This window comes from Rhodamnia argentea, chromosome 3 (genome assembly GCF_020921035.1).
Source record: "Rhodamnia argentea isolate NSW1041297 chromosome 3, ASM2092103v1, whole genome shotgun sequence".
NCBI classification, from domain to species: domain Eukaryota; kingdom Viridiplantae; phylum Streptophyta; class Magnoliopsida; order Myrtales; family Myrtaceae; genus Rhodamnia; species Rhodamnia argentea.
In genome coordinates, this window is record NC_063152.1 from 31,398,786 (window position 1) to 31,676,979 (window position 278,194).

The 278,194-nt window shown below is 40.7% G+C and overlaps 29 protein-coding genes and 4 long non-coding RNA genes across 60 annotated transcripts; 15 read left to right on the top strand and 18 right to left on the bottom strand.

Annotated features, from left to right (window-relative positions):
* Nucleotides 1-663: 663 nt before the first annotated feature.
* LOC115746509 (copper chaperone for superoxide dismutase, chloroplastic/cytosolic) lies at nt 664-20,855 on the bottom strand. Of its 3 annotated transcripts, none has more exons than XR_007197810.1 (7): nt 20,432-20,855; nt 20,309-20,335; nt 19,910-19,982; nt 19,641-19,775; nt 18,003-18,226; nt 16,900-17,222; nt 664-674 (listed from the first exon to the last, which is right to left on the bottom strand). XR_007197810.1 is itself a non-coding variant. In XM_030682303.2 (7 exons), exons 1-7 carry the CDS (start codon nt 20,738-20,740, stop codon nt 16,959-16,961), a joined length of 993 nt encoding a protein of 330 aa, XP_030538163.1. In that variant the 5' UTR covers nt 20,741-20,851; the 3' UTR covers nt 16,724-16,958. The 3 variants fall into 3 exon arrangements, 2 of the variants coding, with proteins under 2 accessions (XP_030538163.1, XP_030538162.1); XM_030682303.2 differs by lacking the exon at nt 664-674 and having other exon boundaries at nt 16,724-17,222; nt 20,432-20,610; nt 20,650-20,851; XM_030682302.2 differs by lacking the exon at nt 664-674 and having other exon boundaries at nt 16,724-17,222.
* LOC115731914 (nudix hydrolase 14, chloroplastic) lies at nt 13,232-16,699 on the top strand (the record flags this gene model as incomplete). The annotated part of the gene is made up of 7 exons (XM_048275667.1): nt 13,232-13,497; nt 13,602-13,707; nt 14,893-14,970; nt 15,146-15,238; nt 15,404-15,496; nt 15,607-15,705; nt 16,269-16,699. Coding segments are annotated over 7 exons (993 nt in total), but the record flags the coding sequence as incomplete, so codon positions are not given.
* Nucleotides 20,856-23,407: 2,552 nt separating the features above from the next.
* On the top strand, nt 23,408-25,713 carry LOC115746445 (subtilisin-like protease 1). Its single transcript, XM_030682206.2, has one exon. The coding sequence runs from the start codon at nt 23,408-23,410 to the stop codon at nt 25,628-25,630; it is 2,223 nt and encodes a 740-aa protein (XP_030538066.2). The 3' UTR covers nt 25,631-25,713.
* A 1,927-nt stretch (nt 25,714-27,640) lies between these two features.
* Nucleotides 27,641-34,885, top strand: LOC115746447 (subtilisin-like protease 1). The gene is made up of 2 exons (XM_048275669.1): nt 27,641-27,691; nt 32,570-34,885. The coding sequence occupies exons 1-2, from the start codon at nt 27,641-27,643 to the stop codon at nt 34,883-34,885; spliced, it is 2,367 nt and encodes a 788-aa protein (XP_048131626.1).
* Nucleotides 34,886-39,161: 4,276 nt separating this feature from the next.
* LOC115746448 (transcription factor bHLH36-like) lies at nt 39,162-40,704 on the top strand. The gene is made up of 3 exons (XM_030682208.2): nt 39,162-39,650; nt 39,967-40,332; nt 40,517-40,704. The coding sequence occupies exons 1-3, from the start codon at nt 39,246-39,248 to the stop codon at nt 40,580-40,582; spliced, it is 837 nt and encodes a 278-aa protein (XP_030538068.2). The 5' UTR covers nt 39,162-39,245; the 3' UTR covers nt 40,583-40,704.
* Nucleotides 39,995-40,595, bottom strand: LOC125314465. Its single transcript, XR_007197948.1, has 2 exons — nt 40,287-40,595; nt 39,995-40,172 (listed from the first exon to the last, which is right to left on the bottom strand). It is a non-coding gene; the product is annotated as an uncharacterized LOC125314465 (long non-coding RNA).
* Nucleotides 40,705-45,053: 4,349 nt separating the features above from the next.
* On the top strand, nt 45,054-46,545 carry LOC115746438 (transcription factor bHLH36-like). 2 transcript variants are annotated; one of them, XM_030682197.2, is made up of 4 exons: nt 45,054-45,482; nt 45,640-45,764; nt 45,801-46,011; nt 46,189-46,545. In XM_030682197.2, exons 1-4 carry the CDS (start codon nt 45,075-45,077, stop codon nt 46,291-46,293), a joined length of 849 nt encoding a protein of 282 aa, XP_030538057.1. In that variant the 5' UTR covers nt 45,054-45,074; the 3' UTR covers nt 46,294-46,545. The 2 variants fall into 2 exon arrangements, with proteins under 2 accessions (XP_030538057.1, XP_048132763.1); XM_048276806.1 differs by having other exon boundaries at nt 45,640-46,011.
* A 1,391-nt stretch (nt 46,546-47,936) lies between these two features.
* LOC115733691 (expansin-A7) lies at nt 47,937-50,512 on the top strand. Its single transcript, XM_048275670.1, has 5 exons — nt 47,937-47,984; nt 48,383-48,438; nt 48,701-48,933; nt 49,435-49,750; nt 50,094-50,512. Exons 1-5 carry the CDS (start codon nt 47,937-47,939, stop codon nt 50,404-50,406), a joined length of 966 nt encoding a protein of 321 aa, XP_048131627.1. The 3' UTR covers nt 50,407-50,512.
* A 1,313-nt stretch (nt 50,513-51,825) lies between these two features.
* On the bottom strand, nt 51,826-53,830 carry LOC115746439 (protein STAY-GREEN homolog, chloroplastic-like). The gene is made up of 4 exons (XM_030682198.2): nt 53,323-53,830; nt 53,045-53,218; nt 52,510-52,677; nt 51,826-52,327 (listed from the first exon to the last, which is right to left on the bottom strand). The coding sequence occupies exons 1-4, from the start codon at nt 53,449-53,451 to the stop codon at nt 51,980-51,982; spliced, it is 819 nt and encodes a 272-aa protein (XP_030538058.1). The 5' UTR covers nt 53,452-53,830; the 3' UTR covers nt 51,826-51,979.
* Nucleotides 53,831-59,080: 5,250 nt separating this feature from the next.
* Nucleotides 59,081-65,791, bottom strand: LOC115746440 (MADS-box protein SOC1-like). Of its 4 annotated transcripts, none has more exons than XM_048275715.1 (7): nt 65,272-65,791; nt 60,797-60,878; nt 60,078-60,142; nt 59,875-59,974; nt 59,700-59,750; nt 59,534-59,575; nt 59,081-59,441 (listed from the first exon to the last, which is right to left on the bottom strand). In XM_048275715.1, the coding sequence occupies exons 1-7, from the start codon at nt 65,451-65,453 to the stop codon at nt 59,289-59,291; spliced, it is 675 nt and encodes a 224-aa protein (XP_048131672.1). In that variant the 5' UTR covers nt 65,454-65,791; the 3' UTR covers nt 59,081-59,288. The 4 variants fall into 4 exon arrangements, with proteins under 4 accessions (XP_048131672.1, XP_030538059.1, XP_048131671.1 ...); XM_030682199.2 differs by having other exon boundaries at nt 59,081-59,447; XM_048275714.1 differs by having other exon boundaries at nt 59,700-59,741; nt 60,078-60,148.
* Nucleotides 59,344-60,256, top strand: LOC125314192. Its single transcript, XR_007197748.1, has 2 exons — nt 59,344-59,462; nt 59,796-60,256. It is a non-coding gene; the product is annotated as an uncharacterized LOC125314192 (long non-coding RNA).
* Nucleotides 65,792-71,321: 5,530 nt separating the features above from the next.
* LOC115746436 lies at nt 71,322-85,023 on the bottom strand. 9 transcript variants are annotated; one of them, XM_048275705.1, is made up of 8 exons: nt 85,012-85,023; nt 74,475-76,225; nt 74,215-74,347; nt 73,990-74,137; nt 73,655-73,900; nt 72,420-73,385; nt 72,206-72,283; nt 71,322-71,797 (listed from the first exon to the last, which is right to left on the bottom strand). In XM_048275705.1, the coding sequence occupies exons 2-6, from the start codon at nt 76,150-76,152 to the stop codon at nt 73,128-73,130; spliced, it is 2,463 nt and encodes an 820-aa protein (XP_048131662.1). In that variant the 5' UTR covers nt 76,153-76,225; nt 85,012-85,023; the 3' UTR covers nt 71,322-71,797; nt 72,206-72,283; nt 72,420-73,127. The 9 variants fall into 9 exon arrangements, with proteins under 9 accessions (XP_048131662.1, XP_048131667.1, XP_048131665.1 ...); XM_048275710.1 differs by lacking the exon at nt 85,012-85,023 and having other exon boundaries at nt 72,420-72,473; nt 73,119-73,385; nt 74,475-76,302; XM_048275708.1 differs by lacking the exon at nt 85,012-85,023 and having other exon boundaries at nt 72,420-72,536; nt 73,119-73,385; nt 74,475-76,302.
* On the top strand, nt 81,278-83,266 carry LOC115746449 (L-type lectin-domain containing receptor kinase VIII.2-like). Its single transcript, XM_030682209.1, has one exon. It carries the CDS (start codon nt 81,278-81,280, stop codon nt 83,264-83,266), a length of 1,989 nt encoding a protein of 662 aa, XP_030538069.1.
* On the bottom strand, nt 84,093-88,969 carry LOC115746568 (hydroxymethylglutaryl-CoA synthase-like). Its single transcript, XM_030682382.2, has 12 exons — nt 88,649-88,969; nt 88,065-88,171; nt 87,777-87,909; nt 87,452-87,595; nt 86,945-87,103; nt 85,852-85,925; nt 85,681-85,756; nt 85,534-85,589; nt 85,354-85,441; nt 85,133-85,273; nt 84,896-85,045; nt 84,093-84,548 (listed from the first exon to the last, which is right to left on the bottom strand). The coding sequence occupies exons 1-12, from the start codon at nt 88,709-88,711 to the stop codon at nt 84,351-84,353; spliced, it is 1,389 nt and encodes a 462-aa protein (XP_030538242.2). The 5' UTR covers nt 88,712-88,969; the 3' UTR covers nt 84,093-84,350.
* Nucleotides 88,970-100,397: 11,428 nt separating this feature from the next.
* LOC115746537 (molybdenum cofactor sulfurase-like) lies at nt 100,398-103,403 on the bottom strand. Of its 3 annotated transcripts, XM_048276744.1 has the most exons (3): nt 101,834-103,403; nt 100,904-101,692; nt 100,398-100,521 (listed from the first exon to the last, which is right to left on the bottom strand). In XM_048276744.1, the coding sequence occupies exons 1-3, from the start codon at nt 102,827-102,829 to the stop codon at nt 100,471-100,473; spliced, it is 1,836 nt and encodes a 611-aa protein (XP_048132701.1). In that variant the 5' UTR covers nt 102,830-103,403; the 3' UTR covers nt 100,398-100,470. The 3 variants fall into 3 exon arrangements, with proteins under 3 accessions (XP_048132701.1, XP_048132700.1, XP_030538199.1); XM_048276743.1 differs by having other exon boundaries at nt 100,904-103,400; XM_030682339.2 differs by lacking the exon at nt 100,398-100,521 and having other exon boundaries at nt 100,794-103,392.
* Nucleotides 103,404-111,333: 7,930 nt separating this feature from the next.
* LOC115746557 (protein HOTHEAD-like) lies at nt 111,334-115,858 on the bottom strand. The gene is made up of 6 exons (XM_030682368.2): nt 115,499-115,858; nt 113,839-114,187; nt 113,351-113,652; nt 112,784-113,172; nt 111,899-112,464; nt 111,334-111,658 (listed from the first exon to the last, which is right to left on the bottom strand). The coding sequence occupies exons 1-6, from the start codon at nt 115,578-115,580 to the stop codon at nt 111,607-111,609; spliced, it is 1,740 nt and encodes a 579-aa protein (XP_030538228.1). The 5' UTR covers nt 115,581-115,858; the 3' UTR covers nt 111,334-111,606.
* A 3,048-nt stretch (nt 115,859-118,906) lies between these two features.
* Nucleotides 118,907-126,576, bottom strand: LOC115746511 (SPX domain-containing membrane protein At4g22990). Of its 2 annotated transcripts, XM_030682305.2 has the most exons (11): nt 126,307-126,576; nt 124,861-124,917; nt 124,215-124,335; nt 123,341-123,652; nt 123,090-123,194; nt 122,529-122,983; nt 121,449-121,750; nt 120,801-120,985; nt 120,186-120,376; nt 119,960-120,093; nt 118,907-119,372 (listed from the first exon to the last, which is right to left on the bottom strand). In XM_030682305.2, exons 2-11 carry the CDS (start codon nt 124,911-124,913, stop codon nt 119,134-119,136), a joined length of 2,097 nt encoding a protein of 698 aa, XP_030538165.1. In that variant the 5' UTR covers nt 124,914-124,917; nt 126,307-126,576; the 3' UTR covers nt 118,907-119,133. The 2 variants fall into 2 exon arrangements, with proteins under 2 accessions (XP_030538165.1, XP_030538164.1); XM_030682304.2 differs by lacking the exon at nt 126,307-126,576 and having other exon boundaries at nt 124,861-124,936.
* Nucleotides 126,577-145,988: 19,412 nt separating this feature from the next.
* LOC115746498 lies at nt 145,989-150,060 on the bottom strand. Its single transcript, XM_030682284.2, has 3 exons — nt 148,632-150,060; nt 146,823-146,940; nt 145,989-146,623 (listed from the first exon to the last, which is right to left on the bottom strand). Exons 1-3 carry the CDS (start codon nt 149,406-149,408, stop codon nt 146,058-146,060), a joined length of 1,461 nt encoding a protein of 486 aa, XP_030538144.1. The 5' UTR covers nt 149,409-150,060; the 3' UTR covers nt 145,989-146,057.
* Nucleotides 150,061-153,063: 3,003 nt separating this feature from the next.
* On the bottom strand, nt 153,064-153,964 carry LOC115746495 (dehydration-responsive element-binding protein 1E-like). Its single transcript, XM_030682280.2, has one exon. It carries the CDS (start codon nt 153,934-153,936, stop codon nt 153,181-153,183), a length of 756 nt encoding a protein of 251 aa, XP_030538140.1. The 5' UTR covers nt 153,937-153,964; the 3' UTR covers nt 153,064-153,180.
* Nucleotides 153,965-159,964: 6,000 nt separating this feature from the next.
* On the top strand, nt 159,965-162,457 carry LOC115746450 (sugar carrier protein C-like). Its single transcript, XM_030682212.2, has 4 exons — nt 159,965-160,265; nt 160,569-160,894; nt 161,014-161,643; nt 161,757-162,457. The coding sequence occupies exons 1-4, from the start codon at nt 160,136-160,138 to the stop codon at nt 162,237-162,239; spliced, it is 1,569 nt and encodes a 522-aa protein (XP_030538072.1). The 5' UTR covers nt 159,965-160,135; the 3' UTR covers nt 162,240-162,457.
* Nucleotides 162,458-163,724: 1,267 nt separating this feature from the next.
* Nucleotides 163,725-168,464, bottom strand: LOC115746494 (lysophospholipid acyltransferase 1-like). Its single transcript, XM_030682279.2, has 8 exons — nt 168,036-168,464; nt 166,663-166,718; nt 166,071-166,291; nt 165,576-165,984; nt 164,954-165,039; nt 164,472-164,535; nt 164,270-164,388; nt 163,725-164,029 (listed from the first exon to the last, which is right to left on the bottom strand). The coding sequence occupies exons 1-8, from the start codon at nt 168,335-168,337 to the stop codon at nt 163,889-163,891; spliced, it is 1,398 nt and encodes a 465-aa protein (XP_030538139.2). The 5' UTR covers nt 168,338-168,464; the 3' UTR covers nt 163,725-163,888.
* A 1,519-nt stretch (nt 168,465-169,983) lies between these two features.
* LOC115746442 (F-box protein PP2-A12-like) lies at nt 169,984-173,697 on the bottom strand. The gene is made up of 3 exons (XM_030682204.2): nt 173,014-173,697; nt 172,271-172,389; nt 169,984-170,597 (listed from the first exon to the last, which is right to left on the bottom strand). The coding sequence occupies exons 1-3, from the start codon at nt 173,335-173,337 to the stop codon at nt 170,177-170,179; spliced, it is 864 nt and encodes a 287-aa protein (XP_030538064.1). The 5' UTR covers nt 173,338-173,697; the 3' UTR covers nt 169,984-170,176.
* A 4,869-nt stretch (nt 173,698-178,566) lies between these two features.
* On the bottom strand, nt 178,567-184,263 carry LOC115746441 (plant UBX domain-containing protein 8-like). The gene is made up of 12 exons (XM_048276271.1): nt 184,070-184,263; nt 182,571-182,632; nt 181,868-182,435; nt 181,673-181,756; nt 181,453-181,568; nt 181,177-181,369; nt 180,869-181,069; nt 180,627-180,791; nt 179,410-179,553; nt 179,228-179,284; nt 178,840-179,039; nt 178,567-178,786 (listed from the first exon to the last, which is right to left on the bottom strand). The coding sequence occupies exons 1-11, from the start codon at nt 184,151-184,153 to the stop codon at nt 178,932-178,934; spliced, it is 1,782 nt and encodes a 593-aa protein (XP_048132228.1). The 5' UTR covers nt 184,154-184,263; the 3' UTR covers nt 178,567-178,786; nt 178,840-178,931.
* A 4,063-nt stretch (nt 184,264-188,326) lies between these two features.
* LOC115746550 (phosphatidylinositol glycan anchor biosynthesis class U protein-like) lies at nt 188,327-194,703 on the top strand. 2 transcript variants are annotated; one of them, XM_030682359.2, is made up of 14 exons: nt 188,327-188,654; nt 188,764-188,811; nt 188,922-188,982; nt 189,208-189,240; nt 189,749-189,873; nt 190,396-190,530; nt 191,136-191,212; nt 191,316-191,581; nt 192,247-192,303; nt 192,406-192,574; nt 193,392-193,449; nt 193,531-193,616; nt 193,703-193,759; nt 194,122-194,703. In XM_030682359.2, exons 1-14 carry the CDS (start codon nt 188,471-188,473, stop codon nt 194,215-194,217), a joined length of 1,452 nt encoding a protein of 483 aa, XP_030538219.1. In that variant the 5' UTR covers nt 188,327-188,470; the 3' UTR covers nt 194,218-194,703. The 2 variants fall into 2 exon arrangements, with proteins under 2 accessions (XP_030538219.1, XP_030538221.1); XM_030682361.2 differs by having other exon boundaries at nt 188,562-188,654; nt 189,192-189,240.
* A 1,562-nt stretch (nt 194,704-196,265) lies between these two features.
* LOC125314311 lies at nt 196,266-221,252 on the bottom strand. The gene is made up of 3 exons (XR_007197836.1): nt 220,536-221,252; nt 203,298-203,303; nt 196,266-196,294 (listed from the first exon to the last, which is right to left on the bottom strand). It is a non-coding gene; the product is annotated as an uncharacterized LOC125314311 (long non-coding RNA).
* On the top strand, nt 199,261-202,531 carry LOC115746549 (cytochrome P450 87A3-like). 3 transcript variants are annotated; one of them, XM_048276273.1, is made up of 9 exons: nt 199,261-199,889; nt 199,968-200,289; nt 200,381-200,530; nt 200,693-200,944; nt 201,041-201,130; nt 201,207-201,285; nt 201,379-201,485; nt 201,609-201,736; nt 201,853-202,531. In XM_048276273.1, exons 1-9 carry the CDS (start codon nt 199,696-199,698, stop codon nt 201,962-201,964), a joined length of 1,434 nt encoding a protein of 477 aa, XP_048132230.1. In that variant the 5' UTR covers nt 199,261-199,695; the 3' UTR covers nt 201,965-202,531. The 3 variants fall into 3 exon arrangements, with proteins under 3 accessions (XP_048132230.1, XP_048132229.1, XP_030538218.1); XM_048276272.1 differs by having other exon boundaries at nt 200,693-201,130; XM_030682358.2 differs by having other exon boundaries at nt 200,693-201,130; nt 201,207-201,485.
* Nucleotides 204,123-211,219, top strand: LOC115746548 (serine/threonine-protein kinase STY8). Of its 5 annotated transcripts, XM_030682356.2 has the most exons (15): nt 204,123-204,508; nt 206,266-206,680; nt 206,816-206,929; nt 208,071-208,323; nt 208,408-208,650; nt 208,951-208,991; nt 209,076-209,144; nt 209,227-209,327; nt 209,490-209,568; nt 209,727-209,825; nt 209,955-210,023; nt 210,176-210,225; nt 210,474-210,558; nt 210,658-210,755; nt 210,858-211,219. In XM_030682356.2, the coding sequence occupies exons 1-15, from the start codon at nt 204,198-204,200 to the stop codon at nt 210,958-210,960; spliced, it is 2,130 nt and encodes a 709-aa protein (XP_030538216.1). In that variant the 5' UTR covers nt 204,123-204,197; the 3' UTR covers nt 210,961-211,219. The 5 variants fall into 5 exon arrangements, 4 of the variants coding, with proteins under 4 accessions (XP_030538216.1, XP_030538213.1, XP_030538214.1 ...); XM_030682353.2 differs by having other exon boundaries at nt 208,071-208,650; XM_030682354.2 differs by having other exon boundaries at nt 208,071-208,650; nt 210,474-210,555; nt 210,661-210,755.
* LOC115746451 (protein IQ-DOMAIN 22) lies at nt 217,848-223,005 on the top strand. The gene is made up of 4 exons (XM_030682213.2): nt 217,848-218,445; nt 221,263-221,463; nt 221,661-221,738; nt 221,932-223,005. Exons 1-4 carry the CDS (start codon nt 218,008-218,010, stop codon nt 222,685-222,687), a joined length of 1,473 nt encoding a protein of 490 aa, XP_030538073.2. The 5' UTR covers nt 217,848-218,007; the 3' UTR covers nt 222,688-223,005.
* On the top strand, nt 219,478-220,008 carry LOC115746553. Its single transcript, XR_004016046.2, has 2 exons — nt 219,478-219,892; nt 219,929-220,008. It is a non-coding gene; the product is annotated as an uncharacterized LOC115746553 (long non-coding RNA).
* Nucleotides 223,006-223,099: 94 nt separating the features above from the next.
* On the bottom strand, nt 223,100-226,898 carry LOC115746552 (RHOMBOID-like protein 2). The gene is made up of 5 exons (XM_030682362.2): nt 226,322-226,898; nt 224,715-224,878; nt 224,398-224,564; nt 223,728-223,978; nt 223,100-223,438 (listed from the first exon to the last, which is right to left on the bottom strand). The coding sequence occupies exons 1-5, from the start codon at nt 226,624-226,626 to the stop codon at nt 223,327-223,329; spliced, it is 999 nt and encodes a 332-aa protein (XP_030538222.1). The 5' UTR covers nt 226,627-226,898; the 3' UTR covers nt 223,100-223,326.
* A 5,717-nt stretch (nt 226,899-232,615) lies between these two features.
* LOC125314173 (NAC domain-containing protein 41-like) lies at nt 232,616-234,053 on the bottom strand. The gene is made up of 3 exons (XM_048275671.1): nt 233,679-234,053; nt 233,068-233,173; nt 232,616-232,971 (listed from the first exon to the last, which is right to left on the bottom strand). The coding sequence occupies exons 1-3, from the start codon at nt 234,051-234,053 to the stop codon at nt 232,616-232,618; spliced, it is 837 nt and encodes a 278-aa protein (XP_048131628.1).
* A 1,444-nt stretch (nt 234,054-235,497) lies between these two features.
* Nucleotides 235,498-237,062, bottom strand: LOC125314174 (NAC domain-containing protein 2-like). Its single transcript, XM_048275672.1, has 2 exons — nt 236,655-237,062; nt 235,498-236,136 (listed from the first exon to the last, which is right to left on the bottom strand). The coding sequence occupies exons 1-2, from the start codon at nt 237,060-237,062 to the stop codon at nt 235,498-235,500; spliced, it is 1,047 nt and encodes a 348-aa protein (XP_048131629.1).
* Nucleotides 237,063-243,636: 6,574 nt separating this feature from the next.
* On the top strand, nt 243,637-259,801 carry LOC115746492 (protein unc-13 homolog). 4 transcript variants are annotated; one of them, XM_030682276.2, is made up of 27 exons: nt 243,637-243,892; nt 244,166-244,230; nt 244,876-245,131; nt 245,334-245,400; nt 245,590-245,740; nt 246,230-246,397; nt 247,369-247,467; nt 247,590-247,799; nt 247,891-247,992; nt 249,424-249,654; nt 249,889-249,969; nt 250,762-250,848; nt 250,928-251,113; nt 251,218-251,376; nt 252,263-252,355; nt 253,090-253,161; nt 253,565-253,682; nt 253,973-254,145; nt 254,436-254,520; nt 255,045-255,182; nt 255,964-256,070; nt 256,207-256,284; nt 256,370-256,465; nt 258,017-258,112; nt 258,195-258,375; nt 258,981-259,191; nt 259,502-259,801. In XM_030682276.2, the coding sequence occupies exons 1-26, from the start codon at nt 243,670-243,672 to the stop codon at nt 259,148-259,150; spliced, it is 3,492 nt and encodes a 1,163-aa protein (XP_030538136.2). In that variant the 5' UTR covers nt 243,637-243,669; the 3' UTR covers nt 259,151-259,191; nt 259,502-259,801. The 4 variants fall into 4 exon arrangements, with proteins under 4 accessions (XP_030538136.2, XP_048131968.1, XP_048131969.1 ...); XM_048276011.1 differs by having other exon boundaries at nt 258,981-259,801; XM_048276012.1 differs by having other exon boundaries at nt 255,048-255,182; nt 258,981-259,801.
* The last annotated feature ends 18,393 nt before the right edge of the window (nt 259,802-278,194 follow it).

Here is a 278,194-nt window from a genome sequence, read left to right on the forward strand (position 1 = left end):
TTTAAAACCCCGTTAGCAGGTCAAGTATCCCCCCTAAGCTCTTGTATGGTACGAGTTAAATTACCACACGAGTTTCAACTTGAGTCGGCCTCCGCCGACGGCGGTGACAAGGAAACGACGCAAGAAAAGGAAGGGGCTCGGTTTTGCTTCAGCGATGAAGAAACCATGGAATTCAAGAAACCCATGGAAGATCTTTCAAATCATTTGAGGTCGCTCGATATAAATGCCAAGATCAACGGGCGGCCAGCAATGAAAGTACTTGTGGATGGGGGTTCAACGCTAAATCTCATTCCATACCGCTTCTTCAAGAAAATAGGAAGGAATGATGACGAAATAATCCCATCAAATATACGGTTGTCCGATTTCACCGACGGGATTACCGAAGTAAAGGGAGTATATGTCGCCGATCCGGCCGTCGGATCTAAAACATCGAGGACGTCCTTCTGCGTCGTCGACGCCGACGGATCTTATAACTTACTGTTGGGGCGGGATTGGATACATGGAAATCATTGTGTCCCATCAACACTTCACCAGATTCTGGCATTCTGGAATGGAGACAAAGTAGAATATGTAAAAGCAAATCCCCGGACTTGTGTTACCTGGACCCGTATTCCCGCAGGGGACAAAGTGATGCCGGATGATTGCCTTCGCATATCTAAGCCGTCCGAAGTGGACTCAAGAGATATTGCATTCTGCCGTTTCGACAAAGGGAGCATCGAATGGATCTCAAGAAAGGAACCGGTGGAACCTATCGACCCGTTTTTCAATGGAAAGTCGGCCATTTGCGCAAAACTTCGCTAAGAGGTATGCGGCCTACGGGGCCGAGCAAAGTGATCGAGCTAAACAGCTTGCAGACGGCATTTTAGATTGTGAAGAATCCCCAATTAAGGAGGACGACAAGGTAATTCAAGCTCAAGATCCATTAGAAGAAGTCAATCTCGGAGACAAAGTTTCCCCTCAACCTACTTATGTGAGCCAACTACTCGATCGGCGATACAAGGATCAAATGGTAAACTTATTGAGAAAATATAAGGATTGTTTTGCCTGGAATTACCATGAGATGCCCGGCCTTTCGAGGAGCATAGTTGAGCATCGATTGCCAATTAAGAGGGGATTTTGACCACACCAACAAGTTGCCAGAAGGTTCGCTCCCGAAGTAATCCTTAAAATTAAGGAGGAAATTGAGCGTATCCTTTCGGCCGGATTCATAAGAACAGCAAGATATGTCGAATGGTTGTCGAATATTGTACCTGTCAATAAGAAGAATGGCAAACTCCGAGTATGTGTCGATTTCCGTGACCTTAATGAGGCCACCCCGAAAGACGAGTACCAGATGCCCATGGCCGATATGTTGATCGATTCGGCATCCAATAACGAAATGATGTCCATCATGGACGGACATTCCGGGTATAACCAGATATTTATAGCAGTGGAGGATGTTCATAAGACAACGTTCGGATGTCCCGGGGCCATTGGTACGTTCGAATGGGTCGTCATGCCTTTCGGATTGAAGAATGCCGGTGCTACGTACCAAAGGGCAATGAATTACATTTTCCACGATATGATTGGGGAATTCATGGAGGTCTATATCGACGACGTCATCGTCAAGACAGACCGGGTAAGTCATCTGGACCACCTAGAGCAAGCTTTTGAGAGAATGCGCAAATTTAAGTTAAAGATGAATCCTTTGAAATGTGCTTTCGGGATAAAAGCCGGCAATTTCCTTAGTTTTTTGGTTCACCAAAGAGGTATAGAAGTAGATATGAATAAAGCCAGGGCTATTTTGGAATTGCCATCTCCCGATAATAAAAAACAGCTGCAAATGTTAATCGGGAAATTAAATTTCTTGCGGCGTTTTATAGCTAACTTGTCGGGAAAAATTGAAGTTTTCTCCCCGTTGCTCAAATTGAAGAATGAGCGAGAGTTTGTGTGGGAAGAGAAGCACCAAGTGGCTTTCGACGGGTTAAAAGAGTATCTCATCAAGCCACCAGTGTTGATGCCACCAAAGGCGGGGCGGCCATTGAAGTTGTACTTATCGGCCGCCGATACAACGATCGGGAGTATGCTGGCTCAAGAAAACGACGAAGGGAAAGAGCAGGCCGTGTACTACCTAAGTAGGATGCTCAAAGATGCCGAGACAAGATACACGTCCATCGAAAAATTATGTTTATCATTGTACTACGCTCGTACAAAATTACGACATTATATGTTGCCGACTACGGTACATGTAATTTGTAAAACAGACGTGATTAAGTACATGTTGTCCAGGCCAATCATTAGGGGCCGGATTGCAAAATGGGCGTTCACTCTAATAGAAATCGATCTGGTTTATGTGCCGCTCGGAGCAATAAAAGGGCAGGCAATATCCGATTTCATTACCGAATACCCGTTGGGTTTAAAAATCGAGGATGATGAAAATTATCTTGGTATTGCATCTTGGATATTATATTTCGATGGGTCGGTGGCGTCCGGTTCAAGCGGGCGCGAGAATCATGGTTATATCACCTTTTCGACGGAAAACAAAACTCATATTCGGGCTTGACTTTGAATGTTCAAATAACCAAGCCGAATATGAAGCCCCGATCGTGTGATCGAATGTTTTAATTAACATGGGGATCGGGTCAATTAAAGTGAAGGGCGATTCTCATTTGGTAATCAAACAGTTAAGCGGTGAGTATCAATGTTTGAATGAAAACATTATTAGACATCATCACTTGGCGAAAGAACTGTTGTCGAAATTCGTCGAATACGAGCTAATCCATGTCAAGAGGAGTAAAAATTTAGAAGCTAACGAATTGGCTCAAATGGCATCGGGATATCGTATATCGAAGGAACTAGCAGACCACATCATTACTCGGGTAAGGACCTTACCATCGATAGATGCTCGGGTAATGATGATTGAGCAATCTGAAAATTCGGGAGAAACCAGCGGCCAACAAGATTGGAGGACCCCTTTGGTAAACTACTTGAAAAACCCGGGTTACGCAAGTAGGGACTTCAAAAGAAAAGCCCTAAAATATCTGTTGATCGACAAAGAGTTGTATCGAAAAACAATCGACGGATCGCTTCTCAAGTGCTTGGGGCGGGAGAAAGCAATGCTAGTCATGACGGAAGTCCATGAAGGGATTCGTGGTGCGCATCGAGCTGGATTGAAAACAAAGTAGTTGTTAAGGCAACATGGATATTTTTGGCCAACAATCACCCAACATTACATCGATTACGCGAAAGGGTGTCAATCATGCCAAAGGCATGGACCAATCCAGCAAGTACCTGCCAGACCGATGAACCCAATTATCAAGCCGTGACCTTTTCGGGGTTGGGCAATGGACATAATAGGGAAGATTTTTCCTCCCTCGTCGAAGAAGCACGGTTTCATTTTAGTGGCCACGGATTACTTCACAAAATATGTCGAGGCGACGTCGTACAAAAGCGTGACACAAAAAACAGTTAGGGAGTTCATCGAAGAGCGAATTATTCATCGATTTGGGATTCCAGAGACCATCACTACTGACCAAGGGACAGTCTTCACAGGCCAAGAAATACTGGATTTTACTAAGTCGAGGGGTATCAAGATGATTCATTCAACGCCCTACTACGCTCAAGCTAATGGCCAAGCAGAAGCTTCCAATAAAATAATCATCGGATTGATTAAAAAGCATTTGGAGGACAACCCAAGGGAATGTGACTCATTGTTGTCGACGGTGTTATGGACTTATCGAACTTCCAAAAGATCAAGCACTTGAGTCACTCCTTACATGCTAACATACGGGCAAGAGGCCGTGTTACCCCCGGAGATTACGGTGCAATCATTAAGAGTAAAGCTCCAAGATGGTATGGCTAAAGAGCAAGACGATGAAATGATGTACGCCAACATTGATGAATTGGGAGAGAACCGAGCCGCAATCTTGGAAAAATTAATGGCTCAGAAGCGAAGGGTTGCCAAGGCTTACAACAAGCACGTGAAAGCTAAGCGTTTCGACGTGGGAGATTTGGTGTGGAAGACTATTTTGCCTATGAACCTCGATAGCGAGAAGTTTGGTAAGTGGTCGTCAAAATGGGAAGGACCTTACTTGATAATAGACGCCCTCCCGGGGAATGCATATCGAGTAATGAAAATCGATGGAAGAGAACTACAACGCTCGATCAACGGGAAGTATTTGAAAAAATTCTATCCATCGATGTGGGAAATGCAAGGAGAATCGGAAAGTGAAGAGTAAGAAAGATCAATTCCATTCATTCAATAAAACCTTTTTACATTCTTCCTCCCTTTGTCTCTCTTTCTCTCTTTCTCTTTCGTTCTCTTTCCTTCTTTCTCTTTCCCTCTCTCTTCCTCTTGCTCGTTCGCCCCAGCAGGCCCTTACCGGAAGTGCTCCCTGAAACGAACCACGAAGCCTCGCAGCCGATACTCTAACTTGGCGTTCTCTTCCCTCGCGCGGTGATGAGCTTCAGCCAACTCTTCCAGTGCCGCCTCCAACTTGTCCTTCTCGCTCTCCAGCCGCTGAAGGTGCTCTTTCGACCCCTGCAGAAGACCATTAGTAGAGTCCAACATGGCCTTCGGACCCTCCAAAGGGGCCCCAATGGAAGCCAAGGAACGGGTCTCACAGGCTTCAACCAGTTCATGTTCCCGCTGCTCGGATTCCTTCAGAGGTCTTCGCAGGTGTCGCTGGCTGGCGGTCGGGCGGTCGGAAATAATATTCCGAAGTTGGAGGACGCTAGCGTGAGAGGTATGGAGGGTTTTACGGACGTTACAGAGTTCCTTGTGCACCACTTCTCTGTTCTCAATCTCTTCGATCTTACACCAAACTCCGTGTTCGGTGAGATCGTGCTGAGACATGGTCGCCGTATTCCGGCGAAACTTCTCCAGCCCATAGTCGAAGAGTGTGACAAACTCTTCGTAGTCCGAATGGAACGGGTGGTCGGAGGGAAGATTTTGGGGCGCAGAGCGGTTGAGCGGGGTGTGTAGCTTATCAAGGGCCCGTGGCTTCACCACCATCATGGTATAGGTGTAACTCGGAAGGGAGATAATCTCCATCCGGATAGCCGAGAACTCACGGCTGAAGTATGTAGGGGGAGATGAAGCCGTAGAAGAAGACGCACGCTCCATTAAGGCTTTGAGAAGTTTTCTCTAAGATTGAAAGGCGGAGGGGTTTGGATGAAGACGCACTCTAGGCAAGTGATCCTATTTATAGATAAAGGCCAAGGAATGGTTCGTCCTACGATGTTGAGTATCCGCCCTCGACCTTCCGACGATCGAGGCAGTAAAAGTTAGTGGACGGTTATCGAGGCGAGAAGGTATATCGCGATTGGTGAAACACATAAGTAACCATAATGACGCGAGTGGCGGGTTTCCCGCCGGCTATTAAACACGTCGAACCGTCATGACGATTTGAATTCGGAAGGAGAATCGGAAACGACGTCTTTCATTAAATGCCACATGGAAAAAGGATAATCTTGAGAAGATCATGTCATGATGAACTTTGGAGAATTGACACTAAGACCGGCAGTTCATTGATAGAATAAGACGATAAGGACATGTGGCATTAATGTGGGACTAGCAACAGCGGACTACAATACGTGCTGTTGAAGACTCAAGACGAAACTATGAAGTTGCATTTCACTGTTACAATTGGCGTCAACAATTGCCTCCTTTCGATGACCGGCTTGCATCATATCAAGGAGCAGTGATTCGCAAATTGCCTCTTGCTGTTTGATTGCCTTCAATTGTGCCGATAGTATTTGCGGGGTGGTACAACCGTCACTTTCCAAGGTATCAAGAACATTACGTTGATAAGCCGGCTCATTGTCAGCAAGAAGGGAATCTCTTTCCAACTTGTCGATAATCGCTAGTTCACGCCGCCTTGTTCTGAAGGACCTTAAAGTCAAGCCAAATGTGAGGAAGAGTTCATTAATGGCAAATCCAAGGGCACGACATTGGATCGGATAGGGCAAATGGGCCAGAAAAGCAATGAGAGCTTTGATCTCATCCTCAACAAACGCTTTATTACATATGTAGGCATATCCTCCTCCTAGTAAGTCATGCAAGCGTAACCACTTGCCACGGAGATATGAATAGTCGCAGCGAAGAGTATTCGATGGGCCAGCCGAGGCACTCGCCATGTTCATATGAACAACCCACGATTTGTTGGGTAAGTCATTTGTGCGGGTATCAGAAGCCGGTGAATCATCCGGAAAGGAAGTCAGATCAATACTTACATCAAGCGAGAATACAGAGAAGTACCTATTTTCATTATCAGATTGTTTATATCAACAGAGGGTTTATCTTCATCGATCGGCTGCTCAAGTATAATGCTCGGTATAAGGAAAGAAGCGGGTCTTCTTAGAGGATGCAGCAAGCCCAATGAGTTTCGACGGACTTTCGGAAGAACGTCCATTGCACTAGTTGAGAACAAAGAGGAGCGATAGGAGAGCCACCACTTGTCGAAAAATGAGGTGCTACAAGGATGGTTAGAGAAGGCGACAAATACAAAGCGCCCGAGAACAGCATGTACAACTTCGATATGGCCCATCATGTCGGTTACCTCTTCCTTGCAACCAGAAAAGGAGAAATTCATGGAATACACCACCGGCATTGGAATCCCATGAGTAAGCCCAAATTGGCGAGCACAATAATGAGGGTTATAAATCTCGAATCCCGATGAGAATTTGCCGCCGCGTGACAAATTCATGGCTAAGTCAGCTGGGACTAACACGCTCATCCAGAAAAGACGAGAATCGGGATCTGCACTGGAGGAGCTATAGATATCATTATCGACGGGCAGCCTGGAAAAATCAAAACTGGTGAGAGACAATTGTTCAATAAGGAAGTCGTCGAAAGCGGTAAGGTTGTCAAGGGCGCAGCGAAGTGTTTGATTGAACGCCATGGGTACATCATTCCTTTTAATTTTCGATGATTCGGTTGTCGAAGTGAGCGCTTGATCAAAAAACATATGAGGAAAGTACACTCGGAGCCAATAGTGCAGAATCCATAAAGGACCCGAAAAGGGGGCGGGATGATTGTCCATCGGCGAAGATTGAGCATCCGACAATCCCCGATATAATGCAGCCAGGAAACATCCGGCCTAGGCCAATATCAACACCACATGCCAGTTCATAGGCCATATCAAGAAATTCTGAGGAAATTCGACATGTGGGGAGACAAAAGACATATTTGCAAAGCCAACATAAAAGGAAGGCTGTATGTTCCCCGAGAAGAATGGATCCCGAAGATTTAGCATGACGATCCATGAATTCGCCATATGGCAAATCAAGGCAGCAGGACATATCAAGAAAAAAATTGGTCGTTCGGAGGTCGAGAGTCACCATCGATAAATGGAGAAAGACCAATCAGAAACCAAATATCAAGAAGGGTAGGGGTCACTGGACCAATAGGCAAAAAGAAACAGTTCGATGATGGTGACCAAAAGCAACACAAACTACCGACGAGGCCATACTCCGATGGATCAATAGATGTACCGCAAAAGGACAACAGGACATCGATCCCGGCTTGTGCCCGGATGGTAGCCACTTCTCCTTCCAGTCGTTTGTACCGGTTGTAAAACCGATGGTCGAAGGTTGGATATGAAGAAAATCTATAGTTACTCGACAACCAAGCGGAGGTACAAATGATAGATCGCTCAAAGGGTAAGACTTCTTCAGAGCAGATGGGAAAACAATTAGTCAAGAAAGAAGGAGGTGGCAGACTTGTGAGATGCGGACCCAAAATTATGTGACCATTGCTGGGTTGGTGATCCATGAAGGATAAGGAAAGTTCCCTTTTGGCCTCATTGTGAGAGAAAGCGTCGAAGCGCGACAAGCAAGGAGCTGCGCGAGTACTCATGTGAACTCTATAACAAAGTTCGTATGGATTGGCATTTGGAGGCAATCATTATTTATAAGGGATTCTAAAGTAACCGACTCGGGATTGTGATGGCGATTACTCGGACGTGGGCAACTACATGGATCGTGGCAGAATGCAATATGGAAAAGCGGAATGCAATACGAAAAATAAGGAGGAAAAAAGGGGAGATTTCATTAACCAATATCGGGATACAAAGCCGTCTTGATCCCCTTAAGCAACTCACAGAGTAAACGTTCAAACTTCTTATTTTTATCTATATACACATTCCTAGTATGACGTTGGTCTATTTTCGCTCGCACAACCCGAGCGCAATCGGCTCGTTTCTTCTCTTCTAAGGAAGCTGCGAACGTTTTCGGTTGATCTTCTATGGAGGATCGACGGGAAAATCTTGTCGATCGCCGACTTCGAGTCTCCTCTAGTTCTCTCTATCGCTAGCCTCTGTTGCTCCGGGGTAGCCTCCTTCTTATCCAAAGCAGCGAGTTCGTCGACAGCAGATTGAAGGGACTGTTCTCCTTGAGTTACAAATTGCCTCGCTTCTTGGGTCTCGGAGCTAGGAGAAAAGAGCTAATCGGGAAAATTCGATAGAGCAAGCACCTTATCCCGACACCGTCGAAAATGCATAAAGGGAGTAGGAAAGTGCTCCAAGAATGTTTTCAGCCGGCGGATTAGGCCTTAGGAAGCTTCACGCCGACTTCCTCTTTGACCGACCACTCCATCACGGATTAGATGTTTCGAATATTCGATGGGTTGTCGACAAAGGAGGCTACCCCCGAATGAACAAGGTCCAGGGAGCAAGATAGCATGATTCCCAATTTGCTAAAAATCTCTGAGTCAGGCGAGCCGCTTGATTCGAGCATACTCGGGTGATCTGAAGAGCGAGAAGATCCAGCAAGATGAGCTTGAACGTCTTCGATGGGTGACAGAAGAAGAGAAGCAGGGGGAAGATCCCAGATAACATCCGGAGATGAAGGGTCTTCAAGAGTTGTGGGACCTTCAGCTATTAAAGGAACTTCGACCATCAGGGGCGGGACGATGGCAAGGGTCGGCGAAGAAAGTTCCCCTTGAGGCTCTGTAAGCGAAGGAGCCGCAAGTTCGGACGAACCGCCAGCAATGGTAATTTTGCTGGACCCCCCAACAGTTGGATCAAGATCCACCAAAGGATCTTCAAGACGAGCGGTTGGAGACGCTTCGACGTGCTGAGGGACTATTGGAGATTTCGCCGGAGAGTTGCTCTTCTTCGCTACCATCTTTCGCCGTTTAAGAGAAGTGAGCGTCTCCTCATCGGCTCCGTCGTCAGAATCGTCACCTAACAGCGAAAGTAAAACAAAAATCACTCCGGGCCCGCAATACCGAGAAAATCAAGAAGAAAGAGGCTCACCAGAAACGGTCGTCGGACGTTTGCGACCACCAATCGAGAGAGCTTTGGTTGCACCCTTTTTCCCAATTTTCTTCGGGGCAAGACCAAAGGGTCGTATTCGGCTACTTTGAAGGATGGATGAGATGGCATCTTCGAAAGGGCTTTCGAAGGCGAAGGACGTCCACCAGGTCGTAAACTCAGAAGTCACGCCAGGACTAGAACGAAGTGCTGATGGGATGTCCCCCGAAAACCGCCGATACATCATGGTGGTAATTTTGGCATAGCAGGTGAACGGTCCATCGAGCTTGATGTTACAGATCTTCTTGTCCATCGATGGGAAATCCATGAGATAAGGGATGGGCATAGGCACCGCTTGTCAAAGGCCGAACCGCTCGACGCAATATTGAGAAGAATATGGTTCAAAGCCAGGATAGAACCTTCTCTTAAGACATAGCCGGATTGGAAGGTCTCGAGGGAATAGGACAAAGGTCCAAAAGTCGCGATGGTTGAACCGTTTTAAGGTTCGAGAGTTGAAACAAGAGTTGAATTCGCTTGAGCGGTAAGGAAATAAATCTATTCGATCAGCCTCATGAGACAGAAGTTGTCGAAGAAAGAACCGAAAAGGTTGAATATCACCAGGGACCTTCGAGGGGACAGCTTGGAGCGATCGTATGCCAAGCTTCAAAGGAACCATGTTAGGGTTGAAGGAAGGGACGTTCTCAAACATGAAAGGGAAGTAGAATGCGACCCAGGCTTGGAGAATCCAGAGCGGACCTAACAGTACACCATCCTCTTCGGAATTCGACATTAGTCGAGCAGCGTAAGAAATACTCCTGTACAGAGACGCCAGAGCAAGAGGGCCAAGGGCAACAAGATTCCTTTTTGCTAGAAGTAAGGCAAGGTCGTAATAGTCCTTGGACACTTTGAGTGTTGGGCTAAAGAATAGATATTTCGACAGCCAAAAAAGAAGGAAAGCTGTTCGTTCTTCGAAGGAAACATCCCCGGACGTTTTACTATAGGCATCGATGAACTTTCCATAAGCAAGAGAATCGTCAGAAATGGGGCGATCCTTAGTTTTTCCCAGATTCTTGACCGAGGCCCCATAGGGGGAGAGACCAGCTATGGCGAAGGTATCTAGAAGGGTTACAGACATGAGACCCCACGGGAAGAAAAAGCAATTGATAGAGGAGGACCGTAAGCTCGTAACGGACCCCAGTAGACCTTTATTCAGATCGTGGGACAACATGCCGACCTCAATTGCTGTCCCGATTTGCGCCGTTTCCCGCAGACCGACTGTTGGAATATCCTCTTAAAGCCTTTGGAACCAGGTATAAGCCCTGTCATCAAATGACGGAAAACTCCTAAATCGCTGAGCCGGCATGGACCAAATGTCCTTTAGTAAAGAGGCTTGAATGGGAAGCTGCTCATCGGCCCGCATTGGGAAGCAGGATCGAAGAGATGATGGAATGTGGTGGTGATCATGGAGACCGGGCCCAAGAATGAGACCGGCGTGCTCTCGATGAGTGTTCAACAACTTGAGGAAGCAGTGATCAGCATCGTCACTATTGATGATTCCATCGAAGCGGGCGATGAAATGGTGAGGAAGGAACTCGGGGGTTTCGGTTGCCATGAAAGCTTGGAATGTTCGGAAAAATGGGTTTAGGGTTTAAGGAAAACCGCCGATGAAGAAAGACGACAATTGGGAGCTTTTTCAAGACCCTTAAAAGCGAGATGAAGAAAAAGCTAGTGCACGGTACGAAGTCGAAAAGGTTGCGTTTTGGGAAAAGAGATCAAGAGGAAAGCGCAATCATCATTTGTACAGCTGGAGATCACCGAACCAGAGGAAGATATTTTAAAAGAGGTAAATCTTCGATTCACATCTTTTAAAGGAGGCATATGTTGACACTTAAAATAATCCAAGAAAGACTCGTGACGAGCACGTGAGGAGGCGATAATCAGCTACGGGAAGAAACACCGAAACAAGGTACGTACCAATCAGAAAGGTGCCACGTGTCGGGGTAAACTGCGGCGCCACTTCCTTCTAGAGCAAGAAAAAGCGCGCGGAGGGAGGCCACGATCGAGGTGGTTGGCGGTAATTCCAACGAGGTGAAAAGAAAAGACGCGAAGATTGGGAAACCGTCATCCACGTGGCTTATGGAAAAGAGCAAAGCGTGGGGTCAAAGGAAGAAACCGCTCGCCGGTTACCAAAGAGCTTGCCTATAAATACATCGCAATAGCAAGATACACACACACAACAAATCCAAAACACTTGCATTTTCAAACTAGCTCTTAGTCTTTAGCCTTTAGCCTAGCCTAGCTATAATTTTTAGATCCCCGTCGTCGATTCAATTCCGGCGAGCATCATATCCAGAGTTAGGTGTCGTCGATTAGATTCCGGCGTCTACTCATTAGGTTCAGTGCCGTTGATTAAATTCCGGTGTTGCACCCTTCACCCATCTTGTCCAGATCCGTCGATTCAATTCCGGTATTGTGTCCTACAATCCCCTGTCGAAGGCTGTTGATTAAATTCCAGCATTGTGTCCTATATCATCTCCCGATCCCGTCGATTCAATTCCGGGGTCGCGTCGAAGTTTGTCACATACTGTTACTATTGCATATTGGGCCGTCGAAGTTGTCGAAAGCCCGTTTGTAACGCGCCCTTTTGTGTAAATTTACTGCATTTGACACTCTCTGTCCAAAATCGACCCGAACTCCTTTTCGGAAAACGAACGGATTAAGTTCGATAAAAGATTCTCGCGTAAGTAACCCTCTTTGGGCCATAGTCAATTTGGGCCTAGAACCCATAACAAGCAAAGCCCCGTCGAAGGATTTCAACGCGCAACAGTAGGGCGTTTTTCTAATCACGGAGGGGCGGATATGGCTCCCTTTCGAAGAACTCTATTTGTCATGATTTGGTGCTCTTGTATTTGCATCAACGTGATGGGGATCTCGACACGACGATCGTAAACGAAATATGTAACGGGAAGATCGGATTGGGAGGCACCAACCCCGACCAAGTAAATGTCGTCCTTCGAGATTTGGTGTATGATAAGGCAGATAGTGGTTTTGATTTATTACGGGCAATCGATGATCTCGGATCTAGGTTGGTACGACCACGCGGCTAGCAATGGAGCTCTTTCGCACCATGATCGCCTTCTATGCTTACTATTGGCCAAGCATGAAATAAGAGAAGGTTGTCCTGAAACCTCCGGTGCCCAAGTGCAGCTTAAGGATTGTAGGATTAGGTACGAAAGCTATTATTTCATAGAATGAACGAGGATTAATTGCAGCATTAAGAGTGTCGTCTATTTGGATTAAGAATCCCTTGTCCGTTGACTATTATTGAGTGCTAGGGAGAATACAAAACACAACGTCTTGAGTGGCTCTATATCTCCCGGCAATATGTAGGGAAAGTAGGCAATGTAAGAGAAGTTGCATGATTTTTTTATGTTAGCTTTATCGAGTAACAATGTGGAAATGCCACGTAGAATTAATTAACGGTAATTATGAACGGAAGGCTAACGGCGGTAGAATTTGGATAAAAGTAAAAGTTGATTTTTTTTTATGAGAAAAAAAGAAGTTAACTTTTTTTATGAGAAAAAAGAAAGTTTTGGATATAATTGAGACAAATGTTAAAATTATGAATTTTTTTGGGTATTAGGCCAACAAAACTGGGACAATAGCTAAAATTGGAGGTTCTTTTGTGTATTAGGCCAAGAAAATTGGGACAAAATAGAAATAAAAGTTTGGAGGTTTTTTTGAGATAAAAAAGTTTTGGATATAATTGGGACGAAAAGAAGTTAACTTTTTTTATGAGAAAAAAGAAAGTTTTGGATATAATTGAGACAAATGTTAAAATTATGAATTTTTTTGGGTATTAGGCCAACAGAACTGGGACAATAGCTAAAATTGGAGGTTCTTTTGTGTATTAGGCCAGGAAAATTGGGACAAAATAGAAATAAAAGTTTGGAGGTTTTTTTGAGATAAAAAAGTTTTGGATATAATTGGGACGAAACCGTGTTGACTGCATTGACAACCATTGCAGCGTAGAGTTCGGGGAAATTGCTCATCTTCATCTGCGTCAACCTTCTAGCGCTCTGATCTCCTTCGCCACAAAGATCACTTCCCCATCGTCGCCCCACTGGAGAAAACCTCTGCGTTGCAGAATGTCAAGCGACTCAAACCCATCGTCGTCACTCTCCCACACCCTCACTCTGCCTGTTCAGCCCAGCGAACCCGTCCACATCGTCGCCGCCCCTGGAGTCTCTGATTCCCAGTTCAGGTCAGAAACCTTCCCTTCTGGTCTTTCCTCCTCCAGTCTTGTGTCGAATCCCGTGTTGGGTTTTCAGCCGGTTTGTCTCATCGTGCCTTGGTGGGTTTCCGCAGAAGTGCTATTGATTCGTCTCTGTTCAAGCAATGGCTCAAGAACTTGCAAAGCGAAACCGGGATTCTGGCTAGTGGTGCTGCGACGCTGAAGCGAGTTCTTATCCAGGTGTGTTTTATCTAATTCTTGTTCCTTTCTTTGCTTCGCACTGCAGACGGAGAGCTTTGCCCTGTTTTATCGTCAACTGTAGTGAGTCAACGGCTAGAGCTGTTTGGTGTTATCCGGGAAAATATTAGGTACCGTCGGGGAACCATACCAGCAAATACCCACTCCATCCATCATACGACACGTGTCGTACGGGGCCCACTTTTCAGAAAAAGAAACTCTCCTCTCTCTTCCCCGTCTCTCCTCCGCGGACCTCTCCGACCTCCTACCCCCTCTCTCTTCGGCCTGATCCCTTTTCCCTTCTCCGACCTCGAGCCCGAGCCATCGCCATTACCGGCTGCGGCGGAAAGCATGATTCGGAGTCTCCGGCAACGGGGTCGCCGCCGATTGATCCCTATCCCTTCGCGCGCCTCACGAAGATGGCCGAAGCCGAGCTCGAGCGGCCATGGCTGCGATGGCCGCGAGTCGAGCTCGAGCAGCCATGGCCGAGACAGCTTTCCGGTGGCCGGCGAACCAAAAGCTAAAGCTCGAGCGCGAGAGGCCATGGCACCTGCAAACTTGAGAGCCCGCGTCCCTCCCCTTGTCGTCGCCCTCAACTTCATCAAGGACTCGAGCAGTCCTCCCTCGCCGGCATCGCTAACCGAACCGATCCGATCTACCCGAACGACGCCGACAACGGTGATGGATGAGCCTTCAGCCGCTCATCCCGAGCAGTGTGCCAGTCGTCGGGGTCAGGCGGAGGAGGGCTGGGGTAAGACAGAAAGAGAAAAAAGAGGGAGAGAAATTTTTCTTTTTGATATTGATGGGCCCGTGTGACACGTGTCGCACGGTGAGTGGAGATGAGGACCACGTCAGCGTTACCCCCTTGGGTACGCAATATTTTCTCACTTTGAAGAGTTTTGCGAAAAATGGAGATTTTCTATGGGCGGGAAGAAAGAACAATTTGGAATTCATGCTTGGACGTGCAACTTTTTCTTGCTAGGCTGTGCCTTTCATTGTGAAGAATTCCTTTGGCAACGATCTTGGATGTTTTGTGGTGTGTTTTACAATTACTGAAACATCAATCCATACAGATGATAATGATATGATGAAAGGCCATAGAACTCTTAGGGAAGTGCGCTTTCTATTTTGTGTTATCGTATATCCGCTGTTTTCTCCGGACTCGGGGAAGTAATGATCTTATAACAGGGCGTGGATATGTTTGGAAGGCGCATTGGCTTTCTCAAATTCAAGGCAGATATTTTTGACAAGGAAACTGGGAAAGAGGTATGTTAATCAGTCCTAAGAACCCATATCATTCTCGTGGAATCTCTCCCTTCTTTGTAATTAAACGTGTGGCCCGTGGAGGAGGTGATCCAAGGAAGTACTTTTGCATCGCATTGTGCTCGTGCTTTAAAACACTTGAATTTTCTTTGTAGTCGTGGAAATAAAGTATTATTAGATGCCAGGAATAGTGTTCGCTCAGGGACCAGCTGTGGCCGTGCTAATACTGTTGGATTCGGGTGGGTTAACTTTTGCTGTTCTTACTGAGCAGGTATACATTCTGCATTGGCCCCTTGATTTTTGTCCTTTCGGCATCTTATTTAGACGCTAATAAATAAATCTTAAGCTGAAAAATTCAAATGATAAGGAGTGGAATTGAATCCAAAAATGAACTTATAACAGTTTCTCTTCAAGCTGAATATTGTGCACCTCGCAGGCTAGAGTTCCTCTGGGGAGGTTTGTTTTGGAATTGCCTGCTGGAATGTTGCGTGATGACAAAGGCGATTTTCTTGGCACAGCAGTTCGTGAGGTGTTGATCCCCCTCATTTCTTTTTCCTTGAATTTTAACTTATTTATCTTTTGGTACGCTCTAGTTTTGTTTATTGGCGCTTTAGTGATCACAGTGACTCGTTAACGTAGGTTGAAGAGGAGACAGGCATACAGCTGAATCTGGAAGACATGGTTGACCTGACAGCTTTTCTCGATCCATCCACTGGTTGCAGGGTGATTCTTTCTCCGGTATGGTGACCTTTCAACATTTGAAATTTTTCTGATTGAACATTCATTTGGAATGTGAATAAGATGTAGAAGTTGTTCTAGTAAAGAAAAAGAGGAAGAAAGATAAGTGTCCCTGAGAAACGGACTGCATTAGCTTGATGTTCAGGAGAAAATTTTCTTTTGTGCCCTAGGACTTGCTTAAAATCTGCCTTTGACGTCTTAGACCTGTGCTTCTCATTTTCTTCGAGGAGCTTTCGCAAACCATGGTCCTGTTAAGTGTTAACAGCTTGTGATTTCATCAGGTAAGGCAAGGGAGAGTAGCGGGTTCGGCTAATAGAGCTGTACAAGCATAACAATTTTGTCATTGCTGGGTTGACTTCTTTCATATGCTAAAAGAGCACCTCATGTCTTTTGTACCTGGGGACATTTTAGTGGTCATGTTGAGTGGAGAAATAAGAACATCTTAGATATGATGAAGCCTTGCCCATCGTGGAACTAAGTCGATTTACATGTGAAGCATATCTTTAGTTATCTTGATATTTTATAGGCATGAAGTTCATTCTTGGGTGCTAACCTATGCGTAGGGAAGTTGCGATGAGGAAATAAGCATCTTCCTATACAGAGGGAATGTGGACCCAGAGATCATCAAGCAGCTGCAAGGCAAGGAAACTGGTCTTCGAGAGCAGGGCGAGTTCATTAAGGTTCGTGCCGTACCTTACGAGAGCCTGTGGTGCGCAACCGGTGATGCGAAGGTTCTAATGGCGATCGGGCTTTATGAAATGGCCAAGCGAGAAGGTCTCCTCCCTGTGAAAAGTGAACCTGCTTCTTTGGCAAGAGGGTGAGGCTCTCTCTTATTCCATGAAAGACCTTTTGAGCTGTATTGACTCCCGCCTTGCCAGTCCGAGAGTGGTACAAAGTTCTTTGTCAATACTCTGTCCCGCCCAACTATTTTTCCAGTGATCCTGATGTGTTCAAACAGTCATGATTCAAATCTTCACTGTTTTTTGCACCAAAAGGGGAAACGGAAGAGATCTTCATGTACCGTCACAAAATTGATGACGAGTGAATTTACTCATGTTTGTCCGTGCCACCACAACAAAGTAAGTTTCTACCGCATTTAGCAACCACTCAAATCTCTAAACTACTCTTATCGGCACATACAAATGGCAAAGTAATTTAGTCTATTCGTTTCGTATTGATACTAACAAATCAAACCCCCGTGTCGATACATGCCATTCTAAGAATATATTATGACTGCGAGATCTCATATGAATTTAGACTTTGCTGGTGACGAAATCATTGTTACTTGACTCCCATATGGTCGTCCCGTCGCACGTACAGAGCTTCTTGTAGTTCTCCCCCACACCGGCGCTCCTCGCAATTACAGCAGCTGCGATACCTGCGTCCGATTTATCCTCTCTTTCATAGAGTGCTACAGAGCGTCCGATGAGATCGGCAACTCGTAGCTTCTCTTTGACGCCTGAGAAGAAAGCCTCACCCTTCTCACCGGCAGCTAGTGTTCCCAGGTCACCGAGGGGCTGGAACACAAGAAATGGAACAGCAGCTCAATGCAAATAACATTAAAGAAATGGAACAGCAGCTCAATCCGAATCACATTAAAGAATCAGCAAGACAGACCGAAGGTGATATCACTAGAAAAACACCTCGACATACTCACAGTAGGACACCCAAAAACACAAGAAGGTTTCATGTGATATTTACTTATGCCGGTATAAAAATGCCTAAACTACTAATGCAATCCAGGATGCACAGAGCACACCAAGACAAAGTTCAAGTTTAAAACACCACAACTCTAGTAGGACAAACGTGTAACATGTTAATTCAAAATTACTTACAAAGAAATGAAACGTCAAGAAAATCACAGCTAATTTTCAGACCCGCTCTCTTGCCGAAGCCTCATAGCATTCATATTCCAATCACTAAGTGTTATTTGCCGGTTCAGATGCATCAATTCATGATGCAACAGAAAATACAACATTTTTGTTGCTCGACCATCTGTTAGGAGAAGCAAATACAACGGGTATACAGATAGGGCTCAATAAAACTATTTATGTAATGGCATAAGAATGCATTGCATGCAAGTCATACACTGCGCACTTACTTCACCACTTGTTCTTTATTTCAGAAATCTTATTTATGCTATACGTAGGCTTATTGACAGAAATTAGGAAGCGGAAGCAGAAACAAAAATAAAGGACAATAAAGGCTGTCATCATCACCCCCCATATAATAATGCTCATAGCAAGAAAATTGGCTATTGTAACGAGCAAACTTGGAGGAAGTATGGGCGAGCAAACCTGATCCGCAGTTGCTTCAGCAGTCGGATTGAAAATCTTCCCAGTGCTTGCTGCCCCTCTGGTCAAATCACCATATTCGTTGATAGACCAACCATGTTTCCCAGGAGACAACCCACTAAAATTGGCTTCAATCCTAGCCAATTCCATGCTCACTTGAGCAAAGCGAACTACTCCAAAAACATCCGGACCTTTGAATTCCACTACAGCGGCAGATATTAGAAAATCTGCACAAAGAGCAACAACAAATTACCACCACATGTAGGCTGAAAAAAGCGTGCATTGGTTCCTTACGCGTATGTTGTCACATTGTCGAACAATCAACCATCTTTCAAATGGATATGTGCAATGCAGAAACTCTTTACCAAAACATTGGAATAATGAGCTTGAACAGATCAGACACATCTTATCAAAAAACGATTCAACCTTTTTCTATGCATGACCATCATCAATGCAAATAAATCTTTGATTTGCAAGAGGAGGATATTCAAAATTATGCGCATCCATTTGTAAAAGCATGACAAATTCTATATGTCAACCGGCTATGAGCAAGAGAGAACAATATTTCAGCAAAAGAAGCTCTGTTAGTGATGGTATTGACAATCTAATTATCCATTCAACAGTCAGAGGCGACTTTACTCCTAAATTGTTTTCCAGACAATTAGGTTTGGCAATGTTGGAATATATAAATATTAAACCACGCCTTCTTCTCAAGGCGTGGTTTAATATTTATTTATTCCAACACTTCTCCTCACGCTTAGTCCGGTCTTTTGCCTAGTACTAAACGTCGATATATTCGTTGGGGAGGCAAATAGGGCTTGGAAAGGTTTGAATTCAAGACCTCCTGTTCTGATATCATGAAAGATTATATGGGACCACAACCAACTGTTCTAAAAGAAACTAAGCGTGAGGGAGAGTGTTGGAATATATAAATATTAAATCACACATTCTTATATCAACTTAAGTTTTTAGAATAGTTGATTGTGGTCCCATATAATCTTTTACGTAAGAAGATGAATGAGGAGAGGGAACCATACAAAAAATGGACTTGCCGTGGATGTAGACAATAATCACCTAACCAGCCACAGGGGTCTTAGTGACAGGATAGAGTATGCGGAAGAGGAGCGATGGCTTTCTATTTCACCAAACCAGCCACAGTGGTTTTACAGACAGGATAAGGTGTGCAGAAGAGGAGTGATGGCTTTGTATATCAATAGCCGAATCAATAGCTAGCCTGCACACTTAGTGCTATGGCAGGCCGGCCAAAAGCAATTAGAACAGAGCACTTGCCAATGGCACTTTTGGTTCTGTGAATTCGCGGAAATGAAAACCACCCTACCTTGTTAATTTACTCATCTACCTCAAATTTTCAGATGGCAATGCATTTCATGGATGGTTCTTACTTATGCATCAGTCCTCACATTTGAAGTTCAATCTACTTGCAGGCAGATCCTATAAATCATCACTTGCAATTGAGATCTACAATGGACTCAAAACCAATAATAAACAAATATAACCTGTCAGATCTCCTAATTAGTCTGTCATAAGGTACAGCAACATACTTTGCAGATGCTGCTAAAGTATCCAAAACAAGAACTGCACAATGGAACTGCATCAAACATAGAAGAATAGTCGACCCACCTTCTGGCAAACCTTGGCCTATCAAACGGGCTTTACGGCCAGTCTGCTCCAACGCTTCCGTCAAAGTCTTGACAGGTGAATTACCCAAAATCCGAACCACTTGATTGCTCAAGTCCACCTCAATGTTCTTCACCCCTAGATGAATTTCCATAAGAAGAACAGCGCAACAATTCAGTAAAAATAAAGAAAATTAAGAAATTAGAGAAGGCCAGATGATGAAGATAATGAACTGCCCGGAAAGAAACAATTAATGGGCTATGAGCACTTGCCCTCGACAGTCTGCAACTTGTTCTTCACAGCATTAACACAACCCTCACACTTCATATCAACCATAAACTCCGTCTGCAGGGGAAAAAATTAACAAGATGTAAGCTTCAAAATTAAATCAGATGAAACTATTAAATCCTAGCAACACTCAAACAAAAAAAGTAGTAAACTTCATATCAATCTCCATTTCCAGCAACAGAAAAGCTCTTATTTCACAAATCATTGGCAATGTGAACTTCTCTGATTACATAGACCAAGAGCTAAACCATCATACAGATGCCAATGATTAAAAAAAAGCGATCAATTCCATCCCAGATTCCCAGCTACGCCAACCAAAACCAAATATCTATACTTGACACAAAGAAAAAGAAATCAATGAGGAGGAGGATTGAAGGGCTCACAAGTAGCTCCGGCAAGACAGCACCATTCTGCAATATCGAAAACCACCGGAAAACCAAGAATCATTCAGAAATCGTATAAAAAGAGAAACAACTTCCAGAAAACAGACGATCGAGATCAAGAACCTGCGAGGTGGGTTTGAAATCAGAGGCAGGCGCGTCCATGTGAAGAGCCGGGGGAGCGTGATCGAGGTCTCTTGCAGTCGCAGAAGAGCCCAAGTTGCTCGAAGAAAGAGAGAGAGACACGAAGGTCGGGTTCTGAAACTTGGGGAAGCGGACAGAGCAAGAACAGGCGGTGGAAGTGGAAGAAGAAGAAGAAGATGATGATGATGAGGGGGAACAGCGACGATGGGACGAGAAGGCCAGAGCCGCGGGGATAGCAGAAGCTGCGACGGCTGTTTTGATGGTGGCCGCTGACCTTAGCAAGAACCCCATTTTCCCTCTTCCTCCTCTTCTAATTATTTTCCCTTTTTTTTCCGCTTTTCTTGTTCGTTTTTGACTGCGGATGAATGCAAAAGTCTTAATTACAGCTTCTCAAAATCGGGTGGCGGTTCGTACTTTCGTTCTTCGATCCGTGACAATGGACCGACCAGCCGCTCGCGGTCAAGCAATTTATCACGGTGGGCGGAGATTCGCGTCTGGTTCTCATTGGGTGACGAATTTGCCGTTTATCATCATCATCATCTTAATATTGATTCTTGGAGCGAGCAGAAGCTAAATGCCAAAAGTGATATACGGAAAGTTTCTGGAGCATCGCGCAGCTTCTCTCGTTCTTTGCGACCGCGGAGAGAAATCTAGGACAAAGTCAAAGTCGTGCTAAGCACTAGTTTTAGAGTTTTGTGCTCGATAAGGATACGGGTCGTGTCTTAAAGGTTAGAAAGCAAAAAGCCCAAATCTGATTGCCCGTAAGCCAAATCCGGCATCCGCGGCCCTCCGGCAAGGTTCTAGGTTTTGCAACCTCGGGGTGGCTTTGGGGAGGTCACATGACCTCGAGCAGCCTCTCATCTAATCTGGTTCATGATGGGCTGAACGGGTTGAATTGTAGAATCTAGAAGGCAACACCCTTTAATTTTTTTTTTTAAATTTTGGGATGATATTGATAGGTGGTTTCACTAAATTTTCTAGATAATTGCCCAAACAATCCTAAAGTCATTGTACGGCAGCTAATTTGGTCATGCTTTTTAGTTGTCTTAATTTAATCATAAAATTTTTGACAATCGCTAATTTAATTATAAAACTTTTAATTATGGTAACTTAATTCTAAATCTTTTGAAGATTTGTGAATTTAATCATTGGTCGGAAGGATTACATTGACAAATCGCCAAAATTTTTAGATCTAAATTGGCAAATCATCAAAACTTGTAGGGTTGAATTGACAAATTGTTAAAGAAATTTAGGATTAAATTGTCACGTTTGAATTAGGACCGAGTTGAAATTTTTTCCCTCTTTTCCCTCTCTACCCAACATTCTCTCTCTATTTTCCCTCAAGGTTCCAGCACCGCCAGAGCAATTCTTGAGGGCCTCCCCCTCTCCCTCTCACCTTCCTTTTCCATCCCTTTATCTCTCGGTCTCCCCATCTTCAAGTTTTTGCGTTTTCGGTTTTCTCTCCCACTCTATTTTCGGAGCTTTTATATGTGAATAAATATCTACAGCTGATCTTGGGTGGACGTGAAGACCAATTTAGCCATTCGTCCAATCGACAACTATCGAGGAAGATATTTGTGACATTACTTCACAATCCCTTCGAGATTAGGTTGCTCTCCCATCTCGATTTAGATTTAGCTCTAGAAGTGGATGTTGCACACTGCAAACAGTTGCAAATGTCGTGAGGGTTCTCGGCGTGTGCTCATCACTAGATCCGATGATCGGCCGCCAAATGTTTATGGTGACAGATCTGTTCTTAAAGGACGAGAGTGTGTTTTTGGCTACAGAGTGTGTTTTGTTATATGTTGTCTGGTATTTGCTCAGTACTACAGTTATTTGAGATTTGTTAGACTTAAAATCCTTCAATGTACCGCTCGAGTATTATCATTTTATGATCGGTGGATTTTTAGACTTTTTGTGGAGTGGTTTTCCACACGGGTCGTTTTAATCTTCAAGGTGTTAAAGATTCAAGTCAGTTCATGCACAAGTATATTAAGGTTCAGCACAAAGACATAAATTCAACTAAACAAGGTGGAAAAAGCTTAGGGTTAATATCACCAAGAGCTTTAAAAATTCGTACATCCGTAATAAATTTACTCCAAAATAATTTTTTGACTACTAAAATTTCAAAACTTGTACACCTGTGACAAATTTACTTCCAAACTGATTTTTTGACTAAAAAAAACTCCAAATTAGTACACGTGTAACAAATTTGCCATCCGTTTGTGTCCGTTAAATTGAATCAATACTAGGAAAATCTCCAAACTAGTACGCACGGGACAAACAGATGGTAAAAACCCAAAATCGGTACACCCGTTAGCTGCGGCATATCATCCATTTTTTTATCGTATGCCACAAGTATGCAAAAAATGATCATGCGAGTCCACAATCAATATGAAACAGATCGAGTTGCCGACACTATAGAGACGAGCATTAATGAAGTGAAAAAGGAATGGTTATCATTTCATCGTCGTTGTTTTAATCTTCAAGTTATTAACATTTTTCAAGTCAGTTCATGCACAAGTATATGAGAGCTTCGGCTCAAAGACATTAATTCACCTAAATAAGTTGGGAAAAGCTTAGCTGAGTGCACCGTAACGGTGCAGTTTTGACCCGACATTTTTCCAGGAAAAAGCTTAGCTGACTGCACCGTTACATTCTGACTGCAAGGTTTCGAATCCGTTTAAGATTTCCAAAAGACGGTCATCCGTTCTGACTTTGCATGGATTGCTTTAATTAAGGAAATCAGATTTTTCTGCTTCATGTCAGGAAATCAGATGGTGCTGTAATGGTTTAATTAATGAAATCTGATTGTTCTTCGTTTTGCTTGCTTCTCCTGTATATACATGCGCTGCGAGTTCAACTGTCAACACAGAACTCAGAGGCACTAACCATTTCTCTAGTTTCTTCTGGAATTTAGAGATGGAACACCAGAAATGCAGATCGTCTCCGACCCCCATGGCATTTTTTATTCTCGGTCTCGCTTGCCTTCTAAGCATTTCGCCTGCTGATGCTGCCATTGTCGGAGCCAACACAAGTAGCCCATTGTCGACTTATATTGTCCAGGTACGAAGGCCGAACGACAAATACTTCGCTACTCCGGAGGATGCCGGTGTTTTCTTTCGGTCATTTTTATCAACCACAGCAAACAAAGAGCGTCGAATGGTTTACTCGTACCGAAATGTGCTATCCGGGTTCGCGGCCAGATTGACCGCTGAGGAAGCTAAAGCGATTCGAGAGAAGGACGGTGTTTTGTACGTGCGTCTGGAGAAGGCGCTCTCTCTGCACACGACTCACACCCCCGACTTCTTGGGATTGCACCATGGAGATGGGATCTGGAAGGAGTCAAACTTTGGTAAGGGCGTGATCATCGGAGTATTGGACACGGGGATTTTCCCCGACCACCCTTCCTTCGGCGACAAGGGGATGCCACCGCCACCCGCCAGATGGAAGGGCAGGTGTGACTTCAATGGCAGGTCCTGCAACAACAAGCTCATCAGTGAGAGGTCGTTCGGTGGTGGTCCGCCGGAAGATGAAGTGGGCCACGGCACGCACACATCAAGCACGGCTGCCGGTGCTTTTGTGAGTAGTGCCAACGCTCTCGGTAATGCTAACGGCACGGCGGTAGGCATGGCACCTCTTGCGCATTTGGCAATGTACAAAGTTTGCCGGGTTTTAGGGTGCCTTGAGAGCGATGTATTAGCGGGGCTCGATGCAGCTATCGAGGACCGCGTCGACGTGCTTTCCCTCTCTATGGGAGGAGAATCCCTACCGTTCTATGACGATGTGATTGCAAAGGGTGCATTTGCCGCAACCCAAAAGGGCATCTTTGTCAGTTGCTCCGCCGGTAACAGCGGGCCGGACAAGGGCACGTTGGCAAACGAGGCACCGTGGATTCTCACCGTGGGAGCGAGCAGCATTGACCGCAACATAACGGCCACGGTGCAGCTCGGGAACGGGAAAAAGTTCGATGGGGAGACCCTCTACCAACCCCACGACTTCACTCCCAAGCTACTTCCCCTTGTTTATGCGGGGAAGAAAGGAGATCCATCCACGGCTCTCTGCCTTCCCGGATCACTACAACGCCGCTCAGACCTCAAAGGAAAAGTGGTTGTGTGCGAGATCGGCAACGGATACCGAGTTGAGAAAGGTCAAGAGGTCAAGGATGCGGGCGGCGCGGCAATGATCCTCGTGAATAGTCCCATCGAAGGATACACCACATTGGTCGATGCGCATGTCCTACCCGCAGTTCACGTGAGCTGTGCCGCGGGGATGGCAATCAAGAGCTACCTAAGCACAGCGCCGGCGCCGACGGCCACCATCTTATTCAGAGGCACCCATGTCGGGAGATCGGCCGCCCCGGCTGTATCATACTTCTCTTCCCGCGGCCCAAACACCCAAAGCCCTGGCATCCTAAAACCAGACATCATTGGCCCAGGCGTGAACATCCTTGCCGGTTGGCCATTTCCTTTAAAGAAATCCGCAAGCAGGAAGCCCTCATTCAACGTGATCTCCGGGACCTCTATGTCCTGCCCCCACCTCAGCGGTGTGGCCGCTCTGCTCAAGAGTGCGCACCCTGACTGGTCACCAGCCGCCATCAAGTCTGCCATTGTGACCACCGCCACCACCTCCAACGTGGAACACCGGCCCATCGTCGACCAAACGCTCCATCCGGCGGACATTTTTGCCACTGGAGCTGGACACGTTAACCCATCAAAAGCCGTCAACCCGGGTCTCATTTACGACATTGGACCGCAAGATTACGTGGCTTATCTTTGCGGCCTCGGCTACAGCGACTCAGAAATGGAGATGATAGTTCAAAAGAAAGTCACATGCTCGAGTATAACAAGCATACCCGATTACCAGCTCAACTATCCGTCGATCACCGTAATGTTCAATGGTTCGGCGAAGAAGGTGAGTGTGACAAGGACGGTGAGGAACGTCGGACCCGCGAATTCCCGTTACCGGTCAGTCATCGACCCGATCCAGGGTCTGGACTCAATTGGTGTGTACCCGCGTGACCTGGTGTTCACGAAGGCGAAGCAGACAGCGAGTTACGGGGTTGACTTCACGAGGAGAGTTCACTGGAAAGCAGCCAAGATGACTTCGTTCGCTCAGGGGGCGATCACGTGGGTCTCTGCCGGGCATTCGGTTCGAACCCCAGTCGTTGTTGTGTTTTAATTGATGTTTGTGTCCTGAATAATCTGTAGCTTGGTTAATCTTATGAACAAAGAGGAAAATAAATATTCATTATAGAGCTTACAATGCCGCGTTCTAAGTAGCACCGATACCGATACCGACACCGACACAAACACGCGACACGACACGACACGCCGATACGTTATTTCTCAAAAATAGAAAAATCTGACACGTCGGGGACACGTTATATTAAATATTTTTTTAAATATAAAAAAATAAATAAAGCCGAAATAGGTATTATATGCACTAATTCGAATCATAGATGGCGAGCTTTCACTTACGTCAACAATTCGACAAACTCAAGAATTGTAAAAAATAGAAAGATATCATATTCTGGAAAACTTAAAAGCATGGCACCATAAAAGGATACCAAACGAGATTAGAAGGTTTATCTTTCATAAAAGATTTGAAAGTTAGCATTGCCGAGTAGTTAAGGCTAAATTTTTAGAAGATGGGTCGGTCCCACAACTCGGAGAGAAGGAAAGGGAAACGCGACGACGGGGGTCGCAGTTCTACAATATCTAGGGTTCCAAAGTCCAAACTGTCGTTATTAAGTTTTTTCTCTTTTTAAATGAACTTCACATGTCCGACACGTCGGACTCGGGTGTCGGCAGAGTGTCGGCCCCATTGACCAAGTGTCGAAATGCCGATACGCGGTCAACGCGACCGACACGGGTGTCGGGAGGTGTCGGACGGGTGTCGGTGTCGGACACGACACTCTCACTTAGGAGGAGTGTCGGTGCTACATAGGCTGCGTTACCTTAAAACCATGCCTAAATTCGATTCATGATGGACTAAACTGGTTAAATCATGGAATATGATTAAGTTTAGAGCCAATTTGATATAATTATGGTTAAAATTTAGTTGTGCTTTGCTATGATTCCATTGTGAAGAGATTCAACGCTCCAACTTGCTGGTGATGTTGGGGAAAAGTGTCAAAAAAGCCATAAATCTATTGTATTGATACCAATTCAGTTATAAATCTTTTTTTTTTGTGCCAATTTAGTCATTAACCTTTTCTATTTGTGCCAATTGAATCATAAACCTTTTATTGGTGTTAATTGAGTCCTAAACCTTTTGGATTGTTGCCAATTCAGTTCTAAAACTTTTTGCATTTATACAAATTGAATCAATTCAATCAATTTTGATCGAAAATCGTTGACGTGGACATCGTTTGTCCTACGTGGAACAACCTTCTGAGGGTGGATATTTTTTAATATTATTTTAATATTTTATATAATTTTTTAAAAAATATTAAAAATTAGTAAAAATTATTTAAAATAATTTAAAAAATATTTAAAAAAATGTCCATACCAGCTCCGGCCATGCCATGTAGGACAATTGATGTCCACGTTAGCGATTTCGTATCAAAATTGACATGATTGACTCAATTGGTACAAATGCAAAAAGTTTTAGGAATGAATTGACAACAATCTAAAAGGTTTAGGACTCAATTGGCACTAATAAAAGGTTTAGGACTAAAATGGCACAAATGCAATAGGTTTATGACTTTTTAGACACTTTTCCCGATGATGCTACACCTCTTCACATTTAAAGTTGCTACAAAAATGTTGTATCATACAATCTCTTAGATCGACTAGCTTCTATGCATGTACGAAATGACATTTTGTATCTTTACCTATCTAAGTTGCAAACAAAAGTGTGTTCACATTTGCATATTTAGGCAAATTTATGTGGAAAATCGTCTAAAAAGTTCTAAACCTATTATACAACGGATAATATAATTTTGCGCCTTTTAATTGTATTAATTTAGTCATAAACCTTTTAATGATTTGTTAATATAGCTCTTCCAATCAATTTTGATAAGAAATTATTGACGTGACGTAGCTGATACTAATGTGGACAATTTTGCATATTTTTTAAGAACTTATGAATTTATCTTTTTTTCCATTTCTTCCTTTCTTTTTTCTTTCTTTTTCAATTTCCCTCCACTGATTGCGGTGAGGGCCACGGTACTCTCGCTAGGCACAAATGAAGGTCTTGCCAGAGGCAGCGAGGGCAGCCCTCGCTAGATCCAACAAGGTTGAGTGTCCCCAAATTGAATGATGGCGACACTTGCCTTTGTTCGGTCGATAGCTATTGCTAAGTATTGGCCATAGAACATGGAAAAGAAAAATGTAAAAAGAAAAGAAACCAAATAAGAATAATTCGAAAAAAAATTTAACAAATGTGAAAAAATGCGCTATGTCAGTATCAATCATGCCACATAGACGAACAAAAAAGGACTAAATTGGTAAATTATAAAAAAAAATTTGATCAATTTTCATCTGAAATTGCTCATGCGATAGTACAATCATTGCAAGCCATCCTACGATACACTGACACGTCGGTTTTGAGTAATTTTCTGTATTTTCTCTTTTTTCCTCTTTAGTTTCATTTTTTTTACTACTGTTCGTCATTTTCTTGCTCTTGAAAACCGACGAGTCCACCATCGCTGCTTGACAATGAAGATGACCATCGTGACTCGGCAAGCTCAATGGCCAGGGGTGAGCCTCCAAACTTCGGTGAGCTCGGCCACTGCTCCTCCATGGCCGTCAAGATCTCGGCAAACTCATTGGCCATCATGGGCCGAGCCTCTATATGTGGAGGCTCAGTAGGCTAGCCGTCAAGGCTAGATAAGGATGGCTGCAAGCCGTCTTGCCCAGATCCGACTCGTTTGGCATCGAGGCCGGCGGAGGTGATTTTTGTGGCGGCGATTTCAAGTTTCGCCGGTTTTCCAGGGGGAGAGAGAAGAAGACGAAGATGAAGATGAAAATCGTTGCTCCGGTTACAAAAAGCATAACATCCACCTTACCAAAAAAAAAAGCATAACATCCAACAGGCAAGCAGCACGGACAAGGACAACGAGATTCCTTGAAGTAAGAGTTAAGAGATCAAAATTAGGAATTGAATGCTACTTCCATTTTATTGACACCTGTTCATAATGAAAGGCTGCCTGGCAAAATAGGTAAGAGACCATTTTTTTTATAAGTCAATTATAATGAATTTAAACATAAATTGAGTATCAAGTGGGTCATGAATGGATGTATAACTTACTCAGACTCAAACAAACTCTCTTTCTCTCTTGTCCTAGCTCGATCCCGCGCTCACTCTCTCCGTATTCTCATCTCAGTTTGGTATAATTTTTTTTAGATTATGTTAAATAATATGGGTCGGGTCAAGTACGGGTCACTAGATTTATATTGCATAAAAATGGGTTTACTTGGACCGGACCATTTTCGATACGGCCCACTGTTTAACGAACTAGTGTAGACTAATTTCGTAGAATACTAGATGAGGGTATTTTAACTTTTCCAATTTAATTCTGTTCCATAAGAGTTATTCCGAGCACCTTATAGGCATACATTATATTCTGGGCATGCATAACTGGGGAATGTTTATGAAAATCGCATGCCTGATTGATTAGGTATTATCTAGAAAAGTTACATATTTTCGTATTTAAGCGTGTTCTCATTGGCATATTTCGGCATATATAAGAGTTGGCGCATTTTTACAGATTGAAATAGGGTGTCGTAAAACATAATCTCTTCCACATTAATTGTTTTAAATTGCATGTCCATAGAAAATCGCATAGAAATAACTTGAAGATAACATTTGCATTTAAGGTAAAATTGCGTAATTACATCCTTTAGGGGATAATTATCCAAGAAGTCCCAAACCTATTTTACAGCAGTATATTTAGTTCTTAACTCTACAATTTGGCCAATTTAGTCATATAGCTTTTGATGATTTGCCAATGTTAATCTGGTCAATTATGGTCGGAAATCACTAACGAGAAGTATGTTGTCTTACGGTAGCATGACCGGCGTTGACGTGGATGATTTTTGCATTTTTTAGAAATTATCTAAAATTTTGTTGTCTTTTTCTTTTTCCTTTTCTTTCCTTTCTCTTTTTCCCTATCTCCCTCAAGTGACCGTTGAGAAAAAATAAAATAGAAAAAGGAAAGGAAAGAAAGGAATAAATTCAAAAAAATCAAGGAAATTCAAAATTTGCAAAAATGGTCCACATCAGCATCAACCGTACCATGTAGGACAGCTAGTGTTGACCAAGTCACCACGTTAGTGATTTCCAATAAGAATTAGCTAGAAGGACTATATTTGGTAAATTGTTCATAGGTTTAGCATTAAATTGTCAAATTGAAAAGTTTAAGAATGAATTGGCAGCACTAAATAAGTTTATGATGTTTTCGACAATTTTGCCCATCATCCGAGTAGAATAAATTCCCTCTTTTTAAATAAATTGAGAGTCATAAAATTCCTAAATTACAATTTTTACATAGCAGACTTAAGATCCCATGTAGGAGACTACTTGAATTTTGTTTTCATGTTCAAAAGCTTATTTTAGAAAAGTATTTTTTTTTTGGAAAAGTAATTTATTTGGGCTGTGTTTTTATAAAGCATGTCATATCAACACTTACGCGCGAGCGCATATATATATATTGGCTTTATATTTCAAAATATGTGCGTTTACTTTCTACTTACCTTATAACAAGGGATTGTTTAATTGTTGCCCGAGACAGCTCGAGTTATTATTTTCTCCCATGTTACTATTTAGCATGTTACTATTTAACTATTTACTGCCTAACATACATTTTAGGAAATGGGAAAAAGCCACAAAAACTCCAACTTTATCCACTGTGATACATTTATCTTGAACTTTTTTTTAATATAAAAAATTTCAAACTATGTCATCTGTAACACATTTATAATAAACTTTGTCTTGTAACATAAAAAACCTAAAACTTGTACCTACGTGACAACATATGATATTTTAGACAAAATAACGTTGTCTTTATTTCACTTGAGCCACGTGGGCGCTATGTTAACATTGTTTATTTTCCGACGTCCATGTAGGCAAATTTTTTACAATTCTCATTGACGGAACTTTCATGAAGGAAAGATATGTCACATAGGTAAAAGTTCAAAAATTTTGTTGTCACGTAGTTTAGAATAAATGTGTCGCAGTAGGCATAAGGTTTTTTTGTGACTTTTGCCCTTTATGAATTTGGTAACGTTTTCAGTGTTTGATGTATGACCATAACTGCGTGAACATGTAGATGCATGTTTAGTAAATAAAAATCACTGAAGATTACATGAAAAATTTTCCTTATAAGTGAAAAAAGTACAGATCTATGATTTAATATTTGCATTGCGTGTTTATTACCTTCCACAAAAGTAATTCATAGCATGTTGAAGCATTAATTATATTCTAGACATGCTTAGTTGGGGCATTTTTGTAACATCACATGTTTACATTATCTAGAAAAGTTCACATTAGTGAATTTAAGTGTGTTCTCATTTGAATATTTAGGCATATCTAAAAAGTTGCATAATTTTTTGCAAATTAGAAAGGGTGTCATATAGTATTCGCATAAAAAAATGTGGCATAATACCCTAAAAGACCTCCAATTTAACTTTTATCCTAATTTTATCTCTTGCATCATAAAAAACCTCCAATTTTAGGTTCAGTCTCAATTATATCATCAACTTTATTTATCTCATAAATAACCCTTAATTTTAGGTAGGTTCCCAATTCTATCCTAAAGTTTTATTTGTCTTATAAAAAAAATCTCAACTTTAGGTATTGTTCCAGTTTTACCGTTCATTCTCAATTTTACCCTAAAAATTTTTACAGTCACATAAACAGCTACAAGCTTTAACTTGAGTCATAAATCTGCCCCTTGTAATCAATCGTCCAAAACTCGGAAGCACGAGCTCTTCGAGCGCAAGTTCTCCAATTGCAAGAGGTGGAACATTCCCAATCATGAGAGATCGAAAATGAGCTCAAAATCACTAAGGGGAATTTTGATAGAGGGTTAATGGAGACAGATTTAGCATTCAAGTAAAAGTTGGTGATCTTTTATAATGAAAAAAAAAATTAGAGTAAAATTGAAATTGGAGCTAAAGTTCGAATTTTTTTTATGAGACAAAATAAAGTTTAGGGTAGAATTTGCATTGGATCTAAAGTTAAAGATTTTTCACAAGACCAAAAAAAAAAAGTTTAGGATAGAATTGGGACTAAACCTAAAGTTTGGGACTTTTTATGGGACAAACAAAAGTTTAAGGGAGAATTGGGACTGCGCCTAATGTTTGAAATTTTTTATGAGACAAAAGTTAAAATTGTGATAAAAGTTAAAGTTGAAGAATTTTTTGGATATTAAGCCTAAAAAAAGTCATGTCACAAAAAGTAGAAATTTCATGAATTAATATTTTAGTGTTACATGTAGATCGTTTAGATTGTATTTTGGTTTGCAGGCCTCATTTCCATGTCGTGAAAATAGAAAAATATAATCTCTTCCACATTAGTAGATTTAAATTGCGTCTTCATAGGAAACCACATAAAAATAACTCTAAGATTGGGTTTGCATTAAAGGCAAACTCTTTCCCGAGTACTAATAGCATCTAAATGGACACATTTGTAAGTAAATTAAGCGATTTGTAAGCTCCCAAAACCAAAAGGCCAAGCATTCGGTCCAAAAGGAACCAAATTTTCTTGCATTAGAATGAACTCATGTCCTCACCTTGCGTTCTAATCTTTTCGAGTGCTAATAGAATCTAAATGGACACAATTATAAGTACGTTAGATGATTTGGAACCTCCCAATACCACAATATCAAGCATTTGATTCAAAAGGAGCCAAACGTCTATGTATAGCATATCAAATCTGTATATTAAAACTTCCGTTGATACATTAGTCTATTTTAGTAAAAATTTGCATGGATGGAAATATATATGCATGTTAGGAAATGAAAATCAGTGTGGATAAGTTTCTTCAAAAGAGACAAAGTACCAATATAAAATCTCTACAACTTCACCTATCAAAACAAGAACTCAGAAGCATTTCTTCATTTCGCTTCTCCTAATATCTGCGCTACAACTTCAACTATCGACAAGAACTCAGGAGCAAAAACGATTTCTCGGATTCTTCTGCGAATCGGAGATGGAATTGTCACCGACCCCCTTGACGATTTTCATTCTTGGCCTCATCAGCATTCTAGGCATTTCCCCAGCTAACACTGCTCTTGCTGTAACTGATGCAAGTAGCCCGTTGTCCACTTATATAGTCCAGGTACGAAAGCGGACCGACAAGCATTCTTTTGCTTCAGAGGACCTCGACACTTTGTATCGGTCGTTTTTACCTACCACAGCAGCTAGCTCTAACCAAGAGCAAAGAATGGTACACTCATACCGACACGTGCTATCCGGGTTCGCGGCCAAATTGACCGCTGAGGAAGCTAAAGCCGTTCGGGATAAGGACGGTGTTTTGAACGTGCGTCCGGAGAAGACGCTCTCTCTGCGCACAACTCACACCCCCGACTTCTTGGGATTGCACCAAGGAGTCGGGCTCTGGAAGGAGTCGAACTTTGGTAAGGGTGTGATCATCGGAGTATTGGACTCGGGGATTTTCCCCAACCACCCTTCCTTCAGCGACAAGGGGGTGCCTCCGCCCCCGGCCAAATGGAAGGGCAGGTGCGACTTCAACGGCACGTCCTGCAACAACAAGGTCATCGGTGCGAGGTCATTCATCGGCTCGGTCTCCGTCATGCAGGCCAATCCGCCGTATGATGGTGTGGGCCATGGCACACACACATCCAGCACAGCTGCCGGTGCTCCTGTGAGGGATGCCAGCGACCTCGGTAATGCCAAAGGCACGGCCATAGGCATGGCGCCTCTTGCACATTTGGCAATGTACCAGGTTTGCGACGTTTACGGGTGCCGTGACGGCGACATATTGGCTGGGATCGATGCGGCCATCGAGGACGGTGTCGACGTGCTTTCCATCTCTATAGGAGGAAACTCCAAGCCGTTCTTCGACGACCTGATTGCCATGGGCACATTCGCCGCCACCCAAAAAGGCATCTTCGTCAGCTGCTCCGCAGGGAATTCGGGGCCAGCCTACAGCACAATGGAAAACGAGGCACCGTGGATTCTCACTGTTGGAGCAAGCAGCATTGACCGCAGCATAAAGGCCACGGCGCGGCTCGAGAACGGGCAAGAGTTCGATGGGGAGACCTTGTACCAACCGCACGCCTTCCGTCCGGCTCTACTTCCCCTTGTTTATCCGGGAGTAAGCGGAGATCAAACCATTGCCCAATGCCTTCCTGGATCACTAAAAAGCCGCTCGGACCTCCAAAGGAAAGTGGTTGTGTGCGACTTGGGCGACGGAAGTGACCCAGTCGCGAAAGGTCGAGAGGTCAAAGATGCAGGTGGTATTGCCATGATCCTCGTGAACGGCCGCACCGAGGGATACACCACATTGGCTGATGCGCATGTCCTACCCGCCGTCCTCCTACCATTTGTCGCCGGGAGAGAGATCAAGAACTACCTAAGCACGGCGTCAGCACCGACGGCCACGATCTTATTCAGAGGCACTCAGATCGGGCGATCGGTAGCCCCGGCTGTGTCATTCTTCTCTTCCCGCGGCCCCAGCATCCAAAGCCCAGGCATCCTCAAACCAGACATAATCGGCCCGGGCGTGAACATTCTCGCCGGTTGGCCATTTCGTTTACGCAACTCCACGGACAAGAAGCGCGCATTCAACATAATCTCCGGGACCTCCATGTCCTGCCCCCACCTCAGTGGTGTGGCGGCGCTGCTCAAGAGCACGCACCCGGATTGGTCTCCAGCGGCCATCAAGTCTGCCATCATGACCACTGCAGCCACCTCCGACATGGAGGGCCGACCCATAGTGGACCAGACACTTCATCCGGCGGACATTTTCGCCACCGGTGCAGGACACATCAACCCATCGAAGGCGGTCGACCCGGGTCTCATTTACGACATAGAACCACGAGATTACGTTCCTTACCTTTGTGGGCTCAACTATACCGACTCTGAAATCGAGCGCATAGCGCAAAAAAAGGTCACATGCTCGAGCATAACCAGCACACCCGATTACCAACTCAACTATCCATCGATTAGCATGAGGTTCGAGGGTTCGGTAACGAAGGTGAGTGTGACGAGAACGGTGAGGAACGTCGGACCCGCGAAGTCGCGTTACAAGTCGGTCATCGACCCAATCAAGGGCCTGGACTCAATCGGCGTGTACCCGAGTTTCCTGGAGTTCACAAAGGCGAACCAGACAGCGAGTTTCAGGATTGACTTCACAAGGAGAGTTGACTGGGACGCCACCGCGACGCCGTTTGCCCAAGGGGCGATCACGTGGGTGTCTGCTCAGCATTCGGTTCGAACCCCTGTCGCTGTTGTGTTTAAGTGATCGCAAGGAGTGTCTGTGATTTCTATGGTTCAAGAAATGAAGTCTACAAAGCGGGCCCTTTGAGGAGTGACGTGGCGTGCAATTATTTTGGCTTTTAAAAAAGGAATATAAATATATTCATAACGGATGATCTGGCCTAATCATTGAATTTCGAGGGCAATGACAAATTTTCACACTTGAATTTGCTTTGAGAACATTGTCGTTTTTCCTTCGTATTTATTGGCCAACGTAGTTTTAAATCTTTTAATTGTACCAATTTGATTCTAAACATTTTAAAAATTGTTCTATTTAATCTTTCTAGCCAATTATAATTGGAACTCACTAACATAGCGGTCTAGTCAGCACCGGCTATCTCACGTGTCACGTCCAACACTAACGTGGGCAAGTGTGACATTTTTTTCTTTCCCTTTTTCCCTCTATCGAACTCAGGCAAGAGTCGCCCTTGCCGGCCTTGGGCAAGGGGGTTCTCACTTGTCGCACTCCCTCGATTGGACAAGGGTTGTCTTCACACGAGGTCGCCCCTTGACTGATGCTGGTGACCACCGCTAGCCATCAATGAGACTTAGCGATGGCCGGGGAGGGAAAAAGGGAAAGCAAAAAAGGAAAATTTCAAAAAAATTATAAAACTTGTTCATGTTAGCATCAGCCATGACTCGTAGGAAAGCGACGCTAACTAGTCCACGACATCGGTGATTTCTGGTCAAAAATTGGTTGGAATGACTAAATTGACACGCCGAGACATATTTAAGTAAACATGGTGATGTCAACACAATTTGATGAGATTAATGCTGATTTGATGCTACTACAATGTAGTTAATGCCGTATCTCTTGTCTTGTAACTGCATTAAGAACAAATGTAATTATTTCGACATTCCTCAAACATCCACGGTAGCAAATAACATAGAGCTTGGCTCCAACTGCATTCTCTGCTCATCGATGAGTTGTCTTGAGATGTCGACATCTCTACCTTGCTCTTGTTCTGCCACTAATCGAGCAGCTGATGACATAGATCATCATGTTCTGCCGTTACTAGGTTGTTCTGATGAGTTGTTATAGCCAGCAATGTCTTGATCTAGTTGATTCCTTGTTCTCACCATCGTATTTCCTCAAATCAGCTACAATGGTCACACGAGTTGTGCAAAATATATATATATATATATATATATATATATATATATATATATTTCGTCGAAATTTCTTCTGCAATGAAGTACCTTTCATCGAAAGTCGTTTTTCGATTTTTAATTAAAGGAGGCGGGTTCTGCGGTAACTCCGGATAGAAAATATCACAGGTAATATGGAAATCAACAACTTCACTTCAAACAATAGTATACAAGCACAAATTGTGCTAGAATTTAATCGACATCTCTACCTTGCTCTTGTTACGCCACTAATCGAGCAGCTGATGACATAGATCATCATGTTTTGCCGTTACTAGGTTGCTCTGATGAGTTGTTATAGCCAGCAATGCCTTGATCTAGTTGATTCCTTGTTCTCACCATCGTATTTCCTCAAATCAGCTACACCGGTCACACCAGTTGTGCAATATATATATATATATATATATATATATATATATATATATATATTTCGTCGGAATTTCTTCTGCAATGAAGTACCTTTCATCGAAAGTCGTTTTTCGATTTTTAATTAAAGGAGGCGGGTTCTGCGGTAACTCCAGATAGAAAATATCACGGGTAATATGGAAATCAACGACTTCACTTCAAACAATAGTATACAAGCACAAATTGTGCTAGAATTTAATCGACGATAGCGCTTGAAATGTATGGCTACTTCAACGGAACTGAACGTAAACAAACCGGGCCAAAATTCAATTGACGACAAAATTTAAGAACATAAAGATGCTATGCTGAAACTTAGTAGATGATGCAGCACCCATAATAGAGATACACGTAAGAATTTAATAGACAATGTGAGTCTAAAATCTATAGCTAAAAAAAAAAGCATGAATTCAATTGAAGATGCGAATATGATAATTGAAAGATAGTAAATTTATCAATTTACACGTTGGGCCACCGAAAAGTGTGATGTGGCTATTTAAAGCCTATGATCGATAGTTATCAACAGAGGTTACAAAAGAAGGTTACAAACAGGGGTTACAAATGATTACTGAAAAAGAAATAACTTGCAAGTGGTTACGAGAAGTTATAGCAATTCTAAAATAGCAGCAAAGTAACCAATTAGCAATTATCCTCTTGCGGATTGCCTCACTGTGGATACCGATGACTTCGTCGATTAACTTCAAGGTTCTCGTCAATAACTTCATGTCGTGTGTTGTCAATGATTGCACTAGCGAGCTATCGATTCTCTTGAAGTTACTAATAATTATATTCATAAATGACCAAACTCTGTTCTCATTGGCTAAGTCTATTGTATATCAATAACAACCTAGAAATTGATCATTTTTCTTGTGCAAACATTAATCATCGCCATTGGCTCAAGAGAGGGTTTTATGTCCAAAGTCATGGATAAAACACAAAACAAGTGTTTGACACCTCGACTTCATCTCTCCAAAATTGGTTTACCTTCTTTTGTATGTCTTGCTTCAACCATTCTTTAACAATCCTCATCCTACTAGCTTTCACGTGAAGGGACCGTCGAACATAATCAACGACTTTTTAAACTACAGATCTCTATGCATTTTTTTTTTTTCCAAATTCAATATTACTTTTCCAAAATTTAGTTTTCACTTTTTCTTTCAAATTTTCTTTGGAAATAAAAACAAAATAATGAGGAAGTAATCTTTTAAAAACCCAAACAAGCCGTCAAAAACAAATTTACATGTCGTTCCACAAATGAAATAAACATATTCTCTATCCAAAACATACAAAACCTAAGGCTTCTTTCATGAAATCCAAGTTACATATCGCTCAATTTGTACACACCAATGCGAGTCGTCAGTAGTGCTAGTTATCGTATTTAGACTTGTCCAATGAGGTAGCGCACATCTAGAAAGAAGCTACAAAACTCCACCTATAAGCTAAACTAGGATAGGCAACGACCCTCGTTTAACCTATGTTAAAAAAATTTGCAGCCCCCACAAACCCTAGTTTTCTGTTTCCGCCAAAACCCTAATTGACGAAAGGAGGTGCAAAGATAAATTTATAACATGAGCCGTGGAAAATGAGGAGAAATTATAATAATGATCTAAAGCGATGTGGGCTTTTCTTTCGGGCTTGGGGTCTCCAAGACGAAGATTGTCCTTAGTATTTGTCATATCATACCATGGACCACTTCCGCACCATCATAAGAAATTCGTAATGACGTTAAGATTGTTGAGAATCTCAAGCAACCCTAAATAAATACTTCCTTTCTTATGTATCATATTATTCATGTGAAAATTAAATTACTAAGTAACATGCATAAAAAAATCCTGCAAATGGGAAGTGGTCCAATTAATCGAATATGCTCAAAATAATTCGTGGAACCTATGTTATAAGTAGATCGTTAGGTCTTGTCCTCTTGGGAAGAACAAAGATGGCTGGGCCAAAATATAAATCTCTTCTCGCTGCTATAATCGAATCTCAAGAAAGTGCTTTTTTGAACTTCTGTCATTATTCAGAATGAGTTAAATCTGATGACACAAAAAAATTTTATAGGGTTCTTATTTATATACAAGCCGTAGAAAATGTAGAGTACATAACATTGAGATTGACCATGTCTAATTTTCTTTTACTTGACACTTTGCATTCTCTAATTATTTTTGAACGATCCCATTGCATTTTTTGCTGTTGCAAAACTAAAATTCCAACCAAATTTACAATTCGGAGTCTGAAAACGCAAATCTCCACATTTTGTGGTAAGATTCAGCAATTATGAAAAGACTCTGTATAATTTCTTGTATCCAAGGTTAAATACTTCAAAAATATTTTGCGTGTTATTCGTTAAATAGATGTCATAACAAGAGAACCGTAAGTTATAAAGTGAAAAATAACAACCTGAAATATGCACGCGAATAAAATGCTAATATGCCTTTCTTCAAGTATATAGTATGTTTGACACAAAAATCTTGAGATCAATCCAACGCTCTGTTTGTTTCGCAAAAAAGAGTAATGTGAAAAATATTTTTCTAAAAATAATCGTATGTATCACTTGAAATAATTAGTCAATAAAAATTATTTGCATTAATTTCCATAATTCGTGTCTAAACATTTGCCTAAACGATGGATAAAAAATATTTTTTTAATCATTTTTTTTATTTGCGAAAGAAACGGAGCCGTCAATTCATCGAGCAAAGAATCTCCTGAGATCTCATCAATTTCATTGTCTACAAAACACATCTGAGAGAGAGAGAGAGAGAGAGAGAGAGAGAGAGAGAGAGAGAGAGAGAGAGAAACATATGGATCCTACTTCATCCACTATCCAATCTGATGAGATTGAATATCAAGTGTTGCAATCTTCTTCTTCGATGCCCTCACATGTAGATGATAAGCTCTTGGTGATATCATCACAACATATGGACCATACTTCATCCGCAGCCCCATCCGATGAAACTGAAGATCAGGTGTTGCAATCTGCTTCTCCACTCTCGATGATCTCATCTAGTCAATACGGCCTGGACCTCGCCGACCGACCGGATTATAGGCGATGGCATAAATCTGGCTTGTCCAGGTGTGACATTGAAAAGACTAGTCCGAAAGGCGAAATCAGCATTAGGCACAGAGAAACCGAAAGACAAAGAAGGCAAGGGATGGCTACGCATTTTCGGTCTTTGAGATCGCTACTCCCGCTCGAATATCTCAAGGTTTACATGTAAATCTTTATCCGAAAGACTTTTCATTAAGTTCCTTGTTGGGAAAAAAGAAAAAGAGTCAGTTTCGACTACTTGTAAGGGAAATTCTATGCATGAAATGCTGGATTTTCTAGGTTTCTTGTGCACACAGGTCAGGTTAATTAGTTCCATCTCATCTAAATTTAACCACGAATCTGAACAGAAAAAATATCAGCACAAATGCATAATTAGTTCCGCCTCATTTTAAGCTTTTTTCCATGGAGTTAATCGACGGTCGCAGTATTTATCTTATGGGGAAGAACGAATCTGTGGTGTGATGATATCGCAGGGGAAGAGATCAATGGCTGATCATGTTTATGAAACAATGAAGTATATAAAGGATATGCAAAGCAAGATCCAGGAACTGAGTGACAAGAGAGATGTACTCAACGAATTGAAGTCACCCAACTCACGTGGTACCGACACAAATGATTGGCCGACATGCCCTCCTTCTTCTTGGTCATCCCGTCCCAAGAACATTGTGATCGTCGAATCCTGCAAGAGAGGAGTGGAAGTAGCAATTAGTACAGAGCCAGAACAGGGGATGCCTTTAAGGAGAGTTCTTGAAGTTCTGATTGGTGATGAAGGGTTGGACGTGATTAACTGCACCTCCACTAAAGTAAACGGGAGGCGAATTCATCGCATTGAATCCGAGGTAACTCCGAGGACTTCCTGATTCATCTCGCGCAGATCAGCTGCTCCCGAATTATCAGCTGAAATATAATTGTCTTCTCCCTCTGGAAGTTCTCTTTCTTCAACTATTTGTGATGAACAAATGATTTATGTTGAAGCTCTCCATCTTGATCTTGAAAAATCAGCTCGCCTTGTTCCTTGTGCAGATTGTTGGCGGGCAAAGCGTCGGTCTGTCCGAGCTGCAACAGAAGTTAACGAACCTAGAGGCTTAGGGTAGAGGCCTCGATGTGGATTAAGTATTGCTTTATGAGATGTTAGCATTCCTTTTCTCTGTTAGCTAGTCATAACAAATGGGACTTAAGTTGTGCTCAAGATGTTAAAACTTGGGATAATTCTTATAGCTTGTGCTTTGTGTGTGTATATGTATATGTATATGTATATGTATATGTATATGTATATACACACATATGTATATGTATTGTTTCCTAATAGATAATACAATCCATCATTTTCTGCATTCAAAGTTTCGGGTCCATATGATTTTAACGGTCTATTCTACAAATGTGCTTGGCCCATCATAGGGCGGGACATTGAAGAAACTGTCATGGACTTCTTCTCGTCAAAAAGAATGTTGAAGTACATAAATTCCACATTGATTTTCCTTGTGACAAAGGTCCAAAGTCCATCCTACCTCAAGGAGTTCAGACTCATTTCTTGTTGTAATGCCCTATACAATATCACATCTAAGCTTCTTGCAGAGCGAATAAGTTGTGTGCTTCTGTCAATGGTCGATCTCAACCAAACTGCTTTAATCATTGAGTGATGGATATCGGAGAATACTTGACTATGCCAAGACCCATTATACAACTATCATAAGGGAGACAAAGGTAAACGTGTGGCAATAAAGATTGATCTCATGAAAGCTTATGACTTGGTAAAATGAGATGCGGTTCTTGGGGATCTCAAAGCTACAAATACACATCAGTACTTGGTTGATATGATATCAGAAGGCATCACTACACCAAGGTTTTCAATGAATTTCAATGGTGTAGAAGTCGGCTATTTAAATTGTACCAATGGACTACGACGAGGTCATCATCTTTCTCCATACCTCTTTGTCCTGGTTATGGAACTTCTTAGTAGAATTGTCAATGTGCAAGTTGCTCCTTCTACTTTCAAGCATCACTCGTTGCAAGAGGCGAACGGATTACTCACTTATGCTTTGCAAACGATTTGTCCTTATTTGTTCATGGAGATGTAGATTCCATCCTTTGCCTTGTAGATGCCCTTGATGAATTTGCAATTCGCTGTTCAACCGTGAGAAATGCCAAATCTTTTTCTCTGGGTTAAATGAGGATGAGTAACTCCTTACACTAGATCATATGCCTTTTTCCACAATTACCCTCCATAGCAGATACTTGAGTATTCCCCTTGTTATTAGAAAGTGTTATTGACAAGATCTTTAACAAAATTGAAAGTTGTGGCATGAAGCATATGAGTTGTACAAGGTGTCTGTAGTTAACCAAATCAGTCCTCATCTCCATCTGCACCTATTGGATGCAAATGTTATTACTTCCAAAGCAAACCATAGACAAGGTTGAGAAGAGGACCATCAATTTCTAGTGGGCACGTAATATAGTAAATTATGGATCGTATAAGGTGGCATGGCAAGTAGTTTGCTCACCTAAAAGGGAATGAGGATTAGGATTGCTCAATTTGAACTTATGAAACAAACTATTACTAGGTCTCATGCTATGGAACCTCATCAATCGCCCATCCTCTTCCCTTTGGAGTATGTGGGTTTGCAACACCAAATGCAGAGGCACTCCACCTTAGCAGTAGTATGGCTTGAAGTTAGCGATGTCTCCTTAAATTGTCACTTGTTTAACCTCAGTTATCCATAACTCGAGGTACTAGGTCTTATGCTATGGAACCTCATCAATCGCCCATCCTCTTCCCTTTGGAGTATGTGGGTTTGCAACACCAAATGCAGAGGCACTCCAACTATGCATATCAACATTGGGGGTGGTATGGCTTGGAGTTAGCAATATCTCCTTAAATTGTCACTTGTTTAACCTCGGTTATCCATAGCTTAGAGTACCGTTCCTAAGAAATTTATGATAAAATCAAATATGCGGGACCCATTGTGGAGTAGTATAACCTAATTTGGACCAGCGACATTAACAAACACAAACTCGTTGGTTGGATCGTTTTACCGTAATAGATTATTAACAAGAGAAATCTTTGGCCAATGGATGACTTGAGTTAATATCCAATGTAACTTTTGCAAGGCCGATATACAAGACAAAACACATTTAGGGCGAGCATGATAACACCTCAAAAGTAGAATTTCTATTTCAAATGTATTTTTGGGGCAGAAATCCGTTTGATTACGCAATTTCATTTTTTTTTTTTTTACTACTGGAGCAATTTTTCTGCTATAGAAGTAGTTTTCGAGCCAATTGAAAAAGTAAAAAAAAAATTACTTCTCTCCGGAAATATAAAAAAATCAACTTTTGCTCGGAAGTAAAATGAGAAAAATCAACTTCTAATCGGGAGTTAATTTTTAGAGCAGAAATGTTGCCATGCGCGCCCTTATTCTTCTAGTGTGAGTGGACGGGTAGCATACGACGTAATATGCTTGCACAACATGGGATTAAGTGTTCTTTAGGATGATAAAAGGAGGAATTTCAATGGATGATTAGGGTAATAAAGGGCAAAGACTTGGCTGGCAAGACTCCTTAAAGTATCCTTTCTTGCAAACATATATGGCATTTGGATAAAGCACAACCATAGGCAGTTTCAAAATAAGTCAACCGACATTCATATTATTTTGACTGACATGCGTAAAAAAGCAAGAGGTGAAGCTTCACTCTACTAAAATAATAGTCCTTCTCAGACAAATGTTATTTTGCTACTATGTGGAGACTTCCACCTTTATTTGTTCGAATTATTAGCTCTATTTACAATGTTAGGACACCCTTAAATTGATGTACTTTATCTACTTTATAATACTTATATTTTATACGCACACAAAAAATATGTTTGCAAAGTATCTCTCTTAAGACATAGCAGGTCATGATTTTCCAAATTTTATCACTTTTACTTTCGGATTTTTTTTTTGTTGGTGGAAATAGACAAAACAATTAAGAAGTAAACCTCCAAAACCCCAAACAAGCCGTCATAAAAACTTTCTACACGGCATTCCAAAAATGGCATAATACTGTACTCCATGCTTTATACTTATACCCAACTTATCTGAAAGTTGGCGCCACCAAATTCGAAGTACGTGGGATTATTGGGAATGTGTGCCTATTGTAATAGTCACAAAATATGCACAAAAAAAATCCAAAACCTAAGTCTTCTTTCCATAAAATCCAAGTTACATATCGTTCAATTTGTACACACCAATGCGGGTAGTCAGTGGTGTTAGATTTCGTAGTTAAACTGGTCCAATCACGTTGCGCACATCTAGAAAAATGCTATAGTACTCTAGACATATAAGCTATGACTAGGATAGGCAACAACCCTCCATTAGCCTTTTTTTTTTTTTAAATTTGCAGCCCCACAAACCTAGTTTTCTGTTTCGGCCAAAACCCTATTTGACGAAAGGAGGTGGACAACGAGGAATAATAATAACAATCTGTAGCGACGTGGTTTTTTCTTTTGGACTTGGTGTTAGGAAGGTAAGATTTCTGTCCTTAGTTTGTCATATCCTATCGGGGACCACCTCCTCAGCGTCAATAAAGAACTTGGCAATGACTTTAATGCACAGGTAGTCGAGAATCTCAAGCAAACCCCAAATAAATACTGCCTTTCTTGCATATTCACGTGAACTCAATTTCGAAGCAACACGCATAAACAATCCTGCAAATGGGAAGTGGTCCAATTGATCGAATACGCAGGTCTCGTCCTCTTGAGAAGGACAACGATGGCTGGGTCCAAAACATGATCTCTTTCTTGCTGCTATGATCGAGTCCCAAGAAAGTACTCTTTTGAACTTCTGTCATCATTCAGAATGAGTTTAAAATGATGACAAAAATTAAAAAAAAAAAAAAGTTATGGTACTGTTTGATATACAGACCGCAGAAAAAGTAGAGAACATAACATTGAGATTGACCATGTCTTAACTTTCTTTTACTCGACACTTTGCGTTCTTTAGTTATTCTTGAAATAGTCTCATTCCCGATTTCAAAACTAAAATTCCAACAAATTTTACAATTCCGAGTCTGAAAATGTAAAAGTCCACATTTTATGGTAAGTTTAAGCAATTATGAAAAGGCTATGTATCATTTGGCATATCAAAGGTTAAATACCTCAAAAGGTTGGAAGTATTAAGGTTAATACCACGAAAAATCTTAAATCAGTATACACGTGACAAGTTTATCCCAAATTAATTTTTTGACAACAAAAAATTCTAAACTGATGCACCTGTGATAAATTTATCCATCATAAGTCTCAAACTATTACACGTGTAACAAATTTACCCTCCGTTAGTTTCCGTTAAGTTTTACCCTCAAATTGATGAGCTAATATAAATTTGTCACATTTGTACTAATTTAAAAAATTTTGCGGAAAAAAATAATTTTGGGTAAATTTATAATATGTGTATTAGTTTAGAATTTCTCGTGATATTAACCCTAATTTTTGTTCCTCAAATAAGTAGAAAATAAAGACCTGAAGTTTGCACGCGAACATAATGCTAATATGCATTTCTACTAATGAGCACAACTGACTGAGAGAGAGAGAGAGAGAGAGAAGCATATGGATCCTACTTCATCCCCAATCCCATCTGCTCAGACTGAAGATCAAGTGTTGCAACCTGCTTCTTCGATGCCCTCGCATGAAGATGATAAGCTCTTGGTGATATCAGCACGAGATATGGATCATTCTTCATCCACAGTCCCATCCGATGAACCTCAAGATCAGGTGTTGCAATCTCCTTCTCCACTCTCGATGATCTCATCCAGTCAATACAGCCGCCCGGATCTCACCAACCGGCTGGATTACAGGCGACGGCGTAAATCCGGCTTGTCCAGGTGTGTCATTGAAAAGACTAGTCCAAAAGGCGAAAAGAAGATTAGGCACAGAGAAATTGAAAGACAAAGAAGGCAAGAAATGGCTGCTCATTTTCGGTCTTTGAGATCTCTACTCCCGCTCGAACATCTCAAGGTTCACATCCAAATCTTTCTCCGAAAGACGCTTTGTCAGCGAATCTGAACAGAAAAATACCGACACTCATCTTAAGTTTTTTTCCGTCAAATTAATCAGCGGTTGCAGTAATTTATCTCATGGGGAAGAATGAATCTGTGGTGTGATGATATTGCAGGGGAAGAGATCAGTGGCTGATCATGTTTATGAAGCGGTGAAGTACATAAAGGATATGCAAAGCAAGATCCAGGAACTAAGTGACAAGAGAGATGGACTCAAGAAACTGGAGCCACCCAACTCACGCCGTACCGACACAAATGATTGGCCGACATGTCCTCCTCCTCCTCCTCCTTGTTCTTCTTGTCCCAAGAACGTTGTGGTGGTCGAATCCTGCAAGAGAGGAGTGGAAGTGGCAATTAGTACAGAATCAGTACAAGGGATGCCTTTGAGGAGAGTACTTGAAGTTCTGATTGGAGATGAAGGGTTGAACGTGATTAACTGCACCTCCACCACAGTAAACGGGAGGCTAATTCATCGCATTGAATCCGAGGTAACTCCCAGGAACTTCCTGATTCATCTCACGCGTATCAGTTGTTCTCAAAGCATCAGCTGAAATATAATTTGTCTCTTCCCTCTGAAAATTTTCTTTGTCCAACTATTTGGGATGAGCAAACGACTTATGTGGAAGCTTATCTTGAAAAATCAGCTCGCCTTGCTCCTTGTGCAGCTTATTGGCGGGCAAAGCGTCGATCTGTCCGAGCTGCAACAGAAGTTAACGGGCTTAGGGCTCGACGGTAGAGCCTTCGATTTGGATTTAAGCACTGTTTTATGAGATGTCAGCATTCCTTTTCTCTTTAGCTAGTCGTGATTAATGGGATTTAAGTTGTGTTCAAGATGTTAAAACTTGGGATAATTATTGTAGCTTGTGATTTGTGTATATATGTATAGTTACCTAGATCATTTTCTGCATCCAAGAAGAGCTTGTTGTTTCAGGAATTGATTGCGTACATGTCTCCTTAATGTCGTGGGCACTTCCTCGTGTCCATCATCATGAAGATTATAAGCTTAGTGAGCTTTGTATTGAGACATGATTTCTTGTGGTATGAAGCACTCTCCTGTTTCACTAGTCTTGCAATTGAGCAAATTTCCTATCATAATACTTGCCGTTGCGTAGTTCATACTCAGCACAACATGAAGGCACGGGGGTTTTGGAAGGCAATGCCCTTGAAAAGCCAGAAGGCATTTACAGTTTGAATCCATATTTTATTGGTAGTTTGACCTTGAGTTCATGAATAGAAAATATTGTACATACAATCTATTTTTCTTGTAATTGAGAGTTGTAAGAAAGTGGTGAGAAGTGCTAATTATAGTGGAATCATCTCCTGAATGTAGTTCTCGTTTATGGGTGAAACGGGGTAAATCTTGTGTTTCGATTTTTCTTTGTCGCATTTACTCTCTATTTCGTCGTGTTTATGCGTAATCCTAACAAACACTCTCCCAATAATGGCTCTCCCTCATGCGAAAGCCCCAATTATCTCGAGAGTTAAGTCTACGGTGGTCTCCTCTGTACATGTAGAACCTATAGTAAGAACAACGTGATATTTCAATACCCCTTCTCACGGGAAAATCAAAAATGCATGGTGAATCGGAAGAATAAGATGATGAAGATTCTCACATAAGTAAAAGAACCATATTAAATTTTGCTGTCTGGAAAACCGCGAAAGTAAGAGTGGTGAACCAAGTGTAGGTTCTATAAATAGTCAGCTGTGCCAATGTGGACTTTCCACTTTCCAGGTATAGATTTGATGAACAATGGGGAGTTCTTTAATTGAAGACCCCGCTAAGGCAATTAACTATGATATTTTGATATTATTCTGCCAACAATCATGGACAAATTCGCAGTGAAATTGATGAAATGGCTTGGTCAAAACTCGTCATTAATCGAAACTTTGATTTTATTTTTATTTTTTAAAAGGAAGGTTTGTGTGAGCTAAGGGACGGGACTTTAAAGTCACAAAGCTCATTTGCAATGTTGAACCAAAAAGGGGCCTAATATATCCATCCAAAAATTTACAGGCAAACATGTACTACCTTTAAAATTTGGAGGAGCATTGAGTAACATCCCCAAAAAGCTATTACTTCGATAGCACAATTTTTAATGACGTACGAGAGACGAGGGCAAATGAGCATTATTCACATGTCTAAGCGAAAATTATTCAAAAAGTCATAAATATATTGTAATTGTGCCAAATCGGCCCTAATTTTTTTTTTTATCAATTGAGTCCTAAACCTTTTACATTTGTGTCAATTCAATCCTTCTGGCCAATTTGGACTGGAAAATGATGACATTGACGTCGATCGTCCATCTGCTGTCCTACGTGGCACTACCAGCCCTAACATGGGATTCTTTTTAATTTTATAACTTTTTATATTTTCTGTCTTTCTTTTTCCTTTTCTATTTTTTTTTTTTGGTCAATGGTAAGCAGGAGGCTACCGGCGACCTTTGTCGACCATTGGGCGAAGGTATGGACAACTGGGGCGAGGGTTACGGCCCTCAATCACAGCTGGGTCCCTTGCCCAATGGCCAGCAAACTCCTGCTAGTCATTAACAAGAAAAAAAATTAAAAAGAGAAAAAAAAAAAGGATAGAAAAATTAAAAATTAATTAAAAAATTTCACACCAGCGATGGAAGTGCCATGTGAGATGGCCGGTAGACGATCAACGTCATCAATTTCTGGCCAATTTTGTGGAATGATTGAATTTGCACAAGTACAATAAAATACATGACTTTTTTTGGTAACTCTTCCTTATAGGCCTCTCTCTTCAAGAGCTTTAAAAGTAATTCATTATAGGCTTAGACCTTAATATTTCTGTCCCAAGTCTCTATAGAATGATAGACTCTAATAATAAGCTCATCGCAGATAGAACCTGCCCGCACGTCCACAGGGACATTACACAAAACTACGTTCAAAAGGAGGTAACCACGTTGCTTCGTATCTACCTACTTAATAATTCCACAGTCATCCTAAACCATCCGTACAGCTGCTTGGCCACATATGATGAATTTGGACCGTCCAAAATTAATTCCAATGTTAAATTATCATCATTTGACTTCCAAGCGACATTGAAATCGCTTCCCAATCTTCGTGATAGTCACGAAGGGCACCATACACGATGAATGTACATATATATAGAAGTGGAAATGTTTCGTATGTGAGGCGTGAGGTTACGAATTGAAGCTGGAAAGAAGCAAAGGCCCTTAATTTGAGCATTTTAACGGCGGTGGCGGTGGCAATGGCTTCTGATTTGCTTTGTTCGTGGAGGTTCGGCCTCCTCTGCCTGCTGGCGGTCATCGGGAGATTAGCTGCTACAACGGGATCTTATGGCAGCTCGCCGGCAAGGTTTAAGCCGAGCGCTTGGTCCCTTGCCCATGCCACCTTTTATGGGGATGAGACCGCCTCCGAGACAATGGGTATACACCTTTAGTGTTTGTTCTATCTTTATCGTTTAAAGAATGATTGTTTTTTCACTTTAAATGGATAATGAGACAAATATTGTCTGAATTTTGATTCAATGTGCAATGTGGTCCTTGAACTTTAATTTGTTTAATGTAGTCCTTGAAACTTTTGGTTTCTATTCAATTTAGTCCCCAAATTAGATGAAAATGTTAAATGTTGTTCTTTCATCAATTCAAGTTCAGAAAAACATTCAACATTTTCATACAGTCAACAATGGACTAAAAATTGAATATGTATCAAAAAGTTAAGGAATCACATTGAACAAAATAAAAGTTCGGGGACAACATTGCAAATTGGGCTAAAGTTCATGGACTATAATGAAAAATTTAAAGTTCATGAACCACATTACGCATTGGACTAAAGTTCAAGGATCATTTATGTCATTTACCCTCCTTTGTATTTACATCCACGCTTGACTAAGCTCTTCAATTTTGGATTCGGGTGGTCATATGTAGGGGGAGCTTGTGGATACGGAAACCTCTTTCAAACTGGCTATGGCACGGACACGGCCGCTTTGAGCTCAACACTGTTTAACGATGGCCATGCATGTGGACAATGTTATCGGATCAAGTGCGTCCAGTCGCCATGGTGCTTCAAGGGAGTTTCATTCACGACGGTGACGGCAACCAACCTTTGCCCGCCGAACTGGTCCGAGGACTCCAACGCCGGCGGGTGGTGCAACCCCCCTCAAGCCCACTTCGACATGGCCAAGCCCGCCTTCATGAAGATTGCTCGGTGGAAAGCGGGCATCGTCCCGGTCATGCATAGGAGGTATGCACCTTTTGCGTACCTTGTTAACGGTATACACATCGATTTTTATAGTAAGCTCGATTTCTACTAGCGATGAAAATTGATTATCCAAAGATCAGTTCCCCTGATTTCGACTTTTGATCATGCTCGAACTATTTAAATACATATTCCGTCAAATCGAAGTCAAGCTCGAGGTCTTCAATACTCTACTTTATATAGATTTGTGAGTTTAATTCAATCTCTATTGTTTTGTTAAACCTATATAATAGTTATTAACTAACTTTAGAAAATCTGTTCCTATACATGAACTCCCAAACTCATCCGCTTCTCTAAAATCATACCGTGCTTTGATCAAATCAAACAGAGTCCCGTGCGAGAGGGCCGGCGGGATCCGGTTCCAGTTCCAAGGCAACGGGTACTGGCTCCTGGTGTACGTGATGAACGTGGGAGGAGGCGGCGACGTCGCCAGCATGTGGGTCAAGGGGAGCCGGACCGGGTGGATGAGCATGAGCCACAACTGGGGCGCCTCGTACCAGGCCTTCGCCACGCTCGGCGGCCAATCTCTCTCTTTCAAGCTCACCTCCTACACCACCAAGGAGACCATCGTCGCCTACAACGTCGCCCCTCCGAACTGGAGCGTCGGCATGACTTACAAGGCCAACGTTAACTTCCATTAATGCCTGCGCAATGGCTTTACATGTGCTTTCGCTTTCCTTTGAACGCTCACGGGTTCCCGCCCTCCTTTTTTTTGTCTCCTCACTTTTTACGTAATGAGAATTTATCCTTTTTATTTGAAAAGAAAAAAGTACCATTAAGATTAAGGATCAATATCACGACAAGCCCCAAGCTAGTACGTATGTGATAAATTTATCACAAATTAATTTTTGTTATTATAAAAAATCTCAATTAGTATACATATAACAAATTTAGGCTCCGTTAGTTTTCAATAAGTTTTACTGTGAAATTGCTAAAGTGGATGAGATGTAACATTTAACGGGGTATACTAGTTTAAGATTTTAACCCTTCGTTTGTCACACGTGTACCAATTTGGAGTTTTTCGTGGTAATAACCCAATTTAATGAAATTAACGGACAATAAAGTTGTCACATGTGTATCAATTTGGAATTTTTGGTTATCAACAAATTAGTTTGGGATAAATTTGTCACATGTGTACCAGTTTGGGATTTTTCGTAGTCTAAAACTTAGTTGGGATAAATTTATCAATTTGAAATTTTTCGTAATATGAACCAATGATTAATGACCCGGACTAAGACTACAAGCATAAAGAAGCTTGAGATGACTGAAATTGAAAGGAAAAATCTACACAACCTCACATTAAGAAAGGACAATATTTCTAAGCTTTAAGGAAAATTCCAAATAAGAGCTTGAAATGTCCTTATTTTTCTCAAATAAGGGCATGACATACCTTCATCTTTTCAAAGAAAGACATGGCTAAATGACATTTTCATCATTTACTTTTTTTAATTTTTGAATTTTTTTTCCTTTCCTTTTTTTTTTTTTTTTTTCTTTTCTGTCCCCCCCCCCGGCCATCGCCGGCCTCGGGCAAGGGATAGCCCTCACCTGACTCCAGCGAGGGTCACTCGGCCTCACCCGGACTGGACGGCATGGGTGGCCCTCGCCTGAGTCCGGCGACCTCCGCCGGTGGCTCGAGGAGGGAAGAGGGGAAAAATGAAAAAGAAAAAAAATTTAAAAAAAGTAAATGACTAGTATTCCCTTAGTCATACTTTTCTTTGAAATAATGAGGATACTTCGGAGTCTTATTTATAATAAAATTCATTTCAGACCTTTACTTAAGAAAATAAAGTCCTTCTAGATTCTTAATTGAAAATTTTCCTAAGCTTGACTCCAGGGGAACTACTTTCTGCTGATGAGGATGGTTTCATCTCATTTCAATGCCCTATCAGGACAACCTAGAAAGCTCCAAATTCACGTGGCCCAATTCCAAACCAAGAGTCCAACCAGATCAAGCAAGCAAAAGAAAGCACAAAGTCCAAATCTATCTTTTCAAACCCCACACCCAAAATTTCCCAATCCCTCTCTATAGTTGGTCGCTTCACGTCACACCGGAATGGCACTGGACAGTGACCCAAGCCTTGGTTGGGAGAAATTCATTCAATAAATTCGGCTTTATATATACACAATTTCCATGCAATTCATTTACATCACACGCCATCGAACAAGTGAAAACTATAGCGACCAATAGGCAGATACAATGTTGTCGCTTTGGGCCTAACTTTGCTGGCCCACGCCCTCCTGGGCCCCACACCCGCCCCCGCTCCGCCGGGGAAGCTCCTCCGACCACTGGATCGAGCTCATCGGAGGGAAGCAACACTCGCACTCCATGCGGCACGCCTCCGGCAGCTCCCACTCGGTCGACTGCGTCTCCATCTCCTCCTCCTCCTCCCCCTTGCGAGACCCGGCGGAGGAAGGGGCGGCAGCGTCCCTGAGCGGGCCCCAGCACTCCACCTTGTTGAACTCGGGAAGGTTGGAGTGGAAATACACCCAAACCAGAGCCTCCTGCAGCTCTGGGTGCTGGCTCAGAAGGCTCCCATCCCCATGCACGAATGCCCCCAGCACCTGCGTTTTCGTTTAAAATATAGTCTATTCCTTCAATTCAATTGTTTTCAAAAGAAGATTAGATCAGATTAATCAAACCAAAACTAATTCTCTTGATCTTTAATATGCAAGAAATGGTCGATTCTGAACACGGTGTGTAGAGATCAAGTTGATTAATTAGTGGATGATTAGTTAGGAGTTACCACAGGGAGCTCTTTGCAGAAGATGAAGTATCTGAGCTTCGCAAACAGGTCCAGGAGGAAGTGGCCTCCACTGATGTGGCAGTGGACATGCAGAGACATCTTCCCCTTCACTTTCTTCCACTCTGCCACAACTTCATCTCTCTGTAATCTGTTGTACCATCCTTGCAGCTACAAAAACCGAAACCAGTTCGCGAGATCCTCAGTTAACACATGAAATGGAAATAAATTTAGAATTAGCAATTTGCGATATATAAATATAATCCCGTTCTTTCTTGTTTATGGAGAAAAAAAAAAACGTAATCCGGCTCCTTTTGCCGACAAGTACGTGATGCTTCCGTGCTCTGTTTCCCCTGTTTTGCTTTCATTAGATTCTCCCAGCTTCTCACACAGCTATGCTATTCAGTTCACGACCCAAGAATAAAAAGCATGACGAAACTCTTATGACGAAGAACGAACATAGTTTTAAGTTTTAACAGAATCTCATGCCGCATCAGATTCCGGATGAATCAAGATTCGGGGGGGGTTGGCTGGTTACCTGAGAGTTGTCGATGGTCTGGGATATAGCCAGAGTGAGCTTCGAAGTGACATCACTGTGAGTGAGCGTGTAAGTCCTCGGAAGCTTCCCCGGATGCTTCTTTTCATCCACGCCCAAGAAGAGAACCTTCAATTTGGACGCTTCGAAAATCGCCGGCCCAAACAACCTCGCAACCTGATCCAGTCCCAATTCAGATTAGTAAATATACACTCCCCAGAACAGGGCGTATAGAGTGTAGAACTCAGAAGCATAAGATGAATAAAGAAAGGACAACTCACGGGGACAATGGAGAGATTCCTCTTCTTGGTACATCGCCTGTGTGAGTGAAACAGAGACCTCTGTCTCTGATAAAGAGAAGAAGATTCCAACTTCGAAGGGACGAGAGGAGCAGCAGTCAGAGAACCCATCTCTCTCTCTCTCTCTCTCTCTCTCTCTCTCCCCCTGCAAAAGGCAAGAGACGGGCTTCAGCTTCCAACCCCAACCCCACCACTGATCCTCAGCCAAAAAAGAAAAGACCCAGACACGCTATTATATTCTAGAAAAGAACAGAGAAGACTACTACTGGAAGCAAAGCAAAAGAACTGAATATTTTCTCGGGCTCTCTCTTTTTCCTCTTTCGTTTTCTCTTTTGCTTTTCACATGAGGGGACGCAACGCTTTTGCTTGTGGACTTCAACGTTCGAAAGAGAGAATCGAAGCAACGCCCCGTTTGGCTTGGAGAGGAAGCGTAAGATGCGTGATGGGAATGGAAGTGGTGGGGCTGTCTGTACTCGAACCTCTGTTTCGGCGTTGATGAGGGAGGGGGATTGGTTGCTTCCAGGGTTAGGCTACTGCTTATGGAAAACGATTGCGCGCTAACCACGTGGGTGCCGACGAATACAGAATGCTTTCTTCTTTTGGGCCAACAGCAAAGCCGCGTCGGCTACCAAATCCTGCGAGCTTTGCATCTTACTTTGTGCAAATGGGCATTGCCGAGCTTTAGGTGAATGTGTTTCGGCCGTAGGTTCGCCGACCATCCCATCTTAGCCGTTCATTCTGTACCCTTTCACCCACCCAGAAGAGGCCCACGTGGGACCCATTTCATCCTACAGCTGAGATCTATTGAGTAGAGGTTTGAGCATGATTATGTAATATGCATGACAGGTTTTAAGTTTTAAATATTGAAAAATTGGTGCCGAGACAAGTAGGTTCTAGGCGGAATTTGAAACCTGAAACCAAGAAAAGTATTTGTTTTCTTATTCTATTTTTGCAAGATTTCATGATGTTTGATTATGAGTTTGTAATCTAAAATCAATAGTCCGAACTTCCATTTTCGACGATATCTATGATAGAGACTTTTACTTTGTTAATATTTCATATTATGTATATATATATATGAATATGAGATGTGATCAGCAGATTGTAAGAACAAATGATGAACATTAGATGTGATAATTCATTGCAATCGTTCTATTAAAAATACTAGTAGAACATAGGTAGACACTAGAATCTGTAACGAGGTAGATTTTAGGATCTAGGATATGCAAGATAGGTTCCAAGTGAAACATGGACCGACCTTGAAATCGCTCACTCCTAATATTGAGTTCATGTGCTTTAGGACCACGAATAAACATTGCTCAACATTGACAGTGTCTTGTGTTGAGCAACTGAGCAAAATAAGGGGAAAATAAAAGTTAAGGTCCATGCTAGGACAGCTTGAAAGATCCGAACATGGAATTGAGCTAAATATGAAGGAATTTACACTTCAACTTGAAGTAATTGGAAAGAATTAACATTCGATGATGATAGAAGCGAACATACGTGTTTGTGCATGACACACGCGGATCGTGTTCCTCAAGTGCTAAATTATCAGCAAAAAGATCGGGTCCAATTAATTTCCGGTTGACATGAGAGAAGATACAATTATGGAAATCAATCGAGATTCAAAAGCAAGGTGTGTCGTGGATCTATCAATAATTAAGCAAGATTATCACAAATTACGATGTACAATCTTACTCCTAACTATAACGAAAGCCCTAACACGAATTTAAGAGATTTTTTTTTTCCCAAAGGAAGCATGCTTTTCCAATCTTCTCTAATCTGCCTGGATATGTACTGTTTCAATCAATAATCTGTACCAAATATTGATGCCTGTGTCACCCTAGGAGCCACAGTCATGTGACATTTATGTGCAATCTGTTTGTCAACCAATTCCAAACACGTCAGCCAGTAACCCAAATATATACATGTGTGTGTGTGTGTTTTGCACTAATTATTCAAATGTAATCTTAATTAAACTTGCGTAATAACTCTTTGTGGGCTACCTTAGCGACTCTTGATGGTCCAAAACAATAGGTACACCTAACTTGATCAATGAGTCACTTACGAATTCGGGCCCCTTTTCCAACTTTGGCCATATTTTTCCATATGTTCTCTCATGTACTTCCAAATAAATAGCGGAAAATTTGGCCTTCGGTTGGTGGTAGAACGTGGACTTTATTTATTTTTATTTTTTCGGCCCCATAGGTTGATGACATCGTCCGGAATAAAATGACTGAATTATTTTCTTTGTTGGACTCCACGCTGGAGATGAATGTTGAAGATTCACGAACGTCTCTTACTCCAAGCCGCCAGGAGATGCCGGTTCAAGTCACCATCAATAGCTTCGCTTAAAAAAGTTTATTCACACCCCATTTTCTTCTCTTTCCTGACGATGTTGCCAATTCCCAGAATATCTACGAAGTAACAATGTAGGAAAGTCTAACGATACTTATGTCACACAAATTTCAAGAGATGGCGTGAATTGAAGTGTTGAATCCCGGCATAAATTGAGTACGACGGGGATGAAAACGAGCCTAATGCAATGCAACTTGACGGTATTGACTAGAATTCTCGATTTCCGTGTAATAGCCATCGTGCGGAGCTCTGTCATACAGAACGAACGTTGGGAGAATCCGGCGACTATTTAAAACACTTCAGGGTACAAAGTATGATCATCGTGCAGTTTGAGAGAATAAGATATCCGAGCATATCAAAAGCGCAAAGCCGAACCCTAGTTTAAGTGCCAACAGAAGGTTACCATCAATATGAACGAGAGCATGCATGAATCTTGGAAGAATCCTCAGGGCACACAAAGTAAGCCAAGAATCTCATTTTTCCAGCTTTTTCTGGCGCTGTTTCTGAGAAAAAGTCTGGCGGAGGCTGGTGGGTCTGGACACGGCACTGCGTTTGTGGTTAAGCACACGATTAGAAGAAAGTGACAGCATTAAGTCCCGAGTACAGTCCCAAGTTTTTTTGCCTGAATCTCTTGGGTTGAACAGCTTCTTAGCAGGGAAAGTGTCAAAAAAATCTTAAACTTATTGCATTAGTACCAATTTAATCATAAATTTATTTTTTGTGTCAATTCAGTCCTAAACCTTTTGCAATGGTGCCAATTCAGTCCTAAAACTTTCATTAATGTCAATTCAGTTTTAAACCTTTTGCATTTGTGTCAATTCAATCATAAATCTTTTGTATTTATACCAATTTAGTTAATTAGGCTAATTTTGGTCGAAAATTACTAACGTGGACGTTGATTGTCCTATGTGGCACAGTTAGCATTGACTTGGACATTTTTAAATATTATTTTAATATTTTAAATAATTTTTAAAGCATTTTTTGGTTTTTTTTAATATTCTTAAAAATTATTTAAAATATTTAAAAATCTATTAAAAAATGTCCACGTTAGCGTTGGCTATACCACGTAGGACAATTGACGTCCACTTTTAGTGATTTCATATCAAAATTGGCCGAATTGACTCAATTGGCATATATAAAAAAAATTTAAGACTAAATTGGCACTAATGCAAAAGATTTAGGACTAAATTGGCATCAATGCAAAAGGTTTAGGATTGAATTGATATCAAAAATAAATTTAGGATTAAATTGACACTAATGTAATAGGTTTATGATTTTTTTTTGCATTTTTCCCCTTTTTTTGCCTTTCCTGATTTGACCCTTTGCGAGAGCTTGGGAAGACGAACAAAGCATAGGACAGATAGTTACTACAGGGACTCCGAGTTGAGCTTTCTTGGCAGGACAATTCCAGGAAAGAGGAACTTCGATTTATCACCCACTGGTCTTCCAATCTTTCCTTCTTTTCCTAGTCTTTGCTGATCAAAAATACCTCGCAGATGTACATTGGTCATATCGATCGGACCGTATTTCTATCCTTTTCATGCAGATAATTTTCGAATAATAAAAGGCAACACAATCAAATCTTTGAAAAGGTACAGGTCGGGAAAAATTATTAAAGAAGTCTTAACGTATTGCACTTATATCAATTCAGTTTTTGACTTTTTTTTTTTTGCAACTAAGTCCTAAGCCTTTTGCATATGGCCAATTGAATCTTAAACATTTTAAATTTGTGTCAATTCAGTCCATCTTGCTAACTTTGACTAGCCAACTATGCCGTGGACGTCGATCGACTCTAACGTAGCAATTTTTAAGAAGATTTTCTGATTTTTTTAAATTTTCTCTTTTCTATTTTCGTTCTCGTCCTTTCTTTGGCCGGTCGCTAATCTAGGGACTAGCCAAAGGCCAAGGGAAGCGAGCCTCGCCCTCGCTGTTGTTGGCCAAGCTAGACATTGCTCACCCCTCAATCAGAGGAAAAAGAAGAAAATAATTCAAAAAAATATTAAAATATTATTAAAAATTATTCACGTGAGCGTCAACCAATCAAAATTGGACTGATGGACTGAATTAGCACAAGTACAAAAGGTTTGAGACTCAATTGGCCTAACAAAAAAGGTTTATGAATAAAAAATATTTTTAAAAAAATTAAAAATATAAATATGAGAAAAATTTTACTAGATTTTTATTTCATAAAAGTATTTTAGTAATATCATTTTTCATTTTATTTGCAAATTTTTTTATTGTTTAAAATAATCATTTGCTTTTGTTAATTTGATGTGAAGTTTTTATATATGTAACATATACATGCTTAATTGTATAGATTTTCCTAGAACATTAGTATGTTTTGGTAATATGGATCAAAACGGATCGGATATGGATCAATTGCAAGTCAAGTTGGATAAGGGTCATTAAATATTGAGACCCTTAATGACCCATTTAATCTGACCCTATCCACCCATTTGATACCTCTAAGTACAAGACATAGACAGTTTGAGTGTGATCCCCCAAGTCATCGTACAATATAAGAAAGCCTTTACAACACATCTATAATTTGTTGAAGTTTGTTTGGAAAACAAAAAGAATAAAAAGTTGCCTTTCTAATCCCATATAGGATAGAAAGAAGAGTGCAAGTTTCTTTATTAGTTAGAAGGCTATTATGATCTTTCAAAATAAAGAAATGGGCAAGTGGGTTAGACCCCACTATAACCGCATGCGGGTGCACGTGTGATTGTGCGATTTTGATAATTAACCGTTGAACTCTATCGAAACAGTGCGACTGTTCACATAGGAGTTAAAGTTAATTTTTCTTTTATTATTATAATTTAATTTCCAATTTTATACAACGAAGAGTTACAATTTTTCAGACGCGACAATTTTTGAACAATGAAAAGTTGTGTCCGTCCGAATTAGCAATTTTGAACACGAATAGGTGTCTCTGAATTGTGATTTTTCAAACATGAACAATTGTGTCCGAATGGCAATTTTCACACACAAACAACCATGTCCAAATTGCAACTTTTTGGACATGAATACAAGCGTTCGCATGGGAAGTTCAGACACTAAGAGATGTGTTGTGTTAGTATCATATAATGGATAATTTTGTTCATTTTCAAAAAGTTACTTTCATTTTTTTCGTTTTTCTTTAAAAAAGAAACAATCATCTTTCATTGTTTCGCAAAGAGTTTTAGGAAATTTACTAAAATTGCTATCCAATATTCTCACCGTGACTTTATTGTATCCTGAAAAAAATTTACCAAAAACCTATAGTAACTTCGTGAGGTAAATTAATCCTAAAAGAAAGTGATTACACGCCTCAAAGTTCGACTACATTGTTGCTCCATTTTTCTCATATTTTCCAACATAATCCTCATATGAATACATACACGCGCAAACACTAGGTACGTTCTTTATTTTTTAGTAGCAAATACATGCTCCAAAGTACAAGGAGGCGAAGGATTAAAGCCTCCATCTTCTAACATTTGGGTAACAAAACCCCTTCAGACAGATGTCATGAACTCAATCACGAAAAAATTAGAGAGAGAGAGAGAGAATTGCAAGTAATGGGAGCTTCTTAACAAAACCACTTCAGACAGCTAGTGTATGCTCAAACAATCTTCATGTGGATCGATGTATAATCGTTGTCTTCGAGGGCATCCTATGGATAATTCGGTTTCCACGTCCAGTCCCCGTCCTCGAGGAACTTCTTGAGGCTCGGTCACAGATTTCAGCGGCTCTAGCTCATCGTTCTGAAACTTAAAACGTCCATGGTAAGATCATAGTTCATAACTTGAAAGTTTCAGGCAGTATCCGCTGGCTAGAAGAGATTGAGGGATATCACCTTAGCCCGTAACTTTCTGTTCTCGTCCAACAACTTTTTCTCCTGCAATGGATCGCAGAAAGATTTATCACATATGTACTAGAAATCAAAAGTCGATGAATCTAGTGAAACCAGCAGAAGCACATGCGATCACAAATGCATGCACATGGATTCACAGTTTAATTACCTTGTGCTTCAGCTGCTCAGTTTGCCCCTTCAAGATTTGATTCTGCATGAGCTTGCGATGGACGAGTGATTAGTAGAACATCATGTTAATTTGTAGATACTCCATTATCTTTTTTGGGGGGAAATTGTAGAATCAATACATGAGCGACACAACTAGAGGTGCACCTTGCATGTACCTTTCTTGCCCTAATTCTGCTTAAGCTTCTCTCTAACTGATTCTGCGTTGATTGTAGCTCCTCGATGGAACACGTATCTAAGACTTCTCCTAAGAGCCGTCTACACAACCATTCGTGCATAATGAAATCAACACGATATCAGACTGACTAATAAAAGATTTAACGATTTGCCAAAAACATTACGAAGGAGATCAGTCTTGGACCTTTTCGAAATGTCAAGAAGTTCAATCTTCTTTACCATCATGTCTAGAGAGTTTCCCTTCAGATTCTGCATCCAAAAAACAGACACACTTAGCTCCGTTCAACTTGAATGATGTCTCGAGTTTGTTCTCTCTTTGTTGTTCACATCCTTGAGTGAGAGAAATGAATGCTGTGACGGTCATTGATTGCCAGACAACTATACAAAAACATCATAAGCAAATAGCACAATTACTATTGCATCCTCTCATAACAGTGAACAGATTATGCCTCATATCTATTGATATTTTTAGAATTGTTTTTCAACAAGCTAGAGCCAGATATTTGTTATCTAGAAATTTCTCATCCAAAATTAATTGCAAGTTTAAGAAGAGAAGTCTGCATTGGGATATGACATGTGTAATCCACTTCATTGACGCAAATGACTAGTCGAACTTGTGAGAGTGGACACAATGTTTTTGCCTGTCTTAAGCAATCTTCCTTTTCGCTGCTAAAACTTCCATGCAAAGTAGGGACCTCGACATTCTGAGAAAAATAGGTAATCGTCGTAGTCAGGGCAATAATCAATTAGAATATAATTAATCCCGACAAGGGTACTGGTTTAGTTCCCCTAGCTAGCTGTGAACTCTTTTATGAAACTTCAAGACATGATGATCAAAGATGGTTAATATTGATGATGACGAGGGATTGATGCTAAGAACATGATCAGTATCAAAAGGCAAACCTGTAAATCATTTTCGGTAGTTTCTGCACTGGATCCCGGATCCTTTGCTTTCCTCTGATACCGTTCTATTATGTTGCTCATGCTGAAAATCACCATTGCCATATCAGCATTTATATGACTTGCGTGTCCTAGAGGAAATGACCAGAGCTATAGCAGCCAAATGCTTACTGAAACATATCGAGACAACGATTAACGATACACACGAATACTCTGGTAAACATTTACCCTTTGACCTGCTATCAAAGTTCCAAGAAGAAAAGGAAACTTGAAACCGAAAAAAGCATTTGTGCATGGACGTGTTGCTTCATACATCTTGCTTTGATACTCAGAAGAAGTTCTTCGATCCAACAAGCTCAGTGGCGAGTCGACTAGAGAGAAATGATTGATGATCTAATCAAACACAACTGAAGGACCAACTTTTGCACGTTGGCGATTCATAAATTTTAGCACAACCTAACCAAGGAAAGAAGGGGAACTCAATAACTACAGCAAAAAATTAGTCTGATGAAACGGAACTGACTTCTTACTCTACCGTCATGCTAAAAGTAAAGTGCGCAATTGTTTACTTTAAAAGTTTTAAGTGATTAGAAAGCGGCAATTTATAGTTTAGATATAACTCGAGAACACCTTTTTCTACCAATTCAGCCATCCTTATTATCGGCACAGGCAGGTTGACTGGAGAACTGGGATTTCTCTTCTCTATGCCTTCATTCCTACCTAATCACTCAGTAGTAATTTGACTTTTGAATAAAGGGTGCAAGTTGTGACTAGTACATAAAGACAAATTCTATGTAATCTCGGCTCCTGTTAAAATGATGGAAACCATCTTTTACAATGATGAGGCCACAAAGATCCATTTCTTTCGGCTCATATGGTAATTGATGCATTGGCATGAAGATGGAAACATAGGAGGGTTTTGTAATAGAAGAATTCAAATCTGAGGAACTTTTTTCTTATCCATTCTTAAATGAATGTCTTCAGCTAGTTTGGTCACCCAAGACACGAGCCTCTAGAACATCATATTCAGCTTTTGATCAATAGATAGGATTCCTAACTTCTTTAAAGAAACATATATAGGTAACTAAATATTCCAAAACTTGGGAGTTCTAAAATATTTGGCGACATGTAATAGCAATGATGTGTCACAAGGCTTAGCAAGAACTTGGCCAAATGACTAGTGATTTTCATTGTCAATCTTACTATATAGAGCATGTTAAGGTATCCCACACTTTCGACCACAAAAAAAGGCATCCCACAGCGATTGTATAGGACTTTAATGGACCATATATTCATGCTCGCTTATTAACTTAAGTTTTTCTGTTGAACTTACTAATATAGTATTAGAGTCAAGTTCCGCCCAAGATTTTATTCCCCATGAGAGGCTCCCTATTTCTCATTGCTTGTTTATGAGGTTTCAATGGGCTTTATATTAATTCGGCATCTTTTCATCTATCGGTTTAAGCTTTTGGATTGGACATTATGACACGACATAAATAATGCAATAATAGAAATAATTTAAGTAATCTTTAATAGAGTGCCAAGGTACAAGATATAGGATTGTTAGATTACCAAACATATGATCTCTTTCCAATTGGTTATTAATTCAACACTGAAGCACATTGCACTCTTATTGTTAGAAACAAGCACTTCTTTCTTTTCAATAACTTAAACTGACAGGTAAAAATAAATTTCTTATCGCGGGTAAATCAATCTTTGGTCATGAAACACAGTGTGGATATAACTGCACCAAATCTACAACCACCGCAAGCTAGGAAAATAGGCACAAAAATCATGAATAACAGATACGATAAAGCTGAGATGAAATGTCAGGATTCAATCCAATACCGCCAACAAGCTCCAATGAAGTGACGTAAAACAAATGTCTACACTATTTCTTAATCGGGTCATCAAATTACACATGATAATATATCATGACAAATCTCAAATTAATACACATGTGACAAATTTACTCTAAACTAATTTTTTTACCACAAAAAAATCCAAACTAATACATTTGTGACAAATTTCCCCAAACTAATTTTATAACCACCAAAAATCCGAAACCGGTACATTGATGACAATTTGCCCCGATTAGATTATGTTAAATTGGGTTAATATCACGAAAAACCCAAACTAGTATACATATAATAAACGAAGGGTAAAAACCCCAGATTAGAACATCCGTCAAATGTCATGTGTCATCCAACTCAATAATTTGATGGTAAAATTTAACAGAAGTTAACAGATGATAAATTTATCACATGTGCACCAATTTGGGTTGTGGTCAAAAAATTAATTTAAGATTTTTCACGATATTAACCCTATTATATATTCCATTGTGGTAAGTGCATAAATGTGAAACAAAGAGGAGAACAAGTGTCTTTGCTTTTCTCGAGAGAATAATAAAATTTTTACTAGGACTGATTGTACAGTATAGATTTTGTGTATTAAGTACTAGAACTGGGAAATCCTAACTCTTGCTCTTAGTAGCAGATTAGTTTTCCATTAACATTGAGTGCTAGATCGGCATCCTATCCATGCATACGTTGTCCCGATCTCCGTCACTTAACTTCTAAGAAAATACACAAACTATCAATATGGATTACAAATATTAAGTCCAATGAACCACAAAGATCATACAAACAGTAGCCAAAAAAGGGAAAATTGTCCAAAAAACCTTAAATCTATTGCATTTCGTCAATTTAGCCATATATCTTTAAATGCTGCAAATTAAATATTCAACTTTTCCACGTTTTGCTAATTAAATTGACCGAAAATTACTGACATAGACACCGACCATCCTATGAGGCCCGGCCGGCTCTAACAAAGGAAAAGAAAAAAAAGTAAAGAAGAGAAATAGAGAAAAAAGGAAAAATAGAAGTTCAAAAAAATTATCAAAATATTATTAAAAATTAATCACGTCAGCATTGGCCGTGCCACGTAAGATAGCCAATGTCCACGTCAACAGTTTCCTATCAAAATTGGCTAGATGGACTCAATTGGCAAAACGCGAAAAAGTTTGACTGAATTAGCAAAAGTGCAACAGGTTTAAAACTTTTTGAACAGTTTTCCCAACTAAAAAATAATACACTTAGTGACCATAAATCCAATCTTTCAGAATATATAGCTCTCTTACAAATCAAGAACTAAGGGAGGCAGATTTGAGGTGATAAAACTCCTCTCACGGTGCACACAATATTGAGAAAGAGATTTACCATCTTCCTCTACCATAGATGAGAGAATTCTCGGCAAGACCAAGTTTATCTTTGTCAGCAAGTCTTTCCAAGACAAACATTAGACGGAGATAAAAAAAATGTTGGCTTACATGATTGTCAGTGTAACCAAAATGTATTCGTTGGTAATCATTAGACGGACAAAAATTAAAAATGATGTCATCCAAGCCATGCCCGCCATATTGTGAGTGGATTCACACATGTGGATGGGGCGATTTGCGTGCATCCGTACGCATAAGTCTAGTCATAAGTTATGCAAATAGCCATTTTATGCAAAATAAAATAAAATAACTTAGTTCACGGTTGATTAACCAGAATAGAAGCAATTACATTTCAACGCCTGCAGTAGAAAGTTTTTATTTCATGTCAGCTCCTAGTGCAACTCTAAAATGGGTGATGACCATGTGTATATAAAGATCTTATTTCCAAGTTGACAATGAAGAAGTGATCCTTTTGCTACAGAAGTTCATACTTTTGAGACAACCGAAACGTCCGGCGAGTTAAATTGTGTTCAAATAGATCAAAGTTATGTCAACACAGTGCGGTTTAGAACATATTTTGCAAAACATGATCAACTTGTTCATACAAATACCGACTTACCCACCATCAAGAAATCAAAATATTCGCCCTTCATATTGGTATATATTTAGTTACAAGATGAAAATTTACACAGGCCACTATGGTGTTGACTGTAAATACTAAATACCATTTGCAAATATAATTTTTTTCTTCCATATGCGAAATAAAAATCTATTTCTATCATTTCGTACTCCAAGCAGCACTGCAGAGATTATGCAGATCTCAATGTGGGAGCATTTCGACCCCAAAAAAAAATTCTGGGAGCACGGACCAGAAAAAACGGAAAGAAAATTTTACTATATTATACACTAATTGCGGTGCAAGACTGTAGCAACAGAAGATAAAGATCTGACTGCAGGGAAGAAAACTAAGAGATAAGATGATAATTACTTGCCTGTTTGGTTAAAGTCGTAGGCATCTTAGAAACATCACTTAATGACAGTGTCATCCGTACTAAAATCATAACGAACAGAAAGGCACTAATTCCGACCAGAAAACTTAACAAGAATTACTGGGTTTTCGTTCATTTCATTGCTTTTTTTTACAGCCATTTCATTGCTTTTTTTTACAGCCAGTCCAGTCATGACTGAAGACAGCACAATCAAGAAACAGCGGATAATCACAGCAAGCGAAAGTAGCAACTGGTTCCATCAACTGAAGTACCTTGAGCTAGAGAACTCGTAAAGCTTTCCCGAAGGAGAGAAGACGACGGCGGCAACTTCGGCGTCGCAGAGAACCGAGAGCTCGAAGGCCTTCTTGAGCAGCCCGTTCCGGCGCTTCGAGAAGGTCACCTGCCTGCTCGCGTTGCTCTCTATCCTCTTCATCTGAGTCTTCCCTCTCACCATATTTCGCTTGTCTCCTCGCGCCGGAGAAACGAGACCGAAAGAAGCAGCCGAAGAGCTCCAAGAAACGATCTGCACGATGCCAAAGGAAACGGGGAACCGAGCGAAGGAGGAGGCAGACCGGATCTGCAAGACCCGGATTAGGGTTTCCAGAAATGGAAAAGGACAGACGAGAATCTGAACCGGAAACAAGATAAAAGGGCTTGCCGGGTGAAGGGGAGAAGGATCTGATAACCTGTTCTCTACATCATTTACCTCGAAGGAGATGAAAAATTTCAGAGACCCAAGGAAGATTAGATCCGAGAAACCCTAAGGGAACATTCTCCTAAATGATTATGAACAAGTGGGTGGATCAAATAAAGAAGGGCAGAGCTAGGAAATATCTTTCTCCTTTTGGTAAGATCCTGGACTGGAGAAGACAAAAGTAAAAATGGGGGGAGAGAATAAGTCCAAACGGGTGGATGGGCCCATCGGAATCCGATACCACCTCGTGGTGAGACGACACGTGGCGCTAGGGAGGAGTGGGCCCCGTCTAGCTTTTAAACTCAATATCATGTCGACCTTGAACATCACGCGTGCGACGCAAGATTGTATAGGACGATTTAGTTCTCCTTTTGAATTAAAAGAGAAAAAAACAAAACGAAACGAAACGAAATTGTCAATCGTGGTACGACATGACCCATTGATCCATTTTACGTCATATAAAATAATTGAATTGCCCGAACCCCCCAATATTTAACTGTCCATTTATTCAAAAGAAAACTACTTTTCACAATTGCTTTTCGACTTTTTGATATTTAAACAACAAAAAACTAATTGATGTACAGACCATGCTCTCATAGACTGAAAACAACAAACTTAGAGCGTGTTCGATAACAATTCTATGTTCAGGAATAATTTTTAAGTATAAATATTTTTTTTCTACTCCGTTCCCGAGAGCAGATAAGTAGGTTTTTTTTCTTCTTCTTATTTCTATTCCAAATTTGTTTTCAGCCACTAATATGTTTTCGGAAACAGAAAAATGAGCTAATGTTACCAAACAGAAAAATTATAACCTCACGCGTGCGATGCAAGATTGTACGACGATTTAGTTTCCTTTCGAATTTTAAAAACAAATTGTCCGTCATGGTTCGACATGACCCATAGTTCCAATTTTTTTTTTTAGGTCGAAACCCATAGTTCTATTTACGTCGCCTAAAATAATTGACTTGCCCGATCCTCAATGTTATGAAATAATATTTAGGTTGCGTTTGGAAGATCGGATATAACTCTGAATATGATAACTTATATCCTATCCAGTATTTGGTGGAACACGAAATCCAGATTTGTCCGGATATAACCTGGATAAAAAAATCTTACGTAGGAGATGGGACCCTAGACGTGGGATCGCCCGAGGCTGGGCCTCATCCTCGGCGGTGACCGTGAGCTCGGGTTCCCTTGCATCGATCGATGGCCTTATTGGTAACCGCTTTGGCTTCTTCAATTAGACCAAATAGATACAATGCAAAGTCAAGGTCTCATTGTATATCTGTAATGAATTTACCTAAAACTATTTTTTTATCGCAGAAAATCCCAAACCGATACACCTGTGACGAATTTACCTAAACCGATTACTTTGACCACCAAAAACCTCAAACCGATACACATGTGATAAATTTACCCTGTGTTAATTTTCGTTAAATTGAATTAATATCACGAAAAACTCTAAATTGATATATCTGTGATAAATATAGGGTAAAAATCCTAAACGTGTACATCCAACAATTGTTACTTGTCATCCAAATCAGTACTTTGATGATAAAATTTAACGAAAACTAACGGACGGTAAATTTATCACAGGTGCATCAATTTGGGGCAAATTTATCAAAGGTGTACCAGCTTAGGATTTTTGGTGGTTAAAAAAATTGTTTGGGGTAAATTTCTCACGGACATACCAATTTAGATTTTTTTATGGAATTAACTCTAATATTTAACGGTCTATTTGTTTGAAAGAGAACTGTTTTTCACAATTGCTTTTCGACTTTTTGATATTTATACGATGAAATTTTTTTTCATAGACTAAAAACAACAAACTCGATGCATGTTCGATAACAATTATGTTTCCAAGAACAATTCCGAGCAGAAATGATTGTTTTCTTTTATGTTTCTAGGAACAAAGAAGTAAAGTAAATTTTTTTTCTTCCTGTTTTTGTTCCAAATCTCTTACTAACCATTGATATGTTCCCTAAAATGAAAAAATTAATTGATGTTAGCAAACAAATTTCCATTCTTTTTCTATTTTCAAAGACAAAATAACAGGAATCGGAGAAATATAAGCGTTACCAAGCATACTCTTAAATTAAGGAAAAACAATTTTCCTTCTAATAAGAAAAAAAAAAACTTTTCTTAAACCACCAAATACACGAAAAATAACTATTTTTCTTGAAAATGATTCTCATACAAAATACGTTCTTTTTTTATGAAATTTTCAGTAAAATAAATGCACCCTAAGCCTAACTAATACAGGCTTAGCCTAGTAGTCAAAGTGCTTAACATTGGAAACCAAGTTCGATCCCCAATGACCCATTTCAATGTAGGCCGCCATAAATTAGTGACCCATTTCAATAGTTTAATGTGGTCCTTACCATAGAGAATGGGCTTGTCTTATTGTTTTATCACCGTAGATTAAGTTGGTAACAGCGAACATGATCTCGTTGCCTTGTACTTCAATTTTGCAACGAAAGTTTTTTTTTTTTTTTTCATAGAGAAAAAACTATAGAAAACCCCAAATTATTTTTGTTACACCATAAATCCCAAATTTGTATATGCATGACATTTATCCCAAACTTTTTCTACGTGACAACAAAAATCTCAACTTATACTTACGTGACATATTTACTTTTCGTCAAAATTTCGTTAACAGTGCCGCTTAAAATCTTGTGGCTGCTAAAAAATTATGTCGACATGCCGCTCACATGTCAAAAATATGTCAATTCATTGTACGTTTTTCTTTTCTCATTTTCTTTTTCCTTTCTTTTGAGCTACCTCCTTGTTCTGGGGACACTAAGGACACTGGCGATGGTGACGGTACGGATGGCGGCCATGGCAAGGGCGTGAAGTCTTAAGGAGGAAGGAAAATAATCTTAATAGAGGATAAATATGTGGCGTAGGTAGAGGGGGCCGGTTCAACGGAACCGCCGGTTCCGGTTCGAGAACCGGCGGTTCCGGTTCCAAAAAAAGGTGGAACCGGAACCGGCCCTTGAAGAGCCGGTTCCGGTTCCGGGTTTGGAACCGCCGGTTCGGGCCGGTTCGGTTCCGGTTCTGAACCGCCGGTTCCAAAGCCCAATTACTCTTTTTATCAAACCTACTCCCTCTTTTTTTTTTTTTTTTTTTTAAACCGGGTTGGAACCGGCCCGGAACCGGCGGTTCCGGGCCGGTTCTCAATTCTGATTTAACGGAACCGGCCCTTGAGGGCCGGTTCCGGTTCCGGGTTGGAACCGTGGGCCCGGTCAACGGGCCGGTTCCGGGCCGGTCAACGGGCCGGTTCCGGGCCGGTCAACGGGCCGGTTCCGGGCCGGTTCCGGGCCCACGGGTCCATTTGGCACCCCCTAGGCGTAGGTCTAAGTTTGAGTATTCTCATATCATAAAATATAAAATTTGGATAAATATCTCACATACATACAAGTTTAAGGATTTTTGTGTCACATAATTTTTTTAAGTAAATATATCATCCAAGTATAAGTTTTTGGTGATATGTCATACATAAACGAATTTGAGGTTTTTGTTGTCACAAAAAGAAATTATAGTTAAATATGTCACAGTGAGCAAAGCTTCGGATTTTTTGTATCTTTTACCCTAATTTTTCCCTCTAGTGCTAAGTTGGATAAAAACCAGTGACGAGCTACCACATTATTGAATATAGATCACGACCAGTGAGAATGTACCATGTGGCTCAACCATGCTTCGGTGAATTGGTATTGGATGGGTGGGCTACTCCAAACCGTCCCTCGACTTGCTCCGCGCCATGACTGTGGAGTCCGTCTACAGCATCCGATGCTTTGCGCATGATTAAGTTATTAGTATTGAACTCCGATCAACTATAGTTCAGCGTGGAATTCAAATTTGATTTCAGAAGTAGTCAAACTCGAGATTCACTCTATTAAGGTTTTGATGAGCTCAAACTTGGCCTACTCAACTCGATTATTACAGTCCTTTTGATTTGGTCTTGAAGTGAAACTCGTACAAGAGTATGTAACTGAAGTTATGGAAATTTGCCCATTTGATTAGGCTGACGAGTTAGTCAAGTCAAAGATCTCAAAAGGTTTTGCCTCATGATTAGCAGGTGCTATGAGTTTCAGAGATTGCACTTTCTATTACCTGTTACTTTTAATAATCCGGAGGCATGACCATAGTTAACCGGCTATCTCGAGAGGAACTAGGATGGCAACTCATGACCACGCTCCCAACTTAAAATGTAAAAGCACAAAGTAATTTCGACTACCTTGTTTACAACACCGGTTAAGCTGCAATTGCAATTCACTTCATTTATATTTTCATTTCACTGCTTTTTTTTATCAACAGAAGAGAGTTTCTTTGCACGTTACTTTATCATTTCAATTCGACAAAAAGATGGCAAAAATTATCAAAAAAGTCATAAACCTATTGCAATTGTGTCAATTCAAACCTAGACATTTTTTTTACTGATTTAGTCCTAAACTTTTTACAATTGTGTCAATTTAATCCATCCGCCTAATTTTAAGCGGCCGGTGTTGACACGGACAGCATAATATTTTCTTTTTTCTTTTCTTTTCTTTTTTTCCTTCTTCTTTTTTTTTCCATCTCCTTTCTCTAGCCGACTAGCGAGGTCGGCCTCGCTAGGGTCCGGTAAAGGCCGACCCGGCCTAGCGAAGGAGAGGCTAAGCCTTGTCGTCATTGGGCAAGGCTCGCCTCGCCAACCCGGATCCGGCAAGGTCCGGCTTCGCCCAACACCTTGCCGGATCTAGGCTAGAGGAGGTCACCCTCATGGCTCCTAGCAAGGCCAACCTGGCCAGCCGATCGTCGCCTGCGGTCGATCACCGGACCAGCCGGAGGAAGAAGATTGAAGAAAAGAAAAAGACAAGAAAAAATTAAAAAAATTAAAAAATAATATATCACCGAACGGCCGGCGCCGGCTAGAATAATTGATGTAATTGCAATGGATTTAAAACTTTCTAGTAATTCTTCCCAAAAAAGAAGGGGCAACAAAAATCTCTCCACGGTAATAGTTAAACCAAAAGAGTGTCTTTGCCGCACCCGTTAACAGAAGTCTGATCCTAATTTTAGTTTAAATCACAATGCATTATTTTAGTTTAAACAACAATGCATTTTGTCCAGCAAATGAAGCATTAACATACATAACATGCATAAGAAGAGCAAAAGATCGCATGCACATGCAAAAATTAAGACAGAAACAAGGCAAACGTTAGGAGTCAAAAAGACAAAATAATTGCTCCCCTGCGCAAAGGATGTTCCAAGGATCACACATGAAACACGGTGTCAGTAATATTAAGCATCTCCTTGTCTTTCTGGAAGTATAGCACAAATGGCTCATGAACTTTCGTCCAATGCGCCATGTCCCCATGTCGTCATTGATTTATTCAATATGATCCTCAAATTTTAATATAATGTTCAATACAATTTCTGAACTTCTAAACATTTTCATATAATTCATAAATTACATTGAACATTTACTAATAGTTTAGAAACCGCGTAGGACAAATTGAAACTTCAGCAACAATATTAAACACTGGGCCAAAATTCAGGAATCACATTGCACAAATTGAAAATTCAAGAACGACACTACACACTAGGCCAAAGTTTAAGACCATCTGTGCTATTATCTCTTTCTTTTTCGGCTAAGCAATTCAGTGGGACTTCTTGTTAAAAGGAGGGCCAGTGTGGTGTAAGGGGACCATCAACAACTTGGAATAACTAGTCAAAAAGATAGAACAAGAAGAAAAGGAACTTTGGGAAACCAGAAAGTGCCCAACAAAGGCATTGAAATTTAGCTAATACAACGTACTGCCCCTAAGCACCTGTCTTTAACTGCGATCCCTTGCATAATTTTTTTGGTAAACCTCTTCTCCAATCCCACAATATTTCTTACTGGTGCGATGCAGTAGCTAGTCAGCATCACCACAGATTATTTGTGGATATTGTCGGAACATGCTCAATCCTTTACGCACGTAGGTTGAACTGTCGACTCCGCTCATGTTGTGGCGTCGGCAATATGTGAGAATAGAGAGTATCCTCTTTGAGTTCATACAACTAGCAGATAGCAATTGAATATCGAACATTCCAATGTGTGGGTGAAAAGGAGGATTTGGAACCTGTGTTAGGTAAACATAAGCAAGGAATTAAGCCAATTCAGAGTCTCTGACAGCTGCAGCAGACCTACATTTACATGGTGATTATTGTAGTGAAGGTAAGATCTCTCTACAGCTAAACTGCAATGTAGTAATTTACGCAGGCTCTTTAACCAATCAAAATAAGTGATCCAAGCAAAGAAAAGGTGAGCATCCCAGATTTTCGAATTCATCTGATCTTTGTCAGCATATCTCAGACAAGCAGAAGAAGATCAAATACTTTGCCTTCTGCTGAAACTAGGGCTGTAAGGGCAGGCATAGGAGCCTAAGGTGACAAACTATAATGAGTGTCAAGAGTGGTATCTAACTCTTCTCTGGACATATATCCAATTCAGATTTCTTCAAGGCAAAAGGAAATTTGATTTTCATTACCAGGATTGTGTTTGGCAGAAAATACGACCAACTCGGAGTAATCTAATAGCTTTGCAGCTGGAAACTTCAATCTCCACCCTGCAAAGAAGCGCACATGCCTCCCATCAATCAACAAGGACAAAACTGAGTGACCCAATACATAACACCATTGAATTGCTCGTTATACGAAAAGAAGATTGCATGACAGACAAAATAGTACCATAGAAAAGCTAACCCGGTCAGGAGCGAGGTTAAGGCATGGAGCTCCATTTGGTCTGCCAGCTCTTGTCTGTTGAAAAATTTATGTGGAAATTTCAAGCATGGGTCATCTTACCAGGTTCGAGATTCAGCTCTATAAGACAGATTGACCAAGTTAGCAATGTGCGAAAATGCAACCACTGAGGTATTCATTTGTTGATTTTCGGATATGCAGCATGACCGAAGTTGTTGGGGACAAGGGCGCACTCCTGATGTTACCAGCTACATCTAGGTGATTAGGTATAGAAATATAAACGACTCTCTTGTAAATTATTTCGTAATTGTTCTCTTGTTGACGTATCAATATGTTAATTGAATCTCAGATTAAAGAACCTCTAACTAGTGGCATCTATGCAATGGAAAGTGAAGCAAAATTAACTCAACAGGGTAAAAGAGAAGGGACTATACCGATTGATCTTAAACTTAGATAAACAACCTATGCTAAACAAGAATATTTTAACTGAGCGCACAACCAGTTATCTGATGCCATGTAGAAATGGTGAGATTGTTGCCAACTTATCCAAAATCTTGAAAAATCTTTTTACGGGAGGTCTTTCTGTTTTTCATAACTAATAGTAGTACTGAATGGAAAGCAGATTTTACCATCTATCAAGTTACTGACAGAAACAAGTGTGCACAAGAAGATTACATCGAGTCGGAAGAGTCAAGACTGCACCTCAACATTTTAGAGTCGTGCTGCTTTAGCACTCAAACTTGGTGATTCTTTCTTCGATGAAGAAATCTTGGAGATATCACTCCCACTTGACTTAGCTTGAGTACATAGGTAAGACAATGACTGCAGCCACGAAACTAAGGTGGGTTTGCGGGTAAGATCATCAGACTCCGCAACCTGTGCGTACAAGTCATTGAGCACCATGTTCTGGCCATCTTTTGGTAACTGGACAATCAGCGCTGCCAACAACTTCATCAAGTCTGGCAATACCTGAATCATCATATCACGAGTTTAACCCATCAAAGAAGATATACTATCTCAACCGCAGAAGTCATTTCTTTAAGCTCTGCACTGGCGTGCTAAGTTACTTTGCCCCAACGTGAAACTCTTGTCCCTCAGTTACCTATCGGATGATAAATCTAAAGATAAATGGGGTTCAAAAGTGGTACGTGCACCCATGCAATAATCACTGAATATATAGTTTGGCTACGAATTATCTTACTGCATGGCATAACAAACAAGCGAGTAAGAGAACTAACTTGAATATCGACGAGCGACAAAAGGCGCAGGAGCAACTCCAGCAGATCTTTGCAAGGTTCTGACTCTCCTTGCCATTTCAAAGAAATATGACCATCCTGAACGAACTCTACACTGCATACCTTATTTGCTTTTTCAGCAATACTGTGGATGCAGTAGAAAATAGCAGGACTACCAGCAGGAAGATGTCTAACAATGGCTGCCACTCCAGATGCCAAACCTTCGAAAGGAGTGATGGCAGGAAATAACTGCAACAGAGTAATTACAACATTGGGAGCTAACTTTTGATGAAGAAAATGAAGATTGATTTTTCATGCATAGCCATATCACTAGATACCTCTAAAGATCTCTGCATGTAGTAGAACACAAGTTGCTCCTTTAGTGACGCCCTTTGATCCTCAAAAGAATCTTTACCCGAAGATACAAATGCAGCAAACAAAGCGTGTGCAGCTAGAGCTACTTTTACATTTGGGTGTCCCATATATCTAATTGAAGTTTCATTAAGGATGTTAAGACACAAAACTCAGACATCATAAGGAATTTTTCCTTTGGTTGAGGATACAGGAACATAGTTGGAGCCACAAATTTCCTAAGCACTGGGCTCAATAACCGTTCGATGCAGGTTGGAATAACCCGCAGGCAAAACAATATGCGAGCAGTTTGCACGTCATCTGTGGACCAACAGTACTCTGATCCTGACGAAGGAATAAGTACAGAACAAATCCGGAAACTTATCAAATACAATAATCTATATATAACTTTCAGAAGTACTGTTGCAAGGCGCTTAGCGCATTCATAAGTAGAACAGAAGATAATTCTTACCTTGCCCAACTGTCAGATCAGTATAAGAAGGAATTGACTCTACAAAAGATACACATGCAGACTCATTTTCCTGAACACTAGGAAGGACCGCCCTGACGGTATCCAGATACTCGGCCAACCTCATATGCCGAAAATACTCTAAACAAGAAAATGCAATTAATATCTGCACCGATACCTCCATCTGAGTTTCCTTGCTGTGTTTGGGTGTTAACTTTTGCTTTGTTACTGCCAATGCATACACAACAACCATTAGAAAAGCAGATTCGGCAATTTTTTCCAAGTCGCCAAGTAAATTATTGTCTCTGCCCTGAAGCACTAGAACGACTTGTCGATGACCCAAATACAAATGACGACAGTAACGCCAGAAGAGATTCTCCACAAGATCTTTGTTTTGTTCATCTGCAGAAGCATAAAGATTGCAGAAAATGCCAGTTACGGCTCCTCCTTCCTTAAATAGAACACTTTCCACATGTTCTCTAACCTCATTGTGCCTTATTCTAGTTGAATTGCTAAGAGAACTATCAAGTATCTTAGCATATAAACGCCTTAAGGGAAAAATTTCATTCATCAATGCAGAAGCAAGGCATATAAGAAAGGGGGCTCTTGAAGATAACGAGCCACTTCGAGCGAATGATAAGGCTGAACACTGTAAAAGGAGCCTATCCATGGGATAGTCAAGAAAATCCCCAGGATCTCCCATTCTGGAAATCAATCCACTAGCAAGATATTCCATCTTGTCTTCAGCACTACTTCTCAATCGAAGAATCTCCAACCCTGCACCACGAGATGCAACTCTATTGGAAGCTCTTAATACTCCACCAGCAGCCATTGAAAGAGCATAAGGAACATACTTCTCCTCTGACTTTTCCAGAGCAATCTGCGAAAACAATCTAATCTTTTCGAATGACCGAGAGTTGATATATCCCGAGATCACCCATTCCATCAAATGCAGAATCATAAGTCCATTTGGAATACTACTCTCAGGCCCATCTTCACTCCCCCAAACGCCCAACAAAAAGCTCACAAATTTATCATAATGAACATTGACAGGACAAGATAGAGCATATCCAATTCCTGCAAGGACATTCGCTACGACTCCTTCAGACAACCTCATCAAGGCACCACCTTGTTCCAACAGCCTGCAAATGGTCTCCAAGCATAGAACTTTCGAGGCATCAGATGCAGCAGGCACAACAGAGAATGCACCCAGAACAAGTACACCCTCAGAGAACACCAAACGACCCCAGTCGGAATCAAGCCTAGCCGAAACAACAATTCCACACACAACCCCCACAGCAGAATCAACAAGCACAGGATTGGGCCTGAAGGACTTCCTTACCCAGACATAGAGGAGCCTGAGGAACATGGGACGTGATTCCGGAGGAAGAGAGAAGTTCGCAGAAGAGAGGATCGAGATCAAAAGCTTGGCTTGAGGGTCTGCGACATGGAGGGAGGCTTGAGAGTTGAGGAGAGTCTTCAGCGATTGGAGGTGGTGGGGTTGAAAAGATTGGTGCTGAAGACAATCTCTGAGCTCGGCCCATGCTTGGATTATTGCTCGAGCAGAAGATGAAGAGGAAGCGTTTCTGGTGTTGTTGACACCGCCACTGCTGCTGCTGCTGCTGCCACTGTTGCTTCTCAACCAGTCTTCAAGAAAGAGGGTATTTGCTTGTTTCGCCATAGCTACTGGTATGAACTAGCTCCGAAATTCTTCTACTTTGAGCCGATTTGTTGAATCAAACACGTACAGAGAGCTCGAACTTTCCACTGGAAGCATTCCCACTCGAAAAGTCCTAAAATTTTAGGTTTTCTTCACCAAGACAGGCCGAGAGAGAGAGAGAGAGAGAGAGAGTAAAAAGGGTTTAAAATGAATTAGAAAAACCCGTTTTTGAAGAGGATTATTCCACCAAGTGCCATGAGAAGAAGTTATCAGAAATTGATTTCTTACACTGTAATTGCAAATATAACTAGGGGTGAGCGGTTCCAGATTTCTTACGGGTTCCCACTGGAACCCGGAACCTACCCGTCGAAACAGGTTCCTCATTTTTTGGAACCCGGAATCTACCCGTCATACCTTGGAACCTGGAACCTATCCTATCACAGGTTCTAGGGTCGGTTCCAGGGTATCCGAAAACCTATCAATTTCTGTTATTTTCTTTTATTTTTTCTTTTTTAGTTAAGCAAAATGACAGTGAAAGCTACAACATCTAAGAGAAAGTAGAGGTGAGTGATTTTAGACTCTGTACTGATTACATTTAGAACCCGAAACCAATCCATTGGAACACATTTATCATTTTTTGGAACTCGAAACCTAAAAATTTGTTTGGCTCCAAATTATACACTCATCATCGGATGCCATAAAATATTATATAATCGTGCAAAAACATATACCAAGAAAAATATAAAAATTTATTTCGGAATCTAGGGTTCGGGTTCCGGGTTCCGGGTTCTAGATAGTGGAACCTGGAACCTATCCGTTGGAACAGGTTCCTCAATTTTTGGAACTTGGAACCTACCCTGCATACCTTGGAACCTGGAACCAAATCGGATCCTACAAGTTCCGGTTCCAGGTTCTCCGTTCTACCCTGGAACCATGCTCACCCCTAAATATAACTCCCGATTTAATAATTCGGATTAAATGTTACTTTCTCTCTCAAGATTAAGTCGCTCCGGCACCAAGTATGGCACGCATGACAACAGTTTTATTTCTTATTTCTCTCTTAAGAAACAAATTTGGAATGGAAATTAGAAGTTTAATTTAAATAAGAATTTTTCTTATTGTTGACTCCCTCTCTCTCCCGCAATCTCTCTCACGTCCTTGCCATCGGTCGCCATTCAGTAGTTGCTGTTCGCCGTCGGTTACCTATCTCGCGTCCTTGCTGTTGTTTGCCCATCCGCTAGCCGCCCGTCTCTGTTCACCATTGCCAACCATCGGTCTCCTATCCTCGACTATCATTTGCCCTTCGCTAGTCTCCATCCACTCATCGCCATCCGCCAGTCGTCGGCAGCCTGTCTTCAATTCGCTGGTCGGCCGCCGCCGTTTGCCGGTCGCTGTCCGTCGCCAGTAGCATCTCTACTGTCCCTATCACTGATAGCCGTTCACAGTACGCTAGCCGCCGGTCTCCGACCCACTACTCTCATTCACCGTTCGCTATTCGTTGGCCGTCGATCTCCACTCACCTGTTGCCATCCGCCAAATCTCCGGTCCGACCAAAACCCAACGGCGGACAACCGTAGACATCTTATGTTGTTGCTCTGACCACAAATAGAGTCCGAAAAGCGAAAAGTTATCATTCCCACCGCAAAACAGTGCCAAATGAAAAGGGGATGACAAAAATAAGAAGGCTCATTCGCTCTTGCAGTTGCTGGCACATGAGCTCTCTATGAGTCCGGGGCTTGTGGGAGATCAACAACATTGCTACTTCTTACCGAATTTCACCGAGGTTGGAATCGATGGAAACGGCGATTATGCTGGAAGCCAGACGGATGCTCATGCAGAGACGGGATCGGATTCTGCAAATCTGAATTTATTTTTTTTGGTCGAGAACAAATCTGAAGTTGAAATTAGCTCACAAGACAGCTCTTTTTTTACTGAAATCTTGCGGTACCATGTTGAATGACTGGAATTCAACTATAGGGCCATTCTCCATCCGTGTTCCCAAATGAATGAAGCAGTACATAAACTAGTGGCAGATTTTTGCAGTGAAAAGGATAGGCCTTTACCATTTGTTGTTAGCACAAAAAAAAAAAATTGTTCTTTTAGCCGTTGCTGTCTTTCTTATGCTTTCCTGCTGCATCAGGACTTTGCTCCCGCTCTTCTCCTTACAATTGTTCATCCAATTTGCGCACTTAAAGAGCACCCAGATCTGGGTGAATGTATATCGAATCGACGAATGTATATGACGCCAAAAGTTATCATGCTCTGTCTGTCACTTCTTCGCGAATTTTGCCACATTAGAGGATGAAGAGACTTCACCTATTTTGATGATCTTAGGCCTGTGCTGCGTCATTGAGGCTTTGAGCAGATCTGACCTGTGCTTCTTGGGGGTTCTTCAGAACTTGGGTGCTCAGCATGTCTCATTCTGCTAAATGATCGATGAAGTTCGCACCATCATAGTTTGTGGAATCGAAGACTTTTCTTGTGCTTTTCATACCTTTTTTGTAGGAAACGAAAAACATTTCATTACCCAAAATTCCGGCTGCTATTCATTGCAATCCAAAGACCATCTTTGAAACATCACCCTCAGGTTAATATGTCTTTTTTTTCCTTCTTGGCCAAAACGCTTAATGTGTCATCTAGAGGATTAGATCTGCTCTGCATATTTCCTAGTTTTTGATGCAACTTGTCCAGCTCAAAGGGAAGAAAGCCCCATTGCAACCGCCACTAGTGACTAGACTCCGGTCAAAATGAAGTTTTTAACGAGGACCCCTCTCGCCATATATGAATACTTGTGTTACAGCAAAATTTCCTACTTCCCTCGTAGGAGAACAGAAGGATAAAGGCGGTATACTTAAGCTGCATGCTGATCCCGAAGTCCCTGTATATTCTTGTGTGTTCTCTCTGGGTTGCGGTTAGATAGCCTTGTCGGGTCATACCAATCGCTACTACATAAACAGAGTATGTTTGTCTCCCAAAGTTAGTGGAAGATTGTCGATCAGAGAAAAGCAAGAAACCGGAGGCAGGCGAATTGGAAGGCACTATTCATTTAGGGAACAATGAATCCTGTGCACGTTTTAGACTTCCATTCTTTTCCGTGCTAGGAACGAACTTGCTGCGGGCTCCTGCGGTCGTATCTCGCATCTCCAAGTTCCTTCTTGCTCAATCAGCTTCTAAAACCAGGAAAGGTTTTCATCCATCGCTGCGTTATGACTTGTTTCTCTCAGGACGTAAAGCATGCACTGTGCACAGCTGATGCAAGGCCGAGCACTCTGCCTGATCAGTTGTTACGCGGATGAACTTTCTCCTATCATCTAAGCAGTTCTAAGATTACCCAGTTACTCTTTGTTCTGGTTAATCAGTACCTATAATCCATTTTCCGCTCTATGTTTTTAAGTAATCTTCATAGCAACCTCATAATGATAGTACCCTCCTGTTTCTTCTAGCTTTGCTAGTTCTAACAGTGCCCATCAAACCTCTCTCAGTATCCTCAAATAGGAAAAATCAGATGAACAAGTAGTTCTTCGGCACCTCCAAAGTTGAAGTATTGTGAAGATGAGGTGTGGAGCACAATATGGGGGATAATTTATTGTATGAAACAGAAGCGACGGAGACTCGAGAGAAACATGCGAGCGAAATTGTTAATTCCTGTTGCTGTCCATCATTTTCTGGTCCCTTCCAACACCCTTAAACACAAATTTCAGTGCGCCATTTTGCCATCTTCGTGCATGATAACACGCTTTTCAAAAGTTGATGCTCCATCATTCTATAGTATAAAATGGGAAACCCTTGGAGATTGGAGAAAGGAAGATCAACTAGATTCATCTACAGAAAGTAAACTGCACTAAGAGTGCCAAAAGAGAGTTACCCAAGGATTGGAAGCATGTACCAGCCAAGAAACCAATCTTTTCCACAAGGCATGCCATAGAAAATGCAAACTAAGAACGAAAGCAGCTAATTAGAGTTTAACATCGTGCAAAAAGTAAAACCCGGCTTCGTTAATGCTTCATTAGGCAACTTGCTGTCCACTGAGAATGATCTCTTGGAGCTGATATCACTGATATGCAATAAGTCGGCAGACTACTCGACCTCCACATTATAACAAATGATAAGGCTTTCTTGCAAATTAAAAGACATCCTTGACAGTGAAGCATTCCATTTTAGAAATCTACTCAAATGATGCAAGTAACTGCTCTTATTAGTAGTTCTCCGGCTTTTCGGATTTGCTTTACACTGATCACAGAGAAGCTATTACGGGGCTACATCCAATAGACTCGATCACTTTCGGACTGAGAAAGCATGTTGAACCTGCATTGGGAAGCCATATGAACCGAACCATGGAACCCAAGTTCTCTGAATTTTGTAATTGGGTATACATCAACATGGAATTGCATCCTCAACGCAGCTTTCGTTGTGCCATTATGCAAGGGTCGATGAAAAACTACAGTCCCTTACCAGTTCTCCGTGATTAATTCTTCGCATAAAAGAATGAGGAGCTTAAATTGTTCAGTTTTAGTCACAGCACAGCATACAATGAAACAAGGAAAGTTACTTGCTTGAAGGTCTCAAAACGCATGTTTAACTGAAATAATCGCGCTTCTTAGGGAATTAGGTCAGCCACCAGAGCCATTTTGGCTCTCCTGGACCTGTGTTGCTTTAAAAACTACAACTTGGGAGTCTCAGCCAACTCTTAACATAATCAGTGAGGCTCTTGCCACTAAGATTGCCAACATTCCTCTTCTGTGGCAATAACTTTGCATGATCCTTACTATTATCCTTCTAGTTTTCTCTGGCTCGACCAATCAACGAGCGAAATGTACATGGGGAAGACAATCTTTGTAGGGACCCTTTTAAGGCATTTAATAAAGAATTGAAACTTGAGATTGCCAACATTTTATATATGATAGTACTGAGTGGTTCATACAATAATGGATGTATAAGAAGCTCAGCACTTTAAGCACTGTTTTGAGTTTTGACAGCATGGTATCTACTTTTAGTTGCTAATGGTTGCATGGGCCAAGTGATAGATGTCCAAGATAAAGTTTTCTTATATAATTACTGTTCTTGATCAATTGGTCTTTTTCTAATAGCAAGCAAAATGCAGTACCATATAAACAATCACCTACCCCTTAACCAGTAACCTCACAAGATGGATTCGCGATCATTTCCTGTGTCTTCTGCGATCTTCGCAACCTTGTATTTCCTTCTCTCGAGGAACACCCAACTTGCAGCACACAAAATCCACCGCGAACACCACCATTTTGTAACATCAGTAACTGTAAGGAAGGACCTCTCCTTCTCTAGCTTCCATCCCAGACTAAACCCAACTAGTACGCACGACATTAAGCTCCTGGGGAGTGCAACAATATCCGATGACAACGGTATTATCCAAATTCCCGACCCATCATGGGCCGCTAATCGTAGTTGTCAAGCAGGTAGAGCCGTTTATAACTGTCCTATTCGCATGTTTGAACCTGTAACCAAGTCCCTAGCTTCCTTCAGAACCACTTTCTCCTTTCAGTTCACAGCCACCATGTCCACATCCAATGCTACTGATGACTCATCCTCGAGCCGTGATCGAGGCGGGAGCGGCTTGGCATTTGTCCTGGTTCCTGATGAGTTCACTGTAGGGAGAGCTGGACCATGGCTTGGCTTGCTTAATGACGCATGCGGCCAGTACAAGATCTTCGCAGTCGAGTTCGATAACAGCCACGACACGGAGTTTGGCGATCCTAACGATGATCACGTCGGAATCAACCTTGGAACCATTGTCTCCATGAAAACGGCCGATCTATCAGGAACCACGGTTTCCCTCCATAATGATTCTGTTCAACGAGCATGGATCAATTACGACGGTCATCGGAAATGGATCGATGTATATCTCGGAGCCGACAATGATCACCTGCCGAACCAAACCGTATTATCATCCCCTCTGGATCTCTCGGGTTATATCAACGAATTTATGTTTGTTGGGTTCTCGGCCTCCACTGCCAAATCGACACAAATCCACAGTGTTCTATCATGGAACTTCTCTTCCACGATCGAAGCCTTTCTTCAAGTTCCTAGCGAACGAACTTGCAAAAGAAACCTCATCCACCAAGTTTCCAAGTACTCTAAAGTCCGTTACTCAAGGGCACCAAGCGGCTTTCTGGTTTTTGTCGCTGTGGTTGCGCTATGCACACTAGCTCTTGTAGTCCTCTATTCCAATAGCAACCCCCAAAAGAGATCACCTTCTTACAGTTTTCCCGATATCAGGCGGAGGCCGACACCACCTAGCAAGCCTCGCTCCTTCACTATCCATGAAATTTACAGAGCTACACTAAAATTCAGCAAATCAGAAATGCTAAGTAGCGACCCGAAAGGCGTCCTATATAGAGGAACTCTTCCCAATGGCCGTCATATTGCAGTTAAGCGGTTCTCGCAGCACTTGGAGAGTCAGACCATTGCACCGAGCATTCAAGCCCGTATAATGAAAAGAATCCATGGTTTGAACCAATTTTGCCATCCTAATCTGGCTCCTATCAAAGGGTGGTGTTACAAAAGTAAGGAGATTATCGTGGTCTATGATTATTTCCAGAATGGGAGCCTTGACAAATGGCTTTTCGGACTCGGCGTCCTTCCCTGGACTCGCAGGTTCAATCTCATCAAAGATATAGCTAAAGCATTAAGTTTTCTCCATTCTAAGGACACCATCCATGGAAATTTGAGGACGAGCAGCGTGTTTCTCGACATTAGCTACAGAGCCGTTCTGGCAGATTATGCATTAGTCACGGCCATAGCCAACTCAAACAGAGGCGAGAATGTGTTGATTGGCAAGAGAAAGGACGTGTTTGGATTCGGGAAGATGGTATTAGAGATCGTCGCGGGGAAGAGAAGTGGAGACATGGGCGAGAAAGAGGCTACGGGAATTCTAGGATTTGCATGGAACATGCACGAGAGAGGAGAGAAGAACAAGGTCGTGGATGAGCGGATGGGGTTGGGCGGAGCCATGGAACAAGCTCTCCGCGCCTTGGACGTTGGTCTGGTCTGCACTTTGAACGAAGAGAATTGCAGGGTTTCCATGGAAGACGTGGTGCAACTTCTGAAGACGAAAGCAATTCCCAAGTTGCCCCAGAAGAAACCAGCCCAACTGTCGTGATCTCTCTCTGTGTCTAATATAATGTGACTTGGAAGTATGCATGTACAGTGTAGGCATACAGAGGTATGTTAGTGTTTGAGGAACTCTATGGGAAAATAGAAGCATATGATTGACAGTTTGTTGTGATCAATGTCACCGAGTCTCAAACCTAAATCCCAGTCCTAGAATGATGTCCGAGGAGATGTTTCGGATTGGTGTGGTAAGATTCCCTCGTTCACTGCGAATATCTGTGACTCTTGTTAATACAAAGAGATGGTCATGAGTGGTCTATCTGAGCAACACAAGATAAACCAATTAGAAGGGCGTTAAAATGAGCTAATGCCGCATGCATTACCGCGAGTGATAACCATATCCCTCAACCGAGCACACCCAAATTCTTCATCCGATAAGCATGTCTATGACGCTTGGCCACTAAGGTCATTCAGAAGATTGGAATATGCAACGCCTCCACAAAAGATAATTTCCTTGATGGAAACCATCTTTGGCGATCACTTTTGTTCTTCAAAGTGCTCCCCGGGCAAATTTGGCATGCCCTGATGATGCATGCCACAACCAGGGTACTAATGATGGGGTGGTACAGACGCGCAAGTTCTGTAGGACTTTTTCTTGAGTGAATTAGAGAGAGAGAGAGAGAGAGAGAGAGAGAGAGAGAGAGAGATTTCTTTCCTCAGGGACTGAGCAGATAAGAGCATGGAAGTTAAGAGCAATTAGACAGCAATATGGAAAGTTAGACAGTAATATGGAAAGAATTTAGTGCATTTTAACCAGTAGTAGTTCACACAAACCAGATCTTCCCAGTTTCAATCCCCAAAGGAAATGGCTCCAATTATACAATCAAACTCTCTTCGAGTAAGCGAATAAAAGATTCTACATCGGAAACGAGTAAAAACGTACTCATTAGAATAACTCCAGCAATAGCTATTAAATTTAAACATAGAAAAACATCTGGACATACTACTGTGCAGATTGTGAGCTGGCTAACGGTGTTACAGAAGCAGGAAAGGTAATTATGCTTCCCGAAACTGCCAACCTCGAATAAAGGAAAATCCAAATTTGTGGTTTTACAGGAATTGTCTTATTCATTTCAGTGACCAGCCAAACTTTTGTCACAACTACTGTCCTTGGTTTTCTTGGCGTAGAATCTCCTGTACATGGAGTCAACTTCAGTGAGATAGTATGTACCGGGAGATAGGAGACTACAGTCCTTGCTTGTCACGAAGTCCTTAGCCCCATATCTATGCTCCATAAGCTTCATGGTCTCGACAAATTTTTCAGGAGGGAACTGTAAGAAAGCACGTTATATCATTAGTCTATCGTCCACCTAATCTGTGGTAAGGTGACAGTTCACTCTAGTCTTCCTCATCGCAATTTTCATGATAAGATTTTCTTGTCCTGGGACTTTAGTAAATCGAATACTAATACCACTGGACACTCGGCAGTTGACACAAGCAATACAGTCGAGCAAGCTGAAATTCACTAAAGCCCTAGGTGATCAGAGGCGGACATTTACAGAGATGTCTTAACTGCTGCTGTGTGTATATGCTTCCAAATACTGGGCTTAAGCACATTGAAGTAGCATGAGATTTCTCCCTTTAAAAATTATACGTATTAGGGGAGTATGAGAAGTACCTCATGCCTTGACTTCAACTTCTTCTCGACATCCATAACAGCTGCCATGTTAGAGAGGCTGAAGGGATTTTGGCCATCACGAAATCGCAGTGAGAACATTGTAGCAGCTAAACCACTTCCATATGAGAACAATATGACGCGTTTGCCTCCCTACATATATTGAATAACATAAACTTGAGATGCAAGATCCAGATGTTAGGTGCAAGAACCAATCAGTAAAATATGTCCAACTTTTACCAGTGTAGTATGCTTGTTGTGAATAAGAGAAGCGCATGCGGCATAGAGAGATGCAGTGTACATGTTGCCAACTTGTTTTGGTATCAAAGTGGTTGGTTGCACTTTTTCATCATATAAGGGCTTTGCAACTTGTTGGGATACCTAAAATGAGGGGGGAACACAACACCATGAGCCACAAGTTTCATCCCTTTATTGTATTTAGATGTAGGCTTCAGAATAACCTTCTCGAGATCACGGCTTGAATAGCTTTCATCACCAGATAAGCTTGAAAAAGGTGCCAGCTTTTCTTTGGAAAGTTCATCTACAGAGCTGCCCATCAAATGGAAGTAAAATCAATCATCGAGTCAAAGTATATATGTTACCAAAGTTTTTAAAGCTGTAAAGTAGGAAGAACATAAAACCTGGCATTCCTCAAGTAGTCATTGAATACTAAACGAGCAAAGCTTTTCTGTACAAGCTGCAATGAGTAGTATGTACTAGATTTAGTGAAGTCGAAGTATACTGAAATAAGTAGTTGCTTGAGAGTTGAGATGAGCCAAAAATGGCACCTTGTTATAAGGAGAGTGGAAAACGAAGTAGGCAGCATCAGATATTGAGAATTGTTTTGCTTCTAACTTCTCGAATCTATGGAAAGCCAAAGCGCAAGAATGTAGAAAGCATGTAAGATTCTTAAGCATGATAGGAAGGAAAAGGCATCTAGCATATCGGTAGCAACTTACTTGTGACAAAAATGTTTATAGCAGGAGTCAAGAGCCATCAAATAGCATGTTTGTGATAGCTTCCCATCGACAACCTATGATACATTAAAGAAACAGGGTAAGCAGACATATATCGCAGAGTACTCAGGATTAATCGGAGCGCAATACTGTCGGAAGGATCCATCTAGTCTATACCACATATTACGTAGTGAAAAAAGCCAGTGCATTTATTTTTGTTGTCAGCAACCAAATAGATATCAGGTTTACATCAAGAGAGCTGCATTCAACTTCATCAAACTAGGTCCACCATGACTTTGAGGTACTTGGTTTGACTTAAACATACTTGCTTAATGCAACCAATTCTGTTCCAGAAGGTTTCTGATAACACGAGGTACGACATCTTGCTCTGCTGAATTAAACATCATAAAGGCTTCATTGCTCAAAAACCACTAGCATCACAAGCATTATCTTAACTATTTTTGGTCTTGGAGAAAAAGAATACTTCAAATTATTTCGCAATTGCAACAAGGGACTCAAATGTATCTGTTGATACCTGAACTAAAGAGAAAAGAAAAACATAAATAGTCATCTTTCGCTTCCTCAACCCAAAATCTTCCTGACAGATTTATTGTTACCACTGATCCCTTTGAATAACAAACACTCTTCCTCCTCATCCTACAAAATGGTTATTATTCAACCATTTTTGCTAAAGAACATTACTGATACCCAAATTGAATTCCATAAGAAGCTAAAGTCAAAATAAATTAAAGATGAGAGATCGAGAAGACTTCTCTTCAAATATTCTCTGAACTTTATAACTGTTCAAATTCTTTATTCAGAAAACTTTCAAGGTGCATTTTACCATCTTCAAAAGTTCGAATTTATCAAGCTGAATATGGCAGAAATAGCACCAAAAGAAAATCCCGCCATTCAATTTGTTGCAATACTCTTGGTGACTTCTATCGACTATCCATTCAACAATTATCTGCAATACTTGCTGTAAAGACCTTATTTACAGCCGCACATTTAGATGCAGAAAGGCATTTAAGACAAGTATTGAATCCAGGGAAACATTATTTGACCAATCAAGAATGTAATGTACAAGAACAGTTACCGGATATTCACTCGCAAGATTGGGCTTGTAAAAGTCATAGGCATGAGACATGTGACTCCCCCTAAATTTGCTTTCAAAAACAACTGGTGCATCAGGACCTATGAGCATTGCAATGGCAGCTGCTCCTCCTGTAGGACGAGCCGGTCCTTCAGCATATACCTGATAAAGGAAATCTCCCGCAATAAATCAACACAATGGCTACTCCAGCAATAAACTATACATGATACGATCTAAGACACTATTAAAGACCATCTCAGTTGCAGCCGAAAAGGTAATTTCAAACTGATATTCCTCACCTTTGTCGACCACAAAAAACAAAGGGAAAAAAGCAAATTGACAAATTATATGGGGAATGGATTTACAAAGATATCCATTCAGCATAAGAAGCTATGAAGATAGACAGATATACATACAGATGTAGGCTCGCACAAACATATATGTATGCGCTTAGGCAAGGAAGTAGAGATAACTAGAGGTAACAGTGAAATACTAATTTAGAATCCATACCGCACTATCAGTGCATACAACTAGCCCATTGCGTCCATCCCATGAACTACTCTCCACCCAGTTGACACAGTTGAACAAAGCTGCAGTTCCCCCATAGCATGCATTAGTTGAATCAACACCTTCGATATCAGTATTTCCACTTGCCTGTTCGTTTTAAAAACAAAAATTAATCAAAGCAATCATTTCTATAGAGGCAATTCTGTAGAATAGCCACACACACAAAAAAAAAAAAATCCCCTACAAATATGCATCAGTTTCTTGGCAACAACACTAATGCACCACTTGCCACAAGAATTACTAGACTCCAAGATACGTGGAAGTATACCTCAAAGATTGGCATGAGGAAGGTTTTGATGGACTTGCTCTTATCAATGACAGTCTCACTGCCTACCTCCAGACGACCGATTTGTTTTGGATCAATTCCATATTTCTCCAAAAGGGTAGTCACAGCTGTCAAACTGAAAATTCAAGACTTAAAGTCAGGACAGAACTCCCTTTGCTGAAGTATATTGTCATGTCCGCATAGGCAAATCAGTTTCAAACTTAACATGTCATACGAGAGGCAAAAGGTGGTGATGATTTCACAGATAGCCCGAGATCATGAGATCCAAACCTCATTGAGACGACGTCTTCGACCTCTGTACAAAAGGCCAGGCAGCCCTGTCCTAGCCCAATAGTGTATTTCCCTTTACTCACGCCATCGTGAGCCTCCAGGGCTTCCTGTCCATGCAGAAATGAGAAACTGAGTTACTACAGATGGAAATGGCAGATGTTATGGAATGATACCCGTGTAAATTCACATTCACAACCACAGAACAATATCCAAGCACGACATCTCCACAGTGTGGAGAATCTACCAGCCGTCTGTCTCGAATTAAATTCAAAAGGGGAAACTCGGAACGGTGTAGATATCATCGAGCTCCATCAGTGAATGGGATCAATGCTCGTCAAAACCAGCCACTTAGATCCTCATGTACTACAGACATTTCCCATTGCATAACGAACTCTGCGCGACCAAACACAAACACCCAAAAAAAAAAAAAAGAAAAAAAGGCGAACAGGAAACTGGCCGAGTAAACAATCCAGCTCGTCGCAGCTCTGAAAGATTTTCCCTTCGTTTTCTCGTGCATTGACGATGATACCGCCACAATCGACTCGCGATGAAAATCCGAGGAAGAGAGAGCGGGAGAAACGCACCTGCTGCACGCAAGTAGGAGGGAAGTAAATCTCCATGGCCAGAATCCCCACATCCTTCGCCATTTCCGTGCTCAAAACGCGAAGAAGCTCGAGCGCAAACGATGAGCGACGGGAACAGACGATAATGAACCTCGCTCTTTCTCCTCCAACCTCGAACGTAACTCCTGAACAGGGGAGGAGAGAGAAGCCAGGGAAGTGGCACGGAGAGAGAGAGAGAGAGAGATCGAGCAAGTGACTGGCGAGGCTCAAATATAGGCGCTTGGCTTATTTATACACATCGACCCGCCATTGCAGAGAGAGAGAGAGAGAGAGAATCGACTGGTGAACTTGCCATATGTGATGTGAGGAGGAAGAGGCAGGGGGTCCGGCGTATATTGACCTCCGCATTGGGCTTATTTACGCTGGATGCCATCGCTCGATGGTGAGCAGAAGGGATCGATTTAATTAAGAACAAATGCCATCGCCTGTGTTTTTTTCATATTTTTATTTCCCTTTCCTCAGGCAAAGAAATGGCACGTGTGTTCATAGAGATCGTTGTTTCCTTCCTCCCTCTTCCGAATCCCACACGTGCAAAAAGTGAAGTGCCAAAAGACAACACTCGGAACCAGACCATGACAATACACCCGATCCATAATGTCCAAACATGGAATGTCCGACAAGCTCATCGATCATGTAAGTACTAAGTCGAGCTGTAACGTGCCCATCGATGATGAATTTTCAGGAGGTAAATTTCCCGTGAAGCACGTGACACGTGGCGGCGATCAATTAACTCGAAGCTTGCACCGAAATTAAAGACCATGCCACCGTCGCTAAGAAATCGGCATTGGTTTCACTTCGTTACCTAAAGCAGCGGGCAAGTCGAAAACAGTCAGAGATAAAAGATCAAAATGCATAGCGGGACGATCCATTTAATATCGCTAGAAGAATCGATGACAAACACGAACAACAAGCCAAATCATCTCTCTGTCTCTCGGCAATTGTATGCAGCGGCGTCAAATTGAACAATTTAATTGCCCAAGATCATTCGATCGGACTTTACTTATTAATCAATGCGCCTACAAGCCTAAGACATTTGATCTATAGAGCCGTATGCCTATTCACAATCCGTATATCATTAGGGTCGTATGCCTATTCACAATCCAACATTTTAAAAAGATTGGCGATGGCATGAGTTTAGTCAATAAAAGGCACCCGGAACATTACGCAGGCTAAACTAGACTACGTTCTTCACAAGAAATAATAAATCAATAAATATCGCATATATGTATATATTATCTAAGGAATATACATAAGCACAATGCTTTTGACTTTCCTCCGCTGACATTTCATGTATCTTAACCTAATAAGTTTATAAATACATAATTACCTCCAAAGAGACGCTACAACTGTGGCGTTAAGATATGTGTTTAACCAACCGTGATTAAGCAATTACGATTTTGAAGATGATCACGCATGGACCGTCACCTAACACACCCATCACAGTTGAGATTAAACATCCACGTAAGTGAGATTCGTGGATTCGTGGTCCCTTGATCAAGACAAGTAATTCAAACACACGATTGGTCCCACTTGCAAGTTGGTAGAGAAAAAGCACTAAAAAATTCTTAACCAGATGTATTGATACCAATTCAGTCATAGACATTTTAATTTGACCAATTTAACTCTCACTAGCTGTTGTCGAGGGTCGTGGCTCTCACCCAGGCCGTCATCGTCCTTGGGACGACGAGGGCCTTCACAGCCCCATCGGCTGCGGGCGAGGCGGCCCTCTCTGGCCAAAACGAATTGAAAGGGGAAAAATAAAGGAAAATATAATAAAAAATTCAAACTTCTTAAAAATTGTAAAATATACATAAATACATGTTAGCGTCGACTATGCCACATAGGATGACCAGCATCTACATTAGCGATTTCCGACTAAAATTTATCGGATTGACTGAATTTGCATAAATGCAAAAAGTTTATCACTAAATTAGTTTAAATTGAAAGGTTTGGAACCGAATTGGTACTAATGCAATAAGTCTATGACTTTTTTTTTTATACTTTATCCCAAATTGGTAAGATGGCTAGGCTCTTAATCTTTCTTAAAGCCTAATTCACGAAAAAACGATTCGTTGCGTATCATTCAACCCCACATGGTTGTCTATTGATTAATAACCGAACAACAAAGATTTGAATTCCTCTTTATTTAGTAGATAACATGGAGATATTTGCTAAAGTACGATATTCGGCAAATCTCTATCAATATGCTAAAGCACGATGTTCTTTTTTAGTGTTCATAAGTAAGAAGGATGTTTTTTGGGTCACTTTTGACTTTTCGGTTTTGCGTGAATTGATTGCTTTAAGAATTAGACATCCAACCTTGTAAGTTTCCATTGACCCTCCTCTACAAGCAATGTACGATGATGCCCAAATTCGAAGATATGATAAATTGCAAGCCCGCCACATATCGTGACCACAACTAGACCTTCGCTTTTGTCACACAGCAGAAAAAATTGAGACAAGTACAAAAAAAAGTCCTTATATTTTTGCACTTTTATCAATTCAATCTTAAGTCTTAAGTTTTGTAAGTTTACCAATTCAATCATAAACATTTTCACCTTTTACCAATTTCATACTATTGACCGGAAACCGCTGACGTGGACACTAGCCATCCTACGTGATATCGCCGACGCCGATATGGATATTTTTTTAAAATAAATTTTAAATATTTTTTCATATATATTTTTTTTTCCTTTTTTCTGTTTCTCTTTTCCTTTTTTTTTCCCTTCTCCGTCCCCCGGCCTCAACCTCCGCTAGCCTCGGGCGAGGGCCGAGGCCTCGTTGCCTAGGTGAGGGCGACCCATGCTCGGGGAGGGCCCTCGCCCGAGGCCGGTGGAGGTTGAGGCCAAGGGACGGAGTAGGAAAAAAAAAGAAAAAAGGAAAAGGAAAAGAGAAAAAATAAACAAAAAATAAGTAAAAATATTCGAAAATATTGAAATATTTATTTTAAAAATATCCACGTCGGCACGAGTGATACCACGTAAGATGACCAACGTTCACGTCGGCGATTTTCTGCTAATAAGACTGAATTGGCAAAAGATGAAAATGTTTATGACTGAATCAGCAACTTAAAAAATTTATGACTAAATTGACAAAAGTATAAAAATTTTGCGACTTTTTTTGACAATTTTCCCACAAAAAAATTGACCTAGTGTTCCAAAATTATCAAATCACATGGTATTCTAACAATATTACAAGTATAGCAAATAAAGGATTTCAAGTATAGCCTATTTTATTACATACTAAATCTCACTTAAGCAAAAATTCATTTAGTATAAAAATACTTATGTATTTTTTTTAGCATATGTGTCGTAAAAAAAGTTGAAACATGCTAATAAGCTATACTTTAAATATACACGTTATTTGCAAATATGTTATGGCCGATGAAAGCATAACTCATTGTATTCGAGTAGTTTCATTCATTTTATTTAGAGTAATTTCATTCATTAACTAACATAACACAATTTATTAAAGTTGTTTCTTTTAACTATGAGGGAAAAAAAAACAACACGAGTTATTTTAATAACACAAAAATTAGCATTTTATCTAAAAGCTAAAGTATAATATTTAAACTAAAAACAAGATTAAATTAAGACTTATTAAAAACATAGAGCATTTTTATTTTACTCAGTTTTATTTTCTACTTTATGAATACACTAATTTCAAATATAGCTTCCATCATTATAGGTTTAAAATCACTTCTTCTTTTTTCCCATTCCTCTTCTGTGTCCCGTAAAAACACGACATTAAACATGCTTGCGCAAAGCGATGGCTAAGCAGCAATTTTAGAGAACCTCGAATTTGAGACCACAACCGCTAGCTTTTATGTCAACGAACGTTATGCATACGGGACCGAATTATTCATACATACCTCGAGAGATTGATTAAACCAAGATTGGCCCCGCCAACTATTCTAAAAGTTTGGTTTACTATTTAATTATCCTATTATCACGGCCCAAGAGTTTGTTCAACCGAAGTGGGCCGTGACATGATGCGCGAGTTAGTCCACGAGCTGAACAGAATGATGTTGGGCGGCCCGGGCCGACCCAACGGCCCAAATCGACTTAACCCGCTCGAGCATGGCCCAAGCGAGCCGGGTAGGCGAACGGACGCGACTCTTGAGCTGGGGCGTCCAGATTCATTCGCGAGCCGGGCGTGCACGAGTCGCGAGTCATACAATCATGAGGCGGGCATCGTGCGGAGCGAGTCAGACACGAGCGCTCATGATGCACGCATCGAGCAGAGTGAGTCGGACTCGAGCGGACAAGTAGAACAAGACAAACTTGGGTAGACCATGAGTCACCCGCGAGCCGTGCCTTTGTATGTATAAATAGGGGCTCGCCCCTCACTTGTAAATCACCCGAGAATCAATACAACTCAGTATTCCCCCCACTCTCTCTCGGTTGTGTGATCCTTGTGCGAGTGTATTCAAATTGTGTTCGGTTCGGTTCGGATTACCCGACCCTCGAGCGAGTGTGAGTGTGTGTGTTGGCCGACTTGGGATCTATTCCTAAGGCCGCACGGATCGTGGGAACGCTAGATAAATTCTCGGTCCGTGACAAGTGGTATCGGAGCGGAGTTCGATCCCTGTTCGGTTCGTTCTCAAGTGGAAGTTCGTCCCTCGGAAGCAATGGCGAAAGGTGGCGACAAGGTGGTTGATGCGGTGACCGACTGTGATGTCCGGACCGACGATGAGCGTGCTGGACGGTTCGCCGATCAGCCCCATGAACAGCAAATGGTTACCGGGTCCAAGAAGGATCGTGGGAGTTCACGGGATCCGTTGCGCGATGTGGAAATCCGAGTGGGCAAGGTGGAGTTGTTTGCTGCGGAGTCGCAAGACTCGGTCGTGGAGCCGACCAATGACCTGAAGGAGCTCGTGGCTGGGAAGGAAGAGCTGCTCGCCTTGGTGCGGGAGCTTCGGGCCAGCACGGGCGCTCTCCGGGGGCAAGTCGGGGGTGCTCTCAACGACTCGGAGGATCTCTTGAAGAAGAACGAGTCCTTGGAGGCCGTGGTGGCGGCTGTTCGTGCGGAGCTTACGAAGCTGCAAGCCGAGTCGACCGAGCTACGTGCTGAGTCGACCGAGCTTAAAGCCAAGGTGGCTGCTCTCGAAGGCGGGCGTGTGGACGGGATTGCTCCCACACCGCCAAGGGTGGACGTCCCTCAACCCAAAGAGTTCAAGGGATCAAGGACGGCTAAAGATGTGGATAACTTCCTTTGGTACTTGAATCAATATTTCGAGGCCAATGGGATTCGCGACGAAGGTGTGCAAGTGAACACCGCTGCGATGTACACGGGCGAAAATGCGCTGCTATGGTGGCGTACCGGGATCAACGATAGGGCTGCTGGACCTGTCCATACATGGGATGCCTTCACCGGGGAGTTTCGGAAACAGTTCTTCCCCGCCTATGCGGAGGAAGAGGCCCGAGGCGAGCTGCGACGCCCGGAGCAAAGGGGAACGGTTCGAGAATACGTGAGGAAGTTTTCAGAGCTGAAGCTTCAAATCCCCTCGATGAACGACACGGAGGCCTACTACCGGTTCACCGGTGGCCTTAAACCGTGGGCAAAGAATGAGCTGAAACGGCGTAACGCGAAGGATCTAGCTTCGGCGTTGGCGGTGGCCGAGTCACTCGAAGAGTTCAAAGCCTCGAAAAAGAAGGACGTTTGACCCGGTGGCGGCAAAGGAACTAGTGGGGGAGATCGCAACAAGCATCCCCGCCACACCGGTGGGAAACACCCGACGACTCACCCTCGGAATGATGCGGGACCAAGCTATGGCGGACAAAAGGTAGGGGCGCCTATATCTTACAAGTGCTATTTTTGCCGGGGTCCCCACAAAGTTCGAGACTATCCCAAGGCTCAAAAGATCTCGGCTGCCATAAAGGCCGATGAAGAGGAAAAGGAAACCGCGAAGGTGGGAGCGTTGAGGATCATCAACGCCATCCAGTCAAAAAAGGCGAACAAGTCCAAGGGGATGATGTTCACGGACGTGACGATTGCGGGTACCACGATGAGCGCCCTTGTCGACACCGGTGCCTCCGATCTCTTCATATCGGAGGAGGCCGCGAAGAAACTCGGGTTGCAAGTCGAGAAACGAAACGGGTGGGTGAAGACGGTCAACTCGGAGAGAGTCCCTACTCTCGGCTCGGTTCGAGATGTGGAGATTGCTGTGGGACAGTGGAAGGGCAAAGAAACCATCGATGTAGTTCCTCTTGATGACTACGACTTCATCATCGGGCTAGGATTCATAGATCGGGTGAACGGCTTGGTCATCCCCTCCATGAGCTGCCTATGCATCCCGGATCCCGGAGCTCGGTGCGTGGTTCCGTTGGATCGTGAGCCGGGACGGAATCGGAAGATAATCTAGGCCATGCAACTCTCCCGAGGAACTCGGAAAGGGAAAGAGATATATGTGGCCGTCTTGAAGGTCGATGACCCAGGGATTGTTGGGGTTGAGACCCCAACGGAGGTAGTGCTAGTCCTTGAGGCGTTCAAAGACGTGATGCCTCCCGAGTTGCCCCGGAAGCTGCCGCCAAAGAGAGAGGTGGACCATCGGATTGAGTTGGTCCCGGATGCTCGACCACCGGCCATGGCGCCATATCGCATGGCACCCCCGGAGCTGGAAGAGATGAGGAAGCAGCTCAAGGATCTCCTTGAGGCTGGATACATACGGCCCTCGAAGGCCCCGTATGGTGCCCCGGTTTTATTCCGGAAGAAACATGACGGCTCCTTGCGGATGTGCATTGATTACCGAGCTCCGAACAAGCTCACGATCAAAAACAAGTACCCAATACCGCTCATTGCGGATCCGTTCGACCAGCTCGGGAGCGCGCGGTGGTTCACGAAGCTAGATCTGCGATCGGGGTATTACCAAGTTCGGATTGCCGAAGGTGACGAGCAAAAGACGGCCTGCGTGACTCGGTACGGCTCTTATGAGTTTACGGTGATGCCTTTCGGACTAACCAACGCTCCAGCGACGTTACGCACCTTAATGAACAAGGTACTACAACCATTCCTTGATCGGTTTGTTGTTGTATATTTAGATGATATTGTTGTGTATAGTCGTATGCTAGAGGAACATGTTGAGCATCTAGAACAGGTGTTCCGAGTCCTGCGGGACAACGAGCTATATGTAAAGAAGGAAAAGTGTGCGTTTGCAAAGCCGGAGGTGCCATTCCTCGGCCATATTGTCGAAGGTGGTCGAGTACGTATGGACCCGACAAAGATTCGAGCTATCACGGAGTGGGAACCGCCGACAAAACCGACGGAACCGAGGTCGTTTCTCGGACTGGCGAACTATTACCGACGGTTTGTTCGGGATTACTCGGAGATTACGGCCCCTCTCACGGATATGCTCAAAAAGGGTAGAACTTGGAAGTGGTCGGGGCAAAGCCAAGAGGCCTTCGATCGCTTGAAGAGACTCGTGACAGAGGAGCCGGTCTTAGTGTTGCCCGATTTTGACAAACCCTATGAGGTGGAGTCTGATGCCTCGGACTTTGCCATAGGGGGCGTCTTGATGCGGAATGGACATCCAGTGGCCTTTGAGTCACGGAAATTGAATGAGACGGAGCGGCGGTACACCGTTCAAGAGAAAGAAATGACCGCCGTAGTCCATTGTCTTCGTACGTGGAGACACTATCTTACGGGATCCTGGTTTGTCGTGCGGACAGACAACATTGCCACGAGCTATTTCCGGACCCGGAAAAAGCTCGGCCCGAAGCAAGCTAGGTGGCGGGATTTCTTGGCGGAGTTCGACTTCGTGCTGGAGTACAAGCCTGGGAAGACCAACTCGATTGCGGATGCCTTGAGCCGAAAAGGCGAGCTGGCCATGATGAGTCGGCACGAGTGCCCATTGGTCGAAAGGATCAAAGAGGGGTTGCAGCACGACCCATCGACGAAAATGCTCCTCGACTATGTTCGGGAGGGCAAAACTCGGACGTTCTGGAGTGAGGACGGCCTCCTCTACACAAAGGGGAGGAGACTCTATGTGCCATCCTTCGGGAGGCTGCGAAGGGAAATCTTGCGAGAGTGCCACGATTCGAAGTGGGCGGGCCATCCCGGTATCCACCGCACCATGGCGCTTGTTGAAGATCAATATTTCCGGCCCCATTTGCGTGACGATGTGGAAGCATATGTCAAGACTTGCCTCGTATGTCGGCAAGACAAGCTTGAGCAGAAGTCTCCCGCAGGGCTCCTTGAGCCGCTGCAAATCCCGGAGAGGCCATGGGAAAGTGTTTCGATGGACTTCATCGTCGGACTACCCAAGTCCGAAGGGTGTCGAACCTTGATGGTCGTTGTGGATCGGTTTTCCAAGTATGCAACGTTCGTACCGGCCACGGACGATTGCCCAGCTGAGGAGGCAACCAAGCTATTCTTGAAGCATATTGTCAAACACTGGGGTGTGCCACGGTCGATCATAAGCGATCGGGACCCTCGGTTCACGGGACGTTTTTGGACGGAGCTCTTCAAGCTGCTTGGTTCCGAGCTGAATTTCTCTACCGATCTTCACCCGCAGACCGACGGCCAAACCGAACGGGTGAATGCGCTCCTCGAAGTCTACTTGCGGCATTATGTGAGCGCGACTCAACGAGATTGGGCCAAGTTCATCGATGTTGCTCGGTTCTCGCACAACTTGCAACGAAGCGAGTCAACGGGGAGGAGTCCCTTCGAGATCGTGACGGGGCAACAGCCGCTTACTCCAAATGCGGTTGCGACGGGCTATCGGGGGAGTAGTCCGGCGGCACTTCGATGCGCGGTGGAATGGCAAGAAGAGGCCGACCTAGCTCGGACATGCCTTCACAAGGCGTCCAAGCGAATGAAGAAATGGGCCGACAAGAAGCGTCGGCATGTGGAGTTCCAGATTGGGGACCAAGTCCTTTGCAAGCTACCCGTTCGATACAAGGGGGTGCATAAGGCGCTGCTGCGTCGATACGAAGGGCCGTTTCGGGTGGTGCGGCGGATTGGAAGAGCAGCGTACAAGCTGGAACTTCTCGCCAAACCGAAAATCCATCCGGTATTCCATGTGAGTATGCTCAAGCCCTTTCACGTGGACGAAGAAGAGCCGGAACGGGGGGAATCAAAACGGGCGCCCTTGGGAGCGAAGACGGCTTACGATCAAGACGTCGAATGCATTTTAGCGGATCGAGTCATTAGGAAACGCTATCGGGCACCCAAGCGGGAATATTTGATTCGGTGGCGAGGTCTACGAGAGAGCGAGAATAGCTGGGAACCGGAGGAGGCCTTGTGGCGATTCAGGAGACACATTGAGACCTTCCAAGCGGAGAAAGGTGACAAGGACGTCGCCCATTTAAGTGGGGGAGAATATCACGGCCCAAGAGTTTGTTCAACCGAGTTGGGCCGTGACATGATGCGCGAGTTAGTCCACGAGCTGAACGGAATGATGTTGGGTGGCCCGGGCCGACCCAACGGCCCAAATCGACTTAACCCGCTCGAGCATGGCCCAAGCGAGCTGGGTAGGCGAACAGACGCGACTCTTGAGCTGGGGCGTCCGGATTCATTCGCGAGCCGGGCGTGCACGAGTCGCGAGTCATACAATCATGAGGCGGGCATCGTGCGCAGCGAGTCGGATTCGAGCGCTCATGATGCACGCATCGAGCAGAGTGAGTCGGACTCGAGCGGACAAGTAGAACAAGACAAACTTGGGTAGACCATGAGTCACCCGCGAGCTGTGCCTTTGTATGTATAAATAGGGGCTCGCCCCTCACTTGTAAATCACCCGAGAATCAATAAAACTCAGTATTCCCTCCACTCTCTCTCGGTTGTGTGATCCTTGTGCGAGTGTATTCAAATTGTGTTCGGTTCGGTTCGGATTACCCGACCCTCGAGCGAGTGTGAGTGTGTGTGTTGGCCGACTTGGGATCTATTCCTAAGGCCGCACGGATCGTGGGAACGCTAGATAAATTCTCGGTCCGTGACACTATCATCTCCCTCATCTTAGTTTGGTCTATTCACTTAGTACTCGGCATAGAAATATTTAATATGAGAGACAAATGCAGCCATGTAAGATTTCAATTTGGATCCCTTACTACGATACCATGTGAGTTTTTGTGGGACCACTATTTAACTATTCTAAAAAGGAAAAATTATCAAAAAAGTCCTAAATTTATTTCAATGGTGCCAAATCAGTCATAAACCATTTTTTGTGCCAATTCGGTCTTAAACCTATACATTTATGCCAATTCGGTTCAATTTTTTGGCCAACGCTGAAGTGGCATTCTTGACGTTGACGTGACAAAGTTTTGATAATATTTTTTTTTTATTTTTTTTTATTTTTTTATTTCTGTGAATTTCTTTTCTTTCTCATTTTTCTCATCCCCCCGGGATGGCTGGAGCTTGCCATCCATTGCGCGAGGGCCACAAAGCCCTTGCCGGCGGCTAACTAGGGCTTGGTTGCCCTCATCTGCTGCAGGTGAGGATATGCCCGCCTTCATCACGGCCCTAGCGAGGCCGGGCTTGCCTACGGCCATCGCTTGCAAGACAATCAAAAGTGTGAAAAGAATAGATCTAACCATTGGGAGTGCGATGGTCTCACGAACTACGACCGTGGGCGAGCCTAGCTTCGCCAAGGCCACGGCGAAGGCTGGCATGGCCTCGCCTCTTGCGGGGAAGTCATCTTCGCTAAGACCGGCGATGCCCTAGCGAGGCTAGCCTCACCCGGCCTAGGCGAAGGCCACCAAGTCCTAACCAGTAGCCAATGAGGGCTTCGTGGGCCTCGCCCGGTGGCCGGCGATCTCCAACGACAACTCGCTGTCCACGGGGGAGGAAAAGGAAAAAATGAGAAAGAAAAGAAAAAAATGAATAAACAATATTATTAAAATTTTACCACGTTAACGCTAGCTTGCCAAATGGACTAAAATGGCATAAATGCAAAAGGTTTAGGAATGAATTGGCACAAAAAAAAATTTAGGACCAAATTGGCACAATTACAATATATTTAGGACTTTTTTGATAATTTTCCATTCTAAAAGTTTAAGTTGTTAGATGAATGTGTGGTTTACTATTTAATTATTCTATCGTTTCGAACATTTCATATTTTCTTGAGAGAAATGAATTCCTTGTTTGGTTGCTTCTCGCTTCCTCCTCACACACTAGATTGTATCTACTATCTAGGGCCAGTGGAAAATAATTGAAATTTCGCGTCTTGATTCTTCGTCACTCAAATTTGGAATAATGGCACGTTCTTTTTGGTTTTTTTTTGTTTCTTTTGGCAAATAAGGTAACCTCCGATGGACCCGAACTTGTATGGGCTTGGACGCCCTTTAAATTTGACGATCAGCCCACCACCACAAAAAAAAAAAAAAATTAAGGCTCAAAGTGCTAAGCTTCATCTGGAACTGTAAATGAGACTCTCAGCTCATTGCAATCTGCCATAAGAATTTGAATCGATTGTGTGTCGCGCGATTCCTTTCAATCAATGTGTGAAAACAACCCAAAGCGGTGTAATCCGAACACCCCTTCCCACGGCATCGTAGGGATTATTAAAGTAGTCACGGAGATTCGAAATTCCGAGCGGGCAAAAATGCCAGTAAAATTGACTAAATTTTTCAGACGATCTGTCGATGCTCGTTTCGTTGGGGGCCTTGCATAGCATGTTAGTTCACCAGCAAAATTAAAATGACCATGTTAACTGATGCGGAAGGTTATGACGAAAAGGGAAAGGATAACTCTTCAATCCGCCGCTAGCGTAGCAAAATTTTCACGCTCAGAATTAGATGATCGACAATGTGCGACTGGAGATGATAATACAACCATGTCCATTTTACATGTCAAGCATCCAATGGTGAATTCGTTGGTCGGTTCTTACATTGCCAGTGGACCTAATAGATTGAATAATAAAATAACAGAAGTAATGCAGCATGTTGGTGGATTGAGTTGAGACATGGCTGCCCACAAAACATATGCTGGGGAGTGTGCAAAAGCCCGATACCTTTTGCCTGGGGAGATCATCGAGAGGGAGTCCAAGTTCGAGCCTGTCAATATATTCAGTTGGACTCGCCTTCATTCAAAAGCTTAAGCCAATGAATTATGGATCGACCAGGATGTATTAACTGCTTTACACCACACCAATTCTCTGATGTGCGATTTCTGTAAAACAACTCATATGTACAGGAGGAAGGATGAATCAAAGAATGGAAGAATGAAGAACAAAAAATGTTTCCAAGATTTGGGGAACATCCGAACGGAACTCTGATTTCATACTTCGACCGTCTCTTGGTTCAGGGCCGTGTATCTCCACCTCTCTTTCTCGACAAAATCCGCGTCCAGGAACCTCGAAATGAATGCCCACAGCCTATACACATCCTCGAAATTGGTCAAGAAACCAAGTGAAACCGTGACAACCGATAGACCGCGGCGGTCGTCCCTCTTCCTTCTCGATTCCGTCCCTTTCGCCACACTTGTTCTGGTCTCCAACGTCCTCTCCCACTCTTTATACTTGTCCGAGAACCATATGTGTTGCAGAAATCCACAGGTGAGGGAAATATTGTTTCTATCGGCAAGTTTTTGCACGAGCACGGGATCGATCTTCTCCCCTTTCCAGTCGAACACATTGAACGCAACCGTTGGTCCTCTTTCGAATTTGACCTTTGGCCCGTAGATCATGACCAGGGGAAGTAGTACAGTGGCTGAATCCGGATGTTTCAGGCTCAGCAACGCATTCACAAGCCAGTTGATCAGGCACCTTGCTCTGCAATTTATACTTACTATGCCCAATCTATCTGCATGATCAAGGCCTCGAAACTCAATCTCCAAGCTCCCATCAAAGCTGGTCTCAGTAATTCTCGATCTGGCAGAATTAAAGGGTGTCTCTACTTCTTCAATCTCAGAAGATGACACTGCCTCTGGTGTTACATTGTCCACCACAGATGAATGCAACTCAGGCGATCCGTAATACATTTCTTTAGGCGCCATTCCGGATATAATGTCATTTTTTTGCAACTGAAATAATCCCGAACTTGATCTCTGACTGATGCCTTCTTGGGCAGATTCCTGAAAATGACAAAAAGATGTCGTGGCAGGGGTTAGACTCACAATCCCTATACTTCTAGTTGCATCTGAATCCTGTAGGATTGAAGCACTCGATTTCTTGACAAACAAACAAGCGAAACCAGACGGATTGTCCCCGAAAACCTTGTAGAACGAGCAAATGAGGAAGTCGGGCTTGAAGAGAGAGAGACCTAAAGTGTCCATGTCCTTAGGTCTCAATGCAGATGCATCGAGCAGAACACGCCAACCTTCTTCCTGTGCCATTCTCATCCATGAGTATGAATATGGAGCCCCAGTGATCCTTGATTGAAGCGGGAAAACGAACAGCCCTCTTCTTCTCCGGTTCCTCTTACTACCAATTATCATCTTCCTTAATTTTTCTGACCGGATTCTCATTCTCGGATACAAGAATTCGGCCGATCTGGTGTGTGCCCCCCTCTTCCTCGCACTCTCTAGCATCAATTCTACTGCCTCATTTTCATGGTCATACACTGTCAGGAGATCGGCATTAGAATGGAAGGAATATGACTCTGCAAGAAGCTTAAAAGCAGATGACTGGTTAGCGGTGAAAAACATGGCATAATCAGTTTCTGAAACGTTCATGAAGGCCATGATTCTTTCCCTGATTCTGGATTCGATTTCAGACTCTTGGACGCCATGAAGTATCTGTGAGCCCAAGTTCACTGACTTGTACGAAATCTCGAGGAAGGGCGATTCCAGCGAGGATGAATGCGATGGCGGAGGATGAGAGGATGAAGAGGCTATTGAAGTCGCAGGAAGATGGTCGATCTTCTGCAAATACGAGAAGAGGCCATGACCTGTGTAGTCGAGGCAAACATGGTTAGCCGCAGAGAGATGATGATATTCATTGGCTCGGAACTCATCCGCCTTTTCCGTCTGCTCGTATTGGGGAAATGCATTTGTGAACAAGGAAAACGATTCGTGCAATGAAGGGAGGGACTCGTGGTTAGTGAATTGCGAGTTTGGGTGGAGAGAGGAGGAGGTGGCAATAAGGAAGTCGTGCCGGAATGCGGCGGCTCCAGTCACGGATTTCTCGGCCGGTGCTCCTGGAAGGCCGGCAAAGGGAGAGCAACCATGAAAGCAGGCTTCTGAGGCCTCCCTGATGCAAGGTGAGCTCATATTGCTCTGTGCTGTTCCTTCCACATTAATTAATCAACTTTGGATTCTTCTCATTCCCCCTTCTCGTTCTATCTTATCTGCTTGCTGTGATCAATTCAATTTGTCCTCAAATGTCAAGTTCAAGGGCCACTCCCTTATTGGACAGGCTGTCCTTAGCGTGTTATCTAATGAACGAGTCAAGGTCAACATGCCCATAAGGCAAAACTTCAACGCAGTAGCCTTTCAAGGTGCTTCTAGTTCTCGTCCCACTTGGCAATCTTTCTGCCCCATGCTCTGCAAATTTTTATGGTGCACCCATGGCCGATTACCTCGGCCCTTGATTCAACTGGGTTCACATGGGACTTGCACTATCCGGAGCTTGTGGTGCACAGATAGCTCCGGCACCCGGGCGCACCCAATACTTGCTCGCTCTACTTCCCCCAAGTTCCTGATGGCTGATCTTGAGTTTTCTGCCGATTTTGAGTCGAATTAGTTGACTTTCTAATGTGGGCATCTTTTAAACACCCCAACAAGATGAGCGCTTTGGATGCTATGCATCTAACATCGGTGGGGGACTAGATGGTCAATCACAATCACTCAGCCTCATATAATTTAATGTCGTGAATGGACCACGCAATAATTGCAACCTAAGTGAAACGACGAACGCATACCTCAACGTCCAATGCACTGTCAAGCAGCCTCCTTTTTCGCCTCGTTGCCGGAGACGTTGTCCTGTATTTCCAACATGACAGCCAAAGCGCCCCAGGCCCGCCAGACCGAGAAATGAGGCGGCCGGGCCTGGTGGAATTTCGTCGAAGAGTTGGTGGACGGAACAGAACAAAATGAAAAAAGACGAGAGTACTTTTGAGTTGAAAATGATAACTCAATCATGGTGGAGGGACCGAGCTACGGTTCCTTAGGTCTGTCCTAACTAAAGTATTGATGAGCAAAAGGGACCTGACTGACCCGGACCGGGCAAATTGGTCTGGTTCTTGAGAGGGCAGTTCGGTCCCCGGTTCCAATAAATAGGACCAATGACCGTGCAATCCGATCCTTGGTTCCAGGTAGATGGGACCGGTCCGGACCGCCCGGACCGGACTACCCATAATATATAATTAATTATATATAGATATATACAATTAAAAAAATGAAGCTTTCATATATTTTCAATGTTTATTTCTCGAGTCACTTTCCATTGTTAGATTGCACATTCTTGACAAGGTAACTCCAAAACGTTCAACATATATGGCATGTCCTTTGCCTCTCAACAATAATAGGAATTGTGAAAAAATTGAGTGGCAGTTCAGTTGGAACCATGAAAGCATGTCCAAGTTGGATGCTAGTGAAACCACTTTACAAAAATGGTTTAATTTCTCTTTGAAACTCGAATAGCCCCTCAATGTTATGAATATAGTCTATCCTATTTATTATGGTCTTTTCCAGTGCATTGTATAGTGAGTGTACAATGGCGTGTTCTTTCCAAAAAGAAATGATTCAATCGGTTCATTTAATATAATAGTAGCAATTTCTTACTGTTCATGCGTTTCGATTAGTCCCGTATTTTGTTTCTGTACCTTGCTTGAATGTGGAATGCGTTTAGTGAACAACATCACTATACAAGGGTTTTTCGATTATGTCCTTTATATATCTCTATTGTATTAGCGATTAGGCCAATGCCATTGTTAAGCCTATCATTACGTGAAGACACGACTTCATTAAGAAAGCGAGCAAACTAGATCGGCATGGTTTTTTTATTCAACCGGATTATAGATTATAAATTAACATGCAATCGAAGCATATTGTATTTCAAGAGTTAAATTTCTATAAGCAGGTGGTTTTAGTGTCCCCATTAGGCCGGGACCAGGACTTGACCGGATCGCCGGTCCCAATCCTATCCTTGGTCCCAAAAATTTGGGGACTGGGACTACCGGCCCTGTTCCTGGTTCCATACCGAGACGGAACGGCCCCGGACCATGCACATCCCTAAGTATTTGTGTAGCACTATGCTTTATATAGAAAAAATAAACTTAGATTACGATGTTTCTGCAGAGAATCTGTCCCTCGGAAATGTTCATAAAGGATTTAGGAAACATGTTAAGTCCCACGCTTAAGTTTTATCTTAAATAATCATTGGCGAGCGTGTAAGAATATGATAAATTTTGTTCTTTCAAGGAATAGCCTAATACCCCGAAAAAAAACATTTCGATTTTAGCTCTTATATTAATTCTACCATTTGTCTCATAAGAAACTTTCAAGTTTAGATCTAGTCTCAATTCTATCCTAAACTTTTTTATGTCTTATGAAAAACTCACAACTTTAATTATTATCTCAATTTTACCCTTAAATTTTACAGTCTCATAAAAAAAACTACAAATTTTTACTTGAGTCACATATCGGCCTCCATTAATCATCCGTTCAAAATTTCTCATTAACAACCGAGAAATGGAAAACTCCAAAGCACAAACTATTCGAGCGCTCTAGCGCGAGCTCTCCAACCGTGAGAGATGGAACATTTCCAAGCACGAGATATTAAATATCGAGAACAAAATCACTAAGGGCAATTTTGTGAGAAGGTTAATGGAGGCAGTTTAGGATTAAAGTAAAAGTTGATAATTTTTTATGAAATAAAATAATTAGAGTAAAATTTAAATTGCACTTAAAGCTAGGATTTTTTATGACATGAAAAAAAGTTTAGTGTATAATTAGTAATGGACCTAAAGTTGAGGATTTTTTATGAGATAAAAATAGTTTACTGTAAAATTGGGATTGAACCTAAAGTTTGATATTTTTTTATAGGACAAAAGAAAGTTTGGGGAAGCATTGAGACTGAACCTAAAATTGAAGATTTTTTCTTAGACAAAAGTAGAAATGGAACAAGAGTTAAAGTTAGAGGTTTTTTAGAGTACTAGGCGTTTGAAGAATGGGTGAAAATGAAATATAGAATTTCTATATGGAATCTCCTCCATTATAGCATGTTTTGAACTACAGTGATCTCACAATCAATACCTCTGTCCCTCTCGCTCTCCCTCTCTCTCAATTTATAAAAATCCTGATATTTATTCTCTAGAATGTTTCATAGACAATAAGTGCTACTCTATGAACTCTATGCTACTATGTAAAAAGTAAACATAATTTTCTACTTTTAAGTTCCATTTGTTTTGCAAGAAATAAATTATGTGGAAAATAATTTTAAAAAAATGACACTTCTATCGCTTATAATAATTAGCTAATGAAAATAGTTTCATTATTGATAACAATTTATATCTAAACATTTTCATGAACGATAAATATATTTTTCGTTCATTCATTCTTATAATCGATAGAAGCCGTCATTTCTTAGAAAATGATTTTCAAATAATCAATTTTTCGCAAAATAAACAGAACTTTAAACAAGAGAATGTTTTCATTATCTAATGAAAGTTAGCAAATGGAAATGTTATTATTGTTGAATGTTTAAACAATTTCACAGACGGTGAATATACATTATTCATTCATTTATTATTGTAAATGATAGAAACGATCATTTTCAGGATAATATTTTCTAAATCATCAATTTTTCGCGAAATAAATAGAATTTTAAAGGAGAGAGAACTCCTCCAAATAAAATTGCTGCTCTAGCCTCTGGTTATCCTACTTGCACAAATTGTCAAATCAAACTAATGCGAGCTTTGCACGACTCTGGAATGTGATATTGACAATATTTTTCGAGATCAAAAGTTAAGTCCATGTTGAAAATTATTAATGGAAGAAGATAATTTTGTTTTCTTGTACAATTTTCTAAGGTAGAGTCCATGTCAACAAAACGTGGCCTTGTCACCCTCGAGCATTGTCAACGGCCACGTTAACTGGATTTTGGCCGGATATAGCACCAAAAGGGCTTTGATTTAGCCATTTCCGTGAGTAGAACGGCTTAATTATAAAAAATAAAAAAAAAGTCAAAGGATATGATTTTTGAAAAGCTCGAAAGCACGAAAGCGAAACGCAGAACTTTTCCTATACCAGAAGGCAAACCCTACTAGAGGTTTCTACTCAAATTTGGACGGAGATTCACGGTGATGGCACATGCTTGCCATCCATGTTATTACTTTCTCGTTATCCGTTTTTGTAATCTTTGCCAATACACAAAATTGTGATATTATGAACTAGAGATGAGTATGACCGGGTGGGTACGTTCCGGACTTAGACCCTGAAATTGTCTCTGTTATAATCGGTTCCAAATTTTTGGAACCTAAAAACTATGATGTTTGTCATGAAACTTGTTTTAAAACCTATCCTCTTTTTTAGTCCGATTTAAAAGTCTATTCGAGAACTTGTTTTTTTAGTTTATTTTTTGATTTAATTTTTTCAGCAAAATAATATGAATATCAATGAAATGATTCAAAGTAAAAGATGAATAGTAAAACTCACAATCCGCCAAAAGCAATAACCCCTAATATAATTAATAGAAATTGCAATTCACAAAAACTAGAGGAGGTGAGCGAGCCGGACTAGTTTTTCTTTTAAAAGTAGTTAAAAATCAATTCCAATATCAGTCCGGTCCCTAGGTTCTTAGAATCGAAAACCAACCCAGTTCCAACCGGTTCCCAAAATTCAAAACCTGTTCCCAAACCGATTTGAACGGAACCGGTTCCCGAACCTATTTTTCGGGTGGTTTGATCCGAGCTCCAAGAAAACCTAGTCCAGTTGCACACCCTTATATATGAACGAACATAAGCTTCGTGTTAGTGATAAGTGTCCTTTTGAGCAATCGTTAATCATAATTCACAAAATAGGGAAAATTATCTAGACAATTCTAGGCTACCGATTCAGTTATAAACTTTCTAATTTGACCATTATTTTTGCCACTTAATTTTATCAATTTAGTTCTAAACATTTTAATGATTCTCAGTACAACCGTCTGGACCAATTTTGGCCACGAAATACTTACGTGGATACCCAATCAGCGTCAGCCATCTTACATGTGGCCATTAGTAGCCAGTGTCGATGATTTTTGCAATTTTTAAAAATTTTCCGAATGTTCTTTTTCTTTTTCCTTTGCTTTGCTTTTTTTTTTTTCTTTTCTTTTGAGCAATGGCTATCGCAATTCGCAAAACCCATATTCTACATTCTACAGCATATATCAAGTTGGTGTATGGTCCCCTTTGCACGTAAATATGGAAAATTCATCTAGACATTTACGTTATTCTTCCCTATTTATGACCAGGTCAATATCATTGACTACCTTTGCATTGCCCCCATCCAAAAGTCACATTAATTGGGTACCTACTCTCTAGTCTCTAGTCTTCAAGTCTTCACGAGCATTAAATCACATTACCAAACAACATTGCACGGTTTCTTTCCTCAATCTTTATCCATGCGAAAAAAGGGCAATACATCGATCCATGCCCAAATCAAAACGATGATTATGATCAAAAACATTTCGTACCAATAGTCGGTTCAGTGGTTAAACGCTCACTTCGAATGCGGAAATCTCTTATGTTGAATCACAATGTTTCTTGTTCGGAGTAATCATTAGGGCTCATGCCTACTCGAGCGAAAATTCGAAACCCCGTGTTATTCGAAAAGGAACAAGAGAAAATATTGCATTGCTCGTGTTTGATTGATCGTCTCAAAGGGAAGGGCCATGTGAAAATAAGTTTCAACTTTGCAGTCTTTGCTTCTATACAAGATGCGGTTAAAGATAAGTAATTAGCTCATGGCATTACATGATTTTGATATAGGAAGATACTAACTTAGTTCATTAAGTTACGCAATAAACTCTGGTTGGACTCTTTAAGTACCACCCTTTTATCTAGAGATTGGTTAGTTCCATCGAAAAATAAATTATTTGAAAAATATTTTATTCATAATGATTATTCGTATTGCTTATAAAAATGAATAAAAGTGACTACTATATAGCGAAAAATTAGAAGTGGCATTGGATTCATTTCATAGTTGTAGAGTCCTTTCTCTAGGAGGTCAACATCAAAACAGCTAACTTTTTTTTTTTCCAACGCCGTGACTTATAGTTGCCAACTGAAAAAAATACAAAAAAAAAAAAAGCTCCAAATCTATTGCACTGTATCAATTCAGTCATAAAATTTTCAATTATATTAATTGAGTCCTAAACCTTTTGACAATTTGTCAATGTAGTCCATCCGACTAGTTCTGGCCGGAAATCGGCGACATGGATGTCGACCGTTTGCGTGCACGACCAGCACCAATGCAAATAAAATTTACAATTTGTTATTTTTTCTAAATTTTTAAATAGAATATTTTTTTTTTTGTTTTTTTTTCTCTCCGAGCTGGCAAGAAAAGAGAAAAAAAAGTAATAGAAATTTTAAAAAAATTCAAATATTTATCCACGTTAGCGTCGCCATATCACGTAGGACGGTCATCGTCCATGTCAATGATTTCCGGTCAAAATTGGCCGGATAGACTACATTCGTAAATTGGCAAAAGATTGATGACTCAATTGGTACAATCGAAAAGTTTAAGACTGAATTAACATAAATGTAAAAAGTTTAGAATTTTTCTTTTTTTGGGTACTTCCTCCTTTGCCAAACTTGCATCAATTATTTATCTGGGGAAACGCTTCCGTTGGTGCAGTCTGCACAGTCCAATTCTCTGAATTAGTAGACCAGACCCAAAAAAAAAAAAAAGGACTAGATTATTTTTTTTACCACAAATTAAGCCCCCATTAAGTCGCACATCTCAGAAAGATTCAACATCCACGAGCCAAATCCACGGAACTTCCCGACTAATCTTCTTTATATGTCGAGTCAAAAATGTCCATTGCTAAGTTGGCGACAATGCAGGCACCATACATCGATGTCATTCCACAAAGCTAGAGGAACTAGTCCTTAAGCTGCTTCGTCCGAGACCTTGTCCGGACCTCGTGATCCTTCAGACGTAAAATATTTAGAAAGTATTTCCCATCATCAGAGAAGAAAAATATATGATGGTAACTAGGGAGGGTGATGGTGGAGAAGATAGACCCCCATGTCATTTTTGGATATAATAGAGTCATGCTCCTGAGGTGCATATTTAGATCTTTGGCTCCTACGTGATTGACCTATACTTCACATAGTATCTTTCAACCGACTTGTCGACCACGTACCCTTGGTTGAAAAACACTTTTAAATGAAAATGATAAAATTTTAGAGAAAAAAAAAACAAGAAACCTAGCGTGCTAACGTGTATGGTCACTAATGCATCGAGGATGAAAAGGTGTGGCTGAATGGACGATGTCCCGTCAGTATTTCACGCATTATTAGTTTATTTATGCCATAATGACGGATAAATTAATAAAGAATTGTTTGTTTATGCCAGGCAGAGACATAAACTACGACATATATGCACATGTTATACCCCCAATTCAGAAACTCACCATATACAAAAAACGAAAATCTTGAAGACCCTTCAAAGTTCAAATCGTATTAAGCAGAAGCAGTCATAGGACAACTCTCCTTTGGCAAGTCGTCGAGATGATTGGGAAGGCCTTCACTTCTCCATCATCATCGTCATCATCGATGCATGTTGCCACCGAAGAGCTGCCCTAAAACTGATTTGCTTAGTGGGTATTTACCTTCATTCGAAAGCTTCGACTTTGACTTCTTCTTCTGCTTCTTCTCCTCTTTAGCCCTTCTCTTGGTTTGTAATGAAAGGACATTTGAAGATGTATTTATAGGGGTCTCTTTTGTCTGGAGGTTTGATTGAGAGGGTTTGAGTTCAGATGGCATATGCCATGGATATCCAAATAGCCGAGTGCCTGCTTTCTACGCATTCCCATGCAGGCCGGCTTTCTTTCTTTTTGTCTGAAAATGCTTCTCATTGGAAAGATATTCTACGTGCCATGATCTAGACCTCTCTCTTCCCTTCACTCCACGTGAGAAAAGTAAAGAGACTATGCCGAAACAAATTGGCGAAATCTTACTCAAAGTTGAATTCGATCCTTAAACTTTAGTTCAGATCAAAATTCGAACCTCGTACTCTTTGATTTGGACCAATCTTGTGTTTTTAGCTTATGTAGCAATCCAACTCGCTCTAGGGAACTCACGCCGGCTGACGTGGAAGTACCAATTTGATCGAAATTACAGTTCAAGAACCAAACTGAAAATAGGCTACGAATTACAAGATCAATCTTAACTTTACCCCAAAATTTTTTAAAAAAAATCGAAGAAATAACTACAATGTAGTCGAATCTTACCCATAATTACATATTTCAGTTTAGTGTTACCAAATAGCACACATTGTCCACACAATTCCCTTGATATAGAAAACGTGCATTCTATGGTAGAAAGGTTTCTCTCTCTCTCTCTCTCTCTCTCTCTCTCTCTCTCTCTCCCAATAAGAATTATAAACCATGCATGATGGTGGTTAATTTGTGTGTGTCTACGCAGCAATCCAAAATCCGACCACGTTATTCGTTAATGTGGCGCCCACCGACCTTGTATTATCATGTCGTTATATCGGTTGATGCTATGCCGCGTCGCAACCCCTCGAATATTCCCCTCGTTCGCGCGACATTTCAAAGACAATGAAAGGGAGAAAGGGCAAAAAAAAAAAAAAAAAACAAAGCTAGGGCAAGATAATGGCACCATTTTTTTTGCATGTGGAATTTCGGCAGCGACATCCGGGACATGGAAGCATATCCAACATCATATTCTCTCCAAAAGGGTACGGACAAGAATAAGAATTTGGTAAACAGTATACGAAAAAAAAAATATTCTGCCCACCAGTTTGAAAGCTGGTGCCTAGTGCGGCTTCATGCTTCTTTTATAATCAGAACGCTTCGATTATGATTTGGTAATGATTTGCTAAGACTCTTCACTTGTGAGCCTCTCGCTCAATATCTTGACCCCCATGTACCTGCACCAAACCATGAAAAATTAACTCCTTTGGAAAACCGAATTTTTTAACCTAGATTTCGAGAATTTCTCCATCCTCATACGTGGCAAAAATGGTTATTTTCACGACCAGGACTTATCGAACGGACACGCGGGGGCTTGTCCTAATGCCGTCCGTCCATGCGCGCGCCGTCTCGACTCGTCGTCGCTCGTGAAAGTTACGTTGTAAATCGAAATGCTTGACGGATGATTAAGTTATTACCTTCCGAGCATCATGACCGTGGCTTGAGGATTGGTGCCGGGAGAGTGATTGAAGGTGGAGCCGTCGATGACCCTAAGCGCGTCCACGCCCAGGACTCTGTACTCGCTGTCGACGACCATCCCGACTTGGCACCCTCCGTGATAGTGCCAAATGGTCATGACCGAGTCCCTGCAAAACTGCTCCACCGACGTCGTCGTGTTCCGGTGCCTCGGCAGTAGGTTCACCGGCGAGCTCACCGTCAGGTTCAGCAGCGACTCGAACGACATGGCGTCGTACTTGAAGTTGGCGAAGGCCTTGGAGTCGACGACCCTCTCGATGGTCGAGATCCCCTCGACGCATCTCCGCAGGTCCTCGGGCTCCTGGAAGTAGTTGAAAGTGACGGAGGGGTTGTCGTTCGGGTCGCGACTCCGGAGCTCCAAGTGGCCCGTGGACACGGGCCCCATTATTTTCTCGAGGATGAATCCGCCTTGGAATGCCGCCTTGTCGAGGCCATTCATGTCCTCTATGGCTTTCGCTAGGGCTTCTGGAGTTCTCTGTTTTGGCGGCACCGTCGCGAGCTGGCCAATCTACGATAATATACCACAGCAATGTCCTTCGATTGTCAAATAACTCCACGTTATAGAAATTATCTTGTGAGTTTAGAGTAATTAGACTAGGAAAATGCATGAGATTCACGTTAAAGAAAATGATTGATCTTTAATTGATTATGTACATCATTTATAACTTATGCAAGTGTCCACGAAACATCGTTCGCAATCCTAGACCGCATTGCCCTATCTAAATGAACCCGGTCCAACCTAGGTGCCATCAAGAGCGGCCCAACGCCCTAGCCTATCAAAACAATACAAGCGATCAAGTACGTATATGCATATATGAAATCTTTACCTTGGGAGAGAACATGCCATAGTCCTTGGTTGGGGAACCACCGCCGAAGTTCTCACCGCTGGCGGCCTCGATGAAGCTCCCGAAGTGGGTGATCCCGACTACCTGGATCAGTGACACCTCCACCGGGATTGGAGAGGGGACGAAGACCGCGTTCATCGGGTTGTCGGACATGCCTTGCCCGACCATGGGCTGGTCCACGACCAACGAGATGTTGTGGGCCTGGAGGTGGGCTTTCGGGCCCAGCCCGCTCAGCATCAGGAGCTGCGGACTTCCGAGTGCTCCGGCCGAGACGATGATCTCGTTCTTGGGCCCTTGGCTGAGGTAGGCCCTGTGCTTGGCCCCTGTCGAGTCCCTGAAGACCACTCCATGGGCCACGGGCCTCGGCGTTCCTGTTTAGTGAGCAGTTCGAGGAAATAGGTTGTGCCCCTTTTGTAAGAACTAGCAATTATTGTGGCCCATAAATGAAAAATGGTGATTCCAATCACCTTTAAACAGCTTCAACATCTCTAATCTCAATCATAAAATTCCTCCTTCACTAATGTTTTTCCAGTGACAAAGAACACGTACCTTTCCTCTTGAAAAGGATCTTATGCACGGAAGCGTAGAGGAGGACGGTGACGCCTTTAGGATTGGCGTACTCCAGCAAGTCGGCGGCGGTGTGCCGACGGCCTAATTGGTCGAATATGGTGCCACCCACCTTAGTCCCGGAAATGTGGTCATAGGTAAAGCCATTGTTGGGAACCACGCCGATTTCTAGCAGCCCGTCCCTCACCGCCGACTGCCATTGCTGTATCTTGGGCTCGAAAGCCACCAGCCTCTCCACCCATGCGTACGACTCATTCACCAGTTTCCTATTCCACCCGACATCCCTATCGCCGACGAAAATGTCAATGATAATTTCTCAATGCACCGGCTATTCTCGTGATCTATCTAATAAATAATTTGAAAACCGAATATTTTTTTTTTATTAAACATGTTTTACAAGCGGGGCACTAGACCCTAAAAACAAAAATAAGTGAAAGGCAAATGCATAAGAGTTACACTTCACCACCTACCTCACATATTCAGGAGCGGCGCGTGAGTAGAACCCGGCGTTCAGGCAACTTGCACCACCCAGCACTCGTGCACGTGCGTTGATGACACCGTCCTCGGAGATGAAACGCTGCGATGGAGAGGACAGGGAGAGGTCCGAGAGCGGCGCTCCGAAGGCTTCCAAGTCGGTGATGTTCGGGTTCCCGTAGGGCGAGCCGCCTCTCTCCAGGAGCAACACGGAGGCGTTTTGAGAAAGGGTCGCCGCTAACGGGCAGCCGGCGGTGCCGCCGCCGATGACGATGTAGTCATAGTACGAGACTAGCGGCGCCAATGTGGCGTTGCGCATGAAGCTATAGGTCCGAGTCGGGATGGCTGGAGAGAGAGACAGAGAGAAAAAAAAATTTGGTGTGGAAATTATGAAGTAAAATCCACATTTTTTTTTACCAATGAAAGCATGCATGGTCGTCATATATATATATATATATATATATATATATATGTGTGTGTGTGTGTGTGTGTGTGTGTGTGTGTGTGTGTGTGTTTGTTTTGAGGTAGAACACGAAGAGATGAGAAATCGTTGGCGCATCTATCATTGCAATCCACATCAAGTCCATGACAACCACAGCTTTGCTTTTGGCCCGGTCAACAACCGTGTCAAGAAATTTCTCAGGCAAAAACTGATGATGAGGGCCGAGGATGATTAATGCAAGACAATGAAAAAACGAACGGAAAGGAAAGTTGCATGTGCCTTCTTTAAGGGAAGAACATTACACGTCCACCTTCAGCTAAACCCTCTCATAATTACAATTAACTCCATCCTCTAACCTAACATGTTATACCTTAAAATGAGAGGAAATCACTCATTTTTTTTCTGACCCAACTGCTATGTAGGTCTCCCTCATATCGTAATCGGGTTGCTAATCTTTCCTCCTCCCTAATAATCATGCACATGGCCCGCGCATAAACTCGTGGTTTTTCGATATTATTCGCGCCGAAAGGGAGTAACTTTCGTTTTCACTTTGTAAATTTGGAGACAGCATAGAGACGGTATTAGCAGAAGGAAACAAAATGGGGAAATTCTCAAAAAAAAAAAAGTCATAAGCCTTCTGCATTTTTGCCAATTCAATTCTAAAGATTTTAAATTTGTCGAGTCGGTCCTAAATATTTTTCAACTTTTCTCAATTCAGTCATGTTGGTGCCAAGAGTAATTACGAGTCAGTTCTGCAGTGCATTGGAGAAATGAAGCAGAAAAGAAAGAGGAGAATGTGATAAACTATTGCAACCACTGCTTCCCTTAAATGACTCCATCTGAGCTGCAACAAGTAGGTAGAACCACTCCCAACTTTAACTTCGTCTGCTTGCTACTCTACAATGCCAGAGATCGTATTTCTTCGAGCCTGTTTATACGGTATCCATATTCGATATCGAGGCTGAATTTAACCTATCCATCCATCCGCTTCACGCGAGTATTATAGACGTGCTTTCTTTTCCCGGTATCTAAGTTACCTCTACTAGCTGCAAACCTAGGATTGCACGATGACATTGTGTACGTATTTATACGCTCGAACATGGTCTAGGATTGTCCCAGGAAATTAGTATTATGGTCTTAACCGAACACTGACTGAGTCGCTTGTGAGGTGAAGCAAGAACAAGAGCGAAAACAGGTGTAAAACAGAGGCGTACCTTCATCCGAAGAACAAGATCCGTGAAGGAGGAGAGTTGCTGCAAATGCAGCTCCAAGGAACCTCCAGAACCCAAGAACCATGATCGATTTCCCGACGAATTTCCCCAACACAGCCTTGTGGTGTTTTTTTTCCCCAGAAAACAAGATGGATGACAGACGTCTTTTAAAGGGTGTTGCCGCCGGCCTTCTCTCTCTGGAGAACCTCTCGAGCCAAACAAGCTTGTGGTGATTCCGGCGAAGAAGGGAAGCCAACCGACCTCGAAGGCGACGAGGGAGCCTGGGATCGAGAGAGGAAATGCAGAAGACGTGATGGGAGGAAGAAGGAGCAAGGTCGCAAGATGATAAAGTGAACTACTTCTCAAGTGCACTCATATAAATGAAGCTAAAGTTAGATAGGAGATGAATATTCGGGGTGGGGTCTCCATTAAAATTCATTTTGCTGACTTGGATAGGACACTGCATGGTACTCTAGCATGTGCATTCAAATTGCGGTTGAAAGAGAAAGAAAATGAAATTGGTAAAAAATGAATAAGAGGTAAAAAACAAGCAGTTAATATCCATAGAACCTGCAGTTGATGAAATCCCCCCCTTTTTTTTTACTAGATTTTGTGTAAACGTTGGTTGTTCATTAATGAAAGAAAAGGAAAAATACCAAAAAAGTCATAAACATATTATGTTGGTATCAATTCAGTCTTCAACATTTCAAGTGGATCAATTCAATCCGGAATATTTTTCACATAGTACCAATTAAGTTCCTTCGACTAATTTATGTTAAAAATTATTGTGGTAGACGCCAACCATCTTACGTGATATGAGTGGTGCCAACGTGAATAATTTTTTTTCTCTCCTTTTCTTCCATGGTATGTGCCAAGCATGTTGAGCGTTGACCTTTCTTGAGAGAGGATTGCCCTCAGGCGAGGGTCGGCCTCGTCAGCACTAGCCCTCACCCGGGCAATGCCCAACGAGCCCAACCCTCACTCAATGAGGCCAGCCCTTGCCTACCATGGCCTGTGCTGGTGCCGGCACAAACCAATGAAAGAAAAGAAAGAAAAGCAAAGAATTTTTAAAAAAAATGTCCATGGTAACGCCAGTCGTGCTAGGTTAGACAAAGGCTTCCACGTCGGCAATTTTCAGTATAAATTGGCCGGATGGACTCAATTGGTACTAATATAAAAAAAAAAAAGGTTAGGAACTAAATTGGTCAAATCAAAAGGTTTAAAACGGCATTGGTACCGATGCACAAAGTGATGACCATACTTTGCACAACCTATGCATGGAAACACCAAGCTTCGATCGTTTTTTCCAATGTGGTATTGGTTTCGCATGTTCTTTCGATCTCGACACAGTTGGATCGCTTTTGTGATTATCTATCTCTCTATCATGTGGCATAGTCAGATAAAAACTAGTAATGGCGTCTAGTTTTTTCGTTAAGTGGCCCGAGTTAAAAAGCTGCCCCAGATACAGCGACAAAGACAACGTGTTTCGTCTACTTAAGTCTTACATCTCTAAAGACGAAGCATGAGCTTGATCTGAAATCGTGATTATTAACGAGTGCTTATCTCAGCATTCCACGTGTAATCTGAATAATCTCATTTTTGTTTTCTGTTTGTCGGAACATTTCAATTTGACAAATTGATTGAGTGACTAATTGAGAAATCATCACGACTTTCAGCGGACTGACTTCTCTGATGAAGTCTCCAATCGACGTCTTGAAAATCGACACTGTCCTTACAGGAAACGGTGACGGTGTCGGGGACTCGGAAAGAGTTTTAAGGATCGGCAAGACTGGGAGAGACCTCCTCCGATGCAGCTAAACGTTTTTTTCGTTCCATAAATTTTTCGATCTATTCCCAAACATCAAATCGAAATTCGAATGCTCGAGGAAGAGCCATGTGAAACGATTGAATTTGTGGGAATTTGGTGTCGGTTTCGATAGGTTGGGAGGGTTCGCGAGGAGGTGTGAAATTTAATGAGAGCCCAACCACTTAACGCGAGGTTGTTCGGCTTCACTAAATACGACCCCGATGTGGAGAGAGAGCTCACGAATTCTATTGGCTTTTTTCTGATCGATGGGAATCAATACGGGCCACGATTATGTCTGAGGATATAAAATAGAGATGACACGAAGTTATGGGGCAGCTGTTTTTGTTTTTGTTTTTGAAAAATTATCGAAAGAAAGAGTCTTGAATCTATTGTAATTGTGATAATTCGGTCATGAACATTTCATTGATTTGGCAATATAGTCTATCTACCTATAGGACGCCGGAAAGAAGACCGTATCGATGCCCACATGGCTTAAGTAAAATAAAAACGACGTTATTTTGACTGAAAAATCATCGGATGGAACCTTAGCAGAAGATAAATATGTCATATAAGTACAAGTTTAGGAATACCGCAAGTATATCACAATGGGCATAGTTTGGGATTTTTAATGTAAAAAAAATATATTTAAGCATAGTTTGGAGTTTTTTTGGTAGTTTTTCCCCTAATAGATACGCCGATTCTATTTAGTTATCCAATAAGTGTCTTCAAACACGCGTCGAATAAGCATCTGTTGTTCGGTCCGTCTGTTTCACGAAAGTCTGCCCGATTTGAAAAGAATTCTTCTTTAAAATGACTGTCTGCAATCATGAAAACGCATCGATGAAGATACCTCCATTTTCAACACCAACGTTTTCGACAACCGGGACTAGTTTTCCGTGATAGTAGCTCCTTTTCCGTCAACTGATTATCGAATTCCCATCCGACGAACGCATCATTATTTCGCAAAGAGGACATGAGACCCCGAGGGAGTGATGGTTGAAAGGTGTGTCGTAGGTGGGGGGAGTGGGAGAAGAGGTGGTGGTCTGATGTTATGGCCTCTTGCTCCTAATCAAAACCTCCGGTGTTGTTATTAGGTGGAGGCATTTAATTTTTGACCGCCCCCCTCCTTCGCTTCCTTATCGGGATAATGCACGGACAGATCGGTGGGCCTAGTGAATACTTCGAACTTTTGGATCTGTCCAGTTCATTCGTCCATTGCGTACTTTGGTATCACTTCCCTCGCGAAGAGCAAAACCAGTTAATGCGGCACCAAGGCTCCTCCATGTCCTCTCTCTGTCATGGAGAAATCCACCACAATGCCATCCAAAATCCTCTTGAGTTCATCAATTCCACAGTCATTAATAGCCTGAGATTGTAGTTTCGCCATTATTGATCCAACTTCACGACGTCGGGATGCAGAACTTGACCGTGCCGTGCATCAATAAGATCCCGTGACGCCGTTTCGTTATTTTTTTTCCTGGCTATTTAATCAATCCAGTACATCTTGCCTCCGTCACGGATGCAAACGGCATTAAAACCCACAGAAAGAGTGCGATCTCGCCACTGCCATCGACCTACTTCGGTGATCAAAGCTTGAAAATGGATTGAGAGAGCAAATAAGTGAGATTATCGGGGGCCCTCTCTACTAAGGGAATGAGCCCGACCGAAAACTTATAAGAATCCCACTCGAGAAAAAGTCGGATCAACCTCATCACTTACAGTTTAGAGGACCTATACAGACATTATTGGAGAAGAAAATTGAATAAGAAAGGAAAAAGAGAATAATCATAAGATGGCTTTAGAAGGGAGAATGGCTACGAGAAGCATGAACTTAGTAGAGGGAGTTGTAGGTGCAAATGGTGGCGATGATGGATGATATGCAAATCACTAGTGAAGGAATGAGTGTGATGTTCAAGAGCCTACTCTCCCCCAAGTAACCGGCTAACGTTATTGTGCCATCGGCGATCACTCGGGCGATAGTTCCCGCTTCTGTCGAAAGCAAGCCACCATTGTAGGTTCCCCGCGAAAGCCGGGACGACATGACACGCGAGAGAAGCGACAGGTTGACACCTGGAAAATGTCCAAGAACACAGGAAAAAAGAGAGTCAACAAGGAAGAATCAATGCAAAAACTCCTGCCTCACACTCTCCCACTCTCCATAAATTGCACGATACTTTTCAGCTGTCATTCTCTCATAAATTGCACAATGATTTCATAGAGCATGCATTTGAACCTGTCCACTGCATTGTGTAACCCAGAGAACTGTCTCTGATGATCCACATGTTTTAGCAGTTTTTCAATATGTTCAATGACATCACACACATTTTTGCAGATGTATTTAAGGCTAGAAGAAAATTACTACTTACCCATAAGTTATCAATAAGATTGCAGGAGTTGCCTTAATAGATGAAGATAAAATTGGTTATGGCAGTCTATTGGAAATCTTAGTTTTTCCCATGGATGAACATCTGGTTCTAGACCTTTCCTTACCAAAAAAAAAACATCTGGTTCTAGACCTTATCCAAAAAAAAAAAATTCTGGTTCTAGATTCACTCGCTATTTGCCTTTCTATATTCCCTGAGAGGCCATTTCTCTATGCTTATTCACATACGAAATTGACCTTTTCCTAGAGAGGGTAAACTAAACAAATACAGTACCTTCAAGAACTTCGGCGGAAACAAACATGATGAGCCCCGAAGAGACGTATTGCGCAACAGAATAGGGTATTATCAGGTGGAAACTTAGTACTATGCCTATTAAAACCATGACTTCAGATGCCAGCAAAATTTGCCTGCAATCATATCAATGAGAACAGTTAATAACTATTTCCATGATGAGGAAGTACCAAATAAGCCAAATAACTTCTCAAACATTTGGGATTACCTGTCTTCAAACATGTTGCTAATGTAGCTTCCAACAATAATATTCACTGGAAGAACCGTCAAGCCAAGAGATGCAAGGAAAATCGCCACTTTGGTTGTTGACCATCCAAAGTAGTACGTGGTGATGACACTAGATTCTGAGAGTAAAATCTCCATTGCATACTTGAGCATGAAATAAATCAGCAATTGAACCTAGAAACACAGTTATAGTTAGAATACATTTGAAGTATGAACCATTCCAATCCAAATTTAAAAAGAAGAATCCAAGAAGACTCTTGACTAGAAAGAATGAGCATATGAAAGATAAATTCAACTTTCAATTCAAGCATGTACTGTGGCTTTGACGACAGAGAGCCAATAGAAAGACCAAGTAATCATTAAGGATTTACATAAAAAAAGTTGCTGGTCACGTTAAATTCATGAACTCAGAATTCTTATATGAATGTCTCAGGGCTAAAAGAATCCATTCTGGAAACACATGCTGTAAATTACAAGCTAATCCATAGAACACAGTGCATGCAAGTCTATTGCAGATGGGATCACTGTGGGCCAATTTAATTTGCATGAAGCTGCATCGCGTGTTTTAAAAAAGAAGTCTAGGGAATCATTCCAAGACCTTTACAGAGGGCGTTAGTAGCCTATACGCTGATGCAATTGAAGTGGCTGGTTGGCGAGATTCCTCAGAAGCTTCTTCACTTCCATCAAATTCTTGATCACCATTTTCTTCTTCATTTTTTTCCTCCAAACTTATGAGCAATGGTTGCTTGAGACCATTCTCAAGAGCATCGGTTTGTAATGATTCTGTTGAGCAAATGTTCAATATAACAACAAAAACAGATGAAATATGAACTAGCCGTTGGAAATGCAATGATTCTCTGAACAAGAGGACAATTAACTCCATAAGATGCGGGCAAAAGTATAAGCCAACTAGATATTAGATTTCTTAATTGACAATGAGTCATGAAAGATATCAATAACCAGTCGTCAAGATTACAGTGGATGCTAAATCCCAGTGACGGTTTACATCTGGATATCAAGATTAACGTTTCCACATTTTATAAAAAGTTGGATAATGATGAAACAAGTAGTCTTCCATGGTTCAATTTAATGATAAGATGCCCTTACCAAAAAACGAAATGATGAGAGGCAGCTCATAATCAATCCCAAAGATAGCTTCTCAGCTACCAGAAAAGGTGGAGGCTTTGTTGGACCCGCCGCAATGACATGACCATAGAGAAATTGATGGCAGGTGAAAATAACTTACCTTCATTAGACTCTTTTGGCATGTGGCTTGCTTCCTTCTCATGGGAGGGTTCTCTAAATGAAATCCACAACCATATTAAGTACAAGAACCATCCCACAGCCATTGCCCATCCAGGCAGAGTCTCCTGATTGAATGTTATGTTGAAAACTTTGAAATGACACTGAAATAAACCGGCAAGAGCAGGACCGCAGGCCATGCCAAGAGCACTAGCACTCACAAAACCTGCAGATGCCTGCATTCTGATCCTCATAGGGACACAGTCACTTATATAGCGTCGATTAACAGCTCGAGCAGAGCCGAATCTGCAATTATGCAGGGAACTTGTTACAATCTGATGACGATTTAGGAGTTACAGTAGCTGCGGGGTCGAAGATGTGTTAATATTAACAGCAGGCAACATACTTGAGAATCTGATAGGATTAACACCGAAAATTCAAATTCGAGAACGTAGCCTGTCCACCGGTAATCTAGAGGACAGACTTCAGAAAGTTTCAAGTGTTTCCAGTGATTAGGCTACACAAATCTTGCCCTGTCTAGGACATGCATAGTTAAAGACTTCTTTATCACCCTACTCTCCAAGATTCCAAAGACACAGATCAATCTCAATATGAGCATCAATCTTCTACTTTTATTAGCGATTAATAACCGAGCAAATCTTCTGATAGATAATTGAACAAGACTAAGTACCATTGGTTAGAAGGGGCTGTCGACATTATGTGTGTGTTGATAGATTTCCTTTGTATTCAGACGACACCTGTTTAGGAATAAGATTAATATTTGATGAAAAACATGTTGGTACAACATCCGGATTATTCGGCCAGTTATTATTTCCTTCTCCTTTAAGAAAACGACATACAAGGTCAAAGTGATTGTGTCCCGGCATGCAAGGTCTAAGTTGTGTCCAGACACACAAGGTCCAAGTGATTGTGTCCTTTATTTCAAATAAAAGAAGTTCACATTACCTATGACCAATCAGAAAACAAAGCCAATCCGCCCGGGCAGATTGGATGACAGAGAGTGCTAAAATATTGCAAAATTGATTGTTTGAAAAAGAAAAATACAAGGAGTTAGGCTTCTTACCCACATAAAAGACGACCAATTAGAAGAATAGCGATTGAATTCATATCATAGGCCATCGCGTACATGGTATTGCCCAGGAAGAGGACAATACTGCTGAAGACAAGAGGTCTGAAGTATGATTTATTTGACCACGCACTGAAATATACTGAAGAGAACACCTGTGCAACAGCCATTGCACCAATCACAACTCCACAAACTGTGGCAGCAGCACCAAGACTCATGGCATAATCATCTGCTGTGGGTACAATTATGTATGTGTTGACCATATATAGAAAAGTATTTGCCAGGTTCAACAGTAAAGATATAAAATGGTATCTTCCATCATCGACCTCTTCCTCAACTGGAGTTGGTAGTTCCTCTTGCAAAATGAATGCATGCTGTGCCAGAAAGTGTAGGAAGTTTGTTGAGTGGGACAACCTGTCTACTGCTGCTTTTATTGACTCGATTGTGGGATCCTGCAGAAGAACCCTGGTAAATATCATAGTGGAACATTATTCTGAAGAAGGAACAAACCACAAAATACAAATTACAGTGCATGAAGAATAACTGGTGGAGATAAACCTGTAAAGGAAGAGCAGGCTGGTCATAGATTGATAAGTAGCTTCCTTGGCGATCCTCCAACTCTGCAAGGTTGCGGGAAATTGCTCCGACAACAGCCCCTATCCCCTGGAATTTTGACACGTGGCCAGCTTGTTATAATGTGCCCATGCAATTAATCCACAATCGATGGAGAAGTTCCAGTTTTATAACAGGTACTAACAAAAAGGAGCATGAATAACCTAAGTAAAAAAGATGCTGGACTAGGCTTATACCACATGCTTGAACACTTGCTGAAGCTGAGAGTACGGATGATTAGCACGAGTTTTGACATAGTAGTCTGTAAATCTATATCCAAAACGTTTGTCAAACTTCTTCAGGATCTTTCGCAGACCAACTGCATTCAACTCAACAAAATATAGGAGCTTCAAAAGATCTTGTCCCACTTCTCTATAAGCTTCTCTTAATTCAGATAACTTTGATATATCTTGCTGCTGCTGAAGAGCTTCTTGCTGCTCTCCTAGCTTGGCAATCCTGCTGGCTAGGCGACCTTGTTGCTCCAAGAGGAAAAGGACAATCTTCTCAATCTGATATTATCAAGTGACTTATTAAACATATTTGAAATGAACTTCCATAAGAAAAGAGTTTATTATTAATTCCTTCGCAGGATTACACCATACAGTGTTCTTTTATCAATCATCCCATGAGAATAAAGATAACAAAGAACATGACACCAGAAAAGGTAAATATCAAGACCACTACATATGTACTGAATTTATCATAATGCTTGTCCTCATTCTCATGAGTATGGATGCAATAAAACAACTCCTTTTCCCTTAAATCTCAATGTCACTGCACGAAAGGAATTCTCCTAAATATGAGTTGATATCAGTTGGTTAACTGGCCTTTTAAGTACGATAAACGAATTTCCTCACTTGTTCATCGCCAAATCAACCTCAAAGAAGGGCACTACAACTAGTCCCACTTTGTGGAGTTGAATTTGTGAGTCCTTTTGCACCACTGCTTCCAGTTATCCAAATGCATTCTAAGTAATGTAGGAGTATCCACAATTGAAGTATTTTTCTGAAAACAAAAGAAAACTTCCCGCCTGCAAATGCTTGTAAGACACAGAGTTACAGTTCCATATACCTGGTGGTCCAACATTCTAGAGAAATCCTTGAGGACATTTCGGCGATCTTGAGTTCCAACTTGAATTTGTTGAGCATATTGTCTTACTTTCTTCTTCATCAGCTTGTAGTTGATGTAATAACTGGAGAATTTGATTAAAGAGGGACAAATTAAGGACCTATCAATTTAATATCAGGAAAAAGGTAAAGCAGCAATAGTTGCTTCAATAACTTCATACGATGCAATTGCATGGGCATGCATAAAACCTAAAGGCAGCACTATTAATATATTAGGACATCATTTGGGCATAGGAAAGAACTCAAAGCACCAAAAGACATTTCCTGGAACAAAATGAACACCGGCAAGCATACATGGAGTCTCACAGAATCAGAATCTCATGACAAGTTGTCAAGTTCACTCTATTGTTTGAAAAGATAGCTACCTTGACTTAGAAATAATAGTAAGTGTCACATAAAAGAATACAGGGCACATGAAATAACACATTCCATATAGAATGGCAGAAAACTCCATGTAAGACAGATTGTGTGACACTCAGTGTGGCTTTTCCAACCACTGGTTATAAGATATACACACGTAACACTTTCCTGGACCTGGAGTTCAAACTAGCGATGTGACAATATGACGTGTATATTGCAGCTGATCATACCCCTGCCATTCTTGAATTTGCCTTTCCTTCAGCTTTTTCCCAAAGGCGACCATTGCTCTGCAATACATCACAAAAGTTCATTCGGGAGGGGGCAAAGTTTGAGAAAAGATGTCCTTCAGAAATAAAGCATAGGACTTTCACATCAGAAGGAGATTCTTTTTTGTATTTAGTCGAAAGGAAAACATAAATCCGACATCTCCCATGTAAAAGAAAACAACAAAATTCAAATTCCAGGAAAAATACTAGCATGGACCGGGAGAAATCACAACTGTTGAATGTCTTAGGTCGGGACCACACGATCAACAGCTGAGATTCACCCAGTCCACCTTGGATTGCGTCCAAGAAAGAATTTGCCAGACAGAGCTACAGATTGGAACATTCTCAAGCCAGATATACAAGATATCTTCCCCATGACTCACAGGCCTCTGAAAACAGTATATTATGTCATCCACGGAATACAGAGAAGCAGACTATAAGGACAAGCATATATCAATTGCACACTAGAAATGCTTAGATGTGAGTTGTAAAATCCCAAAGTGCCAGCAGCATTACACGAGTCATACAGCGCAGAAAGTGCATTCGGCAGAAAGCAGAGGGCACACCAGAATGACAGTAACTAGAAAATTTTCTACCAAATGCTTTTGGCTAGATAGATTCATCTATATTCTCAAAACACATAAGACAAAACAGGAAAACTGAGAGAATTCCCCTCTCTCAATCCTAAAAATGTGCATAATTCTCATTCGTTTAGTTTCAACATGCATGGTGTTGCATCTGTCATGTTATGCTTTCATTAAGCATCCTGATCTTTAGCAGGATTAAGCAACCTGTTGGTTTCGAGTCTTTGCTAACTTAAGGAAGAATTCACACACTCAAGTTCAAAAACCACACAAAAATGTCCAAGCAAATAAACCGATTCCTCAACTGCAAGCCAATGCATCAATAAAGTCCAACCTTAGCAAACTTACACATGTGAGGATCTTGAAAGTAAACCAAAGACAATAAAAATAAAAATAAAAATGAAGTAAAAAAAGACAGCTTTCGAGTCAGTAATTGATATAATGCAAAACGAATTATCAGATTGACCAGTATCAATAAGTTGGCGTTCTCATACACAAATCTTTCAATCCAACAAGCGACCGCCTCAAAACGCGAAAACTCTAAGCTCGAGTCTCCTAACAGAGCTCTCTGTTTTATCCCCGAGAAAGCTCGGAAGACTTTTTCACTCAGCTCTACAGCTTCCAGACAGCGTCGACGACATTGAGAAGACACACAAAAGACGCCAACGCCAGGAGTGGGCTAGGGTTTCGCATCCTCACTCCTTCACTCTCCCTCTCCCTCACTTCCAGCTCCTTCCGCAGCACAGCCCGACGGAAGCAGCCCGCACATAACCCGAAAACGCGACGCGAACGACTCTTTCCCAACACCAGGACGAACAGAATTTACCAGAGCGGATTCAGCGAGGCTCCTGCGATCCGGAATTCTCTTCCAGGCTCGGTTGACGACGGGCCGAGCGAGCGCGCGCGCGAATGGCGACAGAATCGAGCGCTGAGAATTGGCGGCGGCGGCGCGTGTGGCACCTTCCAGGAAGCGATAAGGTCGAACCGAAAGAGCGAAGCAATGGAGGTTTCCTGAGCTTGCGAACCGACGAGGAGAGTGAGCGAACGAAGGGCAGAGATAGAAAGACAGAGAGAGAGAGAGAGAGGGAGGAGCTGGTATTCTATGGGGAAGCAGAGAAAAGCGGATCTTTTCCATATGGAGTGCTCGCAATGTAACGTTCCCCACGCCCAGGGGACTTAAAGGGTAACTTCGTAATTTCAAAATTGGCTACTTTGGAAGGTAAGGGAAGGGGCAAATATTAACTATTGATATTATCGCAGATTACTGTTTTTTTTTTAAATCATACATAAGATTAAGTAGCAATTTTGTAATTTATGATATTGAACCGAGTTAAACTTAGCCAAAATCACGAGAGGAAAAAAAAAGGAAGACCCTTAATTGATTTGATCGGTCTTGCCCAATATTCAAGATAGTGATTGTGATATTCCCGTGTTAGGACATTAATCCTAAACATTTTTGTAAAGAAAATTATCATTAAGAGGATTTTTGTGATATACATAGACTTGTGATATTGCTTATGTTGCCGTCAAGCGAGACCTTCGGTAATTTTTGCACGAAAATGAATCGAGATGAGTCAGAATATTTGAGATTTTCACAAAGCTGATCAATTTTCCAAAAGGAGAAGTAATGGATTTGTAAATGCTACACTATCCATACAAATATATTTTTCAATATAAAAGATGTAATTTCCGATTTTCCAAAATTTCGCTATCTTAAATTATGTTGTAATTATAACGGTCCCATGTACTTATCATATTATAGTATCTCATTAGTAGGGGTGAGCAAAAAAATCGGGATCCCCTCGAACCGGACTGTACCCAACCGGTTGGTTTTGGGTGGTTCCTACATGATACCGATCCGGTTCTCGATTTTAATTTGTCAGAACAAGCGGGTGTTGGTCCAACCGGATCGAACCTATATATATATATACACACACGTAATTTTTTTTGTAATTCTAGCTATTTCTCTCAACTAGATGACCCAACCGTGTATTTAAAGGGTGAAGGATTTGAGTGCGATGTTTCTAAACTTAGTTTGATGATGTTAAGTCGTTAACCGAGTCACTGGCCACACCAAGCTCTAGTTTCGACTTATAGTGCTAAATATTACAAGCTTCAGTTCATTATCATTTTGGGCAGACTATGTTGTAATGGTCCAAAGATGAACGTTCATGCCGTCTTTTAGTCCCTATGGGAACGGCTTCATTGGTTTACTCACATATGGCCTTTTTAAATTGATATTGGTGCTCGATACTCGGCAAGACCTATTTCATGGAACCATATGGGAGCCGGACCGGACCGGTGGTTCAATTCTCGGGTGATTCACTGTTTCAATTTTGTAGAACCGGTCCCTAACAGGCCGTTTTCAGTTCTAGAACGAGAACCACTTACACTGGAATCGATCACCTTGCTCATCAGTACATAGAGGAACATAGATGCGCATTTAATTTACTGGTCCTACCCACATATTATGCACCAAGTTAACTTAATCGTGCACAGCATATCGCAGATACCGATTTTCACCTATGGGTCTTATTTTCAGAAAATAAGGAAATTGAAGGCTTTTTTTTTTTAGGGGCTGGGCTGAAATTAAATACAATAATGGCTGGCCAAAACAGAATTCCATAACTAAATTCAAAAAAAAAATTGACAGCTTGTGATCGGAAAATCACATGATACGGCGCCTTAGGAAGGGAATGAAGTGATGCGCAATAAATACAAACGAACGAATATTCCGTTATACCTTTTAGATCAATAAATCCCCCCCGCGAAAGCTTCGCCGTCCACATGCCCCACAATTCTGGCCGCTATTATATAACATGGGCAATTGTTTGTCCCAAAACTATCCCCCCCAAAAATAAATAAAAACAATAAATAAAAAACAAAAGAGCTTATCCAATTCACTAAAAAGCCACATCAAGGCAACCACAAAAAAATGTGGAATATTATCTCGATCCGTCTCAAATCTATTGTACGGCTGTCGATTCAGTCATAAAATTTTTCAATTTTTCACAACGTAGCCGCACGAAATTCCAATATGGTCCTTCCGGTCGGTTGCGGTCGGGAATCGATGACATGACGTCTGCTCATGAGCGGCAGTCCTACGTCGCCACGTCATCTATTTTCAACGGGCAATTGGCCGAAAAGGTTATATTAAAATTTCGATCGAGAATTTTCAAGACGTCTGCATTGTCAAGTTTTGATTATATTAGGTTTGAATTGGCATCCGTATAATATATTTATGATAGAATCAATAGTTTTTTCTTGCTGGATGCAACCCAATTAATGGGTCGCACATGGGAATGTTCCTAAAATCTCGTCACATTGAACAAACGATGGTGAATCTCTGGGTCCAATCTTGTTACTAAAAAACGAAATGTCAACATCTTGGGAGGTACAATTGTCTCTCGTACAGTCAATTCAGTTCAAATTTTTTTAATTTTTCACAACGTAGCTGCACGAAATTCCAATATGATCCATCCAGTCAGTTGCAGCCGGGAATCACCGACGTGACGTCCACTCATGAGCGGCAGTCCTACGTCGCCAGGTCATCGATTTTCAACAGGCAATTGGCCGAAAAGGTTATATTAAAATTTCGCTCGAATTTTCAAGACATCTGCATTGTCAAGTTTTGATTATATTAGGCTTGAATTGACATCCGTACAATATATTTAGAATTAAATCAGTAGTTTTTTCCCGCTGGATGCAACCCGATTAATGGGTCGCCCATGAGGCGCTAACCTGGCACGTGCCGAAATTTCGTGTTGTTTATACGGGGCAAGGCAATCGAGCCGGGAAAATGAGGACATTCTGATCCTAAAATCTCGTCACATTGGACGAACAATGGCGAATCTTTGGGTCCAATCTTGTTGCTAAAAAACGAAATGTCAACATCTTGGGAGGTACAATTGTCTCTCGTACAGTCAATTATGAGGAAGAGGATTTTTTTTTTTATCATAGGAAGAGGATTGGAAAAGGACCGACAGTGACACCAATAACCGCGACCCTCTTTTATAACTAGGTTAATATTATTAAAAATTTTAAATTAATATATTTATGATAAATTTATTTTGAATTAATTGTTTTATCATTTAAGATTTTAAATTATTACACATGTGATAAATTTATTCTCTATTAATTTCTGTCAACATTTTACGGTCAAATTGCTAAATTTGATAACACGTGATAGTTAACGGGTGTACTAGTTTGTGGGTTCTACCCTTCGTTTTTCATAAATGTATCAGTTTGATGTTTATCTTGGTATTAGCCTAATTTAAAAACTAACTAATGATAAATTTATCATAAGTATATCAGTTTGACGGTTTTTGGTGATCAAAAAATTATTTTTTGATAAATTTGTCACAAATGTACTAGTTTAAGTTTTTCTATGGTCAAAAAATTATTTTTTGGTAAATTTATCATGGGTATACTGGTTTAGAATTTTTACTTTCAATTTGTCGGATGTGTACCAATTTGGCATTTTTCGTGGTATTAACCTAATTAAAAACTAATTAAGGGTAAATTTATTATAGATACATCGGCTTGGGGGTTTTGTATGGTCAAAAAATTAATTTTTGATAAAGTTGTCACAAGTGTATCGGTTTAAGATTTTTTATGATAAAAAATTTATTTTTTAGTAAATTTGTTACCGATGTACCAACTTGAGGTGTTTTGTGGTATTAACCTTTTATAATAATCCGTTGCTAATGACATGACTTGTTGTCCACATCGTTGAATGATCAAGAACATAAGAAAAATACTACGTTTGGCTCCGTTTTTTCCTCGAAAAAATGAACCATTTGGAAAACATCTTCATAAAACAATCGCTTGTATCTCGAGAAAATGTGTGAAATTGGCTATTCGATGCCCGAATTTGGTTTTAAAAAAGGGGCTAAGCATACATTATTGGCTAATCTCCAAGCACGTCGTATTTATGGGTTAATAATCTAAATTAGAATACATGGGACATTCAGGGTAATAAATGTGATGGTTCTTTGGTATATTGAAATTACTGGTTGGACTCCTGTTTAGTAATATGTGGTTATAATTGGCATACAAGCAGGGGCTTTTGTGGAATTTTAGGCGAAATTTTGAGGTTGAAAATCCTTTCCACATATTCGCGGTACACGGAGATAAGGGTTTCTAATTTAACCAGTGGTTTGGAATCAAATGATTTTTCAAAAAATTAACTCATAAGCTACGTTTAGTAGTTGAGATATCTTGTATTTGGTTCCTATCCAAGACAAATTTAAATAAAGTAGAACAATTCAGATTTTTAATGAACAAATACAAATTGAAAAAATATATTTTTTTTATTCTCGAAAGTGAGGGCTCAAAGATTTCTTGAAAAACCCTATCCTAACCTATCCATCTCCTTCTACTATATACCTATGGTTCACATTGAAGTTTCACAACTCCTCCATATTCCTTTTGTTTATACGTGTGAAACGAGTAAGTCCAGTCATGTTTGGGTCGAATTAAACATGATTTGACCCATATTAACCCATTGAATCCGTTTTGACCTATTTTCATGCAATATAAATCTAACATTCAAACACAACCTAACCCATAGCCGATCCGACCCATGCTAACCCAACTCATACCCAATCCATATTACTTAAATACTTATATATGTAACCAAATCACAAAATATTTGTTTCTTATAATTTGTTAAGAAAAATGATATTATTATAACACTTTCATACAATACAAATCTAGTAAAAAATTTTAAAATTTTTAAATCCGGCTACCCGAGGCGACAGTGGGAGGCAAAAGGTTGAAGGGCGGCGGCGGGTGGCAAATGGCAGCAAACACGACATTCTACTTCTTTGAACGATTTATATATTTTTTAATTTTTTTTTCTTTCTTTTACTTATAAAAAATAAAAACAAAAATCGAAAAAATATAAACTAATAAATTTTACTAGCTAAGTGAATTGTAAATTGGTTGGGTTTGTCTAGCTAAATGGGTTGTAAATGGGTTCAAAGACAAACTCATTTACAATCCACATATAATTAGACTTAAAACTTATACCCATTAGCAATCCATTTATTAGAACTTGACTAACCCATATTTGACCTGTTTTATTGAATATGGATTTTCAGGCCATATTGACACCTTTACTTCTGTTCACGTGAAATTCAACGAAAATGGCGAGAGAGTCAAAACTCCTTCTCCTCCGTAACTCTTGGGTTCACGTTGAAAGTTCACGAAAACAGTAAGAGTCTCGAAGCTCCTTGTCCTCTATAACTCTCTAGTGCATATCGAAACTTCATGAAAGCAGCAAGAGATTCAAAGCACCATACTTTTTGAAATCGTGAAGGTGAATTATTATACTTTCTCTCTTACTAGATTTGACATTCGTTGGCCGATCTATATCATCAATGTTATTGTAACACATTTACATTCTTGTCATAGTTGAATTTGTGATTCTGAAATGTTGCAATAAGCTCCTTTTTTTATTTCATATTTAGACCATACAATAACCATGGGTTGATTGCTAGGGCTTGTTTCCATTTGTGTAACGGTGTTTTTTTTTTTTTTTCAGTGAATCGTGAGAAACTATTACTACCATTGTTTATGCATTTTGGAGATCAATTGCACTGATATACAATTCTCACCAAACAATACACATGATAACGTATGAAATATCCGGTTTTATTACTATTCATCAATCAATGAATAGAATATAGTAAAATCCATGAACTTCATATTATGTCATATTCAATTTTATCCCGCCTAGAATTAACAAAACATAGCCAAGGTTGGAAATGATGTTAAGGGGGAAAAAAATCGAGTGAAAATAGAATGAAATCGCCAAAAATGGTTTCACAGTTTGAACAGATTAGTTTGGCCTTCTATGACTTTATAATTAATAAAGACATTGTGTTAAAGAGCATCATGAGGGACTTATCAATTATATTTTACTGGAAAAAAAAAGTTATCTTTAAAAAGCTGGCTATAAACTTCTACAGAAAGAAAGCCTTCTAGATTTCGGTTCTCAAAAGAAAGCCTTCATGTGACGCTGCGACACGACAACGACCACTGACATCCGTCCTTTTTTGCAATGATAAGAAAATGATAAAAGGTTGCCGCAACATTTTGTAATCGGAGAACGAATTTTTTTATTCGGGAAGGATTAAAGTATTACCCAAAATTGGGAATGTTTATGGTTGCGGTCTCTGACGTAGGAAGGATTCAGCATTGTCTGATTTAGCCAAACCAAAACTAATTAAGCTGGGCATAGATCGACCCGCCCATCTCTTCTGCATACACCTACGCAGATCAAATGCCAGTTATGATATATCATTTGGGTTTTGACATTTTGTGGTTTGTGCATTTCCTAGGCATCGTATCGAATTCCGCGATGGCAATGTATCGATGGAGGGAATTTTCGTTTGGAATCGGCGATTCTCGATATGACCCGTTTGCATGATACGACCGCATTTGAACGGCTTTGGATTTGGCATAAATGAGTTCGTGTCATGAAGGACGGATGACGAAAATCGCATCTGACATGAATTGACCCGTTCGACTCGTTAAGATATGATTTGATACATTTGAGTTAACATGTCATTTGATTCCATTGCGCTGATATTTAAAGCCTTTTCCATCATTAAAAGGTTAAAAAATAACACCTGCATCAAAAAGAATAAATCGTAGAACAAGAACCATATTTAGGAATATAAAAGTCATTAAACATAAAGAAAAACTAACTCAACAATACACTTTAGTTACACACGAGTTATCATGTATACACATGGTTTCATGGTTAACGTGTGTATATACAAGCTAATGTACCATGCCGTGTCGACACCCGACATGGCGACACATTCGACAACCTTGTCGTAGACTCGCTTTATTAGGCATTATGCGGTCCTATCGAGTCGGTTAATATGTTTCATAAAAGTGTGATGTTCAAATATAGAGGTATGCATCAACCTCGGTCCAACCATAGATTTGGACCGGTCCGGCTCCATATTCCTTATGTGGAATCGGATTGACCAAATCGCCTAGGCAGAATCGACAAATTGGCTGAGATTTTTTAATTTTTTTTATTTCGAAGCTAACTCGAATGAGCAAATTATATTTTTTTTCTTTTAATGTTGGGAAACTCCCACCTATAGGAAATAGAAGACATAAAATACAAAAGAAATGAATCACCACTTCCGAGACCTTTGGTCCAATTCCATGATTGGGTGGGTTGGTTCTCGGTTTCACAAATTGAGAACCGACCCTGTCCTATACAGTTTTAGGGTGAGAGCCAACCCACCTTAAAACCGATCATCCGTAGTGTTATATCCCTATTTCTACAAGGCATAGATCGCTAGCCTCGAATGTCATACATTGCATTCTATAACTCTAAAACTAACCGGAAGTTTCAGCCTCCAAGCTAGGCGTACATTCTTATGGCCGTAACGTGATGCCAATTCCGATCGTCGCCAAACCCACCATGACGAAAGAGATGGGAGATATGTCTCAACATATCGCATGTTTAAAGAATTTTAGCATTGAAAAGTTCGCGGTTTTAACTGGGAAAGGCTTTGACAATGGCATGTGGACCTGTTGGAAAAATGATTGAAGGGTGGGGCCGGAGAGTTTCGGATCGAGGGTTTGATTGCCGTGAGTATCGCGCGCGCGCATATATATATATAAGAGATGATGAGATTAAAAAAAATAAAGATAAATTAAAAAAAAAAACTGGGGAGGCTTTTGGGATTTATGGGAACTGGGTGGGCCCGCTCATTGTTTCGTACTTGCGTTTCGGTTCCCACGTACAACGTCGGATGATGTGGGTGAGACTGAGAATCTTAGGGCCACCGAACGGAAGAAGACGAGGTAGCGAAAATATAAAACAGAAGAAGACGAGGGGCTCAGCAGACAAACCTCACGTGGCCGACATGGTTACACGTGGCGCTGCCCCACCGTGGCCAAAGCCTGTTCGCCTTATCCCCGTCGCATCTGGGAACAGTGGCGTTTACCTGCACCGTTGGTTCATGCGACAGTCATCCAACGGCGTCCCGTGTTGGGGTTCAGGTGAGATTTGCCACGTCCCGACAAAATGGACGGTCGAGATTGTCCTCGAACCGGCAATAAACTGTGCTAAACACATGTTGCAAAAAAAAAACATAGAAATGATTACGTGGTTATTCATAATCTCTACGATGAGATTAATCGTTCATTTCGAGCCATAAAAAAATTGAAAAATATTATAAAACTCATTCTTTCAAAAATTTATGACTCACAATATTACATTACTCTCATAGTCACGATCACTCAAAAACTATTATGCTAATAAAATCCATTAAAAAAAATGAAGTATATTGTTTGTAACCCGAAAACACATAGTGTCTAAACAAATTTCGGCGTGTAGTCAGCTTCATTCGGTAACTAGAGATGCTTCAAAAATCAACAAATGTAATGTCTTTTTTTTTTTTTTTTTTTTTTGCTATTAAACTAGTTTGAGATACATGTGCTTTCAAGTGATTTTTGACCTAGCTCGGCGTCAACCGGACTCGATAGCTGGCTAGTGATTAATCTATTTGACCAAGTCGATAGTGTGGCTGTCCGAAACGTTGTTATCTTAATTGTCTTGTCACTATTTCTCTCCCCCAACTTAGAAGATTAATTCACATGCCAAATATACATGGGACCATTCTTGGGTGGAGTCACAACTACAAGACTTGATTTCCTCCGGGACATAATTGCACTAAAGAAATGAAGAAATGTCTTGTGACAATGGTTGACAACGTGCCTATTTGGAATAGACAAAAAAACATCATGATGCACTCGTTGAAAAATGTAATTACGGGATCCCGAGGGCATAATCAATCTAAAGAAATGGCTCGTGAAGATCGTTGATGGCCGTGAGATATCGTTTAAGATGTTAGATGAAAGCTTAGACTAACATTGAAGTATTTTATCACTCTCTTTCATGTTTAGTTTGGCTTTTTTCACCTAGTATAGTTGAAAAGGCAAATAGAAGCCTAAAAATATTTAAACTCAAGACCTTCTACTCTGATTCTATGTGACATTTTGTGAGACCTTAAAAAAAAAAAAACTTAAGCTAGTATATTAAAGCTTTGTCGAATAGTTAAACATATTATACTTTTGCAAATTCATTCTTCAACCTTTTAATGACGCTCAACCTTTTCACATTTTGTCAATTGAGCTCATATAGTCAATTTTAGTCGAAAATGACTCTTGACATGAGAAGCTTCCATTTTTTTTTTTTTGAAAATTTTCTTTATTTAATTTCTTTCTTCTATTCTTTGTTTTGCTTAGTGTGGCCGGCCAAAAAGAAAAGAAAAGAAGGAATGAAAAATAAAAGAATAAATAAATAAATTGAAAAAATAAAAAAAACATATATAAAAATTGTCAACGTCAGCACCGATCGTGCCACGCAAGGCGGTTGGCATGCCTGTTGGCGATTGGCGATGGTAGGCGACGGCGGAGTTGACAAAAAATGAAAAGATTAAGATGTAATTGGTAAAATTGAAAGGTTCGTGACTAATTTAACAAAAGTGTAATAAATTTATAACTCTTTGGACAAATTTTCCCTAATTCTCCATCTTGTGCGCTCATTCACTTATGAATTACAACCTGTGCTTGCTTTAGATCCTTTCATAATGTCCCTACGACCTCAAACTCCATGCAATCACGTGGTATTGTCATTCGATAAATATCATTCCGTAACCGGATCGGACAATTTCCGATTTGGAATCAGGTGGTCTGGTGGGGTGCACGGACGTTGCGACAAGGCACCGCCATCCCCACGCTAAGGTTATAAGAAATAAAGCATCAAAGCGTGATTCAAGAGGTCGTGTCAATTTCTCGACAGCAACACGAGCCAACCCAGCATGAACCTTCAATTCACAATTGCAATTATTGTCTCCATCGCTAGCCCCACTCAATTGGATTGGCATTTTGCCGTGAGATGTCTTCATCTAATCAATTGGAAAAAACAAAAAAAACTCTACTAAGGTATACTAGTAACATTGCTTTTTCCATAGAAAAATAAGAAAAAAATCCCACACGGGTCCCATCAAATCTTGTCAAAAAAGATTGTGCCTCCCGATTCCGTGCAACCCACTAGATGAACTTCTAGGTTTATCATGGAAGTCTCCATTCCCCACTTTTATCTCGTTTAGTGATTCGTTCCATCTTTTTGTTGTTCGGCTCATCATCGCCACTTCGCGCCTGCTTTAGAGCGCCTTATGTAAAGTTTTATGAGACCATCCTCGACTGATTTTTAAAAATTTAAGCTAATAAATGGATGCGTAGTTTCATAATTAGATACTTTAACGATCCCTCTCACGTGTAGATCTGATTTTGCCCTAAGATTAAAGTTGCGAAAAAATATGATAAGGGAGACAAAGAAATGATCTGGGAAGAGTTGAATCGGACCTCTTGTTCCGGTACCATGCGAAATGATCTGGGAAGAGTTCAAAAAACTTAAAACGATAGGGAAAAAAACACCAAAAATCTAAAATTACGTCCATTGTGACATATTTACTCTTAACTTTTCTTTGTGATATAAAAAATCTCAAACTTGTACCTATTTGACACATTTACCATTTGCCAAAATTTCGTCAATGGACACCATTAACTATTTCCCTACACAAATGACAGAAAGCAAACGGTATTGACATGACATTTATGTGACCTAATAAAAAAAAAATAACGTTGCTTTGGTTGAAAAATCTTTTGATAGAACCTTATCTAAGGATCAATCTGTAACACGGGTACAACTTTAGGTTTTTTAATGTCGTAAGAAAAAGTTTAGGGCAAGCGTGTCACAGCGGGCATAATTTTGGATTTTTTATGTCTCTAAAAATAGCTCGAGGTATATATATCACAATGGACATAGCTTAAGATTTTTAGTGGTTTTTTTTTCCATATCAACGTATGGAGGGGTGATTCAATATTCAAATATTTTAACAATATATGGGTATAGATATTTTCTTATCTCTGCTATCTGTAGACCAACATATGTCATCATGTGGGATGTGGAAGGCAGTTCATTTTGTTTTAGGGTAGGTTTAATTTTTTCTGCTGGATTTTTTTTAATTTTTTGAAGGTTAGATCGTGTTTTTCCTAGATAAAAAAAACAAAAGGTCGTGCTTCTCCAGGAATAGAGACAAAAGTAGGTCGCCTTCACCGTTGAAGTGTTTTTTTTTTTTTTGTCGAAGTTAAAATGGTTCATGAGTACCAAGATAGTACTTTGTGATGGTGAAGAAATGATGCATGAGTGAAAAAAGGGGGTAAAAAGAACATCTCTAATTTACCTAAGTATATATGTTAGCATGTTCACTCCTAAATTGAAAATATTTTTAGTACCCCTGTCTTATTTTTTGCCTAATTCAATTAAAAACCCTCAGCCATAGGTCCAATCTTAATTTTACTCTAAACTTCTTTTATTTAAAAAAAAAAAAAACACACTCTAACTTTATGTTCCATCCCAATTATGCCATGAACTTTTTTTGTCTAAAAAAATCTTGACTTTATGTTTAGTCCCAAATCTATCCCATATTTTTTTTTTGTTTAAAAATAGTTATCAATTTTAACTCTAGTCCCAAATCTGCCATAGGATTTTATTTATCTAGAAAATGTATCAATTTTAAATATAGTCTCAAATCTTCCCTCCTTAACCCTTCATCTAAAATTATCATTACTTGTTTGACATAGCATTTCCACGTCGGTGATAAATCCATATCAGTAAGGTGACATTGAAAATTATCTCCAAAATGAAACTATTTTTTATATGGGAATTATATTAATTAAGGAAAGTCTTTTTTATCTAAAAAAAATACCAACTTTTAATATAGTTTTTTAATATGTCTCTATTAACTCTCCGTCTAAAATTTTTCGTTAGCCATTTTGTGTGGCATTTTTATGTCGGTAACAAATTCACAATAGTAAGGTGACGTTGAAAATTGTCTCTAAAATGAAACTACTCTTTGATATAAAATTTAAGGAAAATTATAAACAACTAAGGACGATTTTTGGATGGAACGCTAATGAGGGCAAATTTGGGATTAGACTTAAAGTCAATTTTTTTTAGCCAAAAAAATGTTTTGAGGCAGATAGGGACTAGATCGAAAGTTTGGGATTTTTCTTATGCAAAAAGAGTTCGGGCAGAATTGGCATCCCACCTAATGTTGGTTTTTGTTCTGTCAAAAAGAGAAGTTTGGGATAGAATTGTGATTGAGCTTAAAGTTGAAAGTTTTTTAGGTAAATAGGCATCCGCTCTCTCACACTTGTGGAGGATCATGCATGTCAAGATTTCATGGATCTGATCTAACAAGTAATACTAATAAATTTGCAATATTGTGCGATCTACCGGATAAAGTTATTAGTTGGAAAAAAAAAAAGCGTGTAATTGGACCGGTGGATTCTTCACTTTATTAGACCCGTAGACTGCGTTTGGTGGTTCGGGATGTTTAGGTTTAATACAAATAAGAAACAAATTATGCTCAACAGTTTTATGAGGCACTTAGTAATTATATTTTGCAGAAAAACAATTTCATCAAAGCTGACTATAAACTTTTAATAGAAACTAATCCATTACGAATTTATGGTATTTACTTCTTGATTTTGTTGACAAGTAATTACCAACTAAATCAGTAACAACTCTTTTAGTGGATAAAACCGAATTTTTTTTTCCTGCTTAATAGTTGCTGTCTCCAACGTAGGAAGGATTTGAGCATTGCCCATCCAGCAAAGTAAATTTAATCAAGCTGGGCCCAGGTCGATCGGCTTATCTAGGCGGATCAAGAGTCAATTGTTTCAAGTATTATGTATAGCCTACTATGTATAATTGTATCTGTGATCCGGTCATAATTTAAGTCGCCGCTGCTTGAATTTATCGGTATCACTACGACTTTCAAATACTTATATCTTGTATAGATTTTTGTACGAAAAACATACTTAAAATACATATTCGAGAATGGTTTAATTTTTGTCTACCTAAAGCAGCACAATCGCAATATGTTCAAGGAAAAATTCTAAATAAGAGCATGAAGTATCCTTATTTTCTCAAATAAGGACCTGAAGTGCCATAATTGCTTCAAAGAATGGCTTGATCAAGAGCATTTTCATCATTTTTCTTATTTTATTTTATTTTTCTTCCTTTTTGCCGGTGGCCGGCTAAATTGTTCACCAGCAAGGGCTAGGCAAGTTGCCCTCGCCCGCCCCAAGCGAGGACTAACCTTGCCGGAACTAGGCAAGTCGAGGCCGGCCCTTCCCGGATCTGGGTGAGGTTCGCCTCACCTAGTGGCCAGCGAGGGTCACCGGGTCGTGGCCAGCCACAACAAAGAAAAAAAAAGATAAAAAGGAAAAAAAAATTAAAAAGATAAATGATGAGAATGTCCTTGATTAGGCTATTATTTGAAATAATGAGGGCACATTCGGCCCTTATTTGAAATAAGGTCTATTTTATGTCTTGATTTGAGAAAATAAAGGCACTTTGATCTCTCATTTGAAATTTTCAGTGTGTTCAGCTTTGTCGCTTCCCTGAAACAGCATGAATTACCTCACCATTATTATGCTACTTCAACAATGGCATGATGGTGATTTCGACCTTCTCAAGGGGATAAGACTAGACTGTTCATGACAACATCTTAAAACATTTTTATGAATATAACCCGAATTCGCGTAGACCAAAAAAAATTGCCAGCTTCATAATTTCATGACGACCTCGCATTCGATGCAATCACGCGACACTGTTTTTTTTAATTAACATCATCTTACAATCAAATCGGACAATTTTGATTTGGAAGTTAGTGGTCCAGTGGGGTGCACAGGTGTTCCGAGAAAATAACACGATCCCAACCTCGTTATAAAAAAAAGAATAAAGCATGATTCAAGAATTGTGTCGTTTTACCGGATATTTAAGCGACAATAAATTAACAAATCGAGGGAAAGTTCGATCGCGATGCGAGCCAACCGAGGGTGACTTGTCAATTCGAGACAAAGATCAAATCTCCGACAAAATTTGTGTAAATACGAAAGATGAGGAGGCCAATGCCCACCACTCTCCAAATTCACGATTGCAATTATTGTCGCCGTCACTAACCACACTTCAGATCGAAAAATCTAGTGCTTTTGCACTGTCTGGACGTTCGTCTTAATGCCCCTTGAATTTAATGACTCTGCAATTGAGCATCATTCTCATTATTGGAGAACAATCACTGCCAAATTAGACTAACCCCACTTGGGTTCGTGCATTTAATGCGTGAAAAGATCACGCCTATCGATTCTTTTCAACACGTGCTGGAATGTTCAATCATTACATCAGTAGAATTTTACATAATATCGAACTAGCAGATGTCGGGTTTAAATCTTTTTAGACCCTTTGTTCCGTGCCGTGCACAGTGGTCTCCACAAGAATTTTACAACACCATGGAATGGATGGATGGATGGACATATGGGCTTATCGTGGAAGTTCCATTCACCACTTTCATCATGATTGGTGATTTATTGCATGCTTTTCTTGCCTGCTCATCATGCCCACTTTACGATTACTTTTGAGGGATTTGGCTCTGGTGATTTTGATCCCCACTTAATGTCTGTTAAGATCATGATGTCGATTTGGAAAGTGAAAGGCATTTCAGTTTCTTTTAAGGTAGCTGTAACTTTTCGTGCTGGACTTTTTTTGTTGAGGTAGATCTAAGAATTCAGGCTTTCCCTCGAGGATTGAGACAAAAGTAGGTCGAGTTTCCAGTTAAAGTGGTTCTTGAGTGCCAAGATAGGGTACTAGGATTGTCCTGTGTAATGATGAGAAAATGATATGCATATGTTGTTCTAAGTTAGGCATTATCTATTAGCATGTTCACTCCTAGAGTGAAAAAATAAAATAAAATGTCTTTACCACTCCTGTCCTCTCACAGTTGCAAAGGATCATGCATGAGCAGATTTCATGCATCTGATCTAACAAGTAATTCGAAATTATGTAATGTGATAGATGAATTCATTATTCGAAAGACAGGAAAAAAAAAAAAAAAGGAATGTTTGTTGGACTAGAGATGAAGTTAAAGTCACTATGGGCGAGGTAAATGAAACTAAAACTATGAAGTGAGACCCGGTTGAGCCGAGTCGGCGTAACCCATTTTGTATGATTTAACTTGGTTGGTGAAATTTTCGAAACTCGACCTCGACCCAGTGCAAAATAATCTGCATCCTCGAACACGGGATCAAGAACAACCTGATTAAGTCATGGAATAGAAGCCAAGCATAAGTATTTTTATACAAGTCTCCCATACTTATAAGAATCTTTGCACGTTACAGACAACATGCGACAATTGTATACTCTTTAAATGAAGAATATCTTGTGCTCTTCGCGATAAAGAGTATACTTGTTTCAAATTTCTAATCACTCTAAGGTACCGTTCGTTTCGCGAAAAAAGAGACATTTTCAAAAAATATTTCTCAGAAAGTCATTTTCCTTGAACATAATAATATTTTTTTGGTGTTTGGGTAAAACCTAAAAATAAATAAAAGGAAAAAATTCCGTCGTTTGGTATGGAAATCTGACCGGAGAAAATTACCAAAAAATTTGAATTTTGAATTATCTTTTTCTCTTTGTTCTATCTCTGCCAGTTGCAAACCATAGCAATGGCTAGGGAGCTCGTCCCTCGCCTGTAGCCGAGGAAGAAGAAAATATAATAATTAAAAAGAAAAAGAAGGTGAATGAGTCTAAGGTGGAAAGACGAGGGAAAATGATTTCATCTTTTCAAAGGGAGGAAATCATTTTCTCCATTTTTGAATGTGTTTTTTGTCCATTGACCGAAAATGCTTTCCTTGACTAGTTTATTTTCTGTAAACTAAATGCCAAAAAATTCGAAATTCTTGGAATCCATATTTTGTGAAACAAACGATGTCTAAGTGAAGTATGTTATTGAGCTCGAGCTCGACCGCGACACGAATTGCCTAGCTACTTGTGTTTGTTCATAGCTCCTTTAGAAACACTTGGGTTTTTCTCAGATTCTTCCTCTGGCCAATTTGTTCTTCCTCCTCCATCTTTTTGGGGGCATACATGCTTGCGGGGTGTCATGCGGCGTTTGAAGAATTTGCGAGTGGGACTAATCAAGTGGCTAAGGTCTAGCGGGTCGGATCATGAACATTGACATTGGGCTTTTCACAACATTTACCTATGGGCCAGTGTTCTGTGGAGCCTCATCTTTATAGCAGCAAGAAAGGAGAATATGTCCAGCCCATTTTAGCTATTGTTTTTTCAGGAGAATGCATCTTCTATCTTGGGGATGCGGATCCCCTGCCATAGAGGGTTAATGGCCAGGGGTGACATAGAATGAAATCTGACCGTCCCTTCGCATTCCACGCCCCATATTATGCCACGTCATCCGGGTGAGGGCAGCTCAAATTTTGGGCGTGAAACCAACGTTTCCTAAATAAAAAATAAAAAAAATATATTTTTCTCTCTCCTCAAATCTTACAGATCGACCATCTCCCTCCTTCGTCCGCTTTTACCTCTTTTTCTCAAATTTCCTCAATCCTCCTCCTCCTTTCGCTCCGGTGACGCTCCTCTTCGACGCTAACATCCGCGGAACCGCTATTGACCTTCCCGACACCAAATCCGGAGGCGCGTCGGTGGCTTCGAACCCGAGCACATATTCATCTCTCTCTCTCTCCGCCGATTACGACTCCGTGTGGATCTCCTTGATTACAGGTTGGTGCTCGATCAATCTTCGCTTCCCTTCTTCGGATTTGGTTTCTATGATTCAGCATTCTTGAGAAGTTTTTAGGATTTTTCCTAAAAACTTTGGGCGTGAAATTTTGGGCGTGAAACCAACGTTTCCTAAATAAAAAATAAAAAATATATATTTTTCTCTCTCCTCAAATCTTACAGATCGACCATCTCCCTCCTTCGTCCGCTTTTACCTCTTTTTCTTAAATTTCCTCAATCCTCCTCCTCCTTTCGCTCCGGTGACGCTCCTCTTCGACGCTAACATCCGCGGAACCGCTATTGACCTTCCCGACACCAAATCCAGAGGCGCGTCGGTGGCTTCGAACCCGAGCACATATTCATCTCTCTCTCTCTCCGCCGATTACGACTCCGTGTGGATCTCCTTGATTACAGGTTGGTGCTCGATCAATCTTCGCTTCCCTTCTTCGGATTTGGTTTCTATGATTCAGCATTCTTGAGAAGTTTTTAGGATTTTTCCGTTTAACTCATGTTGGTGAGGTTGGGACTTTGCTTTGCATCTAAATGTACTAATTGGCTTGCCCTGAGCCGCTCTTAAGTAGACTAATACTGTGTTAAGAATGCTCAAAGACTTGAGTCGACTGTAAGAAAACATTTGGTATGTGTTATTGTAGTTCGTGGGAGTTAGTTTTACGTGAGTTGGGTGCTTAAGAATAGAACCTTCCTTTTCAATTTGCCTCTTCAGCTTGTTTGCCATTGAAGAAGTTTATTTTGACAGCCCATAAAGGACAGTAAAAATTGCTGTGCATATGATTGTTTCCTAACAACCAATCAATTTAAGAGCGTTTCCTCGATCGAGGTTTTTGCGAAAAAGTGAAGTAATATTGTCACAAATGAAATGGAAGATTGCATTTGCCACATCCACATTCCGTATTCATTATCCGTGTTGTGTCCATATTGAAATCATCAAGATTAGCAATGCCTATGAATTGCCGAGTACCTTTTGTTTTCGTCTCTCAAGCTTCTCGGATGTTAAAGCATGCCGTCCAAAATTGGTCCGGAGCGACGCCTCCCTCCAATTTCTAGTTTTTTTTATAGGCTCTTTCCTTTTCTATTTCAAGGACATGGAAGCTTGTCTTAGATGAGGAAATTTTGCTATAAAAGGAATTTGGGAACGTCAAATGAATTGTTTGGACTAAAATTGGTCGAAAGAAAGCAGCTGCTGGTCTTGGCCAGGGCTTTCATACTCTATATCTAGTCACTAGAACAACTTTGAGACTTCAAGGCCCTGCAAGGACACATGAATAAATTTCTTCAATGGCAAACAAGCTGAAAAGGCAAATTGAAAAGGAAGGTTCTATTCTTAAGCACCCAACTCACGTAAAACTAACTCCCACGAACTACGCTAACACATACCAAATGTTTTCTTACAATCGACTCAAGTCTTTGAGCATTCTTAACACAGTATTGGTCTACTTAAGAGTGGCTCAAGGCAAGCCAATCAAGTACATTTAGATGCGAGCAAAGTCCTAGACTCACCAACATAAGTTAAACAGAAAAATCCTAAAAACTTCTCAAGAATGCTGAATCATAGAAACCAAATCCGAAGAAGAGAAGCAGAGATTGATCGAGCACCAACCTATAATCGAGGAGATCCACACTGAGTCATAATCGGCGGAGAGAGAGATGGATATGTGCTTGGGTTTGAAGCCATCGACGCGCCTCTGGATTTGGTGTCGGGAAGGTCAATGGCGGTTCCGCGGATGTTGGCATCGAAGAGGAGCGTCACCGGAGCGAAAGGAGGGGGAGGATGGATGAAATTTGAGAGAAAGAGGTAAAAGCGGACGGAGGAGGGAGAGGGTCGATCTGTAAGATTTGAGGAGAGAGAAAAATATATTTTTTATTTTTTATTTAGGAAACGCCGGTTTTGCGCCCAAAATTTGAGCTGCCCTCACCCGAATGACGTGGCATAATATGGGGCGTCAAATGCGAAGGGACGGTCAGATTTCATTCTATGTCACCCCTGCCATTAACCCTATATGGCAGGGGATCTGTATCCCTTTCTTGGCTAGGACAATTAATGTCCAAAGAAGGAAAAAAAAAAAAAACGATTTCCACTCCTATTCTCATTATTTAAAAAACACGAAATTGGAACTTCAAATTTCACATCCATCATGCTCATGTACACTCGAGTGCTTGGGAGCACTCGAATCACAGACTACCTTACACGAGTCTCACCTAACCCAACGTGCTTGTTGCGTACATAACATATTCATTGGTACATTACATTACAACTTTGTTTTAATTAGTCAAACCAGCTTAGCCTTACACTTTGCACCGTGCATGTTTTCACCAAAAACTTTGGGAGGAAAAAAACGATGGGCCTCAATAGATAATTTTTCGATTTTTTTTCACCAAAAATAGTTTTGAAGAACATTTTCATACAAACATCGTGACGAGCTTGGTGCTTTCTAAATGTGATCGCTTTGCATGCACGATGCATGAACGAAGAATCAAAGATGTGCTTCATCAAGAACATGCACGGATTCTTGTTGCAAATTTCCCCAGCTTTGAAATTTGATTATGTTCCATATCCTACTACTCTTATCCACTAGGTTAGCCAATGTATGTGTGTGCATTTTGCCCCCCATCTTGGACCCTTTTGCCAACATTTGCAATCAATGTCGCTCCCTCAAGTTATGGTCCCTCCATGATGGAGTGAATTATTTTATGGGCAACAATACCATTCAAAAATTGATTCATACCCGTCAAAAGGACAGAGAAGAGACAGCTCTCAGCTCCTTTTTCAATCAACACTTCAAAATTGAACTAGCGAATGCTCTCATCCAAGAAGAACAAAAAAAAAGGAGGGGGGAAATCAACCTAATTTATTCCTCTCTAATTTCCACATTTTTTCAGCTAAAGATAATATCAAGCAAGACTTCATCCATCACATAACTCCAAACCTCAACCTCCAAGTCCAAAGCAACTCCCATCTTTTCTTCACCCACATCTCTCCATCTCTCTCTCCTCTCCATGTCCTTAATGTAAGCATCCCTCCCATCTTCAACCTCCCATCCTAGAAACACTTCCTGGGGTTGTCCCTTGATCCAACCATCAGCTACCTTCAGCAGTTCGGTCTCTAGTTCATCCGATGATCCTCCGATCGCGATCTTGTTCGTGCCCTCCTCCTCCTCCAGCCTCTCTCGAAAGAAGTCCAACAGGAGAATGTCCACCTTCGAGACGAAAGACGGGTTAACTCCCATGGTGGCATCAAGCAATTCTCGAATCTTTTCTTCGATTTCGGTTTCGCCGTCTTGATCCTCGGTAAGAACGCTCGGGCTAGGGGTCAAGCTCGAGTGCTGCACCAGAGATTCGCCTTCAAGCTCCGATAAGGCGATCCTCTTCTCCAGCTGTACCGGCTTCAGTCGAGAAAGCCTCTCGCACCGGCGCGCCTTGTGCTTGGGCCTCTGCTTAGCACCTGTTCATCACAAACATCGTACCTCCAGTTATGTAATGCACACAAGAACTTTGACTCTCATTCGAAGTTAACCACAATAACTTTTTTTGGACCAACTAGTTCAGGAAAATAGTGAGTGAACAGTTTTAGGTTATCGTCCAACAATGTAGGGTTTAGCACCATTGCAGAGAGAGAGAGAGAGAGAGAGAGAGAGACCGACCTCCAATGCGCGAGGGGCTCCAACCAAAGGGTGAAGCAATGTCTTCATCATCCTTGAATGGACAGTCCAACACAGACACTGGACTGAACTGCTCCTTCTCCTCATTAGGCCATTCTTGCTGCGTAAAATGAACAGGCATTAGCTAAAACTTACAGGCACAAATTGCAAGGGAAGAGAGGGAATATAGTTCAGATTTGCCCTGCAATTATGTGTCCATTCTCCATATATTAGATGCCCAAGTGCACATATGACCTTCAAATTTCATGCAAAACAATCTCAGAGGTCCTCAACACTTTGTCTTTTTTTCCTCAGTCAGGTTCTGTCAGTTTAATTTCCATCATCGAGGATACGAAAGCTAGATGGTCTACCGCACGACCCGGTCGGTTCAAGTCACGAACCAATTTACTTCGACAAAATAAAGGAAAATGACGGCGGCGGCGGTGACAACAATGATGTTAGAAGGCAATTCAAAAGGTACTTGGTCTCTAACGCTGCCCATTTGGTGCTGAACATGCTGAAGCATGTTCCATGTCCCCAAAAATGAAATATTTGATGAATGTCCTTGACTTTAAAGGAGCCCAACTCTATTTTAATGGGATGACATCCTTCTTGAAGAAGTTATTTAGCGTTAATCCGATGCAATTATTGCTTGACTTTTACCTAAACAAAGAGAAGTCAAAAAGGAAAAGGATCCAATCACCCTAATAATGACATCCTTCTTACCCAAAAAAAATAATAATAACAACAACAGCATCCTAATTATTTTTTTCACTCAATCACATCGAGTTTTACGTGACTAACGGTTTGAAGCGAAAATAAAAGTAAGCTCATACAAATAATAAAATGAAAAATTCGAATCCAATGGCAGCAACACACTAGCCAACAAGAATCGACATCTATCCACTTGACTTATCTACATTTCATCCTAGTCGGTCCAATTAATTTATGTCTATTTTTGGCTTTATTAAATTGCCCTTCCTACTTACTATACACAGGAGACCAGCACCTAACTATGGCACATAAAATAAATGAAACTTATCTATTATGAATTTAAATTGAAACTCCATTTCTGGACGGGCAAAAAAATTTCCACAACCACCTAACACAAAATCGAGTGCTGCACTTTATTGACCAAAAAAAAAAAAAGTGCTGCACTTTAAAAAAAAAATTATTCCGCAGCGAAGGTCGCAGATCAACGCACACGTGGCGAGCCGAGGGAACCTTATTCGGCGGAGGGGGGATCTAGTATTCCGCGCAGTATGGATATTAATGGTCTTGCACTATTCGACGCCGTTGATTCCGCGTAGACAGGTCTACACGTAGCGGGATCTAGGGCCTTGAAAAGCTCGATGGGATTCCATTGCACCGTCCCGAGAAATACCATATTATTTCCCGAGACATGTAGAACCAACCACACGTGGAAGCTATGCAACCGGCAGCTCCAGCTGTCTTTGTCGTGTAATTTCCACATAGGTCCCTCGGTTTTTTTTTTCCTTTATTATTAGCCTATTTACCCAAATTCTTCAAAATAATCAAAGACAAATTAACATTAATTTGCATGAATTACACCAATGCTCTAATACCATTTTCTTCTGTCCATAATTAGATAATTCACGTTGATATAGAAATCGCCAGATTCATGAAAAGAAAAAATTGATAATAGACATTTATGAAGAAGTGTCAATGAAAAATTACTCTCGCGAGTATACCGTACTTGTTAGTAACTTCTTGGATGTCGTTTTAATCACGTTGCTTGCTCACTTATAATAGACATAGGCAAAATTTTAATTGAACTCTGTTGGTGTTTACCTTAGAGCAGGTGGGGGTTGCTGTGATGGAATCCTGGCCGTGTGTTGCGCCTACTTTATCGCTGACCTTCTCATCGTGTGGTCCCCTCCGCTCTAAGCCCTTATCCTCCAATACGACCTCGTTTCGGCGTGCGGAGATTTCCGAGTCGCCGCTCGGACAGCGGACCAACTCGGCCGTGAACTCGCTGCTGTCCCAGCTGCTACTGTGCTGGCGGTTGTTACTACTGCTGGAGCTTGTGGATAACCTGTGAGGTGCGATTGCCGAGTTGGCATTCCGATCGGAGGACGGCGGCGGCCGCTTCTCGATGGACCTCCGCCGTCCAATCTCCTCGCCGCCCCCCTCTCGTCTCGGCGTTTTCTTCCAGAAGCTCCACTTCCACAGCTTCCGCGAGAGGCTCCGTGGCAAGAGCCCCTTGCGGCTGCGAACTTTGCTCTTCTTCGCCACGTTGCCCGACGGAGACTTGGTGGAATGAAACTGGAGGAGTTTCACGGCGTTGAGGACCTTGACGGAGGCTCCCTGCAGAACAGAGGCCGTCGCCGGAGAGCGCGAACTGCTTCTCCGCGGACGTCGTTTCGAGGGGGTCGAGGGTGGTGCCGCTTTGAGGTCGATCTCGAGGAGGAATCGGACGGTGGTGCAGCACTGTCGGCGGGGGAAGGATTTGAATCCGTTGGATGAGCAGGAGCTCATGTCATCCCGCAAGTAGTCCTTGAGCATCAGAGGGCGCGGGTCGATCTTGAAGGACTTCCGGTGGTGGAAATTAACGGTGGTTATTTCCATGGCGGGATTGGGAGCTTCTTTAGCAGAAAGTTCAAAGCTTTTTCAAGAAACTTTTTCAAGTGGGGGGAGAGAGAGAGAGAAGATATGGGACTTTCTTAAAGAGAAGTAACTATGTTCTTTCGTATGACTTCGAGTGGAGTTTATGAGAAAAGGCAGGAATTGCTGGAGAGACAGAGATTGAGCGCTCTTTCTGAAAGGTTCTTGTCAAACAGAAGAAGCATTTATGGCAAAATGCTGAATGCTCGTGGAAAAGGAAATTACAGAGGAAAATTTTCCCATAAATTCACCATCTGAACTGCTTTAACACTGCATTGTCAGACGTACATGAACAGAGAGGGAGACAGAGACCAATGAGAAATGAAGCTGAAGCTAAAGCTGAGAAAAATGGTGGCGAGAGGGAGTGAGGGGAGAGAGAAGAATTTATAGTAGCCAAAGTGAAGGGGGGAGAGAGAGACATAGAGGTAAGTTCCTAGCTATAGCTCAGTGAAGATCTCAAGGTGAAGGGGGGAGAAATATTAACTGACAGGCCCGCATTATTTTGTTGCAGAATTTGACAGAGGAAGCAGAAGGAGAAGTGGAGAGAAGAACAGGAGAAGAAGCTTCATCCGAGCTTCTTCTCCTGAGGCGATGGGGGGTTTTTTGAATCGCAAGTTTGGTTATCTTATTGTCATGGATTTGAAAGTTTTGACAGAGATCTCCAAAGAAACATATAAAAATTGGGCCTTTTGAATTGAATTGAATTGAATTGAATGGGGTTGGCTTTGGACGGGAGTGAGACCGGAAGTTGACTTGCAGAATCAGATGGGCATTCGCCATTCGCCATCTCCCATGCTCGCTGACCACACTTCCCGCACTTGAGCACGTGTGCAAGTCATTTTTCGTTTGGCTTCGACAATTACATAAGAAGAAGAAGAAGAAGAAGAGCGCAGCAGAAAATGAAAAACACCTGCCACTTTTGATTGTGCACGTTGGTACTGCAGATCCGAGCCGATTCGGCGCTGCCATGGGCCTTCCCTCAGTCGTACACTGTACGAGAGAGAGAGAGAGAGAGAGAGAGAGAGAGAAAGAGAGAGAGAGAGAGAGAGATTTGTTTGTTCACTCTGCTTTTCTCTGTTTTTTTAATGAAGTGAAGACTGACTCCCGCAAAAATCATGTAGAGCTATAAAGTTTGTGAAGGGGAGATTCAAGATGGCTGTTCCTCTATACTCTCTGATTAGATCTCCTTTCGGTTAAACAAGTCAAGCATTTTCCTCGGAAAAAATTAGAGATGGTGAAGCAGTCGTTGCTTCACCGTTTTAGGTTAATATTTTCCTTTTTCCTTTATGAGTTGTCTCGGTCCGACTCCATGTATTAGAACATTTAACTCCCGGGTCAGAGATTGGACCTTTTAAACTCCACTTCTTTTATCGAGCTCTCTTTGAAAAGCATGTTTGGATATACTGACGTGCTACCACTTCCCGTTCAGTAGCAGCTGAAAGACAGAGATTTTATAGGTGTTCTACCTGAACCAATTTTGATGAGAGTTTAATCAATGTTCCACCCTCTGAATGTGATGGTGAGGATTTGCTAATCTGGGCCAGCAACAGCAATGGTTCTTTCACATTTAAAGAAGCGCAGGAACTAATGGCGCCAACACAAGAAATGATGACTAATCGACTCTAGAGTTTAGTGTGGAAATGGGATGGGCCGCAAAGAATCAAAAGCTTCTTGTGGTTGATCTCTCACTAGTGTATGCTCACTCATAGCAGATTCTTGTTGTGCAGTATGACCATACTCTCCGGAGACAATTATGCATGTACTTAGAGACAGTAAGTATGCAAAGGCAATTTGGCAAAAGTTTTTACCTACAAGTTTTCGGAGCAATTTCTTTACTCAAGACTTACCTATCTAGTTCTTCAACTAGCATCCAAGAGGACTGGTCACTTATTTTTGCAGTAACTTGTTGGCACTTCTGAAACTAAAGGAATAAACGATTATTTGAGAAAGATTTTTGTCTCATCGGAGAACCCTTGTACCTGATTCTAATTCATGTTAAGGGCATTTTATTGGTTCGAGTGGCAAAACATAGATTATCTCCTCAAATAGAGAAAAGAGATAAGTTTGTGGGTTGGAGTGCTCCTCCAACTGGTTGGTCAAGCTCAATTCTGATGGGGCCTCTAAAGGCAACTCGGGCCTACTTTTTGTTTTTAGTCAAACAGGCCTTGCTTCAGTAGGTGGATTTCTGCATAATGACTAGGGCAACCGGCTCGCTGGATTTGCTAAGATTGTTGGAGTTTGCTCTACGCTCAAAGCAGAACTATGGGGTATCCTCTTGGGTCTTAAAATGACCATTTCTTTGAGCATCCCTAAACTTATTATGGAAGTAGACTCGCAAGCTACTATTTCACTGCTCCGGAAATTATCCCTCTCTGAACTTTGGTGATATGCTCATTTCTTAGATTCAGAAACTTTTATTGTATTTTCAGCATGTCAAATTTTTGCATAATTTGTAAGGAAGGAAACTCATGTGCTGATTGGTTAGCAAATTGAGTTATTCACTCATGTTATGTAAATGATACTTTAGTTTTAAATAGGCCATCGAGACGTTTGATTTCTTTATTGTTAGGAGATCATGATCAAGTTTTGTTAGGCGAGTTTTTCGTTCGGCGAGTTTGGTATGACATTTGGGCTTCGTCCCTTTCATTATCAACAAATAAAATAAAATAAAATAAAATGATAATAGCAGTTTGTTTCATAGGCTTTATCATATTTAGGCGGAAAAGTCTAGTAAGACGTTCAAAATGACTCTCGACGGGAGGATCCAGACTATTCAAGAAGAAGCGCATCATCCTAATCAAATTCACTTAAATTGTTTAGCAACTGTTGAAGGGATTCAAAAGGCAACATTATGGTTCCCACTTTTGGCTATCCAACCTTCCGAATGATGTCGCGTTAGAAAGCTTGTTCCAAGCCTCACAAGACCTCACCTCAGTAGCACAAACGGTGATTACTAGTTCCGACAACGAAATCCTTCAGTCTCCGCCTCTTTCAAAGCACAAAACGAGAGATTCTATCAGCTATTCATAGTCAATTTTGGCCACACCAAATTCTTGAATGTATCGCCGACACTCACAAAAAAAAAATAATAATAAAGGAAGAAGAAATCTTGAATGTTTCTCTATGGTATGGAGAGATCCGATGGAGCAAAAACGTTGTGGGCCGAAAGCAAAGGCAAAGGCAAGGACATTTAGGCCTAGGCCCAGTCAATATCATGGACTGTCCGATCTTTGTCCGACAATTCAACGTTCTTACCTGATCTGGAAGGCCAATTGCATCCTGATGTACTAGGTTAGGTACGCTCTCTCTGTCTCTCTGTCTCTCTCTCTCCCCGTCCGTGTTCGCTGCGCGTGCGTGCACGGAATTCATTCCCCGTTCTCCGGTCCGCTGCTCGCTAGTCCAGGTACAGGTACATCGCTTTCATTGATAACGTGGGTCCCATGTTTTGGTAGGTTTTCTCAAAAATATTTTCTAAAATGAAGCATATTCCGGGAAACAAAATGAAGCTTAAAAGTGTCCATTCTTTCTCTCCTTAATAAGTAAGCCAAACTATATAGCCCGCATTGCCATGCAATACTCTTTCCAAACCCCAGAGGCAGGTATAGACAGAATTATCACTCTGACCAGACAACAAAAGTCAACGAACGAGACAATGATTCCACCAGAAGAAAAAAAAAAAAAACCAGGTGCCTCGCCTGTCCCAAACAACTAAGCTGCGTAATTTACATCGTCGTCGTCACAAGGAGTAGCTCCACAGGGAAATATCTGCATGATCGCTGTCCTCATCGGAGTTCCAGCTGAAATGAACGCTGGCATCGTGTGGCGTCGGAGATAGAAGAGGACCCTCGAGCCACTTCTTCATGTCGAACCACGTCGTCTCTTCAATCTCCATGGAGTCGCACTCTCTCTCTTGCTTGACCATTTTATGATGATGATGATCATCATCATCATCTGGAGCACCCACACTTGCCTCTCGGCCGGTGCATATGCTCCCTCCGCTGGCTTCGCCCCCCGAAGAGACCGCCTCCTCGGCATTGGCAGGCCGGAACGCCTCGGCCGCAGCCGCCGCGGCCCTCCGTATCTCGGCCGCGTCGTGGGACGCCGGGGCGGGAAGGCGCCAGGCGGAGTCGGCGAAGTTGAGGCACGCGCCGCCCTGCCTCCCACGGAGGGCCAGCGCGGCCACGTCGTGGGCTCGCGCGGCCATCTCCGCTGTCGGGTACGTCCCGAGCCATATCCGGGTCTTCTTGTTGGGCTCCCGGAGCTCGCACACCCACTTGCCCCTGTTCCGCCGCCGGACCCCCCGGTACACCGGATGCCTCGTCTCCTTGAAGACCCTCCGCCCAGCTGGCTTCTTCGGCCTGCTCGACGCCAGCACCACGACCCCAACCTCGTCAGAGCACGCGGGGTGGCTAGGGGAGGATTCCGATGGCGGCGACGACGACGACTGCTCCGGCACCAGCACGTCCGACTGTAGTTGCATGGAAGTGTTCATGAAGAATATGGCTACGCTTGAAGATTTTGACTTCGTGAGTGATGGTTGAGAGACATGGACATATATACAGTAGATGGACTGAATGGGTCCCACCCCGCTTTGGTGCGGTTTGGACACGGGACAAGGTGTGAAAGAGGACGCTAAGTGGACCCCGCAGTGGCAGTTTTTTTTTTCGTACTTATGGATTTGACCAGACAAACTATTACTATTGGACAAAAACGCGGACATTTTCAACGTGCCAGAAATAGGGGGTCCTTTTGCGGCTGAAAAGAAACGACGCGTGGTTTTCACTTTTCATAGTCACCATTAAAAGAAAAAAAAAAGTTCGCAACTAACATATTTGGGGACGTGTCATACTCGTGTTCATAATTTAGGGCAGCATGAAACATCATTAATTCTGATTTCGCGTGTTAGATAATTGGATTACGGATTGCCTAGCGTCATGTGCGTGACGTGCAAATGGACAGGGCTTGATATTTGCTATCATGACGTCCCAACAAGCCGGTCATATACATCGATCTGAATTTTACTTAATACTAGTATAGAATATTCGTGTTAAAAAGTGCGTGTCCGCTATCGAGTGAGGGTGGGATACGTGTTCTTCAGAAATTCGATAGGTAAAGAGGATGGTGGTTAATTGGCACAAACAATGTCCCCATTGAGCATCGTCGCCATAACTATTGGCGGTCCGAACCGTCGACGTCAAAAGCTAGGGAATTTCTTCACTCGAGGTAATTAAGACACAAACCGATCAGAGATTCGCTCACGTGGTGATCCGAACTCGCGACCCGTCGTCGTACTTAGGGAAGAAGCAACTATGCCCAAAAAGAAAAAAGAAATCGGTGGACGTAGACAGCCTTATCTTTTGGTCAACTGGTGCTTTCTTATGTTGGACCTTTTGTCGGACTTAGTCTTCATCCCCTTGGTCAGCTAAGTTCAGAGTTCTCCCCGCAGAAGAAATGAGCGTAGACGATTCACGGGAGATGTGCAGCACGTGGCAAGTTGGATGGTTCTTGCGACGTATCATGTTGCGTGTGCGTTCCGCTGTTGATCGATTCGGAATCACGGACGGTCGTCTCGGTCCACTCTATGGATAACCCACACCCCCCCCGGCCCCCCTCCCTTTCCCTTTCCCACGTGTTCTTCACAAATATGTTACTCAATTTGGCTCCGACACCATATGTTCTTTAATCCTCGTTGCTACGATGATATTGATTATCCGTGATCATCAATCACCTTGTGAACTAGATCGAAGTAAGCTGTCCGCTTTGGCCTCAGGAAGATTATGTTGTCGCAACGATTAAAAATAGGTCGTGATTAGAGGTGTCGGCCTCTTCCCGGTAATCCAAAAACTTATGCAAGTTAAAACATTGATCGCAGAAACATTGGAACTTTGACGACGGATTGTACCTAATCGATCTTGAATCGAGAATGATACCGTTAACCATCCGCTGCCTCCGATCGCCGGACCACCATCTATCTTCTTCCATTAACAACTCATTTAATAAAATTTGACTAACCCATATTGACACCTCTAGTCGAGACATGGGGCCATAGCACGATGAGGTTGTAGGTAGTGATAGTAAAATGGGTCTAGACATATGTGGCTTGGCAAGGGCCACGCCGGCGACCGGCCCAACCCTCACCCACAGCTGGCAAGGGTCGACCCTCGCCCGATTTCGTAAGACGAAAAAATAAAAATAAATCAAAATTCATTTGTTAAGATTATTCACAATGTTTTTAGTAATATCATGTTTTTCAAAAATTTACAAGAGATATGTTTTCGTAGATTAGTAAATGTGGAAGTGTTTTAGCGGCACGTGTCGGGTCAGGTGTGGGTTGAGAATTTCGTATTACAATAAATGGGTTATACGGGTTGTATCTATCGTTTTTGTGAAATATATGTTAACATTAGGCGAATTCATTAACTCGATGAAATTTTGATCACATTATGCTTCAATCTCCAATGATGTCTGTTTAAAATCTTAATTGTCTACGAGATGTATTTTTCATTTTATTTACATTAAAATTCGCTCGAGCTACAGTGGCTGCGAAGAGCATCGAGGAAACGGAGGATGAAGTCACCACCGGGTACGTCAGCGCTGAGGTAAGAGACTCGGAGAGGACTGCGACGGAGACGCGACGGAGACAGTTGCAAGCCAACGCGAGGAGACACCGTGACGCGACGGCGGACCCGGTTTCGCCACGACAGAGCAGAGCAACAGGTGGGATAATTAGCCCGACCCGACCACTGAAACTGCGTCACCTCTGTCGTCACCTTCTCGGACTTTACATCTGTCCTGGTGGACACGGACACACCCTCCCACAAGAGCGACCGGACATCTTTTACCCAAGTTCGTCGCACCCACTTGAACATTGAAACGCTGTGAGATCAATTTTCTTTTTTCAATCAACAACAAAATTTAAATTATGCCCAAGTGACCTCATTATCCCGCCTTTTTTTTTTTTGTCGTATTGGTACGAATTTGGAATTTTGGTGACATGAAAAAAAAAATTGGGTTTGCGGTAGCCAAAATTTCTAGTGATTTCACGCGGTTTCGTAAGTGTTTTACCAAGAGAAGATTATAAAAAAAAATCCACAATTTATTGTATTTTTACCAATTTAGTCATAAACATTTTAGTTTTGACAATTCAATCCTAAACATTTTGTATTTGTGTCAATTTAGTCCTAATTTTTTTTTAACTAATTCAGTCCTAAACCTTATGTATTCATGCTAATTCAGTCTATCTAGTCAATTTGGCCGGTCGGTGCGGACGTGAACCCGACCGGGGCTAATTGGGCAAATTTCTAATAGTATTTTAATATATATTTATATTTTTCTTTTCTTTCTTTTTTTTTTTTTTTTTTTGTTCATCTTCTTCGACCTTGTAGGCCATTGGCGTTGCTGTCGCTGGGTGCTCGACGGCGGCAATGCCGGTGACCGATCGTCGGATCGAAGAGAGGAAGAACATGAACAAAAAAAAAGGAAAAAAATAAAGAATTTGAAAAAATATTCGAATACTACTAGAAATTTTCCTGTCAATGTTGGCCATTCAAAGTTGAATTGGAGAAAAATGAAAAAAGTCTAGGATTGAATTAATACAAAAAAAAAAAAAAAGTTCAATACTGAATTGACGAAAGTGCAATTTTTTTATATAATTTTCCCTTTACCAAAAGATCGTCGGGTCATAGCCTGATAGCGTAATGACACTGAGGGGCGTTTTTCCGTGATCAGGCTGATATCCAAATGTGGAAAAAGTTTGTAGAAGATAATAGGAAAGCGGTTATATTGATATTTTGCAAACTTAAAAATCTTTGATTAAAAAAAGAAAACCCTTAAAAATCTGGAGGAAGCTGACATGGACTTGGCCGGCACTAATTGCGAAAATTTCTAATAGTATTTTATTAATTTTTAAAATTCTTCATTCTTTTTTTTTTTTTTTTTGGTTCATCTTCTTTTCCTAGTCAATGAGGTCGAGCTTCGCAGGCCAATGGCGCTGCCTGCCACTAGGCCGATCTCTCCTAGCGGCGGAGGTACTAGTGGCCAACGCTCCAGTGGGTCGCTCGATCGGAGAGAGGAAGAAGATGAAAATAAAAAGAAAAAAAAGAAACGAAAAAAAAAATAAAGAATTTGAAAAAATATTAAAATATTATTAAAAATTGTCTTGTCGGCGTCGACCGGTCAAAGTTTACCAGATGGAATGAATTGACAAGAAATGATTGGCAAAAAAAAAAAAAAAAGGCTAAGGACTAAATTAGCACAAATACAAAATGTTTATGACTAAATTGACACAAATCCAAAAAATTTAAGACTAAATTGACAAAAGTGCAATAAATTTAAAACCTTTTTTTCACAATTTTCCCTTTAACAAGAGATGGTCGGATCAAAACCTGATAGCGTGATGACACTAAGGGGCATTTTACAGTAATCCGGCTAATATCCCAATTTGAAAATGTTTGTACAAGATAGTAGGAAATCGGTTATATTAAGATTTTGACAAACTTAAAATTCTCGAGGAAGAGATATAAGCCAAGATTTGCAGATTAGGTAAAGACTAGAGAGTTCGTTTGAATAATTTTTTTGAAATCCAAGATTAGTAGGGCGACGCTTTATGCTATCAAATATCGAAAATGCCCTCCTCTTTAAGAACCCATTATTAGCATCAAGCTTTCGGGGTGGCTCGTTCAAGACTTACTCGAACAATTATTCAATAGAAAATAAGATCTTTGATTTTGTCTCATCGAGATAGAGATAGGAAAAAGAGAGATTTTTGTCATTTGTGGATCACTCGGAAAAATGCAGTAATTCGACAGAATAGAGTATCCTATAGTTACAATATATTATTACACAATCTGTACAAAAGACAGTTGCTTCTTAATCGTAAAATACTTAGTGACTTCTTTCTCCATTTGCTTGATTTCTTCTGCTTAAAAACTACGCCGATTGATGGCTATGCGCAAAAGATCCGAGCGGATTCTCCTCTCACAGCTGAAACCCCTGCTCTAAAGTAGGGGCTGCAAAATCTGCTCCAACTGAAGAAATCCTCTAATCGATGGAAGTCAAAGGCTTCAAGGTCAAGTACGATGCATGTGGGATCTCTAGATCTTCAGTGGGATATCTTCGGTGATAACCTTTCTCTTGTGGAACTTCCGATCGATCTAACCCATCGGGCCCCTGGCCCATGGCCCATCGCGAATATACTCACTGACTGTAGAGAAATGTTGGACCAAGCGAACGGGGTCCGTATTAAGTTCTCTCCCCGTGAAGCGAACTCTTGTGCGGACTGGTTAGCCAAAGCTCATAGACTAGGTTTTCTTTGTTCTAATTGGCTGTCTATGCGCCCCTCCATCCTTCGGGATCTGTTGTGTTTTGAAATTAATTATGGTTGTTTTTCGGACTCTGTTTAGTGAATGAAAGTCCTCGTCTTTGCACCCAAAAAAAAAAAAACTCCAAGTACACGCCATGGATGTATAAACCATCATACCTGCCGAGCCATACTTAAAATAATCAAGCGAATTCATATAAAAAAAAGTGGTAAGCCAGCTCTTCCCAAATAATCGGAAAAAAAAAAATCAAAGCCGAATATCTCTGGGCCTAAGAGCAAAGAAAAAGCCCATTTCGCGGTTGTGTTCTAAATAGCATTATTATGTAGGGGTGAGCATGGTCCGGTTCCCTCAGGAATCAACACTGGACCGGTGGTCCCGATTACCAATTTCCAGAACCGGGGACCAGCCAGTCCAATGGAATTGATAAAATTAAAATAAAAGAGAAATGTATTTAAAAAAGAAGGGATATGTTCGATATTCACATGTCTACGTACAATATTCTCGTGATTCGCATATGGATGTCCAAGTCATAGTGAATATCGAATAAAATGTTTGATACTGTACATGGTTATGTGAATCTCATTTCTACGTGCAATATTGCATTTAACGAGAAGACATTCAACTACAAATTTTCCCCCACAGGCAAGTCCCTTTCGTTGCCTAAACTCTCATTCTTACCCATACCAGCTGTACTTAAAAAAATAAAAAATTTGTAGGTTCGGGTGGGCAATTCATCGTTCGGTTCTCTCTAGAATCGGGAACCGGACTGGTCAAGCATTGATTCCACCATGAGAAACCAGTGACCTCCAGAATCGAACTAAATCCGTCGGTCTGGTTCGGGTGATTTCCGATCAAATCGGCCCATTTTGATCATCCCTGTTATTATGTGAAGGCGCTAAGCGACTGTCCTAGCAAAACAAAGACTGGTTGGGGATAGTTTCGATTAAGGTCTCATAATCGTAAAATTTTACGAGCTAAGCCGCCTGCCGAAGCTGCTGGGATTGCAAACAAAGTAGATGTTTTCTAATGCATGCGATCTTATCTCCTTAAAAGCAACAAAAAAAAAACTGTTTAGTTTGTTTGTTGAGATATTTTTTCTCTCGGTGTCTTTATCCACAAACAGAAACTTTGGAGTTGGTTATAAACCCTAAAGATCCCCTAAAATCTAGAGAGAGAGAGAGAGAGAGAGATATCCACATCCAAACTGCAGATTGGATAAAGTAGAGAGATCAAGTATAAGTAGGGAGATGAATGCCTGCTTCTCTACAAAGACCCAACAAAGGACTTCTTCTTCTTCTTTCCACTCTTTAGGTTTCCCTCTGTATTTACATGTTTGATGAACGTTAGATACAGACTGCATAGCTAAGCAATATGGCAGGTGGTGGTCTCGTCACCGGTCCCGGAAAGAACTATCCGGGCAATCTCACGTGCAGGGTTTTCATGACCTGCATCGTCGCGGCGACCGGAGGTTTGATCTTCGGCTATGATCTCGGCATATCAGGTCTCTCTCTCTCTGACTCCTGATGAAGCGTAAGGATTTTTGCGTATCAGATTATCTTGCACAATGAAGTTTGTAGCGTCGATGGGGAACGAACGTAGCTCCAATCTCTGTGCCAAAGATTATCATGGGCTAGATTGGTAAACAGCGAACGATTTGATCATTATCTATCGACCTAAGTTGAAAGATCCGAAGTCTATCTTTGTTCAGATTATTACAACAACAATGACGACAACATAAGTGTGTTTAAGCAAATGTTCTGATGTATGTTCAGTGCTTCTGGTTTTTGATAACGACGCGTTGCAGGTGGAGTTACGTCGATGGACTCCTTCTTGAAGGAGTTCTTTCCCTCGGTCTACCAGAAGGAGTCGTCGGTGACGCCATCCGACGATCAGTACTGCAAGTTCAACAGCCAGATCCTGACCCTGTTCACCTCGTCGCTCTACTTGGCGGCGCTCGTGTCGTCGATGGCAGCGTCCTCCGTAACCCGGGCCTTTGGGAGGCGGTTTACGATGCTCTCGGGTGGCCTCCTCTTCTGTGCTGGCGCGATCATCAACGGCTTTGCCAAGTACGTCTGGATGCTCATTGTCGGCCGCATCTTACTAGGGTTTGGCATTGGATGTGCTAATCAGGTATTGCTTTGATTTTGATTATCAAAGGGGACTATCTTATGTGCTAATTACTATGTTGTTTTGATTTCGATACGTGACTAAATTCTCATTATGGTATTTTTTTGGCCTCCGATTTGTAGTCTGTACCGATCTATGTATCCGAAACGGCTCCCTACAAGTACCGCGGCGCGCTGAATATGATGTTCCAATTAGCAATCACGATCGGGATCCTTATAGCCAACCTCCTCAACTACATGTTCGCCAAGATAGAGGGCGGCTGGGGGTGGCGTCTCAGCCTAGGCGGCGCAGTCGTCCCCGCCCTAATCATAATCCTCGGGTCGTTCAGCCTCCCAGAGACGCCTAATTCGCTGATCGAGCGCGGGAAGTTCGACGAAGCCCGAGCTCAGCTGGTACGCATCCGGGGGATCAAGAACGTGGACGAGGAGTTCGAGGACCTGGTGGCGGCCAGCGAGCGGTCCAAGCAAATGAAGCATCCGTGGGCGAACTTGTTGAAGAGGAAGTATCGGCCGCAGCTGACCATGGCGATATGCATCCCTTTCTTCCAGCAACTGACCGGGATGAACGTCTTCATGTTCTACGCGCCAGTCCTGTTCAAGACGATCGGGTTCGGGAGCACCGCCTCTCTCATGTCAGCCGTGATCACGGGCGGGGTGAATGCACTTGCGACGTTCGTCTCGATCTTCGCCGTGGACAAATTCGGGAGGAGGTTTTTCTTCTTCGAGGGTGGACTCCAAATGCTCATTTGCCAGGTATGATTCTCTTATACATTAACGTTTCGAATATGTATATCAAATCTGATGACCATGATGAACTCTATAATTAAGTTAGTTTCATTCAAATCCCATTGCAACCTTAACCGCAGGTGGTGATCACCGTGGCCATCGCACTCAAGTTCGGGACTACCGGCAACCCCGGCACGCTGTCCCACTCGTACGCCCTGACCGTGGTGGTGGCGATCTGCACGTACGTGGCGGGCTACGCGTGGTCGTGGGGCCCGCTGGGCTGGCTGATCCCTAGCGAGATATTCCCCCTGGAGATCCGGTCAGCCGCGCAGAGCATCAACGTGTCGGTGAACATGATCTTCACCTTCTTCATCGCGCAGATCTTCACCCTCATGCTGTGCCGGCTCAAGTTCGGGCTCTTCATCTTCTTCGCTTGCTGGGTCGTGATCATGACCATCTTCATCTACAAGTTCCTGCCGGAGACCAAGGGCATCCCCATCGAAGAAATGCACCGCGTGTGGGAGAAGCATCCTTACTGGAGCAAGTTCGTTAAGGAGGGCGGTGACGGCGGCAACGGGAAAAGTGGCGGCGGTGATGATGATAAGCCGGTGTCTCTGGAGTAGTGGTGCTCGAGATGAAGGAAATTCACTGTAAGGCAAGTGTCTTTGTCAATTTCTACCTCAAGATAGTAGTAGAACAACTTGAGAATGTCTCTGTTGGGGAACAATATGTCTTATGTTTATTGGCGCTTTGAATAACCCTTTTTCTAGTTTTTAATTTTCTTCTCTGGGCTTATGTTGAAACATTATGGTTCTGCTTGGAAAAAAGATAAAAATCTTGACGTGTCGATGCACCATAACATGGGGCAAGTTGGAAAAAATTCCGACAGGATTAAGAGCAAGACAACTTAGTCCTGGTAAAGCTGACCTATACAGTGTTCAGACTTTCAGAACAGTCCGAACTATAGTGTCCAGGGGACTGAAGGCGGGTTGGTCGCAATTCATGACTAACTTAACTTGAAACTGTGCATTCGATAACATTAAACTTAAAAGCTATGTGCCTATGGTCCGCTATCACTGCCAAGTTCTCTAGGTTACAGTTCGACTCTCTTCATGTCCGTTTCTGGCCTTCGAAGGCATTATCGGCCAAATCCTAAGGCTATATTTGATGATTTCTAATCCGGATATATAATTGGACAGGATTTATAAAAAAAAAATCGGAGATTTTTGCCATATACTCTTTACTGTTTGACGAATCCCAATAATAATGCCGAATATGTTCATATACTATTATCATGTATTTGGTATTTATGACATATCAATGTAAGAACTTGAAAATGCACAAATGGAGATTACAAAAACCTTCATAATTCGTTCTCAAATCTAATAAGAGAGAAAAAAATGTGATCATTACCCCTTCCGACCATGCAAAGTTTTGCTCTCTTGCTACTTTCATTAAATTTCAATGCTACGAAGGAGAATGAATTTCAACTTTCTTTTCGTTGCTACAAAAGGGCAGAAATTTCGACTTCCTCGCCATTTTTCTGGAGTTTTAACTTTAAACTTAAAAAGCTAAAAAGAGCCATTAAACTCCAACCTGAACCGAATATAAGAGAAGACAGAGATGCTTTCTGTTTTTTTCCAACAATTTCACTGCTCATTTTTAAAAAATTAAAAGGATCATTTTCGAGTTCGAATGTGTACAGTTAAAATTTAGGTTCTTCTACTTCATTTTTATTTTTAAATCTCTTTCTTATAATTATTTGTATTCCCTACCATCATTTCTTGATAAAATTTTTATTAAATTATATGATGCTTGAGACCATGTATAGATACAAAGTGTCCAGAGCGGGAACCAAACAGTAGAAATAGAATGCGAAGTGTCTATATATAGATACAAAGCACGTTATAGATACAATGTGTATACATACAGATATATAGTTTGGGCGGGAACCAAACTATGTATATGTAAACAAACTATGCAAAGTGTGTGTGCGCGCGCGCGCGCACAAAGTGTCCTGGGCGGGTACCAAACAGGGGATTTTATGTTATCCTCTACCAAACATAGCTAAGGAGTAAAAGAAAGCCAAACCTTGAGATTTCTTCCTGTTGGAGAAAAGCTCAGTCATTTCATTACATCAGAAGAGTGCCATTGTTCACAGAAAACATAAAGCAGCAGCAGAGTAACCACTTGAACGAACCGACATGTCAAAACGAACCCCGTTACATAAAGCCTAGTAAGTCTCAGACGGACTGGACTGCCTTCCTGATTCTCACTGTTCCTTGCGACCTTTAGATCTGGCTGGTTTCCCCGGTTTGATTACATACCCAAGGAGGATCAAAGCTATGGGAAGAATGGTTCCAATGTAATGTACACTTCCGTACGAGGCAATTGTCTCGCGTAAACTCAACACCTGCATGCCTCAAAAAGAGAAACTTAGAAACAACAGAATGTCGATTCCAACTCCATATCAACCTAATTCGTACATACAAAAAGATAAGCTTCGAAACAACAGAATGTTGATTCCAACTCCAAAAGAATTTAATTCCTCTACATACAAAGGTATCTGTCTTTATCTTCATTTTATTAAATTTACTCAACATGCACAAGTGCACATGGAGAGACAGAGAGACAGAGAGAGAGGGGGGCTCACCATGAAACCAACACACGAATAATTCAGAACCAATAAGGTGTAGGCGAAATTCAGAAACACTAATATATTCTTCATCAAAGCCATCTTTGGAGGAATAGCCTGTTGCCATCTGTATATCACTGCTTGCAATGCAACAAACGATAGTCAATCAAAGAAAGCATCAATTATCAGTGCAAAGCAGAACGCACAGATCCATGGTTACCTCTAGATCCAGCTATCATGAGGGCTGACTGTACAAAGAAAATGATATATCCAGGATATAATCCCTACAGAGAGATGACAAGATAGTAGGAGCAGTTAAGATGATTGTAAAGTACCTAAATCACGACATGAAAAAGAAAAAAAAAATTGACTTGACATTAAGAGAAAAGGAACCAAATCCCAAGATATGGATATAGCTACTTCAGGAGGCAGTGATAGGGGAAGGAGTGACATGAATTGGCTTGTATTCAAAAAAAAGCACCCCTTTTGGGCTGGAAGGTTCTCTCAATGTGCTATAATTCTTCCGAGCACACAGAGTTATTCAAGTTGCCTTCTCACACAAAGGAAACATACTAATGCCAACTGACTTTCAGAACCTCCACGACCCACACTCCCAGAGGGCATGAAAAATGAAACAAAGACTAATGAGAGCCTTTCTTTTGTTTTCTTTCGTTTTAGTGGCAGAAAGCAACATGTACTCACGTGCCAAACTGCGCTGACTGTCTGAGTTGCTAGCAACTGGAAGAAGCCCGGTTTTTTCCCCTTCTGAACAAGCCTATCATAAACATCTGCAGCAAGAGAATTTTAAATAGTTTTACATATAAAGAATAGAATTTTTCAAGTAATTTTACACTTGAAAGAGAATCTCTCTATCAGTTGCAGTTCCTAATCTATTTAAAGGTCACAAATGCTTAAGCCTATTAAAGCAGAGAGTAACCATAGCTTTAGCATGCATAAAAGTATCATAAGATACGAAAAACATCCAACATAACTCCAATCCATATGCTTTAAGACATTTACTAGAGGTGGAATGATATATATACCCGGAAAATCTCCTCATTGTACTCACATATTGCAACAAAGCAGTAATTACTCTTCGGACCCAGAAGTATAAACAGACAAAAGAATTAACAAATGAATCAAGTCCATTACATTTGTCGTACATGATAGAACCTTGTTAGCCATACCCGTTTCAGTTAAATTGACACCCTGTGCATATACGAACTTATCAGTCAAATTCTTTGCATGCTACTCGAAAAGTTCACCTTCTCCTAGCACTCAGCATTCGAAAAAGTTTGAGAATCTTTTCAGCATAGATACTCACAATGACGGAGCCAAGTGCTGACTTGGATATTCCATACAAGTGGCAACTCAACTGCACTCTTCGCAAACTCAACTCCTAGGATGTCAACATTCTTTGCCCTGTCCCACCGTGGCTTTGGTGGAGAAGTATCTGTCCAGCCACTGAACCCAAGGCCAGATATAATTAGAGAGGCCTCAGAAATTGACCAGATGAAATAATATTTCCAACGTGCCGTGAATCCAGCCATATATTGATAACTCAACCGCTTCCAAAATCCCCATTCGTGGTATACTGGATCCGTAAACTGAGACAAAGGATACTGGGGCACCAGGTACAGGTACAAAGCCATGCAAACGGCTGCTTGGAGAATGGCTCGTAGGGTTGCGCCAAAAGTTGATGGTTTAGGTCCTTTATCTGAGTGGCCCCAAATCTACAAAAATTTTGTCAAAGGCCAAGGGATCAGTTTCCATTAGAAAGTGGAAGGTAAAAGCACGGATAAACTTGCATGAATCCTACCCCCTTCCCTTCAGTCCATTCCAGATAATCCTTCATCTCATAAACAGGACCAGCAAAGTGACTGCCACAGCAGAGGCAGTAGCCAAAGTACTCTATCAACGAGGGCAACTTAATTAAACGATTCTTCTTCTGAGACTCGCGAAGATCCTCCTCCTTCAGCAACCCATCATCATAGTTGATTGCACATGAGATGACTTTCAATGTCAACACCATTAAAGCTCCTGCATACAACGTAACAAGCAGTTGATCATCAGACAGATGGTGTACTCAATCTTACTAAAAGAAACACTTTCACCCTTAGACACGATCTACTCATCCAAACTCTACATTCAACATTCAACTAAAATGAATAGCCTTAGCTAAGGTAAAGAATATAAAAAGGTGTTTCCCACTGGCTGGGGGAAAAGTTAATTCCTTAAAGCCCAGAGCCACCACTGCAAAGGACATGCTGGCAACTCAACATCGTATCAAAGATCTTGAACTTGCAGAGCAACTCAAATCATCCAACTCCAGAAGAAAAAAGAGTTGGAAAGTTCTAAATTAGGAACACCAGAATATAGAAGGCATGTAAAAACTGAAAATTTTCTCTTACCAGTCGCATCAATGCCGCCTTCTTTCCATGCATCCCCACTCATGTAGTAGACATGGCTACAAAGTCATACACAGTCAAGACTTTTAAAGCATATCACCAAAAGCAAAATGACAAAAATCAGAACACAAATTCTTCTTGACAAGTTTTGAAATACTCAGCTCATTTTTTGTTTGTTTAGAAATGTTGAAGATCCTGAAATTCATCAGAAAAAGCGGAGCACATCGTGGTATGTATACTTGGTGAATGAGCACAGCATATGCAACATATAAAGTAAGAGAAAACTGAAAATAGACAGCAAAACAGAATAGATGGCCTTTAAGCATACTTTATGCATGATATTATCATAAAGGACTCTTGAAAGCCCAAGCAGATTCCTTGTTAGTGCTGACAAGTGGGATCTATACCTAATTAAAGAAAGTTAAAAAGTTACAGCAGTCATTTTAAAGTAAATAAATCCTGGAACGCCACCGTAAAGGAAGAAAGGGCCATTGGTTATATCATAAATGCATTGCTTGTCTCATTGTAGGGCAACACTTATAGATCAAAGAGATGGCTTTGTCTTTCGATGTAAAGGTTGGAAAGCGCTCAAATGAAATGAGAGGAATACAAAAAGCCTAGCTCTTACATCTAGGTTAACAATTGCATTGATGATTATGCATGTCAAAGGTTAAGTCTTCTACTGATAAACTCAAGCACCCATACTTTTAGCAACAGTAGACAATTTTCACATTTCTCCCAGTCAATTTGATTCCAAGGAGACAAAAAGATCAGAGCCTCCAGTGCCTACTATGTTATCTATAGTTGAAGTACGACATAGGAAATTAAACTTCGAGGCCATTTACATTCTTCTAACATCACTAGCTAGATGCACAAGCAAATCAGCTTCCTGGCCAACTCAAAGAGTCAAATAAATCCGCAGAACCAAGCCAAAAAGAGACTCGACGTCTGTAACAGCCAACTGCAACAAACGCACAAGACTTAACAATCAAACGAACATGCGACACCAAGAGAAGCAAACTCCTTCACAGCATGCACCATTGAAAAAATATGACAAAACATGATTGTTTCATCACACCCATAAGCACCAAATTGGAGGAAACAGAACTATGAGCTATCTATTCACTTTCTTTAACAGCAACAGCCACACACGTGAGCCAATCAGCTTCAAATTAACACAAGCAGGTGAACAAATCCCGACCCGAAAAAACATACTGAATCAAATGACAATCGAACGCAATGCAACAAACGCACGGCAAACAACTTTCAATAATCAAACCATGCATGCAACATCCGAACAAGCAGTGAACCATAATAGCCCAATTACAGCCCACGAAAATTAGACTCGAATAATTTCGTGCGAGAGCAAATTATACCAGCCAATTAGGTAGCCGAATCCGAGGAAGAAAGTGATGATCCCGCACTTTGACCGATAAGCCGCCATCGACAAGTAACCCAGCAGCATTGGCACCAGGAAGTGGAGGTTCGAAGAGAAGCCGAACGAGAGGTACGAGAGGAGAGCGCCCGAGCAGGCGGAGTAGGCGTGCTTCGCGAGCCGGCCGGGGACGAACCGCCAGAGGAAGGAGACGGGGATGGTGGCGAGGAAGCAGAGGAGGAAGCGGAACACGGGGACGGAGACGCCGATGGCGGAGGCCATGGATTCCATGTCGACCTCCATGGTGGAGGTGCGCGTCGGCGCGACTGTTGAGCTCGGCTCGACCCGCACGGGTTCGGTTGGGGTTCTTATTTTCCGAGTGGTTGGGCGCTGGTTCGGGGAAGAAGACGTCGGGGGAGACTGGATTTATGAGCTTGGGAAGGGGGGAGGACGAAATTACCAGAGTGCCCTTATGACCTCGTCGGCAAGGTGAAGCCTCGGTTGTATCGTCGTGCGGGGAATCGCTTAGACCCATCGTCTTTGTCGCGTTAGGGACAATTTACAACGTTGACAATCGAATTTGATAAAATATCGTTAACAAGTATTTTGAAATACTCCTTAACACGATTTTCATTAAAATAAGAGAATTGAGGTCGACGCTTTCATTTGACATTTTGACAGAAGTGCCGATACTATGCCTTTGCTGGCTCAACTAATTAATTACGTACAAAAAGCAACGCATGAGAGGAGAAAGCAGGTGGCGACAGCAATATCGCAATGCAATTCAGCCATCGGCGCTGGCCAGGAAAGGCCGGTCGAGGCTAGCTTTAAATCAAGACGAGGGGTCGAGAGCGTGCCGGAGAGATCATCGAAATGCTTCCGACGAGACACACGTGATCATGCCCCGCTTAAACTGTTACACAATCGGCTGAAGTCGGCCTTGGGATGGGAGGATCGGGAGGAGGGAGGGCGGGGCGCATCATTCGATCGTGCTCCTTCGCCATGTCCAAAAGAGACATTTCCTCAGGGATGGCGGTCGCATTCGCGTTTTGCCTTGGAGTTATCGAAGACGGATACGACGACGCCGTCTCGGTTTGGTGACCTACCTTCCAACCATTAAACCAAGTTCCATATTTCTTGGCCCTACTCTTCAATTCTTCATAGAACGTAGGGACATTGATTAAGCTGGCCTTCGTTTCGATGTACGGATCACATGATCGTCGGATAAGGTACGGACTAACGAAGATCTGAGACGGGTCAGCTGTCCCCGGACACCGGATCTAATCTCAAACTTCCAGAAAGGATTGCTTTTTAGTTTCCAAGATCTCATACAACTCGATTGGCATGTCGTGCTCGTTTCTTCATACTCGTTAGATTTCTCAGTAGATAGAAACTCGATTTCGACGAGCATAATAGAGACGCACTTCCGGTCGCTACATGGTTCGTGGGATTTCGATCGGAATTCTCAAGAATTAGCGCAGACCGGACTACCAAGTTATAAGTTAATAACCTCATCAGCTATGGAGTTGCTGCATCAGAGTCATGTCCGGCAGTACGTAAAACTTACAAGGGGCATTGACACTGCTGGAAGAAACCATGGATGAGCTACTTCTCGCCGGTTTTTTAACAGACTTCAGGTGGCAAAGTTCATCACTGTATCACAGTTACAGCAAAGCAAAATAACGTATGCAAACTCTCGAGATCCGAAGCAGATCAGATCCAGAAAGGATAGCCAAACTGACACTCAAAGAATTTGTGCGCAAACTCGATTATCATTCACTTGGAATCCATGTCGCACAATCCGAATAAACATTCTTATCCTTTGTCCGAAAGGGTTTCAACTGATAGGTTTGGTGGGCTACTTGCAGAATTAAAACCACATGCAAGTACTCTCTTCAGACTACCACAAACCAACCATGTTCACAAGTTAAACATCAACAATCTTCATGTAAAGAAATCATAGGGCTCAGATGTTATTTAAATGTTTCCGGCGATATGTCTACTCGAGAAGGATGCTAAGACTATACACAGTTTCCTCGCTTTCTTAGGCACAAACGCTCATACTCCTAAAAATAGCCAAACTGGTACATAAAGACTAACTTTGTTACACTTTTCTACCTAAGAAGGCTAGATAGATGCACCTCAAAACCGCATCAACCTCTCCTTGGACTCACTAGGGTGTATAATTACAGAGTCCAGACACAGACCTCCCTTAGTGTGTGTACAATCGATTTGCGTCATGGAGAACTTCACCTTGGTGAACGCCTGCTGGCTGCGGACGGCAAAGTCCCCGACATGGTAGTTCACCCATTTCCCAGGCTCGCCAAGGAAACACTGGGATGAAGCAGACTGGCCGTCCGAAGTCCACAGCTGGAACCGCACGGGCTTTTTGTCCCAACCGTGTACATGCTCCGAGTTGCAAATCCTGCGACCGAACCTCTTCTGGGCCCGGCCCAACTGGATTCTGAAGAAGATGCTGTAGGACCCCGCGGGGAACGGGAATTCCATCTCTCCCTCGACTTGGAACCACCATGTTTGCTGGAGATACGCAACAGTTCCAAACCTGCATTTGGGTGGGATTTTCAATTAGCTCCAAAGCTCAATCCCGAGGCATATAGAAAGATATGGAAACGCCAAATGAATCAACAGAAACAAATTGAAAAAGAAATTGCAAACGATGAAGTTTGTACATGGTTAAGCTTTTTTTAAAATCCTACATGAATTGAACAAAAAGGAAAAAATCCCAAATAGAGCAAATTTCGTTCTTTTTTCTAACTGAAGTATTGGAGCCTCTTAAAGCACTCTACTAATCTGTCGAGGAAGTCTCCCATTGCATTGCAACTAAGTAGTTACCAAGGCAGGGGAAACCTGGCAGTGGCCCAAAGGAAACTTTTTTCAATAGGACTAACCCATGACTCCACCTCCTTAGGTGTTGTTTGGTGTTGATTTTTAGCCAAAACCGAAAGTGCTCTCTCAAAAACAGCCATCTAGTTGGACACTTTATTTAACTGTGATAATTCATGCGGATAACATTATTCACCAACAATGCTGCTATAAGATTTTCAATTGGCACACCCAATTCCCAGAACAAACCTCGGCAATGATAAGTCAACAAGGCTAAAGAAACAAAAAAGGCCAAGACCGTACAAAGAAGCACTCATGTTTTTTGGAAGACAAAAACCCAAAGAAACTTTATATCCCTCCAACCATACTTGGCCATTTCCCATAAATTGCTAAATAGCATAATAGATGTCAAGCACCAACCGCACATGTAGATGACAGGACTTAGGCTATCGTGCTCTAAGAAAAAGAGTAGCATTTCAGATTTGGTAACAAATAACATATAGTGCAACCCACATGACTACACTCTATACAAGTTCCGATGCCTTTTTCTATTTTCTTTCCAACAACGAGAGAAAATAAGGATGGCGAAATTTACAAGGTGATAAAGTTTTCGAGACAGTTGCCCTGACTTCTTGATGGACGCCATGTCAACTGTCAATAACAGCAGGAAAGTTCAGCTGTTGAGGCTACAAAGCATGTCATGGTCCAAAAGTTTAATATTCCAAAGAAAGTTGGAACCATCTAATTGCATCAAATTCTGATTGCTGCATCACGCCTAAATTGAGTTTGATATTTGAAAAGAATAGATAAACCTCTAACCAGTTAGTCCTTTCATTTTCTGATATTGCCTGCATAAATAACCCAAGAGATATAACAACTAGATGTAGGAATGAAAGCTCAGTACTGAGTCTGTTCTTAAAGCATCATGGTTATAACTTCTTGAAGACAACTGCTAATACACAATATAGAAGAATCAGAAAGATAGTCCACCAACTAAACTAAACCAAACTGATAGGTCCTTCATCATCAGGTTAAGAACAGTAAGCACCGGTTCTTAAGGTCATCTAGCAAGAGCATCCAAAAAGATAGCATGATTATATCCAAAAAAGAAAACGGCACTTCCATGATGAGAAGCTTTGCACAAATAATGCTAAAAATCCCGTGCAGAAACTAATAGGCAAACAGGCCAAACATCAAGATGTAAAATCCATGGAATTTGCAAACAGAAATACTAAGATAATTAAGGGGCCTCTTTAGGATGATTAAAATGAGGAATCCCCAATCCCAAACACTTTTGGGGCCCTGTCGAGAAATTTACCAAAACAATAAGTTCCAAAAGACACATATAATTTCGTCAAAGAATCTTTGACAAGGAATTAACATGAGACTCACCTAGATTCCTCCGTTGGGATGTGACTCCAATATCTCCTATCATCAATCCCAGTAATAGCTAAGCCTTTTGAAGCAATAGATATACAAACACGGCTGGTAAATTTATCCAGCCAAACTTTCTGGCAAGACAGACAGACAACAATACCGCATCAGCTATGCTGTGTAAAGCTTGCTTAACTGAAAACTTGGGCAATCGAATCGTAAATCGAACTCGACTAACTCGTATAGACCGGCAAATTAAACCCTATGCTGATATAATTTGGCGCGGGGGCTTTACACGCAGTACATACATCAAAGAGACGAACCCAGTTCACAAAACAAGTAAAAGATATCCAAAAAATTGAGGTATGTTTTAGCTGAAGTAAACCACCAGGAGAAAATAACAGTTACTAATAATGCCGGTACTCTCACCACAAAAGCTCCACACATATCTAGCAGATTTTAATAAAATTAATAAGAAGAAAAGCTCAATTTCAACTACCGTTGACATATTCCTATTTCTCAGATCCCCATCAACAAATTTTTCATCAATTGAAAATAAAAACCCAGCTTTTCTCCGCATCTTTATCAGCTACGAGCCAAAAGAAGAGATCAACAATCCTTACAAGTGAAAACCTCATGATCATCCAAATAGAAGACAAACCCAAAAACAGATCATTTCCTCGCTGAACGATCATCAGAAATTCATTTCTCTACTGAAAATTCGTCGACTTCTAACGATAATTCCGCTAAGAAACCTTTACCTTTGTGCCTCCATCGAAAACGTTAGCTCGACAAAGCCTCGTGTACATCTCTCTCTTGCTCAAGCCATTTCCAACGACACAGTCCCCACCTAGCACCTTCTCGACGAGAACGCGGTAGTTCTCGGGCAACTTCGATTCCCAGACGAAATCGGCCCACGACGCCCCTCGAAACGCCCGATTCAGCCTCCCCAGCCGGCAAATATCCGTCGGCTCCAAGTAGGCCAAGACCGACGCCGCGCAGCTCTCCGGCAAGTCCCCCAGGCTCGTCGCCGCCGGCGGGGAAGGCGCGCAACCCAGGGATTCCCTCGAGAAGATCAAACCCATTTCCGGACGACGTCCCGATACCCGATGAACGAGACCCGAAAAAGATCAGAACTTTCTTGGAGAACCCCAGGAGTCGCGGTCGAATGTGGAGGCGAGAGGAAATGGGGAGGTGGGTTTTGTAAACAGACGCGTAGACATATCGGATTGGCTTCGATTTCCTTATCCAGATGTAAATTAATCTCTGGGTTGTCTTGTCTGTTCGGCTCTGTTGTGCTTTGTTTGTTTGTTGGCTCTAGAGAGATAAAGCGGAGGACAGGGGAGGATGGAGAGGACGTTGATGGCGATGAACACGAATCGTTAATATTCGTCCGATAAAACACCGATCTTTTATATGGGGAAATTGGGAAATTGATTCAGCGGTTCGCTGTCGATATCAAGCAGAGTCGCGCGAAATTTGCTGGGGGCGGTGACGATGGTTTGAGACTTCAACTCTATTTGTTCTCTCTGGGAGTCAAATTGGATGACTGGTAGTTTGCGTGGTCACCATTGGTTTTTGAAAGATCATTCCAACGGTGAGCTGTTCAAGAACCAAGAACAACAATTTTCGATCGAGACAAAACCGCTTTCTCATCTTCTCCTGGCACGAAAGAAATCACTTTGTTAAATCAATAGATAAATGAAAACAAACTATTTTGTCTCAAAACGATTTCCACAAAAAGTACTTTATTTAATCGTGAAGTTTTCGGTAATTATTTAGACAGCATTTTTCTAGAGATGATCGCTCGAATCGCCTGCAGAAAATAAATGAAACGACCGACTCGAATTCCGCACATTTCTATTCATTTCTAATCGAAGTAAATCTAATAATCCTGTCGAAACTTTGGTAACGACGCACGATGAGATACACGTATGCTAGCTCGACTCGATAATTGTTAACTTTAAATCTGGGGACGCGTATGACAACACTTACGGATTAGAATTTCTGTTCCGGAAGTGCTTCTAAAGCAAAAATCCGTTCGATAATACAATTTCTGCAGCAGAAATCCGTTTCATTATGCAACTTCACTTTTCTACTTCTTGAGCATTTTGTTGATCTAAAAGAAATTTTGGAACCATTTGAAGAAGTAAAAAAAAAAAATTTACTTCTCTCCTGAAATTAATTTTTAGGATAGAATTGCTGCCATGCGCACCTGGGGCCACCATAAATTAATTGACTACTGCTTGTTCCCTCAACCAATTTAGGGGGAAAAAAAATCTATGTCCATTTATATCTATATTTATCTACGTCAACCTTGAATGGCTTATGACACCCTTGGATGGTAGGGACATGTTTTCTGCGCCACCAAATTCGAATTGAAATTTCCAGTGTTGGCAGATCCTCCCAATGTCGGTCAGATCCAATTCTCATGTAGCATTAACACGATCCTCACCTTAAATAATAGGACCAACCCAGACCAAAAGTGGTATTATTGCATTGTACTATATTAAAATTCATGACCCACATCGTTGTTAACATTGACATTGAAATCAACGGCGCCGATGATTCCATGAAAAAGGAAAAAATAAATAAAACGAGCCGAAATCATTTAAGTTGAACTGTTATCTACACATGTAATCAAGAAAGGAACAAGCGCTCGATATGTCATATCGACCTCATGGATCGATTGCAGATAAGGAAGAAAAAAAAAAGAGCTGCGTCCGATGCACGTAAGACCAACTCGCATGCACCGTCGGACCGAGTGGGTCCGGCAAGGAGCTACGTTTCTCCCTTCTTTCGTTTTCAAATCTCTCCTCTAATAAAAGAATAAATACGTATCATACACGCATTAGTCTTTTACTCTATAATGAGAATAGACCCCCCCAAAAGGGTGATTTTCAATGTCATGTACGTCGTTGATTCTTCATAGGAGTTTGAGGTTTCAACGATGTATATGTTTTTAGACACGGGAATGTTGGATTAAGCCGCAACTTATGTAGCTCGTAGAAAAGATTTTTAATCCTAAATTTATTGTACGGGTGTCAATTTAATCATAAACTTTTCGATTTTATCAATTTAATCTTAAAATTTTGTGCGAAATTTCAATATATTTCCAGCAAAAATTGATCGGAATGACTTCGGTGGAATACCGCACAAAGGTTTAGGACCAAGTTCAAAAAATTATAAACTTTAAAACTGAAGACATTCGTACAATAATTTTAGGGTTGATCGGGTGCTTTTTCCTTTATTCATGCCTTTACGTGTGAATTATTATCTTTTCTGACGTAAAAAATTCATGGGACGTGTGAACTTATCATCAACACATGGTTTTATTTTTTATTTTTGGAACAAATAGACGGCTATGTAGCAAGATCTAATCAATGCCAAGGCCAGGTATAACCACGACAACAGGTGAGGAAACTTCTTTCCCCTAGTTATCGTAACTTGATTTGTTTGAAAAGTTATAAATTCCATAACAAAGTAATGAGATAAGTATACTATAAGCCATAAAACTTATCACAAAAAATATAATTAAGTCTCAAAACTTTTAAAAAGTACAATTAAGACATAAAACTTATTGCGAATATACAATTGAGTCCTAAAATTTTTAAAAGATGCAATCAAATCCTAAAGTTTGTCAAGTGTATGCAATCAAATCCTTCTATTTACTCTATCCAATTCGACAAGCAAAAAATGCTAACAGGTCTTAAAACTTAATTGCACCAACTCGACAAGTTTTAGGACTTCATTACGCTTTTTGAAAAATTTAGGACTTAAATTACAATCTCGCGATAAGTTTTCGGATTTAATTATACTTTTTGAAAATTTTAAGAGTCGATTGCACTCTCGTAAAAAGGAATAAAATTTCTAATGCACTTATCTTTAAAATAATCAATTACCAAACTCGCATTAAAGGATGGGCGAACCAAATTCGAGATATTATCGCTATTTTTTCGATATACGAGGGGCCGACGGAGCTCGACGGGTTGGTCTCTCTCGATCGAGAGATCGAGAGAGAGAGAGAGAGAGAGAATTTGACAAGTGACCGGCACCTGCCTCCTCAAATGGTCTTCCTCTCCACAGCTCTGCGACTGCGATGATCCAAATAGCGAGCGAGAGAGAGAGAGGGAGAGAGAGGGGTCGTTTTCGAGATTTAGCAAAAGCCAGCATGCGATGCTGACTTTTGGGAGAACCGGACTCAGTGACTCCGATGGACTTTTGAGAGAACATCTGAAGAAATATCTGGACTCAATCGAAAGGTTACAAAAATTCAGAAACGTATTAGCTTCCCGCTTTAACAAAAGAAGAAGAAGAAGGAATTATCAAGAAAAAGTCATCAATCGGTTACAATTATGTTAATTCATTTCTAAACTCTTATTTTTTTTTTTACCAATTGAGTCTATTTGTGCCCGATCAATTTTGGCAAGAAATCGCTTACACAAACAATTTTTTTTATAATTTTTTAATATTTTTTAAGATTATTTATTTTCCTTTTCTTCTTCCTCCGGACGGTCACTTAGGATCGTCGACAGGCCCGAGGCGAGGGCTAGCGAGGTCAACTTCATCGGCAACGAGGGCGCTCTCCCACGGCGATTATTAAAAATCGTTCGTGTTAATACCGATCGCGCCACGTCATCGATTTCTGGTTAAAATTAGATGGATGGATCGAACCGACACAAATACGAAAAGTTTAAGATTCAATTCGCAAAAAAAAAAAAAGATTTATGAGTAAATTAGCACAATTACAATTTGTTTATGACTTTTTTTTTGGTAATTTTCTACAAAAAAAAAAAAGTGAAAAATCATCTGCACATGTCAAAAGTTTTGAAAATAACTTGTTTTACGAGCCTCACATGATGTCCGATGGGTTTTAGATAATCAGGATTTTATAGTTGTTAAAAAGCCGAATTCATAAATTTAAATCGATAGACAAAGAAAGATTATATGAATATTAAACATATTTAGATATTATAATCGACCGATTTGAAATAATATTTTCACGATATCCGTGTTCTTGAATCACTTACACGGAAAAAGGACAAATACGTCGACGTCGACGGGACAAACCAAAAACGAGAATGGAAGAAGAGGGAAAACATGTTGGAAATGACAAGATGAGCAATCGAATTTGAGAAAGGACATCCCCGGCATATCATATGCGGCTTGCTGCAACTTGCAAGTCCGAGCATTCCAGCTGGGAAAATCACTTCCGGCCGTTCGTTTTACCTGTAAATATTTTGCGACAGGAACAGTCCTTGTCATTCGTCACTTCCAAAATGCTCAGATAATCTTCTTACTTGGCGTCATTGATTGCCACTCGGACGTTAAAGTTGTTCACTGACCGATGATCGTTGTCCCTCAGCCTTTCGTGTCAAGGGGCACACAAAAGTAAAAAAAAAAAAAAAACCTAAATTCTTTTGGTTTTGTCAAAGAGTGGAATTTAAAATTGATTGGGTAATTTTCCATCTTTTCTTCTATTTTGGCGTTATGGTGTTAGGAAGGGTCAAGGGCAGCGTGTTAGGGATGATGCGTTCTGGTAGTCAGGGAGAAATCGCTAGGGGGCTCCGTGCGCACGGATATCATTCCATATGGTCGCTTTCTATAGGTTGTCAAGTGGAATTTTGAGAAAACACCTCGATTTTGTCTTTCTTCCGACTGAAATTTCAGTTGATTCGATTTCCGGTGCAGGAAATTAGCGCCTTTTCATTTACATTATGCTGGAGTGATTAGCTCTTTATTCCCCTACTTAGCATTTCCTTCCTCATCATCTTCCTTTGTGTCTATAACCGGCCGTTACGACCGGATAAAGATCCCCTTACATCGCACGGTATTTCCGTTATCGTCTCAAAACTCAACCACTTGTTAACTTTTTGATGCATAGAAATGATATAAGCACCAACAGGTGAAATATAATGATCCATCCTCGAGACAATCATCCGGACTAATCCGGTGTCCATATGCTGATCCACTTTAAGGAGATTAAAGCAGTTGTTAGACGCTAATGCTAACGTCGCCTCATTCATTGAATCCTCGTGCCCCAGTCTAATGTCCGGGCGGTGCAGGTTGTGGGGTTGATATGGGTGAAACCTCCACTTGATCAGAGAAACAAATGCCCCCAAGTGACAATTTGACGAGAACAGGGGCAAATGGACGGCTGAATACTTGGCTGAATCCGCACATGGACCGAATAATTGATCGTGGCCGTGGCTGTGGATCATACGGTCCCGTGAGCCCCAATGGCCGTGACTTCACTTGGTCCATCCGATTCCTAGACCTAACACGTACTCACGGTACTCACGGTACTCACGGCATCATAAAACAAATTTCACATTCAGAGAGAGAGAGAGAGAGAGAGTTTTACAAGCTTCGGTTTCTAATTGGCTTAAGCATGCGGTCAATAACAGCACACCCAAAATCAAGCACGAACCCTCCCAGAGTACAAGAGGGAACTGTGCTCGACAATGAAATGCCATAAGTACATTAACAAATTTTGTAACCATCAGTGTTTCGTTCAACAAATATTCTTGCCACTTCTAAGTTACTTTTGATCGATCCAACAGCACAACCCAGATAAAAGCCAGCGACTTCTAAGTTCCTTTTGATCGATCAAACAGCACAACCCAGATAAAAGCCAGCGTTTCGTAATTCATGAAACTACAGTATCATGGATGTCACGCTAAATTACCTCAAGAAACAGCGCTTCTTGTTTGCTTGTAAGCCCAAGCTCTTTTAGAGTCAACATGCTCTCACCGTCAGTAAAAGCACGCCGCGGGTAAGGCCTCACCTGTTCAAAAACCACATAAGCACTTGCACGTAAAACCAGAGGTATCTTCCCAGGTGTCATATCACATCTTTTCTTTTCATATATATTCACGATTCATGCCTTTTGAAGTTGAACAATAAACCAACACTCTCTCAAGTGAAGTGTTTCGTAGTAAAGAGCAAAAATCCAGCAAGGATCTGAAGTATTACCAGCCTATATGTACCAGGCTTGACTACCCTACCGATGTCTATGAAGTCAAAAAGACACTGTAGAGAAAAACAAAAACCAGAATAAGCGGGGATAAGGTAAGTACAATGAGCAAATTCTTTGAAATCAATAATATAAATAAATAAATAAAGAAAGAAAAGAACTCCTATTCAACTTGATTCACCTGCAACTTATCAGATTTGAGGAACCGTCGGCCTCGCCGGCTGCCATCCGGCATTCTCACTAGGAGGGTTATCGCATTTTCATCATCTGGCATGGGTTCCTGAGGAAGAGAAGCCTCCTTTGCGGCTAGTTGTCTCTCAAATTCCTGTCATAGAAACCATAAATGCTAAAGATGCAACTATAAAGCTAAAGTAATGGTCAAAAAGCAATACACTGCCTCTTCGGTGAAACCTTACACAAGAGAGAGATAAAAGCACCGCATAGGTACCACCCACCCGGGTGGCGCCGCTGGTTCGCGCACTTTTCCTCTCGCAAAAGGTCGAGTGTTCGAATCCCAAGGGCGTCGCGGGGTGACTTACCCGGTGGCACGTGTGTGGTGGCTAGCACGTGTTGCCCCCAAGGTTTACCCCCCGGCTGCCGGCCGTGGGGGGTTCCTTGGGTCATAAAAAAAAAAAAAAAAAAGCACCGCACGAGTAATACCGTAAGATGATCGGTGCTATGTCATGTACCGTGAGCAGAACTAAGTTAACATCAAATTAGTGATCCAAAAAAACTAACTGAGAAATGGAGTAGAATAGACACTTTGATTTCTATACCTGATGGTCCCACAAATTAATAAACAAATAATCCTCTCTAATTTATTTAATTAGACAACTCTAAAGTTTGCGCTACATTTGAAGTAAGACCAATGCTAGCAAGACTGCAAATGGATCACAAAATTGAATTACTGAGTGATGTGAAAACTACAACTGCATATTTGAAAAAGTGAATCACATTCAAAATCCATTAGGACTTCCCCGCAGCATTTTGTAAACCAATCTTATTATTGGGGACTGTTCTTACTATTAATAGAAGACTGAATGAAATTTCCATTTCATGGCTCCAGAGGAACGACAATGCTCTTGGTTGGCAGACTGCTCATTCCAATAAAGCAGGCATTAGCCCTTGTTTGACAAATTATTTTGTAGATTCACTCTGCTAAAGAGGGCATTCTAGCTTGCAAGTTCCCCAATAAACAAGGGGAAAGGATATTGGAAGCAGAATGGCAATCCATTCCTGCCATGCACCTCCAACCAAACATGACCTAAGATGCCTAGACCATGCATCATGTATCATAGAGGACTTTACAATTGTCCATTCAAGGCTATTGTCAATTATGATCAGCTGTCAGTTACTTCAAAGCACAACAGGACAGAAAGAGAAATCTGACGAGTCTACCTGCTCCTCCTCCAATTTCCTGCGCGATTCTTCCTCTTTTTGTCTTTCTTCTTCAAGAGCAGCTTCTCTGGCTGCTTCCTCTTCCAAACGACGAGCTTCAGCATCTGCCTTGGCCCTCATTTCCTTCTCTTGGTCAGCTTGCAGTGACGCAAGATACTCATCATCCTGCGTGCATAATATTTGTAAAACGGACAGTGGACCTGCTAAAGAGAATAATCTACACTAGAAGCCCAAAATAAAACCTGTTGTTCCCTTATTAAGCGCTGGGCTTCAAGAGAGGGTGATGGAGGTCGAGGTGGTCGCCGGGGATAAAGACTATCACCTCGCATGAATTGATGAGGTCCATATGCGTAACTATATCCAGTCCCTTCAGGAATCCCACCGAACATTGCAGCTTCAAGCATAACTGCTTCATCATGCTCCTCGGAGGAGATACCACCCCACTTAAATATGACAAACAGGGGAGAAAAGGGGAAAAAAAAAAACACATGAGCTGGAAAAGAGAAGGTAATTGCAATAAAGAAAGAACCAAAGGGCAACATTATGGCACCACATCAGAAGGGAACGCGCTTCCATCATGCTGATGTTGACTATGAATATTCTGTTCGGAAGGTGGTGGATCATCGTCAATTTCTTGGACAGCTGCAACAGCACGGGCAGAGCTACGCCTGGGCCTTTGCCTAATGAGAGGTTGCTCCACTTCTTCAACTTCATCTTGGTTTGATGGTCCTCCTGTGTCAAGCCTATAGGGACAATTCAAAGAAGCAGCATATAACGATTATATATGACAAATGTCGAAATTTTGATGCTGCTCGACATCACTTACCTCCCATTTGATGAAGCCAATTTGCTCAGTTCTACCTCTGAACTATTGTGATCCACTGCTTTCGAGTCACCAAGGTCATCAATTTGCTCATCCAATGCTTTTTCTTGCTCGGTGGTCTGTTTACAATTTTCTCTTCATGTGAGACTGGAACACTGACATAACATTTCTGCTGTAGCGGAAATTACTAGATCCCCAATACAGGGGGAAAAAAAAAAATTACCTTCAAGGACAATGAAACAGCATGGGCAAGTTCAGGATCCTCCAACTGAGATTGCCTTTGTGGAGGACCAGGTTCACTCGATTCCTAAATCAATAATGAAAAACACAGATGGTTCACGAAGGCATTCATAATAGAATATCATTGATATACACATACTACAATATGACAAAGGTTGGAATAGTTAGGACAACATACATTTTGGAGAAGGTCGCTCCTCTCAATATCCTGTTTCGATGCCTCAATGGCAGCTTGAATCATTTCTTCTTCTATCTCGTCATTGGAATCTGGCAAGGTGTGAAACCCAGTTGGACTTGGCCCCACATTTCTGTTCCGGGAACTGACACCTGTAGAATCCTCGGTGTCTTCGTTTTCTCGTGTTGCACGTGCAGTTGATTCAGCTGGAACATCATCGACTTCAATTATAGCATTTCCGCGAACTTCTGGGCCATGATCACGTTCAGTACCAGTTACATCCTCAATGGTGGGACCTCTGCCAGAATGAGCAGATGACCCATTTCCATCCTTAACCTCTATGGGGATTTCCCTGATATTCCTCGGATGTGTGACAAATGGTGTGTGTAGCCCCAAATCAGAACCGGCGTCAAACAATCTCCTCGTGAGACTTTCATTGGGAAGAGAGTAAGGATTGAATCTGCCTCTACCAGCAGAAAGGAGTGGGAAGGGTGGCTCTGGACGTTCAACTTGAATAGGCTCATCAATATCCATGACATCATCTTGAGGTGCAAGAGATGTTGCGTTCACGCTGGTTAAGAGAAAACCCAACAAAACAGGAGTGAGAAAGAAACAAGACAAAACAGAATATGAAAACACTGTGAGACAGAAAATTCTCCATGCACGTATATCGGTACTATATGAAAATCTATGACAATTCACTGACGTGTTTCTATCTCCTTCACTGAAGTGTGCATTGACAGCTTCATTGAGGTTGCCACCATGTTCCTGGTTAAAGTAAATAAAAAAGAACTAATTAAAAGCATCAACTGAACACTTCCACTAACAATGCATGAGCCTGTAAATAGAAAATAAAATTCCACAGTCAAAAAGAATACTGTAAATAAGTTCAACAGACAAAAGAGGGTTTTTTTTTTTTTTTGGGGGGGAGGGGTGGGGCGGGTGTTTGACTATTAAGGTGCAAATAAATCATTGAAAGAAACACCACTATGTCTGATCTGCCTGTGATGCAAATACAAACATGCTAAGCTTTCTTCACTCGGGAGTAGTGACAAGCCTATCCCAAACATTGTAAACATGCTAATGCTGAATTCCCCTGTGAATTACAAAGTTTCACGCTTTAATTAACTCATAGGCACCCATCTTCAAACTTTTAAAGTCTCCAACTTTTAACACCCTAATATCTATTTCCAGGTTCTGCCAGTTTGGGTGAGTTCTACTTTTAACTTTTAACGCTCTTTTTTTTTTTTTTAATCGTGTGGCACTCACATTTTGACCTTTATATAGAAGAAAACACTTGAAATCAAAACTTTTAAATATTGACAGGTAAAATCATGTGTAGTTTTTTCCATAGTTTCAGAACTTAAATAATATTTGTATTTTCACATATTGAAGGGAAAGTTGTAAGTTAAAGTACGAAGTAGCTGAAAATTTGCCCCAAACAAGAATAAGACGCCGCAAGAAGCCCAAGCTCTCACTTGACAGTGACATTAAACAGAAAACCCCAATCACACTGCATTGTCCCATGATTTCTGTTGCCTATGCTAAGCATGAGCATTATAGCCTTCTCTTATATTCAGAAGACCAGAATTCTTGCTTAAAGGGGGTCTCACATTTCACGAGGACTACGTTGTTTACCAATTTGAAGTAACCTCATTTTGGTATTATTCAACAGTGAGCTTACAGCATATGCACCTCGCAGTTTTACACCAACAAGCAAGTTCTAATTTGCCCTATGCATCACAAAGTCCCCCACCTTGTTTATCTCGTGTAAGCATGTTCCAACTTTCAAACTCATATTTCCAATGTCTCTAACTTTGATTAAGCATGAAATTTACCGAAAAAAGATCCCCTAAACAACCTCTAGCTCGAACATGACTCGCATTAAGAAGAAAACTCAATCAGCAAGCATTGACCCAACAGGCTAAAACCTAGAAGCACTCACAATCAATGAGCCAGAGGAAAAAAAAAATCAGCTAAATTAAAATATTGCACGAGCGCCACCTAACTACAAGCAACTGCACCCAATTCAGCAATCCACACCGATCGCGCGACTTAAGCGACAAGAAGCCCTATTTTTTTTCCATGAACACATCCGCGACTAGTCGATTCCCAATAATTTTCCTTACCATAACCACGCATCAAGAAATCAAAATACGGAATTCCTGCGAGAAGACTCGATCGGGAGTTTTCAGAAAGTTTCACCTCGAGTTTTTGGATGGCGACGGCTTCCGGCACGCCGGTTATGCTCGCGAAGGTCTCGATTGCTTCTTGATCAAGTCTTGCCATGGGAGGAATCGGAGTTTGGCGACAGATTGCGGAGCTCTTGAACTGGTGCGTGCGTCCTCTTTTCTTTTCGCTGAAGGCAGAGATATATGGTGGAAAACTTAAGAAGAAGAAGAAGTGTGTGTGTGTGTGTATATATATGAGCGGTCGAGGACAGGAAGATGGAATTGGGACTTTCTCGGGGTCAATTTGGTAAAACCGCACGTAGCTTCGCAAGTCTTCCCAGCTTCTTCTTCTCTTCGTCTCTCTCTCTCTCTCTCTAAATAATTAGTGAGAGATCGATAGCTGCGAATATATAAATTTTTGGCGTAATTCTCTGAAAAACTTAGGTCCAATCTCAATTTTACATCGAACTATTCTTTTATCTGAATAAAAGTGACCTAACTTTTATTTTAATCCCAATTTCACAATTATCAACACCAGGAGTTCGTTATTGTTCCCGTACGAAAGTAAGGTTGTTGTCGAAGACTCGAAGGCACAAGTTAACGGTCTTGATGTTGATAATTTTGATACAATTGGTGGCGATTTTGTCTAAAAAAGATTAATGGAGGCAAATTTTGGACTATAATAAAAGTTAGTGATTTTTTGTAATAAAAAAAAAGTGTGACACGGATTTGGAATTCAACCTAAAGTTAAGGTTTTTCGAAGAGTTATGCCTAATTTTTTGAAAATTTACGTTTATCACTGCTTCTCTGGTCTTCTTCGTTTAATTTTTCTGGATGGATACCGCACTTTTAGAATGGCAGCAGTAAATTTTTTTTTTTGGTCAAATAAATGACAGCAGTATTATTTTTTTTTTTACAGCAGTAATTTAATCATGACATTATAGAAGACATGTCACTTGAAAATAATCTATATCGAATATTATGGGTTCATTTGCGCTATACATAAACTCACTCTACACATACCAAACACCTCCCGCATCATATTTTTTTTCTGCAAAGTATGAGCTTATAAAAACTATTTTTATTTAATTTGACTAGATCGTCTTGTCATTTCGATTTATTTCCTCTAAGTAATGTTAACTCCGATATTGTATTTTACCGCACGTTGTATCAAATGAAACCAAAGCAATGCGAATTATATTAGAGAGTCAAATTTCCTCTCCATATCATCATTGATATATAGATGACTAGATTTTTCTGGTAGATATATTAGATTTGTATAGCATGCATGTTAGGATAAAACGTGAAATTATAAATATAATTACTTTCTTATTCTTGTAGAATCGATTCTATCGCTTTTTACTTTAGATGTTACTCGATGAGTTTTGATATTTATAACTTGAGAAGCACCGACACTCTCCGGAGACTTACATGTCGTGTCGGACACTCCGACACTCTTTGACATTGTTCAACTCTAGACATGCCGATGACACGCGAATCCATCATCCCGACAAGCACGTGATCAATATTAAACATTTTTAATATATTATGGGTCAAAATGTAAATCTATCAAAAATATATATATTCAAGTCATATACTTAGTCACCCCAAAATTGATATATCCAGTCAGAAAAAAAAAATCTAATCTTGAATCCCCAACATAAGAAGAAGAAGAAACTCACCATTGATATTTTTATTTATACACGATAATTTATCATGTGTATATATATATACACGCATTTAATATGCAACTTGTCCCGATTTGTAGAAATTCTCCATTTTTTTAGAAATGACTTGTCGACATGTCATATCTTGTCGTATCGTGTCGTGTCGTGTCGATGTTACTTAATTTATAACTACAAAATTAAAAATACTCCCTTTGTTCAAGTTCAATGCGTTCTACGTGCAAACACCACTTTTAGTATAAGTATCTTCTGTAAGATTGGAATATTCAATTTAAGTCACTTTAAGTCATATTAAATATTCATTTTAAGTCGTTTTATCGTAGTAAAGCGGGGCCGTCAATGGCCGGTGCAAGTGGAATCAAATGCCTGCAAACAGATCGTGAATAGAAGGAACCGTGTGATTTTGGCACTAATAAAATGGAACATAAAAAAAAAATTGTGAAAAAACCCATCAATATCATTTTTGTGGTTAAATGCAATGATCTCCTAAAATTTTCAACTTATGCAACCAAGTCGTTAAAATTGTCTTATTCGTAGAATCTGTTGCCTCTGTTAGGTTTGTTTAATTTAGGTGATGAAAACTATAAGGTTAATACCACAAAAACCACAAATTAGCACGCCTGTAATAAATTTACCAAAAACTAATTTTTTTACCATAAAAAATCTTAAACTAGTACTACTGCGATAAATTTACTCAAAATCAAATTTTTTTACCACCAAAATTCAAAAACTAGTATACATGTGACAAATTTACCTTCCGTTAGTTCATTAGTTTCGGTTAAATTAAGCTAAGACCATGAAAAACTCCAAATTAGTATACCTATGCACTGCCACAGGTCATCCAACTCAACAATTCGACGGTAAAATTTAACGGAAACTTAGAAAGGGTAAAATTGTCAGAGGTGCACCGGTTTTGAGATTTTGGTGGTCCAAAAAAATTAATTTGGGTTAAATTTATCATATGTATACCGATTTGGATTTTTTGTGATATTAATCCAAAATATAAATGTCATTTTTGTAAAATAATTTCGAGGCCATGAGGTTTCTAATTTGGCGCAAAAAGCATGCCACTTCAGAAAAAAATCACAACTGAAAAAATATCCAACAAATAAAAGACAATAGACATGGGGGAGAAATCGATCACCGGGACTATAGGGTTATAGCAAGGGGTGTTCCTCAAATAGATTGGCGGCACCGGCGATGGTCGCCGTCCGTAGGCGAAGGGCTACGGGGCCCTCACGCGGCGGCGCAGGCGAAGGTAGGTTGGCAGCGCTGTCTTATTCAAGTAATAACAAGACAACATTTGATTCTCATTCTTCTACTTTTTCTTTTGCTTTTTGTTGGATTTTTGTGGTGCCGGGCTTTAGCACAAATCAGCGCCACGTGACCTCTGAAACGCATTTAAAAAATGGGTCCGTCATTGAAAATTACCTATGAGCTACCCTCCGTTAGCAGTGTTAAGGTCAGACTTGGAGTGTAATCAGTTTAAGATTTTTCGTAAAACGAAGATTAATTCGAGGTAAATGTGTAACGAGAGAATCGGTTTAAATTTTGTGTAAGATATTTGGGGTAAATATATCGTGAATATATCAGTTTGAGATTTTTAATGATATTACTCTAAAAAAAAACAATAATCGTGATAACATTTTTCCTCACTCAAATTGGACGAATCTCAATAAAGTATTCCATTGCACAAAATAAAAGTTTCGGGACTTGATTGCGTTTCAACAGTAAGTTTTACGGCTTTGACCCGAACTCATCCCTAAACACTTATAGGCACGTGCTTTTACAGCATACAAAATCACTAATCACAATAAAAACCTTAGCATTGCACTTCATTGCGAAAGTGACTAAACCAGGCACAAAGTTCACTAATTTCAGATGGAAAGGAAGTTATTTTTCCTAGTGCAGATTTACCAATTCGTTAATTAATACACCAAACATTTAGTTTTTCTCGCATATGAAAAGCTAACATCAATATCAACATCAACATCACCGTAATTCCAAACTAATTGGGGTCGGCAATCGATGAATCCAAAAATAAATAAAATAAAAGCAAGACCGATCAAGGGAAAAGAAATAATTATATAAAAATAAAAATATATAAATAAGCCCTCGTCAAATTAGCCAGCCAAATGCTTACACGTGCAAAGATAGCACTTGCCTTTGGATCATATTTGAAATGTTTTTGGAGAAATATTATGAACGATAGTATATATAAATAAGCCCTTGTCATATTGAACACTTGATTAGGGATTACATCGAACAAGATAAAAGTTATGAACGACAGTATAGTTTGTACTCAAATTTAGGAACTTTATTTGAATTAAAGTTCAGAGATTATTTGAAGCAATGTTCATGGAGAAAAATAATACATTGGGAGCTCATTTATTTCGTAAAAAATGAATGACATGATCGCTCACATAGCTTGGAATAATCATCAAATGAAAAATGTTTTCATTATCAATATAAATATTTTCGTAAATGATAAAAATATTGTTTGTTGGTTTTTTTTTTTTATCGCTATTATCGCCCGAAAAGAAAAGGAAAAAATAGTGATTTTAATTAATCGCTTCGCTCAAGGCTCGTTTTTTTTTTTTCAACACACCACTCACGACGTCGTTCCGCTGTTCTTCTGCAACCCGAGGCAAGCATCGAAGCCCGAAGGTCTGAGAAGATCGTCGATTCGTCGGAGCCTCTGACGAGCAGAGCTTCATCTGCCAGCATCCATTCTAAGCACGACGGCGAAAATGGAAGAGAGAGAAACGATGAGCTCGACGACGACGAAGACGAAGCCCAAGCGTTCGAACTCGGAGTTTTGGATATGGTTCGCGGCGTCGGTCGCGTTCAGGCTCGTCCTCATTCACCTCCCCAAGAACCTCCACCTGTCCTCTCGCCCCGAGGTCGCCACTCCTCTCACCAGCATTCGCCGCCGTAAGGCCCTTCCTTCGCTCCGTCGACCGAGTCGATTCACGATTCCCTCACTTCAAATTTAGCTGTTCATCTTTGATTTGGTTTTGGTTATTTGTTTGGTCACCTGCAGTTGCTGAAGGCTACTGGTTGAAGCAGTCGTCGATGTCCCCTTACGCAGGTTCGGCTCTGTTCGATCTTTAGGAAGGAAGCTACTTGTTGCTACTGGTGTTGCTGTTCGATGCTTGACGATCTGGTTTCGGTGTTGAGAGTGTTTGTTCCCTACAACAGGTTCCATGTATCATGGTTCTCCTTTGCTATTGCTGGTTCTCGGACCTCTTACTGTCAAAAGGTGCGTATCGGAGTAATACTGCTGGTACATTTCTAAGGCTAGGTTGATTGCGAGCTTTGCTGGTTTTCTGCTAGAACTGATCTAGATTTATTTGATGTTATCGAAATGGAGGCTGTGGTTTATGCAATACCCTTTTTTTGGCGGAAAAATCAACTATTTTACAGGAGTTTTAATTTCTCATACATTGCGAAGTTAATTATGTTCTGCAGCTTTCTTGGCATGCAGAATTGAAGGGCAACCGGAGCATCTTCTATGCAGGTATCAAATTCTCTTATGTTTTACTGTGAAGGTTATCCTTGTTTTACTGTTTTTATGCAGTGTGATATATGGTTCTTCTTTATTATAGCGGTCTCTTGTAAGAAGCACGAGTGATTCCGTGTGTCATCATGTGATAGACTGACATTCATCCATCGGAAATTCTGGGAAGCATCATAACTTAAGTACATATTACAATGCTTCTGGTCCTGGCTTTGATTCTCCGAGTTGAAACATGACTGAAGAAAATGTCTGAACTTGGATTTCTGCCATTATTTCACGGTTTTGCTTTCGGTTGATTCTTGTGAGCATTTTCTATGATTCTCACAATGGCACAAATTTTTAGACACGTCTGTCGTATCCTATCTTGTGGATTTCGTCTTTCATAAGTCAGTACAATCTGTCAGATCTTCTCCAGAGCAATCTACAGTTACCCACTGCATTCTTCATGTAATAAACTTCTATGGCGTATAAGTTGCTCAGCCTATGAGAACAGCTCTTTTGGTTGTAGTCTACTACTTGTGATTGCAGATATTGTCAGTGCATTGCTTATTCGCTCAACTGGTCAGAGTCTGCACAAGTCATATGTCCAACATCTGGAAGCTCTGGATCTTTTCAAGTTTTCAGAAGAATCAGGTAATCCCGTTTTTGAAGAAACTAACCACTAGTGCTATATCCTTCTGTTTCTCTTCCTTTTCTAAGACTATAGTAGTAATGCATCAAGGCACATTGTCACACAAGCGAATATTTCCCAGGCTGAGAACTATGGTGAGCTGGATGCATTGGTCCAAAATTGGTCTGAATTGAGTATCTCATGCATATTTTGTCTCACTGAAGAGTATTTTACAGTTTATTATCCTAAACAAGACATTCTGGCTTGGCAAGGTCTATTTTAGTGAGATAACGGATTCTGAAAATATATGTAGTCTAACCTCTTGACATATTAAAGACCAAACTGGTATGGAAATACATACAATCTGTTCTTGGAGGCTTCTTTTTCAATTTGGAAACCTTTTCTTTTGGCCATTTCTTTCTGGGAAATTCTTATTTTTCTAATTTCTATTGTATGAAACTATGTACACGATACGCTACTTTGAGAAAAGAGCTAGTAAAGCTACAACACGATGCTGCTTAAGTTTAGATCTTATTTTGTTTCAGGGATGTTACCATCAGGAGACATTGCAGCCCTGGTATATCTGTGGAACCCTTTCACAATAGTTGCATGTGTGGGTCTATCGACATCCCCTATTGAAAATTTAGCAATCCTATTAGCCCTTTATGGTGCTTGTAAAGGTATATTTCTTCCTTCACTGAGATATGGGGACTTGGGGACTGCGTTGAATATGTATTTACTGAATTTATTACTCCAATATCTTGCTTAATCAAATACTTGCAATTCCTGTTAATGGTGGAATTAAAGCATATTTTGGTTAACGACTCCAGGCTGATGCTCATGGTGTGAGAGAATCAGCCATGGGCATCAAATTTGAATTTTAAATAGTTCTTTAGTTATTCTTACGGCACAGACAGATTCCTCTTAATTTATATTGTGTTCACCATAGGCCAAGTTAGATGAGTTGATACTTATTGAGCATAATTTATCCGTCGTCATGGTTTGGATTATTCGATGTCTGTTGACCGGATGCATAATAAACACATTGCAAAGAGGGGTATTTGGCTAAAATCTATTAGTCAGGAACAAATTTTTCTTGGAAATTGTGCATTTAGACTTACATTATAAGATTGTCTCAAATTGAGTGGAACTGAGAGTAAACAGAGGATTTGAAATGTGATTGCAGAATGCCTATTAGGTCCTAAGCTGGTCTTGTGTTTCTGTTTGATGTTCTGGGACTGTACTTATTAATCCAAAACGTTATTATGTTGGAATTGAACTGCAGGACTGGTTCCCTTGGCAGCTTTTGGATGGGTCTTGGCTACCCACATGTCTCTTTATCCCGCAATACTTATAATTCCAGTATGCGTTTCTATTGTTTTTCCAGTATTGTTTGACTCCTCAAGTTTATTTATTTGTCTGTGTGACAATGTCAATCAATATTTACCCTTACTTTTAATTTCAGATTATTCTCTTCTTGGGGTACGGTCCAGATGCTCCTCCTAGGAAATTGTTCCTGCAAAGGAGTTACAGGAAATGTGGAACTAGTTCTTCCAGTGATCAGTATCGTAAAACAGAGGATGTGACAGACCCATTGGAACTCCGAATTAACTTCTCATGGAGACGAGTCATGCAATTCCTACTCTGGACTTTTATCTGGGGAATCTATTTTTTGCTTCTTTGTGATATTTCTGTCAAGCAGTATGGTGGTCTTTCAGAGATGTTTAAAAGGTGACAACTGCATGCTATGTGATCCTAGCTTCTCATCACATCATGACTTTGTGAGACTACCGGGGCAACCATTATATTCGTTGCCTGATCTGTTTCATTATCCCTCACCGTTTTCACTATTATATGAGTGGATTAGTTTCTGATACTTCTAACCAACAGGAAAGGATGATAATCGCGACAAGACCCTAAGAATTTTTGTTGATTTTCTGATAGTGTACTCACTCATTATTGAAGGCGAAAATTGAAAGATCTGAAAGATTTGTTTTACTTGCTGTGTGATATGAATTGTCAAATTAAGTTTTTATGTGCTTTGGATCTGCACGAGACAGAAGCATTTGCATTAGAATGGTATGTTAAGGGACTTCGGTGTCATTTTGTCTCTAATGCTGGTGGTGGTTGCTGAATCTTACATGGTGAACATTAGTTGAATTACCATCTTTTTTGCTTTCCCTCTGGATTGAGGGAGTCGAAATACTCACATTTTCTTATTTTTTGCCAGTTATACTGTGGTTGAGTAGTCCTCGGTTGCCTTCAGTGATTTGTGATGATGAATTGTTTTTACTTTGATGAAAATCAATGATCTTCTTCAATAGTTGCTGCTGTAAATGTTTGGCTTCTAAATCTTTTTTGCTGAGATTCTCTGATATTTTTGCTGGTATCTGCAGAACTTACGGTTTCATTCTCACCGTGAAGGACTTGTCTCCAAATATAGGTGTCTTATGGTGCGTATGACTGACAACTATAATAGGCATTCTTAAAACGGAGCAAGTTAAGTTAATGGCAGGTTCTTATTTTTGACACAATTTGTTGTTTGATGTACGCAGGTACTTCTTTGCTGAAGTCTTTAACTTCTTCAGAGATTTTTTTCTTATAGTTTTCCATGTGAATATCTTGTTTATGATACTACCACTTGCCATACGGCTGAAACACCGACCTGGCTTTCTGGCTTTCGTGTATCTTGCAATCTCTTCAATGTTCAAATCCTATCCTTCAGTAAGTACTTGCATAGTGAAATCTTATATCTGCACTAATCATTCACCATTGCTTCTCCTTATAAAGTTTCATACTCAAGTAAAAGTAGGCATTTGATGACTCTAATCCTATCAGTGAGGACTTTATATGTTGAGAGTTATATTCCACATGCTGAAGTTTGAGGCGTCCCGCCATTTCGAGAAGTTTGAGGTCAACAACTGTTGCCTAGAGTATAATATTGGGAGATAATTTTTATTTTTTTGGGTGCTGGAGCTGATCTATCATTTCCTACATTGTAATAGCTCCCGTTAGGAAGTTTTATCCAAAGTTTAAATTGATAGGTGAACGAAAATTGTATGGATATAAGGTCCATTGGAAGTGATCTGAGATATTTTAACACTCCCTCTCACGTGCAAATTAGACAGAGAGCAACATATGAAATTGACTATAGGGAGCCTCAAACGCAAAATGATTTTGGGACGAATGGGGCTACTGTATTAGGACGTCCAACGTAAAAGCTTAAGCTAATAGAGGAGGAAGACTACATGAATGTAAAGCCATTGAAACCCCATAGATAAGAGATGCAAGATACCTTAGTGGTAAAAATATGTTTCATCACCACGCACCACCACTAACAGTTATATACCTCATGTACTGGAGCGGAGAAAATCGATTTAATCATGTGTAATTAACTCACTGATACCTGTTTGGTGCCTCCCACCAATATTGCATTTTTCACCTACCTGGCGTGGGATTTAGGTATATGATCTCTGGTTTTTGCATTCTCTTGTGTTCCATTTTCTCAGTCCATCACATTCTTTTGCTTAACTTTGGTTAGATTGGAGATTCGGCTCTTTACTTGGGTGTAGTGGCTTTGTTCGTGAATGAATTGGCAGGCAAGCGAAGAAAAACCTTTGTTCTGATTGTGTTTCATATCTTTACAGACTTGAGACCTTTTTGATAATCATGTTTTGCAGACATGAACTTCTCTTTCTTCCTCTTCTGTGGATATGTTGGAGTGTCTCTCCTTAGCCCTGTCATGCACAACTTATGGATTTGGAGGGTATAGTACTCTTGGAAGTTTATTAGATGTCGGCTTGAGCTTTCTTGTTTTTCTTCAGGTCATAATTTCTGTGGGATATTTTGTAGGGCACTGGCAATGCAAACTTCTATTTTGCCACTGCTATGGCGTATGCTTGCTTGCAGGTATGATTTAAATTTGTAGCCCACTTTCAGCAAGCATGACAATGAGCAGTAGATAGCTGAAATGAAACATCATCTACAGACAAACATTGTTTCTTTATGCGCATTAGTCAGTAACATGATAGTTCTAGAGGAATATGTGTTGAATATTTAGTCACTACCTGTAGTTGTTGCTACCATTGTTCAGCCAGTCCATTATCCATTCCTTCAATTTTTAAGTTTTAGACTTTCGCATGTATAGAACATCCATCTCATTGACCCTTTTTCTCTTATAATTGATAGAAAAGGGAACAAAAAAAGAAAGTATCGGTAACCAACTGATGTCTCTGCATTCTGTTTGTCACTTTACATGGCCGATTTTGCAGATTGTTTTGGTGGTGGAGAGTGTCAGTGCAATGCTCAACCATGACAGAAAGTTAAGAAAAATAACTACAGCGCAGCTAGCTGATGGCAAATCTTAGGCCCTTGTTGCGACCAGTGGTAGTTGTTTATCCACCTTAAACATCTGTCAACTTAAAAATTCTCAGGAGCACAAAAGTTGCAAAGGTTTCTGCACAGATCGATCCTAGATGTTCACGCACCTTCTCTCTCTCTCTCTCTCTTTCTGGCTAGATGTTTGGGGCTTTTAGTCTTGGTCTTCTTCCAAAAATTATAGCTCATTCTATGATAACGAGTGTCGCATGGATTTTAACGGGAAATTCAACAGGCTGTTGAGTGAATTATGACATTGTGCCGATTTTATGTCATCTTCTTATGTCTATCTCTGGTAAATCATCATCTATAGCAGACACGGTCTGCTTGTCAAGTGGAAAACGACGAGTTTGTCCGGAAGAAAAGATGTCAAAGCTCTTCATTTCGGCAGAGGATATGAAGTGATGAAACTGAGGGCTTACATACCCCTCGTTCTCCAGCTTTTCTTTTTCTCTTGATCATGCTCAGTCACCATGGGTGTTCTGGTCGTCACTGCTGACGCTAGTTCTTGCAATACTCAGTTAACAACGGGATCCGTGCGGTTGACCACATGAAGAAGATTATACAATCTCGATTTTAAAATATGGTGTTCTGTCGATGTGATATCTGTAACCCACCGCTAAAATATTCTCGTTCATTGTTCAATGAACCCGAGGTGATTAGTAAATACCACGGTGAACAAATGAGGAGTCCAATTTGGTAAGCCGAAACCGTTCCTTAGGCTCTATTTATTTCATCGAAAATAAGTGATTTGAAAAATATTATTTTAAAAATGATTGAATTATCGTTTGAAATAATTAGTTAAATGAAAAATATTGTTATTACCAATAATAATTTATATTTACATATTTGCGTAGGTGATGAAAATATTTCCCGTTTATTTGCAAGCGATATGAACGATCATATTTTGAAAAATAATTTTCAGATCACTCAATATTCGAGAAACAAATGGAGCCCTTGCATTTCTTCTTGGACCATTGATCAAGCTACAAACGTACGCTGTCCTAATTAAGAAGCATTTGCCAATTTGCAACGGCCAATTCCTGGAATTGGCCGCACGGCGTACGACTGGGAATCCTTAGCCTTGGGCGACACTCTCGATCCTCGACAAACGCAGGGTCGAGATGCGATGCGTATTGGAGCCTCTCTAGCTTTGTTCCTCAAGAACGTGCTTCTGTTTCAATGTTACGTCTTTTCCCTCTTTCAGTTCAGGACAAGTGTGTTCGAATTAATAACCTTTGGGACGATGACGATCCGAGGATACGCAGCATTGTCATGTGCCCCGAAGCTTCAGCCCAACTTCATTGCCAAAATTGAACTCATGCAACGATTCTGAGGTTCTCGTCCTTCCTTCAAATCTTTTCTCATACGAAGCAACGCCACCTAGAGATTTCGCTTCTCCCGAGGTCCATCGACTGCCACCTCCTTTACCCCATGTTTACTTACGCAACACATATTATTCAAATCGAGCGCTGATGTGTATTTTTAAGTTGTGGAGATCTTATTCCATCCCTAAGGTAAGGCAGAGACAATTCATTTGATCATCTGACATTTTTGCACATTATTTATCTGGGTCGACGGTGATGTGTCGCGAGAAAATTGAGCAATTCCGTCGTAAACCTATTATACGTATATCGATTTAATTATAAACTTTTCAATCTTGTCAACGTAATTCTAAACTTTTGCGCGGCCTTTTTTGGTCAATTGCCGCCGGAAGTCGCTAGCGTGAATATTCAAGAATTATCCACATCAGCATGCCACGTAGGACGGCCAACGATGACTAGACGTCACGTTAGCAAGTTTCAATAGCAATTAGGGGGAATGGGTACATTAAAATTCTACGCACAGCTTTAGAACTAAATTGGTAAAAATAAAATTTTTAAGACTGAAATAACATTCGTACAATATATTTAGAATTTCTTGAGTAATCATCACCTCATTTGGTTATAATGTTTTCTTTTTCTTCGGGTTCATTTTGATCAATCACCAAATCTTTTAGTCCAAATTTAGGGAAAAGTACCCAAAAAAATTCCAAATCTATTTTATTGGTACCAAATCAGTTTTAAACTTTTCAATCGGACCAATTCGATTCTAAACTTTTTTGTATTGATATCAATTCAGGTCATCCGACCATATCGGGCTAAAAACCATTGCTATGGAGGTCGGCTGTCCTACATGGTACCAACGGTACTGATGTGGAAATTTCTAAAATACTTTTTAATGATTTTTTTTAAAGTTTTTTCCTTGCCTTTTTCTTTTTTGCCGGTGGCTAGCCACAAGCAAGAGCAAGCGCCAATGAGGCCCCCTTCGTTAGATGTGGCAAGGCCGACCCTCACCCACCTTGCTGAGACTTGACTCGCTTGGGCAAGGCCCGGCTTGGGCGAGGGTCAACCTAGCTAGATCTAGTGAAGGGGCCTCACTAGCACTTGCCCTCGCCCTCGCCCAGCTACGACTTGGCGAGGCCGACTCCCATTGTTGGCAGCCACTAGCAAAAAGAAAAGGAAAAAAAAGAAGAAGAAAAAGTTCAAAAAAATTATAAAGAAATAGCCACATTAGTACTGGCGTGCCACGTAGAATGACTAATGTCCACGCCAATAAAAAGATTGTGACCAAATAGGTTCAATCGTAAACCTATCATACGAATGTCGATTCAATCATAAACTTTTCAATTTAGTCCAAAATCTTTTTTTGTAATTTTCCCTATTAGCCTCCAACACCCCAAGATTTACTAAGCTAAATATAGTGTCAAACGCTAAAAATTCGTGTCACAGATTAATCAAATATCATTAATATGGTCAAATGAGGTTTTGCTTTCCTAGATGTCTAGTCTTTCCGTGCTCCGGTCAAATGGGAGTTAAAACACAAATGGCAGCACTTGCTTGACCATTACATGATTACGTTTTACATTCCGAAGCAATGCGGTTTACTGGTTAACTACTCCTTCCTGTTCTCTGATCACACCATCCGAAAAGCATCTTCGCTTTCAATCATGTAAGCTGTCCAACATAAATATGCAATTGGAGACCACTATTGATGGATGAGCGACGGACGATGAAAAGCAACTTGAGCTACAGATAGCCTGACTAGGTTTTAATCAGAACATTTTTGTGCTTTACCCCATTAGAAGAATGGTCGCTAAAAGAAAGAAATTACCTTCAATGGAAGGCTTTAGTCACGAAACCGCAGAAAAATCCATCAGGAGGAACTCCTCTCCGCAGGCTATATTGACAATTTCATCCTCATGCGAAACATTCTCATAGCAATCAGATCAAGTGCAATTTCCGTAATCCTGAGTCCTGACACAACGAACAGAAATGCCAAGTCATTGAAGATTTAAATTCGGTATATCGGACTACTTCGACGGATATTACTAGCGCAGGGTTTAGCCAAGTTTTATATGGGGCGCCCACATGAAATCGCAATCAAATCAACAAGAAAGATGCTCTTGCAACTTGAGTATATAACTATGAGAACGAAGTTACATGAAATACACAGAAGATGCAATTCCTTAAGGAGCTTATGGGAAGTAAGAAATGAGCAAGCGGGCCATGAACCATTTCATGTTTTTCGATTAAACTAAACATCAGGGAGGTCTTATTTAAGAGGATCCACTGCGGGTGGGTTGCCACTAAATAGATTGTGTGTGATGGACAAATCGGGCATGCGGGTCCTCATGACTCTACTTCAAATGAAGCTTTCATACATTATACCACAAACATTGGAGCTTGGAGGATACCCTTCTACAATTTGAGGGGAAAAGAAGGATTTAATTCTTTTCTGGCCCAAAAAAGAAAAGAGCTTACTCAAGCTGTCATGGTTGTGAACCCACTATCTTTTCCCGAGGCAGTTCAGCTATCTTCGTCATCTGACTCTGTCACGGGAATATACCATTTCTTAACTCCTTCATATATTAAGAAACAAGACAAGAAAATCACTTTTATGTGATATAAATGTGTGGGTGTGACTTACATATAAAGTGTTCTCAAAACATGACATAAGAAACAAAGACAGTCTGTGGTTTGCATATCCAAAGGTCGCCATCAGTTAGTTGCCTAAAGTTGTTGACAGCAAATCGCAAAGATGTACATAAAATTCGTTAGGCGACATGAATCCTATAAAAAGTGCACAAACAAGCTTAGGAATGCAAAGGGTTTTGCCAAATTGATAGGAATACTATAAAGACAATTCAATCCACGATAGGTCGCGAAAGCCTTTTGACACAAACTGTCGACCGCATGGTACATTTAAACAGTTTATTCTACAATCACGCAATGTCCACGCAGAAAAACTTTTCTTCAGTCAATCAGAGATAAACCCATAAACAAGTATAAGAAAACTCAAAAATACAAATAACCGAGGGTCACAAAAATAGTGACCTACCTGTCTAGTGGAGCAGCTAGAGCTCACTGCAAGAGGTAGAGTCCGTGGCTCAATGGAACGGAGGGGCACGGCTCTATGCTTCGAAATGAGTATGACCTCGTTCATTAGCCTAAGTAGCTAAGCCACAGACTCTTCACAAACATTGGTCAAAGAATAAAGCGATAACTCTCCCCCCCCTCCTTTTCATTATTTCTTCCGTATCCATTTTGCAATCTCTGATGACGCAGATGCAGATTATCTAGAGCAATAGATACGAATATAAGAACAAGATTCCAGCTAGAGAATATCTAGTAACATTTCTGTAAGTTAGACAATAAACAAAATGTTTAAGGAGGAAAAACGAAGGCAATCGAGAAGAGCATATGATGAGGCATCAGCGTCACTTAGATTCTGTTGTATACAGTACAGTTGCTTTTAAGATCTCAATGAGTTGGCGAGGCCTTATTCTATTCATCTGTTCTGTTAAATGATGCACTGAAGATTGGCATTGCTTTCTGATACATGTTTTCCATCAGACAAATCTTTCGGACCTCATATTTCTTTTCCAAATTTAGTGACCATCTAATCTAGACAACTGCCCATACATACATACACACACACACACACACACATATATATATATATATTTATAGAGAGAGAGAGAGAGAGAGAGAGAGAGAGAGAGAGAGAGAGCATCAGTTTCTTTATCCTGTAATGCAAGTCTGTTGCCCAATTTCACTCACAAAGGCCGTTGACGGAGAATAATTACTGGTCTATCGGGCAGAATAATTCTTGATTATTTTATTTTATCTCCAACTACTTGTATAAATTTCTTTTTGAAGCAAGCAACTCCCCTAAGACAAATGGCGCCAAGTCAATAGTCATTTCCCAGCTTGATGTAAATGACTATAACCCTATATAAGATTCCTCTAATGGGTTCCCGAGATAGGCCAGAACTATACCCTTATCTCATCCCTTCCTTCCCAAACTTTCTCATCCTGTGCTCTGACATTTTCTTAAACCAGAAAGCTGCCTACATATGATTTTCACTGAAGGTAGAATCTGTTAATAGAGAACTTCTCACATTGAAGATATCAGCAGAACTGAGAATGTGGGCGTTGAGCATTGGAGCTTTGATCATTATAAGCATCACACACTGGGTCTACAGATGGAGATATCCCAGATGTGATGGAAACCTTCCGCCAGGTTCAATGGGGTGGCCACTTCTAGGCGAGACCCTTCAGTTCTTCACTCCAAACACAACTCATGACATTGCTCCATTCATCAAAGAGAGAATGGAGAGGTGACTAAAATATAAAGTCAGGACGCTGCTGCTAATGCCTCTTCGAATACAATGCTAATGTTCCAGAAATTTTTTCAGGTATGGGGCAATATTTCGTACCAGTTTGGTTGGTCGTCCAGTTGTAGTATCGACCGACCCGGATTTCAATTACTTCATCTTTCTAAAAGAAGGGCATTTGTTCGAGAGCTGGTATCCAGACACCTTCACGGAGATCTTTGGGCGACAGAATGTCGGTTCTTTGCATGGTTTTATGTACAGGTACCTCAAGAACATGGTGCTCTATCTCTTTGGCCCAGAAAGCCTCAAGAAGATGCTCCCTGAAGTTGAGGAAGTTGCAATTCGAAGGTTAGAGCAGTGGTCAAATCAGGGCAAAGTCGAAGTAAAAGATGCAACTGCAAGTGTAATGCATCCTAAACTCTGCTCTCTGACTCAGATATTCCTCCAACAGGGATCCTAATTCGAGCATATGCATGAATTTATGGTCTCTGCAGATGATATTTCATTTGACAACAAAGAAGCTGATAAGTCATGACTCGGAGAGCTCGTCAGAGAATCTGAGAGCGAATTTTGATGCCTTTATAAAGGGATTGATTTCCTTTCCACTAAATATGCCTGGAACAGCCTATCACAAATGTCTACAGGTAAACTGAGTTAAGTCGAGAACATTAAATAATGTGATTTTCCTACTCTTTGGTTCCACTTTCCCAAAAAAGGGGAAAAAAGAGATGGGAATGACTGAATTCTTGACAGGCTGAAGAACCATTTTATGGTATCAACCTAGTCCCTTTGTGATCTTGAATCAGGGCAGGAAAAACGCAATGAGAATGCTGCAGAACCTAATGCAAGAAAGACAAGCAATGCCCAGAAAGCAGCCAAGTGACTTTTTTGATTATGTCCTGGAAGAACTTCAGAAAGAGGGAACAATACTCACGGAGGGAATCGCTCTGGATTTAATGTTTGTGCTACTTTTTGCCAGCTTTGAAACCACATCATTGGCTCTTACACTAGCCATGAAGTTTCTTTCAGATCATCCCAGGGTGCTGAAGCAACTCACGGTCTGTAAAATTCTACCTTTTTGGCTCTACTGTATAAGTGAACCAATAGCTCTTAAGTGCTGGCGAACTTTCCCTAAATCCTTATGCTTATGGCAGGAAGAGCATGAGACCATTCTTAGGAAAAGGGATGACGCTAGTTCCGGACTTTCATGGAAGGAGTACAAATCAATGACATATACATTTCAGGTGTGTTATAACCGTTCAAATATCAAGTAGAGATTATACGTGCATCTGTATTGCTCTAATAAATTTCAACTTTCAGTTCATAAATGAGACAGTAAGACTAGCAAATATAGTTCCAGGAATCTTCCGAAGAGCACTAAGAGACATCCAGTTCAAAGGTATGTACAACAGTATCGCTAGGCCTTCTAATATAACTAGGCTAATAAATTCATGCACAACTGGACGAAGCATAAAGCTCAATGTTAATGCAGGATACACCATACCAGCAGGATGGGCAGTTGTGGCATGTCCACCAGCTGTACACTTAAACCCCATGAAATATGAAGATCCTCTTTCATTCAATCCAGAAAGATGGGAGGTGGGTCCTGCATTTGTGGATTTCCACTTTTGGTGCACCAGCCAGCAATTTGGTGTGAAAGAACTTGTATGAATAACTTACTGAGCACTTAATGTGCTGATAAAAATTGGTGGTCAAATACAGGGAATTGAAGTGAATGGTGCATCTAAACATTTCATGGCTTTTGGTGGTGGTATGAGATATTGTGTTGGAACAGACTTCACTAAAATCCAGATGGCCGTCTTTCTTCATTGCTTGGTTACTAAGTACAGGTAGACAGATTATGAAAGTTTATTGTGAATAACCTTTCCTGAATATGCACGGCGAGCAAGTTTTCAGGCACACACCAGGGAGAGAGAGAGAGCTGACCTTTTCTTCAAACTTTCAGGTGGCAAATAATCAAGGGAGGCAACATTGTTCGAACCCCTGGTCTACAATTTCCAGATGGCTTTCACATTCAGCTCAGGAAGAAAGATGCATTGAATCTGGAAGATGCATAAAGCTCCAGAATAGCAAAATTAACACTTCAAGCACATGTCATTGTTATGTGCGAGCATTAAGCGGGTGCAAACTGAGGGAATATGCTCCAATCAGATTGCTTGAAGAGCCGACGAATAGGAAAGTGTAGCAAGAAGATTGCAAAATACACGGAAGCAAGAATCTATCAGTCTTTTCGACAAAGATCAATCGATGATTCAGACATTGTCTTTTTTTTTTTTTTTTTTTTAACTTTCATCTTGTTCAAGAGAAATAAAGAAAAAGTAGGAGGAACATGTGACTTCAATCACTTAGCAAACTTGTTCATTGAAAATTTTTCTTGCAAAACACATTACCTCTGTCAATCTTTTTGGCCGAGACAACATATCTCCATCTCCAAATAGAGAGTTTGCAGCTCGTCATCCTTTCTCCCACGTTCTCGCCCTGCCTGAAAGAAGAGTTAGACAAAAGAAATGACGACATGGACATCTAGTCACTTCACCTATAAACTTGAACAAGAGATAAGAAGATAGTTATTCTCGTAATACATGTACTCCCTCGCTAATGCGATGCGGATCCCGCCCATGTAAGCAGCTAAGCATTTTCGATTTCACCAACAATTTTCTCATCATCTTTATGATTCAACTTTGAATATTATTTCAGGAAAGAAGAGGTCAGGGGAATCATGTTTCGGTGCAAAAGCCATTGGAAACACCGAGACTGCCACTCTGGTAATCCTTTTGCTGCTTATGAAGAAATACCTAACTTCTACTGGCGTGACGGATCAAATCTAAAATTGCTTAAAAATCAAATGTCATATCAGGCACATATATATATCCTTCGTGCTGGGGACTTCCAAGCAAGACACACCGGATCGCCATGAATCGCAATCAATTCAAGAAGGTATTGTTTCGATGTTAGAACATAAGATATTATCGGCATCCCGAAAATACTGTCGACCAGTCAATTGCTACTCCAGGCCGTCCGCGATCATCATTTGATGAACACGCTTCAGTTACACTACCACCCCGGCTCGCTTCTGTCCAAACTAGCACCCGCTGCTGCTTCTACATCGGATGGGCGACACGACAGCGAGTACGGTACTCAGAAAGCAAAAAACATTCTTACAGAACCGGGTGAAAACTGTCCTTTCCGCGAGTCGATTTGCTCCGAGCCGGAGAGCATTTGAACTCCAAGGAGGGAGAAAAAGCTCGACGCCGCACAAAAGCGGAGGTGAGCGGCGGAATCGCGCGCGATCAGGGGAAGCGATTCGGGCTCCGTTTCTACCAGGATTGAGAGATTCGAAGGTCGGCGCCTTGCGGTTTCTCTGGTTTCGCGGCGATTTTGACTTTTGACTTTTGACTTTCGACCGCCAACGCCTCGAACGGTTATTGTGCTATCGGTCCAAAAGCGCGCCATAATTCAATTCCGCTCGATTTTTGTCCGCTCAGAATTTCTCTTTTGCCCCCGGAATATTTTATGATAGTCTTCAAAAGAACATTAAATATTGAAGTTTAAGGGTCAACTGGTTTATTATTTTGCAGGTAAAAGATAAATTAAAATATATCAATTGGGTTTTCGTGCATTCGATACGAACTTGTTTTCTTTAGACAAAATTAAGGCTCTATTTATTTAGCAAAAAATAAATTATTTTGATTATATTTTTTGAAATATGATTATTCGTATCATTTATAATAGTTAATTAGTAATAAATATTTTTTATTATTAGTAATAATTTATGTCTAAATAATTTAGTTGACAATGGAAATATTTCTTATCATTCATTTTTTTTTCATGTAATACAAATAATTTTTTATCATAAAATATTGAGATCGTAAAAGTTAGATAAAAAAAAATTCGGAGTACAGATTTTCTTTACCACCCGCTTTCTCTTCCTCGAACAAATGGCGGTAAGGGCATGGCGTAAATAACCCCAAAAGGCCGGGGCAGTCAGAATCCCGCGTGGCCGTTCCTTCTAACCAATAGCGAACTCCCACGCTGCTGACATGGGACGGGCCCCCACCACGACGAAAGTCTCTCTTCCCCAATTGGCCCCTTTGGTCTGCAACCGGTACTCCTGTCGACACTTGATTGCTCCCGCCGGAGGCTAATCACACGTGGCGCACCTCCCATCAGCCACTAATAAACCAAAATATAATTCGCCAGTCTGTACTAGTGGTGGCTTCTTGGTGACCACCTTTGTAATGCTAAAAAACTAAGCGGTGCATTGCTTGCTCCCTCTGATCTGACCCATCCATGCGCAGAGAAATGGCCGGAGAAGCCGAGTCGGAGCCCGAGCCCCGGGCGGGCCGGTACCGAGTCGTGGCCGACCGATGCCTGAGGCTTGAGGCGAGCCAAGCCGAGCTCACGGAGCAACTCACCGAGCTCGCCGACTCCGGAGAGAGTTCCAAGCCCGACGTGGCGTCGCCGCCGTCGGACTCGGAGTCCGATCCCTTCGGACGATTTCCAGGAGCTTTCCGCGGAGGAAGTCCGTATCGGAGGATCCTGGAGTCGATTGGACATGCCGTTCACGTGTGCGGAGCTTCTTCGCGAAAGATCGTCTACTGGTGCGTTTTGTTTTTATTTAGATTTCTGTGAAATCTCCGCGCACGATCGTTCGTGTGGTTGATTTTGTCTGTGTTGCGAAGTGGCTGATTGGCTCTTAATGTCTCGTATTAGAAGTTGAAGATTGTTTTGGTGTTGAAGTAGGAAGTGTGTAGAGTAGAGCAGCTAGAGCTTCTTTAGAAGAGATCATCTAATATACTACGCGCTTGTTTTTGCGAAGTCATTGGAAGTTTAGCTTGCGATTGTTCGTGTGCTTGTTTTGTGTGTGTAAATGTCTATGCGCAGGGTAGAACAATGGATGTTCAGTTACTTGGGCGCGAATTTTGATTCTGATTGCCTATTAACTCTTCGAGCTTGTATTGGAAGTTGAAGAGCGTTTATGATTTTTAAACCTGTTTGAAAGTGCAAAGGAACTTCTTAAATTGTTGTTGAGATAGAAATATTACTCCAGAAATCAGAATAACACGAGAAACTAAAATCATGCTGCACTTGTGCGCAGAGTTTGTTGAAGTATCACCGATAATTTGAAAGAATTAGTGGCTGTAAAATCTCAAAACTCATACTAGTTCATAGCGATAGAGATGTTCAACCTTTTGTGGTGCAATGCTGAAGTGCTAAGCTAAGGTGCTGTTTACTTCCCGTAAAAAGTTTTGACACTTGTTTCTTAATCGACCCTAAAAAAATTCTCCCTTTATTGTGTTAATCACAGCCGATGGAAGATTATGTTGGATGTTTGACCACGCTACAGTTGAATTCTATGTTTAAACTGTCAAATTAATTTTAGGAATATTCTTGATGGGCCGTTCACCTATTTTATGTTTTCAAGATGGTGTTCCTATTCATGATGCATGATGATAGGAGCTAAGATAGTGAAGGTGTTTGACAAAAGTTCACATTGAACTTCTAGCCTTATAAACAAAAAGCACAGTTATATTTTTTTATTTGTCTTGGTGTTGGAAGGCCAGATAATGGTAGAGCCTTATTTTATTGCTGAAGGGCTGAACATACTCTAAGTGAAGTTTTAATTTTTCGTATTTATTCACAAATTCCCAGAAGCATAGCACTAACATAACGACGAATTTAGAGGTTTGAAATTCGTCTGATTAAAGACTAGAAATATCCGGAAGAACGTGAACCATTTTAACATTATCCAAGAAAAATCTCTTATCTCAATGAACATGGATGCCAGATCCATAAACAGAAGCTCAGATTATTATGCATTTACCAATGTCCATTGAAATAAAAACTAAAAGGTTCCTTGCCCTTTCAAGTCACTATTGTCACTTATAGCGTCTGAATCTTGTAACCAAAAGGTCAAGCAAATAATGCCAGATGCCAGTATTTGCATCAAATATCTTTCAAATAGGTTCCAAAATCTATTTAAAGGTAAACCTTTTATTAAATGATATGCCGAGCTATGTTTAGAATTTGAACTTTTAAGCTCTCATGAATATGCCGAAGGAATAGAAACTGTAAGAAAAATCTTTAAGGCTTTGAGCAATTCTCAAATTTTCAAACACGTTCTAAAAGATGCTAATCACATTAGTATATACTGATGTAGATATTTTTAGAAAGTATTCAGTCCTTTTCTACAAGAAAGTGTAGCTTTGATCCTTCCGCCACATTTTACCCTTAGCTTTGCACTTCTTAAAGCAGGGAAATCTTCCATTAGAGGCTGATATAGAGAAATTTCATTTTTGCAATATCTCAATGAAGCCACATCTGTATCTGAAGTCTATTTGTGCTTTTCGATTTCCAGGAACCACTCTGCTGAGAATCTTTATGGATGGAAAGACCATGAAGTCATTGGCCGAAGAGTTGATGAAATTCTAGTTGCTGAAGAACATTGTCCTTCTCTGCAGAATATCATGGAAAAGCTGAGGTTTGGTCAGTCATGGTCAGGTCAGTTTCCTCTTAAGAAAAGGTCTGGTGATATATTTATGGCTACAGTGACGAAAAGTCCATTATACGAGGGTGGAGAGCTTGCTGGTGTTATCACTGTTTCAAGTGATGCGGCCCTTTTTAATGGTATAAGCCTGGACAAATCAAGAGCAAATGAGGAGCATGCTAATGGCTTGCCTAAATCACTGGGTTTGAACTTGAAAAAGATTCAGTTGCAGTCACGGCCACAGATTGCACCTATACCACAAATTGCTTCCTCTGTTTCAAACCTGGTGCTTACACATTCCATGTCGTATTTTCTCACTTTCTTCCAGTTTCCCCCTATTATCATCTGCCACTCTATTTCTATTTTTTGAAATTCCTGAAGTTGGAGATAGTTGACAGAGACTACATTCTTTTGTTCGCAGGCGTCCAAAGTTCTACCACGCAGATGTGGAGACAATACACAGAATCTATTTGTTGGTGGACAGCACAATGCAATAGAAACTGATGATGCTATATTAGAGAAACCTGGTAAATTAGTAAGTCTCCGTCCTCTGATTCTATATATAGCGGCAAGATGAATTTTTCATGGGTGATTGAATTGTTGTCTTGTATTCCCAGTTATTAACATTGGGAAAATAGGGTTGATCAAAGAGATTCCTCGAAAGGTGAATTGGCATGCTTACTTGCCCACGAAAGTCTATCAGTTAGGCTCTATTGTTGGGGTCAACCCTATCCCAATAGTGGGAAGTTCGAACTCTTCCCAGGATTAATGTCTTTCCAAGAGTTTATTATACCTAATTGTAATTGTGACATTGTCAAGTTTTTAGATGAGCAATGCGTGTTTGACTTTTTTTTAGTTTCTGTAATCTGATGTCAATATTGGGATGATATTTGCATGGGCACTCTATCTTGAGATGCATGGCTGAGGTGTGAATAGGAAGTCCCGCAGTGGATAATTGAAGGTAAAGAAACGTTAAGTGACTTAGTTTGGCTAAATTGATCAGCTTAATTGAAATGCTGTCCAGTTAAGTCTGCCAATAGCTATAACTTTGGGCTTTCTTGTAATTTCACATTACAAGATTTTAAACTTTAAAGCCAATGGTTTATCTGCATGAGTTTCCAGAGGAAGATTCTTGTGAATGGTTGGTTGTTGGTTATGTGTGCCGTCACAGGTTGGTCTGGTGGAGGAGATCAGAGTTGACTTAGATCTGAAGGCTATCGAGATTTGTTGGTGTATGAAAAAAATCCAACGTTAGATCCAGTTGAGGCTTGCTAGATGGCAGGTTCACACGTTAGGGGGAGGTTTCTACGGTGCGCACTTCTGTTGCAGGGGGAAGTCCAACATTCAATAAGTTCTACAGAGGAGTTAATATGCTTATTTAATCTTTAGTGTATTGACTTCAACTTTCCGGGCAGTGAAATATGGGTTAGCAAGATGAGTTGGTAGACTGAGATTTTTGGATTCCTCTTTGGCATTTTCTTCAGTCCTAAGCACTCTGCCATTTTGAATGTAAGAACATGAGCTACAGGACTATCCACAACTGTGCAAATACAGAACATTATCATTTATTAAATGGACCCCATTGCGTGATAATGCTGCCATTCTATCGAAAATTTTCTTTTATTCTACTATTGTGTCTTGTGTTGGTAATTATTTCATGATTGAACTGACTCCAGGCAGCAAAACTGTTGGAGAAACTACATATTAAAAGTAATCGGAACCCGGTAAATGAAGGTGAAAGTTACCAACAGATCAAAAACGCAGGTAATGTTCCAGTGAGAAATCCGGTGACGGGTGAGCCTAATGTCGCAACAGATTTGAAGGCATCAAGTACCTGTGAGGGAACTCTTCATCCCAATACAATGGGGAAAAGTCCTGGCAGGAAAACTCCTGTTTTAGCTGAAAGAGAATTCATTGAATTGCAAAGAGGTGCACATTCTCCCACATTCGGCGAGACTTCTGAGTTAGCATCCTCGAGGGAATGCAATGAGTGCTTTCATTTGCGTAGACCAGGAAATTTGTCACTGAAAGTGTGCAAAAAAGCCAGCGAGGAAACTGCTGAGCCAAGAGACTTGCAGGCCTTCCTGGTAAAGGATGAAGTACAAAAACCGCCTGATGGCAAACAGCTCCACAGTTCTGGAAAAAGCATTGGCAGCCACGACACATCATCATGCAAAAGTGATAGTGAGTTGAGTTATATGGTTGATTGTGAGATTTGTTGGCAAGATCTACAGCTGGGTGAAGAGATTGGGCAAGGTACGGTTTGGTCTCTCTTTATTATTTTGACTGATACAGGACTTCATACATCTAGATTTATGAGTTATATGTTTCAATTTAAAATAGAAAAGTTTCAGCTGAAGGACGATTGGCTTAATCATGCTTTCTAATGAAAGTGGATGTTTTTAAGCTTGTCTTAGTGCGCATACTTATTGTACCCTACAGTATCAGTAAGATAGTCAAGGAGAAATGGATATTGGGAAGCAACAAGTTATGAATGTAAAATCTAACACAGATTACCACAAATTGCAAGCTAATCCTACTTGACCTATGCTGCAGGTTCATATGCAGTAGTTTATCGCGGCATGTGGAAGGGATCGGTAGTTACCTTTATTGATGCTTCTATGTCATAACAAGAATGATGAACAATATGTTGATTTTGACAAATTGATTTTGTCCATCAGGATGTTGCTATTAAGGTCTATGTTGGGAACGAATATAGTGAAGATACTTTACAGGACTACAAGAAAGAGGTAGACTTGAACTTGTTACTTCAACTACATTCAGAAAATGATTGTCGGTGATCACTTTTGGTTCTCCTTTGCTGCGATTCAGATTGAAATAATGAAGAGACTGAGACATCCGAATGTTCTTCTGTTCATGGGAGCAGTCTACTCTAAGGAACGACCAGCCATTGTAACGGAATTCATGCCAAGGTAAGGATTTTATGGCAGTTTCTGATGCCTGGTCTAGCAATGATGCCAGAAGTAATACTTGCTGTTTGTTAGTATAACAGTGCATGTGTGTTGGGGTAGTACCTTTTTCCATTCCTTGTTATTTCTGAGATTTATTAATTTCCTGCGGACTTGGTTGATCAGGGGCAGTCTCTTCAAAACACTACACAAAAACAATCAAGTCTTAGACACAAGGCACCGTTTGAGAATGGCCCTTGATGTTGTGAGTCTCTCTCTCTCTCTCTCTCTCTCTCTTGAGTGCACACACGCGCAGCAGACACAATTCGCACACTTACAAGCATGTAAGCATGGACATCATAATGACATTGTATACGCTCTTCATTAGCGGATAAGTTAACTTGAATTAATTCCTTATTCCAGGCCAGAGGAATGAATTATTTGCATCACAGGAATCCACCAATAGTGCATCGAGACCTCAAATCTTCTAACCTGCTCGTTGATAAAAATTGGACTGTCAAGGTAATGTATGCTCAATATAGTGCCATGAGGACCTCTATTCTTTTTCCTTTTATTCCCTTTAAGCTTACAGCATGCAATTCTATCGAGCCGAGCATTTACCAACGATTTTATCTGAACAACTCTTGTCAGGTTGGGGACTTTGGTCTGTCAAGGTTGAAGAATGCCACGCTGTTAACAGCCAAATCTGGAAGAGGAACTGTAATGATATTCTCTTGTTGAGCCATTTGTTTCATGTGGCAATTCTTAGCATGAACAGAGGGATTCACTGCTTGATTACTTCTCTCTCTGTCTCTCATTTTGTTTGCAAGCTACTGTCAGCTGGTCTGTTAACTTCAATGTTTCTGATGCAGCCTCAGTGGATGGCTCCTGAAGTCCTTCGTAATGAGCCATCAAATGAAAAGTAATTTCTGGAGTCACCTCATATAATTCCTTACTGATTGTTTCATTTTCTCCCCACATGGGATAATGAGAATGCGAGTTTCAAAAAAGTTAGTATGCAAAAAGTTCTTGTTAAAAGTATTGTCAACATGCTCTAATTAACGAAATTAGCAGCCACATCGTGCATGCTGTCTACTATCCACTTGACATGTAGCCATATTTTCTGATTTAAGAGAACTCATGCGTGGATATATTATCTATGTCCCGTAGGTCTGATGTGTTCAGTTTCGGCGTAATCCTATGGGAATTGATGACAGAATCTATTCCATGGAACAACTTAAATTCCGTTCAGGTTTTGCCCCTCCTTCCTCTCTCTCTCTCTCTCTCTCTCTCTCTCTCTCTCTCTCTCAGAGTTCGCCTACTAGTTTGTGCTTATGTTGCTCTCCTTAAACTGAAGGTTGTTGGAGTGGTTGGCTTCATGGATAGAAGATTGGACGTGCCAGAAGGGATTGATCCTGGGATCGCATCCTTAATTCACGACTGTTGGCAGAGGTAACAAACATCCTTTAGCTTCCTTGTCGTCGTATCTGTTATTATCTCTATTGCGCTCGATTAAACTCGTTGTGACTTCAGCATTACATAAATTATGAGCAGTGACCCGGATAAGCGGCCTTCATTCGAAGTGATCCTCCAGAGAATGAGAAGCCTAGTCCGCAGTGGCGCAGCTGCCTCTGTCCGAAAGAACCCAGGTAGCTAAGGTTGTAATCCGAGTCGCAACCAAAGTTTTGTTTGTGCATATAGCCATCCAAACTGTAGATCAATAGCTCCGGTCAATCACGTGGTCTTAGTCTACTTTCTTCCCAAAAACTATGCCAAGATCCATGTGCATAAGATCCGAGAGGTGAACTCTCATCGAAAACTATGCCAAGATGAGACGAGGCGTTCCCCTTGTTTTGATAATCGAGAACTGCACTCGATTGATGAATGCCATAGAAATCACAAGGTATTTGTTTTTTTCTTTTTCTTTCTTTTCTTTCTTCCTTTGGCTTTGGCTTGGCGATTCAAGGAGATCAATCAAACCGAAATATCCGAACATATGCAGCATGATAAAAAGGATAGATCTAACCCATTTTCGCCTGTGGTTCGATAACTCATTCAAACAATGAGTAAAACTGAGTGAATTGGTTAAATCATTATCAAGTCGGGCGAGCCATGCAGTCCATAGTCTTTGCCTGAGCTTAGCTGACGTTGGAGAGTGAAAGTGAACTGAGTGGTTGAATTTGACGGATCTCGCGGCGGGAAGTCGCCCGCTGGACCGTTTGAAGGACCGACGAATTTTGCATGTGAATCCGCCAAGTACGAGCCGAAGTACGGGGAGAAATGCAAAATGGGCATGGGCATGGGTATGGGCATGGATCCATGGGGATGGGGAATTAGATTTCAATTGTCGACGGACAAGAGAACAGGGGAGAGGCCAGAGCGAGCATTGACTGCCCCTCTCGCCGTATTGATCGCGGCAGAACGTCGCTTCGGTTCAGAGGTTCACACCAGCAGAGATCCGTCCTTTCAATAATGGTGGGGCCTGAATCGCGCGGCCAGAGTTCGCGGTGACTTTGCATCTGTTTCTTTGACCAGGGGCGTGGGGCCCCTCGGGTCAAAACTCCACCTAATCCCGTCTGTTCATTTCACTCGGTGTCGCCCAGGCCGAGATTTTTTTTTTTTATTTGGTTATATCCCATCTTATTCTATTATACAAATCGTACGGCATGCGTCTTACGTTATATACAGGTCAAGACTTGACGATCGGGTTTAATGACTATTTAATAGCTACTGGAAATAACTAAGACTAATCCGTAGGATTACGTGTGGGAGATTAGGGTATTATTCACAAAGTGGTGGGCCATAACTGAGGCGTGAATGATAATCATTTCATTCTTGACAATAATTTATAGATAGAGTTTTTATTTATACTCCTGAATGAATTTTTTAGCGGAGAAATCCGTTTAATAACGACACAAAATAACAAAAATTCGTTTAATAACAGTATAAAAATTCTACGGTGATCGGTGTTTGGCAAACAAGGGCCAGCGGTGGCGATCGGCAAGCGGCAACGGATGGGCGACCGACGATCGGCAGCAGGCGGCCGGGGATCGGATGAGGAAAGTCTTTATTTCTGTTTCTATTCCAAACTTATTTCTAGACTAAAAGTATATTTAAAAAAAAATTGAAATTACATCATTAAACGAATTATTGTTCCAAACCATAAACAAGTCTAGAAAAAAAACGAAGAAACATAATGATTATCATATGTGCCTTAACTATATGTTCTACCGCATCGTCATTTCTCAATTTAAACTTGGTATTAATTAGCTAAAAAGTTTATACTTTCCGTAACGACATTAAAGTGTGCCCCAGCAGTTGTCGATTTTGAGCCTAATGTTGCATGGCATCCCTAATTACGCGTGCGGACCGTACGAGTGTTACCGTGCCGTACCGCTATTTATTAATTTTGGCAAAACTCCATAGATAATCACCGCTGGGGATACTATGGTAAAATAGTAAATACGAGCCCCGTTGGCAACCAACGCGCAATTACATCACGTGTCGGCAAGAGGACTGAGGAGGTGATGGCAACGATATCTTCGCAAGATATTCTCGTTCCAGTCCAAATATTTTCATTTCCAAAGATATCGCTGTAGATTCTACTTCGTTCCGGTACGTGGAAAGCGACGATGGGGACGTCCTGTCGTTTGGCGGCCGTCCGATCAAGACGTGCGTCAGCCCGCTTTCTCTTTCGACCGTGTGATTCCCACTGGCCCCCCATCACATGGCTCGCCTTGTGACTGGGGAGAGCCCTACGGCGCGGCGCGGGTGCAGCGGCATAGGGTGTGGAAGCGTAACAGTATCCATCCGATCCTCCGTTTTCTCTCTCTCTCCAGTCGTGGCCTGACAATCCGACGGTCCCTATCCATTTTCCCGGATTGGAACACCTACCCTAAGCGTCCCTCTAGAGTATAGCCTGATCGGGAACTGGGAGGCTCCTTTCTATTTCTACCCATAGGGTAAAAGGGGTAAAAGGACCTTCGCCTCTTTCACCCTCTTTTTATTTTTAAATTTAAAACTCCGTTTTTTTTTTTTTTGGGTCAAATTTTTTTGCAAAAAAAAAAAATCTGATTGACATGATTAGTCAATCAAAAGTAACATTGAGAGGATGGAAATACTTTTTATCGATTTATTTTTATATGATATATAAGTAATGGTTTTCAAAAAATATTTTTTTTATTGAATTAGAAAAACATTTTCCAAACCATTTATTTTCTTTGAAATAAACGAAATCTTAATTTGAGATCACGGACACACAAACTCGACTATTTGGAGATGCACATGAAGAAATTGGTTTTTGACGGATCTAAAAGAGCGACTAGCGATACAATTTATCCCTCGATTCGTGCGTTCGATCCTAAAAGCATTCGATTAAAAATTCTGATTAAGGCATTTATTAGATGCATTGATAATAGAAACGGCTTGTATCGACACGCTTTTTGAAAATTGTGCAATAACACGTTATGATAGAACCGTATATAATGAATAAAAACTTTTTGCATTTCCTAAATACTACTAATTAGAATTAACAAACACCTTGAGAGCCCTCTTTTCATATTTTCCACGTGGAAATTTGTTTCGTGATGATGTCATAAATAGCTTCTTATGTGCTCGGGGGACACGACGTAGGTACCTTTGCCTCTCTTTCATGTAGATGACATTCTCGTAGTGTGGCCGTCGTTAGCATGTATTGCGATTCTCGAGAAGCTGCGTTCGTCTTTATTTTAGCTCAACTTCAGTTTGAAGTCAATTTCCAATTTCAGCCATAGTAATCTATAAATGAACATTCAATTGTTAAATTGCGAGCTCGTCTCGTAACTTAAAACTTTAATGCAGTCAACAACATTGTCACAAAAACTTTAGTGACATCAAGAAAGTTCTTAGTTTAAATCTTTTTTCATGCTCCTTGTCTACCTCCTAGGCTACGTATATTAGGCCAAAATCCCGGCCTAAGTGCAAGAGAGAGAGAGTATTAGAGCGTTTTAGCATTAAACCAAGTGTTCATTCAGTAGGTTAAATCTTTAAAGTAGTTTGCAATGATCTCCGAATGTGGTGATCTATTTTTATCTGATTTCATGCCGTGTGAATTCTTATTTACTAATATGTGCATTTAGATGAAAAATCAAAGGAATCGTTATAGAAGTTCAAAGAAATTCTTATTTTCAAACGAAACCCCTGCCCCCCTTTTCTTTCTAATTTTTTTATTAAATTTTACTCTGGCTGTTTTGTTATATTTGTTAATTACTTTCCATACGCGATACCACGTCACGTCAAAAATATTGAAAAACGTCACGTGAGATGTCCAGCGTGCACCGAGTCGGGTCGGTTTAACAACCAATCAAGTGCCGAAGCCTAAAAATTTAGCAGCAAATGAGTAAATTTGTCCAATAACCTCAATTTATATCGACTTAACTGGCTCGATCAAGTCGAAATCTCACCTAATACGGTAAGTGAGAGATGGATTGCTTAATTCATTTACTAATAAAAACAATTGATATCAATTGAAATATTGCCAAACGTATCGCTAAAACCTACCATTAATGAACATTGACCTATCTTCTGTAAAAAAAACTAATGATATTATTCAGCCATTAATATTTAGCTATCGACAACGAAGTCCCGGTTTTATTTTCAAAGCTTGAAATAGTTAAAATTTCGTAATTTTCAATACTTAAATTTCCTACACTTATTTCTTAGTTTTATCCTACGAAATGTAAACTAACAAATTAAAAGCTGGTCCTAGACTCGTAGCTACTAACCTTATCATACCGTTTGGCGGGGCCGATCCATGTTCAAAGCTGGAGCTCGCTCGGGCATTCAATAGGTCGAATGTCGTGGAGCGGAATCACGAACAATGCACGGTCGGCGTAACGCATTGGTCGGATGGTGAGCCATCGCTGTCCATCAGATCATCCCTGTCCGGGTCCGATAGGGTGACCCGCCCCTTTTAATTCGGCCCTCGATTGTCCTCATTTTCGTGGCGGACGACGCATCACGACGCGAAGATCTCGAATCCGATTCTCGACTTCTGATTTTGTTCCGAAGTATGCTCGAGTCCATGCTGCAATCAAGAGAGTCCGCAAGTATTGATTTGGATTGGTAAATTGGTTCGAGATCTCCGAATCAACCGTCGTTGGAGCGAACTCATGCATACACATGTTTTGTCAAAAGTTTTGAGCTTCGTTTGTTTCGCAAAAAATTAATTACTTGAAAATAATTTCCTAAAAATGATTACTAGTGTCACTTTAAATAATTTATTGACAATAATTTACGTCTAAATATTTTTGCGGATAATGAACAAATTTACGTTTGTTCATTTCTATATATGATAAAATGATCATTTTTATGAAAACGTTTTTCAAATCATTCATTTTTTTGCGAAGCAAATCCAATATGGATTTGAGAAAAAATTTCAAATAATGGCCCGAAATATCTTCATTTCTCAAATAAGGGTGCGAAGTGATATGGTAGTTTCAAATAAGGATCCGGAGTGATCGAGGTTATTTCAAATAAAGGCCCGACCTAGCCGAGAAACAAAAGTGGAGGGCTGTCCATTCCCCTACGATCGTCGGCACCTCGACGAGGCCTTGCTAGCCCTCGTCGGCTTTGCCTATGGCCCGCAAGGGTGGCCCTCGCCCTTCCCTATCCGAGCAACGCCGGTGGTCGATCATTATCGGAGGCCGACCACCCGCAAAAAGAAAGATGAAGAAAAAAAAGGACTGAAATACCCTTACGTCATGCTCTTATTTGAGATTGATATGACCACTTTAGATTATTATTAGAAACAATGCACTTCATGCCATTATTCGAGATAATGAAAGCACTTTAGACCTTTAATCGAAACGATGTCCGCTTCCGGCCCTTATTTGAGAAAATGAGCCCACTTCAAGTCCTCCATCGAAACTCTATCCGCTTCGGGCCTTTATCCACGTTTCTCTTGATTTTATGTGATCCGACTATCCTTTTAAGCATTATTCTATTTATTTATTTCTACTTTCTAGTATGCATGGCTGCATCTTGCCTACCGTTGTTGTCAACGAAGATAAAGCTCTTCTCAGAATTGGCCGTTTATCTCGGGGACATTTGAAATAATCCAGTAACGACAATTCAATTGCTGCCGGCATCGCATCGCAACTAAAAATAACGAAAGAGCAGAAAATGTGCAACAATAAAATAAACGAAAATAAAAGGGCAGTTACGAAAAGTCAAACGAGGGGTGGTCAATGGCGGTGCATAGAGCATATAGGCCCAGCTTGAAATTGAAAATTGGGACTTCCCGAATTGACTAATTAATGAGTCAATTGCCATGGTAGCTAATCCCACCAACTAACTCGCTCGCATTGCGGTGCGGACCGGGTCTTCGGGTCATCAATTCTCCAATCCCTTCCACGCGCACGGGAAGTCGGAACCGTCCTATTTCATTTGTTGAGCGCCAAATGATTTTTCCGCTTTCGATCTCGGGTTTTGAATTTTATCCTTACGCTTGAATTCCCTTTTGAAGCCTTTTTGGGGGTGTACTCAGTAGGGATGATGGATTCCCGATTTGATTTGGTCCCAATTAGGAAACGAAAATCGGATCTACTCCTATTTTTAGGATCATGATTCAAATCGGATTATCTAATGAAACCGGTAAATTATTAGTAGGAATAAGCAACGTGGAGTCCGGGCTTGAGTCCATTGACGCCGGGCTCGAGATCCTAATATCCCACGTGCCATGGCCCGAGTCTATTTGCCTCGAGACTTTTACTGTAGCCCACAGGGCCATCTATGCTGAGCCCCAGACACCAAGGCTCGTGCCTAGTGCCCCACATTCATTAATATTGAGGCGAGGCTGAGCCTAGGTCCTCGACACCAAAGCTTTTTTCAAGCTGAGAACATTAGTTGGTATTAGAGCCAGGTTAAGGTGAATCCAGGTGTATGTTAAGTTCTTGCGGAAGGAAGTTCCATATTGCTTGGGAGAAGCCCTCTGACTTGCTTGGTAACTTTCGAGGGCCCCCTCACCTCACAAGAACTTTTTTTGAGGCTGAGAACCTTAGCTCCATAGATTGAGGTCGGGGTGTCATGCAGCAGGGCACGGGCATCCAGCTTTCGGGCTCGGTTTCGATGGATCCATGACCCTTAATATTTCAATACTTGTGCCAGGTTCTTTGATTATCCATACGTATGTCTATTTTGACAAATCAAATAACATTTTCAAGTTAATGGAAAATGATTTTCTGTTCATTTTCAAGTGTTTGCTGAATATCGAACAACATTACCATTTTTTTGAAAAATGACGTGAGAAATGGCGCATTTTTCGTTCATCAAAACGGATCCTTAGCATCTCGGAGAAATAAAAAAACGGAGCCTTAGCATTGTAAACAAGTTTTTCGATCAAGTTGTGCTGTGGCGAGCGAGTCGTTTCCACGCGCGAACGCGCCCCCTTCCATCCCGATTTCTTCTCTCGTCAACTTTCTCGACTTACTGACCCCCCAAAAAAAACAAAAGACTTTCTCGACTTTCGACACAGAAAAAAAACAAAAAAGGAAAATCTCGACCGTATAAAAATCACTCTCGCTTCTCTCTAGTCTCTCCCTCCCTCCCTCAGTGCAAATACAACTTCATAGGCCATAGCCATGGCCAAAGCTTAAGTTTCCGTCACTTCCACTCGCACCACCACCGGCACACCACTTCGCGCTCACTGAGCTGAACCACCGCCGTCATGGGCAAAGCCTCCAAGTGGTTCCGCAACCTCCTGGGCCTCAAGAAGACCGACTCGCTTCCTCCGCCACCGGCGAAGCAACCGCCGCCGCCTCCCAACAGAGAGAAGCGCAGATGGAGCTTCGTCAAGTCGCACCGAGACAGAGACAGAGACAGCATCCACCGCCACCAGCGCTACAGCTCGTGCTCCGCCGCCGCCGCGGCGCACTCGGAGGACCTCGCCGCGGACCCGAGCAAGCACGCCATCGCCGTCGCGGCGGCCAGTGCGGCGGCCGCGGAGGCTGCGGTTGTGGCCGCGCACGCCGCGGCGGAGGTGGTGAGGCTGACGAGCAGCGGGAGATGCGCCGACAGCTCCGTGGCGTACGGCGGCGGGACCTGTGCGGCGGTCACGGAAGAGGTCGCGGCGCTCAAGATTCAGTCAGCATTCCGAGGCTACTTGGTGAGTTCTCCAAAATCGTATTGACACCGTTTATTCTCATTTCTGCACGAGTTTTCGATATCGATTTTGGTGAGATATTGTTAAGGGGATTAGCTTTGAGATGGAGCGAGCGAGGGAGCGAGCGGCTGCGTGCTGCCACTTGTCCGCATTTCGTCTTCGTCTTCCTTGCTCCGTCGTCGTGAAGCTACCTGCAATTAGATTTTCTTCACGAGCTCTCGCTCCTAGTGCTCTCTGCATTTCTCTGCAATCACGATCTTAGAGGGGGATTCTAATGGCTGCTTCAACCTTGTAACTACGCACTCCATGATCGTTTCTTAGTAGGAACATGTTTTTCCTCCCGCTTCGTTCTTTTCTCCTTATTCCTCCCTAGCTGCTGCTCTTCTTCCACAGATTCTAATCTAAATCAAGACTCTTCGTGGTCCCTCATTTCTTCTGCGCAACGAACTTATTAATCAACAATTTGCAGAATCAATCAAAAGATGAAAAATGAAATTTCAGCGAAAGTTCATGGAGGCCTAGTGGAACGAATCTCTGACGAGGGCGCCTCGTGATCTTCTTTTCTCATCTCTTTCCTGCGAGAACTATCCGTTAACAGGACGCTGTCGTTTTGTTGCGTTCTCTCTCTCTCTCTCTCTCTCTCTCTCTCTCTCTCTCGCCCATCGATTTCGTCCGAGTTGTTCTGTCGTGTCGTTTTTACTCAGAAGAGCTCACGAGACAACAGAGAATGCTGAAACTCTTTCCTTACTGTTGCTATTTCGTCAATTCCGAGATTCACCGGAAATAGAATATGATGTGTATATACAATAAAGATGGTGAAGAAGCCGCGTGGGCCTGGACGAAAAAGAAATTCTCGTCACGTACACGCGTTATGGGAACGAGCCCCATCGACGTCCATTTGCCATCGCCTGTACGACGTGGCGTTTTCACTACGTAATCGGGAGAGAAAGCGCTTCGCGTTTCTCTCCTGGTTATAGCAACATTCCCCACTCTACTCTACTCTGCTCTGGCTTTGTTTGCTTGTGGTGGCCTCGTCTGGGGTTCGCCATCTGTATCATTTTCCCATTATGAAAATTTGTCTGCTTCTGCTGGGGGAGGCTAGTCGCCCAACCTTTTCCCATTCATTTTGGCGAGAGATCTGTTTTTTGGTCTGTTCTTGCGTAGCTGCCAACTGTACGCTGGGGTCTCTGTTTTTGCAATTTCGACCAGCTAATGGAATCGTCTAATCTATGGGCTAAAATTACTTGTTGTGAATGGCTCTGGCAAATGCTGAAACAAGCTTTGCGATTCCATGCACATCTGCTTCTTTTCGCATCATTTGACAGTATGAGTAAGTACTGAACCTCCTACTTCAAATCGAAGTAGTTGGCTGGTCGGATAGACTTGGGACGGTAGGTCAACTCTACCCTGGGTCTGGTTTCCTTGATCTTTGTTCAGGATATTGAGTGGGGTTGTCCTACTCCTTGACCCCACAAGAATTTTGGAGGGGCTGGTTTCCTTCCTTAAGTGGGTTTACGTGCTTTTTTGGCGATGAAAGTTTGGGGGTTAGATGGCTTACTTTCAAGAGTTCTTGTTGTGGAAATCATGGTCACGGACTCGCGAACCAAGTCTCCTTTCCCTTTTGTAGGGCGGCTAGCGAAACGTCTTTGTCTTCTGGATGCAATGTCAGGCTTTTCTTCTTCTTCCCCTCCCTCCTTTTTTTGTTTATTTATTTTACTTCAAGTAGGTGGTGGGGGTGTGGACTGTGGGAGTGGGGGAAGACTGAAAACTCGTCTCTTTATGGCGCCTGTTCCCTTTCATTTTCGCACGTCGGTGCGTGCACTTTGCTTCCCCCTTGGCGCCATTCTCGAAAGCCCATCTCGATTTGAAGTCTAGGGAGCAGTGAATGCGGTTCTCGTGCACGATGGGAAGGTAGGTATCGTCAGACGTATTCATAGGTTATTGTTAGACTATGGTATGTTCGCGGCGTTTTCGCTGTACATCGTGCTTTCAGTTATTAAATACCCATAAAGTAATCACACGAGAAAAAATAGTGCGTGGGAAAAATTGTTAATCGCTTTCGTTTTGGTTATGTCGTGAGTCAACAAGTCCACGGTAACTGCAAAATCAATGTAAATTTACCGCTCAATGAATGAATTATCACCTTTCGACCAAGAGAAAAAAATGAATTATCACCGGCCCATGGAATGAGACACTTTCCTGTATGACCCACTTTTAACCAGCGCCGTGTGTATTTTGTCCATATTTGTAGTTAGATATGGATTTGTGCTTGTTTTTTACAAGAATTAAAAAGATATTTTTCGAGTTTGGATTTGTGGGTTCCAATTGTACTTGGGAAGTTGAACCGCTAGTCTGTGCTGAACTGTGCTCGAGTGCTCAAGACTGATTTTTGCTCAGTGAGGGTGCTGTTTTGGCCCCTCGTTGGAACCCACTCGATTCTCTCATCAAAAGGCTTCGAACATGTTTTTCGTCTGACGAGGTGGTCAGCTCATTTAAGTGGTCATCATGTTAAGTACCAAACATGGCATCTAAGTTAACCTTGCCGTACGGATGAAATCCTATCTACTTCACGTATAATTCAAGTTTCAAATGATCTTTGGCAGTGCTTTTTTCCTTGTCAATCGCCATGTCTCTTTTGAAGCCAGCTGGAGGGATTGCCTTTGCCTTTTTTTTTAATTAAATTTTTATTTACATTTGCTAGCTTTACCCATAGCTGTGAAAACTGACAATTCTCTTTTCTTGATCGTGATGGAGTGTTCTGTAATTAATTACATGTCATGGATTGAATCATTCTTCTCCTGTTTTCTTGGGTTTGGGCAGGCGAGGCGAGCGCTGCGAGCATTGAAGGGATTGGTCAAGATTCAAGCGCTGGTGAGAGGGCACATCGAGAGGAAGCGAACCGCCAGACTGATGCGCAAGATGCAAGCCTTACTGCGAGCCCAGGCTCGGGCACGTGCCGAGAGGGCCCAGGTTTCCGAATCTTCACAATCGAGCAGCAAGTCCTCTCACTTTCACCACCCTGTAGTGCCTCCGCTTCTCTCTTTTTCTTATCCATTTTCACTTTGTGTCTTCCTCTGGACCAGCGATTTTTCATTTGCTCGCATCGCTTGGATAATGATCTTATGCATAGCTTTCGACAATTTCCTTTATGTGTGGGAACAAGTGGACCTTCGAGAGCTGCATTTTTAAACTATTCCTGACGAACAACCTCATTTCAGGGTCCTGCAACTCCCGAAAAATCAGAGTATGTGGTTCGAAGCAAGAGTTCTAGACAGGATCAGTCGCCGGTTCTCAGGGTACGCTTTGGCCCTTAACTTGCGCTACGTGCTCTACGTTCATCATGGTCTTATTGCTTATAATCCCAGGAAAGCCCGAGGACTAGTCTGTCCTTAAGGAAACTTTAATTGCTCGAACCCCGTTATTAATTTGAGATACTCTTTGTGTTTGTTTATCTTGACGCCTTTATCAATTTGATCCCAATGAATGCAGAGGAATGGTTCCAGAGCAAGTGGCAGGATTGTTGAATTTCAAGAAAGAGCGCCCTTGGTCCGCAATTGGTCGGATCGTCGGGTCGAGGAGAGACTCAGGGATCAACGTGGGATTTCAGCAAACAGTGGGCATGCTGATGATGAGAAAAGTGATAAGATCCTAGAAATCGATCCGGGGAAACCCTCCTCCACACCCAAGCGACGAAGTCCTGTACAGTCGTCTCGGCACGTGTTGCCTTCAGACCAAGCGAGTCATAGCTACACGACTTCGAAAGACTCGACGGTGCGCCAGATGGTTATTAGCCCCTCTTCATGCGAAGTGCAATCTCTAAGCCCGCTGGATTTCTCTCATGAGGTGGAGGAAGGCGCATTCTGCACTGCTGATAACAGTCCCCAATTCTATTCCGCGTCTTCTAGGGGCGGTGGTAGTTCTAGGAGAAGCCCGTTCACTCCCACCAAGAGTGACGGCTCGAGAAGCTACTTAAGCGGCTGTTCGGACCACCCCAACTACATGGCTTATACTGAATCTTCAAAGGCCAAAGTCAGGTCAATGAGCGCTCCTAAACAGCGGCCTCACTTTGATAAATCTAGTTCCACGAAGAGGCATTCTATACACGGTTTCGGCGAATCAAGGTCCATCTCACAGAAGGTCTTGTCCTTGCACACGAATTTCGTGAACAAAGCATATCCGGGGTCTGGTCGCTTGGACAGGCACGGGATGCCAGTAAGAGGCGATGGGCACGGGTATGGATACTAGAGGAAGGTACAGAAGATACTATTGTCGGTCTCTTCGTCACTGGTATGTATCAAACTATCTTAGAATTGAAGTAAGTCACCATTAGGGTAGTAGGTCTTCATATCTAACTGTGAAGCCGCAGTATAACCATTGTCCCACAGGTTATCATTGCTCTAGAGAACTTCTAATTCAGTTTGCACGTCTTTTAATCTAACTTTTGCGACTCTGCCACATTTGTTCTCCCAAGTATTACGGATCCGCTAGAATTGTCAAGGGAGATATATCACCTTATAGGATTTACGCGACTTTCTTTTACTGTACATGTGTGCATTCCTTGAACAGTGCCCTGCCCATTCACTGGTGGCATCTTTTACGACAACAGATGCACAAACAAACAAACCGTCGTGGAAATGGCTGTTTTCTGCATGTTTTCCACATTCTCTTCTTGCGAATCCAAGTGAATGCAATTCATTCAATCTATTTTTTTTTTTAGAGAGATTTGACCTCGGTATACTGTATTTCTATAAGTCGACGGGTAAAATACGGGGAGTTGTTTGAAGCTACAGATTTACACAGCAGTAAGGGATGTCACAAAATAAACAAAGAATCAAATGTACCACGAACACGAGTATGTGAGACACAGAGCTCTCGGGACTTATCTCAGTTATTACACTTCCATCTCGAAGTCGGCACACAGCTGAGGTAGTGGCACCAGCTGCAGTGATCATTTCCATTCTCTCCTCTGAAAAGCATGATCAACCCCACCACAAATCTGCAGCAGTTAAGACAAGCTCAAGTCAATCTTTCATGGCAGGCAACTCCCGAGAGCCCTAAAGCACTCATGAATCCATTAGTAAGCAAAGCATTCAATATTCCGTTCCAGGTAATATCGAGGGTTTAGGAGAGAAACAGAAGGAGAGAAATGTTTTCCTATGATTTCTTGTGGGGAGGAGGTCCAAAATTACAATAAGCTAAAATGTCCCTATTTATGCAAATGACAATAGGAAAGTTCTTGGTCCATCGATGCAAGCTTTTAATTTTGTCATGGATAAAGAGCTTACCCAGCTATCAACAAGACCAAGGCAATCAGCCAGAGGACATATTGGTAACCCATGTGCTTCGATTTGACCCGAGCATCGGCAGTACGATAACGACTCTCCACCCAGCCAAACTGGGGCCGGACGAGCAAAATAAAACCGAGAAGGAATCCTGTCAAGAATCCTCCAATATGGGCAAAGTTGTCCACATGAGGGAGAATCCCCAATGCTAGATTAATGGCTATGATGAAAATCAATGTGAAGAGTGCTGCAGCCTGCATGAGATAAAGAAGGTTGCTAATGAAAAAACTTGCCAACTGACTGCATTCGATACATTTTTTAACACAATATAAGCACCATGGTCAAAGCATGTACTTTCCTTAAATTCAGTGAAACTTAAAAAGTTAAGAGCAGTCATAGTTTAATGAGTGCTGCCCCGAAAAATCTTCAATTTCAACCTTTGGTGCTAGGATCTAGCCATTCTACTCGTGTTATTGGAACGGCTATGGAACAATTTTAACATCTACGTGTGTGTGTGTCTCACTAGTCATCATCATGCGGGGATTTAACCTACACGAGTGGGCAAAAATCATGATGCACAGAGAAATGAACATCTATTTCATTCCTCTTTATTTCTTGTTGCGTTGAGATATTCGGCTTTGGGGAATAAACAATGACATGGAGAACATCAGACCTTATTGGTATAGATGGTCCAGTTAGTAATAAGCTCTGATAACATCGCTCCCAAAAGCCCAAAGAGAGCGCCAGAAGCACCGACAGAGATATTATTGTTCTGAATAAAAAGGGAGGACAGGATGCTACCACCAAATCCTGATATTAGATAGATAGCTCCAACTCTCACTGCAGGGGTAACCACAGAAGAGTAATGTCAATTAGAGTCCACAGTGATGAAACTCATCTAGTAGAAGACTCCCTAAATCAAACAGGCAATGGAATGAAACCTTAGACCAGCTTTAAGACATTATTATGTGATGCAGACAGTTGACATACCGAAGCCGAATTGCTGTTCAAGGCGAATGCCAATGAAGACCAAGCTCAGCATGTTTGCAAGCAGATGAATGACACCAGCATGCAACCACATACATGTGATGAGTCTCCAACCTTGGTTTCCATGTACAACCTTGTCCCACACTAAAGCTCCCATCTTCTGCAATCTATATTAAAACAAAGCATGAAGTTCAACCATGATCCATATCGCCACAAATATTCTCCAATAAATTATGGAAATGTCTATATCCGTTGGCTTAGTCAATGATGGACAGTTATGATGCTAAGTTTCCAATCAGGATGTCACTCAATTACTTCTAGCTGTTTAAACTTAAGTCGCAAAACACTGTAGGACTCAGTAAAGCCTAAATGAACGTAGAGAAAGGTTTCAAGAAGCAACAGTGGTACTCCATCATCTGATATTTTGTAATGGAACTTCTCGTATTTAATCACGCATTAATTATAAGTTTTTCGCCAAATAACAGGGTCAAACAGAAAATTGGATGTCAACCCGGAAAATTTTTCGGCCCAATGATAGTCGTAAAAGGAAAAGAAACAGTACATCTTAATCCAGACAAAACTTCATATGAACATTTTGCTAATGGAAGAAACCAAAGGAAAAGACCTTCGGATGAATCAAGGGGCCAACTATTTGAAACATCAAAGCATAAAACGAACAGAGAACGTAAATATTAAATTATGCAAATAGAATTCACCATCAAACAAAAAACGTGTCATATCATATCAAAAGAAACAAGATTGTCGACCACCAATCAATTTGCTTTATTTCTGTCAATTTGAATCATGAGAAAGCTACAAATTAGCTGTTAAAAAATGAGGCTTCACAACATTACAAAACCACCCAGCTCAAAACACAAAAGATATGACAAACATAAAGACAATGTCTTGAAAAAGAATGCTTCAAGATTTGCCTGGACTAATCGCAAAATGAGAAACTTTGCATGACTCAAAGCTAAAATTATAGAATATGCGAACAAAAAGCTGGCGGAATCAAACGCCAATGCAGATCAAGATGCAGCTACATTCATCTCTTTTCCTTTGGCCCATATCTGCATTCATCTATATGTTTATTTATTTGCATATACAGATGATAGCGATATGCAATAGTATAATTTACCATGTTCACCGAGATTGAATCACAAATTCTCCATGATTAAGATACGCCAACTCCCTCAAAGGAGGAAGCCAGCAACTTTTCAAATGAGCAGCTTCAAGCCAGTCAAAATCAAATAAAAATCCCAAGCTGGAACTCGAATTCAACAAGACATATTTTCCAGAACCATCTAGTTCAGAGCAAGAAGAATTAGCCAAGCTTATGATCCACAATAGCCAATCAAACTCGCTGAAACAAATATTAAACCGAAACCCAGAAAGGCATAATTATCATTAGACCAGCCTGTCCAATTTCACGAATCAAGTGGCGTACACACTGGAGTACACATTTCTGCACCGGGACAGGCTGATCATCAAGCAACAAGTCCAATGCGAGAATTTTTCTCAATTTGGAGCTGAATATGAGGCTCCCAACAGCAAGAGGTTGCACAACAACTACGATTATAAAATCACACAAACAAAACGAAACCACTCACGTTTCCGAAGAAGGACCGAAGAGAGGATTCTCCTTGAGCGGCTGGAACGAGAGCCTCCCGAGGAACTTGGCGAAGCAGCCGCCTTCGAACCCGAGATTGTTCCGCGGGCAATTGTTCACGAACATCGTCACGATGAACACCGCGACGTTGGCGGCGACGATCACCGGGACCAGCCACGACGTCCACTGGCTGTCGGAGTCACGGCGGCGATTCGCGTAGTACGCCGTCTGGTTGTAGCTCCCACCGCGGTAATTGGCCGGGGCGGCGCCCTTCCCGGAGCCTCGCTCAAGATCTCGGCCCGACATGGCTCGAATCGAACCGGATTCGACCCAAAAACAACCAACCGAATCCGATTCACCGCGCGAACCACCGTGTACTCTGCCTCGAATTCAGAGAGCTCCCGTATATACACTCCACGATCTCTCCACGCGGAGAAGAAGAAAAAGAGGAGGATTGAGGAACGAGGAGTGGCTTCGAAGGGAGAAAACGAGAACGATCGACGAGACGCGAGAATGCGAAGGGAGGCAGATATGGGGAGGAGTCGGAGGAGGATCTGCGAGAGCTTTCTTTTGCTTTTATGGTTTTAGCCGTTAAAACTCAATTTTAATTGCGACGAAGACTATAGGATGGCGAGGCGGTGAGGAAGTTTTGCTAAAGTAACCTGGGTGACGTGGCCGTTTTTTTTATAGACCGCGGTACGGTAGGACGCGGGGGCAGTTGGCCGAATTTACCATAACGCCCTCCGTGGGACCTACGTTTCGTTTTCTTTCGTGTTGTTTCGTAGCTGGTGGGATTTTTGCTCGGCGACGATTTGTAGGGGACGTGGCAATAATCCAGCTGGATTAATTTGTTAATTAAGATTAGGCTAAACTAATTCGTGCAGTTGCTTACATTTGGAGCGACGGGACTTAATGGGGGATGCTCACGCGGTTTTTGGTATGATTTATTAAATTTCCACCGAAAATTTAGTTCATATAATTTTCCACTATGGACAGAGGTGTGTTTTCCTTCTTAATTATCAACACGTTTTCACATTTCATTAATTTTTTCTTTGACAAATAATCAATTCAGATTGGCATATAGATTATGAAAAGGAAAATGCACAGTATAATATTTAACGTAGAGCCACATATCATCATCGAGTATTTTGTATAAATCAATCATTGATTGAGAGATCGTATGGTCAGAAATAATTGGTAGTAATGTCGGACCGTTAGGCTATCATTTTTTTTTTTAAAGAAAATACCACCAGAAACATTGAATTATGCCCCACGTGATATATTTACCTCAAACCATCTTTTTTTTTTGTCACTAAAATCGCTAAATTTGTAAAAGTGTGATAAAAAAAAAATCCTGAACTTTGCTCATTGGGGCACCATTACCAACCTTTTTTTTTTCTCCGTGTCACCGATACCTCAAACTTTTATCAATACGGTAAAATTTTGAGGTATTGATGTCACAATGAGCATAATAGCCCTATAAATTAGGTAATATTATAATTTGGGGTGAATATAGTGGGATCTAGAAAGATTGTGTCTCATTAACTGGCACGTCTCGTCTCTCATTAAACAGAGTATATTTGTACACGCCATTTCAATTTTCAACCAATATGGATAATCTCTCCCATGGCAGTTCATTTAAATCCCCCACAAGGGCATGAGGTAAAAAAAAAAGGCTAAATTCAACAAATTAAATTAGTATCTAACCTAAAAAAAAAACTAAATTAGTATTTTTATTACGACAAAAAAAATTAGTATTTTTATTCCTACCTAACGGTTCTCTCCCTTCTTTACTTATTATTGTTATTATAATTATCTTCTTTTCTTTTGCCTTCTTCCTTTTTTTGCTCCTTTAATGATGACATCCTATACCAGCAGCTTGGGCCAGCGTGCCCAAATGGACCACCTTGTGAAATCACTGCTTTTTTAAAGTTCACAAACTTTAAGACACATAATTACAAACACGTGATGCGAAAGTATGTCACTAGAACATTTGGACGGGGCATGGAATGTTGACCGTTTAAAATTTTGAGCAAGATGGGTCGGTAATCATGGCATGCAAGGAGGATGCGTAACATTCTGTGATCACACGATATATGCTTAAGTTTGCATCAAGAGAAAGTTCTAAAACTCTCACCACAGACATTGCTAATCAAATAACATGACTTAAGCTGCTATGATATTTTAAAACAATTTCTTCTGTTTTTGTGCGGGAATAACATCGTCGCTTCAATAAACACCACTTGTCACCACTGCCATTCCGATATAACTTAATCATTACGAGACCCCAATTTACGTGCTTTCGTCTAAAATAAATTGCTTCAAACTTAATAAAAAAAAATTTACGAAAATATGGGTCGTACGCAACATAGAAAAGTAAATGCACGAATTAAAAAAAATTCTAATGAGCCTATCGACCTTAATTTGTTTTTTTGAAAGGATTAGTTTGCAACTTAGCATCTATCTTTGCTTGTTCCAATGTAGTTTGAAGCTGAGAATAAGAATATCCCCTCGACGACTTGGTCGACAGTTCTTGTTCTTCCATATGGAGAGGCGTAGGACAGCTAATGATTAGCGAGACAAGTTCCTTGGATACAACGGTTCCCGCCCCACCAAGTCAAACAAAGTCTTTCTTAATCGTGCCTTAATAAGGAACCAAGTCAACTCAACTGTCTTGGCCTTTCATAAAAGTTAAAAAAGAGCCGCGTCTTGCTCCGTCGAAGCATAATCAAACAAGATTTTTTTTATTGATTTCTTCGATATTTTTCTCAGTATTACCGAAACAAGATCCCTTAAATGCGTGTCGGATATTTCCAAAACCAAACACAGTGTTTTCTCGGAGCTTAGGACTCTTGTGGACTTCTCCAACCGAACATCGAGCACATTTGAGTGTCTCGAATACTCTTGTGGAAGATGGAGTGAACCTTGGTGGTCAATTAAAGTCAATCAAGCCCTTAGTCCAATTCGGATTCATTTGCGGTGGCCACCAACTATTTAACCGAGATTCAATTATGAATTTCCATAAGCACATGGTAGGGACAAGAAAGAAAATGGAGAAAAATTCAGGACCAGAAAGTGTCTTCGGAAGCGGGTTGAAAAAGGGTGAGGGCGGAACGGTCACAGGCAGGTGACGGTAGGATCCAGGAGGGTGAGGACCTGGTGGGGTTTGGTTGGGAGCGGTAGGAGGTGCAGAGCTTTCGTGCGCGCGGTTCCACGAAAACGAACTGCGAGCCAACTTTCTTTTGCGTGTCCCGAGCGTCATCCATCCCGAGCGTCATCCATCCCAACCGTCCCTCGATCACGCGACGCGGCAGCGTTTTCAGGCCCACTTCATTTTCGAGGAAGGACGCACGACAATTCTAGTCGACTCAATCCCGTCGCGAGTAATCAGCGCGTGGCACCGACCGGTGAACTTGAGAGAGGCTACCGATGGCCGTCGCGCCTATGCCGCTAGATGGGCAAGGGCGTAGGGGCATGCAAAAGGATCGGGAGCTGCCTAAATCGGCCGATTCTAGGTAGTTCCCAATAGTTCCCAAGTTCTATTTTTTTTTTAATTGGTGACGGGCGGTCTGATTCGAAATTTCAGGTTGGAACTGGACAACCGGACTTGACCGGCCAATTATTTTTATAATATATATGTATGTAACTTCAGCTCTCTATTCTCTATATATTTATTTTGTTTAGAGGAGAGCTAACAAGGTTCTTGGGTGGGTCTATAAAACCACGCATTCACCCTTAATCTATATAGTAACTTAAATGCACGTACATGTTCATTATTTTAAAAATGGTTAAACTTCAAACTTTTTTCCTATGTCAACCCATTGTGACACAAATACCTTAAAACTTCTTTTTCGTATCATGAAAAATTCCGAACTTATAATAATACGTTAAATATACCTTGAATGGAATTGTAAGAAAGGGTATATATTTTTTCGTGATACAAAAAAAAAATTGATGATTTTTATGTCACAACGGATAAGTTTAGGATTTTTGGAAAAAAAAAATTAAGGTGTTTTGTATTATAATTGGCATAGTTTGAGATTTTTTTTATGGTGTTTGCCTCGTGAATAACATATTTTGTATCGTGCTTAAGGAGGGGTCGACGTCGGGAGGGGGTGGCGGATTTGCTTTGTCGGCATGGTTAGTTGCAACTGTCGCATGGAAGTCGATCCATTCGATCTTTTGTCCTCGCGTGAAAAAGCTCCACCTGATCTTGTGAACTTAGTTCGTATACTCCGTTAGATGAGGCAAGTCCCACGTAAGAATCATGCGATCCGGCGGCGTATGCGCATCGGCTTCGCGTGCGCCTCGTGCTCATGCGACAATAGCTCTTGATGCACGTCGCCATCCGGCAAGGGGTGAACACCTCAGCTCTGGTCCATTGGGAATGCCGTCGGACTGTGACTTTGTCACCGGAATAGCAGGTTCCAAGTCATAGTTACTCCAAGCGTTTGAACATGGATATAGCCAGTTTTAGTTATTATCACGGTCTTCAACTCTATTGGTAGCTATGCAGACATTTTGTTTTTTTTGGGTCTAAAGCTATGCAGACATTTAAAATCATCATTTTTAACTATTTTTTTTAAATTTTCATTACTCTCCATATATTTCATGTCTAAAACATGAGTATCAACGATGTTTTTCCTCGGTCTTCGTTGGTTTAGCAGTAATTAATCTCTGTGAAAGCGATCATTAGTCATCACCAACCTTTACACACTTTTATGCCTTTTGGAGGAGAAAATTACTGAAAAGGTTATAAATCTATCACACTTGTGCCAATTTAGTTATCAACCTCTTAACTCTTTAAGAAAATTAAACGTTTTAATATTTTTTTTTTTTTTTAACCTTTTCATTCTTCCTCTACTGGTCGCCGAGCCTCGGCAGCGGCCAGCCACAAGAGATGGTTGACCTTGCTGACCTTCCCAAGGGTGAAGAAACTCGAGATGTGCCAGCGGTTGGCAAATTCTTATCATTTGGATGACGAGGTCGAGCTCACTCGAGGGGAGGTGAGGCTCAAGCCTCGCTAGTCTTGGGTGAGGTTGAAGCTCGCCCAAGGACGGCAAGGTCGTGTCTCACCAAATCCTAGTGAGGTCGGCCCTCTCCTACGGTCGGTCATAGAGGCTTGGCGGCTGGTAGAGGAAAAAGGAAAAAACAAAATAAAACATACTAAAAGATTCGATTTTTTTGAAAATAAAAAATTATCCACGTAGGAGGCCAGCACCCATGTCAGCAATGTCCGGTAAAAAATGGCCAGAATGATTAAGTTGGCAAATTATCGTACGGTTTAAGAGCGAATTGATACAAATCCAGTCGGTTTAGGGCTTCTTTTTGCAATTTCACCATAGGAGTGCAAATAGCAAAATCAAATGGGCCACAAAGGATATAAGTAGAAGCATGCCCCATGAACACATAAGATAGCTCTATAACTAGTCGTTAAAAATATTGCCTCTTAAGAATTATCACAAACGGTGACAAGTAGGACTTTAGGGATGTGTTAATTTGGTGAAAGATAAAAAGATTTTTTTAATATTTTTTCTGTTAGAAATGATCGCTTGTATCGATCACAAAAAAAAAAAAAAACAAAAAAATATTTTCATCATTCACGAAAATATTTAGACAAAACTTAACGAGGACAATGAAAATATTCTTCTTAATTAATTATTTCAAGAGATACAAGCGGTTATCTTCAGAAAAATGCTGTCCAAATATTTTTTAAATTGCTAGAAAATCAGTTATTGCACTTTCCAATAAAAAAAGAAGTAAGAACAATTACCGTGGTGCACGACTAAACGAAATTGTGTGACGTTTTAGCATTAGTCGTTCTTCTACTGTATGGACTTCTAGTCGACCGTACACATGCAATCCTATGTCCTGCATAGTATCGTATGAAAATATTTTGTTTGAAGGAGAAGCATCTCATATGTATATATAACTAAAAGCAGCAACTGTATTTACATCATTCGAATGAGCACTGACAAAAGAGCGTGCCTATGGTTCATCAGCACATCCTAATGTGACTGGAACATCTTGCTCTTGTAATTCAGAAACGCTCCTTTGTTGATATAAAGAAGTCCGATCCCACGCCTGGTTGCGCGGTCCGCTGAGCGCGGATGCGAGCATCCCAATTGTATTGCCTTCCGATTGATTAGGAAAAAAGATTTGAATAGGAGAGGTAATCGGAGTAGACCACCGGACCTATCTCCATATCCATCAAGCGATCCATCCATCCACCGTCGTCGCCTTGTTCTGCCGTCGTAGGAAGTAAATCGACATGCGCATCCCCGTCAAATGGTAGTTAAGTGGTGTTGCCGGTATCTACTTGTGCGGATGTTGTGATCGCGGGAAGCACGTCGGCACCCCGGTTGCACCCAAAAGCCGGGGAATAACTAGCGCAGCGAATGTCCCTTCTCACAGCCCCCGCCTTTGCGGTCGTGAAGAGCGGACTGAGGGTTACGTTGCTGCTTTGCTTCAACGTCGCCGTCGCCATTGGAAGATGCGAATTGGCATTTGCGTCACTGCCGAAACCAGAGAAACCAGGGTCATCAGTATCCAAATGCAAGGTGGCCGCTGCCACCGTCGACATCCGAAGTGGTTCGGCGTACATGACGCCGCTGCCAACAGCTCGGGAAGCAGCAGCTCGAGCTTGGTCTACTGTAGGTGACGGCAACGCGGCAGCAGAGTAATGGATGACATTTATGCGATCGCGGTAGTCGTCGAGTCAGCACGCCCTCTTCGCTCGTTGATTACCGTCTTCGAATCGCTCCGGAGAGTCGTCCGAAATTACAATTGCCTTCTCTCCTGATTTCTTCTCGTCTTTGTGATATTTGATTTTGCACAAGACGTACTTGCATTGCTGCACAGAGTTAATCCAAGAGGCTAACAGTTTTCAGCCCAAAGGGTGTCCAACACAACAAAAAAAAAAAAAAAAACGACCAAGTACTATGATACAGAGGGGACAGGACGATAAGCGAGAGTTAGACTTTACTCCCTACATGTACGATGAATTGTTTGCACAACACCCCTGAAGTTTCATTTATATTGCAATTCCCCGCCACCTCCCCCTATATTTTCGAATTGGATCCAATATCTCCCATTAAGGGACTCCCGCCAACATTTGCCATTTAACAAGGGCACATTCTTTCATCAAATTATCTTGGTTTTTTATTTATGTTTTCACTCATCTGGAAAATTTTTAAGTTGGGACCCCTACAGAATTCTGTCGGCAAACAAAGATTATGGAAGACCGAGACCCTTTTGTTACTACCCTACGCACAAGAACGGCCATCATGATGGGGCTATAATCAATGGCCTATCGTAACAACGTGAGTCAAAGGACCATCAAAAGACTAAAATCTTACCTGCTCGTCGCACATTGAGAACTCGTACATGATCCAGCGTCCATTCGTTGCACTTGAGCCTTGTCCTCCTTTGAACTTGAAGGACTTCTTGTGGCCAATTAACTCGCCGTCACCGTTTGTGATCTTCGATGAGTGCTGCTCTTTCCACGTCCCCGATCCGGCCGTCCTTAAAACCCTCGACTTGTTCTTTCTCAACGTGGTGAAAACGTAGAACGTCCGGTCCGAAGCCGCGTCAAAGATCTCCTGAGGCTCCTGGCTGTAAATGTCGCGTTCTTCGATAGGATTGGGTGGCAATGGCGCGCCGGTTGCCTTTCCGACGAGGAAGTGAGCGAAAAGCTGTTCATCGGTAGGGTGAAACCGAACCGGGCGATCCATGTAGGCGATTATCTCTCTCCTTGTCTTTCTCTCACTCAAGAAGAAGAACGATGGTATTAAGTGGCGGCAAAAAACTTTCTGGCTTTTATGTGGTCTCCATTACGTATCTATGTTTCGCGTCAGGTGCGGAGATCTTCTCAACTATTTAAAAGATAAAGATGATCTTATAAAACCATACGCAGGCATCTACATATCTTATATAAACCTATATAATTTGTTGAAAAGCATAGGGTAGACGTACTCGGGAAGGAGATCTTACTCCCATGTTTGATGGGAGTGTTATCTTGAATCTTGATATTTGTGGAGTAAAATTGTACTGCGTGACAATGAGATTATTGGAGGACCTAACTAATTCGAAGCCACTTTTATCCAAAGCCGCCGTTAATCATATCCCTTAATTTTGCTCGAGTAATTTTGGCAAACATCTTAATTTTCTTTCAAGAGAGCGTTTGTTTCGCGGAAAATTCAAAAATTCGAAAAAACACTTTCCAAAAAATGATTAGTTATATCTCTTACAAAAATTAGTTGACCAAAAATATTTTCATTATCGACAACAATTTATGCCTCACTATTTTTGTGGTCGTTGAAAATATTTTGCGTTCATCCATTTTTGTAAGTGATACGAGCATTTATTATTCGAAAAATATTTTCCAAATCTTGAGTTTTTCATAAAATAAATACGCCCAGTTATGATTGACTGAAAATTTGTAAAAACACGGTGCGGTTAACTACGGAAAAAAAAAAACAAGAAGTTAGGATTCACTAAACATCCAAAAGGAACGACAGGAAAGCCAATGTTAAATGAGTACTCGGAATATACAATTTGAAGAATAAAGATAATTAACCATCACAAAGTCGAATCCATTTAGGTAATTTTTGTATATATAGCTGAAACAATTTTATGTTAGTTAACACAAGCAAATCAAATGTGTAGTATGACAATGTGAGGACCTGTTTGACTATAGAGAAACATGATGAAGTGTTAACTAATTAAAAGAATCTCTAATACCCAACTTTAATTCACCACTCGTAGTAATATAATTGACAAATTACCAATTGGATTTGTCTTGGAATCCAAGAAATTTAGAGCAAGAAATGGAGAAGAATTAAATGCCATTGTTTCGAAGTACGACGAGATCCTTCGCATGCATTATACACGTGTTAGATATGAACTTGAAAGGCGAGGCATGTACTACATGAAATTATTAGATTCAATATATAATTTGAAGATATGCATATATATATATATAATGCTTAAATTTGCTCTTTACGTTTTTCTATTAAAAAAGGAAATCTAGTGGGGGATACCAAAATAAAAATTTTAATTTACATGGTACAAGTAAATGACCAAGCAGCTAGCAACTCAAAGATTTTAATTCATATGTTAGAGAAGATGCTTCTCAAATGGCATTCTTGACAAACTTATTTTGAAGAAAAAGAAAAATTAGTAATAATTGCAATTAAGAAGGTGAAGTTCATCAATTCTCCTAATATCAGGCAAATTGGCTGGAACTCCTCCTGTGTTCAATTCAAAGAGGTTGTTCCTTGCATGGAGAGCTCGAGCGCGGTCCTTGAGCACTGTACAAAAGCGGTGCTTGACTAACGGACTTATTTCCACATTCTTCAACTGTTTCGCCCATTCCCGGTAGGGCGAGGGTACTGCCGTGCTCGTCGTGGAAAATGTACCAGCGTTCGCGCCACCAAAAGCCGGGAAATCAGCAGTGCAGCGGATGTCCTCCGGCACGGCCATTGTCGTCGTCGCTGCCGGATGCGAATTGAGGATGGCGTCGCCAGCAAAATCCGGGGAAGTGGAACCGCAGATGTTCTGCCGAATGACAACTTCGTCTTCGTTGAAAGGTGGAGAAGTGGATGGTTGAGCTCGAGCGGTGGCGGTGGTTGAGGGTGGCGAGGCGACGGAAGGAACGTCGTTGGCATTTGTGCGATCATCGCGGTGTGGGCGTGCCTTCTTTGCTCGTCGACTCTCTTCCTCAAGTTGCACTCTACTGTGCAGGTTCCGACGCGCCTTCTTGCTTGCTTCCTCAGCGTATTTGTTGCTGATAACGCATAAGACACACTCCGTGTCCTGCGTCATATATAAACAAGTTAAATTATCCTTTCGTTCAAAAAAGAGAGGGAAAAACAAAATATCAAACAACAAAAAATACGTATATGAAAAAAAGGGAGACAATTTTTGCCAAATCGAAATGTACACGCAACCTATAACGAGGGCCAAATTGGTGTCACGAGAAAAGCACATTTTCTAGATCAACCCCACCATAATGAAAATTGTTCTTTAACCGATTGATCGAAGAACTCTTTTTATATCCTAACCTGTTTTCGTGGTCCACATTTTGGATGGATCGTAAACACATTTATATCAATGCTTTTAAATTGGATTAAACTAGTTAGGATCCATAAAAAATACCATAATTACATAAATAAGCGCCTTCCGTTCTCAAACATACGAGATTCTTGAACGTCGACAAACTTGACATGGAATGAATATAGCGTACGTCTAAGGAATTCACATAGTTCAAAAGTATTAAGGACGTGTATTTAGAATAATTAGTAACCTAGAAGAAAAGGGAAAGAACCACATACATTGTGTGGATGCTTCGAGAACTCGTACATGATCCAGTGTCCATTATCGGCTTTATTGGCTTCCTCGCTCGAGTTGGCTTTAGGTTCGAAAGTAAATAGTTTCTTGTAGCCAATCACTTCACCTTGCGAACCCTTGATTTTGTAATTCTGTTCGCCCTTCCAAGTACCCGAGCCAGCGGTCCTATCCACTCTTGATTTGCTCTTCTTCTTTAACATGGTGAAAACATAGGACTTCTCGTCCCAATCCTTGCCAAAGATCTTCCAGGGATCGCCGCCGCCGTAGACGTCGTAGTCGCGGACTACGTTTGGATCGGGCAGCGGTTCTCCGCGCAGCCTCGGCATCAAGTAATGAAAAAAGAGTTCATCGTCGGTGGGGAGAAAGCGAAGCCCGCGATACCTGCCTGCCATGGTAATGAAGTCGGAAGCAACGACAGAACCTCTTCTTCTTCTTCTACTCTGGCTTTTTGTTGTTTTCGAAAGAGAGAGTCTCGCTCTCTTGCTTTTATAAACGGGGACCGAATACGAACATCTCGTCCTCAACCGAGTTTTAGGAACTTTATCCTCGAATGAACCGATTCTTGGATGAATACTCGGTGGGGTTAATCAAAAACGTTTTTCCTTAGTTAGCAAGAATCCTGGCACGACCAATCATACTATTTAAATTTTGTTGATTATTTTGAAAATCTGATCTGTAAAGATAAACGAAAAATGCAGAGAAAAGAGCAAGTGAAAGATACTGATAAAGTGGGTGGCCAACCAAATATAACTATCTTTTCAAATATGATCTTCTTATATATCCAACTAATAATAGGAGATTAGCCCGTGCAAAGTAGGATTAATATGACTACATGTAAATCTGTATATATCTGCTTAAGTCATATCCATAAATCCCAATTGCCTTTGTACGTTCTCACTTTTCAATTTTGTAACTTCTGGATGGTTGCGAAAATCTCATTTTATGGGGACTAAGTGTGGAGGCCAATTGTTCTTGATTGAGCAAAAGTCAAGATGTCAAACACCTAGAATATTTCAATGACTATCTATCAACCCACTAAAATCTCTGATTGAAATTCAGCCCCTTCAAATGGAAAAATTCTACAGATACGTCACTTAAACCAGGGATTAAGTGTCTAAGATTGTTGGAATTTAGCGAACGACAGTAATTTCTCAAATGTGTCAATAATTATCAAGTAAGTTGGTAACATATTACTAAAAAGGGTCTTGTTAATCACCGCTCCAGCGGTACTTGTTAAAACTGTTTACAGAAGAAATTTTCGATCTTCAATGCATTGACTGTGAATCTCATGAAGTGATAAGATTTTGGATGAATACTCGATGGTTCTACAAAAAACGTCTTTCCTTTGTTAGCAAAAATCCCTTTATTTAAATTCCGTTGATTATTTTGAAAATTGGGTGATAACGATAAACGAAAATGCAGAGAAAAGAGCGAAAGATATTGATAAATGGGTTAGTGGGTGGCCAACCAAATAAAACTATCTTTTCAAATATTATCTTCTTATGTATCCAACCATCAATAGGAGATTAGCCAGTGCAAAGTAGGATTAATATGACTTAGCCACATGTATCTGCAAACTAACAAATTGCAAGTAAGGATGACTACATGTAAATCTTTATCTATCTACTTAAGTCATACTTGCAAATCCCAATTGCCCTTGTACTTTCTCACTTTTCAATTTTTTTAACTTCTGGATTGTATGATTAGACCTGGAAAAAAAAAACACTTCTGGATTGTACGCGGTAATCTCAATTTATGGGACTGAAGAGTAAATAACAAAATGAAAATAGGCCACAAAGTGTACTGAATAAGCACGGTTGATGAATACACAATATAATTATACCTATATTTATGTTATTAGAAAACTGCCTCTTAAGAATTAATTATTCCTAACGATTACAAGAAGGTTGTTGATTTTCCTGAGAAAAAAAGAAGAAGATCAAATAGATACTGTTAGGGAAGCATTTTCCTTTATCAAACACGGTGTGGTATTGACTGTTCACCATTTGCAAGAACGAAAAACATGACTGATTTAACATTTTTAAAGGAAAGTCAATAAAGCCAACGTGAAATGAATATCTTAAATAAACAGTTTAATGAGATCAAACTTCATTGAAAAGTTTGACACTTTCTTATGTGTTTTATATCCATCGGGCATTGGCAGTCAAATTAGATTCTTGTTCGCCTAACTGATTCAAACAATCTTCTCTAAATGCTCGACCAGATTTGACGTGAAATCAAATTTCATTGAGAATTCGATCAATCTTTTGAGAGCTTTCCGACCATACCCCTTTCGCTTGAATAAGACTTGGGGTATTGAGATATCACCCTTTTATTCTCGATTTGCCAAAAAGCTTGTGATTTTTCCTTATCGTGTAATATTTTTGTGTAGATTTTATTACAATTCACAAATTATCCAATCCGTGAAATCGCCACAATTAGAATTATAAAGAATGATATATCAGGACTTTTCAGAACAATTGTTCACTAGGTTCATTTTGCCAAAACTCGAAAATGATTGTTAGCATATTTAAGGTTTCGCTTGTTTCGCGAAAAATGAAGCATTTCTGAAAATTATTTTTCAGGAAGTCATTTTCTAGTGTTCTGTTGAAACATGAAAATAGCTAAAAAATATTTTTCGTCATTTGGTGAGGAAAATCATGCTGGTTGCTGATCGGCTAAGTAGCATCGATACCGATACAAGACATGCGATAAGACACGATAGGACACGCCTACACGTCATTTATCAAAAATGGAGAATTTTAACACGTTGGAACACATTATATGTTAAATGTATATATTAGATATACATGATAAATTATCATTTTTATTATTATTTAAATCAAGTTAATTTGATTCAAATCCACAAATAAATAAACCATAAAAAAGAGCCTAGAGTGAATTTACGTTAAAAACATCAATCCATCATTTTTTAGTATCATTCATTGTTATAAATTGACAAATTCAACTATATTACATTCTAATAATCCATCAAGCTTGGAGGAAAAAAAAATCAATCCACATGCCACCATTAAATTTAATACTTAAAAATAAGATTTTTTTTTAAATTATATTTTTCCCCCCTAAGAAATTGAACATTTTCAAAATTGACCCCCGAGTGTCGGATTTTGCATGTCGAAACGTTCGACATGCGTACCGCCGGCGAGTTGGAAGAGTTGATCGCGTGTCGAAGCGTATTGGAAGAGTTGACACCAACGGGAGACCCTCGAAAAGTGTCCATGCTTCATAGCCGGCCGGTGAGGCCCGAGCTTACCAACCTCGAGTGAGGCCAAGCCTCACCATATTTGGATAGGCAAGGGTGGGCGAACTCGAGGCTCGCCTCAACGGCCTCAAGCAAGGCCTCGCCTTGCCTCTCCCAAAGCCGGTGAGGTTGAGACTCGCTTGTGGCTGGCGACAATCGGAGGAAGAAAATAAATAATTATAAAAAATAAAAAATACTAAAAATATAAAACAAATAAAAGAAAAAAGAAAAAATAATTAAAAAGTAAATAATATGAAGGAGTGAGGGAGGAAAAATAAGGGAAAATGTTTTCCTCTTCTTGAAAAGAGGAAAATATTTTCCTCACTTTTGAATGTGCTTTTTTTATGAGAGAAATGTGTCTTCCTTGACTGATTGATTTTCCATGAAACGAATGCTTGAAAATAATAAGAAAAATATTTTTTTGAAAATTATTTTTCGTGAAATGAACGGAGCTTAAGTATGAAACCACACCTCATGGACGCAACTTAAAGCATAATTGAGGAGTGGATAACTCAATTTCATATTGATTACGTTTTGGTCCATCTTTCGTGACAATATATGACATAATTAAAATTGGTTGTATTCGTGGATAAGATACAAGGAGAATACTAAAGGGGATCCAGTTCAAAATCACATACCTGAATCAATAGGTAAAATTAGGGGTAAGCATGATTCAATGGTAGAATTGGATATTGGAGAACCAGACTGGATTTTCAATTCTAAGTTTCGGGATATGCAAGGTAAGTTTCAGGGTGCGTATGGTAACGTTTCTGTTCTCGGAACAACTTTTGGAACAGAAACACTTTTTTTTGTTTCTGTTCCCGGCTACGATTTTTGGTAACAGAAACGCGTTTGGTAACTACAAAAAAAAAATGTGTTCAAAAGCTTTGATAAAAAGTCGTCGTCTTTGAAAGTGTGAAGGAGTAGTCCGGGAACATAGGGTTGCAAAAAGTGTTCCTCTTGCGTTATAAAATGTGTTCAAAAGCTTTGATAAAAGTGTTCCGGGAACAAAGAAACAAGTATTTTTTGTTTCTTGTTTCTGCTCCAAAAGTGTTCCCATTTCTGAAAAGTGTTCCCGGAACACTTTGGGAACACTTTTTTATCATACGCGTTTCTGTTCCCAAAGTGTTCCGGGAACACTTTGGGAACAGAAACACTTTTTCTGGAGCGTTACCATACGCACCCTCAAGTTCTAAAAATTGGGGAACTTGGAACAAGTTTTTATGTTTTTCTAGGTATATGTCTTTGCGCGATTCTGCAGTATTCCATGACATCCAATGACTAGCGTGTAATCTAGAACCGCTAGTCTAAGCTTCAATTTTTGTCCATATTTATGATTGAGATTTTTACTTTGTTAATGTTTCATATTCCTCGTGTGTTTAAGTATAAGTTGTAGCCAATGGATTGTAGCAATAAGTGGTAATCATTAAAGGTGATAATTCACTATCATCGTTTAATTAAGAATACATGTGGTACTTTGATGGATCCTAAAACCTACGATAGGACGGGTTCCATGTTCCAAAGTATGCGGAGTAGATTTCAAGTTCCAAAAAGAGATGAACTTGTTCCAACGGATATGTTCTCTATTTCGGGTAGAACATGTACGGTACATGAAAACGCTCAACTCTAAGTAAAGTAGGTAGAGGGTAGACAAGAATTGATATTTTAAAATGTCCAATGCGCAAAACAATTGGGTCATGGCAAAGTCAACCAAGTTTAGGAACTTCATCTTCAAATATCCTTGGATAGATACCCGATAGGGTAAAAGGAAACGTCTTTCCTTTTTTAGCAAGAATCGTGGCATGGCCAAATATGTCGTATGAATTTCTTTGATTATCTGAAAATCAGGTCGACAACGATGAACAAAAAATGCGGAGAAAAGACCTAATGAAGATATTCATCAATGGTTTGATGGCTGGCCAACTAAATATAACTATCTTTTCAAATGTTCTATAGTTATATGCACAAAAAATAATAGGAGATTAGCACGTGCAAAGTAAGAGTATTATGATTGGTCATATATATCTGTAAACTAACAAATTGCAAGTAAACAAGTAAATCTTCATGTATGTGTTTAAATCATATTCATAAATCCCAGTTGCCTTTGTATTTTCTCCCTTTTCAATTTTTTAACTTCAGGATAGTAAGGAATACCCCCATTTTATAAGAATCCCAAGGGCGTGTTTGTTCTTGATTAAGCAAAAGGGACAAATATTCTTGCGATTTCCCTTCAAAATTTAAAGTATCCTGAAAATTTCAATCTATATATATCATATGCAAAAAGTGTAGGAGAATTTACGGGCTGACATTTGTGTGTTGTAAAAGTTTAATGTGTTTTGGAATAAAAAATAGGTCGAAACTTATTCTAGTGAGCTTTCAATTAAATGAAAAGTAAAGAGTAAAATTGAACAATCCGCGGGACAAGTCATATGGTGTTTTAAATTACCACGTGCTTATAGATTTTCTCCCTGCCACGATTCTAGTACTTGAGGATACAAGTTGGAAGATGTATAACACCTAAGCTTTTTCAATGATTATGAATCAAGTAAAATCTATGCTTAGAATTCAAACACCTTCAAATGGAAAAATTGCAGATATCTGTTCCTCAAATCACTGATTAAGCGTATGAGGTTGGTAAAATTCAACGAACGGTAGTAATTTTTCAATAAGTTGATAAATGTCAAGTGAGTTGGTCATGTATTACTGAAATGGATCTTGTTAATCACCACTCAAACGGTACCTGTTAAATACGTGTAATAAAGAAATTTTCAATTTGCTTACTAATATCATAGATATTATCTCATAAATATCTTACTTTTATCCCAATTTGCTTACCAAAATCATAGATATCCAAATTTAATTTAGCATGGGGTTGTCTATGGTAAATTCTAAACGTAGTGTGAGCAATTTTAAAGATATTTAGATTATTCTTGACATCTTATATATATTTGATATTCTGAATGTCTTTTTGCTTTGATTGTATTTAATAGTATAATATTCACGTATTTAAGATAGTCATCCTCATCACGCAACATTTGTAAATAAGCCCGTATATTTTTTTTTATCGACAAAAGAATACAAAAAATGTTAAAATTTGTATATGATGCTCACTTTAGTGCGAATTTTTTTTTTGCTCACTTAAGTGTCAACTATTTTGAAAAACGATCACTTAAGTATCAATTCTATCTGCTTAGCCGGAAATCCTACATGTCATTTTATATTAATAACTTAACCCCATGTGGCTCTTTGGAAGATCCAGTCAAGAATAAAAAAAAAGCTAAAAGTTAAAAAAATATTAGAAAATAAAAGAATAAAACAATAAGCTAAAAGAATATTTTAGCTCTTTTTAATTTTTTTAAGGTTATTTTCAAATTTAAATTAATTTTTTAAGTTTAGAAGTCCATATGGACCGAATTGTTCAAAAAAAATTTATCATAGGAACTTCATGTGGATTGATTTAAAAAAAAATGGTCACATAATATTTAAAATATAATAATAAATGCCACGAATTCAATTTCACAAGTAAGTATTTTTTTTTAAATTTGATATTTAAGTGAATCGGCAAAAAATTTTGATATTAAAGCCAGCATCGTACGTAAATTTTATCACTATTTTTTTTTTGTCAATTTCCTTTTTTTTCTTCCGGCGTTGTTTTGCCATTTTTCATTATTAGATATCGAAATATTCAGAAAATTCCTTTAGATGATTACTCCCTTTCGCTTTTTGCACCCCTTTGAATGATTACTTCTCCCACTCGACTCCCCGAATTTCTCGTCGTTGGAAGGACAGGCGCGTTCATGGACGGCCCCATGGAGCCTCCTCTGCTACATCGCTACCGTCGCGATCGCCGCAAGCTCCTGGAGTTCCTGCTCTCTTCGGCCGGACTCGACTGCTCCTCCCTCTCGAGGGCCGATTTCGACACGCTCAGCGCCGATTACGTCATTCGCCGTCTTCAATCCGGTGAGTCGCTGTCCAGAGTTCTATTGAGTTTCTGGTAACGGAGCTCCGAGAGACGAGCTCGGTGTCGATGTCCGCACGGGTTACTTCAGTTCGGATGCTAGTTATTTTTTGTGTCGTTGAGTTCAACGGTGAAAACTGGAAGTAAATTGAGCTCGGGTTTGCGACTTATGTTGTTGCTTTCGTGTTTCTTCAACTCGTGTGTCGCTTCGGTTCGTCTGAGTGGAGGCTTCGTTCTCGTGGTTTTGAGCTGCTGATGTGTTTGTTTGTCATTAGGTGGACCCGTTGATGTTGCCGCAGCGACTGAGAAGTACTTCGATGAATCCACATGTCCGATCATGGTGAGATACTTGTGCATGACATTTGTCTTTTCTTCTTCGGTTGAGTTCATGCACGACAATTGCTGATTCTCTGTTATTTTTTCCGTTTGATAGTTTCCTAGATTATCAGTTGGATTAAGTCTTGTGGCTCACTGTTTGCTACATCTTCTCTCTGTTGCTGCTTATATTCTTGTGCATTATCTTTGTTAAGGCCACCTTATAGCTTTGTTTGAATGTGTAGGCAACATAAAAGAGTAAACAAACAATGTGTATATTATTGTGGTCACCTTCCCGTTATTATTGAACAAAAGTTTTCTGTCAAAGTTCAAAAGTTGGTTTCAAGTCTATTTAATATTGCCTGCTGGGTATGTGAATGCCTCTGGAGCGCTATATCTCCATGAATCTAAGAACTTTTGCTTACATGGACGGTAGTTGGAACCTAACTGATATTCAAGCAGGAAATGGTAGTGGGTTTTTGATGAGGTAACATGCTATAGTGACATCCAAAAAAGGGTATGGTTTTATCATAAGGAACCAATTATTTTCTCAAATAAAATTTTGTAGTTTACACATTCCTAGTAAGGCATTGAGCATTTAGTTAAATTACTTGCTCATCTCTTTCTTATACTTTCTCCTGAAAGTTTATGCGAGTTTCCGTGTAAGCAGATTCACTCGCCATCGAAGAATTCTTATTTTCTTGTCTCCGATCCTGAATTGGCTGGATCTCCACCCCAGCGCATGCCTCCTCAAGCTGATGTGGCCCACAGCCCTGACCATGCTTCAACGTCATTGGGTAAAATAGATACTCCACTTGTCTGGGATACAGAAGACCATGTTCTCCAATATAAGGAGACACATCTTACACCTATGAAGCCTGTTGATTCCGAAGTTCCTCCATTGGGATTGCCTGTCCTAATTGCAGGTATATGTTCGCTTACTTCCATTTCATCTTGGACTGAAATATTAGGTGAAGGATAAAAGCCTATATATATTTGTCTACTAGCCCAAGTTATTGGAGTAGATGTATCATGATGTCTAGAAGACTCGGCAATTGATATAATTGTCTTCCTCTAAACCTGGGCAAGTCTTTTAGTAAACTGATACATGGCTTCAGAATTTTAAAGGACTGTCTGATGATGACTTGCAAGAATCAGCCTATGAAGTACTGCTTGCGTCTATGGTTTTCTCTGGGTAACTTTCTTTGCATCTTTCTTTTTCTCTCTCTCTCCTTCTAATGCACTTGTTTCCTGTTCTATTATTTCTTTCCATTCTCTTCATTTTCGTTTGTTAATGTCATGATTTGATCTACTTATGCTTTTATTTCCTATTTTTAAATTGGAAATACTTTGCTTGGACTAATACTAGCGTTTCTTTCATCAGGATTGAGCTACATACGGCTTGTGATAGAAAGAAGGAAAAGAATTCCAAATTTTTCTCAGGAATAAAGGGCAAAAAGAATAAGATTCATTTCCAGTCTCAGCCTCATGAAAGACACTTTGAGCTAATTGATATTATACGCTCTCGGATGCAGGCAAGCATTTCTGAATGTTATTGTCCTGAAGTTGTAAGTTCCATGTTTCGATGGTGATGATGAGAGCTTGACTGGATCATTTTTAAGTATATTTTTATAGTATGCAAATTATACTCATGCTTTGAATGCATTAATGTCATTCACCTGGTGCTGGCCAAGTATTTCAAGTTTTGTTGATCAGATTGTAATGAGGTCAATTTTTTTCTGTTTGATGCACACTTATGCAGAAAACTGTCTTATCCAATACTGTGGTTTAATATTCTTTCCTATATTCTTTGTAAATTGGCAGCTGGAGAATGTTCTTTGGTGAAAATAGATAGTAACATCTAAGTTTGATCATTGACTGCTCCACTATCTTCGAGGGTCCTTTTTTTGGTCTTCATACAGAGTTTCCAAATGTTTTGTGATATATTCATGATGGTATACTCACTTTAGTCATTTCTCACTTAGTTTTTTGCTATCTTGCATGGAAAAATTCTCCTTTATCAGATTTCAGAAGCTAAAGATGCATGCATCAGAAAGAAGTTGATAGAGTTGGCGGCAACTAAAACATGCAGACAAATTAATATTCCCCAAATTTCCTTGGGCCTTTTAGGTGGGATTCATGAGTCTGATTTTCTCAACGAGAAACACTATTTTCAATGGAGAAAGAGACAGGTAGTGATTCTAAATGCCTTTCTTTGTAGTTCCGTGTGCTATGTGACAGATTGAGCTTGATGTTTGGTTCGCACAACTCCAAACTCCATGGATGTTAAGGCGTCAATATGAAGGAAAGCACTTACTTATGGGATAGACCAAGTATGAATGCTTCAGTTAAAGGGGTTGGAGTTACTATTGCCCATTCACATCTAATACCAAGAGATGGCTGTGTTTTCAAATAGAAGGCTCCCGCACTGAATAGAATGATGTCTCTGCTGATTGGATCTGTTGACAGAGAGACGCATAAATGGCTGCACTAAGCAAGCTGTCATTAACTAAGTGGTCTTATGCTGGTCTGATCCTGAAGGCGCAGTAAACATTGGGAACAGGTTTAGGATCCATGAGTTGTGCAGATAGGATCCACTCAGCAAAAAGATGCGCACATTCACATACATACAGATGCAGGATTGAAAAACTTAAATCCAACCAAAAAAGAGACTTTGGAGGTGTTCTGGGTGGCTCTGGCCTTTAGCTTTTGCTTTTACCATTTCAAATGTGGCTATTTATATTGAGCTCCATAAATCTTTAATTTCCTTATAAATGCTGGCATAATTTAGACTAACGTTAGATGGACATAATTTTTCACCTAGTGGCAGGGACCTTTTCTTAATTTTCTTGGGGGTGGGGGTTCCTTATCCTCTTGTTTTGCATTAGTTTTAATCACTAAAATTAGAAACATTTCATAGGATGCATACTCTGACCATCTTAAAATATTCTCCATCAATTGATGAGTGGAGTCTAGTGTCAGTTTATATTTATGCAATCTGATATCAAGGCCATTAAAGATAGTATCAAAGTGAATGACTTTGATGGAAAGAACTGCACATATGATTTTCGTGTTCTTATGCATTTGACTCTGCTACTGTGGATGATAGAGATGAGGTGATCAGCTAGAGGTGAATTCATAATTTATCTGGTTTCTATTGTAGGTGAATCTTTTGGAAGAATTTATAAGTTCCTCTCCTAATCACGGAACAAATGAACATCATATGGTTAGAAGCTCTCTTCTGAAGATCAGAGATCCAAAGGTGTGGCACTTGTTAATCTGCACATATTAATGTCCGCTTCACAAATCAATCGAAATAGTTCTATCCTTTTCAACATTTTTATTTCTCATATATGAGAATGATTATTCTTCTCTGAATTCCAGGAGTGGGATGTCAAAATGTCTCCAAGTGATCGCACTGAGGTTCTGTATGCTATTAGGCTGGTGGTTTTAGGGCTTTCATCTCTGCCAGGAGAGGTTGGTCTTGAAACTGGAACTTCCGACTGGACAGTGGGCTATCAACTGAACATTCGAATTTATGAGAAACTACTTTTTGGCATGTTCGATATTCTCGATGAAAGCCAGCTCATTGAGGTGTGTCCATTGGCACTTAGCATTACCTGTAGGGTTGCTTTGGTTTCTTTAGTTTTGCACACGCATAATGTTCTCCTATGCACTTGTTCAGGAAGCTGAAGAAATTCTAGATTTAATCAAGATGACATGGCCTACCTTAGGAATCACTCAGAAAATCCACGATGCAATGCATGGGTGGGTCCTTTTTAGGCAGGTATTATGCTGTACCTCAACTGGATCTTAACAATTGCGAAGCCTTTATCAATGTGAAGCTTTAGCGTTCCTCCGCATTTGGTTTGCATTTTTTACACGGTGTGTAATGCGACAGATGCATAGAATGAAGAATGAGCAATTAAGGCTCTTTTATATAGTTCTCTTGCTAAGATGGATAATAGCTAAGCCTATATGGCGGTCCTCGTCTCGTTTTACCTGTGTCTTGAGTTTTGTGTGTGGCAATGCATATTTGGAAGAATTTTATGCTGGAGAGGCACAGGTTATTGATGATATAATTCTTACTTGTGGCATTCTTTTGTTGGAAAGTAATATAAATTTATGGTTGGAGTCTCAACATCTCCACACACAACAACACCAACCCCCTGCCGCCGCTAAATCATTCTTTATACATCAATCCTGGTGATAATATTTCGCTGCATGGTTCTTATGAAAGAAAGCTGGATCCCCACAAACATCCCTTGTAACGTACAGACTGCAGTTCGACCAACATCAACATCACCTTTATCCCAAACTAGTTGGGGTTGGCGGTCGATGAACCCAAAAATAAATGAAATAAAAGCAAGACCGATTGAAGGAAAAGAAATAATTATATCGACATCAACATCAACAGCACCTTTATCCCAAACTAGTTGGGGTCGGCGGTTGATGAACCCAAAAATAAATAAAATAGAAGCAAAACTGATTGAGGGAAAAGAAATAATTATATAAAAATAGAAATAAATATATAAAAATACTACAGAGCCGAATTTATTGTTTGCCAAGAATACTTCGTAACTGTACTTGACCTTAAAGTTGTATTGTAAGCAAAACTATGTTTCCCATGTAGATGTTATTTGTTTTCAAAGTTGTCTACTGGTCTAGCTTGTAGTTTTCTTGAGTTATCCTTAAGTTAGATAAAATCCACAGTTTGCAGAAAGCGACTGACAACTAGGTAACGTGGCTAATATTCTTTTCTCTGTCCATTTTGTTTTGAAATCATGTCTGTGCAGGACTTGGTAAATATATTTTTGGGCTTTCCTACAAAGTGTAGAAGGTAGAAGGAATATGGCCTAGAACTTCTTCATGTTGTGTGAATAAGTTGTATACCCATGTGGTTTTGCAGGGTAAACTTGGAGGAAATATCACTGGATGAGTGTTTAAAGAATATAAATAGGAATTTAGTTATTAAATCTTGAGAAACTGTTTGATTCATTAGATTGTAGCAAAGCAAGCATTCATTTACCCATAATGTTCTGGTTGTAAAGAATTTCCAGGCATGTTCTTTGAAGACTTATTTACATGTATTCAATTGATCACTTTTCTTGATTTGACCATTTTTTAGCCGGTGTTAATGCCTCATTGTTTTTAATTAATAATATTATCGTGCTTTGAGATGTCGAACTTCCTAACCATTGGAATTTTTCCATTGAAGTTTGTGGGAACACATGAGCCTTCGCTCTTAGAACATTCCATCCTCAAGTTGCAGAGATTTGTTTCTGCTGAAGACCATGATAGGAAGAAAGAACAATATATCGACAGACTTGAGTGTTCTCAGCGATACAATGGTGTCGAAACAAAGTTAAGTCTGGTTGAGTCCATTCTTTGCTCAATAAGCATTTGGTGCGATAGTCGCCTGCAGGACTATCATCTGCATTTTAGTAAGGTCAAGTTCTTTCTTCTCTATTTTTTGTTATTTTTTAAATTTAGTTGATTGTTTTGTGCTTTTACTTGTGCTTTCCTCGTCAAACAAAATAGCTTCTTCCTGGGCATGTACTAGGTTGGTGCTTGAGCTCATAGATGTCATATGCTACCAGTTTCATTTTAATGCTTGCAGCTTGCTTTTTACTATCACCTGCATTCCTTTGAGGGATAATCTTATTGTGAAGCTTATTTTCAGGAACCTGATATCTTTGGAAGGGTGATGATGTTAGTGTCACTAACTGGAGTTCCTATCATCAATGACTCCGAGGAAATTAAGGCGAGTTGTTCTGCACAAACTAACTGTTTAGCGTGTTTGGTAGTTTGACATTACGATTCGTTCACGGTCCAATATTATAAATGCATTATTGTGAATTGTCAGTTGAGATGTTCTCCCAATAATATAGAAACATCACCTTTAATTGTCATTCGAGATTCTGGACCCAGCTGTTTTATATCTCTCGCAAACATAGTCCAGAGTCTTCTCCCTTTTAGGTGTCCCTGGTAATCATTTGAGTATAAGAGGCAAATGGCCCCACAAAAAGGCTGTTATACCCAGAAAAAGTGGTTGAGAAAAGTGATGAAACTTAAGAATGAAAAATAGAAAGCTAGTCAAAGACTGTGTTTGAAACCCTCCTCCATTTCCAAATTTTCGAAAAAATGCAAATAATCTATTGGAAACTTCTATAATAACAATTATTTAATTTTCATATTTAAATTGAAATGAAAAAGAAACTGAAATTTTGTGACAAAATCTTTTATTTCTATTGACTTTAAATAAATATTAGGCTACAAGAGAAAGCACGCTGTGCTAATAAAAGTGATTTACCAAACATGTTTCCAGAACATTGAAAAAAATTAGAAGTGGAAAAAAGTTTTCAATTTTCATTAAAAATTGCGGTCTTGAAAATATTCTGCGTCAACTAAAGAACCATCCTAAAATTGCCCGATGAACTTACGTTCTGCCTTGAGTGCCTTTCTTTTTATATTACAGTCTTCGGTAGGCCTTTTGACATTCTCATATATTATCCAAAAAACTTAGTTGTGACATGAGGATGTTCTATGTATGTAGCTCCTGAAATTAAATGCTTCCGATGGGAATGTTATCCTAAAATTCAGCACTTATGTGGAAAGGTCCATTGAAGCTGCATATACTCGGGTGAGACAATCATGTGGCATCCGAAGTCACTCAAACATATATTTGTTTCTAATCATTGGTGTGATGTTGGATTTTTTAGGTAGCAAGTACAATTAATTTGGAATCCAAACTGGCAAAAACACATGGTCTGGCTCTACTAGCAAATGAATTAAATTTGCTAGCCAAGAGAGAGTTTAGCATTTTTTATCCAGTGATGCGTAATTGGTATCCGGAAGCTGGGGCAGTTTCAGCTACAAAGCTGAAAAAATATTATGGAGAAAGACTGGTTTGTATCCCATTTAATTTGTGCAATTTTTCGTTTTTCTTCATCTTCACACTGTACATGTATGAGGTTGTCACTCTTTTCTACCTTTCTCCCCCTATATACAGCAACCGTACCTTGCGGAGGTGTCATATCTAACTGAGGATGTTAGATCCGTACTTTCTGCTGCCAATGCATTGGATTATGATCTTAGTGAGCTATATACATCTATTTGTGAGGAAAACAAGTTGAATCATCTATCCAACCACACTCTGGATAGATATCAGGTACAATCTTCCGAAATCAAGTATCATCTGTTTATATGGTTTTTACTCTCTTTTGTGCCACATGGGAAACTTCTTTTGCCAACAGAAATAGACCAGTTACAGATTATAGCAAATGTTTTTGCCTCTAACTTTTTTGTCTATCGGATGGTAACTTGTCTGCTGTCACTATACTTTATTTGCATTTCTAGAAGTAATGATATCAAATATTTGAGAAGCAAACTCTCCGCTGTTAGGTTATGGAGATCATCAGCTGTATTCGTTTGTAAAATTGTCTGATGTGAACTTCCATGTAAAATCATACTGCATTTCTAAATGGTAATTGTCCCATAATATGGCTCAAAGTGATGCTAGGAACAAGAAGTGGTCTCATCTCATGTCGTTGCCTTGATGTTTGTGTATGATTCCTATCTTAACCTCCATCTTGCTTTTTTTTTTTTTTTGGTTGTGGGGCTTTTGGGGGGGCGCGGTGGGCAGGGCAGGGCAGGGTTGATTGTGATTCTTTTAAGTGTGGCTGATGTGCATCTTCTTTGGATCTACACTTGGCGAGTCGAAGTTCATTCCACATATTAGAGATTCAATTACCTCAAAGTTAGAAGTGATACAGATGTTTATCACCACGTCAGTTCTATTCAATATCCTATGTACAGAATGACCAATATATACTTTAATGCAAATTTCATTCATTTACATTATGACAGCTTATTCTGGCCAATTAAGCTTCTTGATTTATAAAACGAGTCTTCAGATAACTTTATTTCTTTCTTCTTGGTGCATAATGGAAACCATGACATTAAGTATCCAAGGTTAGACAAGTAATCATGGCTACTGTACATTTTCTATGTACAATTTTGTGCTTCAAGGTCATGATGACACTTTTTTTATGCAGATCGAAGAAGTTGCTGGGCCAGTTATTCTCGATTGGATCATTGCCCAGCATTCTCGTATATTGCAATGGACTGAGCGACAATTAGATCTTGAGGTGGAGTGACTATTTCAGAACCATCGCAAATTTTTCAGATCATGTGGCTTAGCATAACCTTAGGAAATCATCAATTATAATTATTTCTGGGGAAGATTTGGAGAGCTGGGGAAGAGCATGTATCCATGGTGTGGATACTGGATTGACATTTCTTCTGATTTGTGAAAGGGCTTTTATTAACAACCGAAGCAATTAAATTAGTAGAAATACTTTTGGAGACACTATGAAAACTTAAAAACCTACACATTTAGAGAAAGCTTCTACCTTCAAATAGGAAATAATGGTTTGAAAGCATATTTACTGAGCCTTAACAAGGGTGTTAGGGGTACTCCTTAATATTTCCCTTTTAAAAAATTTACAAAATTTTGTGCTAGCATCATGCGGTGAACAGTAAAAAAGGTACAGGTATTCATTTTGATGCTAGGTGATACTTGATAGTGAAGACAGTTTGCAATCTAATTGTCCTGAACTTTCAATTAAGTTCCTGGTGTAGTGAGTTGGAAAACATTTGATTAAGCTCTATGCCTGGTCATGGCATTATTCTTGAGTTACTTTTCTCTGTATAAGGTGGGAATATTGAACAACACACATGATGAATATGACATTCAAGATTCCATTGGCTAAATGAGGCGTACCCTCCCGCTTGAATAGTTATTTTTAAATACTGTGATTTCAATTAAATTTAACGGCTGGAATTGCAGATTGCATTTATTCTTGTCTTTGACTTTGTGCAGAAGTGGGAGGCATTATCATTCCAACAAAGGCAGGCACCATCCGTAGTTGAAGTTTTCAGGATAGTCGAAGAGGTATGAAGTTCTTAATGACTGATGTACGGGTTTATAGAGATGAATTCATGATGGTGGATCTGCTGAATATATTTCTTTGTATGGTAAGTTCAAGACTGATATACATGGCGGTTACCGTAAGAGGAAAACAGGGCAATTTTTTGGTGCTGTCTGAAGCTGGTATAACATTCACTTCAAAAATGAAGTAGCATTTAAATGTTCAAATTGAGAAGATTCAGTGTTGTTGAAGAAGACAGTATTTGTTTGTTAATAGTAGTTAAGCATGTTTCGTCCTGCCTCTTATTGGAGTATTACTGCTTGAAAAAAATACAGTATTGAGGCTAGCCTCGTGAAGCATGTAGATAGTTAGAATTTGCACAGATTTATGCATGGTTTAATTCATTTCATGCCTTTTGGCTTGCAGACAGTTGATCAGTTTTTTGGGTGGAATCTCCCTATGAACATCACGCATCTTCAAGCTCTACTTTCTGTGATATTTCACAGTTTGGATACCTATTTGTCGAAGGTATCTAACGGTTTAGGTATGTGTGGCAAGTTTGAGTGAGAAGTTGTCATACTAGGTTTACTTGAATGTTCGGAGATTACCAATTTCTTTCTGTCTAGCAGCATGGACTGGAATTTAAGGGATTGATGGACTGTGCGCTTCTTATTTGACTAATCTTTTATATTCTTTACATGTTCAATGGATTGAGGGCTGAGGCCCGAGTTAGTTGTGCTAATTTTCCAGTTATATTCAACTTACTTACCAGTTTACACTCTGGGGGTGCATCTTTTCCTAAGACTCTGATGATGATACTTACTGTTTTGACAGTCGAGAAGAAGGATCTATTACCCTCAGCTCCTCCTTTGACTCGCTATACAGAGACAGTTATTCCTATAATCAAGAGGAAGGTGGTGGAAAACACTCCCACTGACAATGGCATGAACGACAAGTTGACTGCATCAACGATATCAAAGCTGTGTATAAGATTAAATACTCTTCAGGTTTGCATTGGCTTATTAGGCATATGAAGATAGTAGAAAAGATTGCTTCTTGTGTTACAGGAGAGAGGTTTTCTTTGTTTTTTGATTGATGTCAGTTGACCACATATAAATGTTGATATGGTACATATAAATGCTTTTTTCTACAATACAATAAAAGGAGTGGAATTAAATGCAACAACAAGCAGCAATCTGAGTGTATCAAAACCCCAAAAATTTCAATTTCAGATTCAACTTATCAACCATGAAGGAATATCCTACACTCTTCTGAACATTTTTTTTTCACTGTGCAGTACATCAAGAAAAACAGTGGCATACTAGAAGATTCCCTCAGAAAATCTTGGGCTCTAGTCAGATCATCTAAATATCAAAGATCAGGTGACTTCCTGCTTGGGAGCGAAGCTTAAATTGGTTTGTCTGTTGCATGTTTGACCATATTGACACCTTTTTCTTTTTATCGTAATTAAGCATATGCGTAAATATCCTTGTGTCTTTCACACAATTTAATTCTAGTAAAGACCAATTGAACCATTTCTCTTCACCTGAAATATGAGTTTCTACCATAAAGTTGTCATGGTGAATGATCCTCTTGCATTGCTTGGTCTTGGGTGGGTAAAAACGACACCTTTTCTAGGATTAAACCTGTGAACACACAATGGAGTAGTTTCCGTTTTCTATGAAGACTCTTCCGTGATAAATTACAGGAATAAAGAAGTGGCTATATATTGGTTTTTTTTTTTTTTCAAGATAAAGTCAGGCATTTTTGAATCTAAGTGTGCTTTTGATTTCTGATCTTCTTTTACTTATGGGGTTATGCTGATTGTCGCCTGTTATAAGACAGTCCTGAAATCTAGTCACTTGGGTGGTCACGTGGACTAATTCTTTGCTGAATGCTTACGCAGCGGTGGATGAACCTTTGCAAAATACAGTTACTGACTGCTTAACATATGATGAAGCAGTTGATGAACTCTTTAGTACCACATTCAACAGCATCAGGGATACTTCAACAAATGCAATAGGCACAATTTGCGACTTAATTGGTGAGTTGACATTTGAGTACCGTGCCTCTAGTTCTTCAGGCACTGATCACTTTTGAAAGAAACCAGCTTAGCTGGTGCTTTTAATATACTATATAATACACATAGATTGTAATTCTTACCTAGTAAATAAAGGGGTGGAAAATACTTTGATGTTATTTTTCTAAGCATTGCTCTATCAGTGGTTAGTCATTAAATCCCCTATACTTTCGCTTACCTCAACAAAAAGGATCATCTAATAGTATGTTAAAAAACATATACAGACAATTTAGTATATTGATCTTGTAGATAAATGCCAACTGGCAATTCACGTGAGTGTTTATCTAAAGATAATTGCAGTCACACAATGAGGTGTGCGTGTTGTAGAAATTTGGAGAACTATGCAAACTTGACTGAAAAAGGAGCTGGTACGCACGCAGTTGTCTAGAGATGCTGTTCCTTTTCTTTTTGGTTTCTTTTGCTTGAATGGAGAGAAGAAAAAAGAAAGGGGTTTGGAGGGGTAAGGGTTGTAAGCATTACAAACAACCCACAAAATTTCGAGCATATTTGCAAGTTGTACAACAATGTTTTTGTGAGCAAGCAATGCATGTGCTATTCCTTGATACAGCTTTCTTTTATACTTGGATTATATGCCCCCGTCATCTCCAGAATTTGACTCTACACGTAAAATGAGAATGTTTGCTCTCAAGCATCATGTGCAATGTCTGTCTAAAGTTCTCATATTTGCTGTTAAACATAAATAAAACCATACTTATTAAATTCATCTCTTGAATTTTTCTTCTAGGATTGAGAATGGTGTTTTGGGATCTAAGAGACAAAGTGCTTTCATGTTTATACTGTGGTAATGTTGAAAGTGCTCGACTGGACAAGTTTCTCTTCCATTTTGATACTGTAAGACTCTCTCTCTCTCTCTCTCTCTCTCTCTCTGCACACACGGATTTGGAATTGCAGGGCCGTTTACATGTCTTTAAGTATACTCATATATAAATCAGTGCTCAGAGTTTCTAATGAATTGGTATCAATGCAGGTCCTTAACCGTATATGTGGCTTACTTGATGAATCTCTTAGAGACCTTGTGGCTTTAAGTGTCTATCGAGCATCCATGGTATGTTACAGTCCTTAGATTCTATTGATGCTGAGGCATATTTTAAGTGACGGTGCAAACTGAATTCTTCGTCTTAATATTCCAGGATGCTTTTGTCTGGGTGTTGCTTGATGGCGGCCCATCTCGTGCATTTTCTGAGGCAGATGTTTCTTTGTTGGAGGATGATTTTACTATGTTGAAGGTTTGTGAACATATCCTTTTCCTTTTCATTGTTTGTTTCCTCTCTCTGAATTCCTTTCCTTCTTTTTGTGTCTAAGAAGAAAGATATAGTTGTAGCTCTTGTAAAAAAAGGTGATGATGCTGAGTTTTGACTTTCTCTACATGGGATGTTGTCTACTTAAGGACACATATTTTTGTAGAAGTGCTTGCACTAGCATGTCTTTTTCCTTCTCAATTTACATCTTGTTTATTCTTCAGAATGGAGGGATGAAACTTTCCCTTTTAGGAGTTCGATCGAGCTTGGTTATATAGCAATTTCTTCATTCAGTTGAGAGATTGAAGCTTAAATAAGAGATCGGTTTTGTTTTCATGCTTGTCCCTGAGATAAATAATGTCTCTGTTTCGAGAAGAATCATGAATGAGCTCACCTTGAAACTCAATGACTTGAAAGGTGTTGAGATAATATTGTCATTTCTGATAACCTATACATAATCAGCATCTAGGTCGTATTAGCATTAACTCACCTAGTTTTGGTACTGGTTTATAGGGATTGATTCAAGGTCTTTATATTTGTAAATAGCAGTTTAATAGTGTGGTATTGTTTCTTTCAATCATAACTTAAGCATTGGAGTTACTCTCGATGTGTTGGTTGTGACCTGATGACGGTTTTGCTTTGGTGCCCTTTTTTTGTCAATGTTTTGGTGCATTTGAGAAGATGGTTTTTTCTCACTGAACTGGAGCATGAACTGGTCAAGTGACTGCTTGAAAGTTCAATTGGCACAACCAGCTGTCAATTCACCTTATAGGGGAAACTAGACGGAAGACATAAAGCATATTGTGGCTCAGTTATGCTATGTGTATAAAGCACCCAGGACATCTAAGAAGTCACTGAGTTCAGGCCGCTCTAACTCAGTTTACGCCTTTTATTCAACACTGTTAAAGCAATTTTAAAGTGGTTGTTTACTTTTTCTAGGCTAAGATCCTCTTTCGTTTATTCTGACTTTACCTCCGTTACATGGTTGGCCTGGTTCTTGACCGGTTTGATCGGTTAATTCTAGTTTCTTGCCCCTTTATTTTGAGGGAAGATGCCTTTTCCTTCGGAGCGAAAAGAACTGAATATAGTGATTCAGTGTTGAAGAAGCCGACTAGCTGGTCTGGTACCTTTGATTCGATGTCCTAGCATCAAAATCAGTGAGTAGTTGCAAGTTCAGTGATGCCTGAGAGATCGTGGATGCAGGATGTGTTAACTTATTGATTGTCTCTATATCCATTTTGAAATAGTTACTTATTGACTGTGATTTAGATATGTAGGACACCCAATGAAAATGTGCTGTAGGACTGTTAGTTTTATCGATCAATTAGAATTGCCTCCCACAATTCTGGATTACGTACTTAATCCATTATTATGTGATGAACTTGAGAGTGGCTTGCAAGATGCAACAGGTGGTTGAAGTACCGAATCTTCCTTCTGATGTTTGCTTATGCTAATGGCTGACCAAGAATGTGTCATTGCTTTCTCTCATACTATTGCAGTTGTTACATGCTTTTAGTTGTGCTATATATTGATTCATAGGAATTTTTTATTGCTGATGGAGAGGGACTTCCCCGTTCTCTGGTGGAGAAAGAAGCTGAATTTGCCGCACAGATACTACAATTATTCTCCCTTAAGGTTGGCATGGTGGTGGATAATTGAAAGTTGTGCTATATATGAATCTATATAAGCAGCTGCTTGACCAATTTTGTTTCAACAGACTGACACTGTCATCCAAATGCTGCTAAATTCAAGTCAGCGGATCTCATCAGGATTACATGCACATAGACATGGCCGCATCCCTGATGATGCATACATTTTGATACGAGTCTTGTGTCATAAAAAGGACAGGGAGGCCTCCAAGTTCTTGAAACGGCAGTACCAGCTTCCTATGTCTTCAGGTGTGGTTCTCTCACTGAGGTTTCTTATTTTACCTTTTCTCCTGCTGTATCTCATGTTTCAATGAGTATCTTTGTCAGGAGTGCCGATTCCCTCAGTAGTCTAAAATTAAATGATACAATCTACTACAAGGATCACATTGATAAAAACAAATAAATTAGTACCAAATATCAAATCTCATGAGCATGCAAAATTCGACGCGAAAGTCATGACGGCAGGAAGTCAGTATTTGATGCACATTAATGAATATAATAAGAGAGGCATGTGTTCTTGGGTGTCAATCTAAGTTTTGTTTTTCGCTGGTTCTCTTGTGATTGATCCAGAATCTTTTTTTCCAATGCCGGACTTTTCCCTTTATTACTTTTCCCTTTATTATTATTATATTTTACTTTTCCCTTTATTATGGCGTTTCTTAGGTGCCTTTGCCATTCTGAATTATTTCCTTGGATTAGTTCTCCATATCAAGTAGTGGAATCTTTGCTCGTCTTATAGAAGCATCTATGGAGAAAATCCTCAAATTTTCAGACCGTTGTCTCGGTCCAAGTGCTGTTGTCACTTGCCAGCAACTCTAACCAGTGAATTGGCTTTGGGTTTTATATACCTGCAGAATATGATGACACTCCATCCAAAGATTCTGCTGTGGGATCAACATTTATGTCGGATATCCTCGAGCGAAGCAGCTCTTTCCATTGGACCGAGAAGGGCCAAAAAAGTTTAAGTTCATTCAAGAAGAAAATTCAAGAAGCAACATCAGAACTTAGGCATGGTGCGTGGTGACATTTGCTCGCAGTCGACATCTCAGTTTGGCTGGCACATTGGTTTGGAGTCTGAAAGAACCCTTTGAGATGGATTTGTGAGGCGCTTAGTCAATTTCTTCGATGGATTTCCTGGGAAGCGATAGTGAGAGGTGGAGCATCTCCGTCCACTGGACTGAGAATGGCCAAAGAAGCTTAAATTCATTTAAGAAGAAAATCAAATAAGCAACATGCAAACTTAAAACATGTCGTATGGGGACATTGCTGTTAGCTATCGTTGTTGGCTGGTTCGTTTGTGTGGATTTCGACAGAACCTCTTTTGAGTCGTGTTATGAGGCGCGGAATCCGTTGCTTAGTTGCGGTTACCGGTGAGCTATACATTAATCTTGTTTATATCAGGTTCATGAGCGATTACCCTTTAGGTAGAGTTATTCTTTGCATGATGTTGCATGAAATTGTTCATAAGTGCAGTTTGTGCACAAAGATAAAATTTTCAGTTCATCTATGCCAGTTTTGAGTAGAATTTGTAGTTCAGTTTTGTTTGCCATAATTCATCTGACTTGTTCTTATGCATTTAATAGAGTTAGCCGCTTACCCTGGTATATACACATGGGAATCTTGGATATGTCCAACGTTATGACCTTCAGACCGGAACAAGTTTCCTTGTCCATCATCCTTTTCTGTTGTGATGTTGCATCGGTATGGTGGGTGGAGTTGGGGTGCAATTTCTTTTATTGCAGAGACTGCGGAAGGAAAGTATGTTCCGTTTTTGAATTTTCGCGAATGCTACACTTAAACGAGGGCCAGCATTTACAGCAGCGATTTGGGATCGAGTTGTTGCAGTGTCGGCACGTCGCCGTTAAATCAAATAGGAACTACTTAATAAGAGAATTTTGCTTGATTGATTTATGATAACTATGTTAACGGCACTACGAGAATTTCGAACTCATGGCCTCTTCTGTCGAGGCTTTATTTGACGGTTGACACACTATACTGGGGAGAATTTTCTTCCCGTATTTCTTCTGGTCCAAAAAAATCCGCTGCGTCTCTTTTATTCAACTCCAAACAGGTCACGAGCTTCCGATACTCCCGGAAGTTTAGATTTAACAATGAGTCGTTTCGTGAAACGCTCATACTTGGTCGATTAGCTGTAAATTTCCAAATATGGTATCCTCACGAAAGATTTGAGTATCATCATTACTTGGCGTGAAATCCAATGCATGCTGCTTGACTTAGAAAATTAGGTTTGACTCCATTCTCATGTGTCTGATAGAAAAACCTAAACGCCAGAACGAGGCATTTGGGACCATCCTATGTCGACCGAACTTTTTGCGGCGCCGTGTTTAACTTTTTTTTCGCCAACTTGATAGATGACTCGTGAAGCACTTCCATAAGAGCGATGCTTTTTCCACGCTAAAGACCATAAACTACGAAAGTGACACTGCACCAAGACTGAGTTTACCTGGTCAGCTCGTGTGATTCCTGGAATGCCTCTCAAATCAAGCCCTGAAATTACTATAATTTTCATCAAGTTACGCGTGTTTCGTGTAAAAAGAGCAATTAAAATGAATGAATGAAAAATATTTTTATTATTCACGAAAATATTTACATTATAATTCTTATTAGTAAGAAATCTTTTTCATTGATTAATTATTTTCATCGATACAAAGAACTACAATTAGAAAATATTTTTCAAATCATTTATTTTCCGTCAAACAGAATGGAGCTTAAGACGTTAGTTTGGGTATGCTGATAAGATATTCTGCATGAGAATCGATAAGCCTGACTTCGGCTCGTCGAAAAATTAACCATTAGGGCGCAACAAAGTATGTATGGGATTTGCCTGTGAACAGTTCTGCTCTTATACAAAATCGTGAAGTTGGAAATTCTCTCTCTTTTCTTCTCCATCCCAACACTTCTAGCCTCCTATGATTTCACATCATAGGAAACTGGAAATACTTCGCCGGTATGCCGATCACAGTTCCTGATGTCTCGGCTCCACCATTATCGCTCGACCATTTCTCGTGTGCATCCGAAGACCCTCCCATTTGAGAAGTGACGACGGCTCTACCATCATCGCTCGGCCATTTCTCGTGTGCATCCAAAGGCCCTCCCACTTTCACCGCAAGATTAATAATGCCGTCGCTTCTGGTCCCATCCCGAGCCCACAGCCGGTAACTGAGGTACTTCACTGAGTCCATTGGCGGCAACCCGACATCGGTCGCCGGAATTAGACACCAGCCCAGTTGGGTCCAACCCTTGGTGAAGCTCCTTTTATAGAGTTGGAGATGAATGGAAGCATTCAGATCAGTGAAGAAACTCGAGCTAACGGGTACACGAAACTTGTCGCCCCAGTTGAATCCGACTCGATCTTTCTCGCCGCCATATTTTCGCACGACGAACGGAGCTGAAGAAGTTATCGTCGTGAGAGTAATGAAGGGTCTCGGAGGTTTCGAGAAGATGGAACGGGAAGGTTTCTTCAGCCCTTCAGCTGATACGACAGTGATCTCCATGTCTAATGGCTTAGGACTGTAGGCCGACATGAGAAAGAGCGTGAGTTCTTGCAATCTTTCTAAGAGTGATTTTCTTGACTAGTACAGCTTCGAGGGTGGACGAGTATGGAGTGAGCGAGGGAAGTATTTATCAGAGGATTTTGCTAAAATAATAATTTTTTGATAGCTGTGAGAATTACTTCTTTTTGGGGAAGAGCTTGCTGACTAGTGTGCATATTCAGTGCATCTGAGCGGTATCCCCGTAAGCCCCTGCCTTTACGCCGCACGTGTTATGAGCTATAAATTCTTGAAAGAATAGACCCCACAATAATTTTTCATTATTATTATTATTTTTTTTTTGTGATTCACAACATGCCGTCAATCTCACGGTAAAAAAAAAAAACTGTCATGCGATCATATTCGAAAGAACATGAATCAATGAACAAGATGCTTGAGGGTTGGTTGGAAAAATGGGACCCAAGTGCCACGCATCGTTTATTGAATGGGACCGGCCTCGTGGAGACGTGGACGGGCCAGCCTATGCGATATTTTCTCGTGATTCAGAGCGACAAAACGATTCGATTCTATCACTACGTATCGCTACAAATAATCAGTTAATGAAAAAATGTTTTCGTTCTCGCCAATAATTTATAATTAAATATTTTCGCAAACGATGAAAATATCTTTATTTTTTATATTTTTTTAAGCGATAAAAGCTATTATTTTTTAAAAAAATTCAAATCCTTCATTTTTCGTTAAATAAATAGGGAAATGGTGAATCTATTTTGCATCGAGGGCCTGTGATGCTCTTATAATTCAAAGATTGTGGGACCACCGACATTGAATCTCAGATTTCAACGGCTAAGATCCGGTATTGGTGATCCGACAGACACAAACTCACGGGTAAATGCTACGTCATTGTATAGTAGCCTAACCTCGATTTTAGATTACAATGTCTCGACTTGGTGCTTGTTGTAGTATAATCGAAGATTGGACTAAAAAAGCTGTGATTCTTGTCGCATCCTACAGAGAAAAATTAATTAAACGGCGTGGTAAACGGTCCATAAGACTCGCCGGCGGGACTTTTACGTTTGATTTTAATTAACATGAAACACCTTAAATAATTGAAAATGTACAATTAATTACCTATGAAATCATATATGAATTTTTTTCTTTTTGGGAAATTATTTACCGGACTTATCTTTTGAAAAAAGAAATGTTACTAAAAAAAATACTAAACCTATTGTATTTTTGTCAATTCGATCCTGAATTTTTTAATTTTTAGATTAAATCTAAATATTTTCATGATTGGCAAAGTGTATCCATGCGATCAATTTTGGCCGGAATTCGGTGGCATGGTCAGCATTGAAGTGTCTTTTTTTTTTTTTTTAAATTTCTTCTCTTTACTCTCTTTTACTTTATCTTTTCTTTGAATCGACGAGGGTCGCCAAGCTCTCGCAGGCCACAGTAACAAAAAATAGATGGAATAAAAAAGTCAAAGCAATTGTACAAGTCGGTGTCGGCCATGCCTCGTAATATGTCAATATTTTTGTCAGCGTTGTCCGATGAAAATTGATCGGATTGACTTAAAAGTGATAAAACGTAAAAATATTTAAAATTCAATTGACTCGATTAAAAGGTTGAATATTAAATTAGTGAAAGTGTAATAAATTTATTCACTTGAAAACTACATGGTGGATGCCGACAAGGAAGGGACCCTGAATTTTCTGCTTCGGCGACTTTTTTAGTCCACGAGAAATTACCCTCGACGACAGCAATCATCAACTTGCTTTCTCGATTAAATAAAACGCATTTTTCTTTTCTCTCGCGGGCTTGAAGTTCCAATAGATTAAATTTTGTTTTTCCCTTTTTCTATTCAATGATTAAAGAAAAGAGGAATAGTGTATGGAGAATATTACTAGCGTTTCACTCGAAAGAGCATCTAATGCAATGGAATTGGGAAAAGTACACTTTTAGTATTAAAAGTTGTGTCTTGAAATCACTTTAGTGCCAAAAATTTCAATTGGATCACTTTAGTATCAAGTTTTTTTTTATAAAAAAATCGTTTTAGTGTCAAGTCCGATTTGCTCTGCCAAAAATCTGACGTGACATTGTTATATTATTATTTGAAGCTAACGTGGCATCGGCGAGGTCCAAACAGCAACTAAAAAAGGTAAAAATTTAAAAAAATACTAAAAATAAAAATAAAACTTAATTAGCTTACAAAAATTTAAAAAAAATACAATTTTTTTTCAACATAATTGAAAATTTAGGTTAAAATTTTTTAAAAAAGTAAAAACTCAGAAAAAAAAAAAGGTGAACGTACGGCCCTCGTCGATGTCGCCCCACGTTGCCGCCTATTGCCCGGCGGTGGTGGGGCCGGGGCTCAGCGACCCCCGTCGGTAGCAAGCGAGGTCCCGCAGGCCATCTCGCCTAGATCCGGGTGAGGGTCACCGGCCCTCGGCCGGAACATCGACCCTTGCCCATGTCTAGCCAAGGGCCGCCACTAGTGGGCGACTTGCGCTAGTAGCGGCCCTCGGTCGGACACGGGCGAAGGCCTACGATCCCTTGCTTGCAGTCGACAGGGGTCGTCGGCGCTTGGCCGAGGCTTAGGACTCTCGCGGGCCATGCACCACCACCGTCGACCATTGCCGAGGATGGTGGGGGCGGCGGCGAGGGCAAAGGTGAGGGCTTAAGCCCCGGCTTCCTGGTTCTCCACCAGATTTTTCTTTTTAAGTTTAAGTTTTTTTTTTAAAAAAATTTGTAGCTTATTTTTAATTTTATTTTAAATAAAGTTTGTATTTTAAATGAATTTAATTTTTAGCTAATTTTTAAATTTAAATTTAAATTTGTTTTATTTTAATTTATTTTAAAGTGCATAAGTCCACGTGGCGGCCCACGTGGATTTATTTATTTATTTAAATTTCATTTTTCATTAAAAATATTTATTAATGACATGTGGCAATTTTGGTCGGAAATTCTCGCTTGAAGCACCAAATTGATCTTTTTGTCTCTGACTTGGCATTAAAGTGATATGATTGAAACTTTTGGCACTAAAGTGATTTCCGTACACAACTTTTGGCACTAAAAGTGTACTTTTTCTCAATGGAATTTGTCAATTATCTTACATGGCTTGATTATGAGCTAACAATAATCTTTATAAAAATATAGTCTCCTTTTACCTATCGGTTCAAATATTTTTACTTGGACCTTTTAACATAATATCGAGTTGGGATCTATCCCCAGTTTATTTCCCATGCGCGTGCGCGTTCACCCCGTTCTTCAAATCCTGCCTATTTAACCTGACTTGCATATGAGAGAATTGAAATACTTGCATCGCTTGACTTTACCTACTACTAACTTAAACTTTCGATTTCTAACTTTTAAGCTGTCTAAAATATTTCCGAGACTTAATATTACATGTGAAATTACATTGTCAATACCGGTATGTTTACAAAAATCTCAGGCATTTCGAGTTTAGAAAAAAGAAAAGTAAACTTCGCGCACGATAGATTTCAAGTAAAGCTCAAGAGATACCTTGGGCGTTGCTTCTTTGATTGCTAGGTGTACCTTAAGTTTTTGTCTTATTAGGTGCAAATGCTAATTGCCAGAGAGCGAGAGAGCAAGAGAGAGAGAGTTTTGTCGGCTTCGGATGAGAATGGGATGGTGCCTGGTGTGGAGTTCGGGTCAAGTCAAAAGCGGCGCAGCTAATATGGACGGGATGGAGATGAGGAATTGCCATGAAAGAGATGAGTCGCCAGCATCCAGGAGGCGCTGGAAACAATCCGACTAATGTTATGACAGAGACCCATTTCATATTGATTCGTGTTAGTCAAAGATTAATGGCGATGAAGCACCCGGTGGGAATACCCCTTGTGCTGGATGGGGGTTAGCATGATTCCGAGGAGAACCGAACCGACGAAAATCGGTCATGTTCTTGATTTTAAGGTCTACATGGTAGATTTCAAATTTCAAAAGTTGGTAAATTGGCACCGACGGACAGGTGAAACCTAAACCTAGAATAAATCTCTGTGTTTTTCTTATTTTATGCATTCGCGCGATCCTGCAGTATTTCAAGTGTGTAATTTGGAACCTATCAACACCGAAAATTGGCATGGGCCTTAAATGGCTATAAAGCCCATAGGGATGTCATGACGTATGAAGGCCTGTAAAGAAAGGCGGTGTGGTAGCCGAAAGTACGGCGAGCCAATGCTTAGTCAAGTAAAATGTCGATGACGCTATAAAATCGATACATCACACCGATAGTTACACGGAGTAGATAAGTTAGAACATTAAACCGTTTAAAGGATAAAGAGAGCAATTACCATAGCCTATCTAGAATTTTGGGGATAAGTTACTCGGTAGTAACCGCAAGCAACGATTATACTTTGTATTAGGCTATATATTATTGAAGACGGCTCTTTGTAAGGGACCAATCAATCATCAATCAAAAACACTTATCTTTTACTCTGCAATTTATCTTACTTGTCTTTTCTTTTTATTGCACTTTACGTTTATGTCCAGCTTATTTTTTGTCATTTACTTTACTTTCTGTCCGGAATGGTCACAAGAACCCGTTTAAACAATAAATCCGAAGACTCCATGCTTTTTGATCAAAGATCTTTTGTTGCGGACATTTTCGGCGAAACAGAACCACTAATTCAAGCTTTCTTTTCCAATAATATTCATAATTGAGATTTTTACTTATTAATGTTTCATATTTGTGTGTCTAAATATAAGTCTTGTTCATTAGATTGTAGCAACAAATAGTAGTTAATATAGGTAATGATTCATTGCAATTGTCTAATTATGAATACAGGTAAAACTTGGGTGGATGCTGAAACTCGTGGTAGGATAGGTTTTAGATTCTATGGTAGGTTTCGGGTTTCAAAAGTTAAAGAACCGGTTCCGATAAGTAAGTTAGAATTCAGGTGGAGTGTGGACTGACCCTAGAACTACTTACTCCTAGTGCTGGACTCGTTCCGGCACAACTGACCCGGTTGATCGAATCTATTCAATCAATCGGACGCGCGAAAGTTACCGATCAGCATCAAGCGAGCGCTCCCCCATGTGATGTTCACGTTTTCTTTGGGACATTAACTGCTGCTGCACCTTTCGTGTGGAAAGGATAGTGAGATTTCTTTTTAACTAGCGAATGCGGGCGGGATTAGACTCGTGCAATGAACTTGCCATTGTTTGAATACGAAGAAAAAGATTTTCTTGGAGAAAGGACAAAACGACTTCTCACGCATCGTTGTCGAAAATCAACAGAAGCAACTTTTATTGATCTTCTCGACATCAACAGACCATGTTTAATGAAATAATCCCGACAAAAGAACGTTAAATTCTGCGTGAAAGTAGGTGTATCTACTTCTCTCTCTCCTCTTATTTGAGAGAAATGACAATTACATATATAGTCTCTTGACTTTGGCCAAATATGTGCAATGTGATCTATGATCTTTTCATTTATTCGGTAGAACTTTATCCCAATTTATAATGTGGTGCCTATACTTTTTATTTATTTACTATGCTACATGAACTTTTAGTATATATTCAATCTAGTTTTGGACTATATAAGAATATCCAATGTTATATTTCCATTAATTCAAGTCCAGGAATAATATTAAATATTTTCATATACTTGGGGGACTAAATTGAATATACATCGATAATTCAGGGATCACGTTGAATAAAGTTTATGAACCACATTGCACATTGGGCTAAGTTTGATAGTCACGTTGCATATTTAGCCAAGGTTTGGGAATTATTTATGTTGAGCTATAGTTCATACTTCCCTCCATTAGGAAAGCACGTGGGTTCCGCTCCATATTGACCGGGAGGGGGTCCGAGTGAGCCGCCCCTGCGGGGTTCTCAAGGGGGCGGCGCGCCCTGGATACCAAATGACTTTTATGATTTAAGTTCATAATTTTTCATTAGCTGTTTGGGTTTAGGATCATGAATAATTACTGCTATATATACTATTTTTCGCTTGTAATTGAGTGATGTAACGAGAGGTACGAGATGCTAATTATAGTGAAATCCTCCGCGGGACGTAGCCTTAGTTTAAGAGTGAACCAGGATAAAATCTCGTGTCTCGATTGCTCTTTCTCACTTTACATTTTACTTTGACTTGATTGTGTACCGAATCCTAACAATTTGTATTTTGTTGCCTGGAGAAAAGAGCCGGGCTCAATTCGACTAGGCAATTCACAGTTCTGGGGGGCCAACCAAAAATAGTTCAAACCTTAGCTCCCACCAAGCCCGAAACTTTGAAGCTTAAGTCCAGCAGCAACTCCTGCCCTCTCATTTTCCTCTTTCGTAGCCCGAACCCACAGTCAATTTCGGTTCAAAGACAGGCTGCATGCCACGGGCTTAATTGTTAACCGAAACTCTCGACCTTCATAAACCGTGGGGGGCCCGACCCAACGAGATGGTTTTCCTTTTTCCTTCCCTCAAAAGAAAACGGGTTGGCCGGGAAAATTGCTGGGGAACCGCTGCCCCCCCTCCCCCCGCCCTCCCGCCTCGGCGATGGTGCTCCGACTTTAGCCTGCTCTTGTCTTGGCCACCTGTTTTCCATTTACTTGCGTGCGAACCGGGTCGTGCACCCTCTTCCCGGCGAGGGCTGCGACGTGCCTTGAGGGATTCATCACCGATTTGCTTTGGTGCTAAACATGGACTTCTGGTGCCATTGCCCTGCCTTGCCCTCGCCGGGGGCGTGAGGCTTCAACCGGGCAAATCCCCTCGCAGTGGGGTAGCAGAGGATGGGCTCTTGAGATTTTGAAAAGACCGTGAAACTCGGTTTTTCCTTGACGATACATGTACCCTATGGATGATAAGAGTTAATATTGCACAAGAGGAAGATTTTAGCAAGGGCACGAATATGAGGACAGCTCTATTACCTTATTTCCTATTTTTCTGTTTTGGGGGACAGGTTTGGAATAAAAAGTTGTTTGGTAACACAATTTTATTTTTGTATTTCTACAACAAATTTTTCGCCCAAAAATAGGTTTGGAACAGAAATAAGAAATAGAAATTTTCTACTTTTCTATTTTTGGAACAGAAATATAAGTAAAAATTCTTCTCATATCGCGACCCGACCTTGGAGAGGAAGCGGAGGTACGTCGGGCTAATGGATTGCCAAGAGGCCCACTTTGGAAGTGGCGAGCTTTATTGGTGCGGATCCTCCCGGGCCCATACCAAATCGCGACGGGGAGTATTTTCGGAGAGGAATTACATCGATTGATCATCGATCGGGTTCGACCTTAGTGGGAGAGATCATTTGGTTTTACGAAACCAGAGATTTTGGGTTCGGGGACTTGGTTACGTCGATATTTCTATCAACGTCCTTTTGGTAACTATTGTCGAGTAATTATCCTAACTATGATTTCATGCAGGCACGGTTTTCGGGTGAGGCAAGTTTGAATCTAGGTATCATGCAAATCGGGAAGACTAATCCTATCAATCACAATCAATAAAGTAGGTACACAACCAAGGATCCAAAGATACATCAAGATAAGTCATGGCATCCCTAGTATACTCATAAAGGCTTCGAAAAAATAGGAATAAAGATTAGGGTTGATTTGGAAAAGATTGGGGATAATTCGCTAAAAAGGGAAAAATCGTCAATTTGGTAGGATTGAGGGCCCAGAGCACCTGAAATAGGTTTGGCCAATTGATTGTGGCAATTTCCTATTTTGAGGGATTTTTTTTTTTTTGAATTTTTTTGGAATTTTTGGAATTTTTAATATTTTTAATGATTTTTCTAATTTTTATTTAAATTTTTCAATTTTTTTTTCGAAAATTATAAGGATCGGACTGACCCGACCCGCGCCTCAAGGGCACTCAACCCAAATAGTAAGGGTTCCGAGTCGGCCTAAACGACACCATTTTAAGAAAAGAAAACATTTTTTTGACATTTTTTTTTTTTGGAATATCGCTCAATCAACGTAGCACTTTGTTGGGAAAATATCTCGGCCCTCAAAAATAATTAATGAAAAATGATCATATCACGAGAAACTAGCAAGAAAGGTGTTTTCAAAATGGTGGACACTTTGAGAAAAACACGACCGAGCGCTTCGTAATGACGTTACGAACATGCCCACTTGATGGCCAATACCTAGAAAAATAAACAGCCCCTAACCTTGCAACTCATTGGGGTATATTTAGAGGCAATTATATTAGTATTCAAATCAAATCAAGGGACACTGATAAATACCCCAGGAAAATAGGTATGATATAGTTTCAAAAACAACCGACGGCTCGGGAAATGATCAAATGAGTGCGTTGTAATGGTATCGCGGATACGACTTATCGCAAGCCCAACATGGCCAAAAATCGAGCCCCACTTTGCAGTTCACATAGGCAATTTTGAAGGCAAATATCTCGGTACACTTAAATAATCAACATAATATATTAATACCAAATGAAACTACATTGAATAGGGTTTTTGACACATTTAGCGGCTTGTGAAAATGCCGCCCGACCACACTATACCAAGGCCACAAACATGCGAACTCACAACTTCCAGACTTAAATAAATTTCAAGCCTCTTACTTTGCAATTCACCGAGATTATTTTGAAAGATCATAACTTAACCCACAGATATAATCAAACCAAACCCGAAGTATCAATGTGAAGTGCTACACACAAAGAGCATAATCAATCAAAGAACAATCTTAAAAGCTTAAGAAATCATCAAGAAATGCGACCTCAAATTGGTGGGTTCGCACTGTTTCGACACTATAAATTTTTTCAAAATCCAGAATCAGTTCATGGTAGCAATTTTAGAGGACCATAACTCACACCTCGATTACAATCAACGGGCAAGCAATATGCCAATACGAAAAGCTACAAATCAGGAACAATATGAAATAAGAATCACCCTTAAAGCACATAATACCAAAGAGAAAATCACCCCGAAATTCGGGGTTTTGTACTAACTAAAACTCTCAAAGCTAAAAAATTTTCAGATCTGGAAAAGCACAGTTCATGGAGACGACTTTAGATGGACATAACTCACATCTTGACCACAACCAGAGGGAAAATGATATATCAACATGAAGAGCTACACAAGAGTAAGAGATTAGGCCAAGAAAGACCCAAAAATCACGTAAAAAAAGAGATAAAAAAAGACCCCAAAGTAAGGGGTTCGAACTGTTTTAAGCTTAAAACGGGGCAAATGGCTGGTCAACAAGCCAAGTTCTCGAGCTCATATCTCAACATCCACATATCATCAACAGAAAAACTAAATATCAATACAAAGAAATATGCACATAGAATGCAACAAGCCCAAGATCAACAAAAAAAAAAAAAAAAGCACGGGAAGGCACTCAAAAGGGAGCTCAAATTAGGGTATTTGAACAATGACGGACATCTCATCGAACATGTGACATGCAACAACAAAAAATTAATTCGAGGCATTATGAGCGAAACCAAAGCATGTAATCAATCAAGGGACATGTAATAAGCATATAGACATGCATAGGAGTGGTTGGTTTGGCCCCGTTTGAGCCAAAAGTTGAACGGGACCAAATCAGGCAAAAGCATAAAAACCAGTAGGGGGCTAATCGCAAAGGGGTATTTAGGCTACCTTTTCCGGCGGCCTCGGCTACCATAGGAGGTCGGCGACAGCTCAGTCCCTAGCTGGGGTGTAGATGAAGCTTCGGTGGGGGTGTTTGTCGCTCAAGGCCTCTCGGTTCGCTCGGTATTCACTCTCAAAAACTCTATGTTAGTCAGTCAACTCTGGCCATGAAGTGTTCTTTTTTCCGAAAATCCCTCCGAACCCCAACTTTTGTGACCACCCTCTTCTCTTATAGACGTTGTCTCATCACTGTTCGCATACTCCTCCTTCTTTGTACGAGCAATGCTAGCTCTAATACTTCCTCACACTTGCTGCATTTTTTACTTTTTGCTTTTTCTTTTCTTTTCTCCTCCTTTTCATGACAGAAAATCACCGGGAGGTTGGAGGTGTAATACTCGGGGGTCCCACTTGCACGATATTGTTCGCTTTGGGCTTTGTAACCCGCACGATTTTGTTTCTCTAGGCACTCAGCCCAAAAAATGCCTCATGCAAGTGAATAATCCCCCAACCCCTTGTAAATTGGCCCAAGACTCCCTCTCTAGGTAATGTGGGACAAGGAGTACCACCCCTCCATAGGATGTTACATACTGCCCCCTCGGCGGCACGGCGTCCTCGCTGTGCCCTCGCTAGCACCAGCGAGCGCCCACTGCAGTCCCACACATTGCCGAGAGTCGGCTATGATAGCGACTAAAATGCCTGGGGGTCTCACTTGCACAATATTGTACGCTTTAGGGTTTGCAACCCGCACGATTTTGTTTCTCCGAGCACTTAATCCAGTAAAGGCCTTATACAAGTGAACAATCCCCTAACCCCTTATAAATTGGCCCAAGACTCTCTCTCTAGTCAATGTGGGACAAGGAGTACCACCCCCTCCATAGGATGCTACAAGAGGGATTAGGCGGCAGCATCCGGGGAGGAAGACCGGGCAGATTAGCCGCTTTTGGCATTGCTGCTTGTTAGAGAAATGAAAGAAAATGTTTCGATTTTCTACTTCAGGAGCGCATGTCCGTCTGGGATGGAAATGGGGCTAGTTGTCTAGGCTTCAACAACGCAAAGCTTCAAGAGGGGTCTCATTAGGACCAGAAACATGTTGACTACAAAGCCCATGCCTTAGCTTTATTGATTATGACCGAAATGATGGTCGATTTGAAGGATTTGTGCTCGGGGGTCAACTGCACGTGTAAGAGGCTAGGGGTTGAAGATGATGAACTGTAATCGGGTCGCCGGGTCGGATCCGCCCCACCCGGATAACCCGGTTTCCCGAATTACGCCCAATTAGGCTTAAATATGACCCTTTTTATACAAAATTGAAGCTTGAATTGGGTTTTACAACATATTTTCCATCTAAGAGAGGTGTTTTTGGGATTAAAAAGTTTGATTTAGTGCAAAAATCCCAATTTTGTAATTTGACCCGGAAATGATTTTTGTAAAATACAAAGCCTAAACGGCAAAATCGAACTAAACTACCCCCGCCAATGGATTCAAAATGATGAATACTTTAGGGTAGTGATCTTATATTTTCATGGGCGTCCCTAAAAAATGATTAATTGCACTTTGAGAGAAATCGGGGACTAAATTGAAAATAAAAAGTGCAATTAGGCCCTTTTGGTCAAAATTGAGCAATTCCATGAATATTTGGATCAAAATTAAATATGAGCTATTAGAGGCAAATTTCATGACTCGAAAAAAATGTAAAAAATAAAAATGAAAAGGATTCGAAACGTAATTTTTAAGCTCAATTCGAGGTTATGTTTAAAAAGGATCATGTGACCCTGAACTGAATTTTCAAAATTTAAAATTTTGGTTATGAAAATGGAATTAAAATAAAAATATTGACTATTTTTTCATATTTTTGTGACCATGAATACTATTTTTCTTGATTTTCGGCTATTTTTATAATAAAAATAAACCCGAAAAATGTTGAAAAATATTTTTTGTTCAAAATTGATTTCTAAGGCTAGGCAAAGGCTTCCAAAGTGATTTTATAATTTTATAGTTTTTTTGGTATTTTTAATTGATTTTTTAAAATAAAATGATAAAAAAATCTAGTGTCAATAGTGTGCAGTCTCCCTCTCTTTCATGACCCTGCTATCGTTCACTATCCGCTAGCTGTCGGTCGTCAGTTTCCGATCCCCTACAGCTGTTTACCGGCCACTCAACCATAGAAATGTTATGCTAACTTTTATTTCGGGAACATAAATTTTTATCCTTGCCAAACACGTGTGTCTGCTTAGAGACTCTTCTAGGAAATAGAAATAGAAAAAATTTATTTTTGGCTAGAAATAGCTCTTCGTAAACGGGCACAAATGACAACCATTCTCTTATCGGGCTCAATTTCTAGTGAGAAATATAATTTCTACTTATATTTTGTGGATGAGTTTATGAGCAGATAAATGTGTTTAATAACAACACAAAATTTCAGTTCTTGAAACAAAAATTTATTTAATAACAGTATAAAACTTCTATGATTGCTGGTGTATGGGGAAGTTAGAGAGAAGAAGAGCACGATAGAGACCGCATGCAAGAGAGAGGGAGTAAGTGATGAGAAGCTAGAAAGCTTGACACTCTCTCGGAGGCTTCGTGTTGTGTCCGACACTCTAACACTCTCCCGATACTCTCCAATAATCTTCATCATGAAATCCACACGTGATTAGCACCCAAACATACGCGTCCAGCATCTCGATATGGCATTTCGACAAGTATGGGATCAAGTTTGAGCATTTTCAATAAATTAGAGGCCAAAATGTAGATTTAACACACACACACACACTTAAGTCGTATATCCAGCCATTCCAAAAGTAATATACCCAGTTAGCAACAAAAAAAATAATAATCGCGAATCCCTAACATTAGAAGAAGAAGAAAAAACTTACTGATATTATTATATAATCATGTGTACATAAAAATATACATTTACTATACAATGTGTCCTCACTTATTGAAATTCTTTATTTTTTGAGAAATGACATGTTGGAGTATCGTGTCGTGTTGCGTATCGCATGTCGGTGTCAATGCTACTTAGATTAGAAGAAATTTTATTTCTGTTTTTATTTCAAAAATAGAAAACTAGAAGATTTTCATTTTTCATTTCTGTTCCAAATATATTCCGAGAACAAAAAAATAGATAAACGGAAATGGTTATTATTCGTGCCCTAAATGACCGGAAACGGGAATCGAGATCTAAGAGCTTACACACTGTTTTTCTTGATCATATATTACAAACAAAAAATAAAGACATTATGTTGGACATTTCATTCAAGATAAAAAGAAAAAAAACACATCATCTATGAGTAAAAGTATAGTGCAGGCAGCAAGAACTCAATCTCGGGCTACGTTTCGTAGTTAAGATAGAATTCAAGATAGTAAATAATATATCATATCCTATCTTTAGATCCTACCCAAAATAGGATAAAACCGGATATAAGGGAATATAACTTGAACAATAACATCCCATGGGCAAGGTAAGATAAAGCTAGATAGGAATTCTTATATTTATGGTATAAAAGTTATTTTTCTCAAATAAAAAACTTCTTAAATTAAGAAAGACAAGATAATAATTAAATATAATATATATTTAAATCCTAATACATAAATGGATTCATAATAACAAAAAAAAACAATAGATAATTTTCATTTTTATTTATTCCCTTATTTATACATTTAAATTTCCTTCTATTATATAATGCGTACTCTATAATATAAATATATATTTAATACATTCATATATTTTATACACATATTTAGTATATATATCATTTAGTTTATTATTTAAATTTTTTAAAAAATTCAAACTTAAAATACATCATTCTAATTCTTTTTGTCTCATTCTCATTTGTACCTCTAATTCATGTTGGAGATTCACAACCATTTCATGCCTCTCTCATTCACATCAAAAGCCCACGAAAATTAGTAAAAAGAGTTAATACTCTTTCTTTTCCGTAGCACTATCGCTCACGTTAAAGTTTCACAAAAGTAGCGAAAGAGTGAAAACACTCTTCTTTCTAGAATTGTGAAAGTGAATAATCATGTTTTCTTTCTTTCATTAGATTTGACGTTGGCGCTGATCTACCTCATTGATGTTGATGCTGTTGGAAAATATTGCGCACACGTTAACATGTCAAGGGAAATACATAACACTATTCATTGTAATAAAAAATAATAATAAGACAAATGTGACGATAAAACTTCAATACCAATGACAAAGCCAATAATTTTATATTAATCTTTACATATAAAGATTATAAAGCAAATAAAATTGCTAGATAGTAAACTCGAAAAGAATAAGAGAAGATGTGAGGTACGGCTAACCGAATCTCCTTAAGGTGATTAATTCTTGCCAACGGTGCTAAGTAGCTTCACGAACTATGCCTTTCAAGATACAACACCTCGAACATGTTTGTATCAGCACTATATAAACAGGACTATGTCGAACACTTCTCGAAACTAGCACACTTGAAGGACGACTACGAGACTGAAGGAGCGTAATACGAGTTGTGAGTTGTAGTTCTGAACTACGGAAATAGTCTATTTATAGGCAAGCAAAACATCCGTTACGCAACATTAAACCACGTCGGCCACGCCGACATTAATCCACATTGGCTACGCCGACATCAATCCACATCGGTTTCGTGACATTAATCACGTCGATTATGCCGACATTAATCCATGTCGATTACGAAGATATAAGTGCACGACAATTACGCTTACATTAAACCAGAAAAGTTACAACCGCAAAGAGACATAAATGCAATAATATCTCATTAATGTTGAGCCATTAATACCCAAAATTATAGCAATCCCTCATATAATGGCTCGACAGAACAAAGTCTCGAGGAATTCCAAGTGTGCCTGTGAAAATACACTGCATCAAGATAGGTAGCTTTTGCTTTCAATCTTCTTTAGTGAAAGCCTATCGGACATAATTAACCAATTGGTGAACTTGGTCTTGAACCGCCAGTTGTTGGTGTAAGCCCGGACAATATACCTTACACAAAGTATCTCCGAATCAAGATTGATTCTCGGTTGCGTTTATTCTTTCGACCTCGAACCTCTCGGGATTCATACTTGCTTTAAAAAATCCAACATTTAAATATTTTCATAGAATCGGCCAGCTCCACGCATATAGGTGTATTCCTATTAAGGTATCCTACCATACCTTACTAGGATGTTAAAATCCAAGCTATAAGAATCATTAAACGCATAACGTACCCTTAAAATGTTGTAGGAAGCATTGTTGCATCATAGGAATGGGAGACAGTGCTCACTCTAGAGTTTTCGAAATTTGCGTTGTCTTATTGAACCTAGTCCATGGGATCTCCAATCCCATAGGTTAGGTTTCCACCTCGGAAGCTCTTTATTGGGTTAAGGCTTTTAACCCCATTCTCCTCGATGCGTAGTTTATTTGCTCTCTCGACAAACCTTTTGTCAGCGGATCCGCAATGTTTTCCTTTAACTTGTCAAATTCCAAAAAAATTATTCCATGCGAGAGCAACCGCCTTACGATATTATGTCTACGACAAATGTCTCTAGACTTACCGTTATATATCACATTATGTGCCCTTGCAATAGTTGCTTAATTATCACAATGAACGCATATTGCAGGTACAGGTTTTGGCCATAACAAGACATCCTCTAGAAACCGTCGAAGTCATTCCGCTTCTTCAGCAGTTTTATCTAAAGCAATAAACTCTGATTCTATCGTGGAGCGTGTTATTAGAGTTTGCTTTAAGGATTTCCATGATATTGCGACACTTCCTAGCATAAATACATATCCGCTTGTCGATTTCGATTCATCAGAATTCAAAATCCAATTGGCATCACTATAGCCTTCTAACACAACTGGATATTGACCATATTACATAATATAGTCTTTGGTATTTTTCATATTGCCAAATCCAATTGGCATCATTATAGCCTTCTCTCAACAAAGCATTTTAATGCTCGTGACCTGGATTACTATATATCTACTCGGTTTTCCTACATAGTATGCAATATCCGATTTAGTGCAGTTCATGATATACATGAGGTTGTCGATCACTTGAGAGTATTCCAACTATCTGATACTATTTCTAGTATTCTTTCTTAAAGCTAGGTGTGGTAGAAAGTGATTATTCACATCTTTAATGCCAAATCATTTAAATCTCTCAATTACCTTTTCAATGTAATGAGATTGTATTAAACCTAGGCCATTAGAATTCCTTAGAATTTTCATACCGAGTATAACATCCGTAATACCTAAGTTTTTCATCTCAAAGTTTTTCTTGAGAACATTCTTGGTAATTTTGATAACATCAACATCATCTCCAAGAATAACTAAGTCATCAACATATAGACAAATAAGTACACATCCAATGGACGTAGATTTGGTGTACACATATTTGTCATATTCATTGATTCTATACCCATTTTGGATCAACACGTGATCAAACTTCTCATGCCATTGTTTAGGAGTTTGTTTAAGTCCATACAATAATTTGACAAGTTTACACACTCTGTGTTCTTATCCTTTAACCTTAAACCTTTCAAGTTATTCCATATAAATCACATTATCAAGATCACTATTCAAGAATGCAGTTTTCACATCCATCTAATGTACTTGCAAATTGTATAGCGAAGCTATAGCAATCAACATCCTAACCGATGTTATTCTTATTACTGGTGAATAAGTATCAAAGTAGTCCAGACCCTCTTTTTGTCTAAACCCTTTGGCAACAAGCCATGTTTTGTACTTATCAATGGAACCATCAGCTTTACACTTTTTCTTGAATATCCATTTACATCCAATTGGTTTATTTTCAGGTGGAAGATCAACCAATTCCCAAGTATGGTTACTTAGGATATAGTCAATTTCATTATCAACAACTTCTTTCCAAAAAGGAGCATATGGAGATGACATCACCTCTTTGAAGGTTTGAGGCTCACCTTCTAACATGTACGTCGGAAAGTCGGGTCTAAAAGATTTTGCAATACGCAACCTCTTGCTCCTTTGAAGTTC

Coding starts and splice junctions, on each gene's coding strand:
- LOC115746509 (XM_030682302.2), bottom strand. CDS start 20,740: ATGGGGTTCTTGCTAAGGTCAGCGGCCACCATCAAAACAGCCGTCGCA. Junction 19,776..19,909: donor CAAGTTGCAGACTGTCGAGG/GCAAGTGCTCAT, acceptor AAATTCATCTAG/GGGTGAAGAACATTGAGGTG. Junction 18,227..19,640: donor AGGCCAAGGTTTGCCAGAAG/GTGGGTCGACTA, acceptor CTCTTTGTGCAG/ATTTTCTAATATCTGCCGCT.
- LOC115746445 (XM_030682206.2), top strand. CDS start 23,408: ATGGCATTTTTTATTCTCGGTCTCGCTTGCCTTCTAAGCATTTCGCCT.
- LOC115746447 (XM_048275669.1), top strand. CDS start 27,641: ATGAAGGTCTTGCCAGAGGCAGCGAGGGCAGCCCTCGCTAGATCCAAC. Junction 27,692..32,569: donor CCCTCGCTAGATCCAACAAG/GTTGAGTGTCCC, acceptor ACAAGAACTCAG/GAGCAAAAACGATTTCTCGG.
- LOC115746448 (XM_030682208.2), top strand. CDS start 39,246: ATGGATCCTACTTCATCCACTATCCAATCTGATGAGATTGAATATCAA. Junction 39,651..39,966: donor TCCCGCTCGAATATCTCAAG/GTTTACATGTAA, acceptor ATGATATCGCAG/GGGAAGAGATCAATGGCTGA. Junction 40,333..40,516: donor TTCATCGCATTGAATCCGAG/GTAACTCCGAGG, acceptor TTCCTTGTGCAG/ATTGTTGGCGGGCAAAGCGT.
- LOC115746438 (XM_048276806.1), top strand. CDS start 45,075: ATGGATCCTACTTCATCCCCAATCCCATCTGCTCAGACTGAAGATCAA. Junction 45,483..45,639: donor TCCCGCTCGAACATCTCAAG/GTTCACATCCAA, acceptor ATGATATTGCAG/GGGAAGAGATCAGTGGCTGA. Junction 46,012..46,188: donor TTCATCGCATTGAATCCGAG/GTAACTCCCAGG, acceptor CTCCTTGTGCAG/CTTATTGGCGGGCAAAGCGT.
- LOC115733691 (XM_048275670.1), top strand. CDS start 47,937: ATGGTAAGCAGGAGGCTACCGGCGACCTTTGTCGACCATTGGGCGAAG. Junction 47,985..48,382: donor TTGTCGACCATTGGGCGAAG/GTATGGACAACT, acceptor AGCTCATCGCAG/ATAGAACCTGCCCGCACGTC. Junction 48,934..49,434: donor GACCGCCTCCGAGACAATGG/GTATACACCTTT, acceptor GGTCATATGTAG/GGGGAGCTTGTGGATACGGA.
- LOC115746439 (XM_030682198.2), bottom strand. CDS start 53,451: ATGGGTTCTCTGACTGCTGCTCCTCTCGTCCCTTCGAAGTTGGAATCT. Junction 53,219..53,322: donor GGAATCTCTCCATTGTCCCC/GTGAGTTGTCCT, acceptor GGACTGGATCAG/GTTGCGAGGTTGTTTGGGCC. Junction 52,328..52,509: donor TCTGCAAAGAGCTCCCTGTG/GTAACTCCTAAC, acceptor ACGAAAACGCAG/GTGCTGGGGGCATTCGTGCA.
- LOC115746440 (XM_030682199.2), bottom strand. CDS start 65,453: ATGGTGAGAGGGAAGACTCAGATGAAGAGGATAGAGAGCAACGCGAGC. Junction 60,143..60,796: donor CTACCGAAAATGATTTACAG/GTTTGCCTTTTG, acceptor TTTTGGATGCAG/AATCTGAAGGGAAACTCTCT. Junction 59,448..59,533: donor ACAGAAAGTTACGGGCTAAG/GTGATATCCCTC, acceptor GGACGTTTTAAG/TTTCAGAACGATGAGCTAGA.
- LOC115746436 (XM_048275705.1), bottom strand. CDS start 76,152: ATGGCGAAACAAGCAAATACCCTCTTTCTTGAAGACTGGTTGAGAAGC. Junction 74,138..74,214: donor GTGGCTCCAACTATGTTCCT/GTATCCTCAACC, acceptor AACTTCAATTAG/ATATATGGGACACCCAAATG. Junction 73,901..73,989: donor ACATGCAGAGATCTTTAGAG/GTATCTAGTGAT, acceptor ACTCTGTTGCAG/TTATTTCCTGCCATCACTCC.
- LOC115746449 (XM_030682209.1), top strand. CDS start 81,278: ATGGATTCGCGATCATTTCCTGTGTCTTCTGCGATCTTCGCAACCTTG.
- LOC115746568 (XM_030682382.2), bottom strand. CDS start 88,711: ATGGCGAAGGATGTGGGGATTCTGGCCATGGAGATTTACTTCCCTCCT. Junction 87,596..87,776: donor TCCTCATGCCAATCTTTGAG/GTATACTTCCAC, acceptor TAAAACGAACAG/GCAAGTGGAAATACTGATAT. Junction 84,549..84,895: donor AGTTGAAGTCAAGGCATGAG/GTACTTCTCATA, acceptor GCTTTCTTACAG/TTCCCTCCTGAAAAATTTGT.
- LOC115746537 (XM_048276743.1), bottom strand. CDS start 102,829: ATGAGCTCACCTTGCATCAGGGAGGCCTCAGAAGCCTGCTTTCATGGT. Junction 100,522..100,903: donor TGAACCAAGAGACGGTCGAA/GTATGAAATCAG, acceptor TCAATCTATTAG/GTCCACTGGCAATGTAAGAA.
- LOC115746557 (XM_030682368.2), bottom strand. CDS start 115,580: ATGGTTCTTGGGTTCTGGAGGTTCCTTGGAGCTGCATTTGCAGCAACT. Junction 113,173..113,350: donor GATCCTTTTCAAGAGGAAAG/GTACGTGTTCTT, acceptor CTCACTAAACAG/GAACGCCGAGGCCCGTGGCC. Junction 111,659..111,898: donor ACGGTCATGATGCTCGGAAG/GTAATAACTTAA, acceptor GGTTTGGTGCAG/GTACATGGGGGTCAAGATAT.
- LOC115746511 (XM_030682304.2), bottom strand. CDS start 124,928: ATGTATTGCAGAGCAATGGTCGCCTTTGGGAAAAAGCTGAAGGAAAGG. Junction 123,195..123,340: donor AGCAAGTGTTCAAGCATGTG/GTATAAGCCTAG, acceptor TCAAAATTCCAG/GGGATAGGGGCTGTTGTCGG. Junction 120,986..121,448: donor GCCAAAAGAGTCTAATGAAG/GTAAGTTATTTT, acceptor TTTGCTCAACAG/AATCATTACAAACCGATGCT.
- LOC115746498 (XM_030682284.2), bottom strand. CDS start 149,408: ATGGAAATAACCACCGTTAATTTCCACCACCGGAAGTCCTTCAAGATC. Junction 146,941..148,631: donor CAACCCCCACCTGCTCTAAG/GTAAACACCAAC, acceptor CATTTTACGCAG/CAAGAATGGCCTAATGAGGA. Junction 146,624..146,822: donor GAGCCCCTCGCGCATTGGAG/GTCGGTCTCTCT, acceptor TGTGATGAACAG/GTGCTAAGCAGAGGCCCAAG.
- LOC115746495 (XM_030682280.2), bottom strand. CDS start 153,936: ATGAACACTTCCATGCAACTACAGTCGGACGTGCTGGTGCCGGAGCAG.
- LOC115746450 (XM_030682212.2), top strand. CDS start 160,136: ATGGCAGGTGGTGGTCTCGTCACCGGTCCCGGAAAGAACTATCCGGGC. Junction 160,266..160,568: donor CTATGATCTCGGCATATCAG/GTCTCTCTCTCT, acceptor GACGCGTTGCAG/GTGGAGTTACGTCGATGGAC. Junction 161,644..161,756: donor TCCAAATGCTCATTTGCCAG/GTATGATTCTCT, acceptor CCTTAACCGCAG/GTGGTGATCACCGTGGCCAT.
- LOC115746494 (XM_030682279.2), bottom strand. CDS start 168,337: ATGGAGGTCGACATGGAATCCATGGCCTCCGCCATCGGCGTCTCCGTC. Junction 166,292..166,662: donor AGGCGGCATTGATGCGACTG/GTAAGAGAAAAT, acceptor CGTTGTATGCAG/GAGCTTTAATGGTGTTGACA. Junction 164,536..164,953: donor CAGTCAGCGCAGTTTGGCAC/GTGAGTACATGT, acceptor ATCTCTCTGTAG/GGATTATATCCTGGATATAT.
- LOC115746442 (XM_030682204.2), bottom strand. CDS start 173,337: ATGGGTTTGATCTTCTCGAGGGAATCCCTGGGTTGCGCGCCTTCCCCG. Junction 172,390..173,013: donor TTTTCGATGGAGGCACAAAG/GTAAAGGTTTCT, acceptor CTGTCTTGCCAG/AAAGTTTGGCTGGATAAATT. Junction 170,598..172,270: donor ATCCCAACGGAGGAATCTAG/GTGAGTCTCATG, acceptor ACCCAAATGCAG/GTTTGGAACTGTTGCGTATC.
- LOC115746441 (XM_048276271.1), bottom strand. CDS start 184,153: ATGGCAAGACTTGATCAAGAAGCAATCGAGACCTTCGCGAGCATAACC. Junction 181,370..181,452: donor TTGGCTTCATCAAATGGGAG/GTAAGTGATGTC, acceptor TTGTCCCTATAG/GCTTGACACAGGAGGACCAT. Junction 180,792..180,868: donor GCTTAATAAGGGAACAACAG/GTTTTATTTTGG, acceptor TTATGCACGCAG/GATGATGAGTATCTTGCGTC.
- LOC115746550 (XM_030682359.2), top strand. CDS start 188,471: ATGGAAGAGAGAGAAACGATGAGCTCGACGACGACGAAGACGAAGCCC. Junction 192,304..192,405: donor CCAAATATAGGTGTCTTATG/GTGCGTATGACT, acceptor TGATGTACGCAG/GTACTTCTTTGCTGAAGTCT. Junction 193,450..193,530: donor GTTCGTGAATGAATTGGCAG/GCAAGCGAAGAA, acceptor CATGTTTTGCAG/ACATGAACTTCTCTTTCTTC.
- LOC115746549 (XM_030682358.2), top strand. CDS start 199,696: ATGTGGGCGTTGAGCATTGGAGCTTTGATCATTATAAGCATCACACAC. Junction 200,290..200,380: donor TAAAAGATGCAACTGCAAGT/GTAATGCATCCT, acceptor TGGTCTCTGCAG/ATGATATTTCATTTGACAAC. Junction 200,531..200,692: donor CCTATCACAAATGTCTACAG/GTAAACTGAGTT, acceptor ATCTTGAATCAG/GGCAGGAAAAACGCAATGAG.
- LOC115746548 (XM_030682353.2), top strand. CDS start 204,198: ATGCGCAGAGAAATGGCCGGAGAAGCCGAGTCGGAGCCCGAGCCCCGG. Junction 209,145..209,226: donor TACAGGACTACAAGAAAGAG/GTAGACTTGAAC, acceptor GCTGCGATTCAG/ATTGAAATAATGAAGAGACT. Junction 209,328..209,489: donor GTAACGGAATTCATGCCAAG/GTAAGGATTTTA, acceptor TTGGTTGATCAG/GGGCAGTCTCTTCAAAACAC.
- LOC115746451 (XM_030682213.2), top strand. CDS start 218,008: ATGGGCAAAGCCTCCAAGTGGTTCCGCAACCTCCTGGGCCTCAAGAAG. Junction 218,446..221,262: donor CAGCATTCCGAGGCTACTTG/GTGAGTTCTCCA, acceptor GGGTTTGGGCAG/GCGAGGCGAGCGCTGCGAGC. Junction 221,464..221,660: donor CCTCTCACTTTCACCACCCT/GTAGTGCCTCCG, acceptor ACCTCATTTCAG/GGTCCTGCAACTCCCGAAAA.
- LOC115746552 (XM_030682362.2), bottom strand. CDS start 226,626: ATGTCGGGCCGAGATCTTGAGCGAGGCTCCGGGAAGGGCGCCGCCCCG. Junction 224,879..226,321: donor TTCGGTCCTTCTTCGGAAAC/GTGAGTGGTTTC, acceptor GTTTTAATATAG/ATTGCAGAAGATGGGAGCTT. Junction 223,979..224,397: donor GGACCATCTATACCAATAAG/GTCTGATGTTCT, acceptor TATCTCATGCAG/GCTGCAGCACTCTTCACATT.
- LOC125314173 (XM_048275671.1), bottom strand. CDS start 234,053: ATGGATCGCCCGGTTCGGTTTCACCCTACCGATGAACAGCTTTTCGCT. Junction 233,174..233,678: donor TCTCAATGTGCGACGAGCAG/GTAAGATTTTAG, acceptor AACTCTGTGCAG/CAATGCAAGTACGTCTTGTG. Junction 232,972..233,067: donor TCCGGAGCGATTCGAAGACG/GTAATCAACGAG, acceptor CGTCACCTACAG/TAGACCAAGCTCGAGCTGCT.
- LOC125314174 (XM_048275672.1), bottom strand. CDS start 237,062: ATGGCAGGCAGGTATCGCGGGCTTCGCTTTCTCCCCACCGACGATGAA. Junction 236,137..236,654: donor TCTCGAAGCATCCACACAAT/GTATGTGGTTCT, acceptor TATATGACGCAG/GACACGGAGTGTGTCTTATG.
- LOC115746492 (XM_048276011.1), top strand. CDS start 243,670: ATGATTACTTCTCCCACTCGACTCCCCGAATTTCTCGTCGTTGGAAGG. Junction 243,893..244,165: donor CATTCGCCGTCTTCAATCCG/GTGAGTCGCTGT, acceptor GTTTGTCATTAG/GTGGACCCGTTGATGTTGCC. Junction 254,521..255,044: donor ATCTAAATATCAAAGATCAG/GTGACTTCCTGC, acceptor ATGCTTACGCAG/CGGTGGATGAACCTTTGCAA.